Raw genomic sequence first — 279,431 nt, forward strand, 5'->3', positions numbered from 1 at the left:
CATATCTACAACTATCTGATCTTTGACAAACCTGAGAAAAACAAGAAATGGGGAAAGGATTCCCTATTTAATAAATGGTGCTAGGAAAACTGGCTAGCCATATATAGAAAGCTGAAACTGGATCCCTTCCTTACACCTTATACAAAAATTAATTCAAGATGGATTAAAGACTTAAATGTTAGACCTACACCCATAAAAACCCTAGAAGAAAACCTAGGCATTACCATTCAGGACATAGGCATGGGCAAGGACTTCATGTCTAAAACACCAAAAGCAATGGCAACAAAAGCCAAAATTGACAAATGGGATCTAATTAAACTAAAGAGCTTCTGCACAGCAAAAGAAACTACCATCAGAGTGAACAGGCAACCTACAGAATGGGAGAAAATTTTTGCAACCTACTCATCTGAAAAAGGGCTAATATCCAGAATCTACAATGAACTCAAACAAATTTACAAGAAAAAAACAAACAACCCCATCAAAAAGTGGGCGAAGGACATGAACAGACACTTCTCAAAAGAAGACATTTATGCAGCCAAAAGACACATGAGAAAATGCTCATCATCACTGGCCATCAGAGAAATGCAAATCAAAACCACAATGAGATACCTTCTCACACCAGTTAGAATGGCAATCATTAAAAAGTCAGGAAACAACAGGTACTGGAGAGGATGTGGAGAAATAGGAACACTTTTACACTGTTGGTGGGACTGTAAACTAGTTCAACCATTGTGGGAGTCAGTGTGGCGATTCCTCAGGGATCTAGAACTAGAAATACCATTTGACCCAGCCATCCCATTACTGGGTATATACCCAAAGGACTATAAATCATGCTGCTATAAAGACACATGCACACGTATGTTTATTGTGGCACTATTCACAATAGCAAAGACTTGCAACCAACCCAAATGTCCAACAATGATAGACTGGATTAAGAAAATGTGGCACATATACACCATGGAATACTATGCAGCCATACAAAATGATGAGTTTATGCCCTTTGTAGGGACATGGATGAAATTGGAAATCATCATTCTCAGTAAACTATAGCAAGGACAAAAAACCAAACACCACATGTTCTCACTAATAGGTGGGAATTGAACATTGAGAACACATGCATACAGGAAGGGGATCATCACACTCTGGAGACTGTTGTGGGGTGGGGGTAGGGGGGAGGGATAGCATTAGGAGATATACCTAATGCTAGATGACGAGTTAATGGGTGCAGCACACCAGCATGGCACATGTATACATATGTAACTAACCTGCACATTGTGCACATGTACCCTAAATCTTAAAGTATAATAATAATAAAATAAAATGAAATAAATTTGAAAAATTAAAATTAAAATTTAAATTTAAAAAAAGAAGCATGGATGTTAGCTTGCTAGTGGGTACAAATCAGGTAGATGATTTTTCATTAATGAAAGAGTGCATGGTTAAAAAAAGAAATATTATAGAAAAGTTAATATGTAGATAAATAATATGTTTTGACTAAAACATGATATACTTAAAAACCACAAATCTCTCTCCATTGACACATGGACTAATATAAATATTAACTCTATAAAGTATAATAATAATAAAATAAAATAAAATAAATCTAAATAATATATGTATTTTATTTTTAAGAATAAGACCCAAAGTCGGCTGGGCATGGTGGCTTACGCCTGTAAGCCCAACACTTTGGGAGGCCAAGGCAGGTGGATCAACTGAGGTCAGGAGTTTGAAACCAGCCTGGCCAACATGGTGAAACCCCATCTCTACTTAAATAATACAAAAAATTAGCTGGGCATGGTGGTACACACCTGTAATCCCAGCTACTAGGGAGGCTGAGACAGTAGAATTGCTTGAACCCAGGAGGTGGGGGTTGCAGTGAGCCAAGATCACACCATTGCACTCCAGACTGGGGGACAAGATAATGTAAACAAGGGGGTAACTTTAGGGGTACTTACCCAAGAACATGGGGGCCACCGGCAACCTGTAGCCTTCCTATCAAAGGTTTTAGACCCCGTAACCTGTGGATGGCCCGAATGTCATCCATCTATTGCAGCCACCACCTTGTTAACTGAAGAAAGCAGACAGCTAACCTTTGGGGAAATTTGGTTGTAAGCACATCCCATCAAGTTAGAACTATTTTAAACTAGAAAGCAGGAAGATGGCTCACTGATTTAAAAGTATCAGTGGCTCAAGGATTTTAAAGTATGAAGCTATCCTATTAGAAAGGGATGATTTAACCCTAACCACTGATAATTCACTTAACCCAGCAGGTTTCCTAACAGGGAATCCAAATCTAAAAGGACCTGAGCATCAGTGTTTAGATTTAATTGATAATCACACAAAAGTAAGGTCCGATTTAATACAGACCCCTTTCAAAACAGGGCAGCACTTATTTCAGATGGCTTTTCCCAGGTAATTGAAGGGAAAAAACACAAAGGTTATTCAGTAGTTTATGGGGAAGCTCTCGCAGAAATAGAGTCAGGAAGATTGCCTAATAATTGGTCTGCCCAAACTTGTGAATCATTTGCATTAAATCAGGCTTTGAAACACTTGCAAAACCAGGAAGGGGCTATTTATACTGATTCCAAGTATGCCTTCGGGGTACCTCACACCTTTGGAAAAATTTGGACGAATAGAAAATATTGATTCAGCTAATGGGACTCATTTCACTGTGCATGTCATTAAGAAATTAACCCAAACACTAGACATAACGTGGGAATACCATACTCCCTGGCACCCACCTTCATCAGGAAGAGTGGAAAGAATGAACCAAACTCTAAAAAAGCCACCTAACCAAATTAGTCTTAGACACACGGTTGCCATGGACCAAATGCCTTCCCATTGCCTTGTTAAGAATCCAAACTGCCCCTCAGAAATATGTTGGTTTAGCTCCTTATGAGATGCTATAAGGGTTGCCCTATTTACAATCCACTGCTGACATTCATACTTGGTCTACCACTTTCTCTTCCCTCATAACTAAAGGTCTTTTAGCACAGACACTACCCCTAGAGTTCCCAGCATACCAGCATCAGCCTGGGGATAACATCCTCATCAAAAGTTGCAAAGAAGGAAAACTCAAACCGGCTTGGGAAGGACCCTACCTAGTGCTTCTAACCACCGAGACCGCAGCATAAAGAGGATGGACTTATCATACCCGAGTCAAGAAGGCATCACCACCTCCAGAGCCATGGACCATTGTTCTGGGGGAGAGTCCTACCAAACTAAAGCTAAGAAAAATTGAACCCTCTTATATCTCCTTTATCCCTTCCATACCCAATGACCAGTGGGATGGTCTTCCAGCCGACCCGGCATGAGCTGTATGGTAGCTCTCTTCCAAGACCCCACAGCCTGGGGTAATGAATTCTGCTGAGCTCTCTCTCTCTCTGCTATTCCCTGAAGTCTGACACCCTGCAGGTCAGCCCCCGAGGGCCATCCAGCCTCCGTCTCCTGATGCCAATTTTACCTCATGTTTCTCACGGCAGGGGGAAAATCTAGCCTTCGCTGGAGACCTAACGGGATGCAGGGAGCTTAAGCCCTTCCAAGAGCTTACCAACCAGTCTGTCCTTATTCCATCCCTAATAACACAGCCCCTGATGGAACAATTAAAAAGACCTTAAGCCTTACCTCTTGCAGTTGTTACAGGTTATTCTTGTAGGATGCTGCATTATACCTTGTCTTCATGGATTAGTGCAGAGACTATAAAAACAGCTCTCACCAAAACCTTTAATTCTCCCCCGTCTTATTCAGATAAGCTCCTACTTTAAGAAAACCAAGCAAAACAGCAGAGTCAAAACATGCTAAAAAGTGTGAAGAGGAAGAATTATAAAAAGAAAGAGGGGGAAATTGTTGGATACAGTGAGTTTCTCTTCAAAGGTTCCGCTTGTTCAACTCCCTCTTTCTTTGCCCTCTGTTTTCAATGCCTAACTTCCTTGCCTCCTTGCCCCTAGTTACGGTAAACAACCTTCCAGCCGTTCCCAATCTGTAACACACGTCTGTTCTCAATCTGTAACCCACATCCATTCCCAATCTGTAACAACCCACAGCTGTTACTTATTTGGCACCCTTAGTTCGGAAACTGCTCTTCCTGCAGCTGCTGTAGCCCAGACCCCTGCTCCATTTGAAGTAGCCAATCGGGATCAGCTTAGATTGTGCTGTCCGACTCCAGCCAATGGGGACCACACACAGTAACAGGGACTGACTGCGTGGATATGTGTGGTATTTAATGATGCATTATTTTTTCTTCAATTGTATGTATTAACATAGCGCATATGAATAAATTTGATTTTAAAATTAAAATTAGTTTAAAAATTTAATCTGATTACAATAATATATGAATATATAACTTCAAGAAGTAGTCAAGCTGTTTCTAAAGTTCATCACATGCATAATTAACATGCAAAAATTGTCAGAAAAGTCCTGCAAAAAAAGTTAGACTATTACTGAATTGAAAAACTAATATATTAAAATATATTATAAAGTAATAAAAATTAAAATTATATACCGTTTACTAGCATTTGAAACTGCCAGAGAAGAGAACTTGTTCAGTTAACCATGTTGGGACAACCAGTTAACCAGTAACAACAACCAAAATGAAGTTAATGCTTACATTTTTATAAGAAAATAAACTCCAAATAGGCATTAGACTTGTTAATAAAAAGACCTTTTCAAAAAAATCAGAGAAAAATTAAAAATCCTGGAGCTCAATAACCTTTAAAAATATGATACAAAATCTATCACTGAAAAAAGATTTATTTATAAATTTGACTATTTTTAAACAATTCTTGATTGTAGTGATCATTATAAAGAAAAACAAAAGACACATAAAACTTAAAACAATGTTAAATTATATTGCACAGACACAGACACAGATTTATACTGGAAATATAAAGGGTTCCAAACATCTATATATATATATATATATATAAAACCAATAACTCTATGGTAAAATAGGTAACATTTCCCAGAAAATAAAACACAAATAGCTCTAAAAAATAGAAAAAGATGTTGTCTCATTTATGAAAATGTAAATGGCACTTAGAAATAAATATTCAGTTATATGTTTGCAAACTATCAAAATGTTTTAGCGCACAATGTGTTTTTTGGTACAAAATGGCAAACACATTCTCACATATTATTACTCAGATGCAAATTTGTATAACTTTTTGGAAGAATTACCTAATGGATAGATCAATTATATATCTACACACACTAAGTAATTTAAATTATATGAATTATGTACATATATGTACATATATAATACTTAAGTATAATATAAATATATGTAAACATATATTTATGTACACTTATTTAAGTATATATGAATGATATATAAGTATATATCTTTGAAATATACTTATATATGTTAAATATACTTATCTACTAACCTTTTTATGTGTATATACTTATGTATATCATATATAAAACATATATATAACTTCTGTATATACTTAAATAAGTATATATACATATATACTTCCATATATTATATATTATATATGCTTATATGTAACATATATGCTTATGTAAGTATACAGCTATACATATACATATGTATATATATGTATAAACTTATCAAAAAGAGAAAGTTTAAGCACATGTACCAAAGACATATAAAAGAAAATTCATAGCAGCATTATTCAATATAGTCAGAAACTGAAAATTCCTAGAGTAGAATGGATTAATGAATGATGATATGTTAATATAAAACAGAGTATTAAACCTTACTGTAAAAACTAGAGAGATGAAAAGTAATACCACTATTCAACATTACTACATGTATCTGAATTATGAAACTTTAAAAATAAAAGAAATACACACAAAAATTGTATGGATGATAAATTTGATTATTATGACTTCCAATGTCTTCCTGTAGAGTGCAAATTTCATACTGTTTGGAAGTAGTGTGGTATTTTCTATTAAATTTGGAAATTTACTAGTGCTGTAACCCAGCAGTTCCTGGGTATATAATCAATTAGAGCTCTTGCACAGAACAACCAGAAGATTTCTACAGCAATCTGTGTTACAGCATCAGATGTGATAGAATCCAAATAGGTACCCATCAACCCTGAAATGGCTAAATGTATTGCAATGAGAAGATAACATGAAATGTTTTTATTACAATAAAAATGAAAGAGAGACACAAATGTGTCCCACTAATGTAAAACTCACCAGAGACCAAACTCAGTAGAATAAGCAGATTAAAATTAATGTATGAAGTTTACAGATTTCTTTAGAACTTAAAAATAAATGAAAGTATGAACAATATTACTACTAGATATTTTAGTAATTACATATATGTGGAAGGAGGACTTTTTGTTTGGAAATGAGAATGCAAAGGGCTTCTGAGAGTGCTGACATTGTTCTGTATCTTGAACTGGCAAGTGGTTACCCAGGTGTTCAATTCATAATACCTTGTTTCCTCGTGGTTATCTTGCCTATGGCTTTGTGTGTGTATGTGTTTTACATTTCACCATAACATTTTTAAAAGTAAGATGCAGTATAGCAATTAATAAAAATAATATATGGTCATATATGTACCTATCTGTGGAATGATACACAATGAACTGAAAACTCCTTTATACTAGAGAGAGGACAGAGTACATATTTGAAGAATGGGGGTTGGAAATAAAATCATCCCACATTATAAATGTTTTTCTAATTTTATGCTAATGCTATTGCCATATATTAAGTACTTATAACTATGCGAAAATTAACTAAAACATAGACATAAGAAAAAGGCATATCTCGGTTATGCTAAAAATCTGAAATCTGGAGTTGCAATCGAAGCACGTACATTTTTCGAAATGCCCTTGAATATTCGTGACATAAGAATTCAGCAGGACTTGTTTCACAAGATACAAGTAACATAGACTGCACTGATAAAACAGGATGTGGTAAATAAGCTGGCCACAACCTTCTAAAACCAACATGGCAATAAAAGCGACCTCTGGTGGTCCTCACTGTTCATTATAATTAGAATACATTAGCATACCAAAGGAAACTCCCACCAGCCCCATGACAGTTTAAAAAGGCCATGACAATGTCCAGAAGTTACCCTATATCGTCTGAAAGGGTGAAGACCCCTCAGTTCCTAGAACTCCCCATACCATCCCAGAATACTCATGAATAATTCACTCCCTGTTTAGCATATAATCAAAAAATAATAACCACAACTATGTGATAAACTCATGCTGCTACTCTGCCTGTGGGGTAGCCACCCTTTTAATCCTTTACTTTTCAATAAACTTGATTTCACTTTACTCTGCTGGCTTGCTCTTGAATTCTTTCCTCCATGAAGGCAAGGAACCATGTGGCCTCCCGAGCTAAGCTCCAATTTTGGGGTTTGCCCTGTGATATTCTGACTAGAATATTTGCAAGTCCAAAATTATCTATTTCTTTATATATATAATATATAAAATAGATATATCATCTATATTTATTACTTTGTCACCCCCACGACGTTTCTTACCTTGATCTGTGCACAGAGTTACATGGTCACCATGGTGTGTGAAGATACTTTATGCCCGCGTTGCTGAGAGTCCGGGTTTATTCATCACACTGAGTGAGTCCCGATTCCTTACCCTGAGGCCATCACAACAAGACAGTGGGACGCATCTTTTCATGAGAGGGGATCAGAAACCCTTTCCCGGAGGAGAATAGGAATCCCAGATGAGCCCCCAAATTGTTGGAAAGAAGAGCTCGGAGGTGCAAAGAAAATGAGCACTCAAATAAAGGATTTCTCAGCAAGGCAAATTTACTTCTGCAGAAGGGTACTGCTTGCTCTTCTGGTCACTATAAGAACACACAGAAAAAAGGAGGGACGGGGTTTTTATTCCTAATGCAGTCAGTCCCTGCTACTGTGTCCAGTCCCCATTGGCTGCAGTCAGACAGCACAATCTAAGCTGATCCCAATTGGCTACTTCCTATGGAGCAGGGGGCGGAGCTACAGCAGGGGGAAGGGCAGTTTCGGAACTAAGGGTGCCAAATAAGGAACAGATGTGGGTTGTTACAGATTGGGAATAGATATGGGTTAAAGATTGGGAATGGAAGTGGATTACAGATTGGGAATGGCTAGAAGGTTGTTTACCGTAACTAGGGTCAAGCAGGCAAGGAAGTTAGGCTTTGAAAATAGAGGACAAAGAGAGGGAGTTGAACAAGCGGAACCTTTGAAGAGGAACTCACTGTATCCAACATGGTTCATTGCAGCTTCAACCTCCCAAGCTCAGCTGGTCCTCTAATCTCTGCCTCCTGAGTAGTTGGGACTATGGGCGTGTGCCACCATGCGTGGCTATTCTTTTTTTTGTTTGTTTTTTAGAGACCATTTTATATGGCTTGGCTTTCTGTCCCCACCCAAATCTAGTCTCGAATTGTAATCCCCAGGTGTTGAGGGAGAGATCTAATGGGAAGTAATTGGATCATAGGGCAGTTTCCCCCATGTTGCTCTCATGATAGTGAGTTCTCATGAGGTCTCTTGGTTTTATAATGGTCTGTTTCCCCTTCACCCTCTCTCTCCTGCTGCTTCGTAAAGAAGGCGCTTGCTTCCCCTTCTCCTTCTGTTGGCATAAGGAACTGTGAGTCAATTAAATCTTCTTCCTTTATAAATTACCCAGTCTCAGGAAAGTTCTTTATAGCAGTGTGAGAAGAGACTAACATACCATGTCTTGCCAGGTTTCCCAGGCTAGTCTCAGACTCCTGGACCCAAGTGATCCACCCACCTTTGCCTCCCAAATTGCTGGGATAACAGATGTGACTCGTGGTGCTCGGCCTAAATCTTTGCTTCATGTACATAAATATATGTGTGTCTTGACTCTGATTATCTCTTTTCAGCTTAATTATTAGAAAAGCTCTTGCTTATGTTTTTCCCTTCTCAGCAACCTGGCAGTCACCATATGTATTTCCCAATGTCAGAAACCCTGATGATTATAGCTATTAGCCAAATGGGCTATATGCCCATTCATTAGTTAATTACTTAGATCAGAATGATGTGATTCATTAACAGTTTTATTAAGTTTGTACTATTTGCCAGATGCAAGCACTGATGAAATAAACTATGAATAAATGTTATGGTAAAAATAGACAATAAAGTGGATTAACAAATACTGTGGTTTGGAGAGATAAATGTGCCTTGTGGAAAATTAATGCAGTTAAGAAAGTTATAGAATAAGAGTTTGAGGAGTGATTGCTTCTTTAAGTAGTTAGCCTAAGAATATCTCTTCAAGAAGGTGACAATAAAACAAAAATCTTAGCAAACAGAATGTGTGAGATATGGCTGTGAAAATCAATAATTCTTCAGGGAGCTAGAAAACTCTTTGCTAAACCTTATGTGAGGAATAATTATGCTGAATGGGCCCATTTCTATGTGCTTTGAATGAGTGGACTTCTCATTCAGAGAATAATGGTCACTTTGGCCCAGGACCTATTATAAAAGGTCTGACATGTATGTTATAATGTATTGTAAAAACCCACACACTTGTGAACACTTGATTTTTGACAAAGGTGCCAAAAACACAATGGAAAAAGAACACTGTCTTCAACACATGTTGTTGGGAAAATTATATATCCATGTGCAGAAATATAGAATTGGATCCTTATTTCATACCATATACAAAAATCAACTCAATATGGATTTAAAACTTGAGTGTAAGACCTGACACTGTAAAACCTCTAGAAGAAAACATACATAGGGGAGCTGCTCCACAGCATTGGTTTGGACAACAATTTCTTGCATATGGCACCTAAAGCACAGGTGACAAAGCAAAAAAAGAAAAAAATGAATTGTTTCAAACTAAAAAGCTTCACATAGCAAAGACACAATATAGTGAAGAGACATCCCACAGGTTGGGAGAAAATGCAAACTACACATTTTTAGGGGTTTATTATCCAAAATATATAAGAAACTCAAACAACTCAAAAGCAAGTAAACAAATAACCCAATCAAAAAATAGGCAAAGTACTTAAATAGACACTTCTCAAAAGAAGACATACAATGACCATCAGATATATGAGAAAATGCTTCTCATCACTGATCATCAGGAAAACATAAAACCACAATGAGATATTGTCTCACAATTGTAATAATGGGTATTATCAAAAACATACAATGTAACAAGTGTTGATGAAGGGGTGGAGTAAAAAAGACCCTTGTGCACTCTTGGTTGTGAAGTAAGCTAAACCATATGGCAATTCCTCAGAAAATTGGAAACAGTAGTACCATACAATCTCTATAACCAAAGGAATCAAAATCAGTACGTTGAAGAGATATCTGCATTCCTATATTCATTGCAGTGTTATTTACATTAGTTAAGAAATAAAGGAACAAAATTAAGGCAGAAATATATACATTCTTTGAAGTCAATGAGAACAAAGACAAAATGTACCAGAATCTCTGGGATATAGCTGAAGCAGTGTTTAGAGGGAAATTTATAGCACTAAGTGCCCACATCAGAAACTGAGAAACATCTAAAATTCACACACTAACATCACAATTAAAAGAACTAGAGAAGCAAGTGCAAACAAATTCAAAAGCTAGCAGAAGACAGGAAATAACTAAGATCAGAGCAGAACTGAAGGAGATAGAGACATGAAAAACCCTTCAAAAATCAATAAACACAGAAGCCGTTTTTTTGAGGCGATTAACAAAATAGAGCACTAGCCAGACTAATACAGAAGAAAAGAGAGAAGAATCAAACAGACACAATAAAAAATGATAAAGGGGATATCACCTCTGATCCCACAGAAATACAAATTGCCATCAGAGAATACTATAAATACCTCTACGCAAATAAACTAGAAAACCTAGAAGAAACGGACAAATTCCTGGACACGTACACTCTCCCAAGACTAAACCAGGAAGAAGATGAGTTTCTGAATACACCAACAACAAGTCCTGATTGAGGCAGTAATTAATAGCCTACCAACCAAATAATAATAATAATAAAGCCCAGGACCAGACGGATTCAAAACCGAATTCTACCAGAGGTACAAAGAGGATCTGGTACCATTCCTTCTGAAACTAATCCAAACAATAGAAAAAGAGGGACTCATTCCTAACTCATTTTATGGGGTCAGCATCATCCTGATACCAAAACCTGGCAGAGACACAATAACAACAAAAATTTTCAGGCCAATATCCCTGATAAAACTCGATGTGAAAATTCACAGTAAAATATTGGCAAATCAAATCCAGCAGCACATCAAAAAGTGTATCCAACACAATCAAGTCGGCTTCATCCTGAGATGCAAGACTGGTTCAACATACAACAATCATTAATCATAATCTATCATATAAACAGAACCAATGACAAAAACCAGATAATTATCTCAATGGATGCAGAAAATTCAACACCCCTTCATGCTAAAAACACTCAGTAAGCTAGGTATTGTTGCAACATTTCTCAAAATAATAAGAGCTATTTATGACAAATCCATGGCCAATATCATACTGAATGGGCAAATGCTGGAAGTATTCCCTTTGAAAACAGGCACAAGAAAAGGATGCCCTCTCTCACCACTCCTATTCAACATAGTATTGAAGGTTCTGGTCAGGGCAATTAGGCAAGAGAAAGGAAGAAAGCGTATTCAAATAGGAAGAGAGGAAGTCAAACTGTCTCTGTTTGCAAATGACATGATTGTATATTTAGAAAACCCCATCATCTCACCCAAAAACTCCTTAGGGTGATAAGCAACTTCAGCAAAGTCTCAGGATACAAAGTCAATGTGCAAAAATCACAAGCATTCCTATACACCAATAATAGACAAACAGAGCCAAATCATGAGTGAACTCCCATTCACAATTGCTACAAAGAGAATAAAATACCTAGGAATACAACTTACAAGGAATGTGAAGGACCTCTTCAAGGAGAACTACAAATCACTGTTCAAGGAATAAGAGAGAACACAAACAAATGGAAAAACATTCCATGTTCATAGATAGGAAGAATCAATATCATGAAAATGGCCATACTGTTCAAAGCAATGTATAGATTCAATGCTATTCCCATTAAGCTACCTTTGACTTTCTTCATAGAATTAGAAAAAAACTACTTTAAATTTCACATGGCACCAAAAAAGAGCCCGTATAGCCAAGACAATCCCAATCAAAAAGAACAAAGCTGGAGCATCATACTACCTGACTTCAAACTATACAACAAGGCTACAGTAACTGAAACAGCATGGTACTGGTACGAAAACAGATATATAGACCAATGGAACAGGACAGAGGCCTCAGAAACAACACCACATATCTACAACCATCTGATCTTTGACAAACCAGACAAAACAAGCAATGGGGAAAGGATTCTCTATTTAATAAATGGTGCTGGGAAAACAGTCTAGCCATATTCAGAAAACTGAAACTGGACCCCTTCCCTACTCTTCTCACAAAAATTAACCCAAGATGAATTAATGCGTGAAATATAAGACCAAAAACCATAAAAACCCTAGAAGAAAATGTAGGCAATACCATTCAGGACATAGGCTTTGGCAAGGCTTCATGACTAAAACACCAAAAGCAATAACAACAAAAGCCAAAATTGACAAATGGGATCTAACTAAAACTAAAGAGCTTCTGCACAGCAAAAGACACTGACATCAGAGTGAACAGACAACCTACAGAATGGGAGGAAAATTTTGCAATCCATCCACCTGACAAAGGGCTAATATCCAGAATCTACAATGAACTTAAACAAATTTACAAGAAAAAAAAGAGCCCATCAAAAAGTGGGCAAAGGATATGCACAGACACTTCTCAAAATAAGACATTTATGCAGCCAAAAAACATATAAAAAAAAAGCTCATGATCATTGGTCACTAGAGAAATGCAAATCAAAACCACAAGGAGCTACCATCTCACACCAGTTAGAATGGCAATCATTAAGAAGTCAGGAAACAACAGATGCTGGAGATGATATGGAGAAATAGAAACACTTTTTCACTGTTGGTGGGAATTTAAATTAATTCAGCCATTGTGGAAGACAGTGTGATGATTCCTCATGGATTTAGAACCAGAAATACCATTTGATCCAGCAATCCCATTCCTGGATATACACCCAAAGGATTATAAATCATTCTGTTATAAAGACACATGCACACGTATGCTTATTGCAGCACTATTTACAATAGGAAAGACTTGGAACCAACCCAAATGCCCATCAGTGATAGACTGTGTTGGGGAAAAGCTGAGTGTTGGGAAAAAAGCTGAGGCAGGGCTTGCATGTCTGACATAGCGTAAGAGTCTTGGAACATGTCCGGGTTCCAGGGTCTAAAACCCCTCATGGCCTTTGGTACACCAAACTCTGTGCCAAAGGGTGGAAGTCTGCCCTGCAGCACCACAATCTAAGCCCAGGGCATAAAATCCCTCATGGCTTGGATGGAATCCATAGCTCAGGGCATAAAACCCCTCATGGCTTGGATGGAATCCATAGCTCAGGGCATAAAACCCCTCGTGGCCTCTGGAATGTGTCTAGACTTACTGGCTTCTTGCTTCTAGCATTCCCAGGTTCAGAGATCAATTGTATCTGCAACGAGAAGAACATGTTTCCCATTATCTCAAGTAGCAGAACATGTTCCATATGCTTCAAAGAAAATGCTAAACCGTCACAGTTGTAGATCATGCACTTGATACACCACTTTCTTCCAACCCCCACATCCTCACCACCTGCTTCTTTGTTTGATCACCTATAAATAGCACGGGCTTTCAGAGCCTGGGTCTTCACAGCCTTCAAACTAGCGTTGGCCCCGTGGTCCCACTTTATGTGCTCTTAACTTGTCTTGTCTCATTCCTTTGACTCCGCCGGACTTCATAGCCCCCACAGCCTGGTGTTGGGTCTGATCGCCCCAACAGACTGGATAAAGAACATGTGGCACATATGTATCATGGAATACTATGCAACCATTAAAAACAACGAGTTAATGTCTTTTTCAGGGACATGGATGAAGCTGAAAGACATTATCCTCAGCAAAGTAACACTGGAATAGAAAACCAAACACCACATGTTCTCACTCATAAGTGGGAGTTGAACAATGTGAACACATGGACCCAGGGAGGGGAACATCATACACCAACATCTGCCAGGGAGTGGTGGCAAGGGGAGGGATAGCATTAGGAGAAGTACCTAATACATGCGGGTCTTAAAACCTGGACAATGGGTTAATGGGTGCAGCAAACCACCATGGCACATGTATACATATGTAACAAACCTGCAGGTTCTGCACATGTATCCCAGAACTTAAAATAGAAAAAAAAAAACGAAAGGGGAATATGGACAAAACAAATTTATAAAGGAACATAGGTATCCATCTTCAGATGAATGGATAAAGAAAATGTAGTATGTATTCACAATGGGATGCTATTCAGCCCTCAAAAATGGGGGAATATTTTCATTTTTGACAGTATGGATCAACCTGAACAGCATAACACTAAGTCAGTAAGCTAGGCTCAAAAAAGACAAATACTAAGTGATCTCACCTACATGTGGAATCTAGAAAAGTTCAACTCATAGAAGTAGAGAGTAGAATGATGGTTACCAGAGGTATGGGGATAAGAATGGGTGGGAAAAGGATGTTGATCAAAGCATAGAAAGTTTTAGTTAGACAGGAGGAATAAGTATTACTGATCTATTGTACAGAACGAAGCCTATAATAAATAATAGTGTGTTATATATTGCACAATTGCTTAAAGTTGATTTTAAAAATTTTCACCACACAAGAAAGTAAATATATGAAGCGTTGGGTTTGTTAATTAGCCTGATTTAATCATTTTACATTATCAACATATCTAAAACATCATACTGTATTCCATGAACACATACAATATTATTTGTTAATTCAAAATAAAATTAAAAAGATTTCTTGTGATAGGTTTTGGTCTGGGAGAAGTAGCAGAATATAATTTTTCAATTTCATTTTTCTGTCTTGGGCTAGGATCTTTCAGTTGAAAGAAATCAAAGCCTCAATGTCATTGGACACTTCATGAAGACGTGTCAAGATAAGATCCCATTCCTGTTTCCCTCTGTGATTATGTCACTGATCTGTTCTTGGAATTGGAAGAGGAATCAAGAAAGAACAATAACAGAAAAGTGTAGTATTTCGCCTCATGACAGGAACAGCTTATTTTATTTATTCACTTTAAAATGTTATTCGTACATATTTGTGGAGTACAATGTGGTGTTTTGATGCTTGTATACACTATGTAATGCTCAAACCAGGATGATTAGCATTTTCATCACCTTAAACATTCATCATTTCTTTGTGATGATAACATTCAAAAACCTCTCTTCTAGCTATTTTGAAATATGCAATACATTAACTCTAGTTATCCTCCTATGCCATAGAAAAATATGCCAAGAGAACAATGACAGATGTAAATAATAATGGGTCTTTAGAGCCACCTAAGGTTTAATATCTCTCCAAGAATCAAACTAAACCTTGAAATAAAACAAATGACTCCTTTAAAAGCTCAGAGTTTCTCTTTGGAAGTATTGGCTGTTATATGGCCCATTTTGCCACATGTTCAGATATTTTCCCAGAGTTCACACCAACCGACTCGCCAAGCAGCTCTGGATGTTAGTATTTGAGAAAATATTTCCCTGCAAGGCTTCTGCTACATTTAGAATAAAGTCCAGATTATTTGCCTTCACCTGGCCCTGAGAAGGCTCTGATCTATTCTCCTACTCCTCTCTGCTCACTGCCTTCTGCTGTGCTCCTGTCTCAGTCATTGGAGGGCTTTGTGGGTTTTATCCTTCAGGTTTACATGGCCAGCCCCTTCATCATGTCAGAGGGGCCTGATGACTCCATGTGATAAATCATTTGCTACTTTTCTGCCTGAATTCATCACTGCCCAGCCTGACCAGATAGTGTGTACTAATGTTTTTATGGCTCACACCAGCATGTGGGCTCCACAGGGTAAAAGACTATACCTGCTTGTCCATCATTTTACCTGATGTAACAAGAACCATATCACATAGGAAGGGTTTGATACAATCCCTTAAATTAATTAATAATTAATTTAATTATTTATTATTTAATTAAATTAATTAAAATTAAATTAGTTTTAATTAATTAATACATACCTTAAATTAATTAATAAGGTATGCATTGAACCCTTCCTATATGATATGGTTCTTGTTAATTAAGGTGAATGAACTTCAGCAGCCTTCCAGTTACTTTTGCTTGGAGAAATTTTTCCAAATGCCTTGTCTTGCAGAAAATCTGGAGGCTGTATTTTTTAGCTTGCTGTTTTCCTTTCACAACCGTGGTTTGTTGTTTTTGTACAAAGACTGATCAATGTGTTTAATTTCTGCAGAATATACTAGGACATATTATACTTTCTACTAAATAAGGATTTACTGCATTGGTGATTGTTTAACATCAAAGTAACGGTAGAATCTCCAAAAAAAACAAAACCAAACCCCAAAAATTAATTTTAGTGGTCATATTCAGAGCAGAAAAAATTATACATTTTTTTTTAATTCAAGGAGAAAAACCTGATACTAGTGGAAAAAATGAGTGAGATACATCGCAGACTGAGGAATCTGCCTCCCGGAATGAGCGACAACCCATTTGAAGAAGTAAAAGGAAATTCTAAGTAATGATCTGTTAACTACTATCTGCTTATATTTTCCCCTGGATCTGTAATGTGGCATGAACACTAGTTCCTTAAACTTGCACTGCATACCAATAAACATAAATAAATTACCACAAAAAAATGTCCCCATCATTGCATGCCATAGCACTCCATTCTGTGGGGACCTCCAGGCCAAAATGATGAGGGTCTTGTTCAGAGACTGGGTGACATGAATCAAAGCCTGATTCAAAGAAAACTGGCTTCTAAATTGTGTTCTTCCCTTCCCAGCTCTCTGACCTAAGACATTTTTCTTGTTTGTTTGTTTTGCCTCACCAAGCCTCAAAGTGCTCACTCAACATGGAATAAATATCAGAATCATAGTGTTGTAGTGCAGGTTAAGTTATGTATGTGGGAAACACATTTACAATTAGTAAATATTTGTTAGCCTTATAATCCTAATTATTATAATTTTTAAAATATTCTATGAGCTTCAATTTAAAATAAGACAGACATAGATGTGAATAAGTGTTAATAAAATGTGATCATAAGCAGGAGTAGAAGTGTGGGGGAAAGAGATATCAGCTGTGCATAAGAAGAGATGGGATGTCAATTTTGAGTTATGTTTACTGATTATGTGGGATTCAGATTGATAGTCATAAGCTATGTAAATCAGAACTTTCCAGAAGTGAGACATGGTCTGTGATAAGGTTCAGATGGGCAAGGAAATAGAGGGCTATGGAGAAAGGCAGGAGATCTAGAGTGACTGCGGTACTGAGTGTAAGTGATAGAAACGGGTACAGGGAGACATAATGCATGCTTTAAAAGCACGGGGATATAAGTTTCATGTTCCAAAATTTAGATAATCCAACAGGAATCATAGATTATAGAATGACAAGATCAAATGTATGTTTAGGGAAATAACTCAAATGGCAATGAGTACACTATATTCTCAGTAAGAACTGGACTCAAGAGATGAAAACACTTAAGGCAGTAAGAAATTAGAAAAAGATATTGGGAGCTTGAATTTGGGCAGTAAATAAAAGGGATATATTAATGCAAGTCTCAATTTTTTTTCCACAAAAATCAGAACCCCTCTATAACTCCAACTATTGATAGACTTGAAGTCACTTAAGTGAATTAGTAAAACAACCATAGTAAAACTTTTGTTAAACACAACTTTCCATATGGCAACATAGGATTTCATCCTGTGCAAAGTCATATATATATTTTACACATCAAAGCTGAAGCCTGAGGTCCCAGTTTCCGTTTTATATTTTGCATGTTGTCTCTACCCTGTCACTGTCTCTGTGCCTTTATATAAATAATTTCTTTAAGTACAACTTTGATAAAGTTATTTATAAAAGATTTTATTAATTTGTATGTATACATAAATGTGGGTTTTTTATATTCATATTCAAGTTATTTAATCTCAGTATCTTTATGAAATCAGCAAAATCATAAGTCAGATAAGCTCTCCCTGAATAGTTTTATTAAAGGAGTTAGGATAAACTGGACTTCAAATGTTAATTACAATAAATATACACATGCTAAAAATGAGCCAACAGATAAAGAAACACATAAACACTACCTTAGCATGTGCATTTTACTTGTTAATTTTCAGTTCATCAGCAATATTATATATAACAAAAAAATGTTTGTATACACCATACATGCACATACACACGCATATATAACTTCTGAAACTATTGATTGGGGATGCTCTAAGGCTGTGCTGTCCAACACTATAGACACTGACTACTGGGCACTTGAAATGTGTTTTGTCCAAGCTGCACTGCACTCTATAAAACAAACACAAGACTTTGAAGACTTAGAATGCAAACAGAGTAAAAGGCAACATTAACAAATTTGTGTTATTACATGAAGAAATTCTATGTCAATATACAAGTATAAACATTATCACGTTAATAGTAATATATGTACAAACATGTACTATAATATATCGCATATAATTTATTGAAATAGTATGCTATGTAATTAACATCAATATTGTTAATATTAATATTAATTATAACATTGTTTTGAATTAAATATATTATTTAAATTTATTTGACTGCTTAAATGTACCTATTAGAAAATTTTAAATTATGTTGTATTTCTATTGGACAACCCTGCTCTAGGGTATTGGAATCAACTTGGAAAGAGGAAATACAAAGGGAGTGGGGACAGCCATGATTATTCTTTCAGGAAAGAGAATATCCCAAACACTCTCCTCATGGCCCCCAGGACTTCCTTATTCCTCAGGCTGTAGATAATGGGATTGAGCATGGGGGTAAGGATGGTGTAGAAGACCGCCAGGATCTTATCTTCAGCTGGTGAGCGGAGATTCCTGGGCCGAAGATAGGTGTAGACAAAAGGTGCATAGTAAAAGATCACTACAGTTAAATGTGTTGAAATGGTGGTGAAGGCCTTTTGTCTGCCCTCCTTTGAGTGCATATGATAGACAGCAAATAGGACTCGGCCATAGGAAGAAGTGATGCCAATGAAAGGGAAAAGGAGAAAGAGGCTTGTACTTACAAAAACCATATATTCATAGACCCAAGTATCTGTACAGGCAAGAAGCAACATGGCTGGGACATCGCAGAAGAAATGATCAATAGCCCTAGACCTGCAGTAGGGAATATGAAGGGCAAAGACTGTGTGTGCCAAGGAGTTGATGGAACCCAGTGTCCAAGAGCCTCCAATCATCTTCACACACATCATTTTACTCATGCGGATAGGATAATGGAGAGGGTGGCAGATGGCCACATAACGGTCGTAGGCCATGGAGGCCAGGAGTAAGCCTTCAGAACACGCCATGGTCAGGAAGAAGAAGCTTTGCACACCACATCCCAGGAAGGAGATGCCTTTCTGGCCGGACAGGAAGTTGTACGCCATCTTGGGGACGGTGGTGGAGATGTACATCAGGTCCATTAGGGAGAGCTGGCTGAGAAGAAAGTACATCGGTGTGTGGAGACCAGGATCCACGTGGATGAGGTGAATCATGGCCGAGTTACCCACCGAGGCCAGAAAGAATATGAGGATGATAAGACACAAGAGAAATATTCCAGTTTGATTTGGGGGAAGCAGACCCAACAAAATGAAATCATTTGAAGTGTGATTCCATTTCTCCATGAAAACTTTCTGCTGTAACTGTTGAAAGAGAAATAGAAACAAAAGCAAAGCACAAAACATGAAATAAAACACAATAGAAAAACAAAAAGGAACTGACTTTATCAATGTTTGTTTAGAATGAGTTGTTTCTCCACTAACACTGCAGGTTTTTTTTAAATCAATTTCTATATCTGAAGCATATGGAGATTAGAGAGGATATTCACTTTCTGTTCTTATAGTTTGATTTTCATTACTGTAGATGACAGCACAGTCAAGCAGCTACAAATCTATTCAACTGGAAAAGCCAGTGTGAGCAGTAGAACAATTGTAATTTATGGCTTAAGCATGTCTTCCAATTTAATTAGATAGAACAACACAATTAAATGTTAATAATTGAGAATAAAGAAATCAAGCAAACAAAAATAAATAATTTTCCCTTCCTGGAAAGTTTGTCTAGCTTTTTATGCCTAGGCTTTTCCTTGGGAATTTTTATTTATGACTTTTAGAATCTCTCTTTTTCTCTTTACACCACCCCAAATCTGGCAGTTTGTTTTTTTCTTCATGCAGTTTCCCAGGTATTCGTAAACTATAATTATATTTCTAACATCTGTGTGACTTCTTCCTTTACCTGGGCTTGGAGTGAGAGGTCATGTTTTGTGTGTGCTCTTCTGTCTGAGGCAGACACTGATGTCTCATCCTGCCCAGCATATTGATTTGGTTAGTCATCTTGGGTTACTGATTTTTCAACTTTTGCTGTTCAAAAGCAAATCATAGTTTGTTGCAATTATTCACATTTAGGAACTTAAATTCAACTGTTACTTCATATAACCTTGGGTAGCATGAATACAATTGTGAAAGAGAGCCTGCCACAGAAAAAAAAATGGAAATTCATTTCTATAGCTGTCTAAGGAATAAACACTAACAATGAAAAGTTGGGAACATGACAGGTGCACAGTAGCATTGGACTTGGATGCCAAATGGGATCACAGGCACTCTCTGCTTCTTATAGTGCTTTAGAAATAAAAACTGATCAGAAAAAAACATGAAAACCATCATTATGATACATTCATTTCCTCAAATAGCGTTCACTGAATTTAGGTTTTATGACAATGCTGCTAGCTACTGATGTGCTTTGGTGATGAAACACAAAGGATTTTAGAATATGTAATTAAAACTGAGTTAATTTTACAAACAATAGACCAACAAACTCAAACATACAGTGTGATGTTATGTAGTGATTACGATTCTATAGAAAAATAAAAAAGCAGAGAGATCATTGGATTAAACAAAGGAATTCAAAAAGTACTCCAAACGACTTTTCTAATTTCCAGGGTATGTGTGATAAAGATTGATTTTGTAACTCATGTGGCTTCATTCTGTCAGTAAGAACTATCCTAGTAATTTAGTTCCAAGCAAATATTTGATTAATTTTATCAGATTAACATGTTGACAGCCTTTGATGCAGTAGTCACTGAGTGAGGCAGTAGGGATAGAATGATTCATCAGGTGCTGTCCCATCCCCAAGTGGGCGACCAACTGTCCTGATGTGCCCAGGCCTTAGGGGATGCCCAACATGTCCTGGAAATTGGAAAAGCCTTTTGTAGCGCTTTCTGAATTCCTTTGTTTAATCCAGGTTTAAATCCAGGGGAAGAAAGCTGCCAGCATGATCCTATGAGGTGTATCCAATACCGAGCCCTGAACAAGATGACTTGGGTCTAGGTTTATGTGTTCCATCCTGGAGTTGTTTTGAAGAGAGACATTTTGATTCTTTGTTGCATAGACTATAGCTCAGAGTATTATAAAGATTGTTTTATGGCAGTTACTACAATAACGATTTTGTTTCCAAAAATGGAAAAGTGGCATGTTGTTAGGCAATGGAAGAGAATAGTTACTTTTAGGATCCTGTGAATCTGGGACTTGGAGATTTTAGGTCATGGGATATTGGAGTTTGAGTTTAGGATCTATTTCCATTGATGTCCAGCAGCTTTCCTTGTTAGACATGCGACCTTATTTCATGCACCAGAATTACATGAAGCATCATTCTGTCAGTTACATTATAGCTGGGAAAATGTTGTTACTGTGGCTATCAGGTGAGTGTAAGATTAGTGACTGCCTTGGCCATCCTTGTTGACTTAAAGAATGACACTAAGGCAAAATTAATACAGAAAGTTTATTTGGGCCAAGGTTGAGGGCTGCAGCCCAGAAACACTTCTGTGGCAAGTAACCTGGAGAACAAGAAGAGATCCAAGTTTTTAAGGTAAAGAAAGGGAGGAATCAGGAGAGGAGACAAATTCTAAAGTTATTTATCAGCAAGTCTCACTGGTTTCAGAAACAACATTGATCAGTGATTGGTTATGCATTATTTAACTATAGGATATGTGGTTTAGGGGATTGATAGGTTAATTCATGGTTAGTTGCCACAAGTCAGTCCAGAGCCCCCATAGCACGTAGATTCAAGAGATGATTACCTAGATCGAGAAAGAGTGAGATGTGACTGCGGCCACATTTCAATCTTGCTGGGCCTGATAATTTAAAGGGGGCTACTTATTCCTCAGATAAAAAGTTTATTTTCTTTCTCATTCTAAAAGATACGTTGCTGAAATTTATAGAGTTAAAAAACACCTCATTTCACAGAAACTAACAATGTAAGTGTAGCAAGTGTAGGGTCCTGAATTTATTTTGCAAAATTACAATTAGTGAACACTTCTTAAAACTCTTTTAGACAATCAGGAGGAGACCAATAGCAAATAGTCATAGACTCAGCTCCCTCAATCTCAACAACGTATAGGACAACTATAAAGAGAATTCACAGTTCTGTGTGTTCAGCACATAGTAGGTCCTTAGTAATTGTCACTGTCCTTTGCCCATTCCCTGTGTTAACCATGGAGAGCCCTCACGCCCTGAGAAAATGTTTTTATTAATGTCACATTGTTTGAGAGCTGCACATAGTGCAACTCTAACAAGTTCATGTTACCTTTTTTTACATTTTTAGTTCACTCTTCTTTTTCATTTTTTTTTTTTTTTTGGAGACAGAGTCTCACTGTGTCGCCCAGGCTGGAGTGCAGTGGCCTGATTTTGGCTCACTGCAAGCTCCGCCTCCCGGGTTCACGCCGTTCTCCTGCCTCAGCCTCCCGAGTAGCTGGGACTACAGGCGCCCACCACCACGCCCGGCTAATTTTTTTTTTTTTTTGTATTTTCAGTAGATACCGGGTTTCACTGTGTTAGCCAGGATGGTCTCGATCTCCTGACCTCGTGATCTGCCCACCTCGGCCTCCCAAAGTGCTGGGATTACAGGCATGAGCCACCGTGCCCGGCCTTCTTTTTCAATTTGATGTGGAACTGTCTATTCCCTGTGCAGCAGAGCGTTTCCTGATGATAGGAAAACATTTCCAAAAAAGCTTTCTAGGATAAAGCCAACCCAAATCAACTCAATTCAGTTATATTACTATGACTCACTTTGCCCGACGTTCTTCAGTTTATACAGTGGTAGAAAAAGCAGTTTTATGGCCAGGCGCAGTGGCTCAGGTCTGTAAGCCCAGCACTTTGGGAGGCCAAGGCGGGCGGATCACGAGGTCAGGAGTTCAGGACCAGCCTGACCAATATGGTGACACCCCATCTCTACTAAAAACACAAAAATTAGCCAGGCGTGGTGGCATGCGCCTGTGATCCCATCCACTCGGGAGGCTGAGGAAGAAGAATCACTTGAACCTGGGAGGCAGAAGTTGCAGTGAGCTGAGATCGCGACCCTGCACTCCAGCCTGGGTGACATAGTGAGACTCCATCTCAAAAAAAAAAAAAAAAAAAAAAAAAGCAGCAGCTTTACAGTGACATCATAATCTGCAAACATTCCATATAATTATTTAAAACATGTAAGCATCAAACTATGTTCTGATAGTATATCAGGCTATCAATAACATTATATCACTGATCAATAGGCCCTGCATTAAACCAAAATTCTTTCTGAAGTGAGAATCTCTTCTTTATCTGCCAAAATTCATGAGGAAGAAACACCAGGTAACACTTTATAATATTCATTCCTTACAGCTCCCACAGCTAGTCATTGTCTTTATGGTGAAATCAGAAAACAACTTCACCAGCTCTTGTGAAATATTATCCTGTTTGCATATGCAGTGTTTAGATAAAGTCTCTTCCTTTCCTCTTACCTTGTTTCAGTGAGAACAGAATAAGGCATTTTACACTGAAGTCCCTCAGGTTCTACCAATGGAAGACAGAAGGATGAATGGCTATATTTTACACACAGAACCTTAAGTCACCAACCCTTAGATATTCCTCTTTCTCCTCTAATTGATCTCCAGTGTCCAAGTCCATGGGGGCCAAAACCTTGGTCACTTCACTTGACTTTGCTGATTTGGGGATGAACTCAAATTCTGAACTTAAAGCAAATCAACCAACCCAATCAACTTTGCTGCATTCAGCTGCTACCCAGAATCAGACTAAAGAGGGGTGTATTTAATATTCCAGAACATGATTTCAGAGCTATAGAAGATGTTAAATTATGTTTATGGAAATTCTCTCATCATGTAAGTTAGAGAATTCAGGATTTAAAAAGTGCAGGAACCACTTACAAGTACTCGACTCAGTAATAGCAGAACTAGTCCCAAGGATAGTTTCCTGTCCACCCTCTAGTGAGTTTCCAGGGGGAATGATTGATGATTGTGACTAAATTAAATTACACTAGGATAAAACACTTCCTTCTACTTGTTAGGTGGGGGTAGATAATTGATACATGACAATATTTATCCATTTAGCTATTCTACTAGAGTGAAAGTTGACTCTTAGACATAATGTGATAAAATGAGCATTTAGAGTCAGAGAGAATATTCTAGTCTGACAGCTATGCCACTAATTAGGAAGCTGAGTTGGGAAAATTACTTAAGATTTCAGCCTGTTACTAATCTTTACAACTGGACTAATTTGAGGGACATTCTAATAATTAAATAGAATGATGTATGCCAAATGTTTACATAGTGTCTGTTGCAGAGGAAGGGCTCAATCAACTGTAGCATCTCTTAACCTCTTTAATCCATACATTGGTTAACTAGAAAAGAACACATTTTTGGGGGGTTATATTATTCTTTTTTTATCTTTGAAGACACTAACTGCTATATTTTATGTCAGAAATTAGAAATAATGCTATAAAATTAATATCCATGTTCTTTGTTTTTTTCCTCTAATTTTTTAGAATTATTATGATTATCTAATGGTTGCATATATTCATGAGGTACATGTGATGTTTCGATACAGGCATTCAGTGTGTAATGAGCAAATAAGGGTATTTGGGGTATCTATTACCTCAAGCGTTTGTTACTTTTTTCTGTTAGAAACGTTCCAATTCCACTTTTAGTTATTTTGAAATATACAATAAATTATTGTTAACTATAGTCATCCTGTTGTGCTACTACATTCTAAATCTTATTCATCCTAACTGTATTTTTGAGCCCATTAATCATCTCCAGTTTATTCCCCACTCTACTCTACTCTGCCAAGCCTCTGGTAACAGTCATTCTACTGTATTTATTATTTTTTAATTTTTAATTTTAGCTCCCACATATAAGCAAGAATGCTCAAAGTTTGTCTTTCTGTGCCTGGCTTATTTCATGTAATATAATGGATAATGAAAATTTACTAGATACATAGAACACTATTCAACCATAAAAAAAAAATAAGAGTGAAGTCCTTTCATTTGCAACAACATGGATGGAACTGGAACTAAAGTAATGCTGGATTCTTGAATTATCTTGGCACCCTTTGTCCTAGGAGATGATGAGATGAGACTCAATAAATACTGGATGCAAATACGATGAAGAACAAAACTGGACAAAGCTATTCTAGTGCTTTAAATAAGAAGAGTGGACCAGTTATGATCACATACAGATTTTTTATTGCTCTTGTTAGTCTTTGGTAACTTCTATGTTTTTCCCTGCTGCAATGTGGTGCTGCTTGCATTTAACTCAATGCAAAACTCAAACCCAGGTAAAACTCATTCTCAGCCTGTTACTATCCCTGTAAGATCCATACACAGCAATGAAACGTGACTTGAGGAAAGTTTAACATATGATGATGCATCTCACCTCAAATTTATGACAATACATCTCAGATTTATGAATACAAATCTCACGGCCCTTTTGCCACGTCACAGTATGTTCTTGTTCTCTGCAGACTTTCTCTAAAAAGTAGTGATCCATGCCTCCTTCTGCTTTCCCCAAACCTTACCCCACTTCCACATCTCTTAGACTCCTCTGGGAAAAATAAACAAACCTGTTAATAAAACAATCAGATTTCAAACTTTTCTTCCATGAACTGTATCAGCCTCCCTCATTCTGTACCATATACTCAGCCTTGTTTGCTGTGACAGTGTATGAAGTGACCGTGCTCCTGCCTAAACCCACTCTCTACTTTTGCACAAGGCTCAGCCCCTCTCAGCATCTCCTCTTTACATTTCCATTTCCATCTTCATCTGCACAGAAACATAAATTCTTTAGAGGAAAATATGGCTGTCAAAGATTCAATCATACTCCTTGGAGGCTCTGACCAAAGATTGAGCATCTTTTTCTTTCTGCAGAGATGGAAGTTACTCATTATCAAGTTGGAGTGGTGATGGATATTATAGACAAGGGGTTTCAGTAGGTGAGATCAATTTAAAAAAATCCAGGATGTAATGAATTACTCTGTGATGGTGTCTCCATGAAGCCTGGGAGCTTATAATGAGTTGAGAGATTCTTTACAATTTCTTAGTGACAATAAAGTTTTGGTTTAACCAGTGTAACCCTTCTAAGAAGACTGTGAGGCAGGTATAATTTGTGAAAGTCTGTTTTATAGACCAGAATGTGGTGTACTTTGATGAATGCATATTCTAATGTTGTTGAATGGAGTAGTCCACAGATGTGAAATAGATCCAGTTGGTTGATGGTGCTGTTCAGTTATATTCTTACTGTTTTCCTGCCTCTGGATCTATCAATTACTAACAGAGGGGTGCTGAATATCCAACTTTAATTGCAGATTTATGTATTTCTCTTTTGTTGTCCTATATGTTTTTGCCTCATCTATTTTGACATTATGTTGTTAGGTGCATACACATTAAGTATTAATATGTATTATGTAGGAAGTCTTAGCCAGAGCAATTAGGCAAGAGTGAAAAATGAAAAGCATTTAAACAGGAAGGAAGGAAGTCAACATACCTCTCTTCATAGATGATACCATTCTATATCTGAAAAACCCCATAGTCTCTGTCCAAAAGCTCCCTGATTTGATAAACAACTTCAGCAAAGTTTCAGCATACAAAATCAATGTACAAAAGTCAGTGTCATTTCTATACACCAATAGCAGCCAAGGTAAGAGCCAAATCAGGAACTCAATCCTATTCACTATGGCCATGAAAACAATACAGCTAATGACGGTGGTGAAAGATCTCTACAATGAGAAATATAAAATGCTGATCAAAGAAATTGGAGAGACACCAACAAATAGAAAAACTTTCCATGTTCATGGATAGGAAGAATCAATATTCTTAAAATGGCCATACTGCCCAAAGCAATTTACAGATTCAATGCTATTCCTAGGTCAAACTATCAATGACATTCCTCACAGGATTAGAGAAAACAATTTTAAAATTCATATGGAATAAAAATAAATAAATAAAACCCAAATAGCCAAGGCAATCCTAAGCCAAAAGAACAAAGCTGGAGACATCGCATTACCTGACTTCAAACTATACTACAAGGCTACAATAATCAAAACAGCATGTTAATGGTACAGTGACAGATGCATAGACCAACGGAACAGAATGGAGAGCCCAGAAATAATGCCGTACACCTACAGCCATCTGATTTTTGACAAAGCCAACAAAAATAATCAATGGGGAAATGACTTCCTGTTCAATAAATGTTGCTGGGATAACTAGCTAGTAAAATGCAGAAGATTGTAACTGGAACCCTTTTTACATCACATACACAAATCAACTTCAGATGGATTAAAGACTTCAACATAAAACCTAAAACTCTAAGTACTCTGAAAAATAACTTAGGAAATGTCACTCTGGACATAGGACCTGGCAAAGATTTTACAGTGAAGATACTAAAATTGATTGTAACAAAAACATAAATTAACAAGTGGAACCTAATTAAATTAAAGAGCTCTTGCATAGCAAAATAAACTATCAAAAGAATAAACATACAAACTACAGAATGGGATAAAATATTTGCAAATATACATGCAACAAAAGTTTACTATCCAAAATCTATAAAGAAATTTAAACAAATCAAGCAGAAAACAAACAGCTCCATTAAAAAGTGGGCAAAGAATATTAGTAGACTCTTTTCAAAAGATGACATCCATGTTGCCAATAGCATATGAAAAAGTACTCAACATTACTAATCATTAGAGAAATGCATATCAAAACCACAATGAGACACCATCTCATAACCAGTCAGAATGGGTATTACTAAAAAAATCTAAAAATAACAGATGGTGAGGATGCAGAGAAAAGGGAATGCTTATACACTACTGGTGCAAATGTAAATTAGTTCAACTATTGTGGAAAGCAGCTTTGTGATTTCTCAAAGAACTTAAAACTGAACTACCATTCAAGCCACCCATCTCAATATTACTTGCATACGCAAAGGAGTATACATTGTTCTACAATAAAGTAACCTGCACATGTATGTTCATCACAGCACTATTCACAATAGCAAAGACATGGAATCAACCTACATGCCCGTCAATAGTAGATTGGATAAAGAAAATGTAGTACATATACACCATGAAATACTATGCAGCCACAAAAAGACTGAGATAATGTCCTTTGCAGCAACATGGATGAAGTGGAGGCCATTAGCCTAAGCAAACCAACCAAGGAACTACAAGCCAAATACTGCATGTTCTCACTTATAAGTGGGAGCTAAACATTAAGTACACATGGACACAAAGAAGGAAACAACAGACACCAGGGCCTCCTTGAGGGTGGAAGGTGAGAGACAATGAGAAACCACCTATTGGGTACTATGCTTATTACCTGCATGACAAAATAATCTGTACATGAAACCTCTGTGACCTACAATTTACCTGTATGACAAATTTGCACATATACCCCAAAAACTAGAAATTAAAAAACATACTAAACGAAAGGGTTCAGGGAGCTTCTGTGTGAGCAAACACATTTACATACCCTGAGAGTGGCACACCCCAAGTCCACAGAGATGTTACCAAGCGAAACTCAAGTCAGCCTGCCTGATACAGCAAAGTCAAATGCTGACATGGGGATTGCAGCAAGAGAAAGGGAGGAATTTATTACAGGGGGGCAAGCAAGGAGAAGTGAGCAGCTAATGCTTAAGACCTGAACTCTCTGATGGATGGCTACAGGTAAGTTTTTAAAGGGAGGGAGGAAGAGGTTACAGGAAAAGTCATAAATCAATATATGGAGGTTATACATGGGTTTAACCTGAAAAAATGGGACATCTCAAAGTGGGGGGCCCACACATCATAGGGAGATTCAAAAATTTTCTGATTTGTGATTGGTTAAGGAAGTAAAGCTTTGTCTAAAAAATTAGAGTCAGCAGAAAATAATGTTAACTCTCATCCATGGGTGTGACTTCCTCCAGGACCTTCAGGAAGAAATTCAGAAGAAAACATGGTTGTCCGAGTTCTGTCCTCAGTTCCTCCTTATCTGAGGTCTATGTGCCAGTAGAGCTATTTAGTGGGATTCCAAGTTTCTGAAAAACAACTCAGGGACAAATGTTAAGCTGTTATCTCTAGTTTTTATAAAGGAACTAAGTATCCTGTGATTTTAACTTCCTTGGCAATTATACTAGGCTATTATTGTCTTCTTACTTATCAATTTGCTCATTTATTTCTCAGGACTAGCTAGGTGCCTGGAATTTCCCTGAAGGAACTTAAGCTTTTCTTTTATCTCTGCACTTGGAGGAACTTACAGGTCACTAAGAGGGCTCCCTGCTCCATCTCAAGCCCCATGACTCAACTTCTGGGGAGGTGGGGGCTGGAGATTGAGTTAGTTACCAACAGCCACATTAGTGCCTATATAATGAAGCCACCATAAAACCCATAATGACAGGGTTCAGGGAGCTTCTGAGTTAGCAAACACATTTACTTGCCCAGAGGGTGGCACAGGAGCTCCTGTGCTTGGGACCCTTCCGGAGCTTCCCAGATGTACCTCTTCATTTGATTCTTCATTTGCGTCCTTTATAATAAACTATAATAGCAAGGGTAGCATTTTCCTCATTTCCATGCTTCGTTCCAGCCAGTTATATAACCTGAAGCAGAGTGGTTGTGAGATCCTCCAAGTTTGTATCCAAATCAGGTAGAGGTAACCTGGATATCCCCTACTTGAGACTGACATCTGAAGGGAAGGCAGTCTTGTGGGATTGATTCCATCAGCATCTGGAGTCTGATGCTCCAGACTCCAGTCAGTGTCAGGACTAAATTGAATAGTAAGACACCTAGTTGGTGTGAGAGTTGGGGAAGCGGTATTGGAAAAGACACTGTGAATTTGATTTCAAAAAAAATTCATTATTTTTGTTTTGTTTTCCATTAGTATAAAACTGGTTGATATCTAATATGACATGGACAGAAGTTCTTTATATGTCTGCTTGACAAAACAACTTCACAGATTCTGGGCAGTAATTTATGGTAAATGGCAAATCAAACACAGAAGCATTCACCCAGAGCACTAAATAGTCTTTGAGCAGGACTATTAAACACCGAAAGAATAGGCTACCCTGCCCTTATCTTGTTTTAGATAACTTTTTATAATATGTAGGCCAGCATCAACATTACTCTGCCTTGCAGGGATTGTTTTTTATTTGAGAACAATTACAATAATGATATCAATGAACATGGATGGAGAATATACCATGGGCCAGATACTCTCCCAGAACATTTACCAATATTTTATTTATTCCTTCCTATAATGCTACAAAGTAAGCAATTTTATTATGCATCTTTTATAGGAAAGGAACATGAAGATCATTTTATCCAAAATCATGAAATGCGTAAGAAATAGAAGTGAGATTAAAAACAAAACACAAAAACATTTAAACATGTAAAGTTGGGAATTGATTAGTTTATAGGCTATCCAAGCATTGGGGCCCAGTTCAAAATAGTCGAAATTCACCTTCAGATTTTTTTTTATAAAAGGCAGTATTTCTCAAAGTGTAATTCCTAAGTATTCTGAGTGATTCAGATGTTCCTCAACCTTTAAGAACCACAAATCTATGATTTGAACATTAAAGTTCTGCTACCTCGTGATAGTTAAATATAGGTATGGTATTTAAAACCGTTAGCATTGTTTACATTGCTATATTAATGTAAAAGTTCACAGAACAAACAGTTAATTAAAAGATTAAATAACATGCATGTAAATGCATGTAAAATGCTGAGCATATTCACTAGCATGTAGAAATGTTCAATAAATAAAATCTATTATTATTTTCATGATACAATTTCAGAAAATTTAAAAATTTATTTCAGGTAATTAAGTCACATATATTCAAGGATTATCAATGATCAGAATTCTAGACTTTCACTTCACTAATTCATTGTGCTTGCTATCCTTACAAGGGACATATCTGTTCACATTCCCATTCAGAGTGTTTTTGCTTTTAGCAAAACTTGGGTGATAATTTGTTCATTACATTCATTTACCCTTAGGAAATACTTTAATCTGTATTCCCTTGCCAAAGATGATATACCTTTCCAAGTGGCATAGCTCCAGGGAAGATATTTGGTTGTTTAGAAACTTTCAGTGACCACAGAGGATTTTTAACTAAATACAGCAAAAAGCACAAAGCAGTAGCCACAATACTGAGGTTAAGCAAACATTTGTACTCAACCCATCAGAAAGATTCAGTCCCATATATATGTCACAATGGCTGTGATTCTCTACTGCAAAGGTGAGTCAATTTGTTTGATAATTATTTTTCTTTAATTTTAGGTAGTAATTTCAAATTACTCATATTTATTATGTATTCAGCATTTTATATATGAATTTTGAATTGCAAAGTAACCTTTGTAAAGTTGCAGGCACAAATCACACAAATTAAATGTTGTCCTGTCATCCACAGGGTGTTTTGAAAATGTAAGATGCAGTCTGTGTCTACCCAGAACACCAATTCAAAAATTCTTGAATAAAGCAGTTAATTAGGTCAAATGATTGAATTTGTATTAGAAGATTTTTTTTTTACTGAAGAGTATGGCTGTTTCAATAATTTCTCCATGTTATATCAACAGCTTGTGGACATAGAGACACTGCCTTTGTGGAGGGTAGGATGCCAGAAAGAAGAGAGAAGGAGATTGTCGAGTGGAACTCTAATGTTCCCGAACAGTGATCTGTGTGTGTTTTTAAGTAAGCATGAAGGTGGGGAAGGGGACGATAATCGGTTTACCTACCAGCTTCAGAAAGGGCATGGTTTTGACATTAATAGACACAACATTCCTCAGCTATTTCTAAATAAAGTGCCTAGAAGAGCTAAGAAAGACAAATAGAAATAAATATAAATATATATAATAGAAATGTATATATAAGTGTATGTGGAAAAATATATAAAAAGATATATATTTTATACATAAAAATACAAAAGTATTAAAATGTTTTATTTAAATCCAGGTATCCTATTTAATAGCTTAGAATTAATATCAGCCCACAAATTGACTTAAAGAAGAAATACTTATCAGCATTTGTTCACATTCTTATAATTTGCTGAGTTAATACGGCCTTTAAATGAGAGATAAATATTCCACTTGACAAATAAATATAGCTGTATATTTAAAACGCCAAAAAATCCTTTATTCAAAAATGGTAATTAGTAAAAACAATCAAGCTGCAATACCTCCGTATACCTGAAAGAAGAATTAATAAAGTTAAACTAACTTTTCTATTAAATTATCTGACCGATACAATGTGCTGAAAAGTCTAATCTATAACAATATTATACATCATAATTTTTCACAGCTTAGGATAATACAGGTTTATTTATTTTTGTTACATTTTAATGTTAAAGAAAAGAGCAATGGTTCCAAATTAAAGCGATATTTACTCTTTGCCTCCACCTGTAGAGAAGAGAATTCAATTCTGAAAAAGTATAACCACTCAGAATGAAAAAGTATAACCATTTAGAAAGTCTAAGAATTTTCAAATCTTAGACTTTCACCATCATGTCAACATAGTATTCAGCTCACTAATCTAATTAATATTTTATGCTGTGATTTTTAAGCTTCTGAATATATGAAAAAATGGCAACATAAAATGATCTAAACTAAAAAATTAATTAAAAATAAAAATTTTGTTTCAATATGCACTATGGCTTAAAAAACTATTTTCAAACTCTTATATGCAAAACTCATGTAATTTTTTTTAGTAATCTTTTTAGAAAGTTCAGTGCTAGACTGTGGCCTGTTAGGACCTGGCCTGCACAGGAGGTAAGCAGCAGGTGAACAAGCATTACCCATTGAGTTCTGCCTCCGTCAGATCAGCAGCAGCATTAGGTTCTCATAGGAGTGTGAGCCCTATTGTGAACTGCACGTGTGAGGGATCTAGATCGCATGCTCCTTATGAGAATCTAATGCCTGATGATCCAAGGTGAAACAGTATCATCCCGAAAGCATCCCCTCTCCCACAACCCCCATTGGTAGAAAAGTTTGGGGACCACTGGTTTAAAACATTTAAGTAAACAAAACAAAACAGAAATGTTATATAACCTCCTTATAATGTAAAATGACAGAAATGATTCTTTTTTTCCCATGCTTTCATGTTTACTTTTTTTCTTAGCACAAATACAAGTTATGTAACTTTGCAGGTAGAATATGTTATTTCACATACTTCCTAAAATCATGACACATACTAGCAGTGGTACACCTACTGTAATCTGGAAAAAGATAACTAGACAGTAGTGATTTTTTTTTTGGTGCTTCTCTGCACACATTTATTTTATTTTATTTTATTTTATTATTTTATTTTATTTTTATTTTATTATTTTATTTTATTTGAGTCCTGGGATACATGTGCCAAACGTGCAGGTTTGTTACATAAGTATAGCAGGGCGATGGTGGTTTGGACAGTAGTGATTTTTTGACATGGACTTTTTAATGCCATGTCCAGTGCTTTTTTATCCATGAGTTCTGCATTAATAAAATGAGTCTGAGGGTGATTTAAAGTTATAATGGAGGCAGTGGAGGTCTGCAGTCAAGGAGTCAGTGGGCTGTGGCAATCACATGAGAAAGATACTTTAAATAGTATGTAAAATAAGGGGAGTGCATACACTATATGGGAAGACAGTAATGCAACCGACAAGGCTTGGCACAGGCTTGATTAGGTAGAATCTTTGCCTATTTTGCCTGTTTTATTGTCCTATAATCTCTGTTTATTTCCCTGATAGCATGAGAGAATCTTTGATGTTGGTAAATGCTGGAAGAGAATAGCAGTAACTATAATGAGTAAGTAGTACTTGGAGTAAGTATAGGACAGGAAACAACTTAAAAATGAAGTGTTATTAGTCACAGACAAGGTATCATCTCAAAGATGCTAGTGTTACTGTGTGTTTGTGGCTGCTCACATCTGAATGCTCACATGCTGGATGTAGTAATTTAATGAGTCCTTGGCACTGCCTTTCTGGAGGTCCCTGAATGAGACCATCTGCGTCTGAGATGAAGTCTAAAATATTCAAACCATGACATTTGTGAATTTTCTACAAGAAAAAGAGGGAAATTAGCTCGTTATTCAGATGATAAAAGCCTCTTCCTTCTCTATTTTTCCATTTGCACCATCACACCAGGGGAAATTATGGAGATGAGAAATACTACCCCAGACTTTATTCTCCTAGGACTCTTTAACCACACCAGAACCCACCAAGTCCTCTTCATGATGGTTATGAGTATCGTTTTGACCTCCCTGTTTGGCAATTCCCTCATGATTCTCCTGATTCACCGGGACCGCCGGCTCCACACGCCCATGTACTTCCTCCTGAGCCAACTCTCCCTCATGGACGTGATGCTGGTTTCCACCACTGTGCCCAAAATGGCGGCTGACTACTTGACCGGAAATAAGGCCATCTCCCGCGCTGGCTGTGGTGTGCAGATCTTCTTCCTCCCCACACTGGGTGGTGGAGAGTGCTTCCTCTTAGCAGCCATGGCCTATGACCGCTATGCGGCTGTCTGCCACCCACTCCGATATCCCACTCTCATGAGCTGGCAGCTGTGCCTGAGGATGACCATGTTGTCTTGGCTCCTGGGTGCAGCTGACGGGCTCATGCAGGCTGTTGCTACCCTGAGCTTCCCATATTGCGGTGCACACGAGATCGATCACTTCTTCTGCGAGGCCCCCGTGCTGGTTCATTTGGCTTGTGCTGACACTTCAGTCTTCGAAAACGCCATGTACATCTGCTGTGTGTTAATGCTCCTGGTCCCCTTTTCCCTCATCCTGTCCTCCTATGGTCTCATCCTCGCTGCTGTTCTGCACATGCGCTCTACAGAAGCCCGCAAGAAGGCCTTTGCCACCTGCTCTTCACATTTGGCTGTGGTGGGACTCTTTTATGGAGCTGCCATTTTTACCTATATGAGACCCAAATCCCACAGGTCCACTAACCACGATAAGGTTGTGTCAGCCTTCTATAGTATGTTCACCCCTTTACTAAACCCCCTCATCTACAGTGTGAGGAACAGTGAGGTCAAGGAAGCCCTGAAATGGTGGCTGGGGACATGTGTAAACCTGAAACACCAGCAAAATGAGGCCCACAGGTCAAGACGATCTAGTGTCAAATGACTCTAAGTTCCTGAATTTATTAACATTTTAACACATTGTAATTCTCTCCCTTTAGTAGTTCATGAACAGAAAATTAAGTTTGTGCATTGATATAATAAGATATTTTTAAGAATGAAGTGAGCTAATTGTATTGAGAGATACCATTTTTGAGCATTTATGTACTTTTCTTCAAGTGAAGTAAAATCTATATATTACTTTGTATCCTAAAACAACCCCATGATACAAGTACTGTTGACAGTATATCCTACTTTCTAAAAAAAGAAATTAACAATGGAAAGTTAAATATTGTTTCCAATTTCACATAGCGTGGAAATATTAAAAAGTGACTCCAGAGCTTGTACCATAACCTGGAAAAGTTTATTTCTGTTCAATAACGTGTTTTGAGTGTTATTTCCTATGTGTATGCTCTATGATTAAAAACTAAATATGGGGACTCCACCAAAGACAAATCACATTATTTTAAAATTATATTTTAAAATATAGTTGCATGAAAAAGGGGAGGTACACAACTCAAATGTAACTGCTATATTGTCACATTTCTTTTGTATTTATTCCACAGTCTGTTTTTATTTGGTGTTTAAAGGCAAACCTTTTTAAATTTATGTAATTTTTCATTTAAGCAATATTTATCTTTTCCCAGAGTCTCACTGTAATCGCATTGGAAAATTGCTTTAAACTACAACTAAGTTCTCTTTTCTACACATGTTTTAAGGTTACCTTGACTTATGGACATAGATCCATGGATATGAACTCTTAATTTCATAATCATGCTGAATGTTAACAGTTACTAACAATGAGTTATCAAAGCTGGGTAACACTCAACAACCTTATACATAATTGAGTCACCTTACTTCTGCCAAGGCATAGGTGAATAGAGATATTTCTAATGAAAAATTTGGGACACCTTCTAAAGGTTTGGGGTTTGCAAAACAAAAAAAGAAGACTATTTTATTTATAAAGACACAAGCTAGATAATGATGGCAGAAAGCTGTGGTTATCAAAGCCAAATTGCAATCAGAGACAGGCTATCACATTGTCTTAGAGAGTTTTATGATAAAGGCTATATTTCCTGTACGTAAAACACACTTAAGAAATAGTATGTTTTTTTCTTTTTTTTTATTATACTTTAAGTTTTAGGGTACATGTGCACAATGTGCAGGTTAGTTACATATGTATACATGTGCCATGCTGGTGTGCTGCACCCACTAACTCGTCATCTAGCATTAGGTATATCTCCCAATGCTATCCCTCCCCCCTCCCCCCACCCCACCACAGTCCCCAGAGTGTGATATTCCCCTTCCTGTGTCCATGTGTTCTCATTGTTCAATTCCCACCTGTGAGTGAGAATATGTGGTGTTTGGTTTTTTGTTCTTGCGATAGTTTACTGAGAATGATGATCTTCAATTTCATCCATGTCCCTACAAAGGACATGAACTCATCATTTTTTATGGCTGCATAGTATTCCATGGTGTATATGTGCCACATTTTCTTAATCCAGTCTATCATTGTTGGACATTTGGGTTGGTTCCAAGTCTTTGCTATTGTGAATAATGCCGCAATAAACATGCGCGTGCATGTGTCTTTATAGCAGCATGATTTATTTAAACACACCATGGGAAATAACTAAAAGCTTCCAGGGACAATGTATCTTCAATATAAGTGTCTGAAAGTTAACCCGCCATTTCAGACCATCCTGAATTTCAAAAGGGGCTTGTTTTAGAACAAATGAGAGGAGTTTCCTGCTTCATATAGAGCTTCAGTTTCCAAAGCAGTAATATATTTAAGATAGTACCTTAACCAGTGCATGTAAATCCTGAGCCCATGTCTCAAGAGAAGGTTATTCAGTAAACACTTGTCTCCTTGAAAGAGTTGAGGATGACAGGAGAGAGCGTCATTTGTTTAAGACTAAAAGTTTGCTACTCTTTTTAATTATCTCCTTACCCAGTGTTAGGGTGAGAAAGGAACAGAACTGCATAAATTCTGTCATTTATACCATCTAAAAAATCTTCTCTTAGAATGAATGAAAATTACACAAGTACATGTCGTCGCGGAAATTTCATTACTCATACCAGGTTCATTCACCATCAGAGAAATTATTTTAAAACATATTGAGCTAAAAAATGGTAAATGAGGCCTATAAAATTTTGGAAGAATAAAAAATTCTAACCAGAAAATTAAGCCTAATATACAGGCGAAAGCTACAGCAACGATGACAACAACAAAAACAGAATGAACTTTATCTCCAAGCAAATGTAAGACATTAATAAAAATGCACAAAATACCTATAAAAATAGAAATACGTTTCAAAGAAGTGGTATTTCAGACTTGTTATCTGACCACAATGAAATTAAATATAAAATAAAAATTTTAAATAATTTTAGAAATATGTTCATTTCTTATTGCATTTTCAATTTGCAGATGTTTCTACTCTTTTTTTTTTTTTTTTTTTTTTTTTTTGAGACGGAGTCTGGCTCTGTCGCCCAGGCTGGAGTGCAGTGGCGCAATCTCATCTCACTGCAAGCTCCGCCTCCCGGATTCACGCCATTCTCCTGCCTCAGCCTCCCGAGTAGCTGGGACTACAGGCGCCCGCCACCACGCCCGGCTAATTTTTTGTATTTTTAGTAGACACGGGGTTTCACCATGTTAGCCAGGATGGTCTCGATCTCCTGACCTCGTGATCCGCCCGCCTCGGCCTCCCAAAGTGCTCGGATTACAGGCGTGAGCCACCGCGCCCGGCCCAGATGTTTCTACTCTTAATTTCTTAATAAAGGTTTGCATAGAAAATCTTCAAAATCTTCAAAATCTTCAAAATGGTGGGTTAGCTTTCAGACACTTATATTGAAGATACATTGTCCCTGGAAGCTTTTAGTGATTTCCCATTGTGTGTTTAAAAATGAGCTGATATAGTTCTCATGAATCTCTAAGTTAAAGAAGGAGTACCTGATAGAGACAGATTATACAAGCCCATGAATGGTAGAAACAAAACTTCGAATGAGGAGTTACTTTGAATATATGAAGTTCTAGCACCCAGAAACAAACACTGTTGTTGAGAGTGTAAAGTAGTTCAACCAGTGTGAAGACAGTGTGGTGATTCCTCAAGGATCTAGGACCAGAAATACTATTTGACCCAGCAATCCCATTCCTGGGTATATACACAAAGGATTAGAAACCATTCTACTATAAAGACACATGCACACGTATGTTTATTGCAGCTATTCCCAATAGCAAAGACTTGAATCCAACACAAATGCCCATCAGTGATAGACTGGCTAAAGAAAATGTGCCCCATATACACCACAAATACTATACAGCCATCAGAAAGGATGAGTTTACGTCCTTTGCAGGGACATGGATGAAGCTGGAAACCATCATTCTCAGGAAACTAACACAGGAACAGAAAACCAAACACTGCATGTTCTCATTCATAAGTGGAAGTTGAAGAATGAGAACACATGGACACATGGAGGGGAACATGACACACCAGGGCCTCTTTGAGGTAGAGGTTTAGGGGAGGGATAGCATTAGGAGAGATACCTAATGTAGATGATGAGTTGATGGGTGCAGCAAACCACCATGTCTCGTGTATTCCTATGCAACAAACCCGCACGTTCTGCTCATGTACCCCAGAACTTAAAGTATAATTCTAATAAATTAAAATAAATATCTAATGCAATGAAAAAAAGAATTCATTCATCTTCAAAGTGCAATTTATTTACATTAATACAGATTTATTTAATACAGTTAATGCAAATCTTAATTGTACAGCTTGATAATTTTTTTTACAGATGTAAAAAAAATATGTATCTGTGTAACTACAACAAAGATCATCTAGTTCCCTTTATGTCTTCCTTTTGTCTCTTCCAAGTCGATACCTTCACAAAGGAAATCATTATTCTAACATATTGGTGGGGAGGGAGAGCCGACTCTTCTTGCTGATTTGTTAAGAATTCCTTGTGCATGTTGGATATCAATATTTTGCCCAATATCTTCCAATGTATGGCTTGCATCTTTATTCATAATGGAGCTGTTTCATGAGCAGAAAGTTTTAGTTGCATGAAGATAAATTCATCAATCTTTTATTTTATGGTTTTTCTTTTGGTCTTCTTTAAGAAATCTTGGCCTAATCCAAGTCATAAAGATAGTCTACTATGCTAACGTTGTAATTCTTTTCCAATTAGTTTTTGCATATATGTTGTAGGATCATTACAAACTGACCCAGCATCATTTATTGAAAAGGCCTCAGTGACAGATTAGGTATTGTTATTAATTATGTACCTATGTGGGGCAATTAATAGACTGGCTATTTTTTACCCTTTGTCTATATTTCTATTACTGAACAGATACCACATTATATTAATTTCTGTAGCCTTATAAAACATTTTCATATTAGGTAGAATAATCATCCTATCTTGTTCTTTTTCTTTCTTTCTGTTTTCAAGTTTTCTTGTTTTTGATTCTTTTCACTCCTGTAGAAATTTTAGACTCTGCTTTCAATTTCACACACAAAAAATGCTGAAATTTTTAAATTCAGATTGCAGTAAGTATTTAGCTCAATTTAGGGAAAAATCATAACTTAAAGATAACTTTTTTGCTTTACTATTACAATTTTTGCATTGAATTTTTGTTGCCATTATTTGTGTGTTGAGTTTTAGGACATTAAAAAAAGTACAGAAAATTTCTGTATACCCTTCACCCAGCTTGTCCCAATGTTACTATGTTACATAACCATAGTACATTATCAAACCCAGGAAATTCATTTTGGTAGAATACTATTAACTCATTCAAATTTCACCAGTTGTTATATGTATTGTGTGTGTGTGTTTGTAAAATTCTATGAAATTTTTATCACATGTGTAGATTTATGTAACCTTCACCCCAATCAGGATACAGAACTGTTTTATTACCACAGAGAAACTTCCTCTTGTTCTTCCTCAATAGTCAGTCACATCTTCTCCCCAAACCTCCTAACGTCTGGAGACCAATGATCTGTTCTACATCACTATAATTTCATTGCATAGATACAGATATAGATATAAAACATACATTATGTAAACTTTACAGATTAACTTTTCTTTTTTTTACAAAGTGTAATGCCCTTGAGCTCTATCCAAGTTATCATGTGTCAATAATTTGTTCTTTTTATTTTCTGAATAGCATTCTAGTGTCTAATTGTACAAAGTTTGTTTATGCATTTGTATTGAAGAACATTTGTGTTGTTTACAGATTTTGCTATTACAAGTGAAGGTCCACAGCTATGGACCTTCATGTACAGGTTTTTGAATGACTGTAAGTTTTTATTTCTCTAGGATAACGATCCAGGAACATTTGGTTGTAAAACGAATCACTGCCATCCTGGTGTGGTATAATAAATATATATTTAACTGCATAAAATACTGCCCCTTTTTTTTTCCAAAACAGCTGTACTTAGTTTGTGTGTGTGTGTGTATGTGTGTGTGTGTGTGATGGAGTCTCGCTCTGTTGCCAGACTGGAATACAATGGCGCCATCTCAGTTCACTGCAACTTCCGCCTCCTGGTTTCAAGTGATTCTCCTGCCTCAGCCTCCCGAGTAGCTGGGACTACGTCACCACGCCCAGCTAATTTTTGTATTTTTGGTAGACACGGGGTTTCATCATATTGCCAAGGATGATTTCGATCTCCTGACCTCGTGATCCACCCGCCTCAGCCTCCCAAAATGCTGGGATTACAGGTGTGAGGCACCGCGCCCAGCCAGCTTACCATTTTTTATTCGTACTAGCAATTTTTGAAATACCCAGTTGCATTGCATCTTATTTAGCACTTGGCATTACCAATAATTTTATTCTGATAAGTATGTAGTTTATTTTATCACAGATTTAATTTTCATTATAAAAATATATTGGAAATCATTTTAGTGTTTTTGTTTGTTTTGCTTATTTAGGTGTTTATCCTATTTGATAAGATGCCTCTTAATGTCTTTTATCATTTATTTTCACTGTTGACTTTTTGTGTTTTTTATACATTCTAGAGAATAGGCCTTTGTCATATTTGTGATTTTCATATATTGACATACATATATTTCATTCGTGAGTTGTCTAACTCTTTTGCTCATAGTCTGATTGGATTTAGTTTTTATGTACTGATAAATATATAGTTACCTGCATATTCTCTACACAAGTCCTTTGACAGAGCTGTGATTTGCAAATATTTTCTTCTAATCTCCCTTTAACAGAAGTTTTTAATTTTCATGAAGTCCTACTTAGACATTTTTCTTAATGGATCATGTCTTTGCTGTCATGCCTAAGAATTATTTCCCTAACCCCAAGTCATAAAGATTTTCTTCTATGTCAAATGGATAAATTCCTGGACACATAGACTCTACAAAGACTAAACCAGTAAAGAAGGTGAATTTCTGAATAGACAAATAACAGGCTCTGAAATTGAGGCAATAATTAATAGCCTACACCAAAAAAAGTCCAGGACCAGAAAGATTCACAGCTGAATTCTACCAGAGGTACAAAGAGGAGCTGGTACCATTCCTTCTGAAACTGTTCCAATCAATAGAAAAAGAGGGAATCCTCCCTAACTCATTTTATGAGGCCAGCATCATCCTGATACCAAAGCCTGGCAGAGACACAACAAAAAAAGAGAATTTTAGACCGATATCCCTGATAAACATCAATACGAAAATCCTCAGTAAAATACTGGCAAACCGAATGCAGCAACACATCAAAAAGTTTATCCACCACAATCAAGTTGGCTTCATCCCTGGGATTCAAGGCTGGTTCATATACACAAATCAATAAATGTAATTTATCACATGAACAGAACCAATGACAAAAACCACGATTATCTCAATAGATGCAGAAAAGGCCTTTGACAAAATTCAACAGTGCTTCATGCTAAACACTCTCAATAAACTAGGTATTGATGGGACGTATCTCAAAATAGTAAGAGCAATTTATGACAAACCCACAGCCAATATCATATTGAGTGGGCAAAATTGAAAGCATTCCCTTTGACAACTGGCACAAGACAAGGATGCCCTCTCTCACAACTCCTATTCAACATAGTGTTGGAAATTATGGCCGGGGCAATTAGGCAAGAGAAAGAAATAAAGGGTATGCAATTAGGAAATGAGGAAGTCAAATTGTCCCTGTTTGCAGATAACATGAATGTATATTTAGTAAACCCCATCATCTCAGCCCAAAAACTCCTTAAGCTGATAAGCAAATTCAGCAAAGTCTCAGGATACAAAATCAATGTGCAAAAATCACAAGCATTCCTATACATCATTAACAGACAGAGAGCCAAATCATGAGTGAACTCCCATTCACAACTGCTACAAAAATAATAAAATATCTAGGAATCCAACTTACAAGGGATATGAAGGACCTTTTCAAGGAGAACTACAAACCACTGCTCAACGAAATAAAAGAGGACAAAAACAAGTGGAAGAATATTCCATGCTCATGGATAGGAAGAATCAATACCATGAAAATGGCCATACTGCCCAACATAATTTATACATTCAATGCCATCCCCATCAAGCTACCAATGACTTTCTTCACAGAACTGTAAAAAACTACTTTAAAGTTCATATGGAACCAGAAAAGAGCCCACATTGCCAAGACAATCCTAAGCAAAAAGAACAAAGCTGGAGGCATCACACTACCTGACTTCAAATTATACTACAAAGCTACAGTAACCAAAGCAGCATGGTACTGGTACCAAAACAGAATTATAGACCAATGGAACAGAATAGAGGTCTCAGAAATAATGCCATACATCTACAACCATCTGATCTTTGACAAATCTGAGAAAAACAAGAAATGGGGAAAGGATTCCCTATTTAAAAATGGTGCTGGGAAAACTGGCTAGCCATATGTAGAAAGCTGAAACTGGATCCCTCCCTTAGATCTTATATAAAAATTAATTCAAGATGGATTAAAGACTTAAATGTTAGACCTAAAACCATAAAAACCCTAGAAGAAAACCTAGGCAATACCATTCAGGACATAGGCAAGGGCAAGGGCTTCATGACTAAAACACCAAAAGCAATGGCAACAAAAGCCAAAATTGACAAATGGGGTCAATTCAATTAAAGAGATTCTGCATGGCAAAAGAAACCACCATCAGAGTGAACAGGTAACCTACAGAATGGGAGAAAATTTTTGCAATCTACTTATCTGACAAAGGGCTAATATCCAGAATATACAAAGAACTCAAACAAATTTACAAGAGAAAAACAAACAACCCCATCAAAAAGTAGGCAAAGGATATGAACAGACATTTCTCAAAAGAAGACATCTATGCAGCCAAAAGACAAATGAAAAAATGCTCATCATCACTGGTCATCAGAAAAATGCAAATCAAAACCACAATGAGATACCATCTCACACTAGTTAGAATGGCAATCATTAAAAAGTCAGGAAACAACAGATGCTGGAGAGGATGTGGAGAAATAGGAAAGCTTTTACATTGTTGGTGGGAGTGTAAATTAGTTCAACCATTGTGGAAGACAGTGTGGTGATTCCTCAAGGATCTAGAACTAGAATAACCATTTGACCCAGCAATCCTATTACTGGGTATATACCCAAAGGATTATAAATCATGCTACTATAAAGACACATGCACACATATGTTTATTGTGGCACTATTCACAACCCAAATGTCCATCAATGATAGACTGCATTAAGAAAATGTGGCACATATACACCATGGAATACTATGCAGCCATAAAAAAGAATGAGTTCATGTCCTTTGCAGGGACATGGATGAAGGTGGAAACCATTCTCAGCAAACTATCACAAGGACAGAAAATCAAATACCTCATGTTCTCACTCATAGGTGGGAATTGAACAACGAGATCCCTTGGACACAGGGTGGGGAACATCACACACTGGGGACTCTCAGGGGCTGGGGGTCTGGGGGAGGGACAGCATTAGGAGAAACACCTAATGTAAATGATGAGTTGATGGGTGCAGCAAACCAACATGGCCCATGTATACCTATGTATCAAACCTGCACATTGTGCACATATGCCCTAAACTTAAAGTATAACAATAAAAAAAGAAGATTTTCGTCTATGTCTTCTAAGATTTTTATTTTTAACTTCAACTTTTATTTTAGATTCAAGGGGTACATGTGCAGTTTTGTTAAATGGTATATTGCATAATGCTGAGCTTTGGGGTGCAAATTCTGTCATCCAGGTAGTGAGCATACCACCCAATAGGTAATTTTTCTCCCCACGTCTCCCTCTCCTTAACCTCTTTAGTAGTCTTCAGTGTCTTTTGTTACCATGCTTGTGTCCTTCTGTACTCAATGCTTAGCTTGCACTTTTAACTGAGACATTCACTATTTAGTGTTCTGTTCCTGCTCTCAGCTTGAACGTTATTGGTGTATAGAAATGCTATTGATTTTTGTATGTTTATTTTGTATTCTGAAACTTCGCTGAAGTTGTTTATCAGTTCTAGAAGCCTTTTGGCTGTGTCTTTGGGGTTTTCTAGGTATAGAATCATATCGTCAATGAAGAAAGATAATTTGACTTCTTTTTTTTAACACATTTTACCTCTCCACCAGCAATGTTTGAGAGCTCGTATTACTCTCCATCATCACTAGCATTTGGCATTTGAATATTTTTAATTTTAGCCCTTCTAGTGATGGTATCTTCACGTCATTTTAAAATATGCCATTACCTAGAGAATAATCAAGTTCAGCACCTTCTTAGATGCTTACTGGTCATTGATATACGTTATTTTAAGAAAAGTATCTTTATATCTGTGGCCAAAATGTTTTTAATTTATTTTATTCAGTTTTAAATTTTTTATTTATTCTGGAGAAAAGTATTTTGTCAAACGTGTACTGTAAATATTTTTCTTGCTTTTTGGCTAGCCTGATTATTATTTTAATGGTATATTTCACAGAACAGAGATTTAATTTTTTAAGTCCGATATATAATTCCGTTTTATACAATCAGTGGGCTTTTCTTATGAGTTGTCTCTACAAAAAAATTACATACTTCAAAAGTTAAAAGATGCCATCTTACTTTTTTAGAGCTTTATAGAGTTAATATTTATATTAGTCCATGTGTCAATGGAGAGAGATTTGTGGTTTTTAAGTGTTTAATGTTTTAGTCAAAACATGTTATTTATCTACATATTAACTTTTCTATAATATTTCTTTTTTTAACCATGCACGCTTTCATTAATGAAAAATCATCTACCTGATTTGTACCCACTAGCAAGCTAACATCCATGCTTCTTTATTTTTATTTATTTATTTTTTTTAATTTATTTTATTTTATTATTATTACACTTTAAGTTTTAGGGTACGTGTGCACAATGTGCAGGTTAGTTACATATGTATACATGTGCCATGCTGGTATGCTGCACCCATTAACTCCTCATTTAGCATTAGGTATATCTCCTAATGCTATCCCTCCCCCCACCCGACAACAGTCCCCAGAGTGTGATATTCCCCTTCCAGTGTCCATGTGTTCTTAATGTTCAATTCCCACCTTTGAGTGAGAACATGTGGTGTTTGGTTTCTTGTCCTTGCGATAGTTGACTGAGAATGATGATTTCCAGTTTCATCCATGTCCCTACAAAGGGCATAAAGTCATCATTTTTATGGCTGCATAGTATTCCATGGTGTATAAGTGCCACATTTTCTTAATCCAGTCTATCATTGTTGGACATTTGGGTTGGTTCCAAGTCTTTGCTATTGTGAATAGTGACACAATAAACATACCTGTGCATGTGTCTTTATAGCAGCATGATTTATAGTCCTTTGGGTATATACCCAGTAATGGGATGGCTGGGTCAAATGGTATTTCTAGTTCTAGATCCCTGAGGAATCGCCACACTGACTTCCACAATGGTTGAACTAGTTTACAGTCCCACCAACAGTGTAAAAGTGTTCCTATTTCTCCACAGCCTCTCCAGCACCTGTTGTTTCCTGACTTTTTAATGATTGCCATTCTAACTAGTGTGAGATGGTATCTCATTGTGGTTTTGATTTGCATTTCTCTGATGGCCAGTGATGGTGAGCATTTTTTCATGTGTTTTTTAGCTGCATAAATGTCTTCTTTTGAGAAATGTCTGTTCATGTACTTTGCCCACTTTTTGATGGGGTTGTTTGTTTTTTTCCTGTAAATTTGTTTGAGGTCCTTGTAGGTTCTGGATATTAGCCCTTTGTCAGATGAGTAGGTTGTGAAAATTTTCTCCCATTTTGTAGGTTGCCTATTCACTCTGATGGTAGTTTCTTTTGCTGTGCAGAAGCTCTTTAGTTTAATTAGATCCCATTTGTCAATTTTGGCTTTTGTTGCCATTGCTTTTGGTGTTTTAGACATGAAGTCCTTGCCCATACCTGTGTCCTGAATGGTAATGCCTAGGTTTTCTTCTAGGGTTTTTATGGTTTTAGGTCTAACGTTTAAGTCTTTAATCCATCTTGAATTAATTTTTGTATAAGGTGTAAGGAAGGGATCCAGTTTCAGCTTTCTACATATGGCTAGCCAGTTTTCCCAGCACCATTTATTAAATAGGGAATCCTTTCCCCATTGCTTGTTTTTCTCAGGTTTGTCAAAGATCAGATAGCCATAGATATGCAGCGTTATTTCTGAGGGCTCTGTTCTGTTCCGTTGATCTATATCTCTGTTTTGGTACCAGTACCATGCTGTTTTGGTTACTGTAGCCTTGTAGTATAGTTTGAAGTCAGGCAGTGTGATGCCTCCAGCTTTGTTCTTTTTGCTTAGGATTGACTTGGCAATGTGGGCTCTTTTCTGGTTCCATATGAACTTTAAAGTAGTTTTTTCCAATTCTGTGAAGAAAGTCATTGGTAGCTTGATGGGGATGGCATTGAATCTGTAAATTACCTTGGGCAGTATGGCCATTTTCACGATATTGATTTTTCCTACTCATGAGCAAGGAATGTTCTTCCATTTGTTTGTATCCTCTTTTATTTCATTGAGCAGTGGTTTGTAGTTCTCCTTGAAGAGGTCCTTCACGTCCCTTGTAAGTTGGATTCCTAGGTATTTTATTCTCTTTGAAGCAATTGTGAATGGGAGTTCACTCATGATTTGGCTCTCTGTTTGTCTGTTATTGGTGTATAAGAATGCTTGTGATTTTTGTACATTGATTTTGTATCCTGAGACTTTGCTGAAGTTGCTTATCAGCTTAAGGAGATTTTGGGCTGAGACAACAGGGTTTTCTAGATATACAATCATGTCATCTGCAAACAGGGACAATTTGACTTCCTCTTTTCCTAATTGAATACCCTTTATTTCGTTCTCCTGCCTGATTGCCCTGGCCAGAACTTCCAACACTATGTTGAATAGGAGTGGTGAGAGAGGGCATCCCTGTCTTGTGCCAGTTTTCAAAGGGAATGCTTCCAGTTTTTGCCCATTCAGTATGATATTGGCTGTGGGTTTGTCATAGATAGCTCTTATCATTTTGAGATATGTCCCATCAATACCTAATTTATTGAGAGTTTTTAGCATGAAGAGTTGTTGAATTTTGTCAAAGGCCTTTTCTGCATCTATTGAGATAATCATGTGGTTTTTGTCTTTGGTTCTGTTTATATGCTGGATTACATTTATTGATTTGCGTATATTGAAGCAGCTTGCATCCCAGGGATGAAGCCCACTTTATCATGGTGGATAAGCTTTTTGATGTGCTGCTGGATTCGGTTTGCCAGTATTTTATTGAGGATTTTTGCATCAATGTTCATCAAGGATATTGGTCTAAAATTCTCTTTTTTGGTTGTGTCTCTGCCTGGCTTTGGTATCAGGATGATGCTGGCCTCATAAAATGAGTTAGGGAGGATTCCCTCTTTTTCTATTGATTGGAATAGTTTCAGAAGGAATGGTACCAGTTCCTCCTTGTACCTCTGGTAGAATTCAGCTGTGAATCCATCTGGTCCTGGACTCTTTTTTGTTGGTAAGCTATTGATTATTGCCACAATTTCAGAGCCTGTTATTGGTCTATTCAGAGATTCAACTTCTTCCTGGTTTAGTCTTGGGAGGGTGTATGTGTTGAGGAATTTATCCATTTCTTCCAGATTTTCTAGTCTATTTGTGTGGAGGTGTTTGTAGTATTCTCTGATGATTGTTTGTATTTCTGTGGGATCAGTGGTGATATCACCTTTATCATTTTTTATTGCATCTATTTGATTCTTCCCTCTTTTTTTTTTATTAGTCTTGCTAGTGGTCTATCACTTTTGTTGATCCTTTCAAAAAACCAGCTCCTGGATTCATTAATTTTTTGAAGGGTTTTTTGTGTCTCTATTTCCTTCAGTTGTGCTCTGATTTTAGTTATTTCTTGCCTTCTGCTAGCTTTTGAATGTGTTTGCTCTTGCTTTTCTAGTTCTTTTAATTGTGATGTTAGGGTGTCAATTTTGGATCTTTCCTGCTTTCTCTTGTGGGCATTTAGTGCTATAAATTTCCCTCTACACATGGCTTTGAATGTGTCCCAGAGATCCTGGTATGTTGTGTCTTTGTTCTTGTTGGTTTCAAAGAACATCTTTATTTCTGCCTTCATTTTGTTATGTACCCAGTAGTCATTCAGGAGAAGGTTGTTCAGTTTCCATGTAGTTGAGCAGTTTTGAGTGAGATTCTTAATCCTGAGTTTTAGTTTGATTGCACTGTGGTCTGAGAGACAGTTTGTTATAATTTCTGTTCTTTCACATTTGCTGAGGAGAGCTTTACTTCCAACTATGTGGTCAATTTTGGAATAGGTGTGGTGTGGTGCTGAAAAAAATGTATATTCTGTTGATTTGGGGTGGAGAGTTCTGTAGATGTCTATTAGGTCTGCTTGGTGCAGAGCTGAGTTCAATTCCTGGGTATCCTTGTTAACTTTCTGTCTCGTTGATCTGTCTAATGTTGACAGTGGGGTGTTAAAGTCTCCCATTATTATTGTGTGGGAGTCTAAGTCTCTTTGTAGGTCACTCAGGACTTGCTTTATGAATCTGGGTGCTCCTGTATTGGGTGCATATATATTTAGGATAGTTAGCTCTTCTTGTTGAATTGATCCCTTTACCATTATGTGATGGCCTTCTTTGTCTCTTTTGATCTTTGTTGGTTTAAAGTCTGTTTTATCAGAGACTAGGATTGCAACCCCTGCCTTTTTTTGTTTTCCATTTCCCTGGTAGATCTTCCTCCACCCTTTTATTTTGAGCCTATGTGTGTCTCTGCCTGTGAGATGGGTTTCCTGAATACAGCACACTGATGGGTCTTGACTCTTTATCCAATTTGCCAGTCTGTGTCTTTTAATTAGAGCATTTAGTCCATTTACATTTAAAGTTAATATTGTTATGTGTGAATTTGATCCTGTCATTATGATGTTAGCTGGTTATTTTGCTTGACAGTTGATGCAGTTTCTTCCTAGCATCGATGGTCTTTACAATTTGGCATGATTTTGCAGTGGCTGGTACCGGTTGTTCCTTTCCATGTTTAGTGCTACCTTCAGGAACTCTTTTAGGGCAGGCCTGGTGGTGACAAAATCTCTCAGCATTTGCTTGTCTGTAAAGCATTTTATTTCTCCTTCACTTATGAAGCTTAGTTTGGCTGGATATGATATTCTGGGTTGAAAATTCTTTTCTTTAAGAATGTTGAATATTGGCCCCCACTCTCTTCTGGCTTGAAGAGTTTCTGCCAAGAGATCTACCATTAGCCTGATGGGCTTCCCTTTGTGGGTAACCCGACCTTTCTCTCTGGCTGCCCTTAACATTTTTTCCTTCATTTCAACTTTAGTGAATCTGACAATTATGTGTCTTGGAGTTGCTCTTCACGAGGAGTATCTTTGTAGCATTCTCTGTATTTCCTGAATCTGAATTTTGGCCTGCCTTGCTAGATTGGGGAAGTTCTCCTGCTGAGTGTTTTCCAACTTGGTTCCATTCTCCCCGTCACTTTCAGGTACACCAATCAGACATAGATTTGGTCTTTTCACATAGTCCCATATTTCTTGGAGGCTTTGTTCATTTCTTTTTATTCTTTTTTCTCTAAACTTCCCTTCTCACTTCATTTCATTCATTTCATCTTCCATCACTGATACCCTTTCTTCCAGTTGATTGCATCGGCTCCTGAGGCTTCTGCATTCTTCATGTAGTTCTCGAGCCTTGGCTTTCAGCTCCATCAGCTCCTTTAAGCACTTCTCTGCATTCGTTATTCTAGTTATACTTTCATCTAAATTTTTTTCAAAGTTTTTAACTTCTTTGCCCTTGGTTTGAATTTCCTCCTGTAGCTCGGAGTAGTTTGATCATCTGAAGCCTTCTTCTCTCGTCAAAGTCATTCTCAATCCAGCTTTGTTCCGTTGCTGATGAGGAACTGCATTCCTTTGGAGGAGGAGAAGTGCTCTGCTTTTTAGAGTTTCCAGTTTTTCTGCTCTGTTTTTTCCCCATCTTTGTGGTTTTATTTACTTTTGGTCTTTGATGATGGTGATGTACAGATGGGTTTTTGGTGTGGATGTCCTTTCTGTTGGTTAGTTTTCCTTCTAACAGACAGGACCCTCAGCTGCAGGTCTGTTGGAGTTTGCTAGAGGTCCACTCCAGACCCTGTTTGCCTGGGTACCAGCAGTGGTGGCTGCAGAACAGTGGATTTTCGTGAACTGCGAATGCTGCTGTCTGATCATTCCTCTGGAAATTTTGTCTCAGAGGAGTACCTGGCCGTGTGAGGTGTCAGTCTGCCCCTACTGGGGGGTGCCTCCCAGTTAGGCTGCTTGGGGGTCAGGGGTCAGGGACCCACTTGAGGAGGCAGTCTGCCCTTTCTCAGGTCTCCAGCTGCGTGCTGGGAGAACCACTGCTCTCTTCAAAGCTGTCAGACAGGGACATTTAAGTCTGCAGAGGTTACCGCTGTCTTTTTGTTTGTCTGTGCCCTGCCCCCAGAGGTGGAGCCTACAGAGTCAGGCTGGCCTCCTTGAGCTGTGGTGGGCTCCACCCAGTTCGAGCTTACCGGCTGCTTTGTTTACCTAAGCAAGCCTGGGCAATGGCGGGCGCCCCTCCCCCAGCCTCGCTGCCGCCTTGCAGTTTGATCTCAGACTGCTGTGCTAGCAATCAGCGAGACTCTGTGGGCGTAGGACCCTCCGAGGCATGTGCAGGATATAATCTCCTGGTGCGCCATTTTTTAAGCCCGTCGGAAAAGCGCAGTATTAGGGTGGGAGTGACCCGATTTTCCAGGTGCCGTCTGTCACCCCTATCTTTGACTAGGAAAGGGAACTCCCTGACCCCTTGTGCTTCCTGAGTGAGGCAATGCCTCTCCCTGCTTCGGTGCTGCACCCACTGTCCTGTGCCCACTGTCTGGCACTCCCTAGTGAGATGAACCCGGTACCTCAGATGGAAATGCAGAAATCACCCGTTTTCTGCATTGCTCACGCTGGGAGCCGTAGACTGGAGCTGTTCCTATTTGGCCATCTTGGCTGCCAGCCCTCATATTATTTAGATATTAAAGAAAATTAATCTACAAAAAGAATAATATGAGCAAATAATTACACCAAATATTTTTATTATACTTAGGAGTTTTTCCTGGATTTTTAAAAAACATGCAACTATCTAGGAACAATTAAACTCAGCAATTCAGAGGAAGCCAATTAAAACTACCTGTGAAGATACAGTATAACTATATTTCTAACAAATCAGTTTATTAGGGGGCTGAAAAGGTGTTTTAGTTGATAATATGTAAAAGTAGACAGTTCTGCTATAATATGATACTGAGATTTTCAATACACTTTATGCTGGTAAAACTGCACATTGAAAAGGTAAAATTTCTAGTGCAAATAGGGATAAACCATTCAAAACTTATGAGATGTTTAATCCAGAAATTAACTTTAACTTGTGATAAAATTAGTAGCCCTGCTGAATTACTTCTTGCACTTTAAATCAGTGTCACATAGCCAATGACTGCTCCCTGACATTAAGACCTTCTTCTTCTCCTGGAATTAATGCTTTTTCCTGCAAATTGTAGATGCTTGTGATCATTTACTTTTAATAAAGTCTATTGAATCAGTATTTAGCATCTGATCCCTGGTAGCTATCCTCACTAGTTAAGTTTTAGCACCAGAGAAATATCTTTGCAACTATCTAATTGGCACTGCTAGCTTCACCAGACAGCTTACAATTATAGAATGCATAGAGGATACTGAAGGTAAATAACACACTACTTGTGGTAAAGACAAAATTTCTGAAATTTTAAGTTTCCTTAAAGAGGGAAAACCCTATCAAAAGTAAAGGCAGTGAATAGAGGGATTGAGGAAGACAAATGTATTTTAAAATATTTAGCAGATAAAATTAAAAGGATCATATGATTGAATTTGTGGCAGTGAGACAAAATAGCTGAGATTAAGTCCCAAATGTCAAATTGACCTCAGTCCAACATGTGTGATCCATGTATTCATCTTTGTATTCTCCTAAAATGCTCTAAGTACTGACTAAGTATTCAGTGATTGATAAGATATTTCATCTGTAAAATAATTGCCTATTTTTTCTCCAGATTTTAAAGGCAAGTAAAAAAAAATTAGTAGTGGGGTTGAGGTAAATCTTACAAAAGGAAGACAATTATTACTTCTATAGAAACATGAGGGATCACCTCTACCTCACCCACTTTATATCCTCTGTGAGTTTTTTGCCAAGGTCTAGGAAACAAATTGATACAAGACAGATTAACGAGGGAAAGCATATAAGTTTTATTCATTTTACATGTACATGGGAATCTTCACAAGAGTGTGAAGTCCAAATAAATGGTCAAAGCAAGATGCTTTTATAATTTTAGACAAAGAATGATAAGTTGCAGAAAAAAATACGGAAAAAAGAGAAACTGGCTCAAAGCCATACATTCCAAGGGAGTTACTAGGAGGTATATGGGGGTGTAAAGATAGTGAAAAATAAGGGTTAATTCTGGTAGTTTATTATTCAGACTGCATTCCTCCAGCTGTCAGGCTCTGGCGAAGGGCTATTTTCTATTCTGATACAGAGAGGGTACTGGAACAGTATCAGAATGTACCAGAGATTCCTGGAAGAATCTTTAGAACTTGCTGCATGCTGAAAAGACAGGTGAGATAACCTTTTTCTCCAACGTCAACCAAAATTTCTCACATGTTTTCAGCTCAAACTAATAAACATGCTGACTCAGCATATTTGTGGATGGCATGTAATTCACTCCTTCACTCTACTCAATTACTTCACTATTGAACCACAGCTTGTTGTGATAAATCATCATTCTCAGTAAACTATCGCAAGAACAAAAAACCAAACACTGCATATTCTCACTCATACGTGGGAATTGAACAATGAGAACACATGGACACAGGAAGGGGAACATCACACTCTGGGGACTGTTGTGGGGTGGGGGGAGGGGGGAGGGATAGCATTGGGAGATATACCTAATGCTAGATGATGAGTTAGTGGGTGCAGCGCACCAGCATGGCACATGTATAACCTGCACATTGTGCGCATGTACCCTAAAACTTACAGTATAATAATAATAAATTTAAAAAAATGCAAAAAAAAAGAAAGTTACTCATCCTTCAAAATAGAATGAATACTCATGTCCCTTTCCATAAATCAAACTTTGCTAATTTAATACATAAGAAATTTCTAAATGCACACTGTGTGGTATGAAATGCTAATAGATACCACATGCTGTAAAATTTGCATCTTCTATCCTGAGGACACGAAAGAATTAAAGAATGACTGTGAAGTGAAAAATAACCACAGCATAACATTTGGATGGAAAGAAAAATGGCTAAAACGAGGCACAATGAACAGTGAGCCAAGGACTCTGTGAGGTAATGAATTCATTAATTTCCCCAAGAGGAATTATTGTCCAACTTTCAAAATTATCAGGACTACATTCTCATAAACAATGTAGCAAATGACAGTATATTTGGATAATTTGACTTCTTTCTCCGTTGTTCTTCTTAATGACCACAAGGGGAAAGGAGTGGCCTCTGAGTACAGATACTATGTCAGTGGGGACGAGCTTATTGCTTTCCTGAGCCAGAGCCTACAGGGGTAAACAAATTTTAAAGTCATTTCTGATAGCCTTGAAATGCTCAGCATTCATTGGTGACCTCTTTATCTCCATTCACAGAGACACTGGCATGAAAAATAGGATTACCGTTGCCTATACAGGAATGTCAGTAGGTGGGACTTCAATGATGCCATTTACCAATAAGGTAAAGGCATCCATATTGTTTTTCAGTAAACTAACTTCAGAGAGATGGAATGATTTTCCCAAAGCCATGGTATGTCACAGAAAATCATACAGCTAGGTCTCCTGATTCCCTCCATGAATCACTACCTGGAATGGGTAAAGGGTCTGAACTGGGCACCACTGCTTAATTCAGTCTTCCCTCAGGCTTTTTCCAGTAATAACAACTAACAAAAAACAGCAGGTATTGTGTCTTGGTCTATTCAAGCTTCTATGACAAAAACGTCTTAAACTGGGTAACCTATAAACAAGAGAAATGTATTTCTCAGAGTTGTGGAAGCTGGGAAGTTCTTTGTCTTAAGACAAAGTGACTGAAGATTCAGTGTCCTGAGAAGGCTTGCTTTCTGGTTCATAGATGGTGGCTTCTATGACACCGTAGATGGCACCATCTGCTGTAACCTCACATGGTAGAAGGGACAAACAAGCTCCCGTGAGCCTCCTTTAGAAAGGCATTAATCTTATTCAAGAGGGTGCTATCCTCATGACCTGATCATTTCCCAAAAGGCCCCAACTCCTAATACTATGACATTGAGGGTTAAGATTTAAGCATATGGATTTTGGGAGGATACAAACACCCAGACCATCTCACAATCCCACCACTATCCTAGACTGCATGATCTCATTCACTTCCTGCTCACTCTTCCCATCCTTCTCAGGACTGGCTTCATGGACCTATGCACAAGGTCCCACACTCAAAGGGCTCCATGCGTGGTTTCATGCTCTGCTGTTATCATTGGAATATTTAATAATTTCATCTCTGAGTATGCATGTGACAGAAGAGCTGGACAGGTTGGCAGCATTAGCAAGCAGTTTTGGTCCAGTAGAAATGACTACACAAGGGGGCTAAGGCATCACCCACATGGGGCAATTTGCCTGGCCTTCTCAGGCATGCACACACACACACACACACACCTTGTAATACTTCACAGCACCACAGGATTCCAAGGAGTGGCTTGGGTGTGGCTGGGCTCAGATTGGTGGTGATGACAGAAGCAGTGGCACAGGTGGCAGTTGGGTACAAATGTCCGTACCTGGGAAGAGAGGAGGTGTTCTCCCTGGCAGCAGCAAGTGACTCGTGATGGAAGGCCTATTTTCTCTCTGTCCCAAAGCCCCTCCCTGTTGTATTCATGGAATATGACCTATCTGAGTGAATATCAGGACAGGAAATGCCAGGAAGCCAAGGCAGTAAACTTTGTTAGTAAATCATTACAAAATAAAAATACACACTGCTCATTGCAAAAAAGCACAACAAAGACATAGTCTGATTTATAAAACAAGTTCAAAATTTATGTTTTAACTGCTACAATAAGGTAAAACAAATATCCACAGGCTTAGAAATAGAAATGACATTTAAAGAGCATTGAACTATGTAATACTTTACCGTTAACTGTAATCATGGAAGAGAACACTAGAATGTATTTCTACAAATCACTGGTGAAAGAAAATGAAGAGGAATACAAATGAATGGAAAGAAATCCAATGCTCATGGATTGGAAGAATTAATATTATTTAAATAACCAAACTACAGATTCAATGCAATGTCTATCAAAATACCAATGACATTCTGCACATAAATAGTAAAAACCATTATTTAAGATTTGTATGGAACTATTAAAGACCCCAAATAGTCAAAGCACTGTAGAATAAAAAGAAAAAACTGGAGGCATGAGTACCAAACTTCAAACTATACTACAAACATGGAATAACCAAAACAGAATGGTACTGGCATAAAAACAGACACATAGAACAATGAAACAGAACAGAGAACCCAGAAATAAATTCATATATCTACAGTGAACTGGTTCTTTTATTTTAATTACTATGGATACATAATAGTAATATGTAATTGCGGAGGGTATGTGATGCTTTGATAAAGGCATACAATGCGTAATGATCAAATCGGGTTAATTGGGGTAACCATCACCTCAAATATGTGTTATTTCTTTGTGTTGGGAACATTCCAATTCCACTCTTTCAGTTACTCTTTAATACATACAATAAATTCTACAATAAATTATTGTTTACTATAGTTACTCTATTGTGCTATCAAATACTGACTCTTATTCATTCTATCTAATTATGTTTTTGCAACTATTAGCCATCCCCACTTTATCATCCCTCCCCTGTACCCTTCCCACCCTCTGGTGACCATCAGTCTCTTCTCTATTTCCACTAGTTCAGTTTTTAAAAATTCTAGCTCCCGCATAGGAGTGAGAACAAGCAAAACCTTTCTGTGCAACTAATTTTTGACAACAGCACCCAGAACATTCATTGGGAAAAAGACAGTGTCTTCAATATAAGGTGCTGGCAAAACTGGATATTTTTAAGCAGAAAAATGAAAATAAACTCCCAGTCCTTACACTATATCCAAATCAACTCAAAACAGGTTAAAGACCTAAATGTAATCATTTTTATTACTGCTAGCACGTTCCAGTCCTTGTTGTTGATCTAAAATATACCTAATGTTAAATCATTTCCTGGGATTCATTCCCCTATAAAGAACATAATCTTGTCATAGGCCATCCAGAGTGGTATCAGGACTTAAGAATCCCTGATGAGCTCTCTGCTAAACTGTGTAATGAGTTACCTAAATTGAAAGAATGAGTAATTGGTACGTTAAGTGTCTAAGATAAGAAAGACAAAACATCTTACAGCTTTCAACTAGATACACCAAGTCAAGAGACTTATTTTTTGTTTTGTTTTAGACATAAACAAAAAAGTAAACTTAAAATTACTGGAAAATAAATTGACCATAAGGAAATTGTTATGCTGAGTGCCAACTTCAGTTAGACCAATTTCATTTCCATTTCTGCATGACCAAAAACAAAAATTCTCATTGACAACATATTAGTAAAAGTAGGTGCTTTCAAAATTTATGGAAACAATGCCATGAAGAAAAAAGGTTGTTTGGAGTTATATATACATATATATGTAAAACAATTTTGTCCAGAAATCAGTGATTTTTTTCTCTTACCTTGATTACTTTTAGCTCCTGAACTCTAGGATTGAAATAATATTTTAATTACTATACACTGCTGGATGGATGTGTATCTGAGTCCTGAGACCTTAGGTAGAAAATGTTTCTACATTTTCCCAGAGCAGATTCCCTGACTCACTCGTGTCAGGGCCCCCATCACCTCCTTCTTCCTTAGGCTATAGATGATGGGGTTGAGCACTGGGGTGAGGATGGTATAGAAGACAGCCAGAACCTTGTCCTCTGTTGGAGATCGCAGGTATCTTGGACGTAGGTAGGTGTAGACAAAAGGTGCACAGTAGAAAGTTACTACAGTGAGGTGGGTGCTGCAGGTCAGGTAGGCTTTCTTCCTCCCTTCTGCAGATTTCATGTGGTAGACAGCAAGGAGAACCTGGCCGTAGGAACATAAAATACCAATGAAGGGAAACAAGAGAAAGATGGTGGTGCTCAAAAACACTGTGCCCTCATAGACCCAGGTGTCCATGCAGGCCAGAGTCACCATTGCTGGGACATCACAGAAGAAATGATTGATGGCCCTGGATCGGCAATAAGGAATATGGAGTACATATACAGTGTGAGCACAAGCATTGATCGAGCCTATGATCCAAGACCCTGTTATCATCAGCACACACACTCTTTTGCTCATGCGGATGGGATAGTGAAGAGGAAAGCAAATAGCAATGTAACGATCATAGGCCATAGATGCCAAAAGTAGTGCTTCTGCACCTCCTAATGCCAAGAAGAAGAAACTCTGAATCCCACACCCAGTGAAGGAGATAGACTTGTTACCAGACAGAAAATCAGAAGCCATCTTAGGAACAATGGTGGAGATATAATTTAGGTCAATGAGGGAGAGCTGACTAAGCAGGAAATACATGGGTGTGTGGAGATGGGTGTCCAAGAAGATGAGAAGAATCATGGATAGGTTTCCAATTAGAGCCATCAGGAAAATGAGAACAATGAGGATGAAGAGGAAAAGGCCAATTCTTGATGGTGGGAAGAATCCTAATAAGATGAAATCAGTTGATGTTTGATTGTAATTTTCCATGGGGCATTCGTGTGCTCTTTCCTGAAGGGAGACACAAGGGTAAGTTAAGCACAGAAATTCGTCTTTATCTGCAGGGAATGCATTTGAAGCCCCTCAGTAAATTCTTGAGACTGGAGTTGACACTGAGCCCTATATACACTATTATTTTGTGTCCACACATACTTCTGATAAAGTTTAATTTTTAAATAAGACAAGTAAGAGATAAACAAGAGTAACTTATAATAAAATAGAATGAATATACAGTATACTATAATACAAATTATGTGAATATGGCCTCTATCTTTCTCTCTCAAAATGTTTTATTGTACTCAGCCTTCTTTGATCTGATTTTTTACCTATTTTGAAAGAGAAATCTTAATTTTTACCCAGAGTTTTAAATTTGATGATACCAACATTTGTTACCAGATATTTTTCTGAGAAATATGTAAATTTATAAGAAAGATATCTCTATTACAACTTCAATAGAATAATGTTTTACTGCCTGACACTAACTCAGATGTAATCAAAATCAGATGTTATATTGAATACATATGCATAGAAAGTCAATATAAATGCATACATTTAGATTTATATTTGAAAAAATAGTATTATCTTTATAGGATGATCTATTATCTTTCCATATTTATACTTTTTTTTTTGAGTGACAGGGTCTCTCTCTGTTACCCAGGTGGGAGTGAAGTGGCAATATCATAGCTCACTGCATCCTTGACATTCTGGCTCAAGCAATCCACCTGCCTCAGCCTCCTGAGTAGCTGAGACTACAACCACAAGCCACCATACCTAGTTAACTTTCTATTTTTGTAGACATGAAGTCTTGCTATGTTGCCAGGCTGGTTTTGAACTCTTGGCCTCACCAATCCTCCTGTCTTGGCCTTGCAAATGCTGGGAGTGCAGTCATGAGCTTCCCCACCCAACCCATGTATATTCTGCCAGATTTACTTCTAAAACTGCAGCAGCCTCTCTGCTATTTTGAGAAACTTGAATGATGTTTGCACAATAATGCCAATTATCAATTATTTAGTCAGTTATCATTTTGTGGTTCATTTATTTAGAAATCCAGAATGAATCCTTATTGCTATGTCCCTTTAACCAAAGTCATGTTAATTCATGCTCTTGATTTTCAATATTCATCATCATCCATTCTCTTTTGACTCCTTGCCTAATTTCAGAATTCTCTAGTTAAAGCAGACGCCTTACCAAATAGGTTACACATTTTGTCTTTTCCTTCTCTAGTGCTTAGATAACATTACAGATTGCTTTATGGATCCTTCAAAAGAATGAATTTTGAGGAAAATTCAATCTCTTAAGTAAAAAGGGAAACTAGAATTCTGACAAACTTCTGGGTAGAGGTGCATTAGAAACTCTACTCCAGATAGAAGACATCAGAGAACAACTTTGCACAGTATGCCTAAAAGAACTGGAGTTGTTTAGGCTTAAATATTAGTCTAGAGCCAAATACCACCAGAATTTTGAGCTACTATAACCACATGTACAACTAACATTCGCACAACATGCAAACACACAGAAATATGCATAATCACACATGATCATACTCATAAATACACTGAGATTATAATGATTAAAAATGCAGAAAGAATGAATTGTTGTGATCAGAATTCATATGAATGATATGTTACGAAATCCGTGAAATAAATATCATTTGCTATCTGAAAGGATGCAACAGGTAACATAAAGGACCTTTGAAAATTAAAAATATAATAATTGATAAAAAATAAAAGTGAAAGTTTCAAAAGGCAAAGTAAGAAAAATCTATTAGAAGGTAAACAAAAGCAACAACAATATGAAAAAATTGTAATTTAGGAAAGATAAAAAAAGTAGGGAAATCATATTGGAGGAACAATATGTGCTTAAGGACTTTCTTAGAAATGCATATAGCTTACTGAGAATGATCATTTCATCATTCTCAGTAAACTATCGCAAGAACAAAAAACCAAACACCACATATTCTCACTCATAGGTGGGAATTGAACAATGAGATCACATGGACACAGGAAGGGGAATATCACACTCCGGGGACTGTGGTGGGGTGGGGGGAGGGGGGAGGGATAGCATTGGGAGATATACCTAATGCTAGATGACGAGTTAGTGGGTGCAGCGCACCAGCATGGCACATGTATACATATGTAACTAACCTGCACAATGTGCACATGTACTCTAAAACTTAAATTAAAAACAAAAAGGAAAAAAAGAGAAATGCATATAGCAAAATAATAATGAAGTTAATATTCTTAAAAAATTTTCTCTGAAATGAAATATATTAACCATCATATTCAAATGGCATACAAATTCACAAAAATAAATGAGAAATACTTTCCTGAAAAATATTATATAAAAATTCTATTTCCTCGGAAAAATTTCCTAAAAATTCTAAATGTTACCCACAAGACAAATTCTAAAGCTTTTGAAATAAAAGTAATAAATATCAGAAGATATACATATATATATATCAAACCAGGTTTTACAATAGTTTATATTTTTTGTATTGTAGCAATAAATTCTATAAGATGAAATGAAGTTGTCAACCCCTTGGTGCAGACATAAAGTGGAATGCAGTTCTGCTGTGACAATGGGAGAAGTGTAAGGAACCTGGGGGTGATGACGGAGGAGGGAGCAGTCACTATCCATGGGGGTCTGTATCATGGATCAAGGAATGATATTTGAGATATAGAAAATCAAGCATTAGCAGATGAATGTATTGTCTGAAAATACATGGACAAATATGAGGGAAAACTGAAAAGATAATTTGAAGTCCTTGCCTTTGGGGTCAGCAAGAGTTTGTTATGTTTCTAACATTTTACCCTGTGGTCTGCTGAGACCATGTCTACGCATTTCTTTCATAAAACATTAAAGTGATGTAAAAATTATGTGACAGTTGGGATTTTAACCCACAGCTTCATCATAATAATGAAAGACTGGCAGCTTTGACTCTAAGATTTGCAACAAGACACGGAAGTCCACTTTCTCTGCATCTACTTAACACATTACTGCAAGTTCAGTCAAAATGATTAAACAAGAAAAGAAATAAAAATTATCTTAATTCAAAAGAAAGAACTAAAATTATTTCTATTTGCATATGACATAATTATATATGTAGAAAACTTAGGATAAATAATAAATAAAATTAGCAAAATTACAGGATGCAACATCAACAACCAGAATCTGTTGTAATTCTATACACTAACAAAGAACAATCTGAAAACTACACTCTGATTTTATTTCCAATAGTAACAAAAAGAAATAAAACACTTAAGAATAAACCTAACCAAGGAGTTAAAATCTTTATACATTGAAAATGAGAAAATGCTGATTAGAGCTATTAAAGAAGACACGAATAAATGGAAATGCATCCTATATATTTATCAATTGGAAGGGTTAATACTGTTAAGATGTCAACAACAGCCAAAGTCACCCATTGATGTGCTGTATTCAAGAGACACATCTTATGTGCAAAGATGCACACAGACTCAAAATAAAGGAATAGAGAAAAATTTACCAAGCAAAAGGAAAAAAGGAAAAAGCAGTGGTAGCAATCCTAGTTTCTGACAAAACAGATTTTAAACCAACAAAGGTCAAAAAAGACAAAGAAGGGCATTACATAGTGTAAAAGAGTTCAATTCAAAAAAAATTTCTAACCATTGTAAATATTTATGAACCCAATACAGGAGCATTCAGATTCATAAAACAAGTTCCTAGAGACCTACAAAGAGACTTAGACCCCTAAACAATAATAGTGAGAGACTTTAATACCCCACCATCACTATTAGATAATTGAGACAGAAAATTAACAAAGATATTCAGGACTTGAACTCAGCTCTAGATCATGTGGACCTGATAGATGTCTACAGAACTCTCCATCCCTAAACAACAAAATATACAATTTTGTCTTGGCACCTTATGGCACTTACTCTAAAACTATCGCATAATTGGAAATAAAACTCTCCTCAGCAAATACAAAAGAACTGAAATCATAACAAACAGTCTCTCAGACCACAGCACAATCAAATTATAACTCAAGATTAAAGCCCCCTCAAGGCCAGGCACAGTGGCTCACGACTGTAATCCCAGCACTTTGGGAGGCCAAGGTGGGCAGATTGCCTGAGCTCAGGAGTTTCTGACAAGCCTGGGCAACACAGTGAAACTCTGTGTCTACTAAAATCCAAAAAAATTTAGCCGAGTATGGTGGCATGTACCTGCAGTCCCAGCTACTCAAGAGGCTGAGGCAGGAGAATTGCTTGAACCCAGGAGGCAAAAGTTGCAGTGAGCAGAGATCACACCACTGCACTCCAGCCATCAAAAAAAAAAAAAAAGCCCCCTCAAAACCACACAACTACAGGGAAATAGAACAACCTGCTCCTGAATGACTCCTTTCTAAATAATAAAATTAAGGCAGAAATGAAGAAGTTCTTTGAGACCAAAGAAAGCAAAGAGACAACTCATCAGAATCTCTGGGATGCAGAGAAATCGGTGTTAAGAGGGACATTTATTGCACTAAATGCACAAAGCAAAAAGCTAGAAAGATCTCAAATCGACACCCTAACATCACAACTAAAAGAACTAGAGAGCCAAGAGCAAACAAACCCCAGAACTAGCAGAACACAAGAAATAACCAAGATCAGGGTGGAACTGAAGGAGATGGAGACCCAAAAAAACCCTTCAAACAATTAACGAATCCAGGAGCTGGGTTTTGAAAAAAAAAATCAATAAACTAGATAGACCACTATCAAGACCAACATGGCACATGTATACATATGTAACTAACCTGCACGTTGTACACATGTACCCTAAAACTTAAAGTATAATAAAAAAAGAATAATAAAGAAGTAAAGAGAGAAGATTCCAATGAACACAATCAGAAACAATAAGGGAAATACCACCACCAACCCCACAGAAACACAAACAACCAACAGAGAATACTAAAAGCACCTCTATGCAAATAAACAGGAAAATCTAGAAGAAATGGATAAATTCCTGGACACACAAATCTTCCCAACACTGAACCAGGAAGAATTTGAATCCCTGAATAGACCAAAAACAAATTCTGAAATTGAGGCAATAATAAATAGCCTACCAAAGAAAAAAAAGCCCAGGTTCAGATGGATTACAGCTGAATTCTACCAGAGGTAAAAAGAGGAGCTGTTATCATTTCTTCTGAAACTTTTCCAAACAATTGAAAAGGAAGGACTCCACCCTAAATCATTTTTTTCCTTGAGACGGAGTCTCACTGTCATCCAGTCTCACAATCACCCAGGTGATGGTGTCACCTACAGTGGCACAATCTCAGCTCACTGCGACCTTCGCCTCCTGGGTTTAAGTGATTCACATGCCTCAGCCTCCAGAGTAGCTGGGACAACAGGCACACAACACCATGCCTGGCTAATTTTTTGTATTTTTAGTAGAGAGAGGGTTTCACGAAGTTGGCCAGGCTGGTCTCGAACTCCAGACTTCTGTTGATCCACCTGCCTTGGCCTTCCAGAGTGCTGGGATTACAGGCATGAGTCACCATGCCCAGCCCACACTAACTCATTTTATGAGGCCAGCATCATCCTGCTTCCAAAACCCAGCAGAGACATAACAACAAAAAAAAAAGAAAACTTTGTGCCAATATCCCTGATGAACAATGCAATGCAAACATACTCAATATAATACTGACAAATTGAATCCAGCAGCACATCAAAAAGCTTCTCCATCACAATCAAGTCAGCTTCATCCCCTGGATGCAAGCTGGTTGTACATACACAAATCAATGAATGTAATCCATCACATAAACAGAACTAAAGACAAAAACTACATGATTATCTCAATAGACACAGAAAAGGCTTTCAAAAAAATTCAACTTCCCTTCATGTTAAAAACTCTCAACAAATTAGGTGTTTAAGGAACATACATCAAAATAATAAGAGCCATTTATGACAAACTCACAGCCAATATTGTACTGAATGGGCAAAAACTGGAAGCATTCCCTTTGAAAATTAGCACAAGACAAGGATGCCATCTCTCATGACTCTTATTCAATGTAGTGTTGGAAGGTATGACCAGGGCAATCAATCAAAGGAAATAAAGAAAGGGTATGCAAATAGGAAGAAAGGAAGTCAAATTGTCTTTGTTTCAGATGATATGATTCTATCTAGAAAACCCGACTGACTCAGCCCAAAGGCTTCTTAAGCTGATAATCAAATTCATCAAACTCTCAGGATACAAAATCAATGTGCAGAAATCTCAAGCAATCCTACACTCCAGCAACAGACAGGCAGAAAGCCAAATCATGAATGATCTCCCATTCATAATTGCCACAAAGATAATAAAATACCTGGGAATACAGCTAACAAGGGAAGTGAAGGACCTATTCAAAAAGAACTATAAACCATTGTTCAAGGAAATCACAAAGGACACAAGCAGAGGGAAAAACATTCCATACTCATGGATAGGAAGAATCAATATTGTGAAAATGGCCATACCACCCAAAGCAATTTATAGATACAATGCTATTCCAATAAATACCATTGATATTCTTCACAGAATTAGAAAAAAAGAACTATTTTAAAATCATATGGAACCAAAAAAGAGCTTGCATAGCCAAAGAACAAAGCTGGAGGCATCAGGCTACCCAACCGCAAACTATACTACAAAGCTACGGTAACATAAACTTATGGTACTGGTACAAAAACAAGCACATAGACCAATGGAACAGAATAGAAAACTCAGAAATAAAACTGCACATCTACAACCATCTGATCTTCAACAAACTGGACAAAAACAAGCAATGGGGAAAGAATTCCCTATTTAATAAATGATGCTGGGAAAACTGGCTAGCCATATGCAGAAAATAGAAACTGGATTCCTTCCTTACACCTTATACAAAAATTAACTCAAGATGGATTAAAGACTGAAATGTAAAACCCAAAACTATAAAAGCCCTAGAAGAAAATCTAGGCAATATCATTCAGGAAGTAGGCATGGGCAAGGATTTTATGACAAAGACTCCAAAAGCAATTGCAACAATAGCAAAAATTGACAAATGGGATCTAACTAAACTAAAGAGCTTCTACACAGCAACCAAAACTATCACCAGAATGAACAGATAACCTACAGAATGGGAAAAAATTATTGCAATCTATCCATCTGACAAAGGTCTAATTCCAGAATCTACAAAAAACTTAAGCAAATTTACAAGAAAAGAACAAACAACCCCATTAAAATTGCGCAAAGGATATGAAAAGACATTTCTCAAAAAAAAGACATAGGTATGGCCAACAAACATATTTTAAAAAGCACAACATCACTGATCATTAGAGAAACGCAAATAAAAACCATAATTATATACCATCTGCTGCCAATCAGAATGGCAATTATTAAAAAGTCAAGAAACAACAGATGCCAGTGAGGCTGTGAAATAGGAATAGGAATGCTTTCACACTGTTGGTGGGAATGTAAATTAGTTCACCCATCATGGAAGACAGTGTGGCAATTCCTCAAAGACTTAGAACTGGAAATACCATTTGATCCAGCATTCCCGTTACTGGGTGTATACCCATAGGAATATAAATTATTCTATTATAAAGGTACTGGCATGTGTATGTTCATTGCAGCACTATCCACAATAGCAAAAACATGGAATCAACCCAAATGCCCATTAATGATAGACTGAATAAAGAAACTGTGGTACATATACACAATGGAATACTATACAGCCATAAAAAATAATAAGATCATGTCCTTTGCAAGGACATGGATGAAGCTGGAAGCCATTATCCTCAGCAAACTAATGCAGGAACAGAAAACTAAATACTGCATATTCTCGCTTATAAGTGGGAGCTGAACAATGAAAACACATTGACAGAGGAAGAGAACAACACTTACTGGGGCCCGTTGTGGGAGGGCGGTGGAGGGGAGAGCATTAGGGAAAAGAGCTAGTGCATGCTGGGCTTAATACCTAGGTGATGGATTGATAGGTGCAGCAAATCACCATGGCACACATTTACCCATGAAACAAAACTGCTCTTCCTGCACATATACCCTGGAACTTAAAAACAAACAATAAAATAATTATTAAAAATAAAAATAAAAATTGTACAAAGCCAAAAAATTAGCAGAATCTCTATCAAAATTAAAATGATAAATCTTTTTTTTTTTTCAGAAACAGAAAAGCCCATTCTAAAATTTACATGAATCTTAAAGAATCCTCAGTAGTCAAAAAATCTTGACTTTTTTGGAAAAAGAACAAAATTTAAAGACTCATACAATCTGATTTTTTTTTTTTTTTTGAGATGGAGTCTCACTCTGTCGCCCAGCCTGGAGTGCAGTGGCACCATCTCAGGTGACTACAAGCTCCACCTCCCAGATTCACACCATTCTCCTGGCTTAGCCTCCTGAGTAGCTGGGACTACAGGTGCCCGCCACCATGCCCAGCTAATTTTTTTTGTATTTTTAGTAGAGATGGGGTTTCACCATGTTAGCCAGGATGGCCTCAACCTCCTTACCTTGTGATCCGCCCAGCTCGGCCTCCCAAAGTGCTGGGATTACTGGCATGAGCCACCGCACCAGGACATATACTTTCTGATTTTAAAACTTACTCGAAGCTATAGTAATCAAAACAATGTGGCAATGGCACCAGACATATAGCTCAACAGTATAAAATAGAGTCAAGAAATAGCCTCTCATATACATGGCAACCTTTTTTCAAAAAGGAACTAAGTCTACTCAGTGGAGATGGAACAATCTTTTCAATAAATGGTGTTTGGAAAAGTGGATATTTACATTCAAGATACTGAAGTTGGATGTTTATACCATATTGAAAAATTAAGTCAAAATGAATAAAAATCCTAAATGCAAGAGATAAAACTATAAAGAATAGTTGATGAAAATGTCGAATAATAAAGGCACTGTGGAAAATGATACAGCTGCTTCTCAACTTGCAGTGGAGTTTCACCTTTACAAACCCACCGCAAGTTGAAAAAATTGTAAGTAAAAATGCATTTAATATCTGCATAAAGTCATCATAATGTCAAAAATTGCAAGTCAAAGCATCATATGTCTAGGCATTCCTCAATTTACAATGTGGTTATGTTCCTATAAACTCATCATAAAGTCAAAAATCATCAAATTATTGTAAATCTGGAACCATCTGCATTGTAATTCCTCCAAAACTTAAACATAGAATAAGTATATGATCCAACAATTTTAGTTCTGAATGAAATAAATAAAATAATAAATAAATAAATAAAATAAGAGCAGACACTTGAACAGACATTTTTGGATTTTTTTTTTTTATTCAGGGAGTACAATCGTGGTTTGTTACATGGATATGTTGCGTGATGCTGAGGTTTGGGCTTCTGTTGAAACCTTCACTAAAATAATGAACATAGCACAAATAGGTAGCTTTTCAACCCTTGCCTCCTCCCTCACTCTCCTCTTTTGGAGTCCCTGGTGTCTACTGTTCCCATCTTTATGTCCATGTGTACCCAATGCTTAGCTCCCAATTATACCTGAGAACATGCAGTATTTGTTATTCTGTTTTTGCATCAAACAAATATTTCTATTCCCATGTTCATAGCAATACTATTCACAATAGCCCAAAGGCAGAAACAAAGCAAGTGGTCATCAACAAAGAAATCAATATAAATATAGTATGTATATACAATTTTTAAAAGCGAAGAAATTTTGACACATGCTACAACATGGATGAAGCTTGAATACATTATGCTAAGTGAAATAAGTCTGTCACAAAAAGACAAATATTGTAAGAATTCACTTACATGAAGTACCCACAGTAGTGAAATTCACAGAGATGGAAAGTGGAATGGTGGACCCTGGAGGATAGGGGAAGGGAAAGAAGGAGAGTAATTGTTTAACAAAAACAAAGTGTTAGTTGGAGACAATGAAATTGTTTTGGAGATAGGTGCATGGTAGTGATGGTTGCACAACAATATATGTACTTAATGACACAGAACTCTACACTTAAAATGGTTAAAATGGTGTTCCTCTTAAGTATATTTGCACTAACAAAAAATCCCTTAAATGTACTGAAACTATTCCAATTTGGATTTCCAAATACATTTTTTAAACATCTTGGCAGGTTTCTAAGCCACGGCAAAGCAATTTATTTTCAGTAATTTTATGACATTGCTAATTTTTGAAAGAAAATTTAGAAGAGCAAATTTTCATAAAGGTCATTTGGAATCAAGATGAGATTGGCATTAAGACTAATCCAATACTATGTAATTTATATTACTAGTATAATTATTGGTAAGTAGAATATGTAATATTTGAAATTGTTAACACAATTAACAGTTCAAACATTTGTATCATTTGTGTTTTACATAGGACTCTCTATGACAAACTGGCCAAGAAATAGTTAACATTATCCTAATTTTAAAGAAAAAAATAACATAGAACAGCATAATAAATAGCACATCACATCTGATCGTTAATGCCATGTTTTATGACTGCCAATGTATCTTTTTATTATCCATGTTCCAGTGTTCTAATATTCTAATGTCCTATTATGTAATATTATTTAAATAAAATTAAAGGCTGGTTCCTGACAGGAAAGCAGCCTCAGCCATGATGTTCCTGTTTCAATAATGTGAAGAAGATATTTTTTCTTATGTAAAAATAAATCCAAATGGATTATTTCTGGCCCTTTTACTTTTGTATTAACAGAATTAGCTATAAGGAAGGTATTTTAGCCTATTAAGAAACATCTTCACTTGCTTTTACTTTTTTTTTTTCACTAAAAATTCAGTATGCAGGCATAAGCATTAATGACAGAATACACAGGAGGAAAGAACGAGCAGAAAAAGTCCTGGTCACTATTTCAGAGTGAGTAAGACCCACAAACCTGAAACCTGAACTACGTCTCACGTGAAAGGCAGGAGGGAGGCGTGAACTTTCACAGACTCTCTCCACACATTGGCACCTGTAACGTCACAGGATTCGTTCCGTGATTCTATTGGAGTTCATCAAAATAACTCTTCAGATAGGTATCGCCACTGATATTTTATAGATGACAAAACTGAGATTCAGAGATTTTCAGTAAAATTCTCTAGATCCACAAACACACATACATATATGCATATATACATATATACATACATATCTGTGAATAAATGTGACATCTAGATAAATAAACGTACATTAATATAAACCTTTTAAAAATGTGTGGTGTAGTTCATCCCTCAAAATTTTTTTGGCAGTAAATCTGAAGTAAGGCTGGTTCAGTTTTTAATCAGCCAAAACAAAAATAATAGAAAAAAAATTATTAAAACAAAAACTCCACATAAGTGTTAAATAATTGAGAAAGTATAAGAAATGTAAAACAAGTAGGATTTTTTAATGATTAAAATTTACTCATTACAAATCTTCTTCCGTTTCCTCGTATCACCCAGTTTTACTGTACTTTCACTTCACCTGGCAACTATTACATAGCTTCACAGAAAAATGGTTTCTGAGAAACTCTAAATGAAAGATATTTTCTATCTTGCTCCCAATGTAAAAGATTCCCTACTGGAAGAATTCAGTTATAAAAAAACACCCATATAATCTCCTCTGTAAATCAAGTTGAGGATGTACATATTCAACGTAATATTTACCACTCTCCAAATGCTGCCCAAGTTTCAAATGAAGAACCTATTACTAACTTTTGAAGTCAAAAAGCATCATTGCATTGCATGGATCTCTTTCCTATCCTTCAATTTAGAGTTGAAAGTGAGATGAAGAAAGTAGCCTAATTTAGTGATTCATATACTCAAAGACAAAGATTTTTCAAACATAGTCTCATTATCACAAGGAAGAAAAACTGAATCACAAGATTTGAAGAGAGTTATTCATGACTGTGCAGTGACCTAGTGACAGAGTTGGGAACCAAGGAAGATGGTCGTCTTGAGTCCAGATACTGCAGTTTTCCACGGAGGCACAGATTTTACTCCCTATATTTTCCTCACCTTTGATCAAAGCTATTCTCAAAGAAAAATTATTATTCATCACAATATAAGGCTGGTCTCCTTAAAGTTGGTATAATCATTTGCATAGGTGCAGAAAACGTGTGGATTTACCAAAAAAAAAAAAAAGAGAGAGAGAGAAAAGGAAAGAAAAAGCTGGGGAGGCAGGGGCACAAGTTGGCTTTGCTGGAAGTTTTATAAAAAATCAGACTGAAGTTTTAAAAGTCTCCAAAATCCAAGACATCCTTTATGGAGTTTTCCAGAATCTGGTTTACTTCCTGTCTTCTGAAGCGATATCTAAAATATACAAAAGTTCTGAATCTCTGAAACTTCCAGAAACTGATCTCCGTTACTTGCACATAGGGCTGGGAAATGGTGGAACAGGTGACAGTGTCAGTTTCACTGCAAAAGCTGAGAACTCATTGACTCCATGAGTCAACCTTAATTCCTTAAAACAAGCTGTCTGTACCTAAATCTGCAGGTGTACAGTAAGAATTATTTCACATTGACAACCCTTGTCTAGAATGTCAATCAGACAACACAAAAGAGTGTCTTCTGGAGTATAGACAAGGACAGCTCTCCACAGCATCCTGGCATGGAATCCTACAGGAGATTCCTCCTTCCTTCAAGTTCCTCCACAATAGATTCTCCTAAGAAGAGACACAGTACATAATGTTGTATTTGACTGACTTAGGAATAACTGATCTTATTTAATATTTACACAATGTGTATTTGTAATTGTTGAGAAGGGTATGAAGTTGGAGAACCACAACTCTTTAAGGTGTAAAGGAGTAAAGAGTATAAAGTGAATATTTGCTTTATATGTGTGTATGTGTGCTTCCAAGTCACATCCTGCCATTGAGGTCCACGATGGTGCATCAGCTCTCACAGATAGATACACAGGTAAGTGGGCAGACAGACATTTCCATGGCTAGACAGAAACTGATTATGAAAGTATATCCTTTGACTGTTATGTTGGAATGAGGACGTGCTTACTCTGCTTCACGCTGTAAGTTCACGGGACAGAGACTCCATTTAAAATAAATCAAATTCTACCTCTTACAATTACTAAAAATGTAAGCTTTTGTTGCTGAATGTCTGACCCTGTATCTTATAATTACAACAGGGAGAAGAATCCATGGGTTATTAGGAGCTGTGACATAGTGACTGTGTATTACTTGACTGGGTGTATCACTGAAGAGAACCTGCAAGTTTCAGCATCTTCATCATTACCATTGCCAGCATCATCAACATAATCACTATCACTTACACTCACACACTTGTTATCCACTATGACTGTAGAATAATACAGCCTTCACATTGTTTCCACATACTATGCTCATTTGCTTCTCACAAAACTCTGTGTGGTTCTTAAGGCAGCTATTTCTATAATTTCACTGGAAGTTTACCTTGTGTCCCGAAAGAAAAAATAAATACATTGTAAAAGTTAAAAGCACAAAACACTACAATTTGGATCAAGTTGCGTGTAAAAACAAAATCTGGATACCTATAGCACAGCTACTAATCGTACGGTTACCTTCATTATTGATTTCCAGAAGAACATCCTTCTTTTAAGAAAATATATCATTGCACTGCAGACGGGTGATTTTAACCATTTTCATTGTACCTTTACTTTAATGCCCCTTTAACATTTTTATGCAAAAACAACACTAATACTTTCCAGGCATTTCATTGGAAACACTGGATTCATATAAGGTAAAATACAAAGTGAGAAGTAGCAATAAGATTATAATGAGCATCATATAATCACTCATCATTCATGGCAAAAGAAATCAAACCAAAATAGCACAAAACACTAACCAAGTAGGAATGAGGAAATGCTGCCCCCTACAATCATTATTATGAATGTGGTTCTTTAATTTCACTTGAGCTCATAAAAGCATAGTCTAATATAATGTGTCCCTGTCTCTTCAATTGACCATCATTTACCTTCCCGTCCAGAAAACACATTTATGAATTAGGTTCAAAACCATTTTTGGTTGTCTGCATTTCATACTCCAAGATTCCTGCTGAATGGTGTTATAGAAAGTACAGTTATTAGTGCTGAAATTCACCTCAATTCTATTTCTGAACAAAGGTCTCTTAAGCACTGGCCAGAGTTCCTTCTTCCCTGTAATCAATAAAAATTTAAAAATACAATTATAATTAGTACCTTTATTATTTCCTCATTTCCAAACACTCACTGTCTTTGCTTAGCTGACGGCAGTCCTACAGTCATCATAGAAACAAATACATGGTTTTTAAAGAAATGTGTATATTGGTTTTTCATCCCTGCATGTGAGATTTCAGAGACCTCCATGGGGATTCAGTAGCAATCATGAATCCAGTCCTTCTTTACCTGGAGAATGAGATTAACAGTTGTTTTGCTGATATTCACTGGGGATTGTCCAGTGAGACTTTGGACATTCTAGGCTGAGTCACTAATACAGAGGGTGGCCTTAGTCCAAGGTTCAGATATGAGTTCTGATTATGTATTTAGATGTTTCTTTTTTTTTTTTTTTTTTTTTTTTTATCTTTTTTTTTTATTATACTTTAAGTTTTAGGGTACATGTGCACATTGTGCAGGTTAGTTACATATGTATACATGTGCCATTCTGGTGTGCTGCACCCACTAACTCGTCATCTAGCATTAGGTATATCTCCCAATGCTATCCCTCCCCCCTCCCCCCACCCCACAACAGTCCCCAGAGTGTGATATTCCCCTTCCTGTGTCCATGTGATCTCATTGTTCAATTCCCACCTATGAGTGAGAATATGCGGTGTTTGGTTTTTTGTTCTTGCGATAGTTTACTGAGAATGATGGTTTCCAGTTTCATCCATGTTTCAAGGCATGTCAAGGGTAAACTCAGTGGAGAAAGAAACAAATATATTTATTCACATTATGTCAACGTTATTGTGTTTCTAAACTTCATGAAACTCTATAGCCTGAATGTTGTTATTCAGGCATCCACAGTAACAATGAGACTGCATTCATTAATTTCTTTCTCCGTTTGGTTTATATTGGCAGTAAGATTTAAACCACTAAAATAGAATGAGGTTAATTTAATAGAAGCACATAAGTAGAAATTATTAAAATATCGCATACATGGGAGTTATCTATTAACATATTTTGGGTATTATACATGTTCAAATTGTTTATTTTCATTTGGAAATGCTCATTAAATTGAAAAGCTATTTTCTCCTATTAAATTAGATGACCTAATGATGTTACTACTCTTGTTTTATTAATATTTAGAAAATATTTATTAATTGAATTGAATTTTTACTCAGTAGAGTACTTTAAATGTTCTCGAATTTCTTACTGTTTATAGCAAATGAATTAATTATACCATCTATCTGAGAAAAGTGATATTGGTTCATTTTAATTTTTTTGAGTTTTAAAAATATTTGAATTTTTTAAACATGTATTGATTGATAAATTGTACTTTGACATATATTGATATATATTTTGACATATTTATTGTGATACATATTTTGATATGCATAGGCTAGTCAGGTGAAGCAGTGGCAGTGGAGAAGGAACCAAGAAACCTGTAACTAGTTGTGATCAATTAGTTGTAAACACCACTACACTCCGACCAGCCAATTTAATTTACCGATGCATGTATATGTTTTATAATTATCCAGTCAGCATAGTTAGTGTACAGCCTTGGCAAGGACAATTTCCTGAAAGTCAAAGTGTGCAGATGTTTCAATATTCCTGCATTTGAAAAGCTGAAGAATTCCTTTTTTAAGTATACAACCGTGATTTTTAACATAATAGTAGGTGCCATGTCTAGTGCAACCAGGTAACTGTTTTCACATCTTCAAAAGACAGAAGACAAAACCTATTTGTGCTGAAAGAGGAGATAAGAATCCTTATTTGATGCGGTAAGACAGACTTCAAGGCAATTTTTGTAAAAAAGAAAGACTTTTAGGTTTACCTCAAAACTACACACGAGGGTCAAGTATGCAAATATGGTGGATATGAGTCAGCAACTTACTCTTGAAATACGCTACTTCTCCCTGAGAGTGTTCTGGAAGCAGTAATTGACTATTTCACACATCTACAGTAGAAAGCACAAAACCAAGCATAGAGTAGGTCAAAACTTGGTTTATTCTGAAAGAAGAGATTAGAATGAGGAATGTAAATAAAACTGGGCTGCTTATTTTACATTTTTAAATGTCTGTGTTCAGTGCAATTGAATTATTCATTAAATCACATAGTTCTTTAATTTCATAATCATATTTACTTATTAAGAAACCCCATTCTATGTCCCAAAGATACAAGATTCAGATGATAACCATTTATGTCAAATCTGTTGTAAAAGAGCAAGAGACAGTGGCACAGGCCTGTAATTCCACCTATGGGGAGACTGAGGCAGGAAGATTGTTACAGGCCCACAGGGTTCAATTGCCCATGAAGTGGTAGCAGACCAAAACACCAGAACAGTGGGAGTTGCAGCAGAGAAAGTTTAATAATCATAGGTCAGCTGAAGGAGGAAGAGAAAGGGAGCCTCAAATCAGCCTTCTGGAGACACTTGGGGATGGCGTTTTTAAGGAGTCCGGATGCGTGATGAGCTAAAGTGTGGGTATTGCTGCTTGGTGGAGAGTGAGTGGTGACGTCATGAGACGGGGAGAGGAAGCCGCTGCATCCTGCACTGAGTCAGTTTCTTAGACAAGTTAACTTTGAGCAACCAGCATTCTACTCTCTGTTTCTATGTATTCCATTTATTTTTAGGCCCAATATATAAGTGAGATCATGTAGTATTTTTCTTTTTGTGTCTGAAAGCCAGGCTGGATTGAAGGACAGAAAAAAGAGAAACTGAGATTTGCACTGGGAGGCTACAATCTTGGTAACATAATTATTGTCCACTCGTTTTGTCAGAGGCTTTTGAACCAGAGCGACTCCACCTTGAGTGAGGGCTGGAAAATGAGCCTGGGACTTGCTGGGCTGCATTCCCAGAAAGTTTGGTATTCCTAGAAAGTTTGATATTTCTAGAAAGTTTGGTATTTTGAGCCTTTAGATGTTTACGGCTAAGGAAACAGATTGACAATGTTTACTAAACAGATCCAGACTTGGGAGTGTCCAGATATCCCGACATCCTAAGAACAAAGGCATTCTTAATTTTTCTTTAAAGATAATAATATTGATTCTTGAAAAATATACTAATTAAGAAAATTAATCCTTTATCACAAACCCTAGTAGCAGAGCACATCTCCCCATGCTCTTTTTTATTCTATATATAAACAGGTATTGTACCTAGGGTGGACACGTCCTCCTCTTACTTTCGGGAACGCCCTACTCTGTCTATGGAGTAGCTGTTCTTTCACACTTTGCCTTCTTAATAAACTTGTTTTTGCTTTGCACTGGGGACCTGCACTGAATTCTTCCTTGTGCAGGATCCACGGACCCTCTTTTGGGGTCTGGATCAGGACCCCTTTCCAGTAAGTTTCACAAAGTCTTTCATGTCTAGTCCATCTATCTGCCTCTCTTGCAACTCCATTCAATGTCTGTCCAAATAGGGCCACCGAAATTTGTTGGCCTGCTTGAGAAATACAAATCATGTCTACTCTTTTCTTCTCCCATGAATATTTCTCCAAGTATCATGCATATAACAAACTTCTCACATATTCCATATCTCCTTCATATCGGCCCATGTAAATAGATAAATCTGTGGCCGTGGGACTGTTGCCTCAACATATAGTGTAGAATTTACTTACCATCCTTTATGTATCTGAACTCTCTTTTGACATGCCTCAGAAAGCAAACATTTCACTTTCTCTGATAGAACTCAAATACTTACTTCTCTACCTGACTTTCAGCTATGGCTATTGTATATAGGTGGAGAGTCTATATTAGATTTTTGGATCCCAGATTTTAACATGGGAATGGGTAGCTCAAAGCAGCAGGGCGGGTGCAAATCCTCTAAGGCTACATGGACACCGCAGAAATAAATTCACCAAGTTTCTAGGGCTGTGAATGGCACCCAGAAGGAGCAAGAGTGGTGACTTCACAGAACTCATTATCAAGCACATATTGGAAACTGCTTATGGTGGCAGGTTTTCAGACCTTACTAGTGTCCATTTTTTGGTGATTTGGCAAGCCGTTGCATCTTCTTAAAATATTATATTTTCTGTTTAATTATGATGAATTTATTTTTTTTTTAGTTAAGAATCTTAGCTGATGATATCAAATTTCAAATTATATTTTGATTTAGTTTGAAAAACTTTAGTGAAGAGAGGATGAGGATCTGGAGCAAGGCAGTGATTATAAAACATGAGAAAGAGAGTTTTAAAATATTAATGTAGACAAGATTGATAAAATATTATGATTAATTTTATTCATTACAATGAAAGAACAAAAGACCTAAGTTAACTTGCAGTTGCCAGATTGTCTCATCATTTTATGTGACATGTGATGGTCTGTGTCCCTCACAGTGGAGTAAGTGCTTGGTAAGCACTTGTCTTTTATTTTATTGTCTTTTTTTGCTTGTTTGTTTTTGTTTTTTGTATTTTTGCTATTTATTTATTTATTTATTTATTTATTTTTATTATTATACTTTTAAGTTTTAGGGTACATGTGCACAATGTGCAGGTTAGTTACATATGTATACATGTGCCATGCTGGTGTGCTGCACCCACTAACTCGTCATCTAGCATTAGGTATATCTCCCAATGCTATCCCTCCCCCCTCCCCCAACCCCACAACAGTCCCCAGAGTGTGATGTTCCCCTTCCTGTGTCCATGTGTCCCCATTGTTCAATTCCTACCTATGAGTGAGAATATGCGGTGTTTGGTTTTTTGTTCTTGCGATAGTTTACTGAGAATGATGATTTCCAATTTCATCCATGTCCCTACAAAGGACATGAACTCATCATTTTTTATGGCTGCATAGTATTCCATGGTGTATATGTGCCACATTTTCTTAATCCAGTCTATCATTGTTGGACATTTGGGTTGGTTCCAAGTCTTTGCTATTGTGAATAATGCCGCAATAAACATACGTGTGCATGTGTCTTTATAGCAGCATGATTTATAGTCCTTTGGGTATATACCCAGTAATGGGATGGCTGGGTCAAATGGTATTTCTACTTCTAGATCCCTGAGGAATCGCCACACTGACTTCCACAATGGTTGAACTAGTTTACAGTCCCACCAACAGTGTAAAAGTGTTCCTATTTCTCCACATCCTCTCTAGCACCTGTTGTTTCCTGACTTTTTAATGATTGCCATTCTAACTGGTGTGAGATGGTATCTCATTGTGGTTTTGATTTGCATTTCTCTGTTGGCCAGGGATGGTGAGCATTTTTTCATGTGTTTTTTGGCTGCGTAAATGTCTTCTTTTGAGAAGTGTCTGTTCATGTCCTTCGCCCACTTTTTGATGGGGTTGTTTGTTTTTTTCTTGTAAATTTGTTTGAGTTCATTGTAGATTCTGGATATTAGCCCTTTGTCAGATGAGTAGGTTGTGAAAATTTTCTTCCATTTTGTAGGTTGCTTGTTCACTCTGATGGTAGTTTCTTTTGCTGTGCAGAAGCTCTTTAGTTTAATTAGATCCCATTTGTCAATTTTGGCTTTTGTTGCCATTGCTTTTGGTGTTTTAGACATGAAGTCCTTGCCCATGCCTATATGCTGAATGGTAAAGCCCAGGTTTTCTTCTAGGGTTTTTATGGTTTTAGGTCTAACGTTTAAGTCTTTAATCCATCTTGAATTAATTTTTGTATAAGGTGTAAGGAAGGGATCCAGTTTCAGCTTTCTACATATGGCTAGCCAGTTTTCCCAGCACCATTGATTAAATAGGAAATCCTTTCCCCATTGCTTGTTTTTCTCAGGTTTGTCAAAGATCAGATAGTTGTAGATATGCGGTGTTATTTCTGAGGGCTCTGCTCTGTTCCATTGATCTATATTTCTGTTTTGGTACCAGTACCATGCTGTTTTGGTTATTTATGTGAGATTAGGTAAATCTTTCAACACCAGGCAACTACTAACTTTTCTCATATTATTATGACATTCTCATACAGTCCTAATGATGAGAAAATTCTACTTAATTTAAATTAGAGGAGAAGAAAGACATAAACATTTGTCATTCTATAAGTCAAAATTTAAATTATTCAGTACTCTAGTAAACTCTAAATACTTAATTGGTATGAGTATATCCAGATCCATATTTGTATCTCCTATTCAAATGTTAATGTTCTTGTTTGAAAATGATTATTCCAATTGTAGTACAGACGACTCTAGGACAATGTGGAAATTAGGGTCACTGACCGCCATGCAGTAGAATATGCATTTAACTTTGAACTCCCCAAAACCTAACTACTGACATCCTACTATTGACAGCAAGCCTTACAAATAACATAAGCAATCAATTAACACATACTTTGTATCTTATATGTCTTATATACTCTATTCTTACAGTAAAGTGAGCTAAAAAAATATCTTATTGAGAAAATCAGAAAGAGAAAATATGTTTACTATTTATTTAGGGATAGAGGTTTGTCATAAAGTTCTTCATCGTTGTTGTCTTCACGTTGAGTGGGCTGAGGCGGAGGAAGAGGAGGAGAGGTTGTACTTGTTGTCTCAGGAGTGGTGGAGGCAGAACAAAATCCACATATATGTGGACCTGCACAGTTCAAATCTGTGTTGCTCAAGGACCAACTGCGTATCAGTCATTCACCACTGCTGTCACTTGGATAATATGAGGCTCTTCTTACTTGCTCATTCTACCTTCCTTCTTGCCTCCTCTCCTCAGAGATAAAAGAGTCTCTCAGGAATGGGCTCTTCTGGAGAGCAATGGCCTTTCACTCAGAGAATGGACCTAAGCAGATAACCTTTATGAAATAATGTTGATCCTTTTAGGCACATGCCTAAGCAGGTATAAAAATAGTGGAACAGAGGAGCTGATCCCAATCCAAGCTGAACAGTCCTATTGATTTATGAGAAGAGTAAGTGGAAACAAAATTGTGCAGAAGAGAATGTCTTGCATGAAAATACCTGTGGCAACTGAGGAGGCAAATGTTGAGTGTGTTGTGACGTGACTGGGAAATGGTTCAAATAACCTACTCCACACTCCACTAAGTCAACTATAGTCTAAGAGGGTCTATAGACTGTAACTTCTATAGAACTTCTTATAGAGAAACTCTTGTTTTTCTAAAGCCAAATTGGCTGCTCCACAAACATAATTATTTATCCTCAGGTAAACTTATTAGTAAAACATTACTTTAGGAAAAAGAAGAAGACATACATACCAGTTGAGAGTAAATAAAAACTATTTAATATTCAATTAGATTCAGTAATTTCAAATAATTTGTTATTTTTGTCTTATTTTTATAATAATGGGAGATAAACAACTATTATGTAATTATTATGCTGAATGATATGATTAGTTTGGACCTTTATTGTTTTGATTTCTACATGTTAATGAAACCCTGTTGCCCACAATTTAGTAGAAAATATATGACCTATATTTGATTAAAAAAAAAAACAGGCAGGGCGTGGTGGCTCACACCTATAATCACAGCTACTTAGGAGGCTAGGCAGGAGAATCACTTGAACCCAGGAGGCAGAGGTTATGGGGAGCTGAGATTGCACCATTACATTAGAGCCTGGGCAACAAGAGCCAAAATCCATTAAAAAGACAAACAAACAAACAAAGAAAAACCACACACAAACAAAATCAAAATAGATGTCTTAGAATATGTATTATAATATTGTCAAGACTAAATTAAAAGACAAATCCTCTAGATTAATCTGTTTGACACACTGGGCATCTAATAATGTTTTTCTTCACTGCTGTACACTGCTAAGTTGATATGAACCTAGTGCTTTGACTCTAAGACAGAACGTATGTCTACATTTTCACCGAGATTTTCTGAATCACTCGTGTTAGGGCCCCCATCACCTCCTTGTTTCTCAGGCTGCAGATGATGGGGTTGAGCATTGGGGTGAGGATGGTGTAGAAAACAGCCAGAATCTTGTCCTCTGTCAGAGATCGCAGGGATCTTGGACGTAGATAGGTATAAGCAAAGGGTGCATAGTAGAAGGACACTACAGTGAGGTGGGTGCTACAGGTCGAATAGGCCTTCTTCCTCCCTTCTGCAGAGTGCATGCGGTAGACAGCAAGGAGAACCCGGCCATAGGAACATGCAATACCAGTGAAAGGAAGCACAAGAAAGATGGTGCTGCTCAAAAACACTGTGCCCTCATAGACCCAAGTGTCTGTGCAGGCTAGCGTCAACATAGCTAGAACATCACAGAAAAAATGATTGATGGCTCTGGACTTGCAATATGGGATACAGAGTGCACATACTGTGTGAGCACAAGAGTTGATAGAGCTTATCATCCAAGATCCTGTTATCATCATCACACACACTCATTTGCTTATACGGATGGGATAGTGGAGAGGAAAGTAAATGGCCACATAACGATCATAGGCCATTGATGTCAGGAGCAGTGCTTCTGCAACTGCTAAAGTCAAGAAGAAGAAACTCTGAATCCCACATCCAGTGAAGGAGATAGACTTGTTTCCATACAGAAAATCGTAAACCATCTTTGGAACAATGGTGGAGATGTAATTTAGGTCAATAAGTGAGAGCTGACTAAGTAGGAAATACATGGGTGTGTGGAGATGGGTGTCCAAAAAGATGAGAAGAATCATGGATAGATTTCCAATTAGAGCCATTAGGAAAATGAGAAAAATGAGGGTGAATACGAAAAGGCCAATTCTGGATTGTGAGAACAGCCCCAATAAGATGAAATCAGTTGATGTTTGATTGTAATTTTCCATGGGGCATTCCTACAATCCATCCTGAAGGGAGACAAAAGGGTAAATTAAGCACAGTAATTCACTTTTATCCACAGTGGCTGCATTACAAGACTCCCAGTGGATGTCTGAAACTGGGGTTGATACTGAACCCTATATACACTATTTTTATATCCATAAATGTATATTATAAACTTTAATTTATAAATTAGGCAAGGAAGAGATTAACAAAAATAACAAAATAAAATAGAACAATTACAACTATATACTGTAATAAAACATACGTGAATGCAATCTATATTTTTCTTTCTTTCAAACCATCATATTGAAAAAGTGCTCATTTTTCTTGTGATGACAAAATGCTTCTTGGGAAATCAAAATGTCTACATGATGACTAAAGTTAGGGGAACAAGGTAGGCACTGTGATGCGACATTGGGCTATGACTGAAAATCAACTGAAAATTTATGAAGTGTTCATTTGTGGACTTTTCCATGCAATATTTTCAGACCACATTTGATCACAGGAGAAACCATGGAAAGCAAAACAGTGAATGAGAGGGGACTACTTATAGAATAGTAAGCCAATTGTTTTTAAAAATCCTTAATTTAGTTAGACTGTGAATTATTTATAGAACTTTACAACACTTAAATGATGAATTCATTTATTCTATTTAAAAAAAATTATTTTCTTACACAGAGATTAATATTTGATGAGACAAATATTTATAACCAAATTTTTTTCTAAAAAATATATACATTTATAGGAAAAATCATTTGTCTTACAACTTCAAAAGGATAGGAATGTTTGATGCCCAACACAATCTCAGATGCCATTAAGATCATGTGCTATGCTTAAACATAGGCATGGAAAGGTAAATTAAATGCATATGCTATGGATCCATATTATGAATAAATTAGCATTACTTTTTCTGGATGATTTTTCTCACTAAATTTATTCTTTAAGACTTACTTGTAGAACTGCAGCAGCCTATGATTCATTTGGAGGAACTTATATTTCCTTCTTGAATTGTCTTTGCATAATAATTCGAAGTCAAACTTTCTCTAAGTTAGACATCATTATTTGGTTCTTCTACTTAAAAATGTAGAATGAATTGTTATTTTAAGTACCTTTTTCATGAAATGTAATTCATAGTCTTGATTTTGAATGTCCACCACCATCAAATGTCCATTCTCTTTTGCCTTCTCATCCAATTTCTGAATTCTCAAGTTAATGCAGACCCTCTATCTCAATATCTATATGCCAAGTTCATTTTAGCTTCCATGTGTCTGCTCAAGCTCTCCCCAAATACGATGTATATTCTGCGTCTTTGCTTCCCTCATGCTTAGATTACATAGACTTTAGGGATCCTCCCATTCATATGAAGGGATCATAAGTATATTTATCAATTTTTTGTTAAGATCCATAAAGTATAATGTAATCTAAGCAATAAGGAAGCAAAGACAATAAATCACTTTACGTCTTCAAAAGACAGGATTTGGAGAAATGACCGTTCACTTAAATGGAAAAAAGGAAACAGCAACCTGACAGTTTTCTAGGTAGAGGTGGTTCGAGTATTCTTCTCCAGATAGAAGACATCACTGGACAACTTTGCACAGGATACATAAAAGGAATGAAGTTTTTAGGCTTGAAAATTATTTTAGAGCCAAAGGTCAGCCGACCTTTGAGGAAGTGTAACAATATGAAAGAGTAAGATCCACACAGTGTGCAAACTCACATCTATACACACACACACAAAGATGAACAATCACTTAAGGATCAACACACGTGTATGTACACTGAGTTAAAACTATCACAAACCTGAAAAAAGAGTGAGTTTTTAAAATTAAGAATTCCTATTTTCAGGAATGAAGATGTCTATGATATGTTATAAAATCCACCAAATAAATATCATTAGCTATATACAAGGATGTGAAATGTAACAATAAATGACTCTTTGAAATTAAAGACACAATAATTGATACCGCATTAAATGAAAGTTTCAAAATACGAAAGTGAAAAATCTATCAGAAGGAAAAAAAAACCTGAAAAGATTAGAAGAGACAAAAATATTAGAAAAGTAATGCAACAAGACCAACATATACTTACAGGCATTCCCAGAAATGCACACAGCAAATAATAATAAACTCAATACCATACAAAAATTCTCAGAACTGAAATATATTAGCCACCATATTCAGATGGCATGTAAAATCACAAAGTAAGTGAGAAATATTTTTAGTAAAATATTTCATGAAAATTCTGTCTTCTAGGAAACATTCTAAAAATTTTAAGTTTCTGAGAGAAATAGTAGTAATAATAATCAGAAGAAATCTATGTATATGTGTATCACCATCAGGATTTACAAGAGTATATATTTTATGTATTTAATCAATAAATTTCATAAGACGAGATGATGCTGTCAACCCCTTACTGCAGATATAAAGTGGAATGTAATTATGTTGACAGAATGGGAGAAAGGTAACGAGTGTGGGGGTAGTGATGTTGGGGGAAGCAGGTCACTATTGACTGTGGCCTGTGTCATGAGTCAAGGGCTGGTACTTGGGATATATAAATCAAGCATTAGCAGATAAGCATATTGTTTGAAAATACATGGACAAAAATAGGGAAAAACTGGTAAGAAAATTTGAAGTCCTTACCTTTGGGTTCAGGAAGGGTCTGTTATGTGTCCAATATTTTAGCCTGTGGACTGTTGTCACCATGTCTATGCATTACTTGAATAAAACATTAAAGTGATGTAAAAATTATGTCACAGTTAAGAATTCAACCCACAGCTTCATCATAATATGAGACTGACACTTTTTTTTTCTTTTTGAGATGGAGTCTCGCTCTGTCGCCCAGGCTGGGGTGCAGTGGCGCAATCTCGGCTCACTGCAAGCTCCGCCTCCCGGGTTCACGCCATTCTCCTGCCTCAGCCCCTCAAGTAGCTGGGACTACAGGCGCCCGCCACCAAGCCGGCTAAATATTTGTATTTTTAGTAGAGACGGGGTTTCACCGTGTTAGCCAGGATGGTCTCGATCTCCTGACCTCGTGATCCGCCCATCTTGGCCTCCCAAAGTGCTGGGATTACAGGCGTGAGCCACCGTGCCCGGCCAAGACTGACACTTTTTAGTCTAAGATTTGGAGAAAGACAAAAATGTCCACTTTCACGGCATCTATTCAGCATATTACTGGAAGTTCAGCCAAAGCGATTGAACAAAAAAAAAAAAAAGGGAAAGATAAATATGTTATCTTAATTCAAAAGAAAGAAGTAAAATAATTTTTATTTGTTTATGACATAACTATATGTGTAGAAAACCTTAGGACTCCACACAAAGAAAACTGTTATAAATAATTAACACAATAAGCAAAATTGCAGCATGCAACATCAACAGCCAAAACCTTTTGCACTCCTATACACCCACAATTTGCTGTGACTCACTGAAAGTGTCAGAAGCAAAATTATGTCTGTTCTGAACCTAGGCTTCAAGTGGCTATACACTAACAATAAACAATCTAAAAATGAGATTGTGATTTTATTTACAATAGTATCAAAAAGAAACGAAACACTTAAGGATTAAACCTAACCAAGGAAGTAAAAGGCTTATATATTGAAAAATGACAAAATGCTGATTAGAACAATTAAAGAAGACACAGATAAATGGAAATACATTCTGTATTTATAGACTGGAAGGCTTAACACTGTTAAGATGTCAAGAATATCCAAAGTCACTTAAAGATTCAATGGAATCTATGAAAATTCTAATGATAAATCTTTTTCAGAAATAGAAAAACCTATGCTAAAATTTATATGGAATTTCAAAGGACCTTAAATAGTCAAAAAATCTGGAAAACGTTTTTTTAAGGACAAAATTGAAAAACTGATACTTTCTGATTTTAAAACTTACCAAACGCCTCCAGATTTGTTTTTTTCACTTAGTCTTGCTTTGGCTATGCAGACTCTTTTTGGTTCCATATGAATTTGAGAATTGTTTTTTCTACATCTGTGAAGAATGATGGTGGTATTTTGATGGGAATTACATTGAATTTGTAGATTGTTTTGGCAATATGGTCATTTTCACAATATTGATTCTACCTATCCATGAGCATGGTATGTGTTTCCATAGGTTTGTTTCGTCTATGATTTCTTTCAGCAGTGTTTTGTAGTTTTCCTTATAGAGTTCTCTCACCTCCTTGGTTAGGTATATTCCTAAGCAGTTTATTATTTGCAGCTGATTTGTGTACATTAATTTTGTATCCTGAAACTTGGCTGAATTCTTTTATCAGTTTTAGAAGTTTTCTGGAGAAGGCTTCAGAGTTTTCTAGGTAAACAATCATATTATCAGCAAAGAGGGACAGTTTGGCTTCCTCTTTTCTGATTTGGATGTCCTTTATTTCATTCTCTTTCTGACTGCTGTGGCTAGGACTTCCAATACTACGTTGAAGAGGTAAGAGTGAGCATCCTTGAATTTTTCCACTTCCAAGAACTACAGAAATCAAAACAGTATGACATTGGTATAAAGCCAGACATGTATACCAATAGAAGAAAAGAGAGGACAGGTGCCATGGCTCACACCTGAAATCCCAGCACTTTGGGAGGCTGAGGCAGGCAGAATTGCTTGAGCTCAGAACATTGAGACCAGCCAGTAAAACATGGTAAAATCCTGTCTGTACAAAAAAATACAAAAATTAGCCAGGTGTGGTGGCTCGCACCAGTAGTCCCATCTACTTGGGGGCTTGAGATGGGAGGGTTGCTTGAGCCCAGGAGGCAGAGGTTGCAGTGAGCCAAGATCACACCACCACATTCCAACCTGTGTGACAGAGTGAGACCCTGTTTCAAAAAAAAATGAAGGAGAAGAAGAAGAAGAAATAGAAAACAGAGTCAAGAAATAGACTGTCATATACACAGCAATATTTTTTTGGCAAGCAAACCAAGTTTACTCAATGTGGAAGGGACAGTCTTTTCAATAAACAGTGTTTGAAAAACTAGATATCTACATTCAAAATATTGAAATTGGATGCTTACTTTACACCATATAGAAAAATTAAGTCAAAATAAATCAAAGACCTAAGTGTAAGAGCTAAAACCATAAAAGTATAGTCAGTGGCAAAATGAAATTGTACAGCCTCTGTGGAAAATGATTGAGAGGCTTCTCGATTTATGATGGGTTTCATCATGATAAACCCATTATGAAAATATTGTAAGTAAAATATACATTTACTATCCTGAAAAAGTCATCTCAATGTTAAAATATTGTAAGTCAAACCATTGTAATTCCAGATGCTCCTTGATTTACGATAGGGTTTTATGTTTTTATAAATGCATAGTAAAGACAAAAAGTTGTCAAATTATTGTGTTTCTGGACCATCTGTATAGTAATTTCTTCAAAAATTAAACAGAGTTAGTATAGGTTCCAACTATTTCACTTCTGAATGTGGACCCACGGTAACAAGACACACAAAAACATACTTATATGCCCACGTTCACAGCAGCAGTATTCACAATACCCCAAAGGCAGAGACAACTTAAGTGACCATCCACAGAGAAATCAATAAAAAATGTAATGAGTACATACAATGGAATATTATTCAGTTTTTAAAATGAAAGAAATCTTGACACATGCTACAACATAGATGAAACTTGATTACATTATGCTAAGTAAAATAAGCCAGAAACAGGCAAGTATTGTATGAATTTACGTACATGAAGTACCCAGAGTAGTCAAATTTATAGAGACAGAAAGTAGAATGCTGGACCCCAGGGGATGGGGGAAGGGAGTCAAGGAGAATAATTGTGTAGAGAACAAAATTTTAGTTGGAGACAATGAAACTATTCTGGAGATGAATGGTGGGGATGGTTGCAGAACAATATAAATATACTTAGTGCCACAGACCTGAACACTTCAAATAGTTTAAATGGTGCAGTTTATCTTATGTATATTTAATACATGAGGTAATATGTATTATCTTATGTATGAAATAAGAAAAAATAATAAAAACATTTAAATATACTGAAATTATTCCATATTTGGATGTCCAAATACATTTTAAGAAAATTCAGGCAAGTTTCTGAGCCTCTACAGAGCAATTTATTTTCAATTATTTTACGACCTCTGATTATTTGTGAGGGACAATTTGGAAGAACAAATTACTTTTTATACATGTCATTTGGAAACAATATGTGATCAGCATTAAGACTGATGCAATAGTTTGAATTTATATTAGTAGTTTAATTATTGGCAATTAGAACATGTACTATTTGAAATTACTAACACAATTAACATTCCAAACATTTCTATTATTTGTATTTTATATAGGGCAGTCGATGACAAACTTTCCATGAGAGTTATTATCCTACTTTTAAAAAGAGGAAAAGTAATATATATCAGAATATTAAATGGCACATCAGATCTCATATGTAATGCCATATTGTAACTGAGTACCCTATTTTTAAAAAAGAAAAATAACTAATTTATTTTTCCGATCTCCCCCTACCTCTTACTTAACTGTTTAGGAATGCAAATCTATCCTTTACACTCTCCACCAGACACATTCTACAAGGCAAGCTTATTTGACTTTGTGTTTACTTAAAAGTTCTAGAGAAGGAACCTTGAAGAAAATCAGGCACCCCCAAAACTCCCTCCCACTAGGAGATTGCCTCAATTTACAGCCCAGCTCTGCCTGCAATGGTGCCAGCCAGACCACTGGATAGAAAATACATCAGAAGCAAGTCATTGGACCCCATCTCCTCACCCCCTGCATGCCATTCAAGCCAAGACCCCTTTAAAAGACCCTGCCTACTGCCCCAGAAGGGGAAGCACTGCCCATTAAAGCAGAAGCCTGTCCTGCTTCCCCTCAGCTAAGCTTGGAATAAAAAATCTTTCTTTCTACCAGACCTTGCTCTTGTTAACAGGACTTTACAAGTGGTGAGGAGCAGGAGATATGTTCTGCGATGTTACAATATCTCATGAACACCAATGTAGCATCTCTTTGATTATTCATGTTCCAGGGTTCTAATTCTATCATATAATATTATTGTTAGAAAAAATAGAGCCCTGTCCCTAACGAGAAAGCAGTCTCAGCCATTATATATCTGTTTCAGTAATGCGAAGAGGATATTTATTATACATCTGTTTCAGTAATGTGAAGAGGACATTTTTTTCTTATGTAAAAATAAATCCATGTGGGTTCTGTCCCTTAGTTTTTTATCCACCAAAATAGCAATAAATATTTTAAGCCTATTTAAAAACATTTCTACTTGCTTTCATTTTTGTAACTCTCCTAAAATGTATATACCTAGGCATCAGCATTAATGATGTTATACACAGGAGGAAAAAGAGAGCAGAAAAATTTCTGATGATATTTTCATCACAAGTAGAAAAACCAGCCTTCAACCCCAGTGATGTCCTACATGAATGGAATGATACCAGCATGAACTTTTATTGACTATCTCCACACACTGGCCCTTGCAATATGTCAGGATTGTTCCGTGATTCCACTGGTTTTAATCCTAATAAAAAGCTCTTTACATTGACATCACCACCGACATCTTAGATGACAAAAATTGAGATTCAGAGTTTGTAAGCGAACTTCTCTAGATCACAAAGTAAGAAGCAGCATTAAGATTATAATGAGCATCGTACAATCGCACATCACTCATGGCAAAAGAAATCAAACCAAACCAAAACAAAACACCAACCAAGTAGGTACAAGGAAATGTTACCCCTTACAATAATTACTGTGAATGTGGGTTCTTTAATTTCACTTGAGCCCATGAAAGCATAGTCTAATATAATGTATCCCTGTCTCTTCCATTGACCATCATTTCCCTTCCCCTCCAGAAAGCACATTTATGAATTAGCTGCAAAACCACTTTTGGTTGCCTGCATTTCATACTCCAATATTTCTGATGAATGGTGTTAGAGAAAGTACAGTTATTAGTGCTGAAATTCACCTCAATTCTATTTCTGAAACAAAGTTCTGTTAAGCACTTGCCAGAGTCCCTTCTTCGCTGTGATCAATAAAAATTTAAAAATACAATTATAATTAGTACCTTTATTATTTCCTCATTTCCAAACACTCAGTGCCTTTGCTTAGCTGACAGCAGTCCTACAGTCATCATAGGAACAAATTCATTTTTCTGAGTAAGCGTTAAGAATATTGCTTAAAGAAATGCATATATTCATTTTTCTTCCCTACACACGAGATTTCAGAGACCTTCACTGGATTTCAGTAGCAACCATGAATCCAGTCCTTTTTAGCTGGAGAATGAGATTAACAGTTGTTTTGCTGGTATTCACTGGGGATTGTCCACTGAGACTTTGGATATTCTAGGTTGAGTCACTAACAACATAGGATGGCCTTAGTCCAAGGTTCAGAAATGAGTTCTGATTATGTATTTAGATGTTTCAAGGCATGTCAAGGGTAAATTCAATGGAGGAAGAAACAAACGTATTTATTCACATTATGTCAATGTTTTTGTGTTTCTAAACTTTATGAAACCCTATAGTTTGAATGTTGTTATTCAAGCATCCACAGTAATAATGAATCTGCATACATTAATTTCTTTCTGAGTTCAATTTATATTGGCAACAAGATTTAAGCCACTAAAATAGAACAAGGTTAATTTAATAAAAACACATAAGTAGAAATTATTAAGCTATCACATACATGGGAGTTATCTTTTAACATATTTTAGGTATTATACATGTTCACATTGGTTCTTTGTATTTGGAAATGCTCATTATACAGTGATTTTTCTCCTATTAAAACAAATAATAAGATGTTATTATTACTCTCTTTGGTTTATTAATATTTAGAAAATAGTAATTTAATTAAATTTTTATTCAGTAGAGTGCTTTAAAAGTTCTCAAATTTCTTATTTTCTTACTAAATGAATTAATGATACAATCTACCTGAGAAAAGTAATATTTCTTCATTTTTAATTTTGTTGAGTTTTAAAAGTATTTGAATTTTTCCACATGTATTTAAATTGATAAATTATTTGACAAATTATGATATGTATTTTTATTTATATTTATTGTGATATATATTTTGATATGTATAGGCTAGTCAGATGAAGCAGTGGGAGTGAAGAAGAAACCAAGAAACCTGTAACTGGTTGTGATCAATTAGTTGTAAACACCACTACACTTGGACCAGCCAATCTGATGTACTGATGCATATATATGTTGTATAATGATCCAGTCGGGGTAGTTAGTGTACATTCCTGGCAAGGACAATTTCCTGAAAGTCCAAGTGTACAGATGTTTCAACATTCCTGCATTTGAAAAGTCGAAGAATTTTTTTGCAAGTTTAAAACCTTGGCTGTTACATAATAGTATGTGCCATGTCTAGTGCAACCAGGGTACTGTTTTCACAGTTTTGTTAAACTCAAAACCTATATGTGCTGAAAGAGGAGGTAAGACTCCTTATCTGATGTGGGAAGATAGACTTCAACGAATTTCTGTAAAACAAGGAAGACTTTTAGGTTTACCTCAAAACTACCCACCAGGGTCACATCACATATGCAAATATGGGGGATATGAGTCAACAACTTATTCCTGAAATACATACCCCAGATCTCCTGAGAGTTTCCTGGACGTAGAAATTGACTATTTCACACTCCTGCAGTAGAAACGACGAAACTAAGCAGATCGTAGGTCACAACTTGTTTTATTCTGAAAGAAGAGATTAGAATAAGAAATATAAATAAAACTGAGCTGCTTATTTTACATTTTTCCATGTCTGTATTCAGTCCATTTGAATTATTCATTAAGTCAAACAGATTTTTAAATGCATAATCATATTCACTTATAAAGAAGCTCCATTCTATTTCCCAAAGAGACAAAATTCAGGTGATAACCATTTATGTCAAATCTTTTGTTAAAGAGCAAGGGATGTTGGCACAGGCCTGTAATTCCACCTACTGGGAGACTGAGGCAGGTGGATTGTTACAGGGCCACAGGGTTCCATTGCCCATGGAGTGGTAGCAGACCAAAACACCAAAACAGCAGGAATTGCAGCAGAGAAAGGGTTTGTTAATCATAGGTCAGCTGAAGGAGGAAGAGACAGGAAGCCTCAAATCAGCCTTCTGGAGAGACTTGGACATTATTATTATTATTTTTTTTTTTGAGACGGAATCTCGCTCTGTCACTCAGGCTAGAGTGCAGTGGCGCGATCTCGGCTCACTGCAAGCTCAGCCTCCTGGGTTCACACCATTCTCCTGCCTCAGCCTCCTGAGTAGCTGAGACTAAAGGCACCCACAACCACGCCCAGCTAATTTTTTTGTATTTTTAGTAGAGACGGGGTTTCACTGTGTTAGCCAGGATGGTCTCGATCGCCTGACCTCGTGATCCAGCCGCCTCAGCCTCCCAAAGTGCTGGGATCACAGGTGTGGACATGACGTTTTTAGGGAGTCTGCATGAGTGATGGGCTAAAGTGTGGAGATTGCTGATTGGTCGAGGTGTCAGTGGTGAAGTCATGAGACAGGGAGATGAAGATGCTGCATCCTGCACTGTGTCAGTTTCTGAGACAAGTTAACTTTGAGTAATCACCATTCTACTCTCTGTTTCTTTGTATTCTGTTTATTTTTAGGCCCAATATATCAGGGGAAATTCAGCCCCCGATATTTCACATGGGTCCTTTTCTATTTTCCCTAAGTGTCTGCTGGTCTGAGAAATAAAGGGACAGAGTACAAAGAGAGAAATTTTAAAGCTGGGTGTCCGGGGGAGACATCACATGTTGGCAGGTTCTGTGGTGCCCGCTGAAGCGTAAAACCAGCAAGTTTTTATTAGCGATTTTCAAAAGGGGAGGGAGTGTACAAATAGGGTGTGGGTCACAGAGATCACATGCTTCACAAGGTAATAAAATATCACAAGGCAAATGGAGGCAGGGCGAGATCACGGGACCACAGGACCGGGGTGAAATTAAAATTGCTAATGAAATTTTGGGCACACATTGTCATTAATAACATCTTCTCAGGAGACAGGGTTTGAGAGCAGACAACCGGTCTGAACAAAATTTATTAGGCAGGAATTTCCTTGTCCTAATAAGCCTGGGAGCACTACAGGAGACTGGGGCTTATTTCGTCCCTTATCTATGACTGTAAAAGACAGCCATCCCCAAAGTGGCCATTTCAGAGGCCACCCCCTAGGAACTCATTCTCTTTCTCAGGGCTGTTCCTTGCTGAGAAAAAGAATTCAGTGATATTTCTCCTATTTGCTTTTGAAAGAAGAGAAATATGGCTCTGTTCCACCCGGCTCACAGGCAGCCAGAGTTTAAGGTTATCTCCCTTGTTCCCTGAACATTGCTGTTATCCTGTTCTTTTTTCAAGGTGCCCAGATTTCATATTGTTCAAACACACATGCACTACAAACAATTTGTGCAGTTAATGCAATCATCACAGGGTCCTGAGGTGACATACATCCTCCTCAGTTTACGAAGATGATGGGATTAAGAGATTAAAGTAAAGACAGGCATAGGAAATCACAATCGTATTGATTGGGGAAGTGATAAGTGTCCATGAAATCTTCACAGTTTATGTTCAGAGATTACAGTAAAGACAGGGGTAAGAAATTATAAAAGTATTAATTTGGGGAACAAATAAATGTCCATGAAATCTTCACAATTTATGTTCTTCTGCCATGGCTTCAGCCGGTCCCTCCATTCGGGGTCCTGACTTCCCGCAACACCAATATATAAGTGAGATCATGCAGTATTTTTCTTTTTGTGTCTGAAAGCCAGTCTGGATTGAAGGACAGAAAGAAATGGGACTTTCACTGGAAGGCTACAGTCATAGCAACATAATCATTTCCGGTATTTCCCAGCTTGAGAGAACCAATGTGAACCATGCTTGGGATTCTCTCCAGGAAAGTTCCATGTGAAAACATCTGCAACATGCAGGACCTTTGAATGACCTTCGAAGAGGAGGAGAGGTTGGTCTTGCTGTCTCAGGAGTGGCAAAGGCAGAAGGAAATCCACACATAAGTGGACTGCACAGTTCAAGTCTGTGTTGTTCAAGGGTCAACTGCAGATCAGGCATTCATCACTGTTGTAGTTTGAATAATCCAGGGCTTTTCTTTTTAAAACAATGCTAGATTTGTGGAGGTAAACATATTTATATTCTACTTTTTACATAGACACACTTATATTTGCCAAATGATTTTTCTTTTTTTATTATTATACTTTAAGTTTTAGGGTACATGTGCACAATGTGCAGGTTAGTTACATATGTATACATGTGCCATGCTGGTGTGCTGCACTCATTAACTCCTCATTTAGCATTAGGTATATCTCCTAAGGCTATCCCTCCCCACTCCCCCCACCCCACAACAGTCCCCAGAGTGTGATGTTCCCCTTCCTGTGTCCACGTGTTCTCATTGTTCAATTCCCACCTATGAGTGAGAATATGCGGTGTTTGGTTTTTTGTTCTTGCGATGGTTTACTGAGAATGATGATTTCCAGTTTTATCCATGTCCCTACAAAGGACATGAACTCATCATTTTTTATGGCTGCATAGTATTCCGTGGTGTATATGTGCCACATTTTCTTAATCCAGTCTATCATTGTTGGACATTTGGGTTGGTTCCAAGTCTTTCCTATTGTGAATAGTGCCGCAATAAACATACGTGTGCATGTGTCTTTATAGCAGCATGACTTATAGTCCTTTGGGTATATACTCAGTAATGGGATGGCTGGGTCAAATGGTATTTCTAGTTCTAGATCCCTGAGGAATCGCCACACTGACTTCCACAAGGGTTGAACTAGTTTACAGTCCCACCAACAGTGTAAAAGTGTTCCTATTTCTCCACATCCTCTCCAGCACCTGTTGTTTCCTGACTTTTTAATGATTGCCATTCTAACTGGTGTGAGGTGGTATCTCATTGTGGTTTTGATTAGCATTTCTCTGATGGCCAGTGATGGTGAGCATTTTTTCATGTGTTTTTTGGCTGCATAAATGTCTTCTTTTGAGAAGTGTCTGTTCATGTCCTTCGCCCACTTTTTGATGGGGTTGTTTGTTTTTTTCTTGTAAATTTGTTTGAGTTCATTGTAGATTCTGGATATTAGACCTTTGTCAGATGAGTAGGTTGCGAAAATTTTCTCCCATTTTGTAGGTTGCCTGTTCACTCTGATGGTAGTTTCTTTTGCTGTGCAGAAGCTCTTTAGTTTAATTAGATCCCATTTGTCAATTTTGGCTTTTGTTGCCATTGCTTTTGGTGTTTTAGACATGAAGTCCTTGCCCATGCCTATGTCCTGAATGGTAATGAAAATGGCCATACTGCAAAAGGTAATTTATAGATTCAATGCCAATCCCATCAAGCTACCAATGACTTTCTTCACAGAATTGGAAAAAACTACTTTAAAGTTCATATGGAACCAAAAAAGAGCCTGCATCGCCAAGTCAATTCTAAGCCAAAAGAACAAAGCTGGGGGCATCACGCTACCTGACTTCAAACTATACTACAAGGCTATAGTAACCAAAACAGCGTGGTACTGGTACCAAAACAGAGATATAGATCAATGGAACAGAGCAGAGCCCTCAGAAATAACACCGCATATCTACAACTATCTGATCTTTGACAAACCTGAGAAAAACAAGCAATGGGGAAAGGATTTCCTATTTAATCAATGGTGCTGGGAAAACTGGCTAGCCATATGTAGAAAGCTGAAACTGGATCCCTTCCTTACACCTTATACAAAAATTAATTCAAGATGGATTAAAGACTTAAACGTTAGACCTAAAACCATAAAAACCCTAGAAGAAAACCTAGGCCAAATGATTTTTAATGGATACACAGTGTATTTTAATAAAAATGCATTTTATACAAGTAAAGACAAAATGTAGTTTTATATTATTTACAATGAAAAGATAAGTTCAATGATGTAAATATTGAATGCATATTTCCTTGAATTTGACAGTCATTTTACTCTATCATCTTTTTTATTTTACATTGCTATAACAGCATTTTAAACACATAATATTAAAACCTACAGTTTTCTTTTTCAAACCAGATATAAATTTTTCTACATTGGGATTTTAATGGCTATCATTACAAATTCTTGGGCAAGGGGAGGGAGAGCATTAGGACAAATACCTAAAGCATATGGGGCTTAAAACTTAGATGACGGGTTTATCGGTGCAGCAAACCACAACGGCACATGTATACCTGTGTAACAAACCTGCACGTTCTGCTCACATATGCCAGAACCCCCATAAAAAATAAACAAAATAAATAAATAAAATTAATAACAAAAATAAAAATATATTTTCTGGTCACATGATGTTATTCTTCAGATAAATAGTTTTTATGCACTTTAATTATATTTCCAGAGTGAAGATTATTCTATTTGAGAGCAACAGAAAGAACTTTAGAAAAATAGTTATAGAAAAATGTTACATTATGGAAAGTTGTATAATGCAGGGCTTTTCTCTTACTTGTTCATTCTACCTTCCTTCTTGCCTCCTCTCCTCAGAGATTAAAGCGTTTCTCAGGAATGGGCTCTTGTGGAGAGCCATGGCCTTTCACTCAGAGAATGGACCTAAGCAGACAACTTTTATAAAAATAATGTTGATCCTTTTAGGCACAGGCCTAAGCAGGTATAAAAATAGTGGAGCAGAGGAGCTTATCCCAATCCAAGATGTATAGACTTGTTGATTTTGAAGAGTAAGTAGAAAAAAATTGTTCAGAAGAGAATGTCTTGCATGAGAATACCCGTGGCTACTCAGGAGACAAACATTGTGTGTGTTGTGATGTGACTGGGGAATGGTTCAAATAACCTATTCCACACTCAACTAAGTCTAAGTCAACTGTAGTCTAAGAGGTTCTATAGAAGGTAACTTCCATAGAATCTTTTATAAAGAAATTGTTGTTTTACTAAAGCCAAATTGGCTTCACCCCAGACATACTTATTTATCCTGAGGTAAATTTATTAATAAATCATTACTTTAGCAAAAAGAGGAACACATACACACCAGTTGAGAGTAAATAAAATATTATTTAATATTCAATTAGATTCAGTAATCTTAAATAATTTACTGTTATTTTGTCTTATTTTAATAATAAGGGGAAACAATCAACATATAACTATTATGCTGAATGATATGATTCCTTTGGACATTTATTGTTTTGATTTATACATGATAATGAAATTCTATGGCCTTACAATTTAGTGTAAAATATATTATCTGTCTTTTGATAAAAAGAAACACAAACAGAAACAAAATAGATGTCTTAGAATATGCAACTATAATGTCAAGACTAAATTAAAAGACAAATATTCTGGATTAATCTCTGTTTGACATACTGGGCATGTAATAATGTTTTTCTTCACTGCTGTACACTGCTGAGTTGATATGAACCTAGTGCTTTGACTCTAAGACAGAACGTATGCCTACATTTTCACCGAGAAGATATTCTGAATCACTCGTGTCAGGGCCCCCATCACCTCCTTGTTTCTCAGGCTGTAGATGATGGGGTTGAGCATTGGGGTGAGGATGGTGTAGAAAACAGCCAGAACCTTGTCCTCTGTCAGAGATCGCAGGGATCTTGGACATAGATAGGTATAAGCAAAGGGTGCATAGTAGAAAGTTACTACAGTGAGGTGGGTGCTGCAGGTCGAATAGGCCTTTTTCCTCCCTTCTGCAGAGCGCATGCGGTAGACAGCAAGGAGAATCCGGCCATAGGAACACGCAATGCCAGTGAAGGGAAACACAAGAAATATGGTGCTGCTCAAAAACACTGTGTTCTCATAGACCCAAGTGTCTGTACAGGCTAATGTCAACATAGTTGGAACATCACAGAAAAAATGATTGATGGCTCTGGACTTGCAATATGGGATACGGAATGCATATACCGTGTGAGCACAAGAGTTGATGGAGCCTATCATCCAAGATCCTGTTATCATCAGCACACACATTCTTTTGCTCATACGGATGGGATAGTGGAGAGGAAAGCAAATGACCACATAACGATCATAGGCCATTGATGTCAGGAGCAGCGCTTCTGCACCTGCAAAAGTCATGAAGAAGAAACTCTGAATCCCACACCCAATGAAGGAGATAGACTTGTTTCCATACAGAAAATCAGAAGCCATCTTAGGAACAATGGTGGAGATGTAATTTAGGTCAATGAGGGAGAGCTGACTAAGCAGGAAATACATGGGTGTGTGGAGATGGGTGTCCAAGAAGATGAGAAGAATCATGGATAAGTTTCCAATTACAGCCATTAGGAAAATGAGAACAATGAGAATGAAGAGGAAAAGGCCAATTTTTGATGGTGGGAACAGCCCCAGTAAGATGAAATCAGTTGACGTTTGATTGTAATTTTCCATGGAGCATTCATCGATCCTTCCTGAAGGGAGACACAAGGGTAAGTCAAGTACAGTAGTTCCCCATTATCTGCAGGGGTTGCATTCCAAGGCCTCCAGTGAATGCCTGAAATTGCAGTTGACACTGAACCCTATATACACTATTTTTTATATCCATCAATATGTATTATAAATTTTAATTTATAAATTAGATAAGGAAGATATTAACAAAAATAGCTGCAAATAAAATGGAACAATTATAACTATATACTCTAATAAAAGTTATGCGAATGCAGTTCCTATCTTTTTTTCTCAAAATACCTCGTTGTACTGTATTCATTTTTCTTGTGATGACAAAATGCTTCATGGGAAGACAAAATGTCTACATGATGAAATAAAGTGAAGGGAACAATGTAGGCACTATGATGCAACATTGGGCTATGACTGAAATCCAACTGATAATTTATGAAGTGTTCATTTGTGGCATTTTCCACCCAATATTTTCAGACTGCAGTTGATCACAGGAGAAACTATGGAAAGCAAAACAGTGGATAAGAGAGGACTACTTATAGAATAGTAAGCCAATTGTTTTTAAAAATCCTTAGTTTAGTTAGACTGTGAATTATTTACACAACTTTATAACTCTTAGAAGACTAACTAATCTTTCCTATTTAGAAAAAAATCATATTCTCTATCCAGAGATTAATATTTGATGAGACAAATATTTATAACCAAAATTTTTTCTAAGAAATATATACATTTACAGGAAAAATCATCTGTCTTACAACTTCAAAAGGATAGGAATGTTTGATGCCCAACACAAACTCAGATGTAATCAAGATCATATGTTATGCTTAAAACAAATGCATGGAAAAGTTAAATGCATATATTATGGATCTTATTAGGAATAAATTAGCATTATGTTTTCTGGATGATTTTTTTCTACATTTATTGTGTAACACTTACTTCTAAAGCTGCAGCAGCCTATGACTTATTTGGAGGAACTTATATTTCCTTCTTGAATTGTCTTTGCATAATAATTCCAAGTCACATATGTATACATGTGTCATGTTGGTCCCATGTGTACATATGTGACTTGGAATTATTATGCAAAGCATGTTGTGCACATGTACCCTAAAACTTAAAGTATAATAAAAAAATAATAATAAAATAAAATAAATGAAAGTTATATAAAAAAAAATAATAATTCCAAGTCAAACTTTCTCTAAGTCAGACATCATTATTTGGTTCTTCTATTTAAAAATGTAGAATGAATTATTATTTTAAGTATCCTTTTCACAAAATGTAACTCACAGTCTTGGTTTTTAATGTCTGCCACCATTAAATGTTCATTCTCTTTTGCCTCCTCATTCAGTTTCACAATTCTCCAGTTACTGTGGACCCCAGATATAGATATCTGAATATCCATATGCCAATTTCATTTTAGCTTCCGTGTTTCTGCTCAAGCTCTCGCCAGCAGGATGTGTATTCTGTGTCTTTGCTTCCCTAATGCTTAGAATCTCTGCTTGGCTGCTGTTGGTGAATAGGAGAACTGCTGATTTATGTAAATTAATTTTGTGTCATGAAACTTGGCTGAATTCCTTTATTAGTTCTAGGAGTTTACTGGAGGAGTCTTTAGGGTTTTCTAGGTAAACAATCATAGCATCAGCAAACAGCGACAGTTTTACTTCCTCATTACCAATTTGGATGCCCTTTATTTCTTTCTCTTGTCTGATTGCTCTGGCTAGGACTTCCAGTACTATGTGGAAGAGGAGTGGTGAGAGTGGGCATCCTTGTCTTGTTCCAGTTCCAAAAGCTATGGTAATCAAAACAGTATGGCATTGGTATAAAGCCAGACATGTATACCAATAGAAGAAAGGGGAGGTCAGGTGCGTTTGTTCACACCTGTAATCCCAGCACGCTGGGAGCCTGAGGCAGGCAGACTGCTAGAGCTCAGAACATTGAGACCAACCACAATGGAAAAATCCTGTTTCTGCAAAAAATACAAAAATTAGCCAGGGGTGGTGGCTCGCACCAGTAGTCCCAGCTACCTGGGGAGGCTGAGGTGGGAGGATTGCTTGAGCCCAGGAGGCCGAGGTTGCAGTGAGCCAAGATTGTAGCCCCACATTCCCACTTGGGTGACAGAGTGAGACCGTGTCTCAAACAAGAAGAAGAAGAAAGAAGCAGAACAAGACGAAGAAGAAGAAGAAGGAGAAGGAGAAGGAATGGAGGAGGAGGAGGACGAGGAGGAAAATAGAGTCAGGAAATAGACTCTCCTATAAACAGCAATATATTTTTTGGAAACGAAACTGAGTTTACTCAGTTGGGAAGGGACAGTGTTTTCAATAAACAGTGTTTGAAAAACTGGATAACTACATTCAAAATATGAAATTGGATGCTTACTTTACACCATATAGAAAAATTAATTCAAAATAAATCAAAGACCTAAGTGTAAGAGCTAAAACCATAAAAGTATAGTCAGTGCCAAAATGAAGTTCTACAGCCTCTGTGGAAAATGATTGAGAGGCTTCTCGATTTATGATGGGTTTCATCCTGATAAACCCATTATGAGTTGAAAATATTGTAAGTAAAATATACATTTACTATCCTGAAAAAGTCATCTCAATGTTAAAATATTGTAAGTCAAACCATTGTAATTCCAGATGCTCCTTGACTTACAATAGGATTATATGTTCCTATAAATGCATATTAAAGTCAAAAAAATCATCAAAATATTGTATTTCTGGACCATCTGTATAGTAATTTCTTCAAAAATTAAACAGAATTATTATATGCTCCAGCTATGTAACTTCTGAATGTGGACCCAAAGAAATAAGACCCTCAGAAAGACACTTATATGTCCACATTCACAGCAGTATTATCACAATACCCCAAAGGCAGAAACAAGTGTCCATCCACAGAGAAATCAATAAAAAATGTAATGAGTACATACATGGACTATTATTCATTTTAATCATGAAATAAATTGTGACACATGCTACAACATAGATGAACTTTGATTATATTATGCAAAGTGAAATAAGCCACTAAGAGGCAAATATTGTATGAATTCTCCTACATGAAGTACCCAGAGTAGTCAAATTCATAGAGACATAAAGTGGAATGCTGGACCCCAGGGGACCGGGGAAGGGAGACAAGGAGAATAATTGTGTGGAGAACACAATTTTAGTTGGAGAAAATGAAACTGTTCTGGAGATGCATGGTGGTGATGGTTGCACAACAACATAAATGTCCTTAATGCCACAGAACTGTACACTTAAAAGAGTTAAAATGGTGCAGTTTATCTTAAGTATATTTACTCTAATTAAAAACATTTAAATGTACTGAAATTACTCCATATTTGGAATTCCAAATACATTTTAAGAAAATTCCTACAAGTTTCAGAGCCTCTACAGAGCAATTATTTTATGACCTCTGGTAATTTGTGAAGGCCAGTATAGAAGAACGAATTATTTTCATATATGTCATTTGGAAACAGTATGAGATCAGCATTAAGACTGATGCAATAGTATGTAATTTGTATTAGTAATTTAATTATTAGCAGGTAGAATAGGTACTATTTGTAATTACTAACACAACATTCCAAACATTTCTATCATTTGTATTTTATATAGGGCAATCTATGATAAACTTTCCATGAGACTTATCCTAATTTTTAAAAAAGGAAAAGTAACATAGGACAGAATAATAGACGGCACATCAGATCTCATATTTATTGTCATGTTGCAACTGAGTACCTCATTTTTAAAAAAGAAAAATAACGAACTTTTTTTTTTTTTTTTTTTGAGATGGAGTCGCCCTGTCACCCAGGCTGGAGTGCAGTGGCGTGATCTCCGCTCACTGCAAGCTCCGCCTCCTGGGTTCCCGCCATTCTCCTGCCTCAGCCTCCCAAGTAGCTGGGATTACAGGCGCCCGCCACCACGCCAGGCTAATTTTTTTATATATATACATATACTTTTAGTAGAGACGGGGTTTCACCGTGTTAGCCAGGATGGTCTCGATACGAATTTACTTTTTCCTTCTCCCTCACCTCCTTCTTAGCTGGTTAGGAATGCAAATATATCCTTTACTCTACCCACCAGACACATTCTACAAGGCAAGTTTATATGACATTGTGTTTACCTAGAAGTTCTAGAGACGGAACCATGAAGCAAATCAGGCAACCCCAGAACTCCATCCCACTAGGAGATTGTCTCAATTTACAACCCAGCTCTGCCTGCGATGGTGCCAGCCAGACCACTTGGTAGAAAAGACATCAGAAGAAAATCACTGGAGCCCCATCTCCTCACTCCCTGCATGTCATTAACGACAAGACCCCCTTAAAAGACCCTGCCTACTGCCCTGAAAGGGGAAGGACTTCCCATTAAGGCAGAAGCCTGTCCTGCTTCCCCTCAGCTAAGCTTGGAAGAAAAAGTCTCTTTCTACCAGACCTTGCTCTTGTTAACATGACTTTGCAAGTGGTGAGTGGCAGGAGACATATTTTGTGACGTTACAATATCTCTTGAACACCAATGTAGCATCTCTTTGATTATTCATGTTTCAGGGTTCTAATTCTACCATATAACATTATTTAAATAAAATTAGATCCCTGTCTTTAATGAGGAAGCAGTCTCAGCCATTATACATCTGTTTCAGTAATGTGAAGAGGACATTTTTTTCTTATGTAAAAATAAATCCAAACAGGTTACTTGTGCCCCTTAATTTTTTATCCACAGAATTAGCTGTAAATATTTTAAGCCCATTTAAAAACATTTCCACTTGCTTTTATTTTTATAACTCTTCTAAAATGTATATACCTGGGCATCAGCATTAATGATGTCATACAAAAGATGAAAAAGCAAGGAGAAAAGATTCCGATGATAGTTTCACAGCGATTAGGAAAAGCAAAACTTCAACCCGGGAGGCATCATACATGAAAGGAACGATAACATTATGAACTTTTATTGACTATCTCCACACACTGGCACTTGCAATATGTCAGGATTTCTTCCGTGATTCCATTAGATTTAATCCTAATAACAAGCTCTTCACACTGACATCACCACCGACATTTTATAGATGACAAAATTGAGATTCAGGGGTTGTAAGTGAACTTCTCTACATCACACACAAACACACATATGCCTATATATACACAAACACACACATACATACATAAGTTTATATACACACATACATATCTATGCAAACATATAAATAAATATATATGTTACATATATAAATATACATTTATATACACGTTTAAAAAAATGTGTGGTCTAGTTTATCCAAATATTTTTAGGCAGTACATCTGAAATAAGGCTGACTCATTTTTTAATTACCCAAAACAAAAATAAAAGACAGAGGTTAAATTTACTGAAATACATAATCATTATAGATGCTAAATAAATGAGAAATAATAAGATTTTTGTATCACAAATAAGATTATTTTAATGGCTAAAATTCAATCATTTAAACTTCTTATGTTTCCTCATGTTATCTGGTTTTATTGTACTTTCCTTGACCGGGCAACAATCATACATATTTTCAAAGAAAGAAGATTTCTCAGAAAATCTAAAAGAAATACAATTTCCACCATGTTACCAACATAAAAGTTTATCTGTTGGAATAATTCACTTACAAAAAAAATATCCATGTACTCTCCTGTGTAAATCAAGTTGAGGATGTACATATTCAGCATAATAATTACAATTCTACAAATGGTGCCCAAGTTGCAAATGAATTACATATTACTATCTTTTGAAGTCAGAATGCATCATTAAATTGCATAGATTTTTTTCCTATCCTTCAATTTAGAGTTGAATATGAGCTAATTAAAATAGCCTAATTTAAGTAATTCACATATTCATAGAAGACAAAGATTTTTCAATGATAGTCTCATTATCACAAAGAAGAATAGCTGAATCACAGGATTTGAAGAGCGTTATTCATGACAGTACAGAGACCTAGTGATAGAGTTGGGAACCAAGGAGGATGGTTCTCTTGTGTCTAGATACTGCAGTTTTCCCTTGGGGCACTCACTGATTTATTTTCCCTATATTTTCCTCAGTTTTGATGAAAAGTATTCTCAAAGAGAAATCGTTATTCATTACAAAATATGGCTGCTCCTCTTAAAGTTGGTCTGATCATTTGCATAGGCACAGAAAATGTGTGAATTTACCAAAAAAAAATAGGAAGGGAGATAAGGGTACAAGTTGGCTTTGCTGGAAGTTTTATAAGAAATCAGATTGAACTTTTAAAAGCCTCCAAAATTCAAGCCACACTTTACCAGATTTTGCAAAAATCTAGGTTGCTTCCTCTCTTCTGAAGGGATAACTGAAATATCCTAAAGTTCTGAAACTCTGAAACTTCCAGAAAGTGATCTTTCTTACTAACAGATAAGGCTAGGAAATGGTAAAACAGGTGACAGGGTCAGTTTCACTGGAACAGCTGTGAAGTCATTGACTTAGTAAGTCAGCCTGAATTCCTTAAAACAAGCTGTCTGTACCTGAATCTGCATGTCTATAGTAAGAATTATTTCACATTGACAACACTTGTCTAGAATGTCAATCAGATGACACAGAAGAGTGTCCTCTGGAGTATAGGCAAGGACAGCTCTCCACAGCATCCTGGCATGGAATCCTACAGGAGATTCCTCCTTCCTTCAAGTTCCTCCACAATAGATTCTCCTAAGAAGAGACACAGTACATAATGTTGTATTTAACTGACGTAGGAATAACTGGTCTTATTTAATACTTACACAATATGTATTTTTAATTGTTGAGAAGGGTATGAATTTGGAGAACCACAACTCTTTAAAGTGTAAAGGAGTGAAGAATATAAAGTGAATATTTGCTTGTGTGTATGTGTGCTTCCAAGTCACAGCCTACCATTGAGGTCCACGATAGTGCATCAGCTCTCATAGATAGATACATAGGTAAGTGGGCAGACAGACATTTTCATGGATAGACAGAAAGTGATTATGAAAGTGAGTATGAAGTATCCTTTAACTGTTATTTTGGGATGAGGATGTGCTTAGTCTGCTTCATGTGTAAGTTCATGGGAGAGAGACTCAGTTTAATACCAAATGGAATCCTAGCTCTTACAATTACTAGAAATGTAAGCTTTTGTTGCTGAATGTCTGACCCTGTATTTTATAATTACAACAGGGGGAATAATCCATGGGTTATTAGGAGCTGTCTGTGACATAGTGACTGTGTATTACTTGACTGGGTGTATCATTGAAGAGAATCTACAAGTTTCAGCATCTTCATCATTATCATTGCTGGCATCATCAACATAATCACTATCACTTACATGTACACACTTGTTATCTGCTATGACTGTAGGGTAATATAGCCTTCACATTGTTTCCACATACTATGCTCATTTCCTTCTTACAAAACCACTGCATGGTTCTTAAAGCAGGAATAATATTTCTATTATTTCACTGGAAGTTTACCTTGTGTACCAAAAGAAAAAAATAAATATATTGCAAAATTTAAAAGCACAAAGCACTACAATTTGTCACAAATTGGGTGTAAAAACAAAATTTGGATACCCATAGCATAGCTACTAATCATGTGGTTTCCTTAATTATTTATTGCCAGAAGAGGGTCCTTTATTTTAAAAACTATATCATTGCTCTACAGACTGGTAATTCTAACCACTCTCATTCTGTCTTTACTTTAATGGCCTCCTAATACTTTTAAACACTAGTTGTTTCTACATATTTCCTTGGAAATACTGGATTCATATGAGGTGAAATAGCAAGTAAGAAACAGCAATAAGATTATTATAAGCATCATATGATTACTCACCACTTGTGGCAAAAGAAATCAAACCAAAACCAAAAAATCACCAACCAAGTACAAATGAGGAAATGCTGCCCTCTATGATAATTATTGTGAATATGGGTTTTTAAATTTCACTTGAGCCCAAAAAAGCATAGTTTAATATAATTTAGCCCTATCTCTTCCATTGATCATCATTTCCCTTCCAATCCGGGAAACACATTTATGAATTAGCGGCAAAAACACTTTTGGTTGTCTGTATTCTATACTCCAAGATTTCTGCTGAATTTTCTTAACAGAAAGTACAATTACTAGTGCTCAAACTGCAGTTCAATTTCTGAAATAAAGTTCTCTTAATCGCCTGCCAGAGTCTCTTCTTCCCTATGATCAATAAAAATTTTAAAATACAAATATAATCAGTACCTTTTATTATCTCCTCAATTTCAAACACTCACTGCCTTTGTTGGCTGCCAGCAGTCGTATAGTCATCATATGAACAAAGTCATTTTTCTAAGCAAGATTTCTGAATGGTTTTTAAAGAAATGTATACATTCATTGATCATCCCTACACATGAGATTTCAGAGACCTTCATGCGGATTCCATAGAAACCATGATCCACTCCTTCTTTACCTGGAGAATGAGATTAACAGTTGTTTTGCTGGTATTCACTGGGGATTGTCCACTGAGACTTTGGACATTCTAGGCTGAGTCACTAATAACAGAGGATGGCCTTAGTCCAAGGTTCAGAAATGAGTTCTCATCATGTAATTAGATGCTTCAAGGCATGTCAAGGGGAAACACAGTGGTGAAAGAAACAAGTATATTTATTCAGATTATGGTAATACAATTGTGTCTCTAATACATTATGAAATCCTACACTTTTTATGTTGTTATTCACTGCATTTATAGCAGGGATGTGTCTGTATATATTAATTTCTTTCCCAATTTAGCTTATTTTAGCAATAAATTCTAGAACATGAAAATGGAACTAGGTTAATTTAATTAAAACATGTAAGTAGAAGTTATTAAAATATCACATATTGGAGTTATCTTTAACATATTTTAAATATATGTTTATATTGTTTCCTTTCTTCTAGAAATACCCATTAAATTTTAAAACAATATTCTTTTATGAAAATAGATAATAAAACTGATCTTACTACTGACTGTGGTATAATAATATCTAGAATATATTTAGTAATTAAATTTTTATGCAAAAGAGTACCTTAAAGGTACTCAAATTTTTCATGGTTTACAGTAAATTAAATATGCCTTCTATCTTGAAAAAGTAGCATTAGTCCATTTAAAATATTTGGAATTTTATAAATGTTTAAATGTTTTTAATAATCATTTATTTAATTGATACATTGTTATTGTATGTATTTATGGGTTTCAATCTCATGTTTTTATTTAAGTATATGTTACATAATGATCTAATCAGGGTAGGTAGTGTATATTACTAGCAAAAATAATTTCCTGAAAGTCAAATACAGATGTTTTGATATTTTTGCATTTCAAAATCTAAAGAATTTCTTTACCTTTAAAACCCTACCTTTGAACATAAAAGTAGATGCCACATCTAGTGCACACTAGGCACTGGTTTTATATCTTCCTTAGAAGACAAAACACATTTGTGCTGAATAAGGAGGGAAGAATCCTTATTAGATGCGGGTAGAGGTGCTTTGAGAGGATTTCTGTATGAAAGAAAGACTTTATGGGTTATGACTCAAGACTGTCCACTGGCATCCTGTAAACACGTGTAGGGGATATGAGACAGAAACTAACATGGACTTGGGCATATGAAACAAAGGAAGTCTGCCATCTGGATCTCAGGACAGAATCATCTTCAGGGGACCACCAGGATTGTGGCAGGGTGGCCTGTGTCAGAGAAGCACTGTGGCAGTCCCTTACATCTCCTACCCAACAAATCCAGAGAAGGAGGGAACCCTGAAATACCCATGTTCTCCCTGAGAATGGTCTGGAAGTAGAAATGGAGTACTGCACACTTTCTCAGCAGAAACCACAAAAGCAAGCATAAAGTAGTTCACAACTTGATTTATTCTGGAAGAAGTGATTAGAATAAGGAACATAAATAAAACTGAGCTGTTTGGTTTATATTTTCAAATGTCTACTTTCAGTCCATTTGAATTATCCATTAAATCACATAGATCTTAAATGCATAATAATATTTACTTAAAAAGTAAGCCCATTCTATCTCCCAAAGATACAAGATTCAGGTGATAACCATTTATGTCAAGTCTTTTGTAAAAGAGCAGGACACAGTGGTAGAGGCCTGTCATTCCACCTACAGAGATACTGAGGGCAGGAGGATTGATACAGGCCCACCCACAGGGTTCAATTGCCCATGCAGTGGTAACAGCCCAAAATGCCAAAACAGCAGAAATTGCAGCAGAGAAAGGGTTGAATAAGTCTTGATAGCTAATGGTTAATAATACTGCATTATATACTGAAAATTTGCTAAGAAAATGGGTTTTATGTCCTCTTACTATAAAGATCATAGCCTCCAAGAAATATAGGACTATGAGAAAAGACCAAACCTACATTTGATTGGTATACCTGAAAATGATGGGGAGAATGGAACCAAGCTGGAAAACACATTTCAGGATATTATCCAGGAGAACTTCCCCAACCTATCAAGACAGACCAACATTCAAATTCAGGAAATACAGAGAACACCACAAAGATACTCCTCGAGAAGAGCAACCCCACAACACATAATTGTCAGATTCATCAAGGTTAAACTGAAGGAAAAATGTTAACAGCAGCCAGAGAGAAAGATTGGGTTACCCACAAAGGGAAGACCATCAAAATTAACAGTGGATCTCTCTACAGAAACCCTATAAGCAAGAAGAGAATGGGAGCCAATATTCAACCTTAAAGAAAAGAATTTTCAAAACATAATTTCATATCCAGCCAAACTAAGCTTCATACGTGAAGGAGAAATAAAATCCTTTACAGACAAGCAAATGCTGAGAGATTTTGTCACCACCAGGCCTACCTTACAAGAGCTCCTGAAGGAAGCACTAAACATGGAATGAAACAACGGGTACCAGCCACTGCAAAAACATACCAAATTGTAAACACCATCGACACTATGAAGAAACTGCATCAACTAACGGACAAAGTAACCAAATAGCATCATAATGACAGGATCAAATTCACACATAGCAATATTAACCTTTAAATGTAAATGGGCTAAATATCCCAATTCAAAGACATAGGCTGGCAAATTGGATAAAGAGTCAAGACCTATTGGTGTGCTGTATTCAGGAGACCCATCTCACATGCAAAGACACACATAGACTCAAAATAAAGGGATGGAGGAAGATTTACTAAGCAAATGGAAAGCAAAAAAACAACGACAACAACAACAAAGCAATATTTGCAATCTTAGTCTCTGATAAAACAGACTTTAAACCAACAAAGATCAAAAGAGACAAAGAACGGCATTACATAGTGGTAAAGGGATCAATACAACAAGAAGAGCTAACTATTCTAAATATATATATGCACCCAATACAGGAGCACCCAGATTCATAAAGCAAGTTCTTAGAGACCTACAAAGAGACTTATACTCCCACACAATAATAATGGGAGACTTTAACACCCCATTGTCAATATTAGACAGAGCAATGAGACAGAAAATTCACAAGGATATTTAGGACTAGAGCTCAGCTCTGCACCAAGCCAACCTAATAGAAATCTACAGTACTCTCCACCCCAAATCAACAGAATATACATTCTTCTCAGCACTGCATTGCACTTCTTCTTAAACTGACCCAACATAATTGGAAGTAAAACACTCCTCAGCAAATGCAAAAAACGGAAATCATAACAAACAGAAGATTTTGGGCTGAGACTATGCGGTTCCCTAAATATGCAATCATGTCATCTGCAAAGAGAGATAATTTTACTTCCTCTCTTCCTATTTGAATACCCTTTATTTCTTTCTCTTGCCTGATTGCCTTGGCCAGTACTTCCAATACTATGCTGAATGGGAGTGGTGAGAGAGAGGGCATCCTTGTCTTGTGCTGGTTTTCATAGGGAATGCTTCCAGCTTTTGCCCATTCAGTATTGTATTGGTTGTGGGTTTGTCATGAATAGCTCTTATTATTTTGAGATACTTTCTATGAATACCTAGCTTATTGAGAGTTTTCAGCATGCAGGAGTGTTGAATTTTATTGAAGGTCTTTTCCGCATCTATTGAAATAATCATATGGTTTTGTCATTAGTTCTGTTTATGTGATGCATTACATTTATTGATTTGCTTATGTTGAACCATCCTTGCATTCCAGGGGTGAATCCAACCTGATGGTGGTGGATAAGTTTTGTGATATGCTGTTGGATTTGGTTTGCCAGTATTTTATTGAGGATTTTTGCATCTACATTCATCAAGAATATTGGCCTGAAATTTTCTTTTTCTGTTTTGTCTCTGACAGGTTTTGGTGTTGGGGAGATGCTGTCCTAATAAAAGGGAGGGGTTCCTCTTTTTCAATTGTCTGAAACTGTTTCAGAAGGAATGATTCCAACTCTGCTTTGTACCTTTGGTAGAATTCGGCTGTGAATCCATCTGATCCTGGGCTTTTTTTGGTTATAAGGCTATTAATTACTGCCTCAATTTCAGAACTTGTTATTGTTTTGTTCAGGGATTTGACTTCTTCCTGGTTTAGACTTCAGAGGGTGTATATGTCCAGGAATTTTCCCATTTCTTCTAGATTTTCTAGTTTATTTGTGTAGAGGTCTTTATAGTATTCTCTGATGATAGTCAGTGTTTCTGTGGGATCAGTGGTGATATTCCCTTTATCATTTTTTACTGTGTCTATTTTATTCTTCTCTCTTTTCTTCTTTATTAATCTGACTAGTGGTCTATTTTGTTAACCTTCTCAAAAAACCAGCTCCTGGATTCATTGATTTTTTGAAGGATTTTTCGAGTCTCTATCTCCTCTGATCTTAGTTATTTCTTGTCTTTTGCTAGCTTTTGAATTTGTTTGGGTTTGCTTCTCTTTTTCTTTTAATTGTGATGTTAGTGCGTCTGTTTTAGATTTTTCCCACTTTCTGATGTGGGCATTTGGTGCTATAAATTTTCCTCTAACCACTGCTTTAGCTGTGTCCCAGAGATTCTGATACATTGTGTCTTTGTTCTCATTGGCTTCAAACAACTTATTTATTTCTGCCTTAATTTCATTATTTACCCAACAGTCATTCAGGAGCAGGTTGTTCAGTTTCCATGTAGTTGTGTGGTTTTGAGTGAGTTTCTTAGTCCTGAGTTCTAATTTGATTGCACTGTGGTCTGAGGGACTGTTTGTTATGATTTCCAATCTTTTGCATTTGCTGAGGAGTGTTTGAATTCCAATTATGTGGTCAATTTTAGAATAAGTGCAATGTATTGCTAAGAAGAATGTATATTCTACTGATTTGGGGTGAATAGTTCTGTAAATGCCTATTAGGTTTGCTTGGTCCAGAGCTGAGTCAAAGTCCTGAATATTCTTGTTAATTTTCTGTCTCAGTGATCTCTCTAACATTGACAGTGGGGTGTTAAAGTCTCCCACTATTATTGTGTGGGAGTCTAAGCCTCTTTGTAAGTACAAAAGGAAGTTAATTGTTACTTCTTTAGCACCCACTTTATCTCCTATGTGAGCTTTTTGCCCACGTCTAGGAAACAAATTGATACAACACAGATTCATGAGAAAAAAACACATGTTTTATTAATATTACATGTACATGTGACTCTTCACAAGAGTATGAAGTCCAAATAAATGGTCAATGCAAGATATTTTTATACTTTTAGACAAAGAATGATAAATTATAGAAAAAATCAAAGAATAGAGAAACTGGCTTGGAGCCATAAATTCTAGGGGTGTCACTAGGAGGTATATGGGGGTGTAAAGCTAGTGGAAAATAAGGGTTAATTCTTAAAGTTTATTTATTCAGGTCAACTGCATTCTTCCAATTCCCAGGCTTTGGTTGTAAGTGCTATTTTCTATTGTGATACAGGGAGGGTACCAGAAAAGTATAAGAATGTACCAAAGATTCCTGGAGGAATCTTTCTAGCTTGCTGCATGCAGAAAAAGACGGCTTAGGTAACCTTTTCTTCTAATGTTAACCAAACTTTCTCCAATGTTTTCAGCTCAAACTAATAAATATGCCGAGTCAGCATATTTGTGGACGGTACACCACTCATTCCTTTACTTTAATTATTTCACTACTGAACCACAACTTGTTCTAATGAGAAATATACTCATCCTTCAAAATAGAAAGAGTACTCATGTCCTTTTCCAAAAATCAAACTTTGCTAATGGAATACATAAGAAATTTCTAAATGCACACAGTGTATGTTATGAAATCCAGATAGATACCATGTTGTATAAAATTTGCATCTTCTGTTCCAAAGACAAGAAATAATTAAAGAATGACTGTGAAGTGCAAAATAATAACTACAGCATAACATTTGGATGGAAAGAAAAATGGCTAAAACGAGGCAGAGGCATAACTTAAAAATTAGCCAAGAACTCTGTTAGGTAATGAATTCATTAACTTCCCCACCAAGGGAAATTATTGCCCAACTTTCAAAATTATCTTGTGTATATTCTCATAAACAATGTAGCAAATGACAGTAGATTTGAATAATTTGACTTCTTTTTATGTTGTTCTTCTTAATGACCATAAGGGGAAAGGAGTGGCCTCTTGAGTGCAGACACCACGTCAGAGGGGACTAGCTTATTGCTTTCCTGAGCCAGAGCCTACTGGCATAAAAGACTTTTGAAATGTCATTTATGATAGCCTTGGAAGGCTCAATATTCACTGATGACCTCTTCGTCTCCACTGCCAGAGTCATTGGCATGAAAAATAGGATCACCATTGCCTATACAGGAATGTCAGTAGGAGTGATTTCAATGATGCCATTTACTGATAAGGTACAAGGCATCCATATTGTTTTTCAGTCAACTAACTTCAGAGAGATGGAATGATTTCCCCGAGGCCATGGTACATCACAGAAAATCATAGAGTTAGGTCTCCTGATTCCCTCCATGAATCACTACCTGAAAGGGTAAAGGGCCTGAACTGAGCACCACTGCTTATTTCAGTCCTCCCTCAGGTTCTTTCCAATAATAATAAATAACAAAAACAGCAGACATTCCATCTTAGTGTATTCAAGCTGCTACGACAAATGTATCTTAAATGGGGTAACCTATAAACAAGAGAAATGTATTTCTCAGAGTTGTGGAACCTGTGAAATTTAAGACGAAGTGACGAAGATTCAGTGTCTGGAGAAGGGTTGCTTTCCGGTTCATAGATGGTGGCTTGTATGACACCATAGTTGGTACTGTCTGCTGTGACCTCACATGGTAGAAGGCACAAACAAGCTCTCTCAAGCCTTCTGTAGAAAGGCACAAATCTTACTCAAGATGGTGCTACCCTCATGACCTAGTCATTTCCCAAAAGGCCCCAGCTCCTAATATTATCACATTGAGGGTTAAGATTTAAGCATACGGATTTGGGGAGTATACAAACACTCAGACCATCGCACATTCCCACCACTATCCTAGGCTGCATGATCTCATTCACTTCATGTTCACTCTTCCCATCCTTCTCCGGACTGGTTTCATGGACCTATGCACAGGGTCCCACACTCAAAGGGCTCCACGTGTGGTTTCATGCTCTGCTGTTATCATTGGAGTTTCAATCATTTCATCTTTAAGCATGCTTGTGACAGAGGAACTGGAGAGGTTGGCAGAGTGCATGCAGTTTTGGTTCAGTAGCAGTGACTACACAAGTGGGCTCAGGCAACACCCACATGAGACAATTGGCCTGGCGTTCTTATGCACACAAACACACACACACACACACACACACACACACACACACACACACACACACATATCTTGCAATATTTCACAGGACCCCAAGCAGTGGCTGGGGTATGACTGGGCTCAGATTGGTAGTAATGACAGAAGCAGTGGCACAGGTGGCAGTTGGGTACAATTGTCCCTAACGGGGAAGAGAGAAGGTGCTCTCCCTGGCAGTAGCAAGTAGCCTATTTTCCCTCTGCCCCAGAGCCCATCTCTGTTGTATTCATGGAATATGACATATCTGACTGAGTTCAGGACAGGAAATGGCAAGAAGCTTAGGCAGTAAACTTTGTTAGTAAATCATCACCAAATAAAAATATACGCTGCTCATTGCAACAAAGCACAACAAACACTTACTCTGATTCATAAAACCAGTTCAAAATGTATGTTTTAACTGCTACGACATTGTAAAACAAATATCCACAGGCTTAGAAATAGAAATGACATTTCAAGAGCATTGAAATAATTTTTACTGTAATACTTTACTGTTAACTGTAGTCATGGAAGAGAACACTAGAATGATTTGTACAAAACACTGGTAAAAGACAATGAAGAGGAATACAAACAAATGGTAAAACATCCAATGCTCATGGATTGAAAGAATTAATATTATTTAAATAACCAAACTACAGATTCAATGCAATGTCTATCAAAATACCAATGACATTCTGCACATAAATAGTAAAAACCATTCTATGATTCGTATGGAACTATAAAAGACCCCAAATAGTCAAAGCTATCTTGAACAAAAAGAACAAACCTGGAGGCATAAGAGTACCAAACTTCAAACTATACTACAAACATGGAATAACCAAAACAGAATGGTACTGGCATAAAAAAGACACATAGAACAATGAAACAGAACAGAGAACCCAGAAATAAATCCACCCATCTACAGTTAACTGATTTAATTTTTTTATTTTTAATTACTATAATAGTAATATATAATTATGGAGTGTATGTGATGTTTTGATAAAGGCATGCAACGTGTAATGATCAAATTGGGGTAATTGGGGTAACCATCACCTGAAATATGCATTATTTCTTTGTGTTGAGAACATTCCAATTCCACACTTTCAGTTATTCTTGAAGATATACAATAAATTCTACAATAAATTATTGTTTACTATAGTCACTCTGTTGTGCTACCAATTACTGGCTCTTATTCATTATAGCTAATTATATTTTTGCAACTGTTAACCATCCCCACTTTATCACCCCTCCCCTGCACCCTTCCCACCCTCTGGTGACCATCAGTCTATTCTCTATTTCCACTGGTTCCATTTTTAAAAATTTTAGCTCCCACAGATGAGTGAGAACACGCAGAATCTTTCTGTGCCTGGTGCAGTCAACTGATTTTTGACAACAGACCCAAGAATGTTCAGTGGGAAAAAGACAGTGTCTTCAATACACTGTGCAGGGAAAACTGGATATTTTTAAGCAGAAAAATGAAACTAAACTCCCAATTCTTATACCATACCAAAATCAATTCAAAATGGGTTAAAGAACTAAATGTAATCATTTTTATTACTGCTGGCACATTCCAGTCCTTGTTGTTGACCTAAAATATACCTGATGTTCAATCATTTCCTGGGATTCATTCCCCTATAAAACACATAAACTTGTCATAGGCCATCCAGAGTGGTATCAGGACTTAAGAATCCCTGATGAGCTCTCTGCTAAATTGTGTAAAAATAACTTCCCTAAGTTGAAAGAAACAGCACTTGGTACATTAAGTGTCTAAATAAGAAAGACATTTTACAGTTTTCAATTGGATCCACCAAGTCAAGAGATTTTTTTTTTGTTTTAGACATAAACAAAAATGTAAATTTAAAATTACTGGAAAATAAATTGACAATAATAGAATTGTTATACTAAGTGCCAACTTCGGTTAGACAAATTTCATTTCCATTTCTGCATAACAAAAAACAAACATTCTCATTGACAATATTTTGGCAAAAGTATGTGCTTTCAAAATTTATGGGATAAATGCCATGAAGAAAAAGGTTGTTTAGAATTATATACATTTTTGTAAAACAATTTTGTCCAGAAATCAGTGATTTTTTTTCTTCTGTTGATTACTTTTTGCTCCTGAACTCTAGGAATGAAATGATATTTTAATTACTATACACTGCTGAATGGATGTGTATCTGAGTCCTGAAACCTTAGGCAGAAAGTGTTTCTACATTTTCACAGAGAAGATTCTCTGACTCACTCGTGTCAGGGCCCCCATCACCTCCTTGTTTCTCAGGCTATAGATGATGGGGTTGAGCATTGGGGTGAGGATGGTGTAGAAGACAGCCAGAACCTTGTCCTCTGTTGGAGATCGCAGGGATCTTGGACGTAGATAAGTGTAGACAAAAGGTGCATAGTAGAAAGTTACTACAGTAAGGTGGGTGCTGCAGGTCAGGTAGGCCTTCTTCTTCCCTTCTGCAGATTTCATGTGGTAGACAGCAAGGAGAACCCGGCCATAGGAACATGAAATACCAATGAAGGGAAACACGAGAAAGATGGTGGCACTCAAAAACACTGTGCCCTCATAGACCCAGGTGTCTGTGCAGGCCAGAGTCACCATTGCTGGGACATCACAGAAGAAATGATTGATAACCCTAGATGGGCAATAAGGAATATGGAGTACATATACAGTGTGAGCACAAGCATTGATCGAGCCTATGATCCAAGATGCTATTATCATCAGCACACACACTCTTTTGCTCATGCGGATGAGATAGTGGAGAGGAAAGCAAATAGCAATGCAACGATCATAGGCCATTGATGTCAGGAGTAGCGCTTCTACAACGGCTAAAGTCGTGAAGAAGAAACTCTGAATCCCACACCCAGTGAAGGAGATAGACTTGTTTCCATGCAGAAAATCAGATGCCATCTTAGGAACAATGGTGGAGATGTAATTTAGGTCAATGAGGGAGAGCTGACTAAGTAGGAAATACATGGGTGTGTGGAGGTGGGTGTCCAAGAAGATGAGAAGAATCATGGATAGGTTTCCAATTACAGCCATCAGGAAAATGAAAACAATGAGGATGAAGAGGAAAAGGCCAATTCTTGATGGTGGGAACAGCCCCAATAAGATGAAATCAGTTGATGTTTGATTGTAATTTTCCATGGGGCATTCCTACAATCCATCCGGAAGGAAGACACAAGAGTAAGTTAAGACAGAAATTCATCCTTATCCGCAGAATTTCAATCCCTGAATAGACCAATAAGAAGTTCTGAAATTGAGGCTATAATAAATAGCCTACCAACCAAAGAAAAGGCCCAGGTCCAGATGGATTATAGCTGAATTCTATCAGAGGTCCAAAGTGGAGCTGGTACAATTTCTTCTGAAACTGTTCCATACAATTGAAAAGGGGGGAATCCACCATAACTCTTTTTTTTTTTTTTTTTTTTTTTTTTTTTGAGATGGAGTCTTGCTCTGTCCCTCAGGCTGGAGTGCAGTGGCGCCATCTCGGCTCACTGCAAGCTCCGCCTCCCGGGTTCACGCCATTCTCCTGCCTCAGCCTCCCGAGTAGCTGGGACTACAGGCGCCCGCCACCAAGCCTGGCTAAATTTTTGTATTTTTGGTAGAGATGGGGTTTCACCGTGTTAGCCAGGATGGTCTTGATCTCCTGACCTCGTGATCCTCCCGCCTGGGCCTCCCAAAGTGCTGGGATTACAGGCGTGAGCCACTGCGCCTGGCCTGTATACAGTTTTTAAAAGCGAAGAAATTTTGACACATGCTACAACATGGATGAAGCTTGAATACATTATGCTAAGTGAAATAAGCCTGTCACAGAAAGACAAATATTGCATGAATTCACTTACATGAAGTACCCACTGTAGTGAAATTCACAGAGAGGGAAAGTGGTATGCTGGACCCCAGAGGATGGGGGAAGGGAGAGAAGGAGAGTAATTGTTTGACAAGAACAAAGTATTAGTTGGAGACAATGAAATTGTTTTGGAGATAGGAGCATGGTAGTGATGGTTGCACAACAGTATATGTGCTTAATGAACAGAATTCTACGCTTAAAAAGGTTAAAGTGGTGTTTCTCTGAAGTATATTTGCCCTAATAAAAAAATCACTTAAATTTACTGAAATTATTCCAATTTGGATTTCCAAATACATTTTTTAAAAATCTTGGCAGGTTTCTAAGCCTCTGCAGAGCAATTTATTTTCAGGTATTTTATGACATTGGTAATTTAAAAAAAAATTTAGAAGAGAAAATTATTTTCATAAATGTCATTTGGAATCAATAGGAGATTGGCATTAAGACAAATCCAATACTATATACAGATCCAATACAATATAATTTATATTATTGGTTAATTATTGGTAAGTAGAACATGTAATATTTGAAATTGTTAACACAATTTACATTTCAAACATTTCTATCATTTGTATTTTACAGAGGGCTGTCTATGACAAACTGTCCAAGAGATAGTTCACATTATCCTAATTTTAAAGAGAGGAAAAAGGAACATAAAACAGCATAATAAATGACACATCAGATCTGATATTTAATGCTATGTTTTAGGACTGCCAATGTATCATCTTTTTATTATCCATGTTCCAGGGTTTTAATATTCTAATGTCCTATTATATAACATTATTTAAATAAAATGAGAGGCTGGTTCCTGACAGGAAAGCAGCCTCTGCCATGATGTTCCTGTTTCAATAATGTGAACAGGATATATTTTTCTTATGTAAAGATAAATCCAAATGGATTATTTCTGGCCCTTTTATTTTTTTATTTACACAAATAGCTATAAAGAAGGTATTTAAGCCAACTAAGAAACATCTTTACTTGCTTTTACTTTCTTTTCACTAAAAATTCAGTATACAGGTGTCAGCATTAATGAAATAATACACAGGAAGAAAAAACAAGCAGAAAAAGTTCTAGTTGAGATTTCAGAGTGAGTAGGACCCACAAACCTTAAACCTGAACTACGTCTCATATGAAAGGAAGGAGGGAGGCATGAACTTTCACAGACTCTCTCCACATACTGGCACCTGGAACGTCACAGCATTCATTCCTTGATCCTGTTGGAGTTCATCAAAATAACTCTTCAGATTGGTTTCGCCACTGATATTTTATAGATGATGAAACTGAGATTCAGAGATTTTCAGTAAACTTCTCTAGATCCACAAACACACATACATATATGCATATGTATGTACACACACACAAACCTATGAGTAAATGTCACACCTACATAAATAAACATACATTAATATAAACCTTTTAAAAATGTGTGGTGTAGTTCATCCCTCAAAAATTTTTGGCAGTAAATCTGAAATAAGGGTGGCTCACTTTTTAATCACTCAAAACAAAAGGAAAAAAATTAAATTTATTAAATCAAAAACTCCATATAAGTGGTAAATAATTGAGAAAGTATAAAAAATTAAAAACAAGTAGAATTATTTTAATAATTAAACTTTACTCATTACAATTCTTCTGTTTCCTTATATCACCTGTTTTTAATGTACTTTAACTTCACCTGGCAACAGTTACGTATCTTCACAGAAAAACGGTTTCTCAGAAACTCTAAATGAAAGACATTTTCTGTCTTGTTCCCAGTGTAAAAGTTTCCCTACTGGAAGAATTCAGTTAAAAAAAAAAAACAGCCATATAATCTCCTGTGTAAATCAAGTTGAGGATGTACATATTCAGCATAATAATTACAATTCTCCAAAAGCTGCCAAAGTTTCAAATGAAGAACCTATTACTAACTTTTGAAGTCAAAAAGCATCATTGTGTTGCATGGATCTCTTTCCTATCCTTCAATTTAGAGTTGAAAGTAAGATGAAGAAAGTAGTCTAATTTAGTGATTCATACATTCACAGAAGACAAAGATTTTTCACCTATAGTCTACTTATCACGAGGAAGAATCACTGAATCACAGGATTTGAAGAGAGTTACTCATGACTGTGCAGTGACCTAGTGACAGAGTTGGGAACCAAGGAGGACGGTCGTCTTGAGTTCAGATTCTGCAGTTTTCTACTGGGGCACAGATTTTCCTCCCTATACTTTCCTCAGATTTGATCAAACAGAAAAACCATTATTCATCACAAAATAAGGCTGGTCTCCTTAAAATTGATAGGATTATTTGCATAGGTGCAGAAAAACTGGATTTACACACACACACACACACACAAAAGAAAAAGAAAGGAAAAGAAAAAGCTAGGAAGGCAGGGGCACAAGTTGGCTTACCTGCAAGATTTATAAGAAATCAGATGGAACTTCTAAAAGTCTGCAAAATCCAAGACACTCATTATGGGATTTTCCAGAATCTGGATTACTTTCTCTCTTCTGAAGTGATATCTGTAATATCCTAAAGTTCTGAATCTTTGAAACTTCCAGAAAGTGATCTCCCTACTAACACATAGGGCTGGGAAATGGTAAAACAGGAAATAGCATCAGTTTCACTGAAAGGGCAGTGAAGTCATTGACTCCATGAGTCAGTCTTAATTCCTTAAAACAAGCTGTCTGTACCTGAATCTGCATGTCTTTAGTAAGAATTATTTCACATTGACAGCACTTGTCTAGAATGTCAATCAGATGACACAGAAGAGTGTCCTCTGGAGTCTAGACAAGGATGGCTCTCCACAGTATCCTGGCATGGAATCCTATATAGGAGATTCCTCCTTCCTTCAAGTTCCTCCACAATAGATTCTCCTAAGAAGAGACACAGTACATAATGTCGTATTTAACTGACGTAGGAATAACTGGTCTTACACATATTTACACAATGTGTATATTTAATTGCTGAGAAGGGTATGAAGTTGGAGAACCATAACTCTTTAAGGTGTAAAGGAGTAAAGAATGTAAAGTGAGTATTTGCTTGTGTGTATGTGTGCTTCCAAGTCACAACCTGCATTGAGGCCCACACTAGTGTATCAGCTCTCACAGATAGATACACCGGTAAATACGTAGACAGACATTTTCATGGATATATAGAAATTGATTATGAAAGTATATCCTTTGTCTGTTATTTTGGAATGAGGATGTGCTTACTCTGCTTCACTGGGTAAGTTCAAGGGACAAAGGCTCCATTTAAAACTAAATCAAATTCTATCTCTTACAATTACTAGAAATGTAAGCTTTCGTTGATGAATGTCTGACCCTGTAGTTTATAATTACAACAGGGGGAAGAATCCATGGGTTACCAGGAGCTGTCTGTGAGACAGTGAACGTGTCTTACTTGACTGGGTGTATCACTGAAGAGAAGCTGCAAGTTTCAGCATTTTCCTCATTACCATTGCCCTCATCATCAAGATAATCACTATCACTTACATCCACACACTTGTTATCTGCTATGACTGTTGAATAATAAAGCTTCACATTGTTTCCACATGCTCTGCTCATTTGCTTCTCACAAAAACTCTGCGTGGTTGTTAAGGCAGATATTTCTATTATTTCACTGAAACTTTACCATATGATGTACCAAAAGAAAAAATTAATACATTGTAAATATTAAAAGCACAAAGCACTACAATTTGGCACAAATTGTGTGTAAAAACAAAATCCGGATAACCATAGCACAGCTACTAATCATGCGGTTACCTTCATTATTTATTTCCAGAAGAAGGTCCTTCTTTTAAGAAAATATATCGTTGCACTACAGACTGGTAATTTTAACCATTCTCATTGTGCCTTTACTTTAATGCCCTTTTAACGTTTTTATGCAAAGACAACACGAGTACTTTCCAGGTATTTCATTAGACAGGCTGGATTCATATAAGGTAAAATACAAAGTGAGAAGCAGCAATAAGATTATAATGAGCATGACATAATCACTCATCATTCAGGACAAAATAAATCAAACAAAAACAAAACAAAACACCAACCAAGTAGGAATGAGGAAATGTTGCCCCCTACAATAATTATTGTGAATGTGGGTTATTTAATTTCACTGGATCCTATAAAAGCATAGTCTAATATAATTTATCCCTATCTCTTCCATTGATCATCACTTCCCTTCCCCTCCAGAAAACACATTTATGAATTAGCTGCAAAACCACTTTTTGTTGCCTGCATTTCATACTCCAAGATTTCTGCTGACTGGTGTTACAGAAAGTACAGTCACTAGTGCTGAAATTCACCTCAATTCTATTTCTGAAACAAAGTCCTCTTAAGCACTTGCCAGAGTCCCTTCTTCCCTGGGATCAATAAAAATTTTAAAATACAATTATAATTAGTACCTTTATTATTTCCTCATTTTCAAACACTCGTGCCTTGCTTAGCTGATGGCAGTCCTATAGTCATCATAGAAACAAAGTCATTTTTCTGAGTAAGAATTAAGAATATTTTTTAAAGAAATGTATATATTCATTCATCATCCCTACACATGAGATTTCAGAGACTTTCATGGGGATTCGGTAGCAATCACGAATCCAGTCCTTTTTACCTGGAGAATGAGATTAACAGTTGTTTTGCTGGTATTCACTAGGGAATGTCCACTGAAACTTTGGACATTGTAGGCTAAGTCACTAATGACAGAGGATGGCCTTAGTCCAACGTTCAGAAATGAGTTCTGATCATGTATTTAGATGTTTCAAGGCATGTCAAGGGTAAACTCAGTGGAGAAAGAAACAAATATATTTATTCACATTATTTCAGTTTTTTTTGTTTCTAAACTTCATGAAACTCTATAGCTTGAATGTTGTTATTCAGGCATCCACAGTAACAATGTGTCTGCATTCATTAATTTCTCTCTCAGTTTGGTTTATATTGGCAGTAAGATTTAAACCACTAAAATAGAATGAGGTTAATTTAATAGAAACACATAAGTAGAAATTATTAAAATATCGCGTACATGGGAGTTATCTTCTAACATATTTTAGGTATTATACACATTCAAATTGTTTCTTTTAATTTGGAAATGCTCACTAAATTATAAAGTGATTTTCTCCTATTAAATCAGATGATAAAATGATGTTACTCTGCTTTATTAATATTTAGAAAATATTTAGTAATTGAATAAATTTTTATTCAGTAGAGTGCTTTAAATGTTCTCTAATTTCTTGTTTCTAGTAAATGAATAAATTATACCACCTACATGGGAAAAGAGGTATTCGTTCATTTTAATTTTTTTGAATGTTAAAAGTATTTGAATTTTTCCACATGTATTTAATAGATAAATTATTTCACACATTTTGATATGTATTTTTATTTATATTTATTTTGATATATATTTTGATATGCATAGGCTAGTCAGATGAAGCAGTGGGAGTGGAAAAGGAACCAAGAAACCTGTAACTGGTTGTGATCAATTGTAAACACCACTGCACTCAGACCAGCCAATTTGATATATTAATGCACGTATATGCTGTATAATGATCCAGTCAGGGTAGTTGGTGTACATTCTTGGAAATGACAATTTCCTGAAAGTCAAAATGTACAGATGTTTCAATATTCCTGCATTTGAAAAGCTGAAAATTTTTTTTGTCAAGTTTAAAACCTCGGCTATTAACATAATAGTAGGTGCCATGTCTAGTGCAACCAGGGAACTGTTTCCACATCTTCAAAAGACAGAAGACAAAACCTATTTGTGCTGAAAGAGGAGGTAAGAATCCTTATTTGATGTGGGAAGACAGACTTCAAGGGAATTTCTGTAAAAAAAAGAAAGACGTTTAGGTGTACCTCACAACTACCCACAAGGGTTATGTATGCAAATATGGGGGATATAAGTCAGCAACTTACTCCTGAAATACCCAGTTTTCCCTGAGAGTTTTCTGGACATAGAAATTGACTATTTCACACTTCTACAGTACAAAGCACAAAACCAAGCATAGAGTAGGCCACAACTTGGTTTATTCTGAAAGAAGAGTTTAGAAAAAGAATGTAAATAAAACTGAGCTCTTTATTTTACATTTTTAGATGTCTGTGTTCAGTGCATTTGAATTATTCATTAAATCACATGGATCTTTAAATGCATAATCATATTTACCAATTTGGAAAATAAGTCCCATTCTATGTCCCAAAGATACAAGATTCAGGTGATAAGCATTTATGTCAAATGTTTGTAAAAGAGCAGGGCGCAGTGGCACAGGCCTGTCATTCCACCTATGGGGAGACTGAGGCAGGAGAATTGTTTTAGGCCCACAGGGTTCAATTGCCCATGGAGTGGTAGCAGACCAAAACACCAAAACAGTGGGAGTTGAGAAGAGAAAGAGTTTAACAATCGTAGGTCAGCTGAAGGAGGAAGAGGAAGGATGCCTCAAATCAGCCTTCTGGAGATGCTTGGGGATGGTATTTTTAAGGAGTCCAGATGAGTGATGAGCTAACATGTGGGGATTGCTGATTGGTGGAGAAGCGAGTGGTGAAGTCATAAGACAGGGAGATGAAGACTCTGCATCCTGCACTGAGTCAGTTTCTCAGACAAGCTCTGCAGACCCACTGCGTCAGTGGACCCATTGTAATTCGGATCTGGAAAACATCTTAAATAGAAAACTTGAGGTTTCCTAAAATTAAAGATGATATGTAAAGAAGCAATTAAGGGAAGTGAGGACCTGGTGACAAGACCAGCCTGGGCAACAGAAGGACATGATGCCTCAAAAAAATAAATAAACAAAACATAAATTCTAGAGGAATTATAAAATAAATCATTCCAATGAATATTGACTGAGATGTGGATAGGTTTCTGCTCTTCATAAATAGACATATGTATAGTAAAGTATGTTTCATTAATGAATCAAGAAATCTGATATAGAAAATATTTTGTTATTCCACTAATTATGCTCTAGATTGTATGAAATCACACTGAAACACAAAAATTTTTTCTGTAAACACTTTGTAGGCTGACTCTAATTATTATGTGGAAATGCAATGGGCTAAGAATAACTAAGCAGGCTTTGAGCTATGAATAGGTTGAATGCAGAGCAGTTACTCAAGTGCAACATCTGGGCATGTGAAGAGGAAAAGAGCAAGCCACTGATGGTAACAGATAATAGTCTGTGGAGCCATAGAGAACAGAGATTGTTACAATACATCTTGATGACATGTTATTATTAGAAATAGTGGGATCTATGAGAGTGGAAGCGAAAGATAGAGTTTAACAAGTACATTCAGAATGCTTCCTTGTGTAGATGATACCTGATGTTTACACTGAGAAAAGGGAGTGATGAGGATTCATGCAGTGAAAGAACTTTATGAGAATAGAGAACAATGCATTAAAGATAAAAGCTATTGGACCTAATGTCATGAGGACTGGCTTTTCAAAACTTGTTCAGAGAACTGCATTCAATTTAGCATGAAGAGAACATAAAGTTCCAGGTAGAGTCAGATGTAGGAAGGAATTAGCCAATGGAGAGAATGACATACCATACTAAGGAAAGTGAGATCATCAAAATATATTTTAATTATATAATTCCAGGAATAATTCAAGTCAGTCTGATTGATTGTTGATTTTATTAAAGATGTACCAGAAAATGTTTTATTTTATTAAAGATATACAACATGTTGTTTGACATTCATATACATATTGAAATGATTACCACACTCAACTTATACAGCATGTTCCATAGTTATGATTTTTTTACTAAGAACACTTAAAACCCACTGTCTTAGCAAAATTTCAATATATAATACAATAGTTATTAACCATAGTCTTCATCAGCTATCTAGACTTACTCATCCTACATAACTTCAAGTTTGTAGCATTTGACCTACGCTCTTTCTCTCCCTCCCCACTGCTAGTAACCACCATTTTACTCTCTGTTTCTATCTATTCCACTTATTTTTAGACCCAAAATATAAGTAAGATCATGTAGTATTTCTGTGTGTGTGTCTGAGAGCCAGTCTGGATTGAAGGACAGAAAGAAGAGAAACCAAGACTTGTAGTGTTAGGCTACAGTCATAGTAACATAATCACTCCCAGTTCTGTTTGTTTGTTTTTGAGATGGAGTCTTGCTCTGTCGCCCCGGCTGGAGTGCAGTGGAGCGATATCAGCTCACTGCAAGCTCCGCCTCCTGGGTTCACACCATCCTCCTGCCTCAGCCTCTCAAGCAGCTGGGACTACAGGCGCCCGCCACCACACCCAGCTAATTTTTTGTATTTTTAGTAGAGACGGGTTTTCACCGTGTTAGCCAGGATGGTGTCGATCTCCTGACCTTGTGATCCGCCTGCCTCGGCCTCCCAAAGTGCTGGGATTACAGGCTTGAGCTACCGTGCCCGGCCAATCACTCTCAGTTTTTCTCAGCTTCTGAGACCAAATGGGAATCAATTGTGGTTGGGATTCTCCCTAGGAAAGCTCCATGCCACAAAATCTGAAACAAACAGGACCTTTAAGATGCCAAAGAGAATAAGAGACATTCCTGCATCCCTGCCACACATTGTGTTCGTTAATGAAATGAAGAGACAGCCTTTCTACACAGGTCTGAGCCACACTCCATCACTAGGTCCCACAGGTACCAATGCATGTCCATTGGTTTTACAAACTCTTTTATGACAAGGTCTCTCTCTCTCTCTCTCTCTCTCTCTCTCTCTCTTCCTCTCTCTGTCTCTTTCCATTCAGTGTCTGTCCAAATAGCACCACAGGAATTTGTTGGCTTAGCTGAGGAATCAAGATTAAATCATATCTACTTTTTTCACCTTCCATATCTGTTTCTCTAAGTATCATGCATACAACAAACTTTTTACATATTCCATATCTCCCTTATAATGATGATGTAAATAAATAAATGAGGGGCATGGTACTCCTGGTTCAGCAGAAAGTCTAGATTCCATTTACCATTCTTTATATATCTGAACTCACTTTTGACATGCCTCAGAGAGCAAACATTTCAATATCCATGATAGAATCTATACACTTATTCCTCTACCTGAGGAGTAACAATAGCAACAAAACAAAATTGACAAGAGGCACTTAATTAAACAAAACAGCTTCTGCACAGAAAAAAAAAAAACAACGAGGAAACAGCCAACCTACAGAATAGGAAAAAATATTTGCACCGTATGCATCTGACAAAGATTAAATGTCCACAATCTGTAGGGAAGTTAAATAAATCAACAAGAAAAAACTAACCCCATTAAAAATGCAGAAGTTACATGAACAATGAACAGACATATCTGTGAGGAAGACATAGAAGTGGCCAAAAAACAAGAAAAAATACTCAGCATTATCAATCATCAGAGAAATGCAAGTCAGAGCCACAATGAGAGACCATTTTATACCAGTCACTATGGCTATAATTAAAAAATCAAAAAAGCACCAGATGCTGGTGAAGCTGCAGAGAAAAGGGAATTCTTATACACTGTTGGTGGGAATGTAAATTAGCCCAGCCACTATGGAAAGCAGTCTGGAGAGTTCTCAAAATACTTAGAGATACCATTTGACCCAGAAATTCCAGTGCTCTGTATACACACACACACACACAAAATCATTCTACCAAAAAGTCACATGCATTCATTGCTCATTGCTGCACTATTCACAACAGCAAAGACCTACAGTCAACCTAGGTGCCCATCAATAGTGAACTGGAATAAGAAAATATGCTACATATACACCATGAAACACTACACAGCTATAAAAAACAGTAAGAGCATACTGTTTGCAAGTGATATGGATAGAGCTGGGGGCCATAATCCTAAGCAAATTGACTGAGGAAGAGCAAACCAAATACAGAATGTTCTCACTTGTAAGTGGGAACTAAGCATTGGCCCACACATGGACATAAATATGGTGACAGTAGACACTGTGCCCTGCTAGAGGGAGGGGGTGGGATTAAAAACTATTGGCTGGGTAGTATGTTCACTACCAGGTGACAGGATCCACACACTAACTCTAAGCAACATGCAATATTCCCACGTAAAAACATCCACATGTACTCTCATACCTAAAATAGAAGTTGAAATAAAACATATCTGCATATAACTTCAAATTCCCCCCATAACATAACTAATGATAGCCTACTGTTGACAGGAAGCCTTAAAAAATAACATAATTAACTCACACTTTGTATCTTATATGTATTATATACTGTATTCTTACAGTAGAGTAAGCTAGAGAAAATCTTATGAAGAAAATCATCAGAAAGAGAAAATATATTTACTACTTATTTAGTGAATGTGGTTTGTCATGAAGATCTTCATCCATGTTGCCCTTACATTGAATAGGCTGAGTAGTAGGAAGAGGAGGAGAGGTTGGTCTTGCTGTCTCAGGAGAGGCAGAGGCAGAAAAAAAGCCCCATGTAAGTGGACCTGTACAGTTCAGATCTATGTTGTTCAAGGACCAACTGCCTATCAGTCATTCACCACTGCTGTCACTTGGATAATTTGGGGCTTTTCTCATTTGCTCATTCTACCTTCCTTCTTGCCTCCCTCCTCAGAGATTAAAGAGTTTCTCAGGAATGGGCTCTTCTGGAGAGCAATGGCCTTTCACTCAGAGAAAGGACCTAAGCGGATAACTTTTATGAAAATAACGTTGATCCTTTTGGGCACATGCCTAAGCATGTATAAAAATAGTGGAGTAGAGGAGCTGATCCCAAGTCATGCTAAATAGACCCGTTGATTTATGACAAGAGTAAGTAGAAATAAAATTGTGCAGAAGAGAATGTCTTGCAGGAGAATACCAGTGGCTACTCAGGAGGGAAACGTTGAGTGTGCTGTGATGTGACTGCGAATGTTTTAAATAACCTACTTGACACCCAACTGAGTCTAAGTCAACTACAGTCTAAGAGGTTCTACAGAAGGTAGCTGTATAGAACCTCTTATGGGGAAACTCTTGTTTATCTAAAGCCAAGTAGACTGCTCCCCAGACATAATTATTTATCCTGAGGTAAACTTTTAATAAATCATTACTTTAGGGAAAAAATGAATATACGATCTATCTTTTGATAAAAAGAAACAAATACAAAACCAAAATAGGTGTCTTAGAATATGCAATTGAAATGCCAAGACTAAATTAAAATACAAATCCTTTAGATTAATGTCCGTTTGACATACTGGGCATGTAATAATATTTTCCTTAACTGCTGTACACTGCTGAGTTGATATGAACCTAGCACTTTGACTCTAAGGCAGAACATATGTCTACATTTTCACCGAAAAGATTTTCTGAATCACTCGTGTCAGGGCCCCCATCACCTCCTTGTTTCTCAGGCTGTAGATGATGAGGTTGAGCATTGGAGTGAGGATGGTGTAGAAGACAGCCAGAACCTTGTCCTCTGTCGGAGATCACAGGGATCTTGGGCATAGATAGGTATAAGCAAAGAGTGCATAGTAGAAAGTCACTACAGTGAGGTGGGTGCTACAGGTCGAATAGGCCTTCTTCCTCCCTTCTGCAGAGTGCATGCGGTAGACAGCAAGGAGAATCCGGCCATAGGAACATGCAATACAAATGAAGGGAAACACAAGAAAAATGGTGGTGCTCAAAAACACCGTGCACTCATAGACCCAGGTATCCATGCAGGCTAGGGTCAACATAGCTGGAACATCACAGAAAAAATGATTGATGGCTCTGGACTTGCAATATGGGATACGGAATGCATATACCATGTGAGCACAAGAGTTGATGGAGCCTATCATCCAAGATCCTGTTATCATCAGCGCACACACTCTTTTTCTCATACGGATGGGATAGTGGAGAGGAAAGCAAATAGCCACATAACGATCATAGGCCACTGATGTCAGGAGTAGCGCTTCTGCACCTGCTAAAGTCAGGAAGAAGAAACTCTGAATCCCACACCCAATGAAGGAGATAGACTTGTTTCCATACAGAAAATCATAAACCATCTTAGGAACAATAGTGGAGATATAATTTAGGTCAATGAGGGAGAGCTGACTAAGTAGGAAATACATGGGTGTGTGGAGATGGATGTCCAAGAAGATGAGAAGAATCATGGATGGGTTTCCAATTAGAGTCATTAGGAAAACGAAATTAATGAGAATGAAGATGAAATGGCCAATTTTTGGTGGTGGGGACAATCCCAACAAGATGAAAGCAGTTGATGTTTGATTGTAATTTTCCATGGAGCATTCATATGATCCTTCCTGAAGGGAGACACAAGGGTAAGTGAAGTACAGTAGTTCCCCATTATCTGCAGGGGATGCATTTCAAGCCCACCAGTGAATGCCTGAAACTGGGGTTTACACTGAACCCTATATACACTATTTTTGTATCAATAAATATATATTATAATTTATAAATTAGGCGAGGAAGAGATTAACAAAAATAACTAAAAAGAAAATCTAACAAATATAATTATATACTGTAATAAAAGTTGTGTGAATGCAGTTTTTTTCTTTCTCTCAAAATATCATATTGAATAGTGTTTATTTTTCTTCTGATGATAAAATATTTCAGGGGAAGATAAAATGTCTACATGATGAGATAAAGTTAGGGGAACAATGTAGGCACGGTAATGCAACATTGGGCTATGAGTGAAAACAAATTTAAAATTTATGAAGTGCTCATTTGTGGAATTTTCCATGCAATCTCAGATGACAGTTGATTGCAGGAGAAACCACAAAAAGCAAAGCAGTGGATAACGGGGACTAGTTATAAAACAGTAAGCCAATAGTTTTTAAAAAGTCCTTAGTTTAGTTAGACTACGAATTATTTATACAATTTTACAACTCTTAAATGACGAAGTAATCTTTCCTATTTAGAAAAATATCTTATTTTGTCACCCAGAAATTAAATTTTGTGAGAGAAATATTTATAACCACAATTTTTAATAAGAAATATATACATTTATAGGAAAAAAACATTTCTCTTACAACTTCAATAGGATACGAATGTTTGCTGCCCAACACAAACTCAGATGTCATCAAGATCATTTGTTATGCTTAAAACATATGCATGCAACAGTAAATTTTATGCATATGTTATGGATCCATATTATGAACAATTTAGCACTACTTTTTCAGGATGATTTTTTCTACATTTATTCTTTAAAACTGCAGCAGCCTATGGCTTATTTGGAGTAACTTATATTTCCTTCTTGAATTGTCTTTGCATAATAATTCCAAGTTAAACTTTCATTAGTTAAACATCATTATTTGGTTCTTCTATTTAGAAATGTAGAATACATCCTTATTTCAAGTACCTTTTTCAGGAAATGTAATTCATACAGTTCATTTTTAATGTCTACCACCATCCATTCTCTTTTGCCTTCTCATCCAATTTCAGAATTCTTAAGTTAGTGCAGACCCCCATCTGAATATCTATATGCCAAGTTCATTTTATCTTCCATGTCTCTGTTCACGCTCTCTCCAATAGAATGTGTATTCTGTATCTTTGCTCCCCTAATGCTTAGATTACATAGACTTTGTGGATCCTTCAAGTCTTATGAAAAGATCATAAGAATATTTATCAATTATTTAGAAGGATCCATAAAGTATAATGTAATCTAAGCATTAGGGAAGAAAAAACAATAAATTATTTTATGATCCTTCAAAAGAAGGGGTTTGGAGAAACGATCATTCACTTAAACAGAAAAAAGGAAGCAGCAACTTGACAGTTTCCTGGGTATAGGTGGTTGGAGCATTCTCCTCCAGATAGAAGACATCAGTGGACGACTTTGCACTGAATGCCTAAAAGGACTGAAGTCTTTAGGCTTAAATATTATTTTAGAGCCAAAGGTCAGCAGACCTTTGAGGAAGTGTAACAATGTGAAAGAGTAAGATCCACACAGTGTGCAAACACACATCTATACACACACACAAAGATGTACACTCACTTAAACATCAATACACATGTATATATACCCTGATTAAAATGATCAGAAACCTGCAAAAAGAATGATTTTTTAAAAATAAGAATTCCTATCTTTAGGAAGGAAGATATGTATGATATGTTATGAAATCCACAAAATAAATATCATTATCTATGTAAAAGGATGTGACAGGTAACGATAAACGACTCTTGGAAATTAAAAATACAATAATTGATAAAATTTAAATGAAAATTTCAAAAGACAAATTGGGAAAATTCTATCAGAAGGAAAAAAGAAAACAACCTGAAAGTACTGAAAATTAGAAGAGAGAGAAATATTAGAAAATTAATATAACAGGACCAACATATACTTACAGGCGTTCCCAGAAATGCACATAGCAAATAATAATAAACCCAATATTGTAAAAAAAAAAATTCTCAGAACTGAAATATATTAGCCACCATACTCAAATGGCATGTTAAATCACAAAGTGAGAAATATTTTCCTAGAAAAAATTTCATGAAAATTGTGTCTCCTTGAAAACACTTCTAAAAATCTTAATTATCTGGAGATAAAATATTAAGTTTTTGAGAGAAATAGTAGTAATAATAATCAGAAGAAATACATGCATATATGTATTACCATCAGGTTTTACAAGAGTATATATTTTTTGTATTTAATCAATAGATTCTATCAGATGAGATGATGCTGTCAACCCCTTGCTGCAGACATAAATTGGAATGTATTTATGTGAAAAAGTGGGAGAAGGGTAATGAGTTTGGGGGTAGTGATGCTGGGGGGAGCAGGTAACTAGTGACAGTGGCCTGTGTCATGAGTCAAGGGCTGGTATTTGAGATACTTAAATCAAGCATTAGCAGATAAGCATGTTGTTTGAAAATACATGGGCAAAAACAGGGCAAGACTGGTAAGAAATTTTGAAGTCCTTATCTTTGGGGTCAGGAAGAGTTTGTTATGGGTCCAATATTTTAGCCTGTGGACTGTGGACACCATGTCTATGCATTACTTGAATAAAACATTAAAGTGATGTAAAAATTCTATCACAGCTAAGAATTTAACCCACAACTTCATGATAATAATGAGAATGACAATTTTTACTCTAGGATTTGGAACAAGACACAAATGTCCAATTTCACTGCATCTATTCAACATATTATTGGAAGTTCAGCCAAAGCAATAGAACAAAAGAAGAAAAAAAGTTATCTTAATTAAAAGAAAGGAAGCACGATAATTTCTATTTCCATATGACATAACTATATATGTAGAAAGCCACAGGATTCCACACACTAAAAACTGTTACAAATAATTAACAAAATAAGCAAAATTGCAGCATGCAACAATAGTCAAAACCTATTGACTTCTGTACACTAACAATTTGCTGTGACCCATTGAATATGACAGAAACAAAACTGTGTCTGTTTTGAGCCTAGGCTTCAAGTGGCTATACACTAACAACAAACAATCTGAAAAAGAGATTGTGATTTTATTTACAATAGTATCAAAAACATGAAACACTTAGGAATAAACATAACCAAGAAGGTAAAAGGCTTATACACTGAAAAATGACAAAATGTTGATTACAGCAATTAAAGAAGACACAAATAAATGGAAATATATCCTGTATTTATAGATTAGAAGGCTTAACACTGTTAAGATGTCAATAATATCCAAAGTTACTTAAAGATTCAATGAGAATAAAATACGTAGGAATACAACTTACAACGGACGTGAAGGACCTCTTCAAGGAGAACAACAAACCACTGCTCAATGAAATAAAAGAGGATACAAACAAATGGAAGAACATTCCATGCTCATGGATAGGAAGAATCAATACCGTGAAAATGGCCATACCCCCCAAGGTAATTTATAGATTCAATGCCATCCCCATCAAGCTACCAATGACTTTCTTCACAGAATTGGAAAAAACTACTTTAAAGTTCATATGGAACCAAAAAAGAGTCCTCATTGCCAAGTCAATCCTAAGCCAAAAGAACAAAGCTGGAGGCATCACGCTACCTGACTTCAAACTATACTACAAGGCTACAGTAACCAAAACAGCATGGTACTGGTACCAAAACAGAGATATAGACCAATGGAACAGAACAGAGCCCACAGAAATAATGCCGCATATCTACAACCATCTGATCTTTGTCAAACCTGAGAAAAACAAGCAATGGGGAAAGGATTCCCTATTTAATAAATGGTGTGGGGAAAACTGGCTAGCCATATATAGAAAGCTGAAACTGGATCCCTTCCTCACACCTTAAACAAAAATTAATTCAAGATTAAAGACTTACATGTCAGACCTAAAACCATAAAAACCCTAGAAGAAAACCTAGGCCATACCATTCAGGACATAGGCATGGGCAAGGACTTCATGTCTAAAACACCAAAAGCAATGGCAACAAAAGCCAAAATTGACAAATGGGATCTAATTAAACTAAAGAGCTTCTGCACAGCGAAAGAAACTACCATCAGAGTGAACAGGCAACTTACAGAATGGGAGAAAATTTTTGCAATCTACTCATCTGACAAAGGGCTAATATCCAGAATTGACAATGAACTCACACAAATTGACAAGAAAAAACAAACAACCCCATCAAAAAGTGGGCAAAAGATATAAACAGACACTTCTCAAAAGAAGACATTTATGCTGCCAACAGACACATGAAAAAATGCTCATCATCACTGGCCCTCAGAGAAATGCAAATCAAAACCACAATGGGATACAATCTCACACCAGTTAGAAGGGCGATCATTAAAAAGTCAGGAAACAACAGGTGCTGGAGCGGATGTGGAGAAATAGGAACACTTTTACACTGTTGGTGAGACTGTAAACTAGTTCAACCATTGTGGAACTCAGTGTGGCGATTCCTCAGGGATCTAGAACTAGAAATACCATTTGACCCAGCAATCCCATTACTGGGTATATAACCAAAGGATTATAAATCATGCCGCTATAAAGACACATGCACACGTATGTTTATTGTGGCACTATTCACAATAGCAAAGACTTGGAACCAACCCAAATGTCCAACAATGATAGGCTGGATTAAGAAAACATGGCATATATACACCATGGAATACTATGCAGCCATAAAAAAGGATGAGTTCATGTCCTTTGCAGGGACATGGATGAAGCTGGAAACCATCATTCTCAGCAAACTATTGCAAGGACAAAAAACCAAACACTGCATGTTCTCACTCATAGGTGGGAATTGAACAATGAGAACACATGGACACAGGAAGGGGAACATCACACACCAGGGCCTATTGTGGGGTAGGGAGTAGGGGAAGGAGGGAGGGATAGCATTGGGAGATATACCTAATGTTAAATGATGAGTTAATGGGTGCAGCACACCAACATGGCACATGTATACATATGTAACTAACCTGCACGTTGTGCACATGTACCCTAGAACTTAAAGTATTTAAAAAAAAAAGTAAAAAAAATGTAGTAAGTACATATTCAGTTTTAAAAGTGAATGAAGTTTTGACACATGCTACAACATAGATAAATCTTAAATACATTATGCTCAGTGAAATAAGCCATGAAGAGGCAAATATTGTATGAATTCACCTACATGAAGTACCCAGAGTAGTCAAATTCATAGAGACAGAAAGTCGAATGCTGGAACCCAGAGGATAGTGGAAGGGAGACAAGGAGAATAATTGTATAGGGAACAAAATTTTAGTTGAAGACAATGAAACTGTTCTGGAGATGCATGGTGGGGATGGTTGCACAACAACATAAATGTACTTAGTGCCACCGAATTCCACACTTAAAATAGTTAAAATGGTGCAGTTTACCTTATGCATATTTATCCTCATAAAAACATTAAAATGTACTGAAATTATTCCATATTTGGATTCCCAAATACATTTTAAGAAAATTCTGGCAAGTTTCTCAGCCTCTACAGAGCAAATTACTTCCAATTATTTTATGACCTCTGGTAATTTGTGAAGGACAATTCAGAAGAACAAATTATTTTCATATTTGTCATTTGGAAACAGTACAAGATCAGCATTAATTGTGATGCAATAGTATGTAATTTATATTAGTAGTTTAGTTATTGGCAAGTAGAATATATACTGTTTGAAATTACTAACACAATTAACATTTCAAACATTTCTATCATTTGTATTTTATACAGGGCAGTCTATGATCAACTTTCCATGAGATAGTCATAGTCCTAACTTTAAAAAGAGAAAATGTAACATAGGACAGAATCCTAAATGGCACATCGGATCTCATATTTAATGCCACGTTGTAACTGACTACCTCATTTAAAAATAATAATAATAATAATAATAATAATAATAATAATAATGACTTATTTTCTCCTCCTCCCCCCACCTCCTACTTAACTGGTTAGGAATGCAAATATATCCTTTACTGTCTCCACCGGACGCATTCTACAAAGCAAGTTTATATGACTTTGTGTTTACTTAGAAGTTCTAGAGACGGAACCTTGAAGCAAATCAGGCAACCCCAGAACTCCATCCCACTAGGAGATTGCCTCAGTTTACAACACAGCTCTGCCTGCGATGGTGCCAGCCAGACCGCCGGATAGAAAAGACATCAGAAGAAAATCACTGGACCCCCTATCTCCTCACCCCCTGCATGTCATTCATGCCAAGACCCCTTTAAAAGACCCTGCCTACTGCCCTGAAAGGGGAAGCACTTCCCAATAAGGCAGACACCTGTCCTGCTTCCTCTCAGCTAAGCTTGGAAGAAAAAGTCACTTTCTTTCTACTAGACCTTGTTCTCGTTAATTGGACTTTGCAAGTGGTGAGTGGCAGGAGATGTGTTCTGTGACGTTACAATATCTCTTGAACACCAATGTAGTGTCTCTTTGATTATTCATGTTCCACGGTTCTAATTCTATCATATTACATTATTTAAATAAAATTAGAGCCCTGTCACTAACAAGGAAGCAGTCTCAGCCATTACATATCTGTCTAAGTAATTTAAGGAGGACATTTTTTTCTTAGATAAAAATAAATCCAAATGGGTTACTTCTGTCCCTTAGTTTTTTATCCACCAAAATAGCTATAAGTATTTTAAGCCCATTTAAAAACATATACACTTGCTTTTATTTTTGTAATTCTCATAAAATGTATATATCTAGGTGTCAGAATTAATGATGTTGTACACTGGAGAAAAAGCAAGCAGAAAAAATTCTGATGATGGTTTCACAGTGAGTAGGAAAACCAAACATTCAACCCGGGCGACGTCTGGCATGAGAGGAAGGATAATGGCATGAACTTTTACTGACTGTCTCCACACACTGGCACTTGCAATATGTCAGGATTTGTTCCATAATTCCATTAGATTTAATCCTAATAACAAGCTCTTCACATGGACATCACCACGACATTTTATAGATGATGAAATTGAGATTCAGAGATTTTAAGTGGACTTACCTAGATTACACACAAACACACATACACATATGCATATATATACACACAAACAAACACATACACATATAAGTTGATATACACATATACATATTTATGCAAACATATACATAAACATACATTATATATAAAAATAAACATTTACATAAACTTCTTTAAAATGTATGGTCTATTTTATCCTTCAAATATTTTTAGGCAGTAAGTCTGAAATAAGGCTGGCTCACTTTAATTACCCAAAACAAAAATATAAGAGGTTAAATTTATTAAAATAAAAAAATCATTATAGACAGTAAATAACTGTGAAATAATAAAAATTTTTAAATCACAAATAAGGTTATCTTAATGATTAAAATTTAATCATTTCAACTTCTGTTTCCTCGTATCACCTGGTTTTACTGTGCTTTCACTTGATCCAGCAACAACCATACATAGCTTTATAGAAAAATGGTTTCTCAGAAACTCTAAAAGAAATGCAATTTCTGTCTTGTTCCCAATATAAAAGTTTCCCTACTGGAAGAATTCACTTACTAAAAAATACACATTTAATATACTACATAATCAAGTTGAGGATGTACGTATTCAGCATAATAATTAAAATTCTCCAAACGGTGCCCACGTTTCAAATGAATTACGTATCACTATCTTTTAAAGTCAGAATGCATCATTGCATTGCATAGATCTCTTTTTCCTATCCTTCAATTTAGAGTTGAAAATGAGATAATAAAAATAACCAAATTGTAGTGATTCACATATTCATAGAAGACAAAGATTTTTCAACTATATTCTCATTATCAGAAGGAATAACTGAATCACAAGGATTTGAAGAGAGTTATTCATGACTGTGCAATGACCTAGTGATAGAGTTGGGAACCAAGGATGATGGTCCTCTTGAGTCCAGATACTGCAGTTTTCCACTAATTCAGAGATTTATGAAACCTACACTGTCCTCAGTTTTATCAAAACTATTTTCAAAGAAAAATTATTATTCATTACAAAATAAGGCTGCTCTACTTAAAATTGTTATTATGGGCCAGGCGCGGTGGCTCACGCTTGTAATCCCAGCACTTTGGGAGGCCGAGGGGGGTGGATCACGAGGTCAGGAGATCGAGACCATCCTGGTTAATGCGGTGAAACCCCGTCTCTACTAAAAATACAAAACATTAGCCGGGCGTGGTGGCGGGCGCCTGTAGTCCCAGCTACTCGGCAAGCTGAGGCAGGAGAATGGCGTGAACCCGGGAGGCGGAGCTTGCAGTGAGCTGAGATCGCGCCACTGCACTCCAGCCTGGGCGACAGAGCAAGACTTCGTCTCAAAAAAAAAAAAATTGTTATTATGAGCAGTCTGTGACATAGTGAACGTGTATTACTTGACTGAGGGTATCATTGAAGAGAAGCTGCAAGTTTAAGCATCTTTCTCATTATCAGTGCCCTCAACATCAAGATAATCACTATCACTTACACTCACACACTTGTTATCCGCTATGACTGTAGAATAATATAGCCTTCACATTGTTTCCACATACTATGCTCATTTGCTTCTCACAAAAACTCTGCATGGTTGTTAAAGCAGATATTTCTATTATTTCACTGGAAGTTTACATTGTGTCTTGAAGAAAAAATAAACACAATATAAAAATTAAAAGCACAAAGCACTATAATTTTGCACAAATTGGATGTAAAAACAAAATCTGGATAACCATATCACAGCTACTAATCATATGGTTACCTGCATTATTTATTTTCAGAAGAGGGTCCTTTATTTTAAAAAACATATATTATTGCTTTACAGATGGTAATTTTAACCATTCTCATTTTGCCTTTACCTTAATGTCATTTTAATATTTTTATGCAAAAACAACACTAGTACTTTCAGGTATTTTACTACAAAGACTGGATTATTATATGTGGATTCATTAATTTGACTTGAGCCCATAAAACATATTCTAATGTAATTTAGCCCCATCTCTTCCATGAACATCATTTAGCTTCCCATCCAGAAAACACATTTATGAGTTAGCAGCAAAACCACTGTTGGTTGTCTGCATTCTATACTCCAATATTTCTGCTGAATTTTGTTAACAGAAAGTACAGTCACTATTGCTCAAACTTCACTTCAATTCTATTTCTGAAACAAAGTTCTCTTAAGCAGTTGCCAGAGTCCCTTCTTCCCTGTGATCAATAAAAATTTTAAAATACAAATATAATTAGTACCTTTTATTATCTCCTCAATTTCAAACACACACTGCCTTGGTTAGCTGTGAGGAGTCCTACAGTCATCATATGAACAGTCATTTTTCTGAGCAAGATTTCTGAATGCTTTTTAAAGAAAGGTATGTATTCATTTTCATCCCTACACTTGAGATTTTAGAGAGCTTCATGGTGATTCAGTAGCAACCATGATTCCGGTGTTTCTTTACCTGAAGAACAAGTTTAATGACTGTTTTGCTAGGATTCACTGGGGAATGTCCACTGAGACTTTGGACATTCTAGGCTGAGTCACTAAACATAGGATGGCCTTAGTCCAACGCTTAGAAACGAGTTATGATAATGTATTTAGATGTTTCAAGTCATGTCAAAGGTAAACTCACTGGGAAAATAAACAATTATGTTTATTCAGGTTTTACTAATGCATTTGTGTCTCTAATACTTTATGAAATCCTACATTTTATATGTTGTTATTCACTGCATTCATACCAATGATATGTCTGTATATATTAATTTCTTTCCCAATTTAGTTTATACTGGCAGGAAGTTTTAGAACATAAAAGTGGAACTATGTTAATTTACTTAAAACACATAAGTAGAAGATATTAAAATATCACATATTGGAGTTATCGTTGACATATTTTAAGTATATGTTTATATTGTTTCTTTTCTTCTGGAAATGCCCATTAAATTTTAAAACAATTTTCTGTTATTAAAATTGATGATAAAAATGATGTAACTACTGATTGTGGTATAATACTATCTAGGGTATATTTAGTAATTAAATTTTTATGCCAAAGAGTACCTTAAATGTACTCAAATTTTCCATGGTTTCCAGTAAATTAATTATGCCTTCTATCTTGAAAAAGTAACATTAGTCCATTTTATATATTTGGAATTTTATAAATGTTTTTAAGAAATATTTATTTATTTAGTTGATACACTGTTATTGCATGAATTTATGGGTTACAATTTGATGTTTTTATACAAGTGTATGTTATATAATTATCTAATCAGGGTAGGTAGCAAAGATAATTTCCTGAAAATCAAACACAACTGTTTCAATATTTTTGCATTTGAAAATCTAAAGAATTTCTTTACCTTTTAAACCATGCCTTTGAACATAACAGTAGATGCCACATCTAGGAGTCGTTTCCAAGATGGCTGAATATGAACAACACCAGTCTACATCTCCCAGCGGGACCAACAGAGAAGACAAGTGATTTCTGGATTTCCAACTGAGGTACCTGGTTCATCTCATTGGGACAGGTTGGACAGTGGGTGCAGCCCACTGAGGTCAAGCTGAAGACACATGCACACATATGTTTCTTGCAGCACTATTCACAATAGCAAAGACTTTGAACCAACCCAAATGTCCATCAATAATAGACTGGATAAAAAAAATGTGGCACATATACACCATGAAATACTATACAGCTATAAAAAAGGATGAGTTCATGTCCTTTGCAGGAACATGGATGAAGCTGGAAACCATCATTCTCAGCAAAATATCACAAGGACAGAAAACCAAACACCACATATTCTCACTCATAACTGGGAGTCGAACAATGAGAACACATGAACACAGGGAGGGGAACATCACACACCCGGGCCTTTTGGGGGGTGGTGGCCTGGGGGAGGGATAGCATTAGGAGAAATACCTAATGTAAATGATGAGTTGATGGGTGCAGCAAATCAACATGGCACATGTATACATGTGTAACAAACCTGCACGTTATGCACATGTACCCTAGAACTTAAAGTATAATAATATAAAAGAAGATGCCACATCTAGTGCACATTGTGCACTGTTTTTATATCTTCTTTAGTAAACAAAACACATTTGTGCTGAATAAGGAAGGAAGAATCCTTATTTGATGTGGGAAAAGGTGATTTGAGAGGATTTCTGTATGAAAGAAAGACTTTATAGGTCATGGCTCAAGACTACCCACTGGGATCCCGTAAACGCATGTGGGGGACATGAGACAGAAACTAACATGGACTTGGGCATATGAAACAAAGGAAGCCTGCAGTCTGGATCTCAGGACAGAATCATCTTCAGGGGACCACCAAGACTGTAGCAGGGTGCCCAGGAGAGTAGACAGGTCCGAGTGGCCTGTGTCAGAGAAGCACTGTGGCAGTCCCTTACAGCTCCTACGCAACACAAGGAAGCCCAGAGGAGGAGGGGATCCTGAAATACCCCTGCTTTCCCTGAGAATGCTCTGGAAGTGGGAATTGAGCATTTCACACTTCCTCAGTAGAAACCACTAAGCATAGAGTAGCCACAACTTGGTTTATACTGAAGGAAGAAATGAGAGCAAGGAATGTAAATAAAAGTGACCTGTTTATTTTAAATTTTTTAATGTCTGTGTTCAGTCCATTTGAATTATTCATTAAACAACATAGTTGCTTCATGTCCTTTGCAGGCACATGAAATGCATAACTCCATTTACTTAAAAAGAAACCCAAATACAAATGTCCCAAAGATCCAAGATTCAAGTGATAACCATTATGCCAAATCTTTTGTTAAAGAGCAGGGCACGGTGGCACAGGCCTGTAATTCCACCTATGGGAAGACCGAGGGAGGAGGATTGTTACACGCCCACGGGGTTCAATTGCCCATTGAGTGGTAGCAGACCAAAACATCAAAACAGTGGGAGTTGCAGCAGAGAAAGAGTTTAATAATCGTATGTCAGCTGAAGTATGTCTGGAGTTTGTTCCTTCCGGTGGGTTCGTGGTCTCGCTGACTTGGGACCCTCGCGGTGATTGCTACAGCTCTTAAAGGTGGTGCAGACCCGAAGACTGAGCAGCAGCAAGATTGGTGCATTTTTACAGGGTGCTGATTGGTACATTTATAATCCTCTCGTAAGACAGAAAATTTCCCTATGTCCCCACTCGACCCAGGAAGTCCAGCTGGCTTCATCTCTCTGAAGAAAGAAAAGAAAGGAAGCCTCATATCAGCCTTCTGGAGAGACTTGGAGATGACGTTTGTAAGGAGTCTGGACGGGTGATGAGCTGAAGTGTGGGGACTGCTGATTGGTCGAGAAATGAGTGGTGGAGTCACTAGACAGCAAGATGAAGATGCTGCAACCTGCACTGAGTCAGTTTCTCAGACAAGCTCTACAGACCCCCTGCGTCAGTGGATCCACTAGAATTCAGGATCCGGAAAACATTTTAAATAGAAAACTTGAGGTTTCCTAAAATTAAAGATGATATCCAAAGAAACAATTAAGGGTAGTTAGGACCCTGTGACAAGGGCTACGTGACTTTTAAGCAGTAAGCAGTCATACGGAAGTAGGCTATCGGGCGAGCTGGTTCATGCTTAGTGTATGCTTCTACTAAAAGTTTATGCTTTTGGCTAAAAACCCAGCAATTTAGTTTTCTTCACTTTATGAGAATAGTTTTAGCATGACTTGCACTGAGGTGTTTGAGACCAGCCTTGGCAACACAGTAAGACGGTGTCTAAAAAAAAATATCTGCAGGAATCATTCCCATGACTATTGCCTAGATATGGATGGGATTCTGCTCTTCATAAGTAGATATATATGTAGTAAAATGTTTCATTAATGAATCAAGAGATTTAATACAGAAAAGATTTCATTTTCCCACAAATCATGCTCTAGGTGGTAAGAATTCACACTGAGACACAAAACTTTTTTCCTATAGACATTTTGCTGGTTGATTCTAATTATTATGTGAAAATGCAATGGGCTAAGAATACGTAAACATGCTTTGAGGTATGAATAATTTGAACATAGAACAGGTACTTAAGAGCATCATCTGGGCATGTGAAGAGGAAAAGACCAAGCCACTGATGGTAACACATAATAGTCTGTGGAGCCATAGAGAAAAGAGATTATTACAATACATTGTGATGACACATGTTATTATTAGAAATAGTAGGATGTATGAGAGTAGAATATAAAGATAAAGTTGAACAAGCACATTCAACATGCTTCCTCATGTAGATGATACCTGATGTTTACCTTGAGAAAAGGGAGAAATGAGGATTCACGCAGTGAAAGAAACTTGTGAGGATAGAGAACAATGCACTAAAGGCAAAACCAATTGTATCCTTAATGTAATGAAGGACTGACTTTTCAAAACTTGTTCAGAAAACTGCATTCAACTTAAGATGAAGAGAACATAAAGTTCCAGGTACAGTGTGATCCTGCCAATGTAGGAGTGAATTAGCCAGTGGAGAGAATCACGTATCCTACTAAGGAAAATGACATCATCAAAATATATTTTAATTAGATAGTTCTAGGAACATTTCAAGCCAGTCTAGATTGATTGATTATTGATTTCATTAAAGATGTGCCACATATTTTATGTTATTAAAAATGTACATGATGTTTGACATCCAACTACATGTTGAAATGATTACTACACTCAAATTATACAGCACTTTCCATAGTTACAATCTTTATAGTAAGAGGACTTAAAACCCATTCTCTTAGCAAATTTTCAATATATAATACAGTATAAGTATTATGGAAATAATGTTGATGCTTTTAGGCACATGCCTAAGCAGGTATAAAAATAGTGGAGCAGAGAATTTGACCCCAACCCAAGCTGTATAGATGTGTTGATCTATGAGAAAAATAAGTAGAAATAAAATTGTCCAGGCAGAATGTCTTGTATGAGAATACCAGTGGCAACCAAGGGGGCAGAAATTGAGTGTGTTGTGATGTGACTGGGGAATGGTTCAAATTACCTGCTCCACACTCAGTAGACTGTAACTTCTACAGAATCTCTTGTAAAGAAACTCTTGTTTTTCTAAAGACAAATTGGCTTATCCCCAAAAATAATTATTTATCCTGAGGTAAATTTATTAATAAATCATTACTTTAGGAAAAAGAATAAGCTATACCCACCAGGTGAGAGAAAATACAATACTACCTTATATTCAATTAGATTCAGTAATCTTAAATAATTTATTATCCTTTTGTCTTAATAATAATGAGAAATGAATGACATATAACTATTATGCTGAATGCTATGATTAGTTTGAACATTTATTCTTTTAATTTTAATGAAACCCTACTGCCCACAATTTAGTGGAAAATAAATGATCTATATTTGGATAAAAAGAAACACCAAAAACAAAACAACATAGATGTCTTAGAATATGCAATTATAATGTCAAGACTCAATTTTAAAAAATTTTCTAGAGTAATTTTTGTTCCACACTCCTGGCATGGAATATTATTTTTCGTAACTGCTGTACACTGCTAAGTTGATGTGAGGCTAGTGCTTGGACTCTTAGGCAGAAAGTCTGTCTTCATCTTCACAGGGAAGATTCTCTGACTCACTTGTGTCAGGGCCCCCATCACCTCCCTGTTTCTCAGGCTGTAGATGATGGGGTTGAGCACTGAGGTGAGGATGGTGTAGAAGACAGCCAGAACCTTGTCCTCTGTTGGAGATTGCAGGTATCTTGGATATAGATAGGTATAAGCAAACATTGCATAGTAGAAAATTACTACAGTGAGGTGGGTGCTACGGGTCCAATAGGCCGTCTTCCTCCCTTCTGCAGATTTAATGTGGTAGACAGTAAGGAGAACCTGGCCATAGGAACATGCAATACCAATAAAGGTAAACACGAGAAAGAGGGTTGTGCTCAAAAACACTGTGCACTCATAGACCCAGGTGTCCATGAAGGCCAGAGTCACCATGGCTGGGACATCACAGCCCTGGCTGAGCAACAGGGATATGGGGCATATATGAAATGTGAGCACAAGTGTCGATAGAGCCCATTATCCAAGATCATATTATCATCAGCACATACTATTTTGCTCATATGGATGGGATAGTGGAGAGGAAAGCAAACAGCTACATAATGATCACAGGCCATTGATGTCAGTGGCAGCATTTCTGCGCCTGCTAAAGTCACAAAGAAGAAACTCTGAATTCCACACCCAATGAAGGAAATAGACTTGTTTCCAAACAGAAAATCAGAAAACATCTGGGGACAATAGTGGAGATGTAATTTAGGTCAATGAGGTAGAGCTGACTAAGTAAGAAATACGTGGGTGTGTGGAGATGAGTGTCCAAGAAGATGAGAAGGATCATGGACTGATTGCCAATCAAAGCCAATAACAAAATGAGAACAAGGAGAATGAAGAGGAGAAAGCCAATTCTGGATGGTGGGAAGATCCCCAATAAGATGAAATCAGTTGATGTTTGATTGTATTTTTCCATGGGGCATTCCTACAATCCTTCCTGCAGGGCGGCAGAAGGATAAGTGACTTAGTTCCTCCTTATCCACAGGGGATGCATTCCAAGACCTCCAGGGAATGCCTGAAACTGAGGATAATATTGAGTCTCATATACACTATTTCCACTATTTCTTTGGATCCATATATACTTATGATAACATTCAGTTTATAAGTTAGGCAAGTAAGAGATTAACAAAAATAAAAATAAAATAGAACAATTATAAAAATACACCGTGGTAAACATTATGTAAATGTGGTCTCTTTTTTCTCTCTGTCAAAATAACTTTTTTTTTTTAATATACTTTAAGTTCTGGGATACACGTGCTGAATGTGCAGGTTTGTTATGTAGGTATACATGTACCATGGTGGTTTGTTGCATCCATCAATCCATCACCTAGGTTTTAAGCCCCGCATGCATTAGGTATTTGTCCTAATGCTATCCCTCCTCTTGCCCCCCCACAAAGGCTCTTGTGTGTGATGTTCCCCTCCATGTGTCCACGTGTTCTCACTGTTCAACTCTCGCTTATGAGTGAGATGTTTAGTTTTCTATTCCTGTGTTAGTTGGCTAGAGAATGATGGTTTCCAGCTTCATCCATGTCCCTGCAAAGGATATGAACTCGTTCTTTTTCATGGCTGCAGAGTATTCCATGATGTCTATGTGCCACATTTTCTTTATCCAGTCTATCATTGATGGGCATTTGGGTTGGTTCCCAGCCTTAGCTATTGTAAATAGTGCTGCTATAAACATACGTGTGTCTGTGTCTTTATACTAGAGCGATTTATAATCCTTTGGGTATATACCCAGGAATGGGATTGCTAGAGCAAATGGTATTTCTGGTTGTAAATCCTTGAGCAATTGCCACACTGTCTCCCACAATGGTTGAACTAATTTACACTCCCACTAGTAGTGTAAAAGCTTTCCTATTTCTCCACTTGCTCACCAGCATCTGTTGTTTCCCGACATTTTAATGATCACCATTCTAACTGGCATGAGAAGATATCTTATTGTGGTTTTGATTTGCATTTCTCTAATGACTAGTGATAATGAGCTTTTTTTCAAATGTTTGTTGGCCACATAAATATCTTCTTTTGAGAAGTGTCTGTTCATATCCTTCGCCCACTTTTTGTAGTTCTCCTTTAACAGGCCCTGCACATTGCTTGTAAGTTGGATTCCTAGGTATTTTATTTTCTTTGTAGCAATTGTGAATGGGAGTTCACTCATGATTTGGCTCTCTGTTTGTCTATTATTGATGTATAAGAATGCTAGTGATTTTTGCACATTGATTTTGTATCCTGAGGCTTTGCTGAAGTTGCTTATCAGCTTAAGGAGTTTTTGGGTGGAGATGATGGGGATTTCTAAGTATACAATTATGTCATCTGCAAACAGAGGCAATTGGACTTCCTCCCTTCCTATTTGAATATCCTTTATTTCTTTCTCTTGCCTAATTGCCCTGGCCAGAACTTCCAATACTATGTTGCCCAGGAGTGGTGAGAGAGGGCATTTTTTGTCTTGTTATGGTTTTCAAAGGGGATGCCTCCAGATTTTGCCCATTCAGTGTGACATTGGGTATGTGTTTGTCATAAATAGCTTTTATTAATTTGATACATATTTCATCAATACCTAATTTATTGAGTGTTTTTAGCATGAAGATTGAAAGCCTTTCCTGCATCTATCAAGATAATCATGTGGTTTTTGTCATTGGTTCTGTTTATTTGATGGATTGCATTTATTTCTTTGCATATGTTGAATCAACCATGCATACCAGGGATGAAGCCAACTTGACCGTGGTGGATAAGCTTTTTGATGTACTGCTGGATTCAGCTTTCCAGTATTTTATTGAGGATTTTCACATCAATGTTCACTGGGGATATTGGCCTGAAATTTTGCTTTTTTGTTGTGTCTCTGCCAAGTTTTGGAATCAGGATGATGCTTGCCTCATAAAATGAGTTAAGGAGGAGTTTCTCTTTTTCTATTGTTTGGAATAGTTTCAGAATGAATGGTACCAACTCTTCTTTGTACCTCTGGTTGAATTTGGCTGTGAATCTGTCTGGTCCTGGGCTTTTTTGTTTTGTTTTGTTTTGTTTTTTTTTTGTAGGCTATTAATTACTGCCTCAATTTCAGAACTTGTTATTGGTCTATTTAGGGATTCGATTTCTTCCTGGTTTAGTCTTGAGAGAGTGTATGTGTCCAGGAATTTATCCATTTCTTCCGGGTTTTCTAGTTTATTTGCATAGAGATGTTTATAGTATTCTCTGATGCGAGTTTGTATTTCTGTGGGATCAGTGGTGATATCCCCTTTATAATTTTTTATTGTGTCTATTTGATTCTTCTCTCTTTTCTTCTTTATTTGTCTGCTAGTTGTCTATTTTGTTAATCTTTTCAAAAAACCAGCTCCTGGATTCACTGATTTTTTTGAAGGGTTTTTCATGTCTCCATCTCTTTCAGTTAAACTCTGATCTTGGTTATTTCTTGTCTTCTGCAGTCATTTGAATTTGTTTGTTCTTGCTTCTCTATTTCTTTTAATTGTGATGTTAGTGTGTCAATTTTAGATTTTTCCCCTTTTCTAATGTGGGCATTTAGTGCTATCAGTTTTCCTCTAAACACCGCTTTAGCTGTGTCCCAGATCTTCTGGTATGTTATGTCTTTGTTCTCACTGGTTTCAAACAACTTATTTATTTAAGCCTTAATTTCGTTATTTACCCAGTATTCATTCAGGAGCAGGTTGTTCAGTTTCCATGTAGTTGTACAGTTTTGAGTGAGTCCCTTAACCCTGAGTTCTAATTTGATTGCACTGTGGTCTCAGAGACTGTTTGCTATTACTTCTGCCCTTTTGCATTTGCTGAGGAGTGTTTGACTTCCAATTATGTGGTCAATTTTAGAATAAGGGTTATGTGTTGCTGAAAAGAATGTACATTCCATTGATTTGGGGTGGAGAGTTCTGTAGATGTCTATTTGGTCCGCTTGGTCCAGAGCTGAGTTCCAGTCCTGAATATCCTTGTAAATTTTCAGTCTCATTGATCTGTGTAATATTGACAGTGGGGTGTTAAAGTCTCCCACTATTATAGCGTGGAAGTTTAAGTCTAGCCATATGCAGAAAACTGAAACTGGACCCCTTTCTTACACCTTATACAAGAAGTTATACTCATTTTACTTTATCTAGATGAGGGTTAAACCAATTCACTTAATGTGTCTGAAAGAGAATATGGAAGCAGAATATTGATGACATTACCCTATCATCAAATTATGTCAATGTTTATGGGAATAAAACAGGTTTAAACTATAACAAATTGGCTGAGTTCTGTTAGATAGCCGAGAGCACAACCTGCAGGCTCAGGATAAATGCCTCAACCAACCTTTCTTCCACAATCCCTAGGTGCCACTACTTCCAAAGTACTGCAGGGACCTGCCAACCTGGATCTCGATGGCTGGTGCTCCCTAATAGTGTCTGCTCTACATTCTTCTGCTCCTTATTTGAAGAAAAGAGAAGATTCAGACTAAAAAAAAGCAAAGTAAAAAAACAGTCTCCAGGTATGTGAAACTATTGTATCACAGTTAATTTTTGGATTTAATTTTTTTATCTTTGGAGATCACATGAGTATATATTTATAAATAAGTTGATATAGAAATAAATATATGTTTATATTTGTTTACTTGGTAAAATCAACAGTCTCTTTAAAGGTGCCAAATTTCTTGCCTGAAAATTACTATATCTATATAGTCATTTATCAGTAAAGGAGTGAAGGACATGCCATCTTCCAAACAACAAATTGGAATATTGATTACTTTGAGTTAAATACATAGGAACAATGGTTCTTTCAGAAAGGGCCAGCTGACCTGTCTTCTCCTGCATGCATGAAGCCATAAAGATTCCTCAGTGATAAAATAGCTCCATGTACCACGTTGATAAAATAGCTGTTACACCAGAGCCTGGGATCTGGGGCTGCAATGGATCTGAATAAATAAAGTTACGTGAGTAACTCTTCTACAAGTTTTACATCCCTTTGTATATCTCCTAGTGACTCACCTAGAAATTTATGTGTTTCTTTATAATATGCTTTGCCAGTTGGAATATAGTGAAGATTAATTTTAGAGTAAAAATAAAAATCTTTATAAAATCGGGTTGACAATATAGGATGAAAACTGTGGTTAGTCTTGTCCCTTGGTATTATTGAATATGATCCAAGTTGCATTCTAAGAAGTAACCCAAAAGAAAGGGGGGAAAAATCCTATATACACACAAGTTGTGGGTTTTCCCCAAGATTCTTCATGATGCATAACAAGAAAAACTATTACAAAACTATTACATTGTTGCCATGGAATACAATATGAAAGCGAAGGTGATCTCAGAGACCATGTTTTTTGTTTGTTTGTTTGTTTTTTAATTATTATTATACTTTAAGTTTTAGAGTACATGTGCACAATGTGCAGGTTAGTTACATACGTATACATGTTAATTGACAGGCAAATGTCATGTTTTACAAATTTTATAAAATGTATATGAGAGACTATAAAATGGAATAGTTATTAAATTATTAGGGGAGATCCAGATACTTTGTTTACAAAATGCTGTTAATTTTGAGGAAATCCTTAAAATTATGGAAATAATTTTGGAAATAAAAAAATAAAACATCCTCCCTGGCAACACAGGTTTTCTTAATTCTGGCAGGTTATTACAATGCTGTAGTACATGACCAAAACATAAGCATTCAGTAACTGACTGAAGAATAGCTCTGCATAGGAGTTGGCCGGGAAGTGAAAAACCTGGCGGAATTAACCCAAAAGCTTCAGAGAACACCATCCCATGTTGTATGCACTCAGTCTCAGAGTCTTAGCAATAATCTGCATCAGGAGCAGCCATCATGTAGAAGGTTCCTAGTATTCCATGGCTCTGTCCCCCTGGATCACCATGTAGATCTCATCGGTGCTTTTGCTGCTGGTAGAAAATGCAAGGCATCTGAATAAAGCCCTTAGCTTCAGGCTCTGAAAATGCCAACTGGATCACATTTAGGAGAAAAAAGATTACCAAATACTTTCTACATTTCAAGCAGATTATTTTCAAATCTGGAGATATTTAATCCTGGCAGAAAATGGCCTGTTTTGCTAATATACTGCTAACATCAGGATATGACTAATTTGAAAGTGAGGTCTGCATTAAACTATTGTTAAATGAGATAGCATTTGTAAAGTAATTATCTCCCTCTTGGGAAAGCATCCAATCCTGCTAGCCTACACTTTGTTAATAACCAATGTGTCAAGAAAGAGCTAGTAATAACATAGGGGAACGTGTGTTATAAAAATGCCTTGTCCCATGAAGACTTCATGACTAAAACACCAAAAGCAATGGCAACAAAAGCCAAAATTGACAAATGGGATCTAATTAAACTAAAGAGCTTTTGCACAGCAAAAGAAACTACCATCAGAGTGAATAGGCAACCTACAGAATGGGAGAAAAGTTTTGCAATCTACCCATCTGACAAAGGGCTAATATCCAGAATCTATGAAGAACTTAAATTTACAAGAAAAAAACAAACAACCCCATCAAAAAATGGGCAAAGGATATGAACAGACACTTCTCAAAAGAAGACATTTATGCAGCAAACAGACACATGAAAAAATGCTCATCATCACTGGTCATCACAGGAATGCAAATCAAAACTACAATGAGATACCATCTCATGCCAGTTAGAATGGTGATCATTAAAAAGTCAGGAAACAACAGATGTTGGAGAGGATGTGGAGAAATAGGAACACTTTTACACTGTTGGTGGAAGTGTAAATTAGTTCAACCATTGTGGAAGACAGTGTGGCGATTCCTCAGGGATCTAGAACTAGAAATACCATTTGGCCCAGCCATCCCATTACTGGGTATATACCCAAAGGATTATAAATCATGCTGCTATAAAGACACATGCACACGTATGTTTATTGCAGCACCATTCACAATAGCAAAGACTTGGAACCAACCCAAATGTCCATCAATGATAGACTGGACTAAGCAAATGTGGCACATATACACCATGGAATACTATGAAGCCATAAAAAAGGATGAGTTCATGTCCTTTGCAGGGACATGGATGGAGCTGGAAACCATCATTCTCAGCAAACTATCACAAGGACAGAAAACCAAACACCATATGTTCTCAGTCATAGGTGGGAATTGAACAATGAGAACACTTGGATACAGGGTGGGGAACATCACTCACCTGGGCCTGTTGGGGGGTGGGAGGCTGGGGGAAGGATAGCACTAGGAGAAATATCTAATGTAAATGACAAGTTGATGGGTGCAGCAAACCAACATGGCATATGTATACCTATGTAACAAACCTGCACAGTGTGCACATGTACCCTAGAACTTATAGTATACTAAAAAAATAAATAAATAAAAATGTCTTGTCCCAAAAGGTATTCTTCCAAAAGCAGGATGGTTCCATTGAACTCTTCTAATCTTAAAACTTCTTAGTTTTATGATTTAGGGTAAGTTACATAAACTCTCTGACATTCAGTTTAATTATCTATAAAAGTGGAGTCATATTCTCCTTTTATATTATAAAGTTTATTATTATTTATGGTTATTATGATTATTCATGGTTTACTTTATGCGATGAATAAAAAGCACCACATATATGCTTTTTACATACAAACGTTTGTTCCTCTCTCTCCTTTCTACTTTCTGTAACAGAAAGTCTTGATTTCTGATATGATACACAGTAATGAGAAGAGATTTAAAAGGAAGAAGAAGGAGAACGAGAGCAGGAGGATGAGGAGAAGGAGAAAAAGAAGAAAGAAAGAAGAAAGAAGGAAGAAGAAGAGGAAGAGGAAGAGGAAGAAGGAGGAAGGAAGGATGAGGAGGAGAAGGAGGAGGAGAAGGAGAAAGAGGAGGAGAACTTACAACTGGTTAGGAAGTAAAAGACATTGTGAAATTATTTTTTAATAATAATACTAGGATTCTCAAAAATAATATATAAAGAGCTGATTGAGATTCATATTTAAATAGGTAGGTAATTATAGGAGGTCAATGAAGTAAGGGGGGAGGAAAAAGAAAAAATAGAAATCAAAAGCTGGTATTTCTGGACAAATTGATTAAATAAAAAATAATCAAATGTTTAATAATGGAATATTGATATTAAAAAACATTAATAGTATCAATAACAATAATTTGATATATTAATTTTGTATTAATAAATGACTGAGGCTGGGCGCAGTGGCTCATGCCTGTAATCCCAGCACTTTGGGAGGCCAAGGCAGAAGGATCACTTGAGATCAGGAGTTCGAAACCAGCCTGAGCAACATGGTGAAACCCAGTCTCTACTAAAAATACAAAAATTAGCCGGGTGTGGTGGTGGGTGCCTGTAATCTCAACTACTTGGGAGGCTGAGGCAGGAGAATCGCTTGAACCCGAGAGGCAGAGGTTGCAGTGAGCCAAGCTCAAGCCACTGCACTCCAGCCTGGGCGAGAGAACAAGACTCTATCTTAAAAAAAACAAAAAAACAAACAAAAAAAAAAAAGAAAGAAAGAAAGAAATGAATGGATGATGTGCATTGTGTCTTAAGAGAATATTTTCTGAAAATAGAGGCAGAGGGAAAAGCAGTTGTGTAATCCCCCTTAAAGGAACTTGTCAGAAGTGCCTGGGTGGCCCCGGGTGTGCACCTCGTGTGTGTGTGTGTGTGTGTGTGTGTGTGTGTGTGTGTGTGTGTGGTGTGTGTGGTGTGTTTGCATGCACAAAAGGTGTTACGGTGCAGAAGGAAAAGAGTCACATCAATAGATACTCCTGTCTTTGTTTCACCCTACTCTCTTTTCTACCGCCACCTGTCATGATTTTCCCTTCAGATGCTGTAAGCTTTGACTCTTCTCTTCCTCAAGATAAGAAAACAGCAATTTCTTTCCTGTTAATACATTATTCAATATTAATAAATTTCAATCACTGGATTTTCTTAAAGAAACATTATTAATCAAGCATGAAAACCATGAAAGAAAAACAGGAACAGAAATTAAGTTTGCTGATCAGCAGAGATTTCTGTCAGCTTTTATTTTTGTTTACTCTCACATGACCAGTGTCTGTAACAGCGTCACACACAAATTAAAGCATTAAAACACCGAGTGAAAGAAGGAATAAATGAATTATGCATTTTTCTCTCTGTTAACTTTGGTTGTTATATAGATTATCTTGAGGTTAAATGTTTAAGTAGATTTTATTTTTATGGTTCACATTTCAGAGTATTCAAGAGGGCAAGTAAAAGTATTAAAATGCCAGGGGAACACAGATTTGAGAAGCCTGAATTCTATTGCTTTACAAGTTAAACAAGATTGATAAACACTGTGACTTCTAAACAGAAAACACGTATTTATATCTTTCCAGATAGTTTTGAGGAACAGCTTTTTATGTTGTTAATGCTCAATCAATAAAGAGATCTGAAGTCATATTTTCTACAGCATATCCAACATTCCAACAGTCTCCTCACTGCCCCCGTCACTTCCTTATTTCTCAGGCTGTAGAAAAATGGGTTCAGTAGAGGTGTGACAATGGTGTAAAATACTGCCACCGCCTTATCCCGTGAAGGGGAACGCAAGGAGTGTGGCCTTGTGTAGGTAAAGAGAGTGGTTGCATAGAACAGGCTTGCCACAATCAGGTGGGAGGAACAAGTGGAAACAGCTTTTGCCTGTCCTTTTCCTGAGCTCATCTGGAATACCACAATAAGCACATGAGCATAGGAAGCCAGAATGGCTAGGAATGGTAGCAGCAGGATAATAAGTCCACTCAGGAGGACTGTATACTCATACTGGGAGGTGTCCTGACACACCAATGATAGTAGAGCTGGAACTTCACAGAAAAAGTGGTTGATGAGTCAAGACCTACAGAATGGAAGTTGAAACACATACATTGTATGTATGAAAGCATTGATAGAACCACTGGCCCATGCACATGCAACGATGAGGCAGCAGATCTTCTTGCTCATAAGCATAGGATAATGTAAAGGGTGACAGATAGCTACATAGCGATCATAAGACATAAAACCAAGGAGAAGGGCTTCAGTTCCACCAAGGGCCAAGAACACATACGTTTGAATCTCACAGCCCAAAAATCTAATGGTCTTACTCTGTGAGAGGAAGTTGACTGCCATCTTGGGCACTGTGGTGGAGATGTACATGAGGTCAACAATGGAGAGCTGACTGAGCAGAAAGTACATTGGAGTGTGGAGTCTGGTGTTCAGTCGAATGAGGTGGATCAGCATGATATTTCCTGTCAGAGCAACTGTAAAGAGGGTGGCAATGACGACAAAGAGAAGAGAGTTTATCCAGCCATATTGGAAAAGACCAACAAGTAGAAAATCTGTCCCAAAACTTTGATTTCCTGTTTTCATGGCTGAAACCAAAATATCAAAGGAGATGACATCTGAAATGTTCATGTAATAATGTTGACTTCCCTTAAGAGAAAGTAAAATGACATGGCATTCAGAAATAAATATTCACTTACATGTTTGGCAACTATCTACATGTTTAGAGCACAAAGTGCTTTCTGGTACACAATGGCAAACACATTCTCGCATACTGTTACTGGGATGCAAATTTTTATAACTTTTTGGAAGAATTACCTAATGTATAGACAGATTATATATGCAAACATACATGAGATAACTTAAATTATATGTAAGTATATGTACATATACATATATAATACTTAAATATACTTACATATAGTAATAGAAATATATGTAAATGTATATTTACATACACTTAAGTATATATGAATTATATATACTCATAGTTATATATCTTTTAAAGACATGTGTATTTTATATACACTTATCTATAAACATATTACTCATGTGTATTTATGAATATTATATAAAAATATATGTAATTTCTATATATACTTCAATATATTATATATTACATATATGCTAATATATAACATGCATGCTTATGTATGTGTACAGCAATACGTATACACATATATACACATATGTGTGTAAACTTATAAAAAAGATAAAAGTTTAAGAACACGTATCATAGATGTGTAGAAGAAAATTCATAGCAGCATTACTCAAAATAGTCAGAAACTGAAAATGTCCCAAAGTAGAATGGATTAATGAACTATGCTGTGTTAATATAAAATAGAGTATTAAACATTATTCTAAAAACCAGAGAAATGTAAAGTAACACCACCATGCACTATATATATCAGAATTGTGAAACTTTAAAAATAATAAAAGAAATACACAGAAAAATTGTGTGGATGATAAATTTGATCATTATGACTTCCAAAGTCTTCCAATAGAGTGCAAATTCCATACTCTTTGGAAGTCATGTGTTATTTTCTAGTGAATTTGGAATTTACTTGTGCTATAACGCAGCAGTTCCTGGGTATATATAATCAATTAGAGCTTTGCACAGAAAGACCAGTAGATTTCTATAGCCATCTCCATTACAGCATCAGATGTGATAGAATCCAGATAGGTGCCCATCTGTCCTGATATGGCTAAATACACTGCAGTAAGATGACACAATGAAATACTACACGTCAATAAAAATGAGAGACAGGAATGTGTCATAAACACAAAACTCACTGGAGGCCAAACTCAGTAGAATAAGTGGTTTAAAATTAATGTACACTGTTTACACATTTCTTTAGAACTTATAAATAAATGAAAGTATGAAGAGTATTACTACAAGATAAGATAGTAATTACATTCAGGTGGAAGGAGGACTTTCTGTTTGGAAATGGGAATGCAAAGGGCTTCTGAGCGTGCTGACATTGGTCTATATCCTGAACTGGCAAGTGGTCACACAGATGTTCAATTTATAATACCTTGTTTCCTTGTGGTTATCTTGCCTATGGCTATGTGTGTGTATGTGTTTAAAATTTTACCATAACAACATTAATAAAAGTAAGATGCAGAATAGTAATTAATAAAAATAATATATGGTCATATATGTGTCTACCTATGGAATGATACACAATGAACTGGAAACCCTTTTTATACTAGAGAGAGAACAGAGGACATATATGAGGAATGCAGATTGGAAAGAAAATCAGCCTAAATTCTAAATGTTTTTCTAATTTTATGCTTATGTTATTGTCATATATTAATTACTTATAACTATGCCAAAATTAACTAAAACATAGACATAAGAAAAAGGCATATCTCGATTACACTAAAAATCTGAAATCTGGAGTTTCAACCCAAGCATGTATGTTTTTCAAAATGCCCTTGAATATTCCTGAGATAGGAATTCAGCCGGACTTGTTTCAAAAGATACAAGGAACAAAGACTCCACTGATAAAACAGGATGTGGTAAATAAGCTGACTGAAACCTACCAAAACCATCATGGCAATGAAAGCCACCTCTGGTGGTCCTCACTGCTCATTATAATTAGAATACATTAACATACCAAAGGAAACTCCCACCAGCACCATGACAGTTTACAAATGCCATGGCAAGGTCCAGAAGTTACCCTACATGGTCTGAAAAGGTGAGGACCCCTCCGTTCCTGGAACTCCCCTCACCTTTCCCAGAAAACTCATGAAGAATTCCCTCCTTGTTTAGCATATAATCAAGAAATAACAACCACAAGTATGTGGTAAGCTCATGCTGCTACTCTGCCTATGAGTAGGCACCTTTTTATTCCTTGACTTTTCAATAAACTTGCTTTCACTTTACTTTGTTGGCTTGCTCTTGAATTCCTTCCTGCATGAAGGCAAGAACCCACGTGGCATCCCGGGCTGAGCCTCAATTTTGCAGTTTGCCCTGTGATAATCTGACTAGAACATTTGCAAGTCCAAACTTATCTATTTCTTCAACTTATTGTATATTGAAATTTGAGTCTTATTCTTAAAAAAAGAAAATACATGTATTATTTAGAAATTAAAGAAAAATAATTTACAAGAATAATAATATGAGCAAGGAATTGCATCAAATATTTTTGTCATATTTAGGAGTATTTTTCCTGGATTTTTTTAAAACATGCAACTATCTAGGAACAATTAAATTTGGCGATTTGTAGAAAGTCAATTAAAACTACCTGGGAAGATACAGTGCAACTATATTTCTAACAAAACAGTTTATTAGGAGGCCAAAAAGATGTTTTAGTTGATAATAGTAAAAGTAGACACTTCTGCTATAATGGGATAGTTAGATTTTCAAAAAACTTTACTCTGGTAAAACTGCACATTGAAAAGGTGAAATTTATAGGGCAAATAGAGATAAACCATTCAATACTTATGAGATATTTAATCAGGTCATTAACTCTAACTTGTGATAAAATTAGTAGCCCTGATGAATTTCTTCTTGCATTTTAAATCAGTGTCACACAGCCAGTGTCTGCTTCCTGACATTCAGCCCTTCTCCTTCTCCTGGAGTTAATACTTTCTTCTGTGAATGGTAGATACTTGTATTAATTTACTTTCAATAGTCTATTGAATCAGTAGTTAGCATCTGATCCCTGGTAGCTGTCTCCACTAATTAAGATTTAGCACCAGGGAAATATCTTTGCAATTACCTAATTGGCACTCTAGTCTCACCAGTTTACAATTATAGAATTTATAGAGGATACTGAAGGTAAATAACCCACTACTTCTGGTAAAGGCACAACTTCTGTGAAATTTTTAAGTTTACTCAGTATATTTACATATTTCTTAGACTTTCTCCTCTGGGCCAAAGCAAAAAATTGGATTCCATTCTGAAAATTTTATGGAAATCTGAGATGGAGGAGGGGAGGGTTCATATGATCACACTGGAAGCAGCAACGAAAATAGGTTCTCCCTGACCAAATTGGCCCCCTTCCAGTAACTGTTATAATCTTTACAAGTAAGATTCTGAATTTTTAATGAGTCAAAAGTTAAAAATCAGGTGGCTCATACATTTTCAGAAACACACGAGAATCAGGCTTTTTTTTTTGGCCTTTGCCAAAGTGTGTAATACTGAGCTCTGCTAGCTACCAAATATCCAAAAATGTAAACTGCATTTTATCCGTGAAATTATTTAAACACCATCTGGAAAGACACCCCAAAGTTCTACCCAGTCATTGCCTCCCAATAAAAACACAGGGAGTCCTCCTCTTCAGGTCCAGACATGGCTTCTTTCTCTGGATGTGGATCCTGATCTTGGGACAAATTTCTGACCCAATATTGTCCATGATCCCCGACTCTACTAGGAGATTTTTCCTTGTATATTACATCCATGGTCCATCTGAACCGGACATCGGAGTCTTTGCCTTCCTTGAATCTGGGCAGTTCAATTAGCCTGCTTCCCAAAGGGCACCTTACTTTACCATCACAAGCCTTACAAACAGGCTTGTAGATTACTTATCATTACGTTCCCATCCTTTCTCATCTATCTGCCTCAAGTCAATTTCATGAGCCACAGTCCACATGCCCAATTCCTTCCAAGACCCAGTTCTCAATACTATCTTCTTACAAATACTTCCTCAAACCTATGCAATGTGGTCTTCCTTGAGGTTACTTGATCTGACAGTTCTAGGCTGGAAATTATGCCCATTTATCTCTCTGTGTCCTGGTGATGTGTGGAATTTATTCCAGGCTCATATTGGGCATTGTGCATAATGTGTGTATACCAAGCCTGATTCTTCTGTGTTTCTCAAAATTTATGAGCCACCCGATTTTTAAAAATGTTTCTTTTATATCTCAATGAAAATAAATTTTCTGGAGGTGGAGCCAAGATGGCCGAATAGGAACAGCTCTAGTCTACAGCTCCCAGCGTGAGCGACGCAGAAGACGGGTGATTTCTGCATTTCCAACTGAGGTACCGGGTTCATCTCACACAGGATTGTCGGACAGTGGGTACAGGACAGTGGGTGCAGCACACTGAGCGTGAGCCAAAGCAGGGCAAGGCATGGCCTCACCTGAGAAGCGCAAGGGTTCACGGAAATCCCTTTCCTAGTCAAAGAAAGGGGTGACAGACGGCACCTGGAAAATCGGGTCACTCCTACCCTAATACTGCACTTTCCAATGGTCTTAGCGAACGGCACACCAGGAGATTAATCCCGCGCCTAGCTCAGAGGGTCCTACGCCAACGGAGCCTCACTCATTGCTAGCACAGCAGTCTGAGCTCCAACTGCAAGGTGGCAGCAAGGCTGGGGGAGGGGTGCCTGCCATTGCCGAGGCTTGAGTAGGTAAAAAAAAGCAGCCAGGAGGCTCGAACCGGGTGCAGCCCACCGCAGCTCAAGGAGGCCTGCCTGCCTCTGTAGACTCCACCTCTGGGGGCAGGGCATAGCTGAACAAAAGGTAGCAGAAACCTCTGCAGACTTAAAGGTCCCTGTCTGACAGCTTTGAAGAGAGTAGTGGTTCTCCCAGCATGCAGCTGAAGATCTGAGAACAGACAGACTGCCTCCTCAAGTGGGTCCCTGACCCCCGAGTAGCCTAAATGGGAGGCACCCCCCAGTAGGGGCAGACTGACACCTCACAAGGCCTGGTACTCCTCTGAGACAAAACTTCCAGAGGAACGATCAGGCGGCAACACTTGCTGTTCACCAATAACCGCTGTTCTGCAGCCTCCGCTGCTGATACCCAGGTAAACAGGGTCTCGAGTGGACCTCCAGCAAACTCCAACAGAACTGCAGCTGAGGGTCCTGACTGTTAGAAGGAAAACTAACAAACAGAAAGGACATCCACACCAAAACCCCATCTGTACGTCACCATCATCAAAGACCAAAGGTAGATAAAACCACAAAGATGGGGAAAAAACAGAGCAGAAAAACTGAAAATTCTAAAAATCAGAGCACCTCTCCTCCTCCAAAGGAACGCAGTTCCTCACCAGCAATGGAACAAAGCTGGACGGAGAATGACTTTGATGAGTTGAGAGAAGAAGGCTTCAGATGATCAAACTACTCCGAGCTAAAGGAGGAAGTTCGAACCCATTGCAAAGAAGTTAAAAACCTTGAAAAAAATTAGACGAATGGCTGACTAGAATAACCAATGCAGAGAAGTCCTTAAAGGACCTGATGGAGCTGAAAACCAAGGCACAAGAACTACATGATGAATGCACAAGCCTCAGTTGCCACTTTGATCAACTGGAAGAAAGGGTGTCAGTGATGGAATATCAAATGAATGAAATGAAGCGAGAAGAGAAGTTTAGAGAAAAAAGAATAAAAAGAAATGAACAAAGCCTCCAAGAAATATGGGACTATGTGAAAAGACCAAATCTACGTCTGATTGGTGTACCTGAAAGTGACGGGGAGAATGGAACCAAGTTGGAAAACACTCTGCAGGATATTATCCAAGAGAACTTCCCCAATCTAGCAAGGCAGGCCAACATTCAATTCAGGAAATACACAGAACGCCACAAAGATACTCCTTGAGAAGAGCAACTCCAAGAAAAGCAAATGTCAGATTCACCAAAGTTTAAATGAAGGAAAAAATGTTAAGGGCAGCCAGAAAGAAAAGTCTAGTTACCCATAAAGGGAAGCCCATCGGACTAACAGCAGATCTCTCAGCAGAAACTCTACAAGCCAGAAGAGAGTGGGGGCCAATATTCAACATTCTTACAGAAAATAATTTTCAACCCAGAATTTCATATCCAGCCAACTAAGCTTCATAAGTGAAGGAGAAATAAAATACTTTACAGACAAGCAAATGCTGAGAGATTTTGTCACCATCAGGCCTGACCTAAAAGAGCTCCTGAAGGAAGCACTAAACATGGAAAGGAACAACCAGTACCAGCCACTGCAAAATCATGCCAAATTATAAAGACCATCGAGGCTAGGAAGAAACTACATCAACTAACGAGCAAAATAACCAGCTAACATCATAATGACAGGATCAAATTCACACATAACAATATTAACCTTAAAAGTAAATGGGCTAAATGTTCCAATTAAAAGACACAGACTGGCAAATTGGATAAAGAGTCAAGACCCATCAGTGTGCTGTATTCAGGAAAACCATCTCACGTGCAGAGACACACATAGGCTGAAAATAAAGGGAGGGAGGAAGATGTACCAAGCAAATGGAAAACAAAAAAAGGCAGGGGTTACAATCCCAGTCTCTGATAAAATAGACTTTAAACCAACAAAGATCAAAAGAGACAAAGAAGGCCATTACATAATGGTAAAGGGATCAATTCAACGAGAAGAGCTAACGATCCTAAATATATATGCACCCAATACAGGAGCACCCAGATTCATAAAGCAAGTCCGTAGAGACCTACAAAGAGACTTAGACTCCCACACAATAATAATGGGAGACTTTAACACCCCACTGTCAACATTAGAAAGATCAAAGAGACAGAAAGTTAACAAAGATATCCAGCAATTGAACTCAGCTCTGCACCAAGCGGACCTAATAGACATCTATGGAACTCTCCACCCCAAATCAACAGAATATACATTTTTTTCAGCACCACAACACACCTATTCCAAAATTGACCACATAGTTGGAAGTAAAGCACTCCTCAGCAAATGTAAAAGAACAGAAATTATAACAAACTGTCTCTCAGACCACAGTGCAATCAAACTAGACCTTGGGGTTAAGAAACTCACTCAAAACTGCTCAACTACATGGAAACTGAACATCCTGCTCCTGAATGACTACTGGGTACATAACGAAATGAAGGCAGGAATAAAGATGTTCTTTGAAACCAACAAGAACAAAGACACAACATACCAGAATCTCTGGGACACATTCAAAGCAGTATGTAGAGGGAAATTAATAGCACTAAATGCCCACAAGAGAAAGCAGGAAAAATCTAAAATTGACACCCTAACATCACCATTAAAAAAAACTAGAGAAGCAAGAGCAAACACATTCAAAAGCTAGCAGAAGGCAAGAAATAACTAAGATCAGAGCAGAACTGAAGGAAATAGAGGCACAAAAAACCTTCAAAAAATCAATGAATCCAGGAGCTGGTTTTTTGAAAAGATCAACAAAACTGACAGACCACTAGCAAGAATAATAAAGAAGAAAAGAGACAAGAATCAAATAGATACAATAAAAAATTATAAAGGGGATATCACCACCAATCCCACAGAAATACAAACTACCATCAGAGAATACTACAAACAACTCTACGCAAATAAACTAGAAAGTATATAAGAAATGGATAAATTCCTCAACACATACACCGTCCTAAGGCTAAACCAGGAAGAAATTGAATCTCTGAATAGACCAATAACAGGCTCTGAAATTGAGGCAATAATTAATACCTTACCAACCAAAAAAAGTCCAGGACCAGATGGATTCACAGCCGAATTTACCAGAGGTATAAGGAGGAGCTCATACCATTCCTTCTGAAACTATTCCAAACAATAGAAAAAGAGGGAATCCTCCTTAACTCATTTTATGAGGCCAGCATCATCCTGATACCAAAGCCAGGCAGAGACACAACAAAAAAAGAGAATTTTAGACCAATATCCCTGATGAACATCAACGCAAAAATCCTCAATAAAATACTGGCAAACCGAATCCAGCAGCACATCAAAAAGCTTATCCACCATGATCAAGTGGGCTTCATCCCTGGGATGCAAGGTTGGTTCAACATAGGCAAATCAATAAATGTAATCCAGCATATAAACAGAACCAACGACAAAAACCATATGATTATCTCAATAGATGCAGAAAAGGCCTTTGACAAAATTCAACAACGTTCATGCTAAAAACTCTCAATAAATTAGGTATTGAAGGGACATATCTCAAAATAATAAGAGCTATCTATGACAAACTTAGAGCCAATATCATATTGAATGGGCAAAAACTGGAAGCATTCCCTTTGGAAACTGGCACAAGACAGAGATGCCTTCTCTCACCACTCCTATTCAACATAGTGTTGGAAGTTCTGGCCAGGGCAATCAGGCAGGAGAAGGAAATAAAGGGGATTCAATTAGGAAAAGAGGAAGTCAAATTGTCCCTGTTTGCAGATGACATCATTGTATATCTAGAAAACCCCATCGTCTCAGCCCAAAATCTCCTTAAGCTGATAGGCAACTTCAGCACAGTCTCAAGATACAAAATCAATGTGCAAAAATCACAAGCATTCTTCTACACCAATAACAGACAAACAGACAGCCAAATTATGAGTGAACTCCCATTCACAATTGCTTCAAAGAGAATAAAATACTTAGGAATCCAACTTACAAGGGACGTGAAGGACCTCTTCAAGGACAACTACAAACCACTGCTTAATGAAATGAAAGAGGATACAAAGAAATGGAAGAACATTCCATGCTCATGGGTAGGAAGAATCAATATCGTGAAAATGGCCATACTGCCCAAGGTAATTTATAGATTCAATGCCATCCCCATCAAGCTACCAATGACTTTCTTCACAGAATTGGAAAAAAATACTTTAAAGTTCATATGGAACCAAAAGAGAGCCCACATTGCCAAGTCAATCCTAAGCCAAAAGAACAAAGCTGGAGGCATCACGCTACCTGACTTCAAACTATACTACAAGGCTACAGTAACCAAAACAGCATGGTACTGGTACCAAAACAGAGATATAGACCAATGGAACAGAACAGAGCCCTCAGAAATAATGCTGCATATCTACAACTCTCTGATCTTTGACAAACCTGACAAAAACAAGCAATGGGGAAAGGATTCCCTATTTAAAAAATGGTGCTGGGAAAACTGGCTAGCCATATGTAGAAAGCTGAAACTGGATCCCTTCCTTACACCTTATACAAAAATTAATTCAAGATGGATTAAAGACTTAAATATTAGACCTAAAACCATAAAAACCCTAGAAGAAAACCTAGGCAATACCATTCAGGACATAGGCATGGGCAAGGACTTCATGTCTAAAACACCAAAAGCAATGGCAACAAAAGCCAAAATTGACAAATGGGATCTAATTAAACTAAAGAGCTTCTGCACAGCAAAAGAAACTACCATCAGAGTGAACAGGCAACCTACACAATGGGAGAAAATTTTTGCAATCTACTTATCTGACAAAGGGCTAATAATATACAGAATCTACAATGAACTCAAACAAATTCACAAGAAAAAAACAACCCCATCAAAAAGCGGGCAAAGAATATGAATGGACACTTCTCAAAAGAAGACATTTATGCAGCCAAAAGACACATGAAAAAATGCTCATCATCACTGGCCATCAGAGAAATGCAAATCAAAACTACAATGAGATACCATCTCACACCAGTTAGAATGGTGATCATTAAAAAGTCAGGAAACAACAGGTGCTGGAGAGGATGTGGAGAAATAGGAACACTTTTACACTGTTGATGGGACTGTAAACTAGTTCAACCATTGTGGAAGTCAATGTGGCAATTCCTCAGGGATCTAGAGTAGAAATACCATTTGACCCAGCCATCGCATTACTGGGTATATACCCAAAGGATTATAAAACATGCTGCTATAAAGACCCATGCACACGTATGTTTATTGTGGCACTATTCACAATAGCAAAGACTTGGAACCAACCCAAATGTCCAACAATGATAGACTGGATTAAGAAAATGTGGCACATATACACCATGGAATACTATGCAGCCATAAAAAAGATGAGTTCATGTCCTTTGTAGGGACACGGATGAAGCTGGAAACCATCGTTCTCAGCAAACTGTCTCAAGGACAAAAAACCAAACACTGCATGTTCTCACTCATAGGTGGGAATTGAACAATGAGAACACATGGACACAGGAAGGGGAACATCAGACACCAGGGCCTGTTGTGGGGTGGGGGAAGGGGGGAGGGATAGCATTAGGAGATATACCTAATGTTAAATGACGAGTTAATGGGTGCAGCACACCAACATGGCACACGTATACATATGTAACTAACCTGCACGTTATGCACATGTACCCTAAAACTTAAAGTAAAAAAATATATATATATATTGAATGAATGAATGAATGGCAAATTTCAGGTTATTTAGTGCAACATACTGTCAGAAATAGAAGTCTTACTGTATACATAATTGTAATTTTGAGAAAGTCTTAATGTATACATAATGATGATCTTTTTCTAGCAATTTTCAAGTTGTATTCTTATCTTCCTCCTGAACATGATGAAAACGTTGGCATGCTTTAAATATCCACTGATTATCCTCCTTATCTTGTTATGTAGAAATTCAGTTTTGCATTTTTAAACACATGAAATAAGTTACTAATTTTGTAGTCACTAGCAATTAAATCTAGCAGTACTCAAAAAATCAAAAAAAAAGAAAAGACATTAAGGACCTTGATTGATACAATCAGATTTTTAATGTCAGTTTAAATTTAACTAGAAAACCCTATGAAAAGTAGGGCAGTGATCCCAGGGACTTAGGAATATAAATGTATTTTAAAATATTTAGCAGACAAAATTAAAAGGATCTTATGTTGAATTTGTGGTAATGAGACAAAATAGCAGAGATTAAGTCCCAAATGTCAAATTGACCTCCATCCAATTTGTGGAATCCATGTATATATCTTTGCATTTTCTTACCATGCTATAAGTACTGAATAATTATTCAGTAATTGAAAAGATATTTAGCCTTTAAAGTCATTGTCTATTTTTTTCCAGATTTAAAAGGCAAGTAAAAAAAATTTAGTAGTGGTGGTTGACATAAATCTTACAAAAGAAGTAATAAGTAATTACTTCTGTGGAAACATGAGGGATCACCTCCACCTCACCCGCTTTATCTCCTATGTGAGCTTTCTGCCCAGGTCTAGGAAACAAATTGATACAAGATGGATTAACGAAGGAAAAGCATATGAGTTTTATGCATTTCACATGTACATGGGAATCCTCACAAAAGTGTGAAATCTAAATAAATGGTCAAAGCAAGATGTCTTTATACTTTTAGAAACAGAATGATAAATTGCAGAAAAAATTACAAAAAAGAAAAGACACTGGCTCAAAACCATAAATTCCAGGGGAGTCCCTAGGAGGTATATGGGGGTGTAAAGATAGTGAAAAATAAGAGTTAATTCTGGTAGTTTATTTATTCAGGTCCACTGCATTCCCCCAATTCCCACGCTGTAGTGATAAGGGCTATTTTCTATTCCATTACAGGGAGGGTACCGAAAGAGTATTAGAATGTACCAAAGACTCCTGGAGGAATCTTTAGAGCTTGCTGCATGCCAAAAAAGACAGGTCAGATAACCTCTTCCTCTAATGTTAACCAAAATTTCTTCAATGTTTTCAGCTCAAACTAATAAATATGCCAACTTAGCATATTTGTGGATGGCATATCATTCATTCCTTCAATTTACCCTATTTGACTATTGAACCACAGCTCTATTTGACTACTGAACCACAGCTTCTTGTGATGAGAAAGATACTCATCCTTTAAAATAGAAAGAATACTCATGTCCCTTTCCATAAATCAAATTTTGCTAATGTAATACATAAGAAATCTCTAAATGCACAGAGTCTATGTTATGAAATCCACATAGATACCACACGATATAAAATTTGCATCTCCTAGACTAAGGACATGAAACAATTAAAGAATGACTGTGAAGTGCGAAATAATAACCACAGCATAACATTTGCATGCAAAGAACAATGGCTAAAACGAGGCACAATGAACAGTGAGCCAAGGACTCTGTGAGGTAATGAATTCGTTAATTTCCCCACCAAGAGGAATTATCGTCCAACTTTCAAAATTATCTGGAGTACATTCTCATAAACAAGGTAGCAAATGACAGTAGATTTGAATAATTTGACTTCTTTTTCTGTTGTTCTTCTTAATGACCTTAAGGGGAAAGGAGTGGCCTCTAAGTGAAGACAGCATGTCAGAGGGGTGACCTCTTTATCTCCAATCCCAGGGTCATTGGCATGAAAAATAGGATTACCATTGCCTCTACAGAAATGTCAGCAGTAAATGTCAGTGATGCCATTTACTGATCAGGTACAAGGCACCCATTTTGTTTTTCAGTAAACTAACTTCAGAGAGATGGAATGATTTCCCCAAGGCCATGGTATGTCAGAGAAAATCACAGAGCTAGGTCTCCTGATTCCCTCCATGAATCACTACCTGGAATGGGTATAGGGTCTGAACCAGACACCATTGCTTAATTCAGTCCTCCCTCAGGCTCTTTCCAATAATAATAATTAACAAAAACAGCAGACATTCTTAGACTATTCAAGCTGCTGTGAAAAAAACCTTAAACTGGGGTAACCTATAAACAACAGAAACATATTTATCAGAGGTGTGGAAGCTGGGAAGTCCAAGACAAGGTGCCTGAAGATTCAGTGTCTGGAGAAATCTTGCTTTCTGGTTCATAGATGGTGGCTTCTATGACATCATAGATGGCACCATCTACTGTGACGTCACATGGTAGAAGGGATGAACAAGCTCCCTTGAGCCTCCTTTAGAAAGGCATTAATCTTATTCAAGAAGGTGCTGCCCTCATGACCTAATCATTTCCCAAAAGGCCCCTACTCCTAATACTCTCATTTTAGGGGTTTAGATTTAAACATATAGATTTTCAGAGGATACAAACACTCAGACCATCACACATTCCCACCACTATCCTAGACTGCATGATGTCATTCACTTCCTGCCCACTCTTTCCATCCTTCTCAGGACTGGCCTCACGGGCATATGCACAGGGTTCACACTCAAAGGGCTCCATGCATGGTTTCATGCTCTTCTGTTGTCGTTGAAATATCTAATAATTTCATCTCTGAGTATGAATGTGATAGAGGAGCTAGACAGGCTGGCAGTGTTAGCACGCAGTTTGGGTCCACTGGTAGTGACTACACAAGTGGGCTCAGGCAACAACCACGTGGGGCAATTGGCCTGGTCTTCTCATGCGCGCACGTGCGCGCGCACACACACACACACACACACACACATCTTGTAATACTTCACAGCACCACAGGACCCAAGCAGTGTCTGGGGTATGCCTGGGCTCATATTGATGGTGATGACAGAAGCAGCAGTGCAGGTGGCAGTAGGGTCCAAGTGTCCCTAGCTTGGAAGAGAGGAGGTGCTTGCCCTGGCAGCAGCAAGTGACTGCTGATGGGATGCCTGTTTTCCCTCTGTCCCAGAGTCCACGCCTGTTGTATTCATTGAATATCAGAAAAGGAAAAGCCAGGAATATTAGCAGTAAACATTGTTAGCAAATTATTACAAAATAAAAATATACACTGCTCATTGCAGCAAAACACAAAAAGGACTTACTCTGATTCATAAGACAAGTTCAAAATATGTGTTTTAACTGCAACAACATTGCAAAACAAATATCCACAGGCTTAGAAATAGAAATGATGTTAAAGAGCATTTCAAGAATTTTAACTATGTAATACTTTACTGTTAACTTTAGTCATAGAAGAGAACAATAGAATTTATTTCTACAAAATACTGATGAAAGGAAATGAAGAAGAATACAAACAAATGGAAAGACATCCAATGCTCGTGGATTGGAAGAATTAATATTATTTAAATGACCAAACCTCAGATTCAATGCAATGTCTGTCAAAATACCAATGACATTCTGCACATAAATAGTAAAAACAATTCTAAGATTTGTATGAACTATGAAAGACCCCAAATAGCCAAATCAATCCTGAAAAAAAGAGCAAAGCTGGAAGCATAACAGTAGCAAACTTCAAACTATACTACAAAGATGTAGTAATCAAAACAGAATAGTACTGGCATAAAAACAGATGCATAGAACAATGACACAGAACAGATAATTCAGCAATAAATCCATGTATCTCTAGCTAACTGATTTAATTTTTTTATTTTTAATCACTATGGATACATAATAGTAATATGTAATTATAGAGTGTATGTGATGTTTTGATAAACACATACAATGTGTAATGATCAAATCAGGGTAATTGGGATAACCAGCACCCCAAATATGTATCATTTCTCTCTGTTGGGAACATTCCAATCCCAAACTTTCAGTTATTTTTTAATATATACAATATATTCTACAATGAATTATTGTTTGCTACAGTCACTCTGTTGTGCTACCACATACTGGCTCTTATTCATGCTATCTATATTTTTACAATCATTAACCGTCCCCACTTTATCCCCCCTCCCCTATACCCTTTCGATCCTCTGGTGACCACCAGTCTATTATCTATTTCTATTAGTTCAATTTTTAAAATTTTTAGGTCCTAGGTAGGAGTGAGAACATGCAAAATCTGTCTTTCTGTGCCTGACATAGTTAAATGATATCTGACAACAATGCCAAGAACATTTATTGGGAAACTGACAGTCTCTTCAATATAAGGTGCTTGTGAAACTGGATATCCATATGCAGAAAAATGAAACTAAACTCCCAATTCTTACACTATACCAAAATCAACATAAAATGGGTTAAAGACCTAAGTGTAATCATTCTTGATCACTGATGGCACCTTCCAATACTTGTTGTTGATCTAAAATTTACCTGATGTTAAATCATTTCCCTGGGATTCATTCCACTACAGAAAGCATAAACTTGTCATAGGCCATCCAGAGTGGTATCAGGGCTTAAGAACCACTGATGAGCCTTCTGCTAAATCTCAGTAACAATAAGTCCCCCTAAATTGAAAGAAAGAGTAACTGGTACGTTAAGTGTCTAAGATAAGAAACAGAAAACATCTTATGGCTTTCAGTTAGATCCACCAAGTCAGGAGATTTTTGTTTTTGTTTTAGACATAACCAAAAAAAAATTTTAATTACTGGAAAATAAATTGAAAATAATAAAATTGTTATGCTGAGTGCCAACTTCAGTTAGGCCATTTTCATTTTCATTTCTGCATGACCAAAAAAAACATTCTTATTGACAACATATTAGCAAAAATATGTACCTCCAAAATTTTTGGAAAAAGGCCATCAAGAAAAAAGGTTTCTTAGAATTATGTATATATTTGTAAAACAATTTTGTCCATATATCAGTGATTTTCTTCTTCCCTTGGTTAGTTTTAGTCCTGCACTCTAGGAAGGACATAATATTTTAATTACTATACACTGCTGAATGGATGTGTATCTGAGTCCTGAGACCTTAGGCAGAAAGTGTTTCTACATTTTCACAGAGCAGATTCTCTGACTCACTCGTGTCAGGGCCCCCATCACCTCCTTGTTCCTCAGGCTATAGATGATGGGGTTGAGCACTGGGGTGAGGATGGTGTAGAAGACAGCCAGAACCTTGTCCTCTGTTGGAGATCACCGGGATCTTGGACGTAGATAAGTGTAGAGAAAAGGTGCATAGTAGAAAGTTACTACAGTGAGGTGGGTGCTGCAGGTCAAATAGGCTTTCTTCCTCCCTTCTGCAGATTTCATGTGGTAGACAGCAAGGAGAATCCGGCCATAGGAACATGAAATACCAATGAAGGGAAACACGAGAAAGATGGTGGTGCTCAAAAACACTGTGCCCTCGTAGACCCAGGTGTCCATGCAGGCCAGAGTCACCATTGCTGGGACATCACAGAAGAAATGATTGATGGCCCTGGATCGGCAATAAGGAATATGGAGTACATATACAGTGTGAGCACAAGCATTGATCGAGCCTATGATTCAAGACCCTGCTATCATCAGCACACACACTCTTTTGCTCATGCGGATGAGATAGTGGAGAGGAAAGCAAATAGCAATGTAACGATCATAGGCCATAGATGCCAAAAGTAGTGCTTCTGCACCTCCTAATGCCAAGAAGAAGAAACTCTGAATCCCACACCCAGTGAAGGAGATAGACTTGTTTCCAGGCAGAAAATCAGATGCCGTCTTAGGAACAATGGTGGAGATGTAATTTAGGTCAATGAGGGAGAGCTGACTAAGTAGGAAATACATGGGTGTGTGGAGGCGGGTATCCAAGAAGATGAGAAGAATCATGGATAGGTTTCCAATTAGAGCCATCAGGAAAATGAAAACAATGAGAATGAAGAAGAAAAGGTCAATTCTTGATGGTGGAAACAGCCCCAATAAGATGAAATAAGTTGATGTTTGATTGTAATTTTCCATGGGGCATTCCTACAATCCATCTGGAAGGGAGACACAAGAGTAAGTTACGAACAGTAATTCGCCCTTATCTGCAGGGGATGCATTCCAAGCCCCCCAGTGGATGTTTGAAACTGCAGTTGATACTGAACCCTAAATACACTATTATTTTTGTCTATACATACTTCTGATAAAGTTTAATTAATAAATTAGACAAGTAAGAGATTAACAAGAGTAACTGATAATAAAATAGAACAATTATACAGTATACTATAATATAAATATGTGAATATGATCTCTATCTTTCTCAAAATCTTTTATTGTACTGTACTCAGACTTCTTTATTCTGATTTTTACCTATTTTGAAAAAAGAAATCTTATTTTCTTACCCAGAGTTTCACATTTGATGAGATCAACATTTGTTACCAGTTTTTTTCTGAGAAATATGTAAATTTATAAGAAAGATACCTCTATTACAACTTCAATAGAATATGAATGGTTTACTGCCTGACGCAAACTCAGATATATTCAAAGTCAAATATTATACTGAATACCTATGCATAGAAAGTCAATATAAATGCATACATTACAGATTTATATTTGAATAAATTAGTCTTACCTTTATAGAATGATCTGTTATATTTCCACACTTATTCTTTTTCTATTTTTTTAAGTGACAGGGTCTCCCTCTGTTACCCAGGCTGGAGTGCAGTGGCAAGATCATAGCTCACTGCAGCCTTGAACTTCTGGGCTCAAGTGATCCTCCTGCCTCAGCCTCCTGAGTAGCTGCGACTACAGCCACGTGCCACAATGCCTAGTTAACTTTATACTTTTGTAGACATGAAGTGTCACTGTGTTGCTCAGGCTGGTTTTGAACCCTCGGCCTCAGTAATCCTCCTGTCTCGGCCTTGCAAAGTGCTGCGATTGCAGGCAACAGCTCCCCACCCAACCCACGTTTATTCTGTCAGATTTACTTCTAAAACTGCAGCAGCTTGTCTCTCATTTTGAGAAACTTGAATGATCTTTGTGCAATAATGCCAAGTCGAACTTCTTTTGTCAGTTATAATTTGCTCCTCCTATTTAGAAACCTAGAATAAATCCTTATTGCTATGTCCCTTTTACGGAAAGTCATATTAATCCACACTCTTGATTTTCAATATTCATCATCATCCATTCTCTTTGGTCTCCTTGCCTAATTTCAGAATACTCTATTTAAAGCAGACCCCTTACCAAATGTGTTACAGATTTTGTCTTTTGCTTCTCTAGTGATTAGATAACATTACACATTGCTTTATGGACCCTTCAAAAGAATGCACTTGGAGGAGCGTTCAATTGCCTAAATAAAAAAAAGAAACTAAAATTCTGACAGACTTCTAGGTAGAGGTGTGTTAGAAATTCCACTCCAGATGTAAGACATCAGTAAACAGCTTTGCACAGTATGCCTAAAAGAACTGGAGTTTTTAGGCTTAAATATTAGTCTAGAGCCAAAGATCACCAGAATTTGGAGCAAGTATAACAACATGTACGAGGAAGATTCCCAGTGTGCAAACACAGACAAATATGCACAATCACACACAGTCATATGCATAAATACACTGACTTTAAAATGATTAAAATATGCAGAAAGAATAGTTTTTTGTGATCAAAATTCCTATCTTCAGAGATGTATGATCTGTTATGAAATCCATAAAATAAATATCATTTGCTATATGAAAGGATGTGACACGTAATATTAAAGAACTTTTGAAAACTAAAATTGTATTAATTGATAAAAATATTAAGCGGAAGTTTCAAAAGACAAAGTAAGAAAACTATATTTGAAGGTAAACAAAAGCAACAACAACATGAAAAGACTGCTATTTAGGGAAGATAGAACAATGAGGGAATTCATACAGGAGGACCAATATGTGCTTAAGGACATTCCTAGAAAGGGATATAGCAAAATAATAGTGAAGTTAGTATTCTTAAAAAAATTTCTCTCAACTGAAATATATTAACTATCATGTTCAAATGCAATAGTTTTTTTTTGTATTGCAGCAATAAATTCTGTAAGATGAAATGATGTTGTCAACCCCTGATTGCAGACATAAAGTGGAATGTAATTCTGCTGTGACAATGGGAGAAGGGTAAGGAACCTGGGGGTGATTATGGAGGAGGGAGCAGGTCGCTATCCATGCTAGCGTATATCATGGGTCAAGGAATGCTATTTGGGATATAGAAATCAGGCATTAGCAGATGAACGTATTGTCTAAAAATACAAGGGCAAATATGGGGAAAAACTGGAAAGATAAATTGAAGTCCTTGCCTTTGGGGTCAGCAAGAGTTTGTTATGTTTCTAACATTTTACCCTGTGGTCTGCTGAGACTATGTCTATGCATTACTTGAATAAAACATTAAAGTGATGTAAAAATTTTGTCCCAGTTAAGAATTTAACCTGCAGCCTCATCATAATAATGAAGGACTGGCAGCTTTTAGTCTGAGATTTGGAACAAGACACTACAGTCCACTTTCCCTGCATCTGTTCAACATATTACTGGAATTTCAGTCAAAGCAATTAAATAAGAAAAGAAATAAAAATATCTTAATTCAAAAGAAAAGTAAAATTATTTCTGTTTGCATATGACATAATTATATATGTAGAAAACTTAGGATAAGTAATAAACAAAATCAGGAAAATTATAGGATGTAACATCAACAACAGCCAAAACCTGTTGTACTTCTATACACTAACAATAAACAATCTGAAAATTGCACTCTCATTTTATTAACAATAGTATCAAAAAGAAATGAAACACTTAGAATAAACCAAACCAAGGAGGTGAAAACTTTACACACTGAAAATGACAAAATGCTGATTACAGAGATTAAAGAAGACACAAATAAATGGAAATGCATCCTACATATTTATTTATCGGAAGGCTAATACGGTTAAGATGTCAATAATACCCAAAGTCACCCATTGGTGTGCTGTATTCGAGAGACACATCTCATGTGCAAAAATGCACATAGACTCAAAATAAAGGGATAGAGGAAAATTTACCAAGTGAATGGAAAGAAGGAAAAAGCAGGGGTAGCAATCCTAGTTTCTGACGAAATAGACTTCAAACCAACAAAGGTCAAAAAAGACAAAGAAGGGCATTTTGTAATGTTAAAGAATTCAATTCAACAAGAAGAACTAACCATTTTAAATGTATATGCACCCAATCCAGGCACACCCAGATTCATAAAACAAGTTCCTAGACACATACAAAGAGTCTTAGACTCCCACACAATAATAGTGGGAGACTTTAATACCCCACTGTCACTATTAGATCTTGAGCCAGAGAATTAACAAAGATATTCAGGACTCAAACTCAGCTCTAGACCAAGTGGACCTGATAGACATCTACAGGACTCTCCATCCAAAAACAATATATATTTTTTCACCACCATATGGCACTTACTCCAAAACTGACCACATAATTGGAAGTAAAACACTCCTCAGCAAATACAAAATAAATGAAACCATAACTAACAGTCTGTCAGACCACAGCACAATCAAATTAAAACTCAAGATTAAAATCTTCCTCAAAACCACACAACTACATGGAAATTGAACAACCTGCTCCTGAGTGACTCCTGGGTAAATGCTGAAATTAAGGCAGAAATCAAGAAGTTCTTTGAAATCAATGAAAACAAAGAGACAACTTATCAGAATCTCTGGGATGCAGCTAAATCAGTGTTAAAGGGGAAACTTATGGCACTAAATGCCCACAGCAAAAAGCTAGAAAGATCTCAAATCGACAACCTAACATCACAACTGGAAGAACTGGAGAACCAAGGGCAAACAAACCCCAGAGCTAGCAAAAGACAAGAAATAACCAAGATCAGAGAGAAACTGAAGGAGACGGAGACACAAAAAACCCTTCAAAAAATTAATGAATCCAGGAGCTGGTTTTTGAAAAAAAATCAATCAAATAGATAGACCTTTAGCAAGACAAATACAGAAGAAAAGAGATAATATTCAAACAAACACAATCAGAAACCATAAAGGAAATACCACCATTGATCCCACAGAAATACAATCATCAGAGAATATTAATATAAATTATTCTATTATAAAGGTACATGCACGTGTATGTTCATTGCAGCACTATGCTCATTAGCAAAGACGTGGAATCAACCCAAATGCCCATTAATGATAGACTGGATAAAGAAATTGTGGTACGTATACACCATGGAATACTATGCAGCCATACAAAGGAACAAGATCATGTCCTTTGCAGGGACATGGATGGAGCTGGAAGCCATTAACCTCAGCAAACTAATGCAAGAACAGAAAAGCAAACACTGCATGTTCTCACTTGTAAGTGGGTGCTGAACAATGAGAACACATTGACACAGGGAGGAGAACCACACTTACTGGGGCCTGTTGGGGGAGGACAATTTGGGGGAGAGCATTAGGGAAAAGAGATAATGCATGCTGGGCCTAATACCTAGGTGATGAATTGATAAAAGCAGCAAACCACCATGCCACACGGTTACCTATATAACAAAACTGCACATCCTGCATATGTACCCTGAAACTTAAAAACAAACAATAAAATAATTATTTAAAAAATAATAAAGCATACAAAGCAAAAAAAAAGATTCAATGGAATCTCCATCAAAATTCAAATAAATCTTTTTTCTCACAAACAGAAAACCCATCCTAAAATTTATATGAATCTTAAAGGATCCTCAATAGTCAAAAAATCTTGACTTTTTAAAAAAAAGAACAAAATTTAAAGACTCATACTTTCTGATTTTAAAACGTATTCAAAGCTATAGTAATCAAAACAATGTGGCACTGGCACAAAGCCAGACATATAGCCCAGCAGAGGAAAATAGAGTCAAGAAATAGACTCTCATATACATGGCAACCTTTTTTCAAAAAGGGAACTAAGTCCACTCAGTGGAGAAGGGACAGTCTTTTCGATAAATGGTGTTTGGAAAAGTGGATATTTACATTCAAGATATTAAAGTTGGATGTTGACTTTATAGTATATAGAAAAATTAAGTCAAAATGAATCAAAAATCTAAATGTAAGAGAAAAAATTATAAATGAATAGTTGGGGGAAATGTCAAATAATACAGGCACTGTGGAAAATGATACAGATGCTTCTCACTTACAGTGGAGTTTCACCCTGATAAACCCATCATAAGTTGAAAATACTGTAAGTAAAAAGTTAATATCCTGATAAACTCATCATAACATCAAAAGGTGCAAGTCAAACCATCATATGTCCAGGTGCTCCTCAATTTACACTGGGGTTATGTTTCGATAAATTCATCATAAAATCAAAAAAGATCAAATTATTGTAAATCTGGAACCATATGTGTAGGAATTCCTCAAAATTTAAACATAGAATTAGTATATGATCCAACAATTTCAGTTCTGAATGTGTATCCAGTAAATAAAAGCAGACACCTGAACAGATATTTTTGGATTTTTTTTTTTATTCAGGGAGTACATTTGTGGTTTGTTACATGGTTATATTGTGTGATGCTGAGGTTTGGGCTTCTGTTGAACCCTTCACCAAAATAATGAACATAGTACAAATAGGTAGCTTTTCAACCCTTGCCTCCTCCCTCACTCTCCTCTTTTGGAGTCCCCAGTGTCTACTATTCCCATCTTTATGTCCATGTGTACCCAATGTTTAGCTCCCACTTATTTGTTAATCTGTTTTTGCATCAAACAAATATTTCTATGCCCATGTTTATAGCAACATTATTCACAATAGCCCAAAGGCAGAAAGAAAGAAAGTGCTCATCTACAGAAGAATCAATAAAAATGTATGTATATATAGTTTTAAAAAGAGAAGACATTTTGACGCATGCTACAACATGGATGAACCTTGAATATATTATGCTAAGTGAAATAAGCCTGTCACAAAAAGACAAATATTGTATGAATTCGCCTACAGGAAGTACCCAGAGTAGTGAAATTCATAGAGAGAGGAAGTGGAAGAGTGGACCCCAGGGAATGGGAGAAGGGAGAGAAGGAGAGTAATTGTTTAACAAGAACAAAGTGTTAGTTGGAGACAATGAAACTGTTTTGGATATGCACGATAGGGATGATTGCACAATATAAATGTACTTAATGACACAGAACTCTACACTTAAAATGGTTAAAATGGTGTTTCTCTTATGTATATTTACCCTAATAAAAATCATTTAAATGCACTGAAACTATTCTAATTTAATTTCCAAATACATTTTTTAAAAATTTTGGCAGGTTTCTGCTTCCCTGCAGAGCAATTTATTTTCAGTAACTTTATGACTTTGGGCAATTTTTTACAGAAAATTTAGAACACCAAATTATTTTCATAAATGTCATTAGGAATCAATAAGAGACTGGGATTAAGACTAATCCAATATTATATAATTTATATTACTAGTTTAATTATTGGCAAGTAGAACATGTAGTATTTGAAATAACTAACACAATTGGCAATCCAAACATCTCTATCATTTGCATTTTACATAGGGCTCTCTAAGACAAACTGTCCGAGAGAGTTAACATTATCCTAATTTTAAAGAGAGGAAAAAAGAACATAGAACAACATAATAAATGGCACATCCGCTCTAATATTAAATGCCATGTTTTATGACTGCCAATGTAGCATCTTTTTCATTGCCCATGTTCCAGGGTTCTAATATTCTAATATCCTATCATATCATATTATTTAATAAAATTAGAGGCTGGTTCCTGATAGGAAAGCAGCCTCAGCCATGATATTCCTGCTTCAATAAACAGGACATTTTTTCTCAGGTAAAAATAAATCCAAATGGATTATTTATGTCTCTTTTTTTTTAATCCACAGAAATAGCTATAAGGAAGGTATTTTAGCCTACTAAGAAACATCTTAATTTGCTTTTAGTTTTATTTTCACTAAAAATTCAGTATGCAGGCGTCAGCATTAGTGACATAATACACAGGAGGAAAGAACAAGCAGAAAAAGTTCTGGTCATTATTTCAGAGTGAGTAGGACCCACAAACCTTAAACCTGAGCTACGTCTCACATGAAAGGAAGGAGGGAGGCATGAACTTTCATGGACTCTCTCCACACATTGGCACCTGGAGTGTGAAACGATTCATTCTGTGATTCCATTGGATTTAATCAAAATAACTCTTCAGATTGGTATTGCCATTTATATTTTATAGATGACAAAACTCAGATTCAGGGATTTTCAGTAAACTTCTCTAGACCCACAAACACACACACACAGACACACACATACATATCTATGTATATGTGTGACACATATACAAATAAACATACATTAATATAGACCTCTTAAAAATGTGTGGTCTAGTTTATCCCTCAAAAATGTTTGGCAGTAAATCTGAAATAAGGGTGGCTCACCCTTTAATCACCCAAAACAAAAATATAATAAAAAAGTAATTAAATTAAATGTATTGATATAAAACTCCATATAAGTGGTAAATAACTGAGAAACTATAAAAAATTTTTAAAACAACAAATAGAATTATTTTAATGATTAAAATTTACTCATTACAAATCTTCTTCTGTTTCCTTATGCCACCTGGTTTTACTGTATTTTCACTTGACCTGGCAACAATTACATGTCTTCACAGAAAAATGGTCTCCCAGAAATTCTAAATGAAAGACGTTTTCTATCTTGTTTCCAATATAAAAGTTTCCCTACTGGAGGAATTCACTTACAAAAAAACACCCATATAATCTGTGTAAATCAAGCTGAGGATGTACATGTTCAACATAATAATTAAAATTCTCCAAACGGTGCCCAAGTTCCAAATGAATTACATATTACTATCTTTTGAAGTCTAAATGTATCATTGTATTGCATAGATCTCTTTTTCCTATCCTTCAGTTTAGAGTTGAAAATGAGTTAATGAAGATAGCCTAATTTTGTGATTCATATATTCACAGAAGACAAAGATTTTTCAACTATAGTCTCATTATTAAAAGGAATAATAACTGCATCTCAGAGATTTGAAGAGAGTTATTCATGACTGTGCAGTGACCTAGTGACAGAGTTGGGAACCAAGGAGGATGGCCCTCTTGAGTCCAGATTCTGCAGTTTTCCAGAGGCACAGATTTATTAAACCTACCCTTTCCTCAGTTTTGATCAAAACTATTCTCAAAGAAAAATCACTATTCATCACAATATGAGGCTGCTCTCCTTAAAGTTGGTCTGAACACTTGCATAGGTGCAGAAAAATTCTGGATTTACCAAAAAAAAAAAAAAAAGCTGGGGAGGCAGGGGCACAAATTGACTATGCTGGAAGTTTTATAAGAAATCAGACTGAACTTTGAAAAGTTACCAAAACCCAAGAAACTGTTTACCGGGTTTTGCAGAAATCTGGATTACTTCCTGTCTTCTGAAGCAATATCTGAAATATACTAAACTTCTGAACCTCTGAAAATTCCAGAAAGTGATCTCTGTTACTTACATGTAGGGCTGGGAAATGATAAAACAGGCATTTCATTAGAAAGACTGAATTCACATAAGGTCAAATAGCAAGTAAGAAGCGGCAGTAAGATAACAATGAGCACCATACAATCACTCATCACTCATGGCAAAATAATCAAACCAAACTAAAACAAAACACCAACCAAGTAGGAAAGAGGGAAATGCTGCCTCCTACAATCATTAGTGTGAATGTGGGTTCTTTCATTTCAGCATAGTCTAATATAATGTATCCCTGTCTCTTCCATTGACCATCATTTCCCTTCCCCTCCAGAAAACACATTTATGAATTAGCTGCCAAACCACTTTCGGGTGTCCACATTTCATACTCCAAGATGTCTGCTGAATAGTGTTACAGAAACTACAGTCACTTCTATTTCTGAAACAAAATTCTCTTAAGCACTTGCCAGAGTCCCTTCTTCCCTGTGATCAATAAAAATTTTAAAATACAATTATAAGTAGTACCTTTATTGTTTCCTCATTTCCAAACACTCATGCCTTGCTTAGCTGACGGCAGTCCTACAGTCATCATAGAAACAAAGTCATTTTTCTAAGTAGGCGTTAAGAATATTTTTTAGCAAATGTATATATTCATTTTTCACCCCTACACATGAGATTTCAGAGACCTTCATGGGGATTCTGTAGCAACCATGAATCCAGTCCTTCTCTACCTGGAGAATGAGATTAACAGTTGTTTTGCTGGTATTTACTGGGGATTGTCCACTGAGACTTTGGAAATTCTAGGCTAAGTCACTAATAACATAGGATGGCCTTAGTTCAAGGTTCAGAAATGAGTTCTGATCATGTGTTTAGATGTTTCAAGGCATGTCAAGGGTAAACTGAATACAGAAATATTTATTTATTTATTTATTTATTTATTTATTCACATTATGTCTATGTTATTGTGTTTCTAAACTTTATGAAAACCTATAGTTTGATTACTGTTATTCAGTGCATTCACAGTAACAATGAGTGTTCATACATTAATTTCTTTCTGAGTTTGATTTATATTGGCAATAAGATTTAAACCACTAAAATAGAATGAGGTTAATTTAGTAAAAACACATAAGTAGAAATTATTAAGATATCACATACATGGAATTATCTTTTAACATATTTTAGGCATCATACATGTTCAAATTGTTTACATTTGGAAATGCTCATTAAATTACAAAGTGATTTTCTCCTATTAAAACATAAATGATGTTACTACTCTCTTTGGTTTATTAATATTTAGAAAATATTTAGTAATTTAATTAAAGTTTTATTCAGTAGAGTGCTTTAAATGTTCTGGAATTTCTTATAGTTTCTACTAAATGAATTAATTATACAATCCACCTGGGAAATGTGATATTGGTTCAGTTTTAATTTTGTTGAGCTTTAAAATTATTTGTATTTTTATACATTTAATATTAATAATTTTTGACACATTTGTATACATATTTTGACTCATATTTATTGTGATATATATATATATAAATATGTACAGGCTAGTAACATGAAGCAGTGGTAGTGGAGAAGGAACCAAGAAACCTGTAACTGGTTGCGATCAATTAGTTGTAAACACCACTACACTCAGACTAGCTAATCTGATGTACTGATGCATGTATATGTTTTATAATCATCCAGTCACCGTAGTTAGTGCACAGTCCTGGCAAGGACAAATTCCTGAAAGTCAAAGTGTACAGATGTTTCAATATTACTGCTTTTGAAAAGCCAAAGGATTTTTTTTCTCAAGTTTAAAACCTTGGCTTTTAACATAATAGTAGGCGCCATGTCTAGTGCAACCAGGGAAATGTTTTCACATCTTTAAAAGACAAACCTATTTGTGCTGAAATGTGAAGTAAGAATATTTGATGTGAGAAGACAGACTTCAAGGGAATTGCTGTAAAAGAGAAAGACTTTTAGGTATACCTGGAAACTACCCACTACAGTCACATAAGCAAATATGAGGGATATGAGTCAACAACTTCCTCCTGAAATACCCCAGGTCTCCTGAGAGGTTTCTGGAAGTAGAAATTGACTATTTCACACTTCTGCAGTAGAAACCACAAAACTAAGCACAAAGTAGTCCACAGCTTAGTTTATTCTGAAAGAAGAGATTAGAACAAGGAATGTAAATAAAACTCCAGCCTTCTGGAGAGATCTTATTTTACATTTTTACATGCCTGTGTTCAATCCATTTGAATTATTCATTAAATCACATACATCTTTAAATGCATAATCATATTTACTTAAAAAGAAGCCCTAATCTATGTCCCAAAGATACTCCAAGATTTCTGTTGAATTTTGTTAACGGAAAGTACAGTCATTAGTGCTGCAACTTCAATTATTTTTCTGAAAAAAAGTTCTCTTTTTTTAAAATTATACTTTAAGTTCTAGGGTACATGTGCACAACGTGCAGGTTTGTAACATATGTATACATGTGCCATGTTGGTGTGCTGCACCCATTAGCTCGTCATTTACATTAGGTATATCTCCTAATGCTATCCCTCTCCTCTTCCCCTCACCCCACAAAAGGCCCAGGTGTGTGATGTTCCCCTTCCTGTGTCCCAGTGTTCTCATTGTTCAGTTCCCACCTATGAGTGAGAACATGCGGTGTTTGGTTTTTTGTCCCTGGGATAGTTTGCTGAGAATGATGGTTTCTGGCTTCATGCATGTCCCTACAAAGGACATGAACTCATCATTTTTTATTGCTGCATAGTATTCCATGGTGTATATGTGCCACATTTGCTTAATCCAGTCTACCATTGTTGGACATTTGGGTTGGTTGCAAGTCTTTGCTATTGTGAATAGTGCCACAATAAACATATGTGTGCATGTGTTTTTACAGTAGCATGATTTATAATCCTTTGGGTATATACCCAGTAATGGGATGGCTAGGTCAAATGGTATTTGGAGTTCTAGATCCTTGAGGAATCGCCACACTGTCTTGCACAATGGTTGAACCAGCTTACAGTCCCACCAGTAGTGTAAAAGTGTTCCTGTTTCTCCACATCCTCTCCAGCACCTGTTGTTTCCTGACTTTTTAACGATTGCCATTCTAACTGGTGTGAGATGGTATCTCATTGTGGTTTTGATTTGCGTTTCTCTGACAGCCAGTGATGATGAGCATTTTTTTATGTGTCTGTTGGCTGCATAAATGTCTTCTTTTGAGAAGTGTCTGTTCATATCCTTTGCCCACTTGTTGATGGGGTTGTTTTTTTTCTTGTAAATTTGTTTGAGTTCTTTGTAGATTCTGGATATTAGCCCTTTGTCAGATAAGCAGATTGCAAAAATTTTCTCCCATTCTGTAGGTTGCCTCTTCACTCTGATGGTAGTTTCTTTTGCTGTACAGAAGCTCTTTAGTACAAGGAGGAGCTGGTACCATTCCTTCTAAAACTATTACAATCAATAGAAAAAGAGGGAATCCTCCTTAACTCATTTTATGAGGCCAGCATCATCCTCACACCAAAGCCTGGCAGAGACATAACAAAAAAAGAGAATTTTAGACCAATATCCCTGATGAACATTGACGCAAAAATCCTCAATAAATTACTGGCAAATCGAATCCAGCAGCACATCAAAAAGCTTATCCAGCATGATCAAGTAGGCTTCATCCCTGGGATGCAAGGTTGGTTCAACATATGCAAATCAACAAACATAATCCAGCATATAAACAGAATCAAAGAGAAAAACCACGATTATCTCAATGGATGCAGAAAAGGCCTTTGACAAAATTCAACAGCACTTCATGCTAAAAACTCTCAATATCTACCATCAGAGTGAAGAGGCAACCTACACAATGGGAGAAAATTTTTACAATCTACTCATCTTACAAAGGGCTAACATCCAGAATCTAGAATGAACTCAAACAAATCTACAGGAAAAAAACAAACAACCCCATCAAAAAGTGGGCAAAGGATATGAACAGACACTGTTCAAAAGAAGACATTTATGCAGCCAAAAGACACATGAAAAAATGCTCATCATCACTAGCCATCAGAGAAATGCAAATCAAAACCACAATGGGATACCATCTCACACCAGTTAGAATGGTGATCATTAAAAAGTCAGGAAACAACAGGTGCTGGAGAGGATGTGGAGAAATAGGAACACTTTTACACTGTTGGTGGGACTGTAAACTAGTTTAACCATTGTGGAAGTCAGTGTGGATTCCTCAGGGATCTAGAAGTAGAAATACCATTTGACCCAGCAATCCCATTACTGTGTATATACCCAAAGGATTATAACTCATGCTGCTATAAAGACACACGCACACATACGTTTATTGTGGCACTATTCACAATAAGAAAGACTTGGAACCAACCCAAATGTCCAACAATGATAGAATGGATTAAGCAAATGTGGCACATATACACCATGGAATACTATGCAGCCATAAAAAATGATGAGTTCATGCCCTTTGTGGGGACATGGATGAAGCTGGAAACCATCATTCTCAGCAAACCATTGCAAGGACAAAAAACCAAATACCGCATGTTCTCACTCATAGGTGGGAATTGAACAATGAGAACACATAGACACAGGAAGGAGAACATCAGACACCAGGGCCTGTTGTGGGGAGGGAGGAGGGGGGAGGCATAGCATTAGGAGATATACCTAATATTAAATGACGAGTTGATGGGTGCAGCACACCAACATGGCACATGTATACATACGTAACTAACCTGCACGTTGTGCACATGTACCCTAAAACTTAAATAAAAAAAAAACTCTCAATAAATTAGGAATTGATGGGATGTATCTCAAAACAATAAGAGCTATTTATGACAAACCCACAGCCAATATAATATTGAATGGGCAAAAACTAGAAGCCTTCCCTTTGAAAACTGGCACAAGACAGGGATGCCCTCTCTCACTACTCCTATTCAACGTAGTGTTGGAAGTTCTGGCCAGGGCAATCAGGCAGGAGAACGAAATAAAGGGTATTCAATTAGGAAAAGAGGAAGTCAAATTGTCTGCATTTGCAGATGACATGATTGTATATTTAGAAAACCCAATCGGCTCAGCGCAAAATCTCCTTAAGCTGATAAGCAACTTCAGCAAAGTCTCAAGATATAAAATCAATATGCAAAAATCACAAGCATTCTTATACACCAATAACAGACAAACAGAGAGCCAAATCATGAGTGAACTCCCATTCACAATCGCTTGAAAGAGAATAAAATACCTAGGAATCCAACTTACAAGGGATGTGAAGGACCTCTTCAAGGAGAACTACAAACCACTGCTCAACAAAATAAAAGAGGACACAAACAAATGGAAGAACATTCCATGCTCATGGATAGGAAGAATCAATATCATGAAAATGGCCATACTGCCATAGGTAATTTATAGATTCAAGGCCATCCCCAACAAGCTACCAACGACTTTCTTCACAGAATTGGAAAAAAAAACTACTTTAAAGTTCAAAGAACCAAAAAAGAGCCCACATTGCCAAGACAATCCTAAGCCAAAAGAACAAAGCTGGAGGCATCACACTACCTGACTTCAAACTATACTACAAGGCTATAGTAACAAAAACAGCATCGTACTGGTACCAAAACAGAGATATAGACCAATGGAACAGAACAGAGCCCACAGAAATAATACCACACATCTACAACCATCTGATCTTTGACAAACCTGAGAAAAACAAGCAGTGGGGAAAAGATTCCCTATTTAATAAATGGTGCTGGGAAAACTGGCTAGCCATATGTAGAAAGCTGAAACTGGATCCCTTCCTTACACCTTATACAAAAATTAATTCAAGATGGATTAAAGACTTAAATGTTAGACCTAAAAACCATAAAAACCCTAGAAGAAAACCTAGGCAATACCATTCAGGACATAGGCATGGGCAAGGCCTTCATGTCTAAAACACCAAAAGCAATGGCAACAAAAGCCAAAATTGACAAATGGGATCTAATTAAAGTGAAATAAAGTTCTCTTTAGCGCTTGCCATAGTCCCTTCTTCCATGTGATTAACAAAAATTTAAAAATACAAATACAATTAGTGCTTTTTATTATCTCCTCAATTTCAAACACTCACTGCCTTGCTTAGCTGTCAGCAGTCCTACAGTCATCATATGAACAAAGTCATCTTTCTGAAAAAGCTTTCTGAATGTTTTTTAAAGAAATACATATATATTTCTTTAAATTTTAAATATATATATTTCTTTAAATTTTAAATATATATATATATATATATATATATATATATATATGAGTTTTTTATCCCTACACTTGAGATTTTAGAGAACTTCATGATGATTCAGTAGCAACCATGATTCCAGTCTTTCTTTACTGGGAGAACAAGTTTAATGATTGTTTCGCTGGGATTCACTGGGGAATGTCCACTGAGAGTTTGGACATTCTAGGCTAGATCACTAATAACATAGGATTGCCTAACTCCAAAGTTCAGAAATGAGCTCTGATCATGTATTTAGATGTTTCAAGGCATGTCAAGGGTAAATTCAGTGGGGAAAGAAATGCAAGTATATTTATTCTGGTTTTACTCATGCAATTGTGTCTCTAATACTTTATGAAATCCTACACTTTATATGTTGTTATTCATTGCATTCATAGCAATGATATGTCTGTATATATTGTTTCCCAATTTAGTTTATATTGGCAATAAGCTTTAGAACATAAAAACAAAACGACATTAATTTAATTAAAACACAGAAGCATAAGGTATTAAAATATCACATATGGGAGTTATCTTTAACATATCTTAAGTATATGTTTATATTGTTTCTTTTCTTTTGGATATGCCCACTAAATTTTACAACAATTTTCTCTTATTAAAATAGATGATAAAATGATGTTACTACTGACTGTGGTATAACACTATCTAGAATATACTTAGTAATTAAAATTTTATGGCAAAGAATACCTTAAATATACTCATATTTTTCATGGTTTCCAGTAAATTAATTATGCCTTCTATCTTGAAAAGGTAGCATTAGGGTCCATTTTAAATATTTGGGATTTTACAAATGTTTAAATGTTTTTAAGAATTGTTTATTTATTTAATTGATACATTGTCATTGTATGTATTTATGGGTTACCATTTGATGCTTTTATCTAACTATATGTTATTTAATGATCTAATCAGGGTAGGAAGTGTATAAAACTAGCAAAGATAATTTCCTGAAAGTCAAACACAGATGTTTTGATATTCTTGCATTTGAAAATCTAAAGAATTTCTTTACCTTTAAAACCCTGTGTTTGAACATAAAAGTAGATGACACATGTAGTACACGCTGGGCCCTATTTTTATATCTTCTATAGAAGACAAAACACATTTGTGCTGAACAAGGAGGAAAGAGTCCTTATTCGATGCAGGAAGAGGTGCTTTGAGAGGACTTCTGTATGAAAGAAAGACTTTATAGGTCATGACTCAAGACTACCCACTGGGATCCTGTAAACATGTGTGGTGGATATGAGGGCATGGTGGCACAGGCCTGTAATTCCACCGATGGGGAGACTGAGGCAGGAGGACTGTTACAGGGCCACAGAGTTCAATTGCCCATGTAGTGGTAGTAGACCAAAGCACCAAAACAGTGGGAGTTGCAACAGAGAAAGTTTATTAATAGTAGGTCATCTGAAGGAGGAAGAGAAAGGAAGCCTCAAATCAGCCTTCCGGAGAGACCCGTGGATGACGTTTTTAAGGAGTCTGGATGGGTGATGAGCTAAACTATGGGGATTGCTGATTGGTGGAGAAGTGAGTGGTGGAGTCATGAGACAGGGAGATGAAGACGCTGCGTCCTGCACTGAGTCAGTTTCTCAGACAAGCTCGGTAGCCCCACTGGTTCGGTGGACCCACTGGAATTCAGGATCTAGAAAACATTTTATGTAGAAAACTTGAGGTTTCCTAATATTAAAGATGATATCTAAAGAAGCAATTAAGGGTAATGAGGACCTTGTGACAGGGGCTACATGACTTTCAAGCACTAAGCAGCCACACAAAATAGGCTGTTGGGCGAGCTGGTTCATGCTTACTGTATGCTTCTACTAAAAGTTTATGCTTTTGGTTAAAAACCCAGAATTTAGTTTTATTCATTTTGTGAGGATGGTTTCCAGATGATTTGCACCCATGAGTTTGAGACCAGTCTGGGCAACTTATTCCAATTATTTTTAGGCCCAATATGTAAGTGAGATCATGTAGTATTTTTGTGTATGTGTGTATCTGAAAGCCAGTCTGGATCGAAGGACAGAAAGAAAGGAAACCAAGACTGGTACTGGGAGGCTACAGTCATAGTAACACAATAATTCCCAGTATTTACCAGCTTGTGAGACCAAATGGGAATTAATCATGATTGGGATTCTCACTAGGAAGGCTCCATGCCACAAAATCTGAAACATACAGAAACTTTAAGATGCCGAAGAGAATAAGAGACATTCCTGCATCCCTGCCACACATTGTATTCATTAATGAAATGAAGAGACAGCCTTTGTACACAGCTCTGAGTCACACTCCATCACTAGGTTCTATAGGTACCAATGCTTGTCCATTTGTTTCACAAATTCTTTCATGACAAGGTCTCTCTCTTTCATGACAAGGTCTCTCTCTCTCTCTCTTTTTCTCTATCTCTCTCCATTCGGCATCTGTCCAAATAGCACCACAGGAATTTGTTGGTTTAATTGAGGAATCAAGACCAAAACCCATCTATTTTTTTCATCTTCCATGTCTATTTCTCCAAGTATCATGCATATAACAAACTTCTTACATATTCCATATCTCCTTTACAATGACCATGTAAATAAATAAATGAGGGGCATGGTAATGCTAGTTCATCAGAAAGTCTAGTATCCATTCACCATTCTTTATATATCTAAACTCTCTTTTGACATGCCTCAGAGAGCAAACCTTTCAATATCTATGATATAACCCAAATACTTACTCCTCTACCTGACTTATAAGTCTCCAAAATTAACAGCAACAAAATAAAATTGATGAGCAGGACCTAACTAAATGAAAGAAATGTGCAGCAAAAGAAACTACCAACAGAGGAAACAGCCAACCTACAGAATAGGAAATAATATTTGCAAACTAAGCATCTGACAAAGATCTAATGCCCAGAATATATAGGGAAGTTAAATAAATCAACAAGCAAAAAACAACCCCATTAAAAAATGCACAAAGTACATGAACAGACACATCTCTGAAGAAGACATACAAGTGGCCAACAAGCATATGAAAAAATACCCAGCATCACTAATCATCATGGAAATGCAAATCAAAACCACAATGAGACACCATTTCATACAAGTCACAATGGCTATTACAAAAAAATTTTAAAAAGCACAGATGTTGATGAAGCTGCAGAGAAAAGGGAATTCTTGTATGCTGTTGGTGGTAATGTAAATTAGTCCAGCAGCTATGGAAAGCAGTCTGGAGATTTCTCAAAAAATTTAAAAAGGATACCATTTGACGCAGCAATTCCATTGCTCAGCACACACACACACACACACACACATGCACGTATGCACACACACACACACACACAAAATCATTCTACCAAAAAGGCACATGCATTCATATGTTCATTGCTGCACTATTCACAATAGCAAAGACATACATTCAACCTAGGTGCTCATCAACAGTGAGTTGGATAAGGAATACCTATAGGTTTTCTGTTAAATTCAACCCAAAACTTTGATAACAATTATTGTTACTGTCTTAAAGTTTCCAATTATGGAAGGCAAAGTAACACTTTCACCCATTAAAGCTTGCTATCATACCTTTATATTTTGTTAAATACATTATGATATTTATTAAATATACAAAATGTAGTTAACTTGATAAAATTTACTTAAAACATTTACCTCATTAAAATGTTTTTCTAGTTTTTCCTATTAATAAAACCATTTAAAAGTATTCCTAATAGAAACATTTATTTTTCTCTTTGCAATAACTTTTAGGATAAATTGCTAGAAGGGTTTGTAAAATATAAGCCTGTATGTATACATGAAATAAGACAATTTTCAGGATATTCTTAAATATTGTATTCATGCTTCCAACAAAGAATGAAAAACTTGATTTGACTACAATCAATGTATGTAAGTATGTGTATGTATATATGTGTATATGCGTGTATTTTTCACTTGAGAAAACTAAAGTGTCAAAACAAACCATTCGATGAATAATGGTAATTTCAAGTGGAGTTGTAGATTTTTGAAAAGAAACTGATTGTGAGACTTGAAATACAATTTTAGGAAGTTTCATAAAAACACAGATATTATATTAGTACATGTTTTTAACATAATGGTTTGATTGTATTTCAAATGTAATTCTTATATATTCTTACAATTTTAGTGGGAGGGTGGTGGAAGCCTTAGGTTATCTTTGTCTTTCTAGAGTGTGTTGGGTGATTGAAATCGGTACCCACAAAAGGAACAATACATTTTTAGACATGCATTGAAAAAACAAACATATGTAAAAACTTTATTATTATTAGGGTTTTGAAAATATCCACATCTTTCTACACTTAGAAAGACAGAAGGTTCGGTTTTCTTCCCAAAGAAACTAACAACACTCTATAGACATTGAATGTGGAAATAGAGGGAATACACAAGTGAAAGGAATTTTCCTATTCTTTTTTTTATGTAGAACGTTGCTCTAGAGCATATTTTTCATTGCCACCAGAACATTGTCAGTGCCAACGCTGTAGATGATAGGATTGAGTGTAAGTGCAAGGAAAGCATAGACTATTTCTAGAAACTTAACCTGGCCTGAAATGTGGATGATTTAAGTCTCATATACATATGTGAAAATGAATGAGTCCCGGTATGTTACAACTGCAATCATGAGGATGGACCAAGTGGAAAATGACCTTTTCCATGCCTGTGATAATTTCAGCTAGAGGACATTTCACAGAATTTGGACAGAAGAAGCAGAAATCATAGAGAAAGGAATGAGCAAAAATATGATGCTGCTTACATTAACTCCTCATTCACCCTGTAATGTTTCTACATAAGAGAATCTGATGTAGATATAAGAATATATATTTCTTTCCTAAAATAAGTTTCAATTTGTTTACTTACTAAGCCAGGTAGCAGTTTATTAAGCAGAATCGATTTACTTAGGCACTATAGAGACTAGTGGCTAATAGCCTCTTAAACTCTCTAAGCGAATACAAAATTTTACCTTATTTTGTCTAATTAATGTCTTGCATCCTTTACTTATAGCATAAGAACTCCTCAATAGAAAAAGCTGCGTTTCTTCTCAAATGAATTGCCACGAAAGTTTAAAGGACATATCCAGCTACCAGCGACCTACAACGGAATGTTCAAAAGACTATGTGTATCTCCACCACGATACCCAGGTATCTGAACACGCACCACTACAAATGCATGTCTTTAGATTGTGATAGGCTTTACCTTTAAGTGCACTAATTATTTCTATGTGCAGTACTTTAGGGATGTGGTTAATGTTTAAAATATCTTACTTTCCACTTCCAATTTCATCCAAGTATGCTTTACAATCCCACACTGATTGAACCATGCTCTTTACGCTGTTTATTAAGAAAAATATATGTGTGTGTGTCAGTGTGTATGTGTGTGTGTGTGTGTGTGGGCATGTTTATTTATATGAAGTCTTCTACTACCCTCAATGTAGGCGTTTCTATGTTTCTATATCCCCAATAGGAAAAAAATGTTTTTTTAGCCTTATCACAGATTATTTTTGTATTTTAATCTGGAAATTCGTAAATCTATGAATTCTGACTTCTAAACTTCTATATCATCCTCAGATCTGTTCAGCAGAATGACTTTCTCTTGCTTACAATAATATCTTGCTATTCGGATTTTTACTGTCTCTGATTTCATGCTGCTCTTGGGTCCACATTAGGTATTATTATGAGTTGTAAAAGCAGGCTTTAAAAAAATACAGCACCTGATGCATCTAATATTAACATTAGCACTTCCAGTCAATTTTGAACTTCTCTTGGCAATACATTTTTATATATCGTTATATTAGTAATTTTACTCATTCTCTACTGAAATAAAGCTCCTTAGCACACCAGGGACAGGAGACTGTTACAGGACTGGAATCAAGTAAAAAAACTCAATTGTCAGGGAAAAAATGTTATTAATATATAATAATTGCTTATTTTATGTCTAAATTATGAACATTAAATAGTTGTATTATTAGAAGATAATTTCATAGTTTATTTAAGGTCCTTAATATATATTGCCACACTGTTCTTTTTAAAATGTTTGTACCATATTTCATGTATGCCTACAATATGTTATGATGTCCAATTCACCAAAATATGGTTAACATTTATTACTATTGTTTTTAACTTTCCAATTGTGAAAGGCTAAATAATCATTTTTCATTAAAGTTTCACACATATCTTCATATTTTGTTAAATATTTATTTCTATAGTATAAAACATTTAGTTAACATGCTATAATAAAATTAACCTGAACATTTATTTCATTAAAATGTGTTTTTCTAGTTTTTGCTATGAATAACATTATTTAGGGGAGAGGCGCTCAGGGGAGTGGGTCCGAGCGGCAGCTGAGCCTGGGAGAGGAGTCCCCTGAGCCAGCCCCATCCCTGAGCTGCTGATGGGAGAGGAGGAGTCCCCTGAGCCAGCCCCATCCCTGAGCTGCTGATGGGAGAGGAGGAGTCCCCTGAACCAGCCCCGTAGCTGAGGGGTTGATGGAAGAGGAGGCCCCAGAGCCAGCCCCATCCCTGAGCTGCTAATGGGAGGGGAGGAGGCCCCTGAGCCAGCCCCATCCCTGAGCTGCTAATGGGAGGGGAGGAGGCCTGACAGTCGGGAGCAAGAAGGGAGACTGCGGTAACCACCCCGTCCCCAGGCGGCCTCTCGCCCGATACCTCGGTCTGGAAGGCGTGCCCAGCTGCCCTTCCTCAGGAGACACCAGTGTGTAGAGCAGAGCCCTTCCTTTCGAGAGGGTCTTCACGCTGTCATCGTGGTCGGCGGTCACGGGAGAGGGGCCCTCCTGGACCCGCAAGCACTCCCACCACTGCCAAAGACGCCGCAGCTGGTCTCGCAGCAGCGCGTCCTCCGGCAGCCCCAGCGAGTGAGCCCGGGGCGCGGGTGCGGAAGATGATAAAGAGGCTCCACCTGGTGGCCGCAGCGGGTCCTGAAGGAGCGCGTCCTCCAGGAGCCCCGCGACTTAGCCCAGGGCGCAGGTGCGGAAGATGATAAACAGGCGCCACCTGGTGGCCGGGTCGGTGATTGGCCCCAAGAGCAATAAAGACGGTGGGAACCTGGGCCAAGGCGCCTGTGGCACGGGGGTGAGTGCTTGGACCCTGCCAGAAGGACGTCTCGGGTTGCGGGAGGGTCATCTGCAATGTGGGCAAGCACCGGGAGGCGGCACCGCCAAAAATCAACGCTCTCGAAAAAAATAAACGAGAAGGACTAAGAGAACCAGCTGCTGTGCGTCTTGGGGTGTGACTGGTTCACCCTCCACGGTCCATGCACATCACCTTTGAGCTCCTGGGCAGGAAAACCCTTGAGTTCCCGAAGGAGAATAACTTCCAGCCTTGCCCCTCCCACATATCTGGCACATGGCCCACCAGCTCTGCCTCACCCTTAGATTTCTGCACGAGAACCGGCTGACCCACGCACACCTGAAAACCGAGAACATCCTGCATGTGGATTCTGAGTTAAACACTGTCTACAGCGAGCACAGGAGCGATGAGAAGTCAGTGAGGAGCACCAGCGTCCGAGTGGCTGACTTCCCCAATGCCACCTCTGACCGTGAGCATCACACCGCCGTGGTGACCACGGTCACTGTCGCCTGCCTGAACTGATCCTTGATCTGGGCTGGACACGCCCCTGCCACGTCCAGGGCATGGGCTACCTTCTCTTTAAGTACTACCAGGTTTCACACTCTTCCAGACCTGTGAAAACCAAGAGCGCCTGGTGATGATGAAGACCCTACGGCCCATCCCATTACGCGTGATCTCCTGTACCAAGAAGCAGAAATATTTCTACAAATGGGGCCTAGTTTGGGATGAGAACAGCTCTGACAGCCCATACGTGAAGAACTGCAAACGTCTGAAGAGTGACATGCTCCAAGACTCTCTGGAGCACGTGCAGCTGTTTGAGCTGATGAGGAGGGTGGTAAAATTGGACGCTGCCCAGCACATCACTCTGGCTGACACTCTTCTGCACCCCCTCTTTGCTGGCCTGGCCCCTCAGTCGTGGTCCTTCCACACAAGACACAACCCAAGCAGAAGACATGCGCAGGACACTGCATGAGGAGAGCGGAACTGGGCTGCCCAATCCCCTTTCTCCAGCCCCTACCACCAGGTCCCAGGACCAGAACCACCCGATGAGCAGTGCAATGAGAAGGAAGGCAGGAGCCTGCGGGGGAGCAGACTTGATGCCCAGCTGCCAGAAGGCAGATTTGACTCAAGCTGTTCATACGTGTTTTTTGTTTTTGTTTTGTTTTTTGTTTGTTTGTTTTTTTGAGATGGAGTCTCGCTCTGTCACCCAGGCTGGAGTGCAGTGGCGTGATCTTGGCTCACTGCAAGCTCCGCCTCCCGGGTTCACGCCATTGTCCTGCCTCAGCCTCCTGAGTAGCTGGGACTACAGACACCCGCTACCATGCCCGGCTAATTTTTTTGTATTTTTAGTAGAGATGGGGTTGCACCATGTTAGCCAGGATGGTCTCCATCTGCTGACCTCGTAATCCGCCCACCTAGGCCTCCGAAAGTGTTGGGATTACAGGCGTGAGCCACCGCGCCTGGCCCATACGTTTTAAACTTACAAAGTGTGTCTTGGTGTTTGTTAAAAAAAAAAAAAAAGGGAAAAAAATTAAATGAATTCTCAGTAGAAATATTTATTATCTTCTTTGAAATAACTATTAGGATAAATTGCTAGAAGAGTTTGTAAAACATCATCCTATATGTATAAATGAAATAAGGCAATTTTTATGATATTCCTATCTAATATTGTATAGTTGCTTCTAGCATAGGATGAGTAATTCAATTTTAACACAACTTATATCTGTATATATGTGTGTACGTATATATGTGTCTGTGCATATATATGTGTATCTATAAAATTTTACTGAACAAAGGTGTTGACAAACCAGGCAAAGAATAATGATTTCATATGGAATTTGTGAATTTTTGATAAGTGATTGTTAGCAATATAATTTAACAAAGTTTTATAAAAGTAAACATGGATTTGTCTTTTATACAATGGATGTGTGATTGTATTTTTAAGGATATTCTCATAAGTCTTACAATTTTGGTGTTAAGGAATAGGACGCCTTGGGTAACTTCTACTTCCTGTAACTGTTGCATGATTATAATTGGTACCACAGAAGGAACACTACATTTTTAGAGGTATGTGTTTACAACACAAACACATATTATTGTTTATTATTAACAATGTTTCTGAAATATTCACTTCTTATATGTGGTAAAATAGAAGCTTTGATTTCTTTCTAGGAAACCTCTCATGAGTATCCTTCAGGCATTTAACATAGAAATAGAGAGAACACACATTCAGGAATATTCCTATTCATTTTTTATGTAGAAAGTTACTTTTGAGCATATTTTTCATCGCCGCCAGAACATCTTTATTCCTAAAGCTGTAGATGAAAGGGTTGAGTGTGGGTGTGAGGATCATATAGAATATTGCCAGGAACTTATCCTGGCCTGGAGTGTGGTATGATTTAGGTCTCATATATGTAAAAATAAATGGCCCATAGTACATCGTGACCACAATCATGTGGAAGGAACAAGTGGAAAATGACTTTTTCCTTGCCTCTGATGATTTCATCTGGAGGACAGTAAGAATAATTTGGCCATAAGAAGCAGAGATCAAGGAGAAAGGGATCAGCAGGAAGATCACAGCACTTACACAAACCCCTCGTTCATAGCGTGTTGTGTCTGCACAGGACAACTTCAACATGGCAGGGATTTCACAGAAGAAGTGATCAATTGCCCTAGAGCCACAGAAGGGAAACTGCAGTGCATAAGCTGTGTGGACTGTGGAGTTGAAAACCCCAATGAGCCAGGAGCCTCCAGCCATGAGAGCGCTGGCATACTCCTTCATAAGAATCGGATAGCGCAGCGGGTGACAGATAGCCACATAGCGATCATAGGACATTGCAGCCAGAAGAAGGCACTCACCACCCAGGAGGGTGAGGGACAGAAATACCTGGAACCCACAACCTGCAAATGAAATAGTTCTGCTGCCTGACAGAAAGTTAATGACCATTTTGGGAACGATGTTGGAAACATGCAAGATATCCATAAAGGAGAGATGGCTGAGCAGAAAATACATTGGAGTGTGGAGTCGGGAGTCACTGCGAATGAGGAGGATCATGAGCGTATTTTCTGTTACACTCATAGTGAAAATGAAAAATAAAACTAAGAAGAAGACCACACTTGTTGGGGAAGAAGAGAACAATCCCAAAAGTATGAAATCACTGCTGAAAGTGTGATTCTGATGGCCCATCATGAATTCTCTATTTTTTTAACCTAAAAAGAAATAATGAATTAATAATAAAGAAAAAATATTAGTGTAAATCTTAATCTAACAATAATATACCTGCATAATAAAATGAGAGTTAGTGATGCATGTTTTGTAATCAACATCAAAAGACTCTTAGCCAGTTTTTGGAGTGGGCATGTTTTACAAGCTGGGCATTTCTTTCTTCAAATAATCGGTGATATTCAGTATATTGCGTGGGCCCTTGGCTCCATCTTGAGTCTCATAATCTTAATTAATTCACATAATTTACGCAAATCTACTCTTTTCTCAAATGTCACTTTCCCAAGGAGGCCTACCCTTGCACACCCTTTAAAAAATTGTAGGGCTCCCACTTAAACCCTAATTTCCTGGTCCTCCTTGCTCTGCTCCATTTTCACATGTTTGCACGTCACTTTTCACCTTCTAGTACATTAAATAATAAACACACTGGTTATATTTACTGTTTATTTTCATTCTATGCCAGAATTTTTGCTTCACAATGAGAGATCCTTGTTCTGTTCACTGGTATAACCAACTGCCTGGAACAGAGCCTAGTGCATAGCAGTTGCTCAAGAATGTTGAATATTTGAATGAAATGAATGAACTGTGGAACTTATCTTTCTGTCTATTGCATTTATTGTTTAGATTAAACTTATAGAAAATAAAATGTATAATTCTAAGAATTTCCAAAATAAGTAATGAAATATTGTCACAAAACTCAACATGTTTATAATTTGAAACACTATATTTTAAATGTAAAAAATAGAAGTATCATCTAGTCAACATCAACAATGTGTCTTTAAGGTTGTATTTCATATTTACCTGTTTGGTTAACTTGTTGAAATTGAAGTATAATATATTAATTCTATATGTGGGATAGTAGGTGTTCATATTATTTATTTATATTTTGATAGTGGTTACTTAAATGTTTACATAAGAGTTATTTGTGCACCTTCTGTATGTATAACATTTCCCTCAATATGCATAAATACATACATATATACTTTCACATATTAATACGTAAATTATAAAATTTATAAATACATTAGTCCAGGTTTCTGTCTTTCAAGATGTTTTATGATCATCAAAACAAATAACAAACATGAAAAAATTATTTTCCATCTTATTAACAACTACTTGTTTGAATAAAATGAGCTTAGATTTTCCCTTTTGTAAAATAAATGCAGAAGTATGTCACCGACAATATATAAATGATTATTTTAATTTTTGTGAATATTGAGATTCTTCATAAATAAACAGATCACTTAATCCTATTTTAATTTCCTTGAATAACAACAGTTGTGTGCTATGACCTAGAAGAGTTAGAAAAGATAAGCACCTCAATGAAGTTTATAAATGTATGTGTAATTAATCCTGCCTGTTTTTTATGATGTTGTTTTGTTTCGTTTATTTGTTTTTGAGACAGAATCTTGCCCTGTTGCCCATGCTGGAGTGTAGTGGTGTGATCTCAGCTCACTGCAACCTCAGCCTCCTGAAGTCAAGCAATTCTCGAGCCTCAGCTTCCGAGTAGCTTGGAATACAGGCGCCACTACCAAACCCGGCTAAGTTTTGTATTTTACTAGAAATGGGGTTTCACCATGTTGGTCAGGCTGGTCTCGAACTCTTGACTTCAAATGATCCACCCACCTTGGCCTCCCAAAGTGCTGGGATTACAGGCGTGAGCCACCGCGCCCAGCCATTCCTTTCCGTTTTGACTGTTTTGACCCACGGCTTTGTAAAATGTGATGATACACAGAGATTCAGACTTCAGGGCAGTGGTGCCCTGCATGAGCTGATCGTAAATAAATTTACAAAATCAATAAACACTGCTGACAACTCAAATCAACACACCTGTATCCGAAGTTAACTTTTCCCCACTCCCTGGAGTTATATCATTCTTCTCGTTTTACTTGTTTAATCAATGATTTACTTTATTATCATAATTCCATGTCCTACTGAATCATATGTCCTTAGCTGACTTCTGGCCCATTTTAGGTCTCATTAATTCCTTTTTACAAGAATGATTTAATTGTTTTAGTGGTCTTTGATGTAAAAATATTTTCAGCTATGCATAAATTTCTCCTTCTCTGTATTTCATACTGGATTTTACATTTTTTAGAGTTCATATCATCTACGCAATAATACCTGTATTTTTTCTTCAGAAATTGAAGCAATCCACAATTTATTTCTTATCTCCCTCATCATCTTACTTCCAACACCGTATGTTCACTACTATGAGGCACCTCATATTTCTGCAACTTTTTTTCATATCTCTTGGCTTAACCAGTCAGTCAGGGATCTGAAATATACTCCCATGATGATGGAATGATTCAAGAAAGTGTATCCTCTATGTTACCCAGGAGTATTTCAATTTTGGGTGAAATCTGCCATTGTATGCAAAGAGAAATGCTCTCAATTCCGTGCTTGAAAGTGGAGAAAACACGTGTCACCTATCCTATAGCTTGTTCCCCACAGATGAAACTCTTTGACAAGGTAAAGTTCATTTATCACCCATCTAGCTCCAAGTATACCTTGTTAATAATATTAAATGTTGGAGAAAAATATACACTCTATATCCATGTCTTTTCTATAAGCTTGGAGATTAATCAGAGAACATGCTCTCCTCAGGATTTTGTCTTAAGTTTTTCAGCTTTGTGGCTCTCTAATTTTTAGGAAATTCCTAGTTTCCCAAAAGTCTGTTTACATCTTTATATATACTTCAAGTTTTATCATTTGGAAGAAGCAGTCAGGCAGGTCAGTCTGAAATTTAACCAGTGTACATTATACTTCACATAAACTGAGCATAAAAGAGCCACTTTGATTTGAAGAAACACAGGTCATGATTATAGAGAAAGAAATGTAGAGTGACACCAGCATAAATCGTGTACATAATTTCATACCAAGTTTAATACAAAAGAAGAGCCCACATTTTTTTCCAGACACATCACACTTCCTTCAAATGATAACTGTATGTGATTAAATGTCTGTGTGTGTGTGTGTGTGTGTGTGTGTGGGTGTGGGTATGTGTGTGTGAGACTTTACCATATCTAAAAATGTCTTCATTTAGGAACAATCATTTAGGCTCCTTAAATTACTTAGCCAACTATTCCAAATATTTGTACATGTAGCCAAATTGTTTCATTTTGTCAATGGAACTACTTCAGAGTTCATATGTTTATTCCCATTAGTGAATCAAACTGTTCCTATCTGTTTACTGTGCAAATGTTCCATTGAATTTACTCCTGCTTGGAAGTTACATTCTAGGTACAGACACCATCATACCCCAGTCTCCTTTTGTACTCTTCACTCATTGACTCACTACACTCAAATCCTTCTGAGCATTTTATATTTAAGAAGATTGTTAAAACACACTACATATTCATTAATTTAGACTTAGTTCAACTAAAAAATACTTTTTAATTTATCTACCAGATCTCTCATTATACCGATAAAGCATACAACACGTTTCTTTAAATTTTGATTTATACAGGTGTCGATTGTTCACTAATATTGACATGACTTGACATTCAAATGTTAAGTAGTTATTTATTTGTTCCCACATTATTTCTTTACATTACATGTTTGACTGCAAGACAAGCACAAGACAAAAGAAAATCACTAAATCAATTATGATAAGCTTTATCATAAGCTTAAAATATCAGACTTAATGAGTTAGTGACTGACTATTTTTAAAAAGTGGTCACTGGTATTTCACTGAACTACAGTGGAATTTCATAGGACAGGCAAAACTCAAATACTAAATTAACCTAAATCTGGATGAAATTTAACTATTACTTTATCTAGAGCAGACACGGATATAATAGAAATATAATGGATGTTACCTAGCCCAGGAATTCGTACGCTATTGACTCAAACATTTTATTAAGAAAATAACAATATCATCAATACCCTACTGCTTTGAAGAGATAAACAGGAAAATTTAATGGAAATGCAATATCCCAAAAATATTTCATTTTTTTGTCTTACATGAAACACCAGATATGAAATTATATTTGAAATATCCATTAAATTATGTCTGAAATGAATTTCTATGAAATGAAGATCATGACAGTACCTGCCTGATAAAGTTGTTTTGAATATTAAATGAGACTCATTAAATACCCCCACTACAAACACACACACACACACACACACACACATGCATACACACACAGACCGAGTGAAGGGGGGGAATAGAGCCTGGCACACAGTCAATATTCAGGATGATTATTATTGCTACTACTATTATTACTATATTAGTATTCCTATAGTTACTATATTCTTACTATTTTTTGTTTCTTAAATACACATGTAAGGGGTTATATACCGGGGGAGGGAGAAAATGAGCTAGCTAGGGAGAGGAAAAGAGGGGCAGGAAGGAAAGGAATGAAAGAAGAGAGATTCAGGATATGATAGAATGTAGCTATGTAAAGCAAAGTACAATATAGTGCGTGAATCAGAAGTATATTTTGTACTCACTGTCCAGAAAATTGACTCATTAAGCTGGGGAGAAAGAAACTCACTACACTGAATGAGGATGTTTAGGTTGGCTTCCTCACCCACATGCACACATGAAAATGAGTGTGAAAGAGCAAATCAAGACTTTGAAATCAAATAACCTGAGCTGCTTACAATCTCATTTTATGCCAGCCATTTGATATTTTAATTCACCATTTTTTTTTGGCCCTTCTAACTTTTCAATTTCATACAATCATTACGGAGTGAGTGACCACATGTCTTCTCCTTGTTACTGCTTCCCAGTTTGAGGGAATCCTATAATTAGTGTCTCACGGTGACATCAAATACAGCACGTCATGCACTAAAGTGCTCAAGTCAAAACCACCACGCACAACTGCCCAAGCCAGAAATCAGAGAGTCATTCTGGAACTCTCTTTATCTCTACCCCCTTCCATACACATATCACCATCTCCTACATGTTCTGCCTACGTAAGTGCCTCTCAGGGGTTATTCCTTCTCACCTACTGGGTTCCATGTGTGGTCACGGTAGCTCTAAAGCATCCATTCTATCCTTCTCTTTCAATTGAACAGAACCTGTGTGGGCTCAGCACCATTCACATGTAATCACACACTACTCGTCACTTTTTGAAGCCAGTAGAGTGTGGCGAACTGATTAAATCCTGGACAACTACAACACATGAGTGGTGGGGACTGGAGATACAGACCCTTCTTGCTTCCTTCATCCTGTTTCTTTTTTTTTCTTTTCTTTTCTTTTTTTTTTTGAGACGGAGTCTCGCTCTGTCGCCCAGGCTGGAGTGCAGTGGCGCGATCTCAGCTCACTGCAAGCTCTGCCTCCCAGGTTCACGCCATTCTCCTGCCTCAGCCTCCCGAGTAGCTGGAACTACAGGCACCCACCACCACGCCCGGCTAATTTTTTGTATTTTTAGTACAGACAGGGTTTCACCGTGTTAGCCAGGATGGTCTCGATCTCCTGACCTCGTGATCCGCCCGCCTCTGCCTCCCGAAGTGCTGGGATGACAGGCGTGAGCCACCGCGCCCGGCCCATCCTGTTTCTTTAGCATATGGATATGACGATGTATGTTCCCGAAATGTTCCTGTAACCATTTCACAGGGACAAAACTCAAGGGATTAAGGAGCCGAAGACTGTCTGCTACCAGGCAATTTCCTGTTGATCACCAATCACAAAAGCTGCCCTGATTGGCTAAAATAAACACTTCTTACGAACAAATTAAAAATGATGCTTGTTTTAAGGGAAATGCTTCAACATTGGTCTCAGAAAAGATTTTATCTATAAGACTTCAAGGGCACAGGCAACAAGATAAAAACACACGAATGGGGCTATATTAAACTAAACACCTTCTGCACAGAAAAGAAAACATTCAACTCAATGAAAAAACACCCTGCAAAATTGAAGAAAATATTTGCAAATTATTCTTCTGACAAAAGATTAATATATAGTATATGCGAGGAACTCAATAGCAAATAAAACCCCATAATCCAATTGAAAATAGGTAAATGATCTAAATACCCATTTCTCAGAAGAAGACATAAAAATAGCCAAGTATTTGAAAAAATGTTCAACATCACTAATCATAAGGGAAATATAAATCAAAACCACAATGACATATAATTTCACTGCAATTAGAGTGGTCATTATCAAAAAAGACAAAAAATAACAAATGCTGGTGAGGATGTAGAGAAAGAGACATCTTATACAGTGTTGATGGGAATGTAAATTAGTATAGCTATTATAAAGAACACTATGAAACTAAAAATATAGATCTATCATGTGATCCAGCAATTCAACTACTGGGCATATATCCAAAGGAAAGGAAATTAGCCTATTGAAGGGACATCTGTACCTCAATGTTTAGTGCTGCACTGTTCACAATATCCAAGATATGGAATCAACTACGTGTTCATCAACCAATGAATAGTTATAGAAAATGTGGTATGTATACACAATGGAATACTATTCAGTCATAAAAAGAATAAAATCTTGTAGTTGGTGGCAACATGGATGAGCCTGGATGACATTATGTTGAGTTCAGTAAACCGGGGCACAGAAGGATGTATACTACATGTTCTCATTCATATACAGAAGGTTAAAAAACCTGATCTCATAGAGGTAGAGAGTAGAATAGTATTTACTCGAGGCTGGGAAACACGGGGGCGTAAAGAGAAGAGAGAGAAGTTGCTCAATGAGTACAAATGTATAACTATGTTGGAAGAATAAGTTCTAGTGTTCTATAGCACTCTAGGATGATTATCGTTAATGATAATTTTTTCTATCTTTTCAAATAGCTAGAAGAAAGGATTTTCAATGTTCCCAACACACACACACACACAAACACACACACACACCCTAAATGTTTAAGGTGATTAATATGCTAATAACCCTGATTTGATCATTAAACTTTATATGTATCCAAATATCACTCTGTACCCTATAAATTTGTACAAGAATTGTGCGTCAATTAACATTTTAAATTCTTGTTTAATGTTGAAGTCCCTACGGACCAGGTCTCTGTTACTGATGATAGAACTGAATTCTCTCTTATTATGCACTTAATGCTGTTAGAAAAAAGAAAACGATTTTCTTATTATAGTGCAGGTGATTGAAAAAAACTGAGATGATTTCTAGAAACCAGGGAAATGTCTTTTGTGTGGGAGTTAGCAGGCTGTTTAACTCTGTTACCTGTTCTACCACAGAACACATAGCAAAGTCCAGCAAGTGTGAGATGAACCAAGCTAGAGTTAGCAGAGATGAGAAAATAAGCTTTGCTGATCAAATATTTCTCTGTCTGAAACATGAAATAGATATCACCCAAGCCTAATACTTCGAAGCCTCGAAGGACTGAAAACATCAACTGCATATGGGGTGTGTGCGCCTGACAAGGAAATGACTCACGGCTCAAGCCTCATCAAGCACTTTTCCTTGAGAACGCTGCAGAAAACAGGGGGCATCTTGCTTGTCACAAAGAATCAAGCTAGTTTGTTCCCACTAAAGTCTATTGTTGAAACCATTCTCAGTGTAGCCACATTTAACTAATGTTGGGAGCAATCAAGAGATTAAAAACTCTATCTTAGCAGTAGATTTTGACTGATAGTGGTCTCAAATGGAAATGAATAAATGCCAGCTATGTTTTTGAAACACCAGTACTGCCAAAGGAAACCTAAGTCTGGTTGTACCACTCTGAATTTGTGTGTTGTAGAACTGTAAGTAACCCCTAGACCATTGAGACTGCAGTAGAAGGAATTTGGCCACAAATTGTATGCATCAGTGTACAATCTCCAATTTCCCCTAGAGATCAAAAAAGCAATAGCATTATGCTGAGGGAAAGAAAATTCAATCCAAAGGCGATGTCAAGGTTAAAAGACCACGGTGGACAAACAATCTTTTCAGAAGCCAAAATAAGGGGTATATAACAAGTTAACCTATATGACTTCTCCACTGGCAGCAGAGAAACTCTTGACCATTGCTATCAGTCAAAGATCTTCGGATTATTGTTTGTTAATGTAGTAAATTTCAACTGGGTGTACAACTATTTAGTCAACTATTATCTTACTTGTTACGTTTATATTACCTTTCAGTTTTTAACAGTAAAAATAATATAATAAGTAACATTGAGTTTCCAAATTGTTATATTTAAATCAAAACTAAAATTCTATGCTAAAGATAATGTTTATATTTATTTTAAGTTATTTCAAATAATTTTAAATGGTGTTTCACTTATCTAAATAAAATGGCATGATTTAATTTGCTTTATTGAATAAATATGTGAAAATCAAGCCTACTACAGGCATATCTTAAAGTTCTATACTAAATTCACTTTAGTACATTATGTATGTATGCAGATTATATTAGAATGTTACATATTTTGTGTTCAGAATTTACAGCAGAAATATATTGATGAGAAAGAATCATTGAAGAAGGCAAATGAGTTGATCTGGGAATAGAAAACCTAGTACAGTAGTCTGTGATAATCGTTTGCTACCCTTAATGCATCTATTAGATTTTACATTGGCGGAATCTTCAATCTACTGTAATTCCAGTATGTTTTACTCAAAGTATTTAGCACCCGCTTTTATAGGATACAAACACAAAAATTATAATGACAATTAAGTTAATTCCCTACCTCAAATTTCTCCCCGTATAAATCCATTTCAGTCCTAACACTAGATTCCTCTTTCTGTAACCACAACTTTGCATTTGCAGACTCTGCTAGGTCACATTCTTTTAAATTTAAAAAAAATTCATAAAATTTGCCTACATTTAGTTCTCATTTCCGGTGAAGCTGAAGTATTTATATTTATATAAATTGAGCTATTTTGCATCTTTTTCATAAGTCGGATTATTTCTTGCACATAAACACTCTTCCCCAGCACTTCTAAGGGCTTCAATTTCTTCCATTCTCCCAAGATTTTACATGTAAATCTTCCCTCTATGGAGACTTTCCTGTTCTCTTAAAGAGGATGACTCTCTCCCCCTCAGAATCTGCTCTGTCAGAGCATCATGTTTAATCTACAGTTTAGCTGCTTATGTTTATGTGGACTGTCTGCTCCTTCCTGATGAGGGCTGACTGCAGGTGTACCCTAGAGCGCTCTGAACAAAACCTGCGCCTTCCTATGTGACCTGACCCTGAAGTCCTCCCGGGGTCCCCATCTCCCACCACATTTGACCTTACCACGTTCCGCTCCACACAGGACATTCCAGGCAGGGCCTTTCACATTTAGCACGCTGGGCTCAACACCCCTTCCTCCCTCATGGTGTCCAGCTGCTGTTCATGCTACTCAGATGTTTGTTTCAATGTCATGTCCTTGAGAGTGACTCAGAGGCATTGGGTGATACTCAGTTCAGCGATTTCCTTCCGATTAGCTGACAGTTTACAGGGAGAAGGGGATATGTGGTTTGAAAGGAGCAAGGAAAAGGATGAAAGACACCTTCCCAGCTGGAAGTCCTGTAGCATGTGGCTTGTGGGAGAGAAAACGGCCACCCTTTCATAGGGCACCATGAGGAGTCATGTCCCTAGGGGATGCCTGAGAAAAAAGTGAGGAGAACATGCAGCAATACCTTGTGTGAAGGAGGAAAAGCATGTGACAACATCTTGAACTCTAGTAGAAGAAATGATGGCGATTTCAAATGAGTGTGCATGTGTATATGTGTGGGGTGGGGGCAGGTGCTCACTGAAACACTATGAAAACTAGCTCTTTCCTGAGTGCAAGCTTTTTAAAGTCAGGCAATTGGATTCAGGTCTGTATAAAAGTGGATAGTGAATTTTACCCCAATAAGCTTGTCTCCATTTTTTTAAAAAAATGAGAATGAACACTGAGCCAATTCTGGAAGGTTATGGTTATAACTAAAATAATAAAATGAAGGTGAAATATTAAGCAAAATACAGTTGCAAATTAAGTACTAAATGAATGAGAGGTATTTGTGTTTATTACTGTTATTATAGTTATTTCATAAGAAGTTATACTCTCTTTACTCCATCTAGGCGAGGGTTAAACCAACTCACTTAATGTTTCTGAAAGAATATGGAAGTTGGCTATTTGATGAAATTACCCTATGATCAAATTATGCCTATGTTTATACAAATAAACCAGGTTTAAAGTGTAATAAATTGGCTTTAGATACCCTAAAGCACAACCTGCAGGCCCAGGGTAAATGCCTCAACCAGGCTTTCTTCCACAATCCCCAGGGGCCGCCACTTCCACAATACTGCAGGGACCTGCCAACCTGGATCTCACTGGCTCCTGCTCCCTGAGAGTGTCTGCTCTACATTCCTCTGCTCCTTATTTCAAGAAAAGAAAAAGTTGTGAAGGACAAGATTCAGACTAAAAAAAAGCAAAGTAAAAAAAAAAAAAAAAAACAGTCTCCGTGAAATTATTGTATTACAATTGATTTTTGGATTTAATTTTTTGTTTTTGGAGATCACATGAGTATATATTTATAAATAAATTGATATAGAAATAAACATATGTTTATGTTTGTTTCCTTCGTAAAATCAGCAGTCTCTTCAACATGCCAAATTTCTTGCCTGAAAATTACTGTATCTATATAATCATTTACCTGTAAAGGAGTGAAAGACATGCCATTCCCCAAATACCAAATTGGAATATTGATTACTTGGAATTAAAAACATAGGAGCAATGGTTATTTCAGAAAGGGCCAGCTGATCATTCTCTTCCTACATGTGCGAAGCCATAGAGATTCCTCGGGAGGTGCACCCTCCATGTACCAGCTGAGAAAATAGCCCTTACACCAGACACTGGGATCCGGGGGTGCAATGGATCCGAATGAATATACTTAGCGAAGTAACCCTTCTACGGGTTTTACTCCCCTTCACATACATCCTAATGACTCACCTAGAAATGTACTGCTGTTACCCCATCCCCTTTGTCCTGTAATGTCTTCTTAAATTTATCATTCTTTCTCGAGAAAATATAAAATTTCTCTCTTTGGCCACTTCCTCAGATTTCATGCTCTTGTGAAGAAGCCCCTGTATATGTAAAATTAATAAAATCTGTGTGTTTTTAGTGGCATCATTCCTCCAGTGAAGTGGAATGTTCTGTTACAACTCATAATTAAAACAAACAGATTTATAGCTTTAAGCAGAATGCAGGAGGTGGAAGAGATGTACTAAATACCTGGTTTAATAAAACAGCAAATCTTGAGGCATTGAATGATAACACATGTGTCAGGAAATATAATAACAAATAACCCAATATATGATTTTATTTCCAAAATTCCAAGTAGTCCTATGAATGCCATAGATTGCCTATTAGTTAATGACCAAGTTGTTTTCGCTTTGGAAGCATATACAGATTTTTTTTTCCAAAAACTGAAGTAGACAGTTTACATCAATAGGCAATAGATAATAAGCTAACGCAAGAGGCCTCAGCATTATTAGTCATCAGGAAAATGCAAATTAAAAGCAAACTGAGTTCCTACTACACTCAGAAAAATTGCTAAAATGAAGAAAACATCGACATTTGGAGCAACAGGAACTTGTGTGCATTGTCAGCGGCAGTATAAGAGTAAACAACCACTTTGAAAACAGTTTACTGAAGAGTTCACCAGACACCTACCAAGAAAAATAAAAACATATGATTACAAATAGGAGATTAACATACATTTCAGTCACCAGAACTTCAAACTGAAAATAGCCCAGATGTCCATCAGCAAAATAATGGATAAACAAATGATGAAATTTTCAGAAAACAAAATACTACTTAGCAGTAAAAAATAGCAATGTAACAATGAGGTAAAAATGTGGAGGGATTTTAGAAATATATTAAGCTGAAAGAAGGAAACAAGATTCAAGACCATACTATTTGTTTCCTTTGGTGTGAAATTTTAGAATAGCCCAAACTAACGAACAGAGATAAAAATTAGAGCAGTGGATGTATCTTAGGCCTGGGGTATCACTGGAAAAGGGCCTGCAGGACGTTTCTGAGGTGGTGAAAATGGTGTCTCTTCCTAATGGGTGAATTATCAGGGTAGATATTTGTGGAAATTAGTTGAAAAGGAACATCTTAAATGCGAGCATTCTACTGTGTGTAAGCTACACCTCAATTTGAAACAAATGGCAACAACTTTCAAAACTGCTTGAATGGTTAATTCATTCTTTGAACAAAAAATTATTGTGAGGTATGATGTAAAACCATCTTACTAAGGATTAGTGAGTTCACCGATTTTTAACAATCCATGATTTGATTGGATAATGATAGCTGAGTAAATGAACCCGAGGAATGAAGATTCATCTGCAATTCAAAGCAACACACAAACACACACACACACACACACACACACACAGAGAGAGAGAGAGAGACAACAGATGTAGATATAAAAGTGTATATTCCTTATTTCTAGGAAATTCCACACAAACACTTTGCACAGTTTTGAATGTTGGGGCAAACGTATATACTCTTATTCACGACTTAAGGCCACACACCGACCCATACACCTTGTCAGGGCTCCCTTGACCTCACTGTTCCTCACACTGTAGATGAGGGGGTTGAGTAAAGGGGTGAACATACTATAGAAGGCTGACACAACCTTGTCGTGGTTAGTGGACCTGTGGGATTTGGGTCTCATATAGTTAAAAATGCCAGCTCCATAAAAGAGTCCCACCACAGCCAAATGTGAAGAGCAGGTGGCAAAGGCCTTCTTGCGGGCTTCTGTAGAGCGCATGTGCAGAACAGCAGCGAGGATGAGACCATAGGAGGACAGGATGAGGGACAAGGGCACCAGGAGCATTAACACACAGCAGATGTACATGGCGTTTTCGAAGACTGAAGTGTCAGCACAAACCAAACGAACCAGCACGGGGGCCTCGCAGAAGAAGTGATCGATCTCATGTGCACCGCAATATGGGAAGCTCAGGGTAACAACAGCCTGCAGGAGCCCGTCAGCTGCACCCAGGAGCCAACACGACATGGTCATCCTCAGGCACAGCTGCCAGCTCATGAGAGTGGGATATCGGAGTGGGTGGCAGACAGCCGCATAGCGGTCATAGGCCATGGCTGCTAAGAGGAAGCACTCTCCACCACCCAGTGTGGGGAGGAAGAAGATCTGCACACCACAGCCAGCGCGGGAGATGGCCTTATTTCCGGTCAAGTAGTCAGCCGCCATTTTGGGCACAGTGGTGGAAACCAGCATCACGTCCATGAGGGAGAGTTGGCTCAGGAGGAAGTACATGGGCGTGTGGAGCCGGCGGTCCCGGTGAATCAGGAGAATCATGAGGGAATTGCTAAACAGGGAGGTGAAAACGATACTCAGAAGCATCATGAAGAGGACTTGGTGGGCTCTGGTGTGATTAAAGAGTCCTAGGAGAATGAAATAAGAGCTATAGCTCCCATTTTCCATGATTTCAAATAAGAGTGATACTGCAAATGGAGAAAAAGAAGACAGAGTGTTTATCCTTTATGGTACTCCATTTGAGTTACGTAGTAAAAAAATAGAAAAGTACTTGTGTGAAAGCGATGAAACCTATGTCAAATCTTTCATTTGCCACTTGCAAAATGTTCTAATTTGTGCATAAAATTAATTCAACTTTTTCTCATTTCCAAGGATTTCATAATAAATGCTTCTCAGGCTAAATATTGATTAATTTTATATCACAAATCCACGTTCTGGATAAGTTGCAAGTAACCTGTCAGAATGGTTTTGCTTTATCTGGTACCATCATAAGTGAGTGAGAATGAAATGATTCACATAATTTGTCATTTTATTTGTGCTTGAGTTACATCATGCATAGTCAATATTTTAGAAGCTGAATTAAGTCAATAGATTTCATTATATAAAACTACATCCTTGACTGTGAAGGTTGTGGTTCTATAACATATTAAAACTCATTGAAACCTACCAAAATCAGGCAGTTTTCCCTGACTTAATCCAAGAAGACTTTTTTCCTTTCTAAAGAGGGTGACTTATATTCTCAGGTCTGGAAAGGCTGAGTCTGCAGATGAAAACATAGTTAATTTGGAGTTGTGAACACATTTAGTCCTCCTTTATAGGTGATAGACTGAAAACAGTACTGACTTTCTTGGATATTTTTTATTTCTTTGCAGTGTAAGAGTATAATGGTAAACACACATTTTCATTAACTGTACAAGGTACTTTGTTGCAATGAGACTTTTTCTCATCAGTCCACAAGTATAACCTTTACCAGGTAGAGGAGAAAAAAGAAAACTAAGATCTTTATCCAATCACAGAGATAAATTAATGTCTTCTTCAGTCTCAAGAAAAATGAAATCTTTATAGGCATTTTCATCTTAGATCTGCTGGTGCAGGAAGTTTTCTACCTTGTTGAATAAATGTGGCCACACGTGCAGAGGTATTGATGCTGATTCAATCTCAAGGATATGGTCTAATTCAATAAAGTTATACGGCAGAAGGAGCCCATCTCTTCCATGTGCATTCCCTTTGCCTCCACTTTTTGTATCCACCCTAAACTAAAATGCCAGTCACGACTGGGAAAGGCAGTGCGGTTGCATCAGTCAATACCAGAGTGCATTACTTGAGCATCATAATTGTACTGGCAGCACAATACCTGAGGGTTTTATTTGGTTGTTTAAAATTTAAACATCATGGAAATATACATATGTCCTTCTTGACAAATAAATTCTGCATTTGACAAAACTTTGTGATCTTCACACCTTCATATCTCTAACATGCTCTATTTTTTTCTTTTTACTTCTTAGAAAATGCAATAACATGTACTTTCTACACGTAGGAACTATACAAAATCTCTAATTACAGCCCTTAGTGTCACTTTGCTGAAAGACCTCAAAACCCTCCTGACTCATTTCTTTCACTCGATATCTTCCATTTCTCTGTTTTTCCAACCTTCCTTAGTGTTGAAGCTTGATCAACTTTAAATATCTTTTAAAAAATCAGTCTGTAATGTCATAACTGTAGGGTGTTGGACAAGTTTCTTAAATTATTTTTTCTATCATATTAACTATTTTTAAGTGCACAATCAGTACAGTGGCTTCAAGTATAATCATATTGTTGTATGACCATCCACAATATCCGTCTATGAATATCTTTTCACCTCCCTAAATTGAAATTCTGTACCCATTGTGAAATAACTCCCCATTCTTCTCACACACAGCCCCCAGCAACCACCATTCTATTTTGTGTCTCTATAAATTTGAGTGTTTTAGAAACCTCATATAAATGGAATCATGTGGCATTGTGTGTGTGTGTGTGTGTGTGTGTGTGTGTGTCTGTGACTGGCTTATTTCACTTATCATAATGTCCTCAAGGTTCATCCCATGTGTCAGAATTTCCTTCCAAAGGGTGAATACTATTTCATTATCTGCATATATAACAGTTTGTTCAATTACCCAGTCATAGCCATTAACGTTGCTCCCACTCACTTCAGCTGTATGTTTAAGTATCAATTTAATGGAATGTTTCATGACAGATGTTAGTTTTTTTTATTTTGGTAAGGTAAACATATATAGCATAAAAATATAGCAATTTCAATTAATTAGCCGCTTAAATTGTGCCAGACTGGTTCATATGTTTTCAGAGAATAATCTCAACAACTTGCATGACTTTTCAGTTCAGGAAATACATTTTCTTATTATGAAGTTCCTACTATGGTGAAATAGTTTGTAAAATTTGATGTCATTAGCTTGTACCTTTTCAGTGAAAATAGATAATATTTCTATTCTTTATGTTTATGTGGAATAAAAATTATTTCCAGGTGTATAAAAATTATCAGTTTTTATCAGTCTAACTAGTCATCATGCCATAGCATTCAGATTATTTCACGAAATGATTAATTAAATGTGTTAAATAAAATTAGTAGATAACTGTATTTTTCTACGATGTGATAATATTAAATTATTTGCTTTATTGAAATTACTGTCCATATTTTTATGTTACAAAGCTAAGATAACTTGCCACTAATTAAAATGTTTATAAACCTACAAAAATGATTATTTGGGATAATTTTTTTAATTGGCCATGGATACAAAGAACAGTTAAATGAAAAATGAAGAATTAAATAATCTTGCTAATAAAATGTCTATAATTTCATTTAAAAGAGGGTTGAAAATTCAAGATTGACTAGTGTAGAAAGAAGTATGATAAAGTATTACCCTGAAAAATAAGTATTTTCCTTTCCTTTCTTCACTCTAGCTTAGAAAGCTAGAGAATTTTGAACTATATTTTCTTCTGTCCCCATAGTTTCTTACTTAGAATGGTGATAAAATGTGGACATTTTTACTTTAAATCACACTGATCTCTTTTGCAATGCTAGTAGAAGGCACGTATATATCCCTTCCTTTTTTCTCATCAATAATTCGTCAAGTAATCACAGAACACTGAGAACAATGCCTCTAACATTCCATTCTGTACTTTTCTGATCCCTGTTGCCAAAACTTAATAGTAAAACTGTAACTCTCCTCCCCAAAATACTGAAATGATTGATCAATTTGTTCTGTCAGAAAATAAATTGGAAACAGCCAAATCATATATTTGACAAAATTGACAGGTTATTACAGGAATTTAACCTGATGACTGTGTCAGCTAGCAAGTTTTGATTCTTCAGGTTGTAGAATGGATAATAGAATTTTATTTGTAAAATATGTAAAAATATATAGCTGTGAATTATCTAGAGTTCAAACTTTACAGGAAAATTATTAAATATTAAGTGATTAGTATTTACAGAATCACAGATTTTCTACTTACAGAAGATAAAAGTGATGACTCCTCCCAAAAGGCTGGATCCTGTCTGAGCAGCATCGAGAAAAGCTCTTCCAGCCTGGCTGTGTTGGCTTCACTTATATCAGTGTCTACAGTCTACTGTTTAGGGGTGTGGCCTAAATTAAACCTGATTAATAAACCAGAGAGGCATGAGCTTGCCACTTTGGTTGCCAAAGATGTCTAATTTTCAGGGACATTTTATAAATACCCATAATTTTAATATACTTCCAAAATGCTTTTGGAAAGCTGCGATGTATTGAAAGAAGAGAGAATTATTTAGGAGCAAAAATGAAATGTAAATAGATGTGCATGGAAAAGATGATGTTGAAAAATACATTAAGGGGTGAGGTAGCGTGGCTCTGGCATTACTTGTGTGTAGTTTAATAGGATGGGAAGATTAAACAGTGTGATATTGAAAGACCAGCTCTTGTCAAAGAGAGTAGTTGAAATAAAAAGAAACCGTGGTAGAATCCATGGTAGTTTCCTTATTGAACTAAACTTGACAGAATCTCTGCTGCTTTATAAGTATCAATATTTTTGCATCTGTGTGATATAATTGTATTTTTTAATATTTTGTATGTTTGTATCTATGTAATAAAATCAGTGATAACAACAATAGTAACAACAGATTGTATTCACTGTGCCAGGCAGTTTGCGGTTTGATTTTATCTGGGGCTGCCTTCTATGATTGTGTTATTTGTTCTTAATATTTTCTACTGTCAAGCACCCTTGGGATCCTGGCTCCACCTTTTGCAAGTTTAGTGAACTCGGGCTTCACTACCAGTATATATAAATCTCAGCCTCCAAAACGGTAAAAAAAAATATACTTAAACAAAATTTCTCATGGAATAGATCATGGGGAAAGCTGCTCCTAGACAAAACGTGAGATATTGTAATTGCTTATTCCAAGTGAAGTTGTAATCACCATTGTTTTTGTTTAGAAGGCAAGCCCATCATAGATTTTAGTGACACCTCTGCCTTTGCATGTTGGATCTTACTGAAGTGGCCAATTGTACTCTGATTTAGAATGTTATTGATCACATGCAGTCTACAGTTAAAGTCAGGTTATCTTATTTCCTGTGGAAAAAAAACAAATTCCTGGCTAAGTGCAAGCAGTAGGTTGTAGATATTTAGTATATCAAGTAACAAATAAAACTTTCAATGAGAGTTTACCTATCACTTATGATAAAAGTTTTATCTTTCCATGTTCTGAACACTGATGTCTCTGGGGCCCCAGGAGTATCAATACAATGGTGTAGTAACACAGGTGGCTACTGTCCAATGGGGGAAGTAGCCTTTTGCCTTAAGTAGATCAATCTCTCTGAAGGACTCTAGGGTGTGTGAGAATTAAGGCCAGACAAGCTGTGAGTCAGATGAGAAAAAGATGTATGTACTGCCCAGAGCACCACAGAAAAACGGAAAGGACAGTGATGCAGTGTAGCTGAGTTGAGATTAACTACTATGTGGCACAATTTACAAAAACCAAAGAGAGGCTATGCTGAGTCCCTACACCACCAAGACCGTGATGTTCTGCCCACTCACCTCCTCATGGCCTGTGGGGATAGACCAGCTTCCAGATTTCACACAGATGGGCTGTATGGAGGAGGCCACCTCAAAGGTGACCCTGCCAGAGGGCAAAGTCAAGAATCCACAGACCAGCAAGCCTGAGCAGGAGAAATAATTATCACTCAGAAATTCCTGAAAAAAAGACTGAGATGGAGACTTCGCCATTCAGGAAGCTGACCAAGGAGAGTTCCTAGTGTCAATGTGGCATTAATGAAGCAAAGTTGGGCACTGGGAGAAGATGAACTGTGATGTAGTCACAACTACAGTCTTGGCTACTCCTTGGATGAACTGTGAGATTACCCTTCCATGTTGCCTTGTAGTAGAGCAGGTGGCCCCGCATTTGTGTTCCCACAGGAGCATTGATTGCATGTGGCTGCCCCCAGGAAGAGAGCATAAGCTTGGGTGAGGCAGTTTACCTCAACTGGGAACAGTGACTTGAGAAGGACTTAGCTGAGAGCTGTCAGATACTAATTCTCCTGGCAGCTGGGGGAACAAGTACTTCAGTGCTCAAGTGGGAAGGGGAGTGTGGAGAGCACATGACACTGTATGATGTACATTACACCGCATGAGCCAAACTCCATCAGAATTCAGTATGAAGGGAGCCCCAATGCTATTCACACGGATGTGTTCTTGTAGCACAGAGCAGGGGGGCAGTCACATGGAGCGCAGGTATAGACGACATCTAGAAACAATGACCAAGGCACTAAAATATGTTTGCCTGGAAGTTCTAGTTCCAACTGAAAGGCACAAGTTGGTTTGGAATTTGCCAACTAGGAATATGCTGGCCTGAGGAGCTGAAATGGAAACAGCTTCCCTCTCTTTCTGACCAGGCACTCCCTTGCACCACACACACTTATCTTACTGTATGCTTGTTAAGAGATTCTAGGGACTAATTCTGAAACCAGCCAGGCATGGAGACCCAGTGGCAAATTCTCTCCCTCTGAAAGATGACCTCAAGATGAATAATCTGCAGCCCAGCCACACTTGAAACGGTGCCAGCTGGCACTCTAGGTGGACAATAACTCAAGATAGCCATCGCAAAAAGACACGCAGACCCTACACTCTGCATAACCCCTGCAAACCTCCCACACCACGTTTCCCTTTCTAAGCCCCTGCCCTCAGCTCAGAGCTTTGAGATGGGTTTTTTTGCTTTGTTTTGTTTTGTTTTTGAGGCTTGAGGCAGCCCATCTCCCATTTCCTAGCAATTGAAAAATAAAACTGCTTTCCTGTCACTGCATCCTACCTCTTTTGCAGTTTGCTTCTAGGTGGTGAGCAGCTGGCCTTGCACACAGTTCCAGAAACAGAGGGGTCTAAATGTACTTTCTACAACATTAAGTCTATAATTTAGTGAAGAGAATTCTCAGCAAAGAAAAAGAAAAGAACTAAACGAAACGCAAGAGCCAAAAAAGGCAGACCAAATAGTAATAATAAAAAAAAAATCCTCACTGTAGTTCAGTGTAATAACAAAATGAAGATGACAGGTGGAAGAGTTGGCAAACTTAAACAAATAGGAATTACATAATCTAAACATAATGAGGAAAAAAGATTGAAAGGGTAATGAAAGAGCTTCAGGGTCCTGTGGGACAATAACAAGACAATTTTTGTCACTACATGTAATTTAAAGCTTGTCATGTAATTTTGAGTATGCATCCCATTTATTATTATGAACTGCCCATAGTTAGCCTGAATCATTTTTCTTGTGTGAAGTATGCAGCTAATTCGTGGTCTTAGCATAACAAATCTCCCTCTATTATTTATTATCTATGTGAATCTTTATATGTAACGTGTGTTTGCGCTAGAATAATTCATCATTCTTATGTATTTTGGGGCATAGTAGCTGATAGATAGTTTTTGATCCTCACCCTCCATCCACCTACTACCCTCCAATAAGCCCCGGTGTTTACTGTTACCTTCTTTGTGTCCATGTGCACTCAATGAGTAGCTGCCACTTATGAGTGAGAACATTCAGTATTTAGTTTTCTGTTCCCGTGTTAGTTCACTAAGGACAATGGCCTCCAGCTGCAACCATGAAGCTGCAAAGGACATGATTTTGTTCTTTTTTGTGGCTGTGTGGTATTCCATGCTTTATATGTATGAGATTGGTGCAAAAGTAATTGTGGTTTTTGCCATTGAAAGTACTCAGTCATGGGATTGCTGGGTCGAATGGTAGCTCTGTTTTCAGTTTTGTGAGAAATTTTCAAATTGTTCCACGGTGGCTTAACTAATTTGCATTTTCACCAGCAGTGTATAAGCATTCTCTTTTCTCTGCAACTCTCCCAGCATCTGTTGTTTTGATTTTTTTTTTACTTTCTAATAATAAATAGCCATTCTGACGGGTGTGAGATGGTATCTCATTGTGGTTTTCATTTGCATTTCTCTAATAATTAGTGATAAGCATTTTTCCATATGCTTGTAGACCACACGTATGTCTTGTTTTGAGAAGTGTCTGTTCCTGCCCTTTGCCTATTTTTTAATGGAATTCCTTTTTTTGGCTTGTTGATTTGTTTAAGTTCCTTATAGATTCTGGATATTAAACCTTCGTTGGACACATGGTTTGCAAATTTTTTCCCGTTCTCTACATTGTCTGTTTATTCTGTTTATAGTTTCTTTTGCTGTTAGAAGGCCTTTAGTTAAATTAGGTCCCACTTGCCAATATTTATTTTTGTTGCAATTGCTTTTGGAGTCTTCCTTACGAAACCTTTGCCAAGGCCTATGTCCAGAATGGTATTTCCGTAGGTATTGTTCTAGAGTTTTTTATCTTTAAGTTTTACATTTAAGTCTTTAATCCATCTTGAGTTGATTTTTATACATGGTGAAATAAAGACATCCAGTTTCAATCCTCTGCATATGGCTAGCCAGTTATCCCAAAGTCTGTATTGAACAGAAAATCCTTTCCCCATTGCTTGTTATTGTCGACTTTGTCAGATCAGTTGGTTATAGGTGTGCAGCTTTGTGTCAGGGTTTTCTAAGCTGTCCCATTGGTCTATAAGTCTGTTTTTGTACCAGTACCATGCTGTTTTGGTTACTGTAGCCTTGTAGTACAGTTTGAAATCTGATAGTGTGATTTCTCCAACTCTTTTCTTTTGGCTTGAGATTGATATGGCCATTCGGTTAGTTTTGGCCTTTCAGTTAGTTTGGTCATTAGATTAGTTTTTTCTAATTCTGTGAAAAATGACATTGGTACTTTGGTAGAAATAGCATTGAATCTGTAAATTGCTTTGTACAGTATGGGCATTTTAACAATATTAATTCTTCCTATGTATAAGCATGGAATGTTTTTCCATTTATTTGTGTCATCTCTGATTTATTTTGGCAGTGTTTTGTAACTGTCATTACAAAATGCAAAATCCCAGCATTTTGCATTCATCATATAATTGACCTTCCAAACAACGTTATAAAAGTTGCTTTCTACTATCCTATATACAACCTCAGGAGTTACTTTAAGTTAATTTTGGAAGAAACCTAGAAGAAAAGAAAAACAAAGAAATGAAAGAAACCCTTGGAATCTTTCTACGGGGCTACCATAAATAAGGACAATCATTCAAATTTTGGCTCAAGAAATAGAAATAAATTTTCATTGAGTAGTTTCTTCTCTACCATGTAGCTAATTGTCACGCATTAAGATCTTCTCAATTTAGAGACTCAGTCTGAAGCCATATGAGGCGATTTATGTAAGCAACTTACATTGTCAGTTCCACATTCTTCCTTCCTCATTGGGTTTATTTATTAGACTGAATTAATTAAATCACAAATTAAGAAACTTCAAGAATAGCACTTACATGATTTCTTCTAATTTAAAATGTATTCTTTGGCCGGGCGCAGTGGCTCACGCCTGTAATCCCAGCACTTTGGGAGGCCGAGGCGGGCGGATCACGAAGTCAGGAGATCGAGACCATCCTGGCTAACAGGGTGAAACCCCGTCTCTACCAAAAATACAAAAATTAGCCGGGCGTGGTGGTGGGCGCCTGTAGTCCCAGCTACTCGGGAGGCGGAGGCAGGAGAATGGCGGGAACCCGGGAGGCGGAGCTTGAGGTGAGCCGAGATCGCGCCACTGCACTCCAGCCTGGGCGACAGAGCAAGACTCCGTCAAAAAAAAAAAGAAGAAAGAAAAAGAAACAATATCACAGGGTGTTGTAATATCATCCCCTTTCCATCTGGATATTAGAAACAATATCACAGAGGGGTTGTACACCTTTTGCGATATTACGAGTAATATCATCCTCTACCCTCCTGGATATTAGGAACAACATCACAGGGGAGATGTACAGCCCCTGCAATATTGGGAATAATATTATCCTCCCTTCCCCTGGATATTGCAAACATTATCAACGTCAGGGTGTACACTCCCTGCGATATTAAGAGTAATATCATTTCCTCATGCCCTGGATATTAGGAACAATACAACAGGGGGGGTACACCCCCTTCGATATTGGGAATTGTATCATCCTTTTCCCCCGTGGATATTACAGAGGCGGTATACACCCTCTGCGACATTGGGACTAATATCATCCCGTCCCCCAGGTTATAAGGAACAATATAGGAGGGGGAGTGTACAGCCCCTGTGATATTGGCAATAATATCATCCTCTCCCCCCGTGGATATTAGGAATACTGTCATAGGAGCAGTGTACACCCCCTGCAATATTGGAAGTATTATTATTTTTTCGCCTGGATATTAGAAACAATATCCCAAAAAATATTGTTTGTAATATCCAGGGGGGAGAGAAGGGTGATAATTACTCCCCATATGGCGGGGCGTGTATACCCTTCTGCGATATTGGGGTAATATCATCCTCTCGCCCCCTGGATATTAAAAACAATATCACAGGAGGAATGTACACAGCCTGTGATATTGGGAGTAATATCCTGTCCTTCTTTGGATATTAGGAACAATATCACAGGGGGTGTACACGCTCCGTGAGATTGGAAGTAGTATCATCCTCTCTTTCCCTGGATATTACAAACAATATCACAGCAGGGCATACACCTTCTGCGATACTGAGAGTAATACCAACCTCTCCCCTGCTGGATATTATGAAAGATATAAGAGGGTGGTGTACACATGGGGTGTTCAGGATATTGGGAGTAATATCATCCTCTTTCTCCATGAATATTACGAACAATGTCAGAGGGGGGTGTACAGCCCCTGATATTAAGAGTAATGTCAACTTCTCCTACCCTGGATACTAAGAACAACATTAAATGAAGGTGTACACTCCCTGGGATATTGGGAATAATATCATCCTCTTTCCTTCTGTATATTACGGACAATATCACAGGGGGGTGTATATCCCCTGCAATACTGCAAGTAATATTATACTCTCCCACCCTTAATATTACCAACACTATCACAGGAGGGTGTACACCCCCTGTGATATCAGGACTAATGTCATTGTCTCCCCACCTTGGATATTACAAACAATATCACAGGGGGGTGTACCCCCCTTTGTGATATTAAGAGTAATATCATCATCTCCCCCTCTGGATATCATCGTCTTCCGCCCCAACCCCCCCCCCCCGCCGCTGGATGTTAGGAAAATATCAGAGGGTGGATGTACAACCCCCTGCAATATTGAAAGTAATATGATCCTCTTTCCCTGGATATTAGAAACAGTATCACAAGGGGGTATGTACACTCCCCGCAATATTGGAGTTAATATCATCCTCTTTCCTCATCAACTCCTGTGATATGTTTTGTAATATCCAGTGAGGGAGAGAAAGGTGATATTTCTCCTTATATCGCGGGGGCGTACACACCCCTGTGATACTGATTGTAATATCCAGAGAGGGAAGAAGAATTATATTACTCCCCATATTGCAGGGGGTGTCCACCTCCCTGTGATATGGTTCATAATATCCAGTGGGAGAGACGTGATATTACTCCCCATATCGTTAGGGGGTACACCTCCTTGTGATGTGATTTGTAATATCCAGGGGAGGAGAGAAAGGTGATTATATCAATAGATGCAGAAAAGGCCTTTGACAAAATTCAACAACTCTTCATGCTAAAAACCCTCAATAAATTAGGTATTAATGGGATGTATCTCAAAATAATAAGAGCTATCTATGACAAACCTACAGCCAATATACTGAATGGACAAAAACTGGAAGCATTCCCTTTGAAAACTGGCACAATACAGGGATGCCCTCTCTCACTACTCCTATTCAACATAGTGTTGGAAGTTCTGGCCAGGGCAATCAGGCAGGAGAAGGAAATAAAGGGTATTCAATCAGGAAAAGAGGAAGTCAAATTGTCCCTGTTTGCAGATGACATGACTGTATATCTAGAAAACTGCATCATCTCAGCCCAAAATCTCCTTAAGGTGATAAGCAACTTCAGCAAAGTCTCAGGATACAAAATCAATGTGCAAAAATCACAAGCATTCTTATACACCAATAACAGACAAACAGAGAGCCATATCATGAGTGAACTCCCATTCACAATTGCTTCAAAGAGAATAAAATACCTAGGAATCCAACTTACAAGGGACGTGAAGGACCTCTTCAAGGAGAACTACAAACCACTGCTCAATGAAATAAAAGAGGATACAAAGAAATGGAAGAACGTTCCATGCTCATGGGTAGGAAGAATCAATATCATGAAAATGGCCATACTGCCCAAGGTAATTTATAGATTCAATGCCATCCCCATCAAGCTACCAATGACTTTCTTCACAGAATTGGAAAAAACTACTTTAAAGTTCATATGGAACCAAAAAAGAGCCCACACTGCCAAGTCAATCCTAAGCCAAAAGAACAAAGCTGGAGGCATCACGCTACCTGACTTAAAACTATACTACAAGGCTACAGTAACCAAAACAGCATGGTGCTGATACCAAAACAGAGATATAGACCAATGGAACAGAACAGAGCCCTCAGAAATAATGCCACATAAAAGTTTTTTAGGGCCAGCAGTAATAAAAAATAAACAGGTTGAGAAACACCGAGTTAGGCGATTCATCAAACAGGGCAAGTATATCATATTGTACATGCAAGGTTGAAAGTGTCATCCAAAGAATGAACAGGATTGTTACCGGAAAGGGGTCCCAAGCCAGACACCAAGAGAGGTCGTAAATCAGAGTTAGGAAGGGCCTGACATTTTGCCTGATGGTTCCTATTGTTAGGGAGTTTAGCAAACCTGTGATTTTTGCTGTAGCCAAAGGAATTTAGGGAGTTGCCATGGCAGCAAGGCCTTGGAGCCCTCAGCCCGTAGGTAACTTTTCGTTGCCTTAACCTTGGGGTCCATCTTATTCGATAAGGAGATATCTATTTTGGCTTCTCAGATCACAAAGGTAGCCAAAATATTTTAGCCTAAAATATACTTCTTTGAGATGTTTCAAGATGGCTGTTCAGGAGGGCTGGAAATACAAATTTAGCTGAAAAGCTGTCTTTTGTGAAGAAGATTTGCACCTGTAGAGAAAAATCTGTATTGATGCAGCCAGGCTTTCTCTGAGGCCTTCCCTTGTCCAGATTTAGGGATGATTAACTGAGGGTCTGATGTTTTTAAAGGCCTGAAACATTTACATCTATTTTCTCTGAGCACTGCTACCTGTGAGGGTCCATCCATGTAACAAGACCACCTTTGCTAGACAGGCCACCTCTTCTCTGGTCCCATAAGTCATTTTGCCACTGATCCAAGCCTCATTCTTTCTGGAACCTCAAGATGGTGTAAAAGCGTCAACCATCCAGTCATTTATTTGAGATCTTATGTTTTGTAAAACTCCTGTGCACTTTAATAAATTCATATGCCTTTTCTCTGTTTCTCAGCTGTCTTTTTTCAGTTGATTGTCAGTGAACATTCAGATGAAGGGGAAGTTTTCCCTTGGCCTCCACAAGGTTTTAGTAATTTCCACAAATTTCCATAGAATTAATAACAGTTAGAGGATTCAGTGGAGAATGTGGATAGTGGGAGGAGCAGGAAAGTTTATTCCAGTTAAAATTGGAAAGTTAATAAGTAAATAGAGCACTACCTTCCCAGATGGAGAGATACTGTCGTTCTACATTCTGGAGCCCGCACGACTCCTAGGACGCAGCTGCTCAGGGCTTCACACAAATAGCGTAGCCCAGTGGCGAGGAACTGAGGTGTGATCATCAGAACACCTTTATTCAAATTCCCACTCCTGCAGTAACAGTGTATTGAAATCCAAAACCTCTGAGTCCTAACTTCCTCCTTTGTAAGATAGATGTGATGTATTTCCCACCTCTCTTTCTTGAGGATTCAGTGAGTAAATACAGGTAAATTGTCTGAGTGATTGACACATACCCACCACCTCAAGAGTATTAACCATCATTAGCATGGTAAAAACATAATTATGTTTCAACTGAAAACTGTGAATGAGGCCGGGTGGGGTGGCTCATGCCTGTAATCCCAGCGATCTGGGAGGCCGAGGTGGGCAGATCACCTGAGGTTGGGATTTCAAGACCAGCCTGACCAACATGGAGAAACCCCATCTCTACTAAAAAAAAAAATACAATGTTAGCCAGGCGTGGTGGCACATGCCTGTAATCCCAGCTACTTGGGAAGCTGAGGCAGGACAATCACTTGAACCTGGGAGGCGGAGGTTGCAGTGAGCCAAGATCGTGCCATTGCATGCCAGCCTGGGCAATAAGAGCGAAACTCCGTCAAAAAAAAAAAGAAAAGAAAAGAAAGAAGGAAGGAAGGAAAGAGAAAGAAAGAAAGAGAAAGAAAGAAAGAAAGAAAGAAAGAGAAAGAAAAGAAAAAGAAAGAAAAGAAAGACGGAAAGAAAGAAATAGAAAGAGAGAAAGAAAGAAAGAAAGAAAGAAAGAAAGAAAGAAAGAAAGAAAGAAAGAAAGAGAGAGAGAAAGAAAACAGTAATTTTCAGCACACCCTTCTGGTTATCAAGTTATCAGATTCCAGCCCTTTCCTGGGTTTGAGCTATTTGCACTTCTTGCTAAGTTGTAACTGACAGACATGCAAATTATATCTTGTTAAGAACAGACTTCCTCCCAGTGGAAAAACCAGTTTCGCTTTCATTTGCAATTCATCTCAACATTCTTTTACTCTGTAAATTTAAATTGGCTTGACTTTTCCATTAAGCTGGTTATAGCATCTGCCTAGTTCCCTCAGATACTATGAGTAACACAAATTCTTTAACTCATATTCATTTTTATAGCTGTGAGTCATGAGTTTATTTTTTCCTGAAAATTATATTTCGCTTTGATGTATGGTAGAAGTGACAGGAACAGAAGAGGGGCCGCAGGTGTAATAACAACAACAGCCGGGCGCAGTGGCTCACACCTGTAATCCCAGCACTTCGGGAGGCCGAGGCAGGTGGAACACCTGAGGTCAGGCATTTGACCAACATGGTGAAACCTCATCTCTACCAAAAATACAAAAATTAGCCGGGCGTGGTGGCACATGCCTGCAATCCCAGCTACTTGAGAGGCTGAGGCAGAAGAATCGCTTGAACTTGGGAGGTGGAGGTTGCGGTGAGCCGAGGTTGTGCCTCTGCAGTCCACCCTGACTGCAGGGTGAAACTCCGTCTCAAGCAAAGGAGGGAAGGAAGGAAGGAAGGAAAAGAGGGAGGGAGGGAGGGAACAACAACAAAGAGTTAAGTAGATAGGAGTTTCAAGAGAGTTTTTTTTTAAAGAAGAAAAGAAACATGAGACAAAATAAAAAATGTAGTCACTATTCGAGAAAGGGGAACAAGCAGAGGAATAAGTACAGAATGGGACACTGCAGCCAAAGCAGCCTTCATCAAACAGCGATTGCAGCAGAAAACCATCGGCTAAAGGAGAAGAAACTTCAGCTTGGGCAACAGAGCATGACTCCATCTCAAAAAAATAAAGTATTTTCTTTAACATATATATGTGGACGTGGGGAGTTTTATAACTGTTGGAAATAAATCCTAACTGCCACACAGATAACTCATTCTCTATTCACCATTAGCCCATCTAAGGGAGGAGACCACCCCTCATATTGTCTTATGCCCAATTTCTGCCTCCAAAGAAAAAAAAAGTAAAAACTAAAAGGCAGAAATGAAATCCACAGGCAGACAGCCCAGCGCCACACCCTGGGCCTGGTAGTTAAAGATCGACCCCTGATCTAATCAGTTATGTTATCTATAGATTACAGACATTGCATAGAAAAGCACAGTGAAAATCTCCATCCTGTTTTGTTCCAATTTAATTACCGGTGCATGCAGCCCCCAGTCACGTACCCTCTGCTTGCTCAATTGATCACGACCCTCTCACGCACACCCCCTTAGAGTTGTGAGCCCTTAAAAGGGACAGGAATTGCTCACTCGGGGAGCTCGGCTCTTGAGACAGGAGTCTTGCCCATGCCCCCGGCCGAATAAACCCCTTCCTTCTTTAACTCGGTGTCTGAGGAGATTTGTCTGTGGCTTGTCTGCTACATTTCTTGGTTCCCTGACAGGGAAGCAAGGTGATTGGCAGATGGTTGAGGCAGCTCCTAAGGAGCTTAAGCCTGCCCTGTGGAACATCCCTGTGGGGGACTCCGAACAGCCCGAGCAACACAGATCCCGAGAGCGCAGTGGGATGCCTCGCCAGAGTAGTGTGTGGCAGGCCCCTGTGGAGGATCTGCGCAGTGGCTGAACACCGGGAAGGAACTGGTACTTGGAGTCTGGACATCTGAAACTTGGTAAGATTAGTCTTGGGAACTTGCCCACTCCATTTGAGCGGAAGCGTGGCCTGATCACCCACGGCGTGCCTGTACCGGCACTTTGGTTTTTGTTTTTGACTTGACTTGGATTGCTTGATACTTTGGTTTTGGTATTGACCTGGCTTGGATTTCTGGATACTCTGATTTTGGTTTTGATTTTGGTTTGGTGTAAACTACAAAAGTGTGTGTGTGTGCCCTTTTTACCCGTTCTTTGTTTTGTGGTGTGCGTGTGGTGTGAGCGTGGTGTTTTGTCTCAAGGGAACATGGGTGAGGCACAAAGTAAGCCCACCCCAACAGGAACTATGTTGAAAATTTTCAAAAAAAGGATTTAAGGGAGACTATGGAGTACTATGACACCAGGAAAACTTAAAACTTTATGTAAGATAGACTGGCCAGCATTAGAGGTAGGTTGGCCATTAGAAGGAAGCCTGGACAGGTCCCCTGTTTCAAAGGTATGGCACAAGGTAACCTGTAAGCCAAGGCATCCAGACATAGACACTTGATTACAGCTGGTTTTAGACCCCACGCCTCCAACACACAGTGGTTGAGAGAACAGCAGCATAAGCGACTGGCAGAGGCAAGGAAAGACCAGCAGAGAGAGAAAGGAAAGAGACAGAGAGGAAGAGAGGAAAAGAGAGAGAGGAAGAGACAGACAAAGAAGGAACCAAGGAGAGAGGGAGAAAGAGAAAGAGAGAGACAGAGAGAGAGAGAGAAAGAGACAGAGGCAAAAGGAAAGTGAAAGAGAGAGAGACAAAGGCAAAGAGAGAAAGAAAGAAAGAAAGATGATTTAACATTGACTGCTGAAAATTCCCTTAACCCAGCAGGTTTCCTAACGGGATCTAAATCTTAATTACCATACGAAGGTCTGACCAAACCTAGGAGGAACTCCCTTCAGGACAGGACGATCTATGGTTCCTTCTGGGTAATTGAGAAAAAAACAAAAAAGCCATCTATACCAATTCTAATTTGGACAAGACAAGGTCTTATTAATAGCAAAGGATAATTAAAATCCCAAACTTACAAGGTTTTCAACAAAAGTAAAGTTTGCTGAAAGTTAACAGTGTAACATGTATGATAGTAACTTCTATTCTTGTGGCCTTAGACAGTCTAGTTCACAGACATAAAAAAAGGTTTGCTTTGGAAAAGAATGGTTATCATCTTCGGGGAAAAAAAGGGGGAAAAAAGGGTGGGGGAAGAATTCATATAAAAAGAGTGTTATATGGTAAATTCTTGTCCTGAAATAAATTAACTGGTTGTTTAAAGAAAGAAATGTTTGTAATAAGTCAGAAAGTTAAGGCATGTCGAAAAATTGCCTGTAAAAGTCATGAAAGAAAAAAAAAGGTTATTTTAAAAAGTGTGTTAAAAAAAGAACTTATGCAAAAAACGTTAATATAATTTAAAAGTAACTAGGCCTCCTGAATGTAAAACTATTGAAAAAAAAAAAACAGTTTATGTCCAAGGTGTATAAGGAAAGTAAAATATACCTTTAGTAAAAGGATTATGAGGCATAAGAATGTACATTTTTACCTACATTAAAAAGTTAAAAAAATTATTGTTTTGAAGGTTTAAGCAAGTTTTAAAACATTAGTTATAAAGAAAATTATGTGTGTAAACATACTAGCTAAAGTTAAAGAAGTATCATCCAGTTTTTCTGTGAACTGGACATTAAAGTAAAAGCATAACAGGTTTTTCTTAAAGCACCAACCTGCTCTTTAGCAAAAATTATAGAAGGTTAAAAAGAGTCTATAAAATCTTACCTTATGGTCAAACATTAAAAATTAAACACATGTCCACAAGGTTTTATTAAAATTAGGTTTAACATTAATAACACACTAATATAAAGATAAAATTTAGCTTATCTGGTATAAAAATCATACAAGAAGCATTGTTAAATGTAAAATGGTATTTGGTTTTCTTTGGTTTAAAAACTAATAAAAATAGGTGCTAAAGGAAATTTCTCAGTAAAAAGGCACTAAGTACTATAAAGTCCACTGCCAAGGTCCCCACATTTAAAACAAAAGGTCAATCTCTTAAAAATTATATACTTGGTTTATCTTCCACTTTCCTTTCTCGCAAAAACAAACTAAAAGTCTTTCAGCACAGGTACTACCCCCAGAATTTCCAGTAAACCAGCACCAGCCTGAATATCACATTCTCATCGAAAGGTGGAAAGAAGAAAAACTTGAGTCAGCCTAGGAAGGACCCTACCTTGTGCTGCTAACCACCAAGACTGCTGCTCGTACAGCAAAAAAGGATGGACTCATCACACCCAGTCAAGAAAGTGCCACCCCCCGCCAAAGAGTTGTGGGCCATAGTCCCAGAGGAAAACCCTACCAAACTAAAGCTAAGAAAAATCTAACGCTTTTCATCTATTACTCTTTCTTCTTTCCGCGCTCTATTGCTGACCATCTAGTTATTAACATAACCAAGTCATTTTTGCCTCAAACTATTGCATTTAATGCTTGCCCTTTTATACCCTGTGGGGACTTCCCAAGTCAAAGACAGCTCTCTACTTCAGAAAAGTACTTCTGTCCCCCTGACTCTCCTCAGACTGGGCATTAGTAAACTAGGACCATTTAATCCAGGGAGATTTCGATAAAGACCCCAGTGCCAACCAGGAGTCTTGCCCCCTGATGTAGAGCTTTCATGCCTTACTTGGTCCAACGTTCTGTGGACCACTAAAGAGCAAGGATGGACTGCCCCAACCAGTTTTTGTAATTTCCTAAAACCATACATTCATTTTACTAGAGGATCATAGAAGTTAAAGACTTAAAACAAACTTTAGCAATTAAGACAGGATACCAAGATGCAAATGCCTGCTTAAAATGGATCAAATATTCCACCTGCACATTAAACAAAAGCAATTGTTATGCTTGTGCACATGGCCGGCCAGAGGCCCAGATTGTCCCCTTTCCACTAAGGTGGTCCTCCAGTCGACCAGGCGTGGGCTGCATGGTAGCTCTTTTCCAGGATTCTACAGCCTGGAGTAACAAGACGTGCCAAGCTCTCTCTGCTATATCCCAAAGTCCGGCACCCTGAGGGTCAGCCCCCGAGGGCCATCCAGCTTCCGTCTTCCAACAGTAAGTTCACTTCGTGTCCCTCACGACAGGGAGGAAACTTAGCATTCCTTGGATACCTGAAAGGATCCAGCGAGCTTAAGAATTTTCGAGAGCTTACCAATCAGTCAGCCCTTGTTCATCCCTGAGCAGATGTGTGGTGGTATTGTGGTGGACCTTTACTGGGCACTCTGCCGAATAACTGGAGTGGCACTTGTGCTTTAGTCCATTTGGCTATCCCTTTCGCCCTGGCATTTCATCAACCAGAGGGAGAAAAAAATAAGACATCGTAAAGCGAGAGAAGCCCCTTACGGGTCTTTCGACTCTCGTGTCTATTTAGATGCAATTGGAGTCCCACGAGGAATATCAGATCAATTTAAAGCTTGAAATCAAATAGCTGCAGGATTTAAGCCAATATTTTGGTGGGTGACAGTTAAGAAAAATGTAGATTAGATAAACTACATCTATTACAACCAACAGCAACGAGCTTTTCATGAGTTAAAGAAAAACTCACGTCAGCCCCAGCCCTGAGGCTACCTGACCTGACAAAACTCTTTACACTCTATGTGTCAGAAAGAGAAAAAATGGCAGTTGAAGTTTTAACCCAGACTGTGGGGCCAAGGCCAGTGGCCTATCTCTCAAAACAACTAGACGGGGTTTCCAAAGGCTGGCCCCCAGGTCTAAGGGCCCTGGCAACAATGGCCCTGTTAGCACAAAAAGCAGATAAACTAACCCTTAGGCAAAACCTGGATATAAATGCCCCCCATGCTGTGGTAACTTTAATAAATACAGAAGGACATCATTGGTTAACAAAGGCTAGATTAACCAAGTACCAAAGCTTGCTATGTGAAAATCCCCACATAACCATTGAAGTTTGCAACACCCTAAACCCCACCACCTTGCTCCCGGTATCAGAGAGCCCAGCTGAACATAACTGTATAGAGGTGTTGGACTCAGTTTATTCTAGCAGGCCCAACCTCTGAGACCATCCTTAAACATCAGTAGACTGTCAGCTGTATGTGGACAGGAGCAGCTTCGCCAACCCCTGCAAAGTGACTCTGAAGAAGACAACCAGCCCTGCTCCAGTCACACCTGGAAGCTGACTGGTCCGTGCATGGCTGAAGCATGAGGAAACTCATCGCGGGACTCATTTTCCTTAAAATTTGGGCTTGTACAGTAAGGACTTCAACTGACCTTCCTCAGACTGGGGCTGTTCCCAGTGTATATATCAAGTCACTGAGGTAGGACAAAAGGTTGCTATGGTCCTATTATTTTACGGTTATTATAAGTGTACTGGAACTCTAAAAAGAATTTGTTTGTATAATGTTACTCTATACAAGGTATGTAGCCCAGGAAATGACCAATCTGATGTGTGTTATGACCACAGTTTTAAAATAAGATTAAGGACTGAGGACTTGTGGGGGCTCATAAATGATACGAGTAAAGTGTTAGCCAAAACAGAAGGAAAAGGGGTGCCCAAACAAGTCACCTTAAAATTTGATGCCTGTGCTGTCATTAATAGTAATAAGTTAGGAATAAGGTGTGGTTTTCTTAATTAGAAAAGAGGCTATATGGCAGAAAATAAGTACATCTGTCATAAATTAGGACTGTGTAAAAATAAATGTAAATACTGGCCTTGTGTCATTTAGGCCACTTGGATTAAAAAAAAAATGAAAAGGATCCAGTCCACCTTCAGAAAGGAAAAAATGGCCCTTCCTGTACTAAGGGACAATGTAACCCCTTAGAGCTAGTAATAACCAATCCCCTTGATCCTCGCTGGAAAAAAGAGGAGCATGTGACCTTAGGAATCGACGGGGCCGGACTGGATCCCTGAGTAAATATCTTGGTTTGAGGAGAAGTTTACAAATGCTCTCCTGAGCCAGTGTTTCAAACTTTCTATGACGAACTAAATGTGCCAGTACCAGAAATTCCAGGAAAAACAAGAAATTTGTTTTTGCAATTAGCTGAGCATGTGGCCCAGTCTCTCAATGTCACTTCACATTATGTATGTGGAGGAATTGTAATGGGAGATCAATGGCCATGAGAAGCCCGAGAATTAGTACCTACAGACCCAGTTCCCGATGAATTCCTGGCTCAAAAGAATCACCCTGATAATTTCTGGTCCTAAAAGCCTCAACTATTGGACAATATTGCATAGCTAGAGAAGGAAAAGAATTCATTCACCCTGTAGGACGACTTAGTTGTCTGAGACAGAAACTGTATAATGGTACCACAAAAACAGTCACTTGGTGAAGTTCAAATCACACAGAGAGAAATCCATTTTGTAAATTCCCAAAGTTGCAGACCGTGTGGACCCACCTGGAGTCCCACTGGGACTGGACGGCCCCCACTGGATTATACTGGATATGTAGGCATAGAGCTTATGCCAAATTACCTGACCAGTAGGCAGGTAGTTGTGTTATTGGCACTATTAAACCATCTTTCTTCCTACCACCCATAAAAACAGGCAAACTCCTGGGCTTCCCTGTCTATGCTTCCCACGAAAAGAGAAGCATAGCTATAAGAAACTGAAAAAATGATAAATGGCCCCCTAAGAGAATCATGCAATATTATGGGCCCGCTATTTAGGTACAAGACGGCTCATGAGGATACCGGACCCACATGTACATGATCAACTAAATCATACGGTTACAAGCTGTCTTAAAAATAATCACTAATAAAACCGGCAGAGCCTTGACCATTCTGACCCAGCAAGAAACTCAGATGAGAAATGCTATCTATCAAAACAGATTGGCTCTTGACTACTTGCTAGCAGCTGAAGGAGAAGTCTGTAGGAAATTTAACCTTATTAATTGCTGCCTACACATAGATAATCGAGGGCAAGTATTTGAAGACATAGTTAGAGATATGACAAAACTGGCACATGTGCCCATACAAGTGTGGCATAGATTTGATCCTGGGGCCATGTTTGGAAAATGGTTCCCAGCGCTAAGAGGATTTAAAACCCTTATAATAAGAGTTATAATAGTGATAGGAACCTACTTATTGCTCCTTTGTTTGCTACCTGTACTTCTTCAAATGACAAAAAGCTTCATCGCTACCTTAGTTCACCAAAAGCTTCAGCACAAGTGCACTATATGAATCACTATTGATCTGTCTTGCCAGAAGACATGGGTAGTAAAAATGAAAGTGAGAACTCCCACTATTGAGTGAGATTCTCAAAGGGGGGAATAAGGGAGGAGACCACCCCTCATATTGTCTTATGCCCAATTTCTGCCTCCAAAGAAAAAAAAAGTAAAAACTAAAAGGCAAATATCAAATCCACAAGCAGACAGCCCAGCGCCACACCCTGGGCCTGGTAGTTAAAGATTGACCCCTGACGTAATCGGTTATGTTATCTATAGATTACAGACATTGTATAGAAAAGCACTGTGAAAATCCCCGTCCTGTTTTGTTCCAATCTAATTACCAGCCCCCAGTCACGTACCCCCTACTTGCTCAATCGATCACAACCCTCTCACACGCACCCCCTTAGAGTTTTGAGCCCTTAAAAGGGACAGGAATTGCTCACTTGGGGAGCTCGGCTCTTGAGACAGGAGTCTTGCCGATACCCCTGGTCGAATAAACCCCTGCCTTCTCTAACTCGGTGTCTGAGGAGTTTTGTCTGCGGCTCTTCCTGCTACACATCCACATCAGTACTTCTTACAAACAGCATCCTTGAATAGTCAGAGGGGGTGCTCTGGAGGCACAGGAATCCCCCTCTCTGGGGCTCTGGTTTGTTCACACTTACACAATGCCCTGGGGCTGGTGACTTTAGATGTGAGGTGTGGAGAATACAAAAGAGTGCAGAAATACACTTGTGGAGGAGGAGGGAGCGGAGCACAGGAGCAATGGCAGAGGAATGAGGACCGCCCCTCAGCTGGCCTTTCACACCACTCCCTCTCACCTTGTGTTCGCCCTTGGTCTATGAACAGTCTCCCAACTTTTTCCAGAATGCATCCACCCTCCAAATGTCTGGAACAAGAGCAGGGGGTGATATGCTTCCTGGGTCCTTAAAATGTAGTCCGAGTCCCCAAAGTAGGGACATCACCTGGGAGGTTTGCAGAGTCGCAGAAACTCAGACCCCTCTTATCACCAGCTGAATTGGAATTGCATTGGAACAAGACCTCAGATAACTGGAGGGCACGTTAGTGGGACATACTGAGGACCGCACTGTGTAAGGAACAGTAGCCAGTCATGCCCCTTAGCCCCAAAGGGTCTTTGACATCGTGTGCCAAATGCTTAAGGATTTTTGCTCTTTGAAATTTCATGATGCAATAGAAACCACATGAATCGGGAGTCTGACAGAACTTGGAAAAAACCCTGGTTCAGTTCCCCTCAAGCAAAAGATTTAACCTTCAGATCTCAAGGACCAGGGAGGTAAAATGGGAATAATGATAATCATGCTGACCTCATACAAATACTGAGGTTAGATGAATTAGGAGCGTCTGGTACACAGAAGGGACTAAACCAATGTCAGGTTCTTCTTACTAATAATGAAAAAAACATGCCTGAGAAAGAACGATGCTTTAAGATTCAAACGACCCATGCATCATAACTTACAGGTTCACTTCTTGGTTTATGCAGAATCTTACACCTGATAAAGAGTAAAACAAACTCTACGATTTCATGAAAAGGTTTGGGTAGGAATTGGGAATATAGAAAATATCAAACTGTGCTGCATTCCATGATTTGATGGCCCTAAACAGAGAGGCACTTGGACCACGTGGAGAACAGTGATGCATTTGGGGTCATTCTGACTGAAACAAGTCAGGTGTGTTAGACTTTAAAGCAAACAACAACAAACAAAGCGAAGCTCTGATTGAGAAGAGTTATTTCCTCTTAGCACTCTGGTATAGGTAGGTGGAAACTCATCTTTACAACTGTTTGTCTCACTTCATTCTTTGCAGCTGCTTTACAGATCATGATGGGTTTTGGGGATGATTTGTGTTATATACTTCACACATAAATCACATAATGTTGGCCAGTCGCAGTGACTCACACTTGTAATCCCAGAACTTTAGGAGGCCATGGCAGGAGGATCACATGAGGCCAGGAGTTTGGGACCAGCCTGGGCAACACAGCAAGACCCCGTCTCCATAGAAGACAGAAAAGCCACAATTCCCACTGCCAGTGATGCACACCTGTAGTCCCAGTTACTTGGAAGGCTGAGGTGGGGGAGGATCGCTTACGCCCAATAGTCGAAGGAGCTATGGTGGCACCACTGCACTCCACCCTAGGTGACAGAGTGAGACCCCGTCTCAATTTTAAGAGCAACAACAAAAACACATAATGTCAGAACTGAAACAGCCTCACAAAAGTCCAGAAAAAGGCAAGTTGGGAGTCGTGGGCTAATACCAGCTGGAATTCAGCCGTTCCAGATGCTGCCAGTGGCCCTGGATGGAGGTGAAGTCAGGTGGAGATGCCTTTACTCCTTTCCTAGCTCTCTCTTCCCCAGAAGCAACCTTGCCAGTGCCCCCTTCACCTCTCTGTTTCTGAGGGTGTAGATGAGAGGATTGAGGAGGGGGGTGACAATGTTGTAGAAGAGCGTGAGGAACTTGCCCTGGTCCTGGGAAGAACTGGCTCCTGGCTGCATGTACATGTAGATGATGTTTCCATAGAAAAGGGAGACCACAGTGAGATGGGAGCCGCAGGTGCCAAAGGCCTTCTGCCTTCCTGATGCTGACCGAATTTGTAACACAGCCCTCACAATGTAGCTGTAAGAGAGCAGGATAAACACCAAGGGGGACAGCACAACACCCACCGCCAGGACAAAGACGGCGACTTCGATGGCCACGGTGCTGACGCAGGCCAACCGGATCAGGGCGGGCATCTCACACAGGAAGTGGTCCACCTCATGGCGCCCACAGCGGGGTAAGCGCAGGGTCACAGGAGACATGGCCAAGGAGTTGGCCACCCCACAGCCCCAGGCCACTGACACCAAGCCCCGGCAGAGCCTGGGGTTCATGATCACCATGTAGTGCAGGGGCTTGCAGATAGCCACAAACCGGTCATAGGCCATGACAGCCAGGAGCAGGCACTCCACACCACCCAGACCCAGGAACAGGAAGAGCTGGATGGCACAGCCCATGTAGCTGATGGTCTTGTCACGTCCATTAAAGTTGTAGAGCAGCTGGGGGATGGAGCTGGTGGTGAAACAGAGGTCCAGGAAGGAAAGGTGGGTGAGGAAGAAGTACATGGGGGTGTGGAGGTGAGGGTCCAGCTGGGACACCAGGATGATGGTGGTGTTGCCTACGAGGGTCAGGAGGTACGCGATCAGGATGACCACAAAGAGGATCCTCTCCAGATGGGGTCGGTAAGAGAATCCCAGTAGGATGAAATGGGTTTGGATGCTGCCATTTGTTCCATCCATCTCTACTGCAGCTGAACAGAAATATCAATCCTAATAATAATAATAACAGCTGATATTAAGGGAGAACTTACTAGAAGCTAAGCATTCTTCTCTGCTTTTTATTTTATTCATTTAACCCTATCAGAAGCTAAGCATTCTTCTATGCTTTTTATATTTATTTTATTCATTCAACCCCAACAGTTATATGGAGTTGCACTATTATTATTAGCTCCCAACTTATAGAAAAGGAAACTGAAACACACGTGTGTTGAGCAAACTGTGATATGTAGGAAGACACAGAGCTGATTCTGAACCCCGGCAATGCAGCTGAGAGTGTGCAATCTTACCCGGCAATGCAGCTGAGAGTGTGCAATCTTACCCGGCAATGCAGCTGAGAGTGTGCAATCTTACCCGGCAATGCAGCTGAGAGTGTGCAATCTTACCCGGCAATGCAGCTGAGAGTGTGCAATCTTACCCGGCAATGCAGCTGAGAGTGTGCAATCTTACCCGGCAATGCAGCTGAGAGTGTGCAATCTTACCCGGCAATGCAGCTGAGAGTGTGCAATCTTACCCGGCAATGCAGCTGAGAGTGTGCAATCTTACCCGGCAATGCAGCTGAGAGTGTGCAATCTTACCCGGCAATGCAGCTGAGAGTGTGCAATCTTACCCGGCAATGCAGCTGAGAGTGTGCAATCTTACCCGGCAATGCAGCTGAGAGTGTGCAATCTTACCCGGCAATGCAGCTGAGAGTGTGCAATCTTACCCGGCAATGCAGCTGAGAGTGTGCAATCTTACCCGGCAATGCAGCTGAGAGTGTGCAATCTTACCCGGCAATGCAGCTGAGAGTGTGCAATCTTACCCGGCAATGCAGCTGAGAGTGTGCAATCTAAACCACCAGTAGTGCTGCCTCTCAATCCAGTGAAGTGAAGGCAAATCCTGCTGTGGCCAAACCATGAATTTTTCTAGAGGCTCCAGTCCCTAAGCTCCTGCCAAAAACCTCAAGGACTCAAAATGGAGCCTCAAAATAATCCATCAATAGTATTTAGGAAATACTCATTACACACAGAGTACTTTATGTATTACCGGTCTCAAAGGCACACCTCATTCACTGGGTTATAATTTCTGAGGTAATTTTTAAATTACCTCAGAATTTAATTTAATTTAATTTTAAAATTACTTCAGTAGATAAATAATGTAAGAGACAACCAAAATACACATAAAATCTCTTTTTTTCTCTCTCTCTTTTAAATGGGTCTGGTATTGAAGAAATAGAGTGTATGGGTTTTTCTTCCAAAGTACTATATACTGCTTGAGAGGATAAAACAGATTGAAAAAACTTTGTAACGGATATTACAACTGTAATGCAAAATTCACACATATGTACAAAAACCTCTATCACGTTCCAACTCCAATACCACATCACATTCAAAGCAAAGCATATTTGATGAGACAAACCACAAGTCTTACAGATGGATATAGGGAGACTTGGTCCATCCTGGTGTTTGGGTGATGGATGCATTAAAAGCCAAGACTTCGCCACTATGCAATACATGCAGCCAAAAAGCAGTATCCCAAATTAATATAAATAGATATAAGCATGTATGTGCAGGTAAAAAGCAGTACTCCCAAATTAATATAAATAGATATAAGCATGTATGTGCAGGTAAAAAGCAGTATCCCAAATTAATATAAAGAGATATAAGTATGTATGTGCAGGTAAAAAGCAGTACTCCCAAATTAATATAAATAGATATAAGCATGTATGTGCAGGTAAAAAGCAGTACTCCCAAATTAATATAAAGAGATATAAGTATGTATGTGCAGGTAAAAAGCAGTACTCCCAAATTAATATAAATAGATATAAGCATGTATGTGCAGGTAAAAAGCAGTATCCCAAATTAATATAAAGAGATATAAGTATGTATGTGCAGGTAAAAAGCAGTACTCCCAAATTAATATAAATAGATATAAGCATGTATGTGCAGATAAAAAGCAGTACTCCCAAATTAATATAAATAGATATAAGCATGTATGTGCAGGTAAAAAGCAGTACTCCCAAATTAATATAAATAGATATAAGCATGTATGTGCAGGTAAAAAGCAGTACTCCCAAATTAATATAAATAGATATAAGCATGTATGTGCAGGTAAAAAGCAGTACTCCCAAATTAATATAAAGAGATATAAGCATGTATGTGCAGGTAAAAAGCAGTATCCCAAATTAATATAAAGAGATATAAGTATGTATGTGCAGGTAAAAAGCAGTATCCCAAATTAATATAAAGAGATATAAGTATGTATGTGCAGGTAAAAAGCAGTACTCCCAAATTAATATAAATAGATATAAGCATGTATGTGCAGGTAAAAAGCAGTATCCCAAATTAACATAAAGAGATATAAGTATGTATGTGCAGGTAAAAAGCAGTACTCGCAAATTAATATAAATCCATACGTGGAGGTAACAAAACAGTACTCCCAAACTAAGACAAATAAAAATAAATACATGCATACATTTTGGGCTACAGCTCCAAACTACTCTGCATTATCCCTAGGCCAACAAGACTAAATTACAAGATATCAGCAAGCTCATTTGTCTTTTCACAGTTTTCTCATCTAAAATGGTAATAATCAAACCTACCTTACTTAGTTTACAGATATGCTTTGAGAGTTTTTAATATGAAATATAAATATATAAAACATATACAAGTTCAGTGAGTGTCAAGGTTTCTACATATGTTAAAAAAAAAGTGAAGTGTCATGCAAACACAGAACAGGAACACAAGCCCATAAGTCTAGCCAGAGAAATCCAGAAGAAAAAAAGCCTACTGAAGAGAAACTATCTTATATCTAATCAAGCTTTGAAAATACAATAACTATATCATGATAACTGACAAGGCATTTGTGGGAGGAAGGGAGTGTGGGTCGCTTCTTTATTCCTTACACCAAAAATATAAAATTACAAATTATATATTTAAACATTTAAAAAATACAACTACAATCAGAAAGCATGACAGTTATTTTTCCTTTTTTTCCCAATTATCTTGAATAAGTATACATCATAAGCCAAGTTGCAATTCTCGAAAGTTAAAAAGCAAGACATAGATAAATTGTATTACCTATTTAGAAAAATTTACACTCTAAGAAACACTTTTGGCCAGGTGCGGTGGCTCATGCCTGTAATCCCAGCACTTTGGGAGGCCAAGGTGGGTGGATCACCTGACGTCAGGAGTTCACAACTAGCCTGGCCAACACAGTGAAACCCCTTCTCTACTAAATATACAAAAATTACATGGGTGTGGTGGTGCACACCTGTAATCCCAGCTAATCGGGAGGCTGAGGCAGAAGAATAGCGTGAACCCAGGAGGCGGAGGTTGCAGTGAGCCGAGATCATGTCACTGCACTCCAGCTTGGGTGACAGAGTGAGACTCTGTCTCAAAAACAAAACAAAACAAAACAAAAAAGAAACACTACTAGCAAAGTCTAAAAAATAATAACAATAGTAGAAAAATTCAACAAGACAACTGAAGGCTACCTTACTTAATTTTTTTCTCAAAAAAGTGGCAAGAAAAACCTGTAGTAAAAGAAAAATACGTAACATTTTACAGGAAACAGTTCACAGGAAAATGCATGATTTACAAGCAAGTGATATAAACATTAGAAATGTTTTCACTGATGATTGAGGTTATAAAAATTTAAATATAAAGATATTTGCTTTTCCAGATAGGTAAATAGTGAAAAGTGTGCTAATATCCAGAGCTTGAAAAATGTGGGAAATAAGTCCAATCTCATAAACTTTTTTTTTTTTTTTGAGACAGAGTCTCACTGTATCACTCAGGCTGGAGTGCAGTGGTGTGATCTGGGCTCACTGCAGCCTCATCCTCCCAGGTTCTCCTGCCTCAGCCTCCCAAGTAGCTGAGATTACAGGCATGTGCCACCACACCCAGCTAATTTTTGTATATTTAGTTCAGATGGGGTTTTGCCATGTTGCCCAGGCTGGTCTTGAACTCCTGATCTCAAGCGATCCGCCCATCTTGGACTCCCAAAGTGCCAGGATTACAGGTATGAGCCATCATGCCTGGCCTCATGAACTCTTGATAAGAGTCAAAATTGAAATAGTATCTTTGGAGAGATCTTTAAAAAATGACTATATAAATACACATATACCTTGACATAGTACATATTATTTTAACAAAAGAAATATCTGTCTTTCATAAAATGTTAAATGAAATGCTTTTCTCATTGCCCTGTTAATTCCACATCTAGAAATCTGCTTTGCATTTATTAACCCTCAATCAGTAAACACATACTCTCAAAAACTTCATTATAGCATCTACTGAAATAGATAATACTGGGAAACAAGGTATGTTAAAGTGATAGACATGATTTAATAGACGATGACTGGAAACAATCACTAAATTGGAATGACATTACCCAGAATTTTGTCCAAAAAAAGATATTAATGTCAAACAAGTAGAAAGCTAACTATACTGGGTGCGATGCCTCACGCCTGTAATCCCAGCACTTTGGGAGTCTGAGGAGGGTGGATCACGAGGTCAGGAGTTCGAGACCAGCCTGGCCAAGATGGTGAAACCCCATCTCTACTAAAATATACAAAAATTAGCCAGGCATGGTGGCGCATGCTTGTATCCCCAGCTACTTAGGAGGCTGAGGCAGGAGAATCGCTTGAACCCAGGAGGCGGAGGTTGCAGTGAGGCAAGATCGCACCACTGCACTCCAGCCTGGTGACAGAGCGAGACTCCATCTCAAAAAAAAAAAAAAAAAAAAAAAAAAAAAGAAAGTTAAATATAATGTATAGTGAGATTATATGTAGTGTGACTCCATTTTTTGTTCACAAACTCCCACTATACACACACAAACACACACGGTACGTATATATGTACACAGGCACATGTTGCAGAACAACACATTTTGGTCAACAACAAATTACATCTGTGGTGGTTTCACCTCCTCAAGAGGAGTCTGAGGCAGGTCCTTCAGGCAGTATTGTAGAAGGCATTGTGATCATAGGAGGTGACAGCTCCATGCATGTGGCTGCCCCAGAAATCCTTCCAGTGGGACAAGGTGTAGAGGTGGAAGACAGTGGTACTGATCATTCTGTCTCAGTGGACACCCAGGCTAATGTGTTTGCTTTTGTCTTAGTTTGCAATGAAAAAGTTTGAAAAGTAAAAAAAAAAACAAAAAACAAAAATTAAATAGAATATAACTTGTAGAATAAGAATAAAAAGAAAGTATTTTATACAGTTTTACAATGTGTGTTTTAAGCTAAGGGCTATTACCAAAAAAGTCACAAAGTTAATAAAAAGTAAAAGGTTTACAATGTAAAAGTGTTTCCATAAACTAAGGATAGTTTCTAATTGAAGAAAGAAAAATACTGTTTAATGCATTTAATATAGACTAAGTGTACAAAGTTGATAAAGTCTGTAGTCATGTACACAACTGTCCTGGGTCTTCACATTCAGTCACCACCCACTCACTGACTCACCCAGAGCCACTTCCAGTCCTGCAAGCTCCATTCATGGTAAATGCCCTAGACAGGTTACCATTTTTTGTATTTTATACAGTATTTTTACTGTGCCTTTTCTATGTTTAGATACACATATACTTACCACGGAGTGACAGCTGTCTTCAGTATTCACTACAGTACCATGCTGTACTCGTCTGTAGCCTAGGAGTGACAAGCTATCCCAGACACTTATGGCCTAGGATTGTGGTAGGATACAGCATCTGGGTTTGTGTAAGTACATGCTGTGATGCTCACACAACGACAACATCACCTAACGATGCATTTCTCAGAACACATCCCCATCGTTAAGCAACGCATGACTGTATTTGTATTCAAACAGAACTGATATCTGGACATACGGTTTGAAATTGTTGAAAAGGCTCATTTCTAGCTTGGGCAACATGGGGAGACACCATCTGTACAAAAGTCAAAATTAAACCTTAGCCCGGCATGGTCGCACAAAAGTATGGTCCCAGCTACTCAAGAGACTGAGGTACGGGGGTCAATGGGCCCAGGAGGTCGAGGCTGCAGTGAGCTGTGATCATGCCACTGGCACCTCAGCCTGGGCAACAGAGTGAGACCCTGTCCTCCCCCACCCCCGCCAAAAAGAGACTCACTTTTAGAAAGTGAAGTGGAGGTTAAAGAAGACTCTCATTAGAACGGGCACGGTGGCTCACGCCTGTAATCCCAGCACTTTGGGAGGCTGAGGCAGGCGGATCACCTGAGGTTGGGAGTTCGAGGTCAGCCTGACCAACATGGAAAACCCCATCTCTACTAAAAATACAAAAAAAAAAAAGAAATTAGTCTTGCGTGGTGGCGTACGCCTGTAATCCCAGCTACTCGGGAGGCTGAGGCAGGAGAACCACTAGCACCCGAGAGGCGGAGGTTATAGTGAGCCGAGACCACCCCATTGTACACCAGCCCGGGAGACAGAGCGAAACACTGTCTCAAAAATAATAATAATTATAATAGTAATAATAATAATTTCGCATTGGTAGATGTAGTGCTTTGTTATAATTAAACGACTTGTGATATAAGTGCTGTCTGTGTATGTCTTTGTGTGTTGGTGTGTCTGTCATAATTTTTTTTTTTTTTTGAGACGGAGTCTCGCTCTGTCGCTCAGGCTGGAGTGCAGTGGTGCAATCTCGGCTCACTGCAAGCTCCGCCTCCCGGGTTCACGCCATTCTCCTGCCTCAGCCTCCTGAGTAGCTGGGACTACAGGCGCCCGCCACCGCGCCCGGCTAATTTTTTGTATTTTTAGTACAGATAGGGTTTCACCATGTTAGCCAGGATGGTCTCAATCTCCTGACCTCGTGATCCGCCTGCCTCGGCCTCCCAAAGTGCTGGAAATACAGTCGTGAGCCACCGTGCCCGGCCTGTCATAATTTATAAATGTTCTAAGAGCAAGGAGTATGTTCTTCAGATTTTTTTAACCCTTGAGGCACTCCCTATGACTTATTCATTTAACAAACCAACCTACACGTGCAGACCTCTGAGCTGAGTTCCTCAATCCAGAAACCTGCTCACCATTTTCACTTGCATGCTGCTAGGCAACACTGAAAGAATGCAGGAACACAGACGTAGCGACAGGGCCTCAGCCAGGTCACGAAATGCCTTCTACCCTCTTGGGCGCACACAGGTGCTGTAGCCAGGTGTAAGGAAATCCAAGTGCCTCTCTCAGGCTTGGCCCATTCCTTATAAATGCAATGGCCCACAGTATTGGTGAATAGGGGTTTCTTGCAATTAGCAGTGTTGCAGCTCTGCTGAGGGAAGACTGGAGACGGACCCTGATGGCGGCCTGGGTTCATCAGCAGCCCAAAGCGCTGGGGAAACTTCAGACCCACAGGGATCACCAGCACATCCACTGAGGCAGAGGCGCGCACCACATCAAATTGCCCAATCTCCCGTCAGGTCCAGAGAGAAAACGAGGACCATGAGAATTTGTCCCTTGATATAAAAAGAATTTACTACCTCACATAAGTAAAATTAGGGGACTCAATTCATTGCTGTTCTAAAAACATAAATACCAATGAGCCATTTGCTCCCCTCCCCTGTTCCCAACAATCATTATACGGCTAAGAAAACAGCTGAGGCATAATTGGTCCCATGCTACCTAGAACAGAATCATGCATTTTGTTTTTTCTCTCTCCTTTTATCTGCTGAAAATAGGGCCAAAATATTTTGACATCTTCTTTTTACTAATATTTTTATGTATGAAAGAGAAAGAACCCATTGTCCTACATAGTGAAAAAAATCACATAAAGTGTATTATTACATTAAGGAGCTACAGCATGGCCTATTCTATTTTTATTTATTTATTTTGAGACGGAGTTTTGCTCTTTTGCCCAGGCTGGAGTGAAGTGGTGCAATCTCTGCTCACTGTGACTTGCAACCTCCATCCCCCAGGTTCAAGCAATTCTCCTGCCTCAGCCTCCCTAGTATCTGGGATTATAGGCACCCGCCATCACGCCTGGCTAATTTTTGTATTTTTAGTAGAGATGAGGTTTTACCATGTTGGCCGGGCTGGTCTTGAACCCCTGACCTCAGGTGATCCACGCCCATTGGCCTCCCAAAGTGCTGGGATTACAGGTGTGAGCCACTGCGCCCAGCCTTATTTTTACTTTTTGATTTGAAAGGAAGATGTTAGCATACATAGGTTTATAGTTTCAAAAACTGATAAGGAAATTGAGCAAGTATCATGACTTAGATATGTATATGTAACTATGTTTCCAACGCTCTTGTAAAGGCAAAAATGACATCACAATGCTGAATTTTTTAAAGAAAATAAATATACAGAAATAGCCAAGCAATGTCAGAAAAAAATCAGACTTAGAGTCAATTAACTAAGAAACTTATCAATATGACTGGGTACTTTTGGGTAGATGTAGTCAGAGAATTAGAGAGTAAAGAGACTATTCTACATGGTGTAGAATTCATAGAATATGTGTGGTACACATATGCAGGCCCTGACATCCTTTCTTCCTCCCTGTGTAATAGAAAAGCAGACCACAGGGGGCCCCAGAAGCACAGAGAAAGCAAGTACCAAGGAGTCGGTGCTTGGAGGGCAGACAAGTTGAATAGATCCCAGGGTTCACAATTCTCTGCGTTCTGGGGTTTAGGGGTTGCAATCACCACTCTAAGTGCTTTCCATTACTTTCGCTGGCTAAAGAGGTTATTTCACTTCCCACTCCTGATTGCTCCCTGTATCCCCTCCTCCCAGTCCTCTTCACTCAGGGCCTTCTCAACATGCTAGAAAAATTAGTCTAAGGCCGGGTGCAGTGGCTCACACCTGTAATCCCAGCACTTTGGAAGGCTGAGGCAGGCGGATCACCTGAGGTCAGGAGTTCAAGACCACTAGCCTGGCCAACATGGCGAAACCCCGTCTCTACTAAAAACACAAAAATTAGCTGGGTGTGGTGGCGGGCGCCTGTAGTCCCAGCTACTCAGGAGGCTGAGGCAGGAGAATCACTTGAACCCGGGAGGCAAAGCTTACAGTGAGCCAAGATCATGCCACTGTACTCCAGCCTGAGTGACAGAGTGAGACTCCATCTCAAAAAAAAAAAAAAGCTTAGTAAATTGATAAACCAGTCACCTGATTTGGAGAAGGGGTCATGAGGGCATGCTGGCCTGTTCTCACACTGCTATAAATATCTGAAACTGGAAAACTTATGAAGAAAAGAGGTTTAGTTGGCTCACGGTTCCACAGGCCGTGCAGGAAGCAAGGCAGCATCTGCTTCCAGGAGGCCTCAGGGAGCTTTTACTCATGGCAGAAGGCAAAGCAGGAACTGGTGTCTTACGTGGCAAGAGCAGGGGCAGGAGAAAGTTGCGGAGCCACACACTTTTAAACAACCAGATTTCACAGCTCATCCAAGGGGGACGGTGTTAAACCGTGAGAAACTGCCTCCATGATCCAATCACCTCCCACCAGGCCCACCTCCAACACTGGGGATTATAACTGAGCATGAGATTTCGGTGGGGACGCAAAGCCAAGCCGTATCGGGGGGTATTGAGCAAATTAGTTCTTTGAATAAATTATCCAGACTTCTGGATATGTAGACACAGTTCTGGAGGGTTATAGCTTAGAAAAGGCTAGAAGCTCATGTTGGGGATTGACTTTCTCTTTTAGTTTTCTATTTTTTAAGGGAGACAGTCTCACTCTGTCACTCAGGCCAGAGTGCAGCGGCATGATCCTGGCTCACTGCAGACTTGAAATCCTGGGCTCAAGCAATCTTCCCGCCTCAGCCTTCCAAGCGGCTGGGACTACAGGTTTGCACCACCATATCTGGCTAATTTGTATTTTTTTTTTGTAGGAACCAGGTCTTGCTTTGTTGCCCAGCTGGTCTCAAACTTCTGGTCTCAAGCAATCCTCCCACCTCAGTCTCCCAAAGTGCTGGGATTACAGGCATGAGCCACTGTGCTCTACCAGGGTTGATGTTCAAAATTTTATAGCGAACAAAAGAATTTCACTGGTAACTGTCAGAGCAGTCCTTAAGGATATGTCAGAAAGAAAAAAAATTATGATTTGAGACAGAAAAAAAGCCAAATGTACATAACAGAAATGCACAGTAACAGGGAAGCGACGGGAAGGACAGCAGACCCAAGACACGCCATTTCTAGATGGCGTGGATGCACCATATCGTTTAGGTGAAGAAAGGCAACATAAAACATTAACATCAATTTTTAAAAAAAGATTGTAGTCTATGTAAGTTTACAGAAAGTTCCCCATATTTTTAGTGACAATACCATTTTGAGAGGTGGCTTATGGAGTATGAGACAAAGCATAATTCAAAGGTGTCACTGTGATGTCACAGGGAATCAAAACCACAGGGGGTTCAATGGGACTAGGCCTGGACATGCCAAGTTATCAGGTCACAAAATCCATTATGTTTACAAACTTAAGACTTCTGCTCAATTTTTCTCTATATCCCCAAAATTTTACTAATTTAGCACTTGGCATTAAACATTATTGGCCAATAATAATAAATATTGTATCAGTAGACTATATTACATTTTGCAAAACATTTTCAGGTCCATCAATTTTGCTCTCCACATAGTCAATCATTTATTCATTCAACAAATACAGATTGAGTGATAACCACATACAAACCAGCATTCGGGGTGCTTGAGAAACACTGAATGTATCATTGTCAACAGACAAAGATACCTCCCCTTGTGGTGTTCACATTTAGCACAGAGGCAAAACATACATAAATTAAATAAGCCTAACAATATAGTACACTAGATGACACGTACTATATGGGGAACAAAGAGCCTCCACTGAGCCTAGCAAGGGCGACTGGAAAGGTGAGCTCTAGGTGGGCTCTGGGGGAGTAGGGCTGTGTGGTATCACTTAGAAGCTGGATCTCAGAAGACTTAAGGAAGAAGGGAATAATGAGTCAAGGGGACATCAGGGAAAAGGGAATGTCAAGCAGAAGCCACAGGTGGGGAAATGGCCCTGGGATGGGAAGTGCCTGCTTTGGTGGAAATCCAGCCATGAGGCCAGGGCAGCTGAAGCAGAATGCAAAGGGAAGTGGGGGTGGAAGAGAGAATCAGAGGACGGATGGGGCTTCAGATCCTCTAGGGCCTGGGGTTTCACATCCTCTAGGGCCTGGGGATTCACTGTGAGGATTCTGACTTTCACTCTAAGTTGAATGGGAGGTCTTTGTGATGGTATCTAAGTCACTGTGATGCCAACATATCCTTGGGTGCTAAAGGAATCAGCCCAGCTGCTGTAGAGAGAATGGGAGTGGAAGGGCCTAGAGCCCAAGCAGGACCACTGTGAGGAAACGAAAGTCATAATCCAGAGGGGCGGGATGGAGTTCTGACCATGGTTACAGCAGCAGGGTGGCCAGGACAACTGAACCCCGGACATATTCTGAAGGTAGGACCAACAGGGCTTGCTGATGGACTGGATGTGGGCTGGAGAAATCAAGAAAGTACTCAATCGGATGCCTGGCTTAAGCAATCAAAAGAATGGAGTTGCCATCCAGTGACAGGGAGAAGCCTGTGGTTTTTGTTGTTGCAGTTAGGGAGAGACTTGGGGAGAAATTTGTGGTTAGGTTTTAGGCAAATTGAGTTCAAAATGTCTATTTTGATGTCAAGTGGACAGCTGAATATAAAAGACTACCATTCAGGGGAAAGGAGAGGGAAAGCCAGGAAACGGGTATGGATGTCGAGGATTTTGCTGGTAACGAAACAAAGTTCCAGAGGAAATAGTGGCAATCTTTCAGGAGTTGGAAAGGGAAAGAGAAGGGTCATTACAGGAGACACACAAAACTGTGAACCTAAGAATGCAAGAGATGAAGACTCACATTGGTTTACTGACTGATATAAACCACAATAATATGCACAGTGAGACAGGATTCAGCAGAGAGAGTGAGACCAGAGTATTGGGCTACACAGTGGGAAATGGATACTCCTGGGACTGGGATGCTCATTCCATCCTATGGAGAGAGTAGAAGACATGTGGAGGTGTTCTCCCTCCTACCCAGGGCTTCCCCATCTCACTGAATGGGTGGTGCCCCATGGAAGGGGTATCTCAAGCCACCCACCTGATCCCTGTGGGAAGGGATGCTGTTGCTGAGCTGAAGTTCACCTTCCCTACACAGACCTTGCATGAACGAGGGCTAGGGCACACATGGCCTGTGGAACACCAAGAAGAGGGACACGAGGATGCATTATTTCCTCTGTTTGCAAATCTATCACAGAGAGTAGAAGTGTTCGCTCATGATCAAACAATTAAAAAATCTAGGAAGAAGGCTACATTAGTAATATGATTGGAAGGTAAGTTAAATATGTCAGTCGAAAAAATCTCCCTGGAAGAGAAAAACATCTTGAACTTCAAATTGAGGAGGAAAATTAAACCTTCTGCAGATTATTATCAGATAATGTTAAATAATTTGCCATTAATTAATATTTGGTTAGCATTGAAGCATTTACCATTTAAACATTTTAGCATTTGTGTAACATTTATTTATTTATTTATTTATTTATTTATTTATTTATTTATTTTTGAGATGGAGTCTTGCTCTGTTGCCCTGGCTGGAGTGCAGTGGCGCGATCTCAGCTCACTACAAGCTCTGCCTCCTGGGTTCATGCCATTCTCCTGCCTCAGCCTCCCAAGTAGCTGGGACAACAGGCGCCCACCAACACGCCCAGCTAATTTCTTTTCGTATTTTTAGTAGAGACGGGGTTTCACTGTGTTAGCCAGGATGGTCTCAATCTCCTGACCTCGTGATCTGCCCACCTCGGCCTCCCAAAGTGCTGGGATTACAGGCGTGAGCCACTGTACCCAGCCATAATAATTATTTAGAAGACAGTGATACAAAGAAGGCAGTAAGGTTAGCCTTCAATGACTTTTAAGATTTTTGTTGGAAAGGTACAGAATATACTTTAAAATTAAGTTAAATATTATCATCACTTCATCATCGTCATTATAATGTATTTAAATGGAAAAGCTGAATTCAAACCAGCAATATCAAATATGACCTTAAATATTCACCATAACACACTGAGGCCAGTATAATTGTTCCATGTATAGGAACCATAACAAGCAGCTAAAAGAGAGAGAGAAGTGTCGTTTGAGGTCTTTTTTCTTTTTTGAGATGGAGTCTCGCACTGGGCTGGAGTACAGTGGTGAGATCTTGGCTCACTGCAACCTCCGCCTCCAGGGTTCAAGCAATTCTCCTGTCTCCACCTCCAGAATAGCTGGGATTACAGGCTCCTGCCACCATGCCCAGCTAATTTTTCTATTTTTTTTTTTTTTTTTAGTAGAGACAGGGTTTCACCATGTTGGCCAGGCTGGTCTCGAACTCCTGAGCTTGTGATCCACCCGCCTCAGCCTCCCAAAGTGCTCGGATTACAGGCGTGAGCCACTGCGCCTGGCCTTAACGTCTTATAACTAGTAAATATCTACATTAAAGAACCAGTTGAATGAAAATTCTGATAAATTCCTATTTAAAGTGTATCCAAAGAAAAAGGAAAAAGTCTAGGAGTTAGTGATATTAGATTCAGAGGAATGAGCTTTGTAATTCTTAAAAATTAGTCTCAGAATAGAAAGGATTTTAAAAGTAATTGAGTAAAGTCATAGGAAATGTGACCATATAAAGGAATGGCTCTAAATGTATTAATCTAGAAGGAAGCAACAGGTTAAACAGTAAGAGGTAAGAAACAAAAAATAAGGAACGAGAGAGAGAGAGAGAGTGACAGGGAGAGAGAGACAGAGCGGGGAAGGAGAGAATGAGAAGGAAAATCAGGAAAACGAGGAGAAACAGAATTAAGGAGGTGATACTGGAATAGTATCAGACCATTCTGAATCAATTTAAGAATTGCCATGTCTAATTCTTATATGGAAGATTTGAAATACAAGGATATTGAAAGGAATAACAAATTATAATGAATGCATAGAAATCCTTATGTAATCCAAGGTCATTAATTTGAAGGAAGACATCAAGAAAATATGATCTAGAAATAGAGGTTGAGATCGCTCCATTTACAAAATTATTATGCTCTATAATCTTCCCATATGCAAATATTTCATATTCCCTCTTTTGTCCCATGGAAATATTTCACAGCAACAACGAATCAAGTGCTGACCTAAATGGGGTATCTGTTAAAACTTAGTAGATTGATATCCTTCACCCCACTCCAGGAACGTTCGCTACGCTAGGACTGCATCTTGGGAACAGAATTTTAGAGATGATCATCTCTTACATCAGAAGCAGGATCTAAATGATCCCTGGATGCCCAATTTCCTGACCCTGCTACTGTCGTGGGTGGCAAGATAAGAGGAGTTGCATCACAGATGAAAAAGTAAGGCCGAAGAAGACCAGAGAAGAGTTGGTTGAATGTGTAGATATAAGATCCATCTGTGACATTGTAGAATGAAATTTCACCGGCTTCATAGTCCAAGAAAATCCCAATGCAGCGAGGACTTTCCAGTTGGAGAAGAGGCACCGATGGGGAGGCAAGGACCATGTACTCATTCCCTTTCAGCAGCCACAGGGCCCAGACCCCGTTCTCAGGAGATGGCGTGGTTTCCCCCTTTCTTGGCAGTGTGTCTTGACAGACCCCTAAACCCCACTCTGCTCCTTCTCCCACCAGAACCTCCCAGTAATGCCTCCCTGATGAGAAGCTCTGCAAACCCAGGATGCAGGGCCATGTGTCAAATCGCTCAGGGTTGTTGGGGACATCCCTCCATGGTTCTCCATCCTGCACACTGCGCAGGTCGGCGGTCAGGAGCAGACTCGGGTGCGCCGTGGCGGGATCCAGCTTTACATCCACTGCGGAAAGAATGTGGTGGAGCAGGTGAAAGGAAAGAAAGGACTGGCAGAAACTTAGGAAACCACTGAAAAGAATAGTCCCACAGTTCCTCACTTTTCTCTCTCTATTAACTCCTAGAGAAAACAAATCAGTATTTCACCTTACAGGTGAAATCTTCTTTATTACTTTATTATTCTTATTCTTTATAACTTTCTGGTATATTCCACTGTTACCTCTGCGTAACCCAGAACTCTTTAACTTCCCCAATAAAAACAACTATTGATGATGACAAACCAAGTGAATTATCATTTAGTTTCCTTTCATTTACATCTAAAGCATTTGTGTGTGTGTGTGTGCGTGAGAGAGAGAGAGAGAGAGAGAGACAGAGAGACGGGGTCTTGCTATGTTGCCCAGGCTGGAGTGCAGAGCTATTCATGGGCATAGCCATGGTACACTACAGCCTCAAACTCCTGGACTCAAGCAATCCTCCCATGTCTGCCTCCCCAGCAGCTGGGACTACAGGTGCACACCACCATGTCTGGCTTACATCCAAAGCATTTGGGTGCACTTAGGAGGATCTTCTGCACTTAACATAAAATTTATAAACCCCTTAGGAATTTTTTTCTTAAAAATCTATAGAATTTTATTAATATTAAATCCACTACTTCCAAAGTTATATTACTGTGGTAGGCGGAATTCTAAGATGGACCCCATGACCTTCACACCCTGGTGTTAGCCTCATGAGTAAGTTACACTATATGACAAGAGAGAGATTATCAAGGTGAGTCTAATCGAATCCCACACGTCCTGTAAAATCAGAAAGTTTTCTCTGGCTATTGGGTTGGTGGCAGCAGGAAAGGTCAATAAGATGTGGATTTGACATCTCTTTGCTGGCTTTGAAGATGGAAAGGTCACATGAAGAGAAAAACGAGTGACCTCTAGAGCTGAGAGTGATCTCCAGAGCTCAGAATAGCCCCCAACCAACAGCCAGCAAGAAAACAGGAATCTCAGTACTGCATTTGCACAGAATTGTATTATGCCAACAACCTGAATAAGGTTGGAGGTAAGGTTCTTCCCCCGACCTACACAGAAGCCTGGCCTGGCCTGGCCAACACCCATATTTGGGCCTTGAGAAAATCTAAGCAGAGGAGCCAGTTGATCCCACTTCGATGTCTGGTCTTCAGAACCATGAGCTACTAAATGGTATGGCTTTAAGCACATAAGCTTGTAGTTATGTGTTATATAACAATAAAAAATACTGATACTCTGAAGTCCCAGTGAGATTGATGAGACATTTGACCCATATACATAATAAATAAATACATCTAGATATGAAACCTCAGTGAAGGGGGGATGTAAAATATTCAGTGCATTTCCTTATTAGCATTGCTTATAAGTAGTAAGTTAATTAATAATATGGTTTGGATGTGTATCCCCTCCCGGTCTCATGTTGAAATGTGATTCCCAATGTTGAAGGTGGGGCCTAGTGGGGGGTGCTGGGTCATGGGTGCAGATCCCCCATGAATGACTTAGTGTCATCCCACTGGTGATAAGTGAGTTCTTTATCCGTTCATGCAAGAGCTGGTTGTTTAAGAGGAACCTGGCGCCTCCCCACTTCACTGCTTCCCTCCTGCCATGTGATACGCTGGCTCCTCCTTTGCTTTCCACCATGACTGTAGGTTTCCTGAGGCCTCACCAGAAGCAGGTGCCAGCACTATGCCTCCTGTACAGCCTACAGAACCATGAGCCAAAATAAAGCATATTGCCTTATATTAATAAATTACCCAGCCTCAGGTATTTCTTTATAGCAATGCAAAATCAGACTAACATGTTAATATAGTTTGATTTTTAATATCAGAACAAATACTGTTTCTACTGCTACTACTACTGCCACTACCACTATACTTATTTGCCGTTAAACACTTCCAGTGAACCTTTTTTTTTTTTTTGAAAGGGAGTCTCCCTCTGTTGCCCAGTCTGGAGTGCAGTGGTGCAATCACAGCTCACTGCAGCCTCCACCTCTCAGACTCAAGCCATCCCCTGACCTCAGCCTTCTGAGTAGCTGGGAAGGCATGCACCACCATGCCCAGCTAGTTTTCTGTATTTTTTGTAGAGGAGGGGTTTTGCCATGTTGCCCAGGCTGGTCTCGAACTCCTGGGTTCAAGCAATCCATCTGCCTCAGCCTCCCAAAATGTTGGGATTACAGGCGTGAGCTGCCACACCCGGCCTAGTGAACTTTTATTGATACCCAACCTGAGTGGTCACATAACTGCGCATTGCATTATTTTTATTATGTAACCACCCTGAGGGTCACCATTGTCATCCCTACATTACACAAGAGTAGATTCAGAGTCAAAGAATTTATGTGGTCTTCCCAAACTCTAGAGGTAAATAACAGAGATTGAAAGGTAGGTCTCCATGGATTGTGCATTTAACACAATCTAACAGGTCATGTATTCCCAAGCCATTCCTCTTCCGGCACATTGGTCTGCTTCATTTCTAACAAAAGAGATCTGTGAAATGACTTTTGATATGGTCTATATCCCATTCCTCTCCCTACCCCTTCTCTCCTAAACTCAATTCTTCATCATGATGTGACCATACCCCAACCAAACTGGTCATGTCCATCTTCCCAGGGACCTCCGTGTTGATGAATGGTTATTTGTCAGAGTTTGTCTTTTTTTTTAGATGGAGTTTTGCTCTTGTTGCCCAGGCTGGAGTTCAATGGCATGATCTTGGCTCACTGCAACCCCCATCTCCCGGGTTCAAGTGATTCTCCTGCCTCAGCCTCCCGAGTAGCTGGGATTACAGGCATGCACCACCATGCCTGGCTGATTTTGTATTTTTAGTAGAGACAAAGTTTCCCCAGGTTGGTCAGGCTGGTCTCGAACTCCTGACCTCAGGTGATCTGCCCACCTTGGCCTCCCAAAGTGCAGGGATTACAGGCGTGAGCCACCGCGCCTGGCCCAGAGTTCGTCTTCAATGATTTTTCTGTATCTCTCAACACTGAGAATCTACTTGTGCTGGAAAATCTCCCTTTTCCAAAGATAACACTCATCCATGTTTCCCTTCCCTCACTGCTCACTACTCCTTGATCCTCTTTGCTGTTCTCCTCTCCTCCACCACCACCACTGGAGAAACCTATACTCCCAAGACTTGGACTTCTTCTCTCTCTCTCACCTCACTCCCTATCTACCCGGGTGCTGGCTGGTTCATTGCTTTGATAAAATTCCATTCATATGCTGACTGATTCCCAATGCATGTGCTTAGCTTTGACCTTTACCCTGAAACTCCCTATTGTACATTCATCTGCCCACTTGATAGCAACATTTGAATATTTAGCACTCATCGCAACAGCCACATATCCAAAACCCAGTGCCCTTCTTCTGCTTCAACTGTCGCTTTCCTCATCAATATAAGTGGCAATCACATTTTGCCAGTTCGCAAGATCCAAAACCTTGGAATCATTCATGGCTCCTCCTGTTTATAGCACATCACATATAATCCAACAGCAAATCTTAACAGCTCTGCCTTCAGTATATAACAAAAATCTGTCCATCTTGCGGCACCTTCCGTAATAACATCTATTCCAACACATAATCATCTCTCATCAAATTACTGCAAAGACCCTTAACTGCTTTTCCCATGTCAATCTTCTCCTCTCTGTAATTTACTTACAAGAAAGCATATAGAGTGATCCTCATAAAACATTAGTCCAATCAAACTATTTTTCTAGGTACAACCTTCAATGCTGTCCTGTTTCACTCAGGGATAAAGTATCATGCCCAGAGTGGCCTGCCTATCTAGCCCTTCCTTGGTCTCTCCGACCCTCCTGTCATTTACTCTGCCACAGAGTCCTCACACTGACATCCTCACAGCTCCTGGAACACACCTGCCACCCTCCATGTCAGGCTTTGGCGCTCATTTCTGCTGCCTGAATGCTTTCTTCCAGATCATATATTTGCTGGGTTATCCCCTGCGGGGCGAGGTCTTTCCTGGTCACCTTATTCAAAACTAGAACTTCTCATTACCCTTTGCATACTCTTTTTGATTTTCTTCAATATTCTGTGTCAGCCACTTACAGCCTGTGTATTTTGGTGAAGTACATATCCGCAACACAAAGCTATGGATTGTAGAGTATTTTGTTGTTGTTGTTGAATGATATATTCCAATGTTTAAAAGAATGGATGAGATAAAATTAATCACACATTTTGAATTATTTCATTCAATAAAAACAAATATGGATATGAGGTTGCTGAGTCTGAGGGTGCCATGATGATTTTAATCAAGTTGGGCATTTAGCATACACTCATCTACCCAGGAGAACGTGGGTACTGTGCTGCGGAGATGGGTTTTCTCATTAAGGGACTTTACACTCTTTCCCTGTAAGTAGTGAAGTCACTATTCAGACATAGTTTTCATTACTTGGGATAAATTAGATTTTAAAATGAAATTGTAAACAATACTGAATCTATACTGTTTTAAAGAATAATACAATCAGATTAAACACACTAATTTTTTGTGACACTGCTTATTCCTACATGAAAATAACTGACAATATTTTTGGCTTTATTGACTCACTAATTCAAGCAACTCATCAAATTCTCAGCCAATAAATTAAACCAAACTTCTTGCTAATTGATCACTTTGCAGTGCTTTCATATTGATTACTTTTAGGAGGTAGGGTGCTTTCAAATGTTTCATTTTGTCCTCCAAGCAATTTATTTTTAGCATTTTATAAGCAAGGAAATGTAAATTTACTGGAAGTAACGTTACTCATATCAGCTAGTAAGAGATGACCTACAGTTTTAAGCCCATAGTCTAACCAAATGTAGACTCTATGGGTGGCCGTGACTCTGATACTGCTCATGAATATACTAATCCTCGTTCTTCTGGGTGTGGTGGTGCAGGCTCTATGGGTGGCCGTGACTCTGAGACTGCTCATGAATATACCAATCCTAATTTTTCTGGGCATGGTGCACTCTCCCACGGAAGGAGACCAGGGAATTTTACCCTAAAATATGGCACCCTGGTATGCCCATTATTTTAAATTAAACGCCCTTGGAGACCATCACACACTCTAAGAAGCTTTATTCTAACACTCATTTATCTGCCTGAAGTCCCTGCGTTTTAATTAATTTAGCTCATATTGCAGGAAGACAGGCAAGTCTGTCAATACACCTGGACAGACTTGTCACAAACCACTGTCTACTTTTCAACACTTTGTCCCAAGCCACTGTATGCACTCCAAGCCCAACGAGTCCTCCAAAAAAACATTTACTATCTCCCTAAAATCATCCACACCCTCCCCATCTCCCTTTCCTCCAATAAAGAAAGGTATATAAGCATCTGTATCCCACCGAGTTATTGGGTAATTATTCTCCTGCGATTCCACTGTGCTATGAATGCTAAACTTTTTCTATGCCTTTGTTCCTATTTGTCTTTGGTCAGTTGATTTTCAGCAAACATTCATAGGGAAAGGGGAAAGTTTTCCCTTGCCCCCTACACTGTCTCCTTGATAGTTTGACTTAGCCATGAAATCTCAGGAAGGCCAGATGCTCCAATTCAGCATGGGTGCCTTTAAGAGGAGTGCATGAGTCACCATGCCTATGATACTGTGAAGTACGTATTTGGTCTACAGTGCAGGAGGCACCATACCTATGACACTGGGAAGTATATATTTGGTCTACATTCACCATGCCTATGATACTGTGAAGTGTGTATTTGGTCTATATCCTGTTTACTGACATACAGTTCTTAAAATCCTTGAAATTTCCAGAAATACAAGAGTGTCTTTTGTAAGCTAATAAGATGAATTGTGGTTGGTGATTACCCAGAAAGCCTCCCACTGGGTGCGGTTCCCAGGGGAACCAACCACGTGATTAGAGGCTTGAAACTTTCAGTCCTTCACGCCACACCCCCACCCACCTCTGAAGAGGGAGAGGGGCTGAAGGGTGGGTTGATAAACCGATGGCCTATGATCTAATCAATCACGTCTACACAGTGCTTCCATAAAAACCCAAAACAACTGAGTTCATTGGCCAGGCACAGTGGCTCATGCCTGTCATCTCAGCACTTTGGGAGGCCGAGGCAGGCAGATCATTTGAGGTCAGGAGTTCGAGACCAGCCTGGCTAACATGGTGAGACCCCATCTCTACTAAAAATATAAAAATTAGCCAGGCATGGTGGCATGTGCCTGTAATCCCAGCTACTCGGGAGGCTGAGGCAGGAGACTCACTTGAACCTGGGAGGTGGAGGTTGCAGTGAGCTGAGATGGCGCCACTGCACTCCAGCCTGGGTGACAGAGTAAGACTTCATCACACACACACAAAAAAGAACTGAGTCCTGAGGACTTCCAGATCGCTGAACACATGGAGGTTCCAAAGGTAGCAGGCCTAGAGAGGGCGTGGAAGCTCCGTACCCCTTCTCACAAACCTCGCCCTAAGAATCTCTTCCATCTGTTCATCTCTAGCCTCTGTAACGCCCTTATAATAAATGAGTAAATATGTGTCCCTGAGTTTTGTCAGCTGTTTCAGGAAATTAAGTGAACTCAAGAAGAGGGTTGTGGGAACCCCAGTTTACAGTCAGTTGGTCAGAATCACAGGCCACAACCTGTGCTTGTGACCAGCATCTGAAGTGGGGTCAGTCTTGTGGGACGAAGCCCTCAACCCGGGGAACCTGGTGCTATCTCCAGATAGATAGTGTCAAAATCAAATTGCATGGAAGGACATCTGGCTGGAGTATCTGCTGGAGAACTGATTGGCTGTTTGTGGGGAGAAATCCCCACACATTTTGGTGACCAGAAGTGATGTGTTGTATTGACTCTGGAAGAGAACCTCTTCCCCCATCTCTTCAATAACCCTGCCCTTTTCTATGGCTCCCAGCACCAAGAGGGAGGTAGAGCTCTGTCAGTATGGGTACCAAAGTGAGAAGATGTGGCACAGAAGTCCCCACACCCAGGAACAAACCAACAGCACACTCTCAAAATAAATTTCTGCTGATCTGGGCCACTAAGACTTTAGGTTCTGTTGGTCACTGCAGCTGACTGGCATAGTGACAAACCACAATACGAGGCAAACCCCAGGCTGCCTCATTCCCAGTCTCTAAGATGCAACTACCTTGGAACTTCCTCAAGAGCTCCCTCCTCCCAGGGATGCAGCATGCTGTCTTCAGTTCCATGGGGATGTTCTCTGCTTCCAGCCTTGTGACAGCCTTACTTCTGGGAAGAGCACAGAAACCACAGAAGTCAGCAGGGTTCTCCACCAGCTCCTCTGCCTCTCCCGATCCCTTCACCAATTCAGAAAGCACACATACCTGCTCAGGACTCCTCTCACACCCTGAAAAGGAAAGAAAAACACAGTGTGAGTTGGACTCTGAACTGCTTTTCACAGTCAGACTGAAGACCCCATAAAAATTTCCTTAGAAACTACTGCAAAACATTATTAAGATAAAATTATAGGGGACAATAAATCTCTTTTCTTTTTTTTTTTTTCTTTGAGATGAAGTTTTGCTCTTGTTGCCCAGGCTGCTGGAGTGCAGTGGCGCAATCTCGGCTCACTGCGACCTCCACCTCCCTGCCTCAGCCTCCCAAGTAGCTGGGATTACAGGCTCCCACCACCACGCCTGGATAATTTTTTTTATTTTTTTGTATTTTCAGTAGAGACGGGGTTTCACCATGTTGGCCAGGCTGGTCTTGAACTCCTGACCTCAGGTGATCCACCCACCTCAGCCTCCCAAAGTGCTGGGATTACAGGTATGAGTCACCGCACCCAAGCAAATCTCTTTTCTTTAAAGCTATACAAAGTTTAGGTTAATTCCTGCAACACCTATCAATTTAATTATCTTCTGAATTAATAATTCTGCTACTTGGATATTGTAACAGAGTAACATTCTGCATGTAATTCACACAGAACAGGATAAAATAGATCCTAAGTACTCATAGAATTTATTTGAGGGGCATGGATAGGTTCCTCAAATAAAGACACAAAATGTTTCCCTAAATGTCTTTATAGGAATTATAAATTCCTAATTCTCTGAACCAACGTACCAGAGCTATTCCTATGAGGAGATTATCTAAGTAGATTAATAAAGGAAGCCTTTAATAACTAGTAACATTATTTTCTCAAAGTAGATTATTAAATAAATATATCTGTGATACATTTATTATATTAATAATTGTATTTGGGATACATTTCCCCTCTCCCCTTAAAAACAGTTGCCAGTCAGATAAGTTTTAATGGCATAAAACCAGGGGGATAATTTGCTTTACCCTGTATGGGAATGTCAGGCCTTGGTCTTGGCCTTCAGGGGTAAAATGTAGCTTATTAGTACCAGGGAAGAAAGGGAAAGGAAAGTATAAAAATATACAGCCTGGGCAACACAACCAAGCCTCATCTCTACTAAAAATTTGTTTTAAATTAGCTGGGCGTGGTGGTGCACACCTTTAGTCCCAGCTACTTGGGAGGCTGAGGCACAAGGATCACCTGATCCTAGGAGACTGAGGCTGCAGTGAGCTATGACTGAGCCACTGCACTCCAGCGTGAGTGACAGAGTGAGATCCTGCCCTTATAAAACAATAGATAGATAAGATACCTTATTTAAGAATATACCCTCCCATGCCAGGCGGGGTGGCTCATGCCTACAATCCCAGCACTTTGGGAGGCGAAGGCAGGCAGAGCATAAATACTATTGTTGAAATTGTCAAGCCGGGCACAGGGGCTCACGCCTTTAATCCCAACACGTTAGGCGGATCACCTAAGGTTAGGAGTTCAAGACCAGCCTGGCCAACATGGCAAAACCCCATCGCTAGTAAAAACGCAAAAAAAAAAAAAAAAAAAAAAATTAGCCAGGTGCGGTGGCACATGCCTGTAATCCCAGCTACTCAGGAGGCTGAGGCAGGAGAATCACTTGAGCCAAGGAGACAGAGGTTGCAGTGAGCCAAGATCACACCACTGCACCCTGCACTCAGCCTGGGCAATAGAGCGAGACTCCGTCTCAAAAAAAAAAAAAAAAGAAAAGAAACTGTCAAAGTTCTTGTATTTTGTTGTCTGCTATTTGGAAAATTAATTCCTTTCTGACTCTTAGTTTGCTAACAAGGAAATAAGCAAAGCAATAATAATAAAATACAAATTTAATATATATAAGATAAAATGAGACAAATTAAATGGCTTTATAAATTCATTTAATGGTCCCCTGCCTTATAATCAGTACTGTTTAGTCACTGTACTTGCAAATATTATACAGACAGTTAATAGGATTATTTATATTCATGGTACTCTCAGTGCCTAGAACTGAGTCAGAAAAGGTGGAATCTGTGGGTCGGCTGTTAAATGAGAACATGAATCACTTAGTTTAGAATCCCCTGCGTGAGCCACTGGGGAGGAGACAGAGTCGGTCCAGATAAATTTCTGTTGCCATTGGTTCTATCAAGAAAACATGGATCCATCAACAACTTTGGCTTTCCCTGTTCACTTGGGATACGATGCCTCACAGAGGATTAAAAACAAAGATTTCCTTTCACTGTTATTCGTCTTTCTGCTCTCTAATCCCAAACAGACTGGGAGGAAGCTGCACGGGAGTCCACGTAATCCCTCCTCACCATGCCTGGAACGGGCATGCAACGTGAGTCCACGTAATCCCTCCTCACCATGCCTGGAACGGGCATGCAACGTGAGTCCACGTAATCCCTCCTCACCATGCCTGGAACGGGCATGCAACGTGAGTCCACGTAATCCCTCCTCACCATGCCTGGAACGGGCATGCAATGTGGGCCAGGAAATCAGTGTTTGCTTTACAATCCAATATAACAATTTCAAGCTGGACAATTTAAATCATTATTCATCCTTCTGGCCAGTGACACTGAAATGTATTATGCAGACTTTCTGTGCTAGCCATCCCTAAAAAACAGCAACGCTATCATGGACAAACTGACTCTGAGGTTTTAGGAATTACTTCTCAGCCAGCAGAGTATAGCTTGTCCTTTCCCTAGCTGTTTAAATTTTCAGAAATCATTAATTTTAATTTTAAGAATTCTTTAGTCCTTAAAACGAACTATATGCTGTTTGTTTGTTTTTTGAGACAGGGTCTTGCTATGTTGCCCAGGCAGGTCTCGATTTCCTTGGCCCAAGCGATCCTCCTGTCTCAGCCTCCCTAATAACTGGGACTACAGGCATGTGCCACCATGCCAGACTCAAACTATATGATTCTCTAGAATCTCATGATTCTGATGCCAGGAATGGCTTCTGAGTAAATTCTAGGGTGTTTAAGCTGCCTTCTGAGTAAATTCGAAGGTGCCCTTTTCCTAAAGAACATAAACGCCAAAGTGTTTGTCTCTGAAAGCCATTGTACTAGTCTCTGCCACCTGAGTCTCACATCTGCCTGCTTTTCTGGCACCCGGCCTCACCTCCAGCAGACCCAGGGCCGGGCGCTGGCACCTCTCCTGCAGCTCATCCGCCAGCTCCTTCAGGGCCTTGCTCTGCTGGACCAGCCGGCTCTTGCTCTCCCGCAGTCTCTGCAGCGTCGCTCGCTCCTCCGCCTCCAGCCGCCTCAGCTGCCGTTGCTCCTCCTGGGCCAGAAAGCCACGGTGCTTCTCAAACTCCAATCTGAAGCGCTGCCTCTGCATTTCCACTTTCTCCTGAGGTGACACAGCGGATCACATCATCAGTGCTTGGCCTCTGGCAGCCATGTACAGGACAGTGCTGGAGAAGGCAATGTCCAGACTTCCCTGGGCTCCCTAACTCTGTGGACTCACTGGCTGTATTCTAACAACATGCACAGACTGGAGTCCATTCATATAAGAAGTAGCCCAGGAGAGTTTCCAAATTAAGTTTAAAAAATACTGTTGGACTGGAGTTCTCATTTTGCCACAGGCTTGGGGGCAAGGCACTTTTATACTGAAGTTTCAGTACCATATACAAAATGTGAGGTTTTAGGGAGGTCGAGGCAAGAGGAGTGCTTGAGGTCAGGAGTTCAAGACCAGCCTGGGTAACAAAGCAAAATGCGACCCCATCTCTAAAAAAATTAAAATGAACTGACCAGGCATGGTGGTAAGCCCTGTAGTCCCAGCTACCCACAAGGCTGAGGTGGGAGGATCACTTGAGTCTAAGAGCTCAAGGCTGCAGTAAGCTGTGATTGCACCATCGCACTTCAGCCTGGGTAACAGAGCAAGACTCCAGCTCTTAAAAAATGTGGGGAAAAAGAGGAGTATGTGGATTACAGCTAAATATCTATTAAACTACAAGAACAGTGATTAGCATAGAGCAGTCACACAGCAGAAGTTACTACTTACTAGTAGATCAGTCACTAGAACCACTAGAAACAAATGAATGATGAAGAAATGTTTGTTTGAATAAGAAAAGGCTGAGAGATGAGAAAATATGAATGCTGTTTCATAATATGGTAATAGTGAACACAACCATAAGCCTAACGTTCTCTACAAAGCCAAGAAAGAACTAAGTGATGCTCAGGCCACTGATTTCAGAGTTCACGTCGGAGAATTAATCCCAATTTCTACCTGAATCTCACGTCTTCAGTTTCTGAATAGACCTAAGGAACATACTTCGTCACAGGCTTAGTTTCTAGATTTTCTTCTCTCAGGATAAGTATATCGAAAACTAACTTTAAGCTGAGTACGAGAGGCAAATTCTTCCCTCAAAGTATCTATACCTCCCATTCTCTGTCCTGTTTTATCGATTTATTTTATTTTTTGTATATATTCATGGGGTACAAATGCAGTTTTGTTACATTGTTATACGGCCTTGTAGGTGAAGTCATTTGCCTGGTTTCTTTTTTAATCTTTTTTTTTGAGACAGAGTCTCGCTCTGTCACCCAGGCTGGAGTGCAGTGGCGCGATCTCGGCTCACTACAACCTCCTCCTCCTGGGTTCAAGTGATTCTCCTGTCTCAGCTTCCCGAGTAAGTGGGATTATAGGCACGCAGCACCATGCCCAGCTAATTTTTGTATTTTTAGTAGAGACACGGTTTCACCATATTGGTCAGGCTGGTCTCAAACTCCTGACCTCATGATCGGCCTGCATCGGCCTCCCAAAGTGCTGGGATTACAGGCGTGAGCCACTGTGCCCAGCCTATTTGCCTGTTTTTAAACGTGATAACTTCTTGCTTTGACTAAAAGGCATGAGCTATCACCTTTTTAAACTAAACATCCCCTAAGACTTAACTACTTCCTTCCATTTTCCAACTCTACCTCCTTCCACCATTTTCTAAATCACCAGATTCAGAAAACTTCATCTTCTTTCTGAAATCAGCCAAGTCTGAACTCCATACACTGATTCCTGAAAGTGTAACTCATGTAAATATGAGAAGCTCTCTTCATATCAGAGGCTGTGCTGTCGTGGGGTGGGGCAAATAACCCAGCCACTAGAAAAGAGTAGAGTCATACCTGGGGCATGAGGGGGGGTGTGGTGGGAAGCGATTTGCCTGCAATTCATCTTCCTTTCACACCACCCTCTTGAGCACAACTATATCTGCAGATAGAGAAAAAGGAAAGGTTGTTTTGTAGTATTTAGAATAACTTTTGACCAAAAATGTGTTTGCTGCATTTGGCTCACATGGATACATTCTTGATGGTAATGATCATGCAAGTTTACTTGGCTTAGAACAGGGATCTTAGTATCATCCCTACTTAAGAATAATCTGTAGAGGGCTTAAAACATGCAGGAACTCAGCTCTCCGATATGGGGATTCTGATTTTATAGATCTATGGTCAGGCCAGGATTGAAAACAATTGACTTGTATTTCAGCCTGAAAAGAACAAAAATTATCAATCAATATTACAATATTAAATAATGTACATCCTACCACTATGTACATTATAGACAAGTAATAAACATTATTTAATATTGTAAAGCTTTGTTCTTGTTCTTTTTATCTCCATTGCCACTACCCAATCGAAACTATGCTTTACTAGCTTGATCTTACTGCAGAACCCACTGCTATATCCCTATCACCTAGAATTGCATCTTATACTGTCACTACTAGTTTAAAAATATTTGTTAATAATATTGATAAACAAGTTTGTCAGTATCAACATTAATAAGTTTAAATATTTCTTCACACATCTGAGTAACGTTAGGTACTAATGTTATTAACATCAATATTATTTAATATTGATAACTTTTATCCTTTCCTATCACTATCTACATCATTTACCTATAATGTACATTTTTCTTTTCTTTTTTCCTTTTTTTGTCTGAGACAGAGTTTCACTCTTGTTGCCCAGGCTGGAGTGCAATGGCACGATCTCAGCTCACCACAACCTCTGCCTCCTAGGTTCAAGCGATTCTCCTGCCTCAGCCTCCCGAGTAGCTGGGATTATTGGCATGTGCCACCACGCCCGGCTAATTTTTTTTTGTATTTTTAGTAGAGACGGGGTTTCTCCATGTTGGTCAGGCTGGTCTCGAACTCCCGACCTCAGGTGATCCACCTGCTTCGGCTTCCCAAAGTGCTGGGATTACAGGTGTGAGCCACCACGCCTGGCCTTAATGTACATCTTTCTTCTGGGATAAGTGTTATCTTTTCCTATCCGTATGTATCTATATTGTAATCTAGTAATGTAGTAAATAAAGAAAGATATAGTTTAAAAAGTCTTTATGTAATATCTGTATAAAGATAGAGTATAAGTCTAAATTTTCAAAGAAAACAAGAAGGAAATAATTATAAATAATTATAAATATATAGAGTGATCAGAAAAGAAGGGTTATTTGGAAAAGGAGAAAGAATAGGAATATTCTGCAAAGTATAACCTATTATATATCATATTATATAATACATTATATGAATATATAGAACTATACACACAGTTTCTATACGCAGTTTCTCAATCTTGACACTATTGACATCTTGAACAGATCATTTTTTCCTCACAAGATATGGGAACTGTCCTGTGGACTACAGGGTGTTAAGCTGCATTCCTGCCTCTACTAGATGACAGGTGCACTGCACCCACCCTTCCTCAGTTGTGACATCCAAAAACATCATCTCCAGAAATTGCAAAATGTTATCTTGGGGGGCAGGTATCGCCTCAGGTTGAGAATCACTGTGTGTGTGTGTATGTGAATCGCTGTGTGTGTATGAATCACTGTGTGTGTGTGTACACGTGTGCACGCACATGTGCATGAATGAAACATGGAATAAAAAGAGCTAGTGAGGTATAAAAAAATGGAATATGTGTATGTATAGATGATAAAAAAAAGGCTAAACGTTCAGATTATTTCCCTGTATATAAGATGATCACCTTGGGCTACACTTCTTCTGTTACAAAGTTGTGAAATATTCATTATTTCATTCACCTAACAAATATTTTCAAACTAGTAGCGACAGTATAAGATGCTATTCTAGGTGACAGGGATACAGCAGTGGGTTTTACAGGAAGATCAAACTAGCAAAGCTATTTAATTATAATTCGGATTGGGTGATGGCAGTAGAGACAAAAAGAACAAAAATGAACCATATCATTTGAGGGGAGGGGATGACCCAGGATGGCTCTGAGGTGCTCTTGGGCATATATGGAGATGGAACAAAAGTGCTGGAGAATGGAAGATGGTAGAAGAATTACTGACCCGAATCTGGATCCTTCAAACAGGCAAGCCTCCTAAAGCCCCAACATGGTCTTACCTTCCAAATGACAGTCCTTTTCCCCACATTGGCCTCCTGAGTCAAGGCATCCTCCAACTCTTTCCTCACAAGTTCCAGAGCCATCTGGAGCTTTACCTGTTTGGGAACATTTCAAAGCTGTTACAGATGCCCTCAATCTATACCTAACGTCACACAGATGTGTGAGGAAATACAAAAATCAACTTAAACAGTCCCTAGAAAGCACATAAAAATGTTCAATATCATTAAAAACTAAACATAAATGTACTGAAGTTTTAGTGTCAGGGTCTCGCTCTGTCACTCAGGTTGTTGTGCAGTGTTGCGATCATGGCTCACTGCAGCCTCAAACTCCTGGGCTCAAATGATCCTCCCACCTCAGCCTCCCAAACAGCTAGGACTCCAGGCACACATCATTACATTCAGCTAATTTTGTTTTCCACAGAGATGGGGTCTTACTATATTGCCCAGGCTGGTGTCAAACTGCTGGCCTCCAGAGAGTCTCCCATCTTGGCCTTCCAAAGTGCTGGGATTATAAGCATGAGCCACTGTGCCTAGCTCCTTAAATGTATTTTAATACCAGATACAATCAAATATTTATCTAAAAGTATGCTCACTGCATTGTTATATACGATAGCATAAGTAAACTAAAACATTAAAGATAGGGGAGAAAAAAATTATATTAACTGGATAGAATTAAAATAAGATGTTACAGAATGTTTAATGACTAGACATACAATGATAATGTCCAATAAATAAATATATTTTACAAAACAACATGAATTTTGAAAAAAAAATGTGCTAGTAATGAATATATTAAAACTGGGCTGAAGTAAATGAGAATGATATTAGATAAAATGTCATCTATTGGTGTTTGGATGAAGAGTGATGCTATTATATCTCTATATTTCATATATTTCTCTATATAACTATATTTATATATTTCTCTATATTTATATATTTCTCTATATAACTATATTCTATATTTCTCTATATAACTTCAACTTCTTGAAGTTATTGGTTACTTTATGATACAGCATGGGTTTATTATTGTAGTATTAGTAGTATTATTAGGTCAGAAGGAACTTGGTAGGTTATCATATTTTATATGAAAAAACACAGTATGTTGTAAACCTTACAATGAGTAAAAATACAATGAGAACTAAATCTTCCTTCAACGATAGGGCACTCACTAGAGATAAATATGTGTATTTTAAATACTCACAAAGATACATACATAAACAGGATTTTAATCAAAAAATTCTATTCCCAAAGTTACTCAATAAATCCTACATACACATCAATTGCTTTTTAAAAGGAGAATATTATAATTGTTATATATAAAATAACAGTAGAATTCGTGATACCATTTGACCCAGTGGGGAAAGTGGCATGTGTTTTGGTGTTTACAAAGAACGGAGCACTTTGACACTTGTAGATAAAGAAAAGCTCCCTCAGGCCAAAGAAACTGTCAGCAAAAGCAAGGAGATGTAGCACAGTTAGGAAAACAGTGATTCGGCTAAATTTGCTGGGTTTCCTGGCTGGTTAAGACAAGAGAGCTATGGAAACATAACTTAGGGCCCTAGAAAGCTTTCACTGAGAGGCTCAGGAGTTTAGATAATATTTATTTGGTATTTAACTGAAGAACTACTGAAAATACGGAGAACACCTTTAGAAATATTACACTAGAGGCTGGGCTGCCTGTAACACCAGCACTTTGGGAGGCCAAGGCGGATGGATCACAAGGTCAGGAGTTCAAGACCAGCCTGGCCAACACAGTGAAACCCCGTCTCTACTAAAAATACAAAAATCAGCCGGGTGTGGTGACGCATACCTGTAATCCCAGCTACCCGGGAGGCTGAGGCAGGAGAATTGCTTGCACCAGGACCCGGGAGACGGAGGTTGCAATGAGCCGAGATTGCGCCACTGCACTCCAGCCTGAGCTACAGAGCTAGACTCCGTCTCAAAAAAAAAAAAAAAAAAAAAAAAAAAAAATTACTACCAATCCTCTTTCTGGACTTTTTTTTAAAAAGGCAAGAACATTCCAGAAAAGTTTAGCTAGACATTACCTAGTACTAGTACCTACATCTTGCAAATGACAACGAAAATCAAGAAGAAATACCAAGAGAGATATTGGTAGAGAAGGAAGGGGAAAATATCCTAAACCTTAATTTAAAACAAACAAAATAAATAAATAAAAATTTTAAGAAAGCTAGTATTTGCAGTGTACTACAGCGCGACTGACAGTCCTTTGGTTAAATATGTCAGTAAAGACGACTTAGACCTCCTCTGTGCTGGCAGTTGTTCTACATGCTGGGATTCAAGTGTGTTCAGAAAACATCCAAGAACTTTTGAAGGGCACCAGTAGGAAGAAATCGACACACAATTTCACAGATGCCACTCTGGGGGCCAAATACTCCCATTTTGTTTTTCTTCTTTCTCTTTTAAGCTTCCCGGGCTACACCCCAAATGAAGCACCTCTTCATTGAGGATGTTCGAATCCTAAGTCCCCAAATCCCTGCTGATGGAGAGCCACCCGCTCCTACTTCAGGAGGCACGTGCACCTGAGCTTTGGAGGGGTCGGAACCGGTACCCAGCTCCACACTTCTTAACAACGCCCAAACCCGAGGGTTGCTTTGGTGATAACACTCATTTAATGTAAACACTGTGCAAAAGCAAAGCATTGCACAAATGAGAATTATTATGGCAAGTTTACGATATAGACGTACAATTGTTACCAAGAACGAACTGGACCACACAGCCCTCCCGACCAGAGCCCAGCTGAGGGACCAGACTATCCGCATTGGGAAAAACCAGCCCAGCGCGAGTTCGAGGACAGGAGAGTGCTTGGGGGAGGGGCGGACGGTGTAAAATAATGGGTGTGTGTCGCCAAGGGGGTTACCACAGCCAAGGCAAAGAGACCCACACTGAGTGAGCCGCGTGGGCGGGGGGGACGGCGCGGGGTGGGGGGAGCGGCCGTGGGAGCCGCTCAGGAGACGGGTGGCCTTGGCGGCTCCGCTCCGGACTGTCGCCCCCGCTTCCCGGTCACCGCAGCGCCCGCAGCCCCCGCCGGGGGGCGCCTCACCTGGTAGCTGCCGGCGGCCTCCTGCAGCGGCGCCGTGTGGTGCGTCCTGTGCTCGGGGCCGGCGTCGCACACCCAGCACAGCGCCGCCTGGTCCTCCTCGCAGAAGCGGCTCAGGTCCTCGCCGTGCCGCGCGCATCGCCGCGCCCCGGGCCCCGCGCCCAACCCCAGCCGCCGCACGCTCTCCACCAGGCCCGCCAGCTGCCGGTTGGGGCGAAAGCCCGAGGGCCGGAAGGGGCCCCGGCACTGCGGACAGGCGTAGACGCCGCCCTGCGCGCTGTCCGACTTCTCGCAGAACTCGGAGATGCACCTGAGGCAGAAGCTGTGGCCGCAGTCCACGCTGACCGGCTCCTGCAGGAAATCCAGGCACACCGGGCACCGCGCATCCTCGCGCAGCCGCTCCCCGGGCAGCGCCGAGGCCATGACCCGCCTCCCGGATGGCTGCGCTCCCGGCCGCCCGCACCGTCTCCCCTCGCGGTCTGCACAGGGGGAGGAGCCCACGCCCCAGGAAAGCAGGCGCCGATGGGTGGTGTCCGCTGGCTTCAGTTCAAGAGCTCAGACGAGCCACACCCGGTGAAAAGCCACCACTCAGGCGCTCCCTATGTCGGGGATAAAATTAACGTTATGGTTCCCCCCCCACCCCCCGCCCCCGTCACACACACACCCAGGAAACTGGGCATTTCTAACTGGAACCCCTCCTCATATCCTATTTTCACTGTCAGTAGATTTGGAGAATTGCTAAATTCCCTCCTTCCTTCCATCTTTGTTTGTTTGTTTGTTTGTTTTTGTTTTTTTGAGAGGGAGTCTCGCTCTGTCGCCCATGCTGGAGTGCAGTGGCGCGATCTCGGCTTACTGCAGCCTCCGCCTCCCGGGTTCAAGCGATTCTCCTGCCTCAGCCTCGCAAGCAGCAGGGATTACAGGCGCCCGCCACCATGCCCGGCTGATTTTTGTATTTTTAGTAGAGACGGGGTTTCACCATTTTGGTCAGGCTGGTCTTGAACTCGTGACCTCAGGTGATCTGCCCGCCTCGACCTCCCAGAGTGCTGGGATTACAGGCGTGAGCCACCGCGCCCAGCCTCCATCATCATTATATAGATTTAGTGCAGATTTCTGGGGTACCAGTGCAGTTTTGTTACATGGACACACTACATAAAGTCTAGGCTTTAGCGCAGGCATCGCTGTGATGGCGTAAATTGTTCTCATTAGGTGATCTCTCATCCCTCGCCCGCCTTCCGCCTTCCGAGCTCCTTCCGTTGTTTACTGAGCTACTTCCATGGTCCTCTCATGCCATAATCGTTTCTTAAAAGGCTTTCCCCCTTTGTATGGCATAATCAATTTTTAAATGTTTTTTTCAAACTTCATTTTTTTCTCTTGCACTAATTACCTCTTGATAAAGAAATGAGACACTGCCTGACACGGGAAGATGCCTGCATAGGTGTGTGTAACTATAGGTTTACAGCCCAGCCAAAAATAATTCTAAATATTTAAATAAATATCTGGCCTAGTTCAATGAGGATCCTATAAGGAATACACACGTGTTGTAGGATTGTTGCAAAGCCAGTCTTGGAGATGACAAAGCTATGGAGATACTCATCAGAGGAATAATTCAAGCTTAGCCTCTCAGTGGTGTACCTGCCAGATGGGGGAGGCTGAGACAGGAGCAAAATGATTTGACAGAGTATGTTACTTCATCCAGTGGAAGGCTGAATCAGGACAAAGTACATTAAAGTCTCTAATGTCGTCCAGAAAGTCGACAAGTCTGAGGCAGTGTCTGCATCTGTGCAAAATAACTTTAGCATGGTCGAGTTTGAAGTGATGGTGGGGTGTGCCTGTGGCAAATCAATCTGTCCCTGAGCACACATTGTGTCTGTTTGTAGCCAGGAGTCTCAGACATTGCACCAGGTACTGAAAATACACATGTTAAGGAAAAGAGGTGGGACCCCATTTCTCCAGGAGCCTTAAGATCAACTAGAAGAGGTGGATATGAAATCATGCAAACATATAATTACAAACCAATAACTGCAAGGAAGGTCGCTCACCAGTCCTGCAGGAATATAACAGAGGACTCTGAACGAGGCTGCAGGGTCGGCGGCAGACACCTGAGGTCTCTGAGCAAACCTCTGATAGGTGAACACAAGCTGGCCAGCAGGAAGGGGGGCTCCGCAAGGCCGTGCCCCCAGAAGCCATGAAGGGTACAAGGTAAACTTCAGCAGGTGGGAGCAAGACATACCCAGACGACACTGAGAAGCCAGGCAGGCTGGCAAGCTGGGCCAGAATATGGTGGCAGCAGATAAGGCTGCAGCAAGAGGCGGGGCCAGATGACTCAGGTCCTTGGGGATCCTGTGGGGTTTGTGGGTCTTCATTATAAGGACAAACTCTTGGGCTGGATCTCTGGCGACAGGCGGAGCAGAGGATCTTGAGGCCTAAAGGTTAAGTGCACAATTAAAGCGAATAGATTCTTGGAGAACACACATGGATCTGTATTAGCAAAACACGAAAGATGTGGCATTAGAGAAAAAAGCTAAAGAGCAGAAGGCTTAGCAAAGAAAAACAGACTCTGGCTCTGGACTAAGGGCTGTGGCACTTGCTGAGAAGCTTGAGGCAAGCTGTGCTGCATTTCTGCCCTGCATTTCTTCTGACGTGCAGTGAAGAGGTGTTAGTGTCATTCATATAAGGCCTTTCAGAGCATTAAATGAGCTAATAGATAGTAGACACTTAATATAGGTCCTGGCATATTGGAAATACACACACACACACACACACACACGTATATATATTGAGACAGGGTCTTGCTCTGCTGCCCAGGCTATAGTGTAGTGCCACAACCTGACTCACTGTAGCCTCTGCCTTTCAGGCTCAAGTGATCTTCTCACCTCAGCCTCCCAAGTACCTGGGACTACAGGTGCCTGCCACCACACCCAGCTAATTTTTGTATTTTTTGTAGAGACAGGGTTTCGCCATGTTGCCCAGGCTCGTCTCAAACTCCTGGGTTCAAACAATCTTCCCACCTTGGCCTCCCAAAGTGCTGGGATTACAAGTGTGAGCCACTTCGCCCGGCCATGTAGCAAATATATTTAATTGAAGAAAAGGAAATGAAATAGCGAAGGGAATGGAAGGATGGTGAGTCAAAAGGTAGCTACATTAGGAAGAGAGATTTTTTTCTATTTTATTCACTGCTCTATCTATCCCCAGGACCTTGAAGAGTAACTGGCACAAATGGACACTCCACACATACTAACTGATTAAACAAGTTAATAAGTGGATGAACAGAATTAGCACAGTTTATCATAGGAGCTAATGAAAGAGGGAAGTTCAAAGATGATTATATTATGTCAAATGTCAAATCCATGTTTTTCTGCATTTTACATATATGACCTTGCCCTGGCTCTCCATAACTCTGGCAGATGCGGGAGCATTTTTCTATTTTGCAGGCATAACGAGACACAGTAAAACAATCCATTTACTCAAATGTATGGGCCAGTTGATAACTAGGCTCACTTAAATTCAGATTTCCTAGTGCCTATGATCCTAAGGAAAGGCCCCTGGCTTCTGATGTTGGGGGTCACTGTGGTTTTCAGGAGGGTGTGACGGAGTGAGCAAGCTCACTTCTTCCCCTGCTGGTTCTAGAGTTGCTGAGCTTAAACTGTTTGGTCTCTGACACTGGTTGACTAGGAATGACATCGGTACCATTGTTCTTAGAAACACACATTTCCCTTACAGCACGTCCATGCAGGTAAGTCGTGGACTGGATTATATCCAGATGTCATTGTATTTACAAATGCTATGTGGAGTGCCTCGCCAGGCAGTGTCTGGTTTAATGGGAATACTCTAACTTAAATTTGTATTTTCTCATGAGCTTTCTTTTGGGGTAAATAAAGCACCTCTTGGTTTATGCCAATACGACCAAATTCTAATGCACCCCACTCCTTAATTTATAGGCTAACTCCACCCTGTGACTCATTTACAGGTTGCAGAGTTGCAAATCTTTTAGCTAATACCACCTGCAACCATCCTCCTTCTCTAATATTCCTCTTCAGTTGTGTCCTGCCTTCTGTGACATCATTAAAATATGGGATCTGCCGTCATCTGACCATTATTCCTCCCTGCTCTTTTTTGTAATTTCTTTGGTACCATGGCTTTGGGCTCCTGAAACCATTTCTTCCCTACTTTGAACCCTTTTCACGGAGTTTCTCAGCTCTCCATGGCCAAACCCTTTGCCTCAGCTTTGGGGATTCACAATCTCCTAGCTCCATAGCCCCCAAATCAGCCCAATTTGTTACCAAAAACCAGGAGTTCGGTCTAGGTCCTGCTGCTCTCCACACAGAAAGCCAATCACTGAGAAAACGATTATTGCCAAAGAAGAAGCTTTTAATCAGGTGCTGCAGCAGAGGAGATAGGAGCTCAGTTTCAAATCCATCTCCCTGACTGACTAAAATTAGAGGCTTATATAGAGGCAGGGAAGAAATATAACACTGTGTGGAAAAAGAGGAACTAGGGAGGGGTAAGGAAGCAATCATGTTGAATAAGCGGACTGGACTGGCATCTCATTATCTGGTTGAGATGACCGGGGTGATCCGATAAGTTTCAGTTCTTTGTTACTTTACTTTTCAAGAGGGCTGGTGGTCCTTTCCTGAGGAAGGAACTCAGATAAAACAAAAGTAAGTTTCAAGCTCTAAGACCAGAAGGGTCAAATTCTCTCTCTCTCTCTCTCTCTCTCTCTCTCTCTCTCTGTGTGTGTGTGTGTGTGTGTGTGTGTGTGTGTGTGTGTGTGTGTGTATGCCTATAGGACTATTGGGTTGGCAAATTCACAATGCCAAAAATAAAAGCACAGCCCTCAAGACTAGCAGCCGCTGACTCAGCGTTTCCTCCCTGCTTCTGGCTTTAAAAGGACCTCATTCACGCAACTGAACCCTGCATTTTTTTCTCTTTTTTTTTTTTTTTTTTTTTTTGAGACAGAGTCTTGCTCTGTCACCCAGGCTGGAGTGCAATGGTACGACCTCAGCTCACTGCAACCTCTGCCTCCCGGGTTCAAGCGATTTTCCTGCCTCAGCCTCCTGAGTAGCTGGGATTACAGACACATGCCATCACGCCTGGCTGATTTTGTATTTTTAGTATGGCTGGATGTGGCTCCCACTCAGGTGGCAATGCAGGGAAAGAGATAATGGCTAATTTTGTGTGCTATGCCAAACAGTTTAATTTTTATTGGTAGGCAATGGATATCAATGACACTCACAATTATCACCACTGGATGTGGTATATAGACCCTACTTTTCTCTTTCCCAGTGGTTGCCAGCATTGACATCCTGTGGATTACTGTGAATTAGAGGCTTTGTCTGTCTGAATGATGCTCTAGGGTGGCTGGGGTGGTTGGAATGGGACAGCAAAGTTGTGGGGTTTTCTGATAGCCTTTGGAGGCAGCCCAGATCCAACTGTATTTGCATAGATCGCATTGTTCCAGCTGATAAATGCACAAACACCCATAGTACGCCTCTCTAGCCACTTCTCCAAGGAAAGCCCACAAAAGCTCTCCAATGAGTTTGAAGTGATCCCTCAACACCCCCTTGCTATCTCTATTCTGTGTAAAAGGAGGAGGAGAAAGGCACTGAGGCATTTTTCCAGATATACAGACTTCCGCAATGAATCTGCAATGAATGGGCTAATATGGATCCAGTGTTTCATATTGTGTTAAATCCGTTTGTGTAAATCCTATTGTGTAAATCAGTTTGATACAAAAAATATGTATTGGCTCTTAATAGTTATATGACATGCGTTAAGAATGTCTGTGAATTCAAGAATCTTCCGCAAACACACTCCATAGCACAAGAAGACAAAATGCATGAGTTATAAAAGAGTATTTTCTCCTGCTTTATATAAGATTTAAAGAAAGAAGCATATATATTTGATTAATTGATGGCAGGGTAGGAAGAAAAGCAGGAACAAATTTATGATGATATTTGAAGGGAGGTGGTTCCCAATAGTGGAAATAGCAAGAGGCAAAGCCCTCCAAATAAATAAAGTCATAAACGTTAACCTCAATTTTGAAAGAAATGAGCACATTTTTCAAAGTATATAAGTAAAGAAGGTAATACGATGCAAGTTGAGTCTTTGAAAAGTAAATTTTTAAAAATTATTTTTTAAAATAAAATTTGTCTGAAAAGCAGATCTTCCTAGATGAAAATGCTGATAAGAAGTACCAATCCAAGTGGCTACATCTCCAACACTCTCCCAGGGCCCTTGCGGAACGGCTTTCCTTGTCAACTCCCTCTCCCTCTGACCTTGTCTACCACTCGGCAGTAGAAGTTGCCTTCAATTCGTGTATCAGGTCTCTCCCTCATTTGTCCCTCTTACTAGCTCCTGAATTACTTAGCAGAACCAGCAACTTTGCATCATTCCCATAACTGATATTTACATGTTTCCTTAGATGCCCTTTGAACTAGATTCCACTAATACAATCCCTGCAATTTCCATAACTGTCTTGAAAGCAGTGCGTTAAACTGAAATTCAGACAATGAGGCTGAAGCTGACCTGCCTTCAAACAATAGTGCTCTAATGCACCCTTCCTCTGACCCTGGTGCATTAGGTAAGTCTCTCTGCCTGTGCCTTCTGCGATGAAAAGTGTCCTTTTATAAGGCTTATATAAAGCATTATACATGGAGTGTCTGGAATCTAATACACACTCAACAAATGCTCATCCAAACCCTAGGCTCCCCGATCAATTAATCCACATGGAAGAAAGAAAAGCAAATGCAAATCTTTGGGGACATATTTTTTGTTTAATTGCCTGCAGGGCTAATTCTTCTGAAGTTTCCTTATTTCCATTGTGTGTTTTACCTGGAGATATACGGAAGTGAGGACTTTCTCCCCAATTAGGTGCCAGGAGGTTTGTGAAGATAACAACAAATTATCTGAGAACTTTAAGATGTGGCTGACTGAGAAGGAATAATTGTTGATTTCTAGATTGGTTATTTACCTTTTGTGGCTGGTTATTTCAATTAACTCACCAGTTTTATTCAATTATTGGATTCCAAAGAGTTGTTCTAAATTAAAAACAACCATCTTGCCCAAGATTGTCCTTGGACATTGAGGGCCTAACACCTTCTGGTTATGGTTGTGTACGTGGCTGATGTTCCAGGTACCCTTTGCCGGGTGCTCTCTCGAGGCTAAGCCTTGATGGTTTTGCAGCCCTGAGCACCCTTTTATCTCCATTTTCTCAGCTGTTGCTGATGAGTACAGAAGTTTTGTTATTTGGCTCACGCCTGTAATCCCAGCACTTCGGGAGGCCGACGCGGGCGGATCATGAGGTCAGGCTGGCCAACATAGTGAAACCCCGTCTCTACTAAAAATACAAAAATAAACCGAGCATTGTAGGGGGCACCTGTAATACCAGCTACTCTGGAAGCCGAGGCAGGAGAATTGCCTGAACCCGGGAGACGGAGGTTGCAGTGAGCCGAGGTTGCGCCACCACACTCCAGCCTGGGCGACAGAGTGAGACTCCATCTCAGAAAAAAAAAAAAGAAAGAAAGTGGACACATAATGTTTGCTGGCTAGGTCATGCCTGTCTCTGCAAACATGCAGACATTACAAGATCTAGATATGTGATAAGCTGTGCAAAGACCGCCGCAAACAATGGACTGTTGTGCAATCCATAAAGGGTGCTTTATTCATTTTTTCCCTTTAGCAGGAGGAGAGAAGAGCTGTGGTAGGAATTAACTGGAAAAGTAGCTGCAAAATAGCTAGGATTCAGGCTATATAAAATTTGCTGCAAAGAAAGCCAAGATACAGGCTGTATAAGTAGTAACCCAGTTGTTCTACCCCATATGTCGGACACGAAGAGTTTGGAAGGCAAGACATTAGGTACCTAACTCTGAAAGACAGTTCTATGACTATTTAAAAAGATGTATTTTTTTCTGCACTGTCTTTCCTCCTCCAAATTTTCTAAAAACTATACATATGAATCATATTATCTTGAAAAAATGCATATTGGTTAAATCAAACATCAATAAATCATAAATCCCGTCAGACTATAACATGGTGTGATTCACTGTTGTATCGTAATGCCTGAATGAGCTCCAGGCACATGGTAGGTATTTGTTGAATAAATGAATCATAAATAACCAAACAAAATATATGATTTTTTGTTTTTATACATTTATTTATTCAATGCTTTAATATTTTCTCTTAGACTAAAATATATAAATTTAACTAGAAATATTAATAAATTTGCTCTTCTTAATTAGACTTCTATACACTGGAATTTAAAAAAAATTCTGCTATATTAGGAATGGGTTGAAAATCTTTTCTTTTTTAGGGTGGGTGTGGTGGCTCATGCCTGTAATTTCAGCACTTTGAGAGGCCAAGGTGGGAGGATCACAAGGTCAGGAGTTCGAGACCAGCCTGGCCAATATGGAGAAAGCCCATCTCTACTGAAAATACAAAAAAATTAGCTGGGCATGGTGGTGCATGCCTGTAATCCCAGCTACTCGGGAGGCTGAGGCAGGAGAACTGCTTGAACCCGGGAGGCAGAAGTTGCAGTGAGCCGAGATTGTGCCACTGTACTCCAGCCTGGGTGACAGAGCGAGACTTCATCTCAAAAAAAAAAGAAAAGAAAAAAGAAAAAAAAAGAAAATATTTTCTTTTTTAACTTATCTTCTAAAACTCAAGCTAATAGCCTCTGAGACCAATTTATATATTGCATTTTCTTTGTTAAATGGACAGATTTAAACTTAGAATGATCTTTGCTACAGATGGCTTTAATTGAATGAATTAATTAATTTGCCATCATAATTTTTTCCATTTAGCCACGTCTGTAATTAAGGTATGAAGAGGAAATGCCATTCAGCAAAAAGCACCTGTTACGTTTTCAGTCAGAATGGCTCACTCACCCACTCAGTGTCTGCTTGCTGGATTTTAGAGAAATCTCCATTTGTTTGATTCAGATTTTAGTTCAACATTTTTGAGACCTATCCTAAGTTAAATTAAAAAAAAAATCCATTTCAAAAAGAATGTAAGAATTGCATGTGTCTCGAATACTTTATCAACATCTAAGCCCCAGTGGGCAGAGTGGAATCTCGAAAGGCTGATTTGATTGTTTTCTGACTTGATTATCAAATTATAGAATAATATCTGGGGAACAAGATTCTCAGAAGGGCCAGGTCCCCAAGAAACCCAAGGCTATTGAAAGGAGAAGTTGGCTTTGCCCAGTGTCAGACACCGGCAGAAGATGGCAAACTTCAGATCTCACAATGAAAGCACTGTACGAATTTGGGTTACAGGAGGGCATGGTAGACACTGCCTAGAGCAGGGGCCATTTAGCGCTCTGGATGCTGGGAAAACAGACAGGTAGGGGCAGTTCATGCAGAGAAGAAGAAAATCAACGTGGTGTGTATTTTACTGTCAAATAACGTAAATGTCCTTGTTTTGGTTGTGCATGTTGGATTCTAAAAATACATCGACTTCAATAAATTATTCGTCATTATCAAGGCAATTTTAGCCTTTGCAGATTATCTTTATGGAAACAGTAAATATCTTGCCTAAATTATAAAACTGTAATAACAGACAAGTAATCAAGAGTTCTCGAGAAGTCAAAAGGCCATTTAGTTTACTCTGGGCAAGATTGCATCTAAGAACAACAACATTCTTTTTTTTTTTTTTTTTTGAGACAGAGTCTTGCTCTGTTGCCCAGGTTGGAGTAGTGCAACGGCATGATCTCGGCTCACTACAACCTCTGCCTCCCGGGTTCAAGTGATTCTCCTGCCTCAGCCTCCCAAGGAGCTGGAATTACAGGCATCCGCCACCATGCCTGGCTAATTTTTGTATTTTTAGTACAGACGGGGTTTCACCATGTTGGCCATGATGGTCTCAAACTCCTGACCTCAGGTGATTCACCCTCTTCGGCCTCCCAAAGGGCTCAGATTACAGGCCTGAGCCACTGCCCCCAACAACAACAACATTCGTAATTATTTTTATTTCAAAGAAAGCTACAAAGTTAAATCTGAGGTTGCCCTTGTTGCCCTAGTGCTAAAGCCAACCCAGTCTTTTGGGAAGCATTTTTTTTTTTCCAGCTCAATGTAATTAAAGTAATTCTAGCACTTGGAAATAGTCAGTATTTAAGTAATCAGGCCCAGAGCACCTGTAATCCCAGCACTTTGGGAGGCCAAGGCAGGAGGATCACTGGAGCCAGCAGTTAAGGGCCAGCCTGGGCAATATAGCATGACCTCTACCTCTACAAAAAATATGTGGATATATAATTAACCAGGCATGGTGGCACACACCTGTGGTCCTAGCCACCCTGGCAGGAGGACACTTGAGCCTATAAGTATGAGATTACAGTGAGCTATGATTGTGCCACTGCACTCCAGCCGGGACAACAAAGCAAGACCTTGTCTCTTAAAAAACAAAAAAAAAATCAGTATTTCAAAAGGTGGTGAGCTCTTCATTACTGAAAGTATTTAACCATGAAGCGATGATTATACAACAGTTCATTTTCCTTGTGCATTTGGATATGAATTGTGGGAGGTACTTTAGAAAACTAGGATCTGAGCCCAGTGTCCTGTAAACTTAGCCTATTGTAATAAAGGGCTGTTTTGTTTTCACTGTGGTCTCATCAAGGAGACCCTCATTGCTCTCCATGTTTAACTTATTTTTCTGTGGATGTTCATTTTAAATTGAATACCATGGTCATATTCTTTTTTTTTTTTTTGAGACGGAGTTTCGCTCTGTCGCCCAGGCTGGAGTGCAGTGGTGCGATCTTGACTCACTGCAAGCTCCGCCTCCCGGGTTCACGCCATTCTCCTGCCTCAGCCTCCCGCGTAGCTGGGACTACAGGCGCGCACCACCATGCCCGGCTAATTTTTGTATTTTTTTTAGTAGAGACGGGGTTTCACCGTGTTAGCCAGGATGGTCTCGATCTCCTGACCTCGTGATCCACCCGTCTCGGCCTCCCGAAGTGCTGGGATTACAGTCGTGAGCCACCGCGCCCGGCCCATGGTCATATTCTTATAAAATACTAAGTGAAAGCCAAAGCAAAAAGGAACCATTTTCCAAGAAAGCATTGTTGTTTTACCAAGAGTATTTATTATTATTATTATTATTATTATTATTATTATTTGAAACGGAGTCTCGCTCTATCACCCAGGCTGGGGTGCAGTGGCGCGATCTCGGCTCATTGCAGCCTCCGCCTCCTGTGTTCAAGTGATTCTTCTGCCTCAGCCTCTTGAGTAGCTGGGACAACAGGTGCCCCCTACCACGCCTGGCTAAATTTGGTATTTTTAGTAGAGACAGGGTTTTACCATTTTGACCAAGCTGGTCTTGAATTCCTGACCTCAAGTGATCCACCCGCCTCAGCCTCCCAAAGTGCTGGGGTTACAGGCGTGAGCCACCGTGCCCGGCTGAATAAATAATCTATGTGAATAAATGAATCTATGTGGATCAAATAACAATTTTCTCACATCTCTTAGTTTTCGTTCAGTGTTTTCAAGCCAGAACTGCTGGAATATTTTGCCTTCAAACCAACATATACTTAACACTTTTATCTTGACTCTTATAAATTCTGAGAACGGCAGAAGAGTAGTTAGATCAGGCCTAAAGAAGAAGGTGTTATCTGAGCAGACTGGAAGGACATGAGAAATGAGCCATACAAAGCTGTTCAAGGACAACATTGCAGAGAACTAAACATGCTAAGGAGAAAACGAGGCAAGTTTCAGGTAACTTGAAGAATACGAAGGAGGCGGAAGCACTGGGTGCAGAACGGACCAAGAAGAAAGTAGACTAAGAGTTTGGTGAGGCTGTGGGAGGAGAGAACAAGCAGGGCTGGGTAACCTGTCAAGGCTTTGTTTTTGTTTGTTTGTTGGTTGGTTTTTTGTTTTTGTTTCTTAAGCTTTATTGAAGAAATCAAGTACTATATAGTTCAATATATATGACACATTCAGTATTATACTCTTTTCAGCATGTGCAATAATGTTATTATTTTCTCTTGATATAATTATTTCCTGGCTACATGAAAATAATACTGCCAGTGACTTTGGCCAAGCATGAGAGGAGAACGTAGAACAGAGCAGAAATAGTGAATTGCAACAGACATGAAGAACAGAAACAGCAAGTCAACAGAACGTTGATTCTGACAAAGCGGAAACTGCAGAGGTGAATATGTGGATTGTCTGGTCACAATGTTTTCTTCCTTTTCAGGAACAATTCACAGTACATCTGTGTTCCCTGCAAAAACTCCCCCGTGTTTTAAAATATTCTCTTTGACTGCTTTCTTGAGTGGGGCAGGCTGGACGTGGAGGTGCTTTAATGAAACTATTGCAACAATCTAGATGAGAGATAGTTGTGCGCTTTTCCAAGCGATGGTGGTCGTGAATGGTGATCAGATCAGTTCTGGATACATTTTCAGGTGGAGCCAGTCAATTTTGCTGAAAAATTGGACATTGGGTTTGAAAGGAACAAGAGTCAAATTCAGAGTTTCTGGTCTGAGCAAGTGGGAGGATGGAGATGGGAAGGCTGCACTGGGGGAGGCTGGGGTAGTCAGGACGGCTGGTCAGCTAAGTTAGGTCTCGTTAAATTGCAAACGCTGACTAGTCATGAGTGAGCATTTCACATAGGGCAGTTTTTACAGGACGCTTCTGTTCAAGCTTGAGACATAAATTTGAGGGCTAAGAGCAAAGTGACAGCATTCAAGTCAAGAGACTGCCTGAAACTGTGAAGGAAATGAAGGTAGATTGAAAGACACGAAGCCCTGTACAAGTGTGAAAAACCAGGGCTGTCGCTGATCTAAGAGAGTATGTAGTTGTGGATATTAAGTGACCAGTGGATCCAGGAAGAGGGAGGGATCAATGGTGCGATGATGCCACAGATGAAGAGGATCGGGAATGCGATGGGTGGTTGGAGGGCAATGCCAGCACAGCTGCGCCGTTCTGGGGCAGTGGCAAGAAAAACATCCTGACCATAGTGCATTCCAGCGAGCAAGAAGGCGGAGGACCAGGAGCAGCAGGGAGGGACAGT

The 279,431-nt window shown here is 38.2% G+C and overlaps 12 protein-coding genes and 2 pseudogenes across 12 annotated transcripts; 1 reads left to right on the forward strand and 13 right to left on the reverse strand.

Moving 5' to 3' along the window:
• Window positions 1-16,104: 16,104 nt before the first annotated feature.
• Window positions 16,105-192,286, reverse strand: OR2L13 (olfactory receptor family 2 subfamily L member 13). Its single transcript, XM_019032895.4, has 4 exons — window positions 192,018-192,286; window positions 90,950-91,053; window positions 20,301-20,425; window positions 16,105-19,711 (listed from the first exon to the last, which is right to left on the reverse strand). The coding sequence occupies exon 4, from the start codon at window positions 19,691-19,693 to the stop codon at window positions 18,755-18,757; it is 939 nt and encodes a 312-aa protein (XP_018888440.4). The 5' UTR covers window positions 19,694-19,711; window positions 20,301-20,425; window positions 90,950-91,053; window positions 192,018-192,286; the 3' UTR covers window positions 16,105-18,754.
• On the forward strand, window positions 34,410-36,000 carry LOC109029274 (olfactory receptor 2T33). The gene has a single exon (XM_031012769.3). The coding sequence runs from the start codon at window positions 34,482-34,484 to the stop codon at window positions 35,457-35,459; it is 978 nt and encodes a 325-aa protein (XP_030868629.3). The 5' UTR covers window positions 34,410-34,481; the 3' UTR covers window positions 35,460-36,000.
• On the reverse strand, window positions 54,496-58,838 carry LOC101132260 (olfactory receptor 2L3). The gene has a single exon (XM_004028730.5). It carries the CDS (start codon window positions 58,654-58,656, stop codon window positions 57,718-57,720), a length of 939 nt encoding a protein of 312 aa, XP_004028779.4. The 5' UTR covers window positions 58,657-58,838; the 3' UTR covers window positions 54,496-57,717.
• Window positions 80,121-82,086, reverse strand: LOC101133713 (olfactory receptor 2L2-like). Its single transcript, XM_019032947.4, is given in 1 exon segment — window positions 80,121-82,086. A coding segment is annotated over 1 exon segment (936 nt). The 5' UTR covers window positions 81,400-82,086; the 3' UTR covers window positions 80,121-80,463.
• LOC101131530 (olfactory receptor 2L5) lies at window positions 95,378-105,976 on the reverse strand. The gene is made up of 2 exons (XM_055381178.2): window positions 105,898-105,976; window positions 95,378-97,725 (listed from the first exon to the last, which is right to left on the reverse strand). Exon 2 carries the CDS (start codon window positions 97,703-97,705, stop codon window positions 96,767-96,769), a length of 939 nt encoding a protein of 312 aa, XP_055237153.2. The 5' UTR covers window positions 97,706-97,725; window positions 105,898-105,976; the 3' UTR covers window positions 95,378-96,766.
• On the reverse strand, window positions 115,529-116,467 carry LOC101132985 (olfactory receptor 2L8-like). The gene has a single exon (XM_004028731.5). The coding sequence runs from the start codon at window positions 116,465-116,467 to the stop codon at window positions 115,529-115,531; it is 939 nt and encodes a 312-aa protein (XP_004028780.5).
• Window positions 128,294-129,314, reverse strand: LOC101132617 (olfactory receptor 2L5-like; annotated as a pseudogene).
• LOC109028851 (olfactory receptor 2L3-like) lies at window positions 143,878-144,844 on the reverse strand (annotated as a pseudogene).
• OR2AK2 (olfactory receptor family 2 subfamily AK member 2) lies at window positions 152,801-154,426 on the reverse strand. Its single transcript, XM_019032888.3, is given in 1 exon segment — window positions 152,801-154,426. A coding segment is annotated over 1 exon segment (1,008 nt). The 5' UTR covers window positions 154,267-154,426; the 3' UTR covers window positions 152,801-153,258.
• OR2L8 (olfactory receptor family 2 subfamily L member 8) lies at window positions 168,743-170,857 on the reverse strand. Its single transcript, XM_019032937.4, is given in 1 exon segment — window positions 168,743-170,857. A coding segment is annotated over 1 exon segment (939 nt). The 5' UTR covers window positions 170,729-170,857; the 3' UTR covers window positions 168,743-169,789.
• Window positions 192,287-194,054: 1,768 nt separating the features above from the next.
• Window positions 194,055-205,086, reverse strand: OR2AJ1 (olfactory receptor family 2 subfamily AJ member 1). The gene is made up of 2 exons (XM_019009404.4): window positions 204,807-205,086; window positions 194,055-195,647 (listed from the first exon to the last, which is right to left on the reverse strand). Exon 2 carries the CDS (start codon window positions 195,625-195,627, stop codon window positions 194,683-194,685), a length of 945 nt encoding a protein of 314 aa, XP_018864949.4. The 5' UTR covers window positions 195,628-195,647; window positions 204,807-205,086; the 3' UTR covers window positions 194,055-194,682.
• A 1,775-nt stretch (window positions 205,087-206,861) lies between these two features.
• OR2T8 (olfactory receptor family 2 subfamily T member 8) lies at window positions 206,862-209,126 on the reverse strand. The gene has a single exon (XM_055381133.2). The coding sequence runs from the start codon at window positions 208,988-208,990 to the stop codon at window positions 208,052-208,054; it is 939 nt and encodes a 312-aa protein (XP_055237108.2). The 5' UTR covers window positions 208,991-209,126; the 3' UTR covers window positions 206,862-208,051.
• Window positions 209,127-232,788: 23,662 nt separating this feature from the next.
• OR2W3 (olfactory receptor family 2 subfamily W member 3) lies at window positions 232,789-234,036 on the reverse strand. Its single transcript, XM_019037890.4, has one exon. The coding sequence runs from the start codon at window positions 233,978-233,980 to the stop codon at window positions 233,036-233,038; it is 945 nt and encodes a 314-aa protein (XP_018893435.4). The 5' UTR covers window positions 233,981-234,036; the 3' UTR covers window positions 232,789-233,035.
• Window positions 234,037-245,357: 11,321 nt separating this feature from the next.
• Window positions 245,358-267,089, reverse strand: TRIM58 (tripartite motif containing 58). Its single transcript, XM_004028728.5, has 6 exons — window positions 266,436-267,089; window positions 263,375-263,470; window positions 259,147-259,377; window positions 256,059-256,081; window positions 255,863-255,963; window positions 245,358-248,764 (listed from the first exon to the last, which is right to left on the reverse strand). The coding sequence occupies exons 1-6, from the start codon at window positions 266,853-266,855 to the stop codon at window positions 248,175-248,177; spliced, it is 1,461 nt and encodes a 486-aa protein (XP_004028777.4). The 5' UTR covers window positions 266,856-267,089; the 3' UTR covers window positions 245,358-248,174.
• Window positions 267,090-279,431: the final 12,342 nt, after the last annotated feature.

The sequence above is a fragment of the Gorilla gorilla genome, chromosome 1, assembly GCF_029281585.2.
Source record: "Gorilla gorilla gorilla isolate KB3781 chromosome 1, NHGRI_mGorGor1-v2.1_pri, whole genome shotgun sequence".
NCBI classification, from domain to species: Eukaryota; Metazoa; Chordata; class Mammalia; order Primates; family Hominidae; genus Gorilla; species Gorilla gorilla.

What these genes read in the sequence shown, in the direction of transcription:
- OR2L13 (XM_019032895.4), bottom strand. Translation starts at nt 19,693, where the DNA reads ATGGAGAAATGGAATCACACTTCAAATGATTTCATTTTGTTGGGTCTG.
- LOC109029274 (XM_031012769.3), top strand. Translation starts at nt 34,482, where the DNA reads ATGGAGATGAGAAATACTACCCCAGACTTTATTCTCCTAGGACTCTTT.
- LOC101132260 (XM_004028730.5), bottom strand. Translation starts at nt 58,656, where the DNA reads ATGGAAAATTACAATCAAACATCAACTGATTTCATCTTATTAGGATTC.
- LOC101131530 (XM_055381178.2), bottom strand. Translation starts at nt 97,705, where the DNA reads ATGGAAAATTACAATCAAACGTCAACTGATTTCATCTTACTGGGGCTG.
- LOC101132985 (XM_004028731.5), bottom strand. Translation starts at nt 116,467, where the DNA reads ATGGAAAATTACAATCAAACATCAACTGATTTCATCTTATTGGGGCTG.
- OR2AJ1 (XM_019009404.4), bottom strand. Translation starts at nt 195,627, where the DNA reads ATGATGGGCCATCAGAATCACACTTTCAGCAGTGATTTCATACTTTTG.
- OR2T8 (XM_055381133.2), bottom strand. Translation starts at nt 208,990, where the DNA reads ATGGAAAATGGGAGCTATAGCTCTTATTTCATTCTCCTAGGACTCTTT.
- OR2W3 (XM_019037890.4), bottom strand. Translation starts at nt 233,980, where the DNA reads ATGGATGGAACAAATGGCAGCATCCAAACCCATTTCATCCTACTGGGA.
- TRIM58 (XM_004028728.5), bottom strand. Translation starts at nt 266,855, where the DNA reads ATGGCCTCGGCGCTGCCCGGGGAGCGGCTGCGCGAGGATGCGCGGTGC. An exon ending in GTGAGAGGAGTCCTGAGCAG is followed by an intron (nt 255,964 to 256,058) that starts GTATGTGTGCTT and finishes TGCTCTTCCCAG; the next exon opens with AAGTAAGGCTGTCACAAGGC. An exon ending in GCTCTTGAGGAAGTTCCAAG is followed by an intron (nt 248,765 to 255,862) that starts GTAGTTGCATCT and finishes TTCTTTCCGCAG; the next exon opens with TGGATGTAAAGCTGGATCCC.